Source organism: Lissotriton vulgaris, chromosome 12 (assembly GCF_964263255.1).
Source record: "Lissotriton vulgaris chromosome 12, aLisVul1.2, whole genome shotgun sequence".
Taxonomy (NCBI): Eukaryota; Metazoa; Chordata; class Amphibia; order Caudata; family Salamandridae; genus Lissotriton; species Lissotriton vulgaris.
This window is the reverse complement of record NC_141700.1, coordinates 739,915,611-740,203,968: the sequence shown is the minus strand read 5'-3', so window position 1 is coordinate 740,203,968 and position 288,358 is coordinate 739,915,611. Positions and strand designations below refer to the sequence as shown.

The following is a 288,358-nucleotide window of genomic DNA, read 5'->3' as shown; positions in this document are numbered from 1 at the left end:
ATAACATTTTGGGAAAAATATGCAGGAAACCAATGCAGAACTGGAAGACAAGATCGCAAAGACCTCCATTGCAACCATATACTTGCCCTTGGTGCTGAGATAGGCTGGAATAAATGAGAGCCAGACGGTAAGGAAGGCCAGCATGCTGAAGGTAATGAATTTGGCCTCGTTGAAGCTGTCCGGCAGTTTTCTAGCCAGGAAGGCCACTACAAAACTTGTAGTGGCCAGAAGCCCAAGGTATCCAAGCATACACCAGAAAGCAATTGTAGACCCTTCATTACATTCATATAATATCTTTCCGGGTTGAGAATTGATGTTACATTCAGAGGAAGGTGGAGAAAGAATCAGCCAAGAGGCACATAGGAGGACTTGAATGATTGTACAGACACCAATCACTATGTATGAAAGTTGGGGCCCAACCCATCTCCTTAAGTCACTGTTGGGTCTTGTGGCATTGAACGCAATGACTACCATAATAGTTTTGGCTAAGATGCATGAAATGCAAAGAGCAAAAGTGATGCCAAATGCAGCCTGGCGGAGGAGACATTTCACTGTAGTAGGATAACCAATAAAGATCAGTGAACAGAGAAAGCATAGAGCAAGAGAAAATAGTAGAAGGTAGCTTAGAGAACGGTTATTGGCTTTGACAATGGGGGCGTTCCTATGTTGAATAAAGAGTTCCAGAATAGTAACTGGCATTAGTGAGAAAAAAATACATATGACAGTCAGGCCAACTCCTAAAGGCTCTTCGTAGGAGAGGAACTCTATGACTTTCAGCACGCAGTTGTCCTGTTCGGAATTTGGCCACTGATCCCACGGGCACTTGGAGCATTCAGTTGAGTCTGAGAGAGAAAAGTATCAAAACATTTTACAGTGATAAATGAAGAAATGTCATGACTTTATTAAGAATTAAATAGAATTATGTACAATGTAGTATTTGTGCATCACCTTTACACATTACCGATTCCACAGCAGGGTCATGTAATACCCTTGATAGTAATGACTAGGACTATTCTTTTTTTCATAATATTTATTCAATCTCTTTTTGAAACAGATCATAAAAGCATCAATTCATCAAATAAGCCATGGCACAATATTATATAACCATATAAAAACAATTAAGATCAATATAAAATTGTTGGCAAATTAAAAAAATTGGCCCTGAACAAGAAAAATAGTATTTAAATCCCATAAGTGGGAGCAATCATAGTCTTTGTACAAAATTATTTTTTCTTTTTGCTTCTTAGGTCCCCCTCACTGAAATAAAACCAGTTATTCCTGTTAGTGCAGCAGGTTATCTGAACAAAATTCGATTTATCCTTTTTCATACAAATGCCCACAAAAAACTTGCTATGGAAAAGCAGACAAAGGAGTCGGAGAGTACCTTTAAAAAATACAATGCCACCCTGCACTGTGTACGGTTGTAGCGGCTTAAAGTTGGAAGGATAACAGCTTTCCTTTCAGTATGGTAAAACTTGCAGAATAATACTACATGTAGATCCATTTTAGGCGAGTAGTTGTCGCAAGGACCGGGGGGCAAGTCTGAAAGTTTAAACTTCCTCACCGGGAGAGCTAGAATCAGAGGAATGTAATTCAGGCGAAAATGCAATAGAATGAATCTGTGGTGTGCACAGCTAATGCACAAAAGGTATGAAAATCCTTCCCCTAATCTTGGAGGAATAAGATCATATGCAATTGCAATTGTTGCCTTTTGTTGACGGTTCTTTTCCCTCTGAAGGAAGTTAGCCCTCTGGAGCTACAACTCACTGATTTGCTGCTTTGATACCTTACTGCACAGTGAGGGGCCACTGAATACATTGTCCTGCCCGATTCCAGTCAGTTTGACCTCTACATATCTAAGTCCGCTGATCCTGTTGTAGTGGTCCAGCCTCATGCGGCTGCCAATTATGCTTTGAGTTAAATTGATAGTGGACCTCCACCAAATCGAAAGCCACAACAGGATTGGGGCAAGTCTGATGGTATCAAGCAAGTAGGGTAACCCTAATTCGAGGTGTAAAATATAATTTGAAAGAGAATGAGGTAATGAAGCCCGATTTTTGAAAAAAATATCTTCTATCCTCTGGAACTGATCCAAGTTTACCATCCCCCAGACTCCCGGCCCATACATTACCGCTGCCTTTGTTTTAGCACGATGGATATTTTTAATCATATCCAGAGGACTGGATCCCTGCTTCCTTGCAAAGTCCTTAATAGCCTGAAGGCTCCTTTTCATGCCCTGTGCTCTTACCGCCACCAGATTTTTCCAGGAGTGATTCTCAGATATGGAAAGGAGTCTACCACTTCAATTTTCTTTGAGGCCAACTTTAAATTTGGGGGTTTTGCTCCTCTTCTGGCTCCCGCATTAATAATGAATTATTTTGGTTAATTTACTCTAAGATCTAGTGAAGGCATAAATGAGCCGTATGATGTTATAAAAGATTGTAAAGCCACCCCAGTCCTAGCAATTAGGACTGCATCGTCAGCATATGCCAGTATTGAAAGGGGGATGTTATCAAATGTAGGTACGTCCAGAGGTGAGCCAGTCAGGGCGGCCTCTACCCCGTTTGTGTAGATGGAAAAAATAAACAGGGTGAGGGCACAACCCTGCCTGACCCTCTTCTCGATCTTAAATGAGCGTGTACATTCCCCATTTACACCATACTGGATGCAGGCAGCAGCATTGGTATATAGCTGGTGAATAAAGTGGATTATTAGGGGATCAACACCCATCCCCGCCAGCATTTGCTACAACTTCTGATGGGAAACACAATAAAAGACCGCCCACCGGTCCATAAAAAACATGTACAGCCTCCTCCCTTTTACTTTGGTATATGTTTTTATGCAGTGACAAATTTATGCATTGGTCTACAGTCCCCTTTCCCTTCTGGCATCCATATTGCGCCTGCACCAGTATATTATTTTCTTCAGCCCAGTCCTCCAATCTGGATAATAAGAGCAGGCCCATAAGTTTTGCAAGGGTATCCAGAAGGGAAATTGGACGATAGTTCTTAGGAGTGCCCCGTCCCCTTTCTTAAAAATAGGGACAATACACTCTTATTCCAAGTTGATGGAGGACCCTCTAGTGCTATGCTATTAAAAACATTTAATAATAAGGGGCCCCACATATCATAGTTCTACTGGAAAAGCTCTATCAGGAGCCTATCAAGGCCCGAGGCCTTCCCAGGTGTGCAAGACTCTAACCCTCTAATGACTTCTGTTAAAGAGACTCTCAGACTACCTTGTGGCAATAAGGGTCGCTCAGTGGATGGTGGCGCAGAGGAAGTGGTAAGGCAGAAGATGCTTTCAAAGCAACCCACTCAAGCATCCTCATCTACTTGTGAGTCGAGGGAGGAATCCTTGGAGTCTTTAAAATAGGGGGCATTTATGACTCTCCAGAACTCCCTACAGCTGCCCTGAGGCAGCAGCTTGTTCAAGATTGTTCCAGGGGATCTCTCTAATCTTCTCTCTTTGTTTCCGGGCATGATTGCAATTGCTACGTAGGAGTTTTATTGTTATTGGATCTCATGGTGAGCTTTTATGGTCTTGATAAGGGCACTCCTTGCTATGGAACATTCATAGTAGAACCATCCTTTGGTTCGATTAAGGTTTACAGGCTTGGTACAAGTGAGCGACAATTTAAATTTTGGTAGGAGTCCTGTAAACCGGGGAACTAAAAGCGGGGGAGGAGTCCCCTAAGCCAGGCAGTTTATTATATCTTCCCTTGTTTGGGCTATTACTTCATGCCTAGGTTCAACTTCTCAACCTGTACCCACTTTAGCTGGTAGGCATTTTCCCTACCTAACAATATGAATCTGCAACCTGTTGGTGTTGTTTCCCTTTACAGAGAAAGTTTAAAGAGATAAATAGAATGGCATGGTCGCTATAGCATATAAACAGGTTATCTAAAGGGGCCACTTTTCCACTTATTAGAAAAGGAGTCTAAAATAAAATCAATTGTTGACTCCTGTCTGCCCCACCTAAATGATTTACCTATATGTCCTGCTTTTGTGTTATTAATTATTCCCAGAATACTTGAATATAGGTTATTTAGGCTATCACCATATTCATTATGTGAGAAATGTATGATTGCCCTGGGAATCAACTAAGCCACACGTCTTAGACTCTTTATGTTTACAGAGGTGATTGTTAAAGTCCCCCACCCAGATGATGTGGGGTGGGCCTTTTTTTAACACCTTGTGTGCTGATGACGAGCTCAGCTCGTCATCAGCCACGGTCCTCGTGTGCTGATGACGAGCTGAGCTCGTCATGGCCTGTGGAACGCTCAGGTGCGGGGAGAATTCCCATGCTGTGCTGAGTGCTCCATGGGAGCCAATGCACCTGTGATGAGCTCAGCTCATCATGAGCTCAGGAGCACTGTAGCTCATGATGAGCTGAGCTCGTCATGAGCACAGGGGCGCCGCGTGCGCCCCGCCCCACAGCACAGCAGAAAAATTACCCCAGCAGCCAAGGGGTTCAGTAACTTAATTTTGCCTAACTACCTATTTAGATCTTCTACCCCTTTCTTCATATTCCTCCTGAATTTGTTGTTATAGAAGTTAATTAGATTCCAGGAACCTTCATTTCTAAACTCAAGAAGGAGAAGCTGAACATGGATGTTTGGGGAACCAATTGCATTACTTGTGGGGGGTTGTGTTTGAAATCAAGGTTAATAAACCGCCCTTCAATCTGCCTGACTTTGAGGGCACTGCAAGAGTGTGGAAAGTGCAGAACCCAGGAAAGAAAACCGGATCCTTAGCCCATGTTTCCTGGAAGCAGATGATCTCCTGGAATTCAATCAATCAATCAATCAGGGGTTTATAGAACGCGCTACTCACCCGTGATCCCGGATCGGTCAAAGAGCCAGGTCTTGAGGTTCTTCCTGAATGTGTGCAGGGTTGGGGAGCATCTGATGTTTACTGGAAGCTTGTTCCAGGTCTTGGCTGCAATGTAGGAGAAGGCTTTCCCACCTGCTCTGTTTCTGCAGATGTGGGGGACCTCTGCCAGGGCAAGGTCAACAGAAAGAAGGTTCCTCTTGGGTACGTGGAAGGATAATCTCTCATTGAGGTATTTGGGTCCGGAGTTGTTGAGGGATTTGTAGGCATGGGAGAGGAGCTTGAAGGTGATCCTCTTCTCAAAGGGTATCCAGTGGAGATCTCGTAGGTGTTTGGTCATGTGTTTGTGGCACGGTTTCCCACGGACGAGTCTGGCTGCAGTGTTCTCGATGGTTTGGAGTTTGTTTAGAAGGGTTTCGTTAATTACGGCATAAAGGGCGTTGCTGTAGTCCAGTATGCTGGTTATGAGTGCATGGGTGACAGTCTTTCTGCAGTCGGGGGGATCCATTTGAAGGTCTTGCGTAGGATGCGCAGGCAGTTGAAACTGGTGGAGGCGACGGCGTTGATCTGGCGGTTCATGGAGAGGGAGAAGTCGAGGATGATACCGAGGTTTTGTGCATGGTCTGTAGGTGTGGGTGGATTCCCGAGGGCAGTAGGCCGCCACCAGGTGGTTTCCCAGGCGGAGGTGGAGGGTCCAAGGATGAGGACCTCGGTCTTCTCTGAGTGGAGCTTCAAGCAGGTGTCTTTTATCCAGGCTGCCACGTTCTTCATTCCTTCCTGGAAGCTGAGTCTGATGTCTTCGGGATTTTTAGTGAGTGAGAGATTGAGCTGGATGTCGTCAGCATAGGATATGATGCTGAGCCCATGCTGTCTGACGATGGCTGCGAGGCGGGCCATGTAGATGTTGAAGACCGTGGGGCTGAGGGAGGATCCCTGGGGTACTCCGCAGTTGATATTGGTGGGTTCGGAGGGGAAGAGAGGGAGTCTGATCCTCTGGGTTCGGCCAGAGGGAAAGGATTGGATCCATTCCAGGGCGGCTCCTTGTATTCCCATGTTGTGGAGTCTGGCTGCGATCGTGCGATGTGAGCGGGTGTCGAATGCTGCAGAGAGGTCTAGAAGGATGAGGGCCGTGGTGTGTCCCAGGTCGAGTTATTGCTCATTGCCTGCCTTCAAGGCAATACCAGCCACATTCCAGGATGCAAAGGAAGCCCTATTTTTATCTCTAATGCCCCGCGGCGGAGGAGACATTTGTTATGCCTTCAATACATGTGCTGGACTAGCTGGTATTGCTATTCTCCCAGTGGGCGATGGTAGTCAATCAAATGATTCCAAGTCAGAGATGGGAGCAAATCTATTTTGTAAACTTACCCCCTGTGGAATATTGGGGCCCTCTGCATGTTTTGTGAATAAAGGACCTGACCTTAGCCTACCAATCTTTCCCAATCCTGAGATTAAAGCCTGGTTATAAAAGTGTTCCAATGGTAAAGGCATAATTTGGGTACGGCAAAGTGGAGACCTATAGAGGTTGTCCAGGAGGAGATGACCCACATGTAGGTTATTAAAATGCTTCACAACACAATCCCAATGATGATCTTTGATGAGTTCCCCACCCACCCTACTCTTCTAGCCATGATCATTTTGTTGGCCAGCTGGTAGTTCCATATTCCAGAGTTCTTGAAATTGTGGGAAAGCCAATGGAGAAGTTTGTCCATTAACTGTGTTGTGGATTCTGTCTGATTGTCCCGGAGAGGGGGTACATTGGCCAAAACCAATACTAAAGGGGAGGCTTCCGGTGGGAGAAGGTCATCTGCAAGCATGGCATTGGGATCTCGTGTTCCTGTTTCATGACGGAGTGCCCTTAAATCCTCCCTTACTGTAGATGCCTGTTGGAATGTATCCCTTGGTGCTACAGCTTGTGTAATTGGAGCCTCCCATTGAGCATTTACATGTCCGCTCGTTACGGAAGAAGGCCCACAAAACCGTATAGTGGAGCTGATGGTATTGCCCAGCATTGATAGATTTGGCAGGGCGTGGGCTTTGCTGGTGTTCTAAAGTTGCAGACTCAACTCAAGCTTTATTGAAGAGTGAATGTCATAAAAGCACATCAAAATGAAACCATAAATCACAAGATTAAAAAATTGATTATTACAATAAAAATGTGTTATTAAAATGGGTTAGAAACATAAAAAATGTGTACATATATTGTTAATAAGATTTGATGCTGAAGAGTATTAAACAATTTACAAGTTGCAGGTAGAATATCAAGATTCTACATGGTCCTTTTTGCTGCCGGTAGTTTAGTTCTGATTGTCCACATCCATACTAAAAACTTTGCCATTGAAACCTCATACAATACGGAGGAGAACGTTCACAGTATACGCATTCCTACACTTGACTGGTATGTACCCATTGTTCCTACAGATCGGTACCAGCCAACCTTTGTGTGGTGCAGCATATGCAGGGCAGACAAATAACACATGTGCATATGTTTCTTCCACATTAGTACAAACTGTACACTTATCATTAGCTGTGGTAGATCATGTGGCTGTAAAGGTCTTCAAGGGTAAACAACCTACTCTAAACTGGAAGTACAATTTACGGTCCAATGGCTTAGTAATTATGTTCCAGTAGTCCTCAATGTACAGTCTTTTTTTATTTGCAAGAACTTTCCTGACAGCGTCAGTTACTCTATTGGCTTCTAGCATGATCAGTTCCAAGTATCTTTGCTTGATCAGATTATCCGATGGAAACTCTGGGGCATATTAGCAAGGAACCTCGTTAAAATATTGCCGTTTTAGCGGCAGGAAACTGCCGCTAAAACGGCGATAATGGGCTTGCTAATATGTGTTATAGAATTCCTATACAATCTCAGGTTAGATGTCCTGCACATCTAACCTGGGCCGTTTTAGCGGCAGTTTTCTGCCGCTAAAATGGCAATAATTTTAACGAGGTTCCTTGCTAATATGCCCCCTTGTTCCGCTAGGATCGATCCACAGAGATGACATGCCCATACTAGTTAGGGTAGTTCTAATGTCGCTCAACCAGCTGATTCTATGGAGGTGATCAGCCTCCATTAGGTCTTTAAGACCTTCAGCAAAGGTGGCCAGTCCTGGTGTGGACCAGATCCTGCTAAAGTAGAGGATGGGGTGCAGTCTTGCTAAGTCAGCTATGTCTTTTCTACCCAAATTGTGGCGCAAGGGGAGCATGGGAGAGCTTTGTGGCAAACCTGTAACCTCTTGTAAAAACTTGTTCTTGGAAACAGCTAGAGGATTCAAATTTTTGAAGCCCCATAATTATGCGCAATACAGAGCTGAGCTCAGTATTTTAGAGCTGTAAATTTGCACCACCGGAGGTACAGGTTTGGTCAATGATGTTTTAAACTCCTTAATCATTACACCGGCCAGTTGTCTATGTTTTAAGGCTATTGTGTCAATGTGTGGCCTCCAGCTGAGCCCTTTATGCATGGTGATACCTAAATAGGTGAATGCATCAACCTGCTCCAATAGGCCCTCCTCCATTACCATGCCCCCTTGAATGTCCTGTGATGGTTGAAAGTCATAAACTTTGTTTTTGCAGTGTTGACCTCTAAACCAAGCAGTGTGCAAAATGTGTTAAAATGCTACAGCGCATGCTTTAACCCACTCGGTGTTTTGGACAATATAAGCATGTCATCCGCAATATTTAATGTAGGACTTTTTTTTCCAGCTAGGACTGGAGCGTCTGTGGGAAAGGCAGCTGGGAAACTGACAATGCCATTGATAAAAAGTGAGAACAATGTAGGCACCAGGACACGGCCCTGGCGTACTCCCTTCTTGACTGGGAATTGATTGGTCTTGTTTATAGGCAAGCTATTAAAAAGAGTAGCTCAGGTGGCAGCCCAAGCTCCTGCAATACCCTCCATAATTGGGGCCGTGGGACTAGGTCAAAGGCAGACTTAAGTTCAACAAAGGCTTTGAAAATACTGCCTTTTCTGAGAGTCCCCGTCCGCCAGTAGATTAGAATAAAACGAAAGACTTGGTCAATGGTGCTCAAATTTGCCCGAAAGCCTGCCTGGAGGGGGCTCAAGATAACATTATCGTCAATCCAGGCTTGAATCTTTGCTTGAGCAAGTCGAGCTATGACTTTCTGGATTGAATCTGTAAGGCGTATCGGCCTATAATTCCCGGGTAAGGATTTATCTCCTTTTTTGTAAATCGGGATAATCTCCGCCCCTTGTCAGGAATCCAGGATTGGAGCTATGGCATTTGATAAGAGCATCATATACTGGCTCCATTTGGCCTTATTCTGAAGGAAGATGTCAGCGGGCACTTTGTTGATGCCCGGGGCTCTCTCACTGGTAATAGAACTCAGTGCAGCTATTACGTCAGCTAGAGTAAAAACAGTATTGGTTGGATTTAAATAAACCAGAGTAGAATCCTAGCCCATGTTGTCTTTGTCTGCATATTGGTCTGAGAAAAACTCTACCCACGTTACTCGGTCCACATAATTTTGGGGAGATTGCCCTGAGCCACCGCACCCCATTTTACAAGGCTCCAGAAGTGTTGCATGTTCCTCTCTTTACATGCTTCTTTTAGGTCCTCCCATCTTTTCTCATCCCAGGTCTTTTTTGCTGAGAGAATTGTCTCCTTATGTAGCGTTCTTGTATGTTGGACTCTAGACTGATCTCTTAATCTTATTGCCCCCCCCCCCCCCCCAGCACACTGCGTGCTATTTTGCACTCATTATTGTACCAATGAAGGTGTGATTAGAATCTCTTTATCTTGGGCCTGTTGGGAATTTGGAAATGTGAGCATATTCTATCAAAGAAGGTGTTATGTGTTAGTGTTATTTCTTTCAGTTTGCTAGAATCATATTGAGATGACAACATCTGGGTTAGGGTGTATTCCAAGTCAGAATTGATTGATGATAACATATCAGGTTGTTCAATTACCATTGGCCATTCAAGATGTTGCATGTCATTTGTCAGTTCTAATTCAGCAGTTGAGGATAAAATTGGGGCTTATGGTTGCTCTTGTAGAGCCTTAAGTGAAAATGAGGTGCAGAGTGGATTATGGTCGCTCTCGGTTCTATCCGTCATGACCATGTCTTCTACTGTGCACCAGATTTTGAAGCTGATTAACGTGTAGTCAATCCGGATTGTGCGGTGACCGTTTCTGAACGTGTGGGTCCCTTGCTTATCAGATCTTGTTCTCTTATTATCTGCCCTTACACCATGTTCGAGGCTTAGGGCCTTCAACTGTAATGCTACCTCTATCCATTTTTTAATCAGAGGTATTTCAAGCTAGGGATACCCCACTGTTGGTCCTCGTCCCCCACTGGATCAAATTGCTCATTGTCCAGGGGCTCAAAGGTGGTATTAAAATCGCCCCAAGTACTACTGAGGAGGACCAAGAGATGTTATGTAAAATGTCATCCAGATCGGAAATAGTTTCTGACCTTCGTCTCCCGCTACGCCCTCTAGCGTAAATATTATAGATGTCGATATTGACATATGACCCACAGAATGTCATTACTTCCTGCCTCGAGTGCTTGTATGGGTATGTCTATGTCGTGCCATACCCATATAGTAAGCCCGCCCAAGGGGCGATCCTTATTACCCTTTGTAGCTGGTTTATAATAGTTTAGGTAACCCAGGTGATAAAGCGGTTTGATTATCCATGTTTCTTGGAAAATGCATATGTCGTATTCCTCAACGAAGGAGTTCCAGTCAAGGGACACTACCTTAGATTGCAATCCTACAATATTCCATGAGACTACCTCTAGACTGCGTGATAGACGGTTGGGTGGAAAAAAAAAAAAACCGTATCGACTGCAGCTGCTGAGGTTCAATCTGGCTTGTTCGTTAAGTTGGTCACCCTTTTTTCTTCTACAGGGGGGTCTTCAATATGGTACAGCTATGGTTGTGTTATGGCATGTACTTGGGCGTCAGCATGGGACATGGGTACTTCAGGGGGCGAGCTGAAACTTCAATCGATCTAGTTCAGTGGAGACCCATTGTTTAGGGAAACTACTCATGATAATTGGTTTGCGGCCGATTGTGTTTCTGGGCAGTTATAATTGAAACACATTTTGTATTAACCAAGTGTTGGGTGCGTAAGTCATAGGCAACCGAATTTTCCACCAGATCGTGGTGCGTCAGATTTCTTTTGTGCTGTTGTGAATTCTTTACAGGAGCATAGTAGATGCAGCATGTCGTCTTAATTCGATCCACATAAGCTGCACACAGAGCCTGCTTTGTTTCGAAGCCAGGGAAGGAGATGCTGGGCGCAGGGGAGCAATCCAAATCTATATTTCATAAAAGTTATTCTTATGTTTTCATTGTATCCCAGGTTGATGTAGGCTTGGGCGCCCGGCTTCATGTATGTGTTCAGGGTCATCCAACTGTGGGCTCTCTTTGAGAGTGCGTCCTTGTCCTCCAGCCATGACAGGAGTTTCACTGTCTTCCACACTCATTTTTTTAAAGTTGGGGTAGTTGTTGGTGTTTCCCAAAGTTGGTTTAGCTGCAATTTGTGTAGACTGCTATATAGATATTCTGCAGCTGGTAGTGTGGGGTGCAGTTGTAACTCCTTCCACAGCTATTCATTTAGCGTACCCTGTTCGGCATTTCGCACTTTGACCCATGCAATGATAAAGGCCCCTTGTCTAGCAAGTGATTGTTTCAAAACGCCAAATTTAAGTCTGATTTGCGCAGGTGAAGTATATTTCGGCAGCCCAAAAATAACCCTATATGCTGCTGGTACTGTGGCATTGAGTGTGTTTGCGTCCCTGTCTTTCTGTACCTCGCTACCATAGGTGATTGTTGGCAAAAGTTTTGCCCGAACCACCGCCACAAGCAGCAGGATTGATGGGCCAGTTAGTTTAGAGTTTAATGTTTTTAGGGAGATTGCTAGTGCTAGACCTTTGTGCCTTATGCTGTTCTTCTGTGCCACAAAATGGCCTCCAGTGTCCAACTTCACACCTAAATATTTGTATTTGGTTGTGTCCTCTTTTCTAGTTTCTCCCCAGAACCAGGCAGCTGTTTGTCGCCTTTTTTTTCCAACTGTCATGGTTCTTGTTTTGTCCAAAATGATCGTAAGGTCATTAGCTTGGGAGAAATCCCACGTTGTGTTTAAAAGATGTTGTAGCCCTACTTTTGTTTTGCTACTCAGGACTATGTCATCCGCATGGAGGAGACAGGGAAGTAAGGTGACTCCTAGTTTCGGGGCGTGTGAGTTGCAGCTAGTTAGCAACGGGACTAGATCAGCAATATACAGATTAAAAAGAGTGGGTGCTAAGACACAACCCTGTTTCAGCCCTTTTCTCATGGGCATACGCCTCGACAGGTGCATGCCATTGCTCAGCTTCACCTGTAGCCACGTTTTTGTGTGCAGATTTATTATTAGTTTGAGTAAGGGCTGACACAGCCCCCAGCTGTGCAATTTAGACCAGAGTCTTGTGCGGTTTACATGGTCAAAAGCAGCTTTATAATCAATAAAGCATAGATTTAAAAACGACTGTGTGGCCTCAGCCTTGTCCATAAGCATAGCCATGCTTAAAATGTTAGTCATTGTCCCGACCGATTTTGCGAAGCCAGTCTGTTGTAGGGGAATTGCAGATTTTTCTTCCACCCATGCCTGAAGGTTCTCCAGTACCAGGTCGGCAAAACATTTAGCTTCGTTATCTAATAGTGCCACCGATCGGTCGTTTTTTAGTTCCAACTTCTTACCGGATTTATGGATTGTTGAAATGATTAGCCCTCTCCAAGAACTAGGCAGGGTATTCAAAGTTCTAATTTCTCTGAAGAGTGGGTCCAGTGCTTCTGCCCAGAAGATTGCCTCCTGTTTGTATAGTACTAGAGGTATTCCATTTGGGCCAGGAGTGCCTTCTCTTCTCCCTTTTCCTATCTGCCGTTTGATGACTCCTAGATGATTAGTTCAGAAGTCCTCAGTTGGTAAGTCTGAGTGTCGACTAATGCTAGCCCCGTTCAGCTGCTTCATGCTGCTTATGCCCCCTTGAGTGTGCTTCTGTGCAGCTGCTTGTACCTGCAGTTGATTTTGAATACTCTATACCGCAGTATGTACCTTACTCAGGGAAGCTACGAGGTTACCTACAGCTATTTTAAGTGATTTGATGTCCTGAGCTATGGCCGTTATTTGGTTTGCTAGCAATCTTTGGGTAGGGGCCTTGTTACTGTGGGTTAGAGGGCTACTGGGTGGATTAGCCTTGCAGTTGGTGGCTATAGTGCTATTATTCACAGCTGCCCCATCAGTTAGTGAGGCATTCACATTTGGGTATATGTCCGATGGTGGCCTCATAGGTTGTACTACGCTATTTGGTGTTTCAGGTGCATCCTCAAGGTCTGCACATTCGAACAGTGGTGAGAAACTATTATGGCAAATAAAAGAAGACAAATCCTCAACATTCATTAACTTAGTTCCTTTGCCACAGTCCAGCCTGGTGGAGGCCAAATCAAGTTTATTCAGCGCTATCTTCCTTTCTATTACTTTTTTTTTAACATAGCTGGTATGTGGCGTGAGGGAAAAGGACTTGCCAAAAATTGCTCACAGACAGATTTAGAGGGGGAAGTGGAGCTGGGAGGATCAAGAAGAACCTTGCATTCTGCCAAAAGGTTGGCAATGCGATCTAGTACCCCCTACAATTGCTTCTTTTTTGCCTTCTTAACTGGTATTTCCCTTATTCCTCCCTCTGTAGTTTTGAGCTTCTCCATCCCTGTTGTAGCCAAGCCTACACCAAAACTGCCAGTAAGTAGAGGGCCCTCGGTAGAAAGTATTCTTGTTAAAAAGGGACCCACAATAACAATGCAAGTGTTTAATGCCAAAGGCACAGTACCTAATGATGCTTGGAGCGACTGTTCAACCAGAGTTTTGTAGTAAATGTCAGGGGGGGCCCAGCCTGGTCTCCTCTGAGCTCAGATGGGTGCAGACGGGCCTGCCCTTGGCCTGGACTTCCCCTGGGCACGGCACAGGTACGCCCACGCACGTCTTATGCTGTGGGAAGCCTTGGTCAGTCTTGAAGTGCCTCCCGGCGCGAACTGAGTGTGCCTGTGGCATCCCTGCCGCAAGGCGATCTGGGGGCTGTAGTCGGCCGCCTCTCCTGGCAGCAGTGATGTCGGCAGTGGCGGTGCCAGTAAGGATCCAGAACACATGGGATTCACAGGCTCCAAAAGCTCCCCAGTGCTGGTTGCTACGGTCAGATGAGAACTCCCATGCTGCGGGGAGCCCAGGCCGGTTTTGAAGCACCTCCTGGCGCAAAATGAGTACGTCTGTGGTGTTGCTGACGCAAGGCACGCCGGGACTGTAGTCTGCTGCCTCCCCTGGCAGCTGTGATGTCCGCGGTGGCGATGGTGGTAAAGATCCCGAACACATGGGATCCACAGGCTCCACAAGCTCCCCAGTGCTGGCTGCAGCGGTCAGAGGAGGACTCCCCATCTGATCATAAAGTTGTATCTGTGGGTATACACAAAAGTTTCACTCTGCGGGGCTCACTCAGAAATGGGTGGTTATATTATGTAATTCTAAACCAACCAGTCGCTGTTCAATCTGTGTTAACTTTGTCAGAATAGGGTTCAGCAGTGTCATAAGCCTTTTACTTCCATAATTCCTCATTAAATGGACCTTGCAGGGGTAATATATTTCCAGTTTGGGTCGCTACTGATGTTACATGACTTTGTGTTGAGGCTTTAAGAGGTATACCCCTAGGTTTGGGAGCACAAGTAGGTTTAGTTTGCTTGGGCTCGGTAATCGCGCCAGCCTTGCGCTGCTTTGCAGGAGGATCGTTGATATGGCCACTTGATGAAATGGTGTGAGCTGAAGACTCTAAACCCCTTCTAAATTTGTAAGCCGGGGCATCAGTTATCAGTGACGATTCCTGTTGCCCTAGTGGGAGGTCACCAGATATTGTTAATCAAGGTGAATAGGCTTGTGGCAGGACCTCCTGCGTTCTCAGTGCGGGAGACCCCAGGGGAGGAAGAAGTGGTTCCATTCACAGGCTTCTCTGAGTTAATTCAATTTCTTGGGTGAGAACGCAAGCTGCTCTAGACAGGAATGCATCCAGCGTTGCTACAGACCCACCACCCGTTCTTTCCGTAGGACCTTTGAACTTTCCCAGAATGTTGATACAAAACAAAACTACAGAGGATATCAATACCTCTAGTCAGATGCAGGATGATAGATGTGCGGACCAGCCCAGTCAAGATGGATGCTTGAATGGACTAAATTGGATGCAATAGGGCATGGAGAAATATTTGACTTTTTTAAGAGTTGCCATTAATAGCAAGGAATTGAAGATTACTTATACAATTGTGCATTTCTGTAATAAAACTGCAATGAAAAGGGATTTTAATATAAACATTTATAATAAATATATTAAAGGAATATTATATATCAATTATTATTAATGAGTCTCCCAAAAATGTATAATTTTTATACATTGCTCCCTACAAATGTATACTGTATTTGGACTCATTGGGTGATAGCAAATGCACAAGACCAAGGCTTCTAGTAAGCCCTTTCTACCAAAGTGATATTTTAAATTTGACCCTGTTTCTTTAGGTAAGAGAACACTCCTCAACTAAAAGAATTACATATCATGCTGGACCCCAAGCTACCTCTGGAAGTCATACTGCACACATTAGAAAAGAACGCTTTTGTTATGAAATAAATTACACTGTTATAAATACAAAAGAAAGACCACCATGGATTTAAAAAAATGGTAGCCTATTTATGTTTAATATCAAACAATTCAGTAAAAGTCCAAAATAAAAAAAACTGTTTAAAATGGTCTAACTGTGGTCCGTTCGCCCCCATTGGTCCAAACTCATTCCCAGGGGGTCCGCAGGCATCAGTTTTAAAAGCACTTCAAAGCTCCTTGTACGATCAGCAGTTGTCGGGCAACAATAAAAGTGTTGAGAACTTTGGTGATTAATGAACCTGATGGAGAGAGATGGAAGTTTAGTCTAGTGGCAGTGTTGACTCATCTAAGGTAGCACAGATGGCTAATATGCCTGCTGCAAAGAATGTGTACCATGCATTTCAAAAAACAGTTGTTTATGTGTGTAGCTCAGTGGGTTACTGCTTTTGTCACAGAGATTTTTTTACTGTGCAGTACATAAGTTGCAATCATAATTTAGCACAGTGAGCTATGAAATGCCATCAAAGAAATGCATGCAAACTCCATGGTAGAAGTTAGTAAGTTTAGTAAGTTATGTTTTTTCCCTGTCTTTCATTATCCTGATACAACAAAAATGTGGGTAGAAATACATTTGTATTATTAAAGTCAACACCACCACTTTGTTATCTTCAAAATCCTGAGTTTGTGCTTCTCCAGACCAAGCATTCTTTAAAAAATGCACACCAGTGTGGATGACATGTAAATCCTACACCTTGTAGTCCCCTCTGCCTAATGTAACAATTATATACACTGATTTACACTTGTATGATGAATTGTCTCTATATGTGTGTGTGATGTAAAGTGCACTGAAACCCTACACTGGTATAAGAGGTGCTATAAAACAGAAGAAATACATGTGACAAAGGGGCTAAGGAGAGATGAAAGGCACTGTTGGAGGGTTATAGTGAGGGATTCACTAAAGAGCCCCAACAAAGATAGTTGTATCCTGGTGTGCAGTAAGGTAATCATTTACTATGCTTTAAAAGCTAATATAATTCAATATATAATGACAAATGTGTGGCAGAATGCACCATTTTATCCCAAACATTCTTGGGGAGAGAGCCCCCAAGGTCCCCTTTGTTGTGGCCAGGCTCACTCGCTTCAATTAGTATGGACTGTAAGAAGGATGGCCTTATAACATTTAACAGGAAGGCTTTAAGTTCCTGGCCTGGCCCTTGCAGGGGCAGAAGCCTCGTAAACCAAAGATTAAAAAGTAATTAGCTGACATGCAGCATCAACCATCCCATAAAAAAGTTTCAATTTTTGCAAAACTTTTCACGAGCTACGAAATTCGTTTTATGTATTGTTTACTTACCTCCGTTCATCCATATTCCGGTATTTACTACACCCCACCTGTCCCTGCCCCGCCCCGCTTCACCGCCCCATGGAACTCCCTCCACCTGCCGCTACTGGTTGCCAGTACATGTGGAGTATCTTTTGCAGTGTTACTCAGGGCAGTATTTAAGTGATTAGAGTAGAGGGCAAAGCCGCTACTGGTTGTCAGTACATGTGGAGTATCTTTTGCACTGTTACTCAGGACAGTATTTAAGCTTTTAGTGTAGAGGGCAAAAAAAAAACGCGCCAAAACACACCCTTGTCTGACGCCCCTTTTGATTTTAAAGGAATTTGTGCATTTGCCATGCCTCCTATAGCAAACCATGGAGGTAGCATCCCAGTACAAATCCCTAATAAACTCCATGATTACCTCGTTTACTCCCATTTCCTTCAAGATGAGACAGAGTTTGCTATGCACAACACAATCAAAGGCCTTGGAAAGTTCCATGAAGGCCATCTATTCGGTACACTTTTTTGGCAGAGTGTATTTTTCTACCATCAGGGTCAAATTAAGACACTGGTCAATGGTCCCCTGCCCTTCCTGAACCCATACTGTACTTCCGTGAGGATATTGTCATCCTCAGCCCATGCTTCTAATTTATTTAACAATAACCTGCCCATTAACTTGGCCATGCTGTCAAGCAATGAGATAATTGGCAGGGGAAGAAGTGTCCCCTTTCTTGAAAATTGGGATAATAACAGATTATTTCCAGGAGGGAAGGGGACCAGACTGAGCTATTGCATTAAAGACCACGTTTAACAAAGGGGCCCAAAAAGGGAAATTGAAGAGAAAAGTGTCCATAGGGAAAGCGTCAGGACCTGCACGTTCATGGGTGGTGATTGAGTCAGCACCAGTGTAATTTCTTCAAGCTCGAATGACAGGTAGGAAGGCAATGTTAATGTGTGAGCAGCTATCTGACAAATTCAAAACCTCTGGAAGTTTAAAGATTTCCTGGAAGTACCTTATCCCGGAGTCTTCATCAATATGTGTATCCATTGAAGGTCCTCCATGATCATTTAAAAAAGGGGTAATAATCACCTTCAAAAATATAATATTATCGCGAAGTGCAGAAGCATGCTTTAAGTCATCCCAGGCCTCCGATTTAAGTTGTTTTAATCTAGAAGCTCTTGCAGTTTTATAAGCATCCCTCAAAGTACGAATAAGGCCTCTATCCCTTGGTAAGGTTTTAATAGCTATCTGTAGGTGGTTTGAGGCTGTGACACAGGACTTGTCAAACCAACTGTACTGCCGAATGGCTCTTATTGATACTAGACATGTCCATAGTAGGTTAATGTTAGTTAAGAGATCACTGAACTCCTCGACCATCTGGGGTTGGCTTACCAGTGGGCCCAACAGAGATTAATGTCCTCTTGATTTACCAGAATAAGATTAGCAAACAACTTTGTGTCTTCAACTTTATCCCATTTTAACACAAAGCCATTTTTCCTACCTAAAATAGGTTCAGGAACTTTTGGTGCCATTATGAGATTTTAGATTATGCCAACATAGAGCACAAGAGAGAATGGCATGATCACTAAGTACTGTAAATTGTGGATTTAACTCTGTGAAACTTATTTCAATGGTGTCTGTAGATATAATAAGATCGAATGGTAGAAGAGTATTCTGCTCGATAGAATGTGGGGAAATGCTGCCCCGTATTTGGGATATTTTCATTGTGGACCTCAAATTGCCATTTCATGAAGATATTATTTATGACATCGCCCTGTGAATTATGATAAATATGTATAATGGGGTCTTCCCTGAAATCTACGATCCAGCAAGCTTCCTTAGTGTTTCTTGGAGAAACTTTTAGATTAAAATCACCAAGCCAAATACATTTCAAAGGATTAGGATGAGACGCCACAAGATCTCCTGATAGATTGTGTAAGTGCTGGGGTACTGCATCAGGAATTTGGAAAATATTATCATAGCAATTCACTAACATAAGATCCCAGGAATCATAACCTTTAATTATTAAAATGTGAAAGTAGTGTGAGATATTTATAAAACTTAAGATATTAAATACAACTGAGCTGTATATCAGTGTAACTAATCCCCGCCTATGTCTCCCCCTGTAGCTGGTATTGCTAATGTTTGGAACAAATGATATCCATTAATGGAGATTGATTCAATCTCCCAAGTTTCTTGTACACAAATGATGTGAAAATTAGCGATGGCGGATTGCCATTCATCATTATCTTGTTTACTTTTGTATTCTGCTATGTTTCAGGACAGGAGTGTATAAGATATATTATTTACATCATGGGAGCCCCCTGAGACATGAAAAGAGGTAAGGCTGGGGGGTCATAGCCCTGAAAACACTGAGGATTCAAAGCTCCTTGAAGCTACAAATGCTCATCAATGACAACGCCCCCATTTTCCCCTAATTCAGGTGGCATGTGGGATGAGTGGTTAGCAGATGAGAGTCAATCACAGAAGTCCACACCTGATAGGGGGCAGAACCTGTTATAAGACAGATCATTTAGGTGATTCATGTGATTGAACATAGGTGTACAATCTCAAACAGGGTGAGTCAATATGCTACTAGGGGCAGCCTGGCATTGCAGGCTCTTTGGGTTATAGAAAAAGCCCAGGGATACAAAGGAAATTTTAGTGGGTGCCTTGTGACACAACAAGGGTTGAAAAGGTAAGTCTCTTACAATGTGTGGGTTATAAAAGTTTTTGTAGAACAACAGCGGTCCCATGCATACAAATTATATACGAAACAATGAATATAGACGAGATCAGTTCTATATTTGGAGCGACATGTCCAGCCGGACAGAGGTCTTCAATTTTTACTCAATTGAAAGTTTTTCATACCGAAGGAATACCTTCAACAAATCACCAGTGTGGGGCACAAGCCTGTACCCAGACACAATCGGATCAGTACAGAAGGGTGACAGAAGACAACAACAGGGCTTTTTAAGGCAAAAGCAGCGATTTCTTAAAAAATTCAGTGTACAGAAAAATCAGAAAGGCACCATTACATATACACAACATATAAATCAAGTTTTTTGTATAAGGTGCACAACAGGTCGATGGCGTTTCGGTCCCACTACTTAATCATGGGGACCATCATCAGGACACTTAGTAAATGCCTTAACGTTTTAAGCCTCTAATGCCTAAGGAAGGGAGGAAGAGAAAAAGGCATACATACATTTAGTTTGGGACATATACATAATAATTAGTTATTTTACCAGGTGACTGAGTGAAGGGTGAGTATAATTTAAAAATAAAAAATAAATAAAATCGTACAACGAGGTGTATGTGACGACGAGTGGTTAATTTGTGATGAACCGTGCACTCCGTGTCTCAATTTTATCAAGCACAATGGGTAAGGGGGAAGAGTTAGCTACTCAGTTCTACCTCTGTACAGAGAGCCGTGTTGAGGAACGAGCGAGTGGTGACACAAGAACCAGAGTAAGCTGGTGAATTCTTGTTGATGTGGAGTAATTAATCGGTTTATGGGCAGGCACAACCAGGAGTGACAAGGCAGTGATCACATGTGTCTAAGTTCCTAAGTTATTAACGAGCCGGTAGTGTGGGTGGCGCATTGATTTTGGTGCGGAGTGACAATTTCTAATTTAACTAATCAGACTGTACATTAGCGCTTGAGTGAGAAATCGTTATATCGGCGAGGGTGAAGATATTGGCACAGTGGGGATCTCAAGAGCCGGTAGTGTGGGCGGCGGACTGACACGGGAACTGAAGTGATGAATTGCCAAAAAAACTAGTCAGGCATGCTGTGCGTTTTATTCGGTGTGTCGGCGAGAGTAAAGAGCGGGTGCGAGGGTTCACGGCGCAGTGGCGGAAGCTCAAGGGGGCTCACCGGGATGGGTATAACCCCGTAGGTACAGAAAGCAGCGAGCGTGATGGTAGCCTAGTGAAGGCGAGTTCGCCCTGTAAATGAAGGAGGGGGGAGAATTAGAAACGGAGCGGCCATCTCACGGATGGTGTGTTTGGGCAGGCGCGGGAGGACTCTTACCACAATCGGGCGCAATTCGGTAAAGCCGCGTTACAATAGTGTAATTTCCACGGTACAAGGAGCTAACCTGCAAGGAAAAACGGGTCGTTAGGGAATTGAGAGAAGAGGTGGAGTCCGAACTCCAAAGGCTGCTGAGCATACCGGGTCAGTCGGTAGTTAAGTCTGCTTCCTGGCTTCCTCGTGGGGAATGCCGGGGAGAGTATAAGAAAGGGTAGGAGGTTCCTGATTGGGCAATAATTCCAGGGGAGTGTCAGGGCATAGAAATAGACAAGAGTTCAAGGCGTGGCGGCCATATTGGAATGGTGGGGTAGTGGGGGATAGCGCTTGAGTGAGATAGGAGGAAGTGCATAAGTGCAAGTGAATAGTGCACGGCGCAGTGAGCACTTTATGAAGATTTACATAAAAAAACAATTATTAAAACGCTAACTACTTGGCAGATAAGGACATTCACAGGACAACATTATATACATCTGAGAAGCCCAGATTGGAAGGCTGTAGTTTAGCAGTGGGTAAGGACTTAGATCAGGGCAGTCCAATCCTCTTGAAGTTTGAGTCCAGAGTTAAGGCTGTCCATTTTTAATATCCATTTAAGCTCTTCTTTGTTGAGCATCCGCATCAGGTCACCACCTCTTGGTGGTATGATGACTTGGCTGATTACAGTCCAACGTATTTCGTTTTCTGTATGCCATTTGTTTCAGAAATGTTCGACCAAGGGCGCATTTGGTGTACCACAGCGAATCCTGCTCCGGTGTTGGGATATTCGTAGCTTGATTTTTTTGCTTGGTCTGGCCACGTAAATTAGATCACAAGGACAAAAGATTGCATAAATAATGTTACAGCTATTGCAATTTGTGAAAGTCTTGAGTTCATTTTTCACATCTTTGAACACAAACTCCCTACAGTCAATGGAAAAGTCACAAACAACACATGACCCACACCTAGAATGGCCTCGGAGAGGTGGTAATGACCAATGATCATTGAGTGTGGTATTCACTGTGGCTGAGGACGGGAGGGCTGCCCTGACCAACTGGTCCTTGAGGTTTTTGCTTTTCTTGAAGGCAAATAGGGGGGATTCCCACTGCAGCTGTCCAGAGTTTAGTATGTGCCAATTCTTTTTTATACTTTGTTTAACACGATTGGAGATGGTTGAAAAGGTCATGACACAGAAGTTTAACATGATACAATCACCCTAAAAGGCCTTTATGGTTGGACCAATTCATGATGTCTTCTCACCATTATTAAATGACTAGCAGCCCGTCCCGACGTTGTCCGGGGAGGAATGAGTGTGTGATTCACGCTTGTAGTTTGAGTGCTTTGAGGCCCCGCCTGTGCCACGGACTAAATTTCAATCATGAAGTGGCTTTTATCGTGTGGTACGCTGCCTAGCTTGAGTCTCCGCCGGAGCCGTTGTAGCGTGAACGGCGCGCTAAGTGAATGGCGCGCTTGTGCGCCCCTTTATTTTATTTTTTTGTGTAGCCCCCTCTGACAAAGCTGATGGCCAGAAAGGAGTAAAGGTTTGTTTTTGTTTCCAATTTGCGACGCAGTATGGCAAGTTCCGTGAATGCGGCGCACGTTTGTGTTTGGAGACGGCCGTGTCAGAAGTCAGCAGAACGCGAAGGAGGAGCGTGAATATGCGCGCACTTTGCTTGTGAAAGCCGTGCCCCTTTTAAAAAAAATGTTGTCCAGCCCCCTCTGACAACGCTGATGCCCACAAAGGTTGCGCCGTACTATATATTAGTAATGCTGCCTGAATGTCAATGGGCGTGAATGCGGCGCACCTTGGTGTTTTGAGACTGTCGTGTGAGAACTGAGCAAAACGCCAAGGTGGAGCGTGAATGGTCGCGCACATTGCTTGTGATTTCTGCTGCCATTTTTTTATTTTATTTGTGCCACGCCCCTCTGACAACGCTGCACGCCCACAAAGGAATAATGTGAAGTGTACTTTGACACGCCAACGCCCACAAGGGACTACTTTACCCCTAAGGTTCTTTGACCTTTGTAATGTATATGGTGGGCAGCTGTATGGCCTATGTCCATCTGCTGCAACTCCCCTTTACAATGCTCTATTGGGTGTTGTGATTGGTGCTGTATTCTTGAGCTTACCCGCCTCAAAGGTTTCAGCTCTCTCTTTATAATAGTAGTATAGATTCTATATCAAGTGCCCCGATCTTGTATGATTAAAAAGCCAATGCCAAGATTTGTCCATTTTTGTGAGGTAGATTCTATTTGGAAGGATCTAAGGACTGGAGCGTTGACCAATACTAATATATATGGACAAGCCCGTTCAGGAAAGTACAATGTGTGGTTGCAAGAGTCCCCCTGTGGCTGATGATGTTCTTTCTGCGAATTTCTAATAGATGGTCTAGTCTCGCAAACGGTATACAACTGTTACAACGAAGTTTTTACAACGCACTACCATTACAACGCAGGCATTACCACGCATACCATTACAACGCATTGCGCTGGGGGGCGCTCTAGGATAGGGAATAAGTATAATTTTATATCCAACACCTTCCCTAGTGTCCACGGGGACTGGAGTTGGAATATAAAATTATACTTACCACTATCCAGCACCTCTAAGCGCTATGCGTTGTAACGGTATTCGTTGTAAATACCGCGTTGTAATGGTATGCGTGGTAAAAGTATGCATTGTAACGTCATACATCCCTCGCAAACAATAAGGGGAAAAGGGCATAGAGGTGTTTCCTGCAAGGATCTGATCACTGGTGGAAAGTCTCTTACACTTGTTTGCGTCACACTGATATTCGATTGTGTCATTATAGTAAGGGGTGTTTTTACCGCTCCAAGCCCAGGTTTGCCCACAGTTGAGGAGCTATTCACCCGTAAATGCGGAGGATGAAATTTAGAGGGATTATCTTGGTGTTGTATGACATCATTAGCAAGAGAGTTTATGTTATGGGGCTGTGCTATGATTTAGTAGCTCTTGTAAATTCTGTTCAATGGTCTCCAAATGGGACAAAATTGGTTGAAACAGAGGAGACAATAAAACGTAGAGACCCTCCGGAGGAACCATGAGCCATGATAAATCCCAATTGACAGAATCAGGCGTTAGACTTGACTGGGAGTGGATCGATCTCCTTGCTTTTTAAGTTTTTGGAGGGGCTGAATCTTTATATGGACCTTTTTTCCTCTTACTGCTTCCTGGCTGTAGAATGGTCGTCTTCGTTGTAGTGCAGGGAATAATAAGTGTGACATTATTTGTTGCATTAAACATTAAAGACAACGGGACCGATAAGGGTAAACTATCAGATTTTGACAGTCCAAGGACCACTCTTCCATGATTAACGTTAGGCTTGGGGGAGAGAATCACATCCTCAGGTACTTCTGAAGAAACACAAGCACCCTCCCCCAGTGAGAGTCTTCACTATGCTACAGCAATTTCTATAGGAATGGCATTCGTTAAAAATGAATCATGGGTGGATAAAGTTACCCAAGGTGTAGCCGTCACTGTAGTCTTCTTTTTACCCATCTCTGCCAAGCTTTCAGTTACAGCAAACAACCAGGGGTCAAGCAGCAGGCGTTAGAGGGATGGTCCAGCCCAGCCTGCTCTGGACGTGCCTGCCCTTGGCCTGGGCGCATCCCACACTGCAGGACAGCGGCACGCTTTTAAGTGCGGGGCATTAGGTGGCAGCAGGAATGCTGGGAGTTGTGGTCCTTCTCCCTAGCAATGCAGGTCACGTGCGCAGCTCACCCGCCAGCAGGAGTCCACTCCAATTACGGTGAGTGCGGGACCGTGTCACACTTTTATGCGCAAGGTCTTAGGTGGCAGCAGGAATGCTGGGAGTTGTGGTTCTTCTAACCAGCAATGCAGATCATGGTGTGCAGCTCTCCCCCCAGCAGGAGTCCACATCATTAACGGTGAGTGCTGGACTGCGGCATGCTTTTATGTGCAAGGCCTTAGGTGGCAGCAGGAATGTTGGAAGTTGTGGTCCTTCTCCCAAGCAGTGCAGGCCACGGTGTACAGCTCACCCCCCAGTAAAAATCCACGTCAATTACTCAAGTTTGAAATGTTTTTACTCTTATCTCCTCAACCTGTTTCTGTCTCCAAGGCAAATTCTGTCTTTCCTATTACATTTTATTTTTTTAGACGCATGTAGTCCTTCCTGTTTATCATTTAAACTCCTAGTCTTACTGGACAAATGTCTTTTCACTGTCAGTTTCAATTACGTAGTACTGTTTCTTATGTTTATTTCTTCTTTGTCTCTTATCTGGCATTGGATTTTTTTCTCACTACAAGTAGATATGTAGAAATCAATAACAAATACATTTAGCGCTACAGAAAATACAATTTTATTTTTTTATTTTCTTTATTTTTAAAGTTTTCTATAGCGCAGACCAGACCCAGGGTGGGGTATCAGAGCGCTTTACAGAGAGTACATAAAATGCATAGAAACAAGTAGCAAGAAAAAAGGCAGTACATAATATCAACATGATTAGTCACAAGAACGGATGGGGACCGGCGACAAGGATAAAACTGATCAACAGGTAATAGGAGCGAGGGAGTCCTTGGCAGGGGAAAGGAGGCAAGAATAGGAATGTAGAGCTGGAATAGATCATGAGAGAGATTATGGGAGGAATTTACACATCAGTAATGATTTTGCTTCTCTTTTGAACAGAATGGTAGAGGAGATTTTTCTGATGTAAGGAGGGGGTGAGTTCCCTATTCTTGGTGCTGCTCCGGAGAATGCTCGTTTCGATGTTTTTTTTGCTTGCTGAAACAAGACGTAGGTTATCAACACTCCAAGAATGTCATAGTCCTCCAGATAGAGTAAGTTTTTGGGATAGGTTCTGAGGCGTATTGTGGTAAAGCGCTTTGTGAGTGATGCATGACATCTTTAGGTGGATTCGAGCTTCATAAGGTAGCCAGTTGAGTGCTTTCAGGTGTGGTGATATGTGGTCAAATTTTCTAGATCCTGTTAAGAGTCTTACTGCGGCGTTAAGGCAGGTTTTTAGAGGGGCAGTTGCGATATGGGGAGCCCCTCTAGGGTAGTGCATCCGTATTCCAGCCTTGAGATGACTAAGAACTGAACTGCGGTTCTGAGGTCCGGGTTTTCGATGAAGGGTTTAATTTTTTTTAAGGTAACTGAGGTGAAAGCGTGCATTTTTGGCCATCAAGTTGATGTGTGGTTGCATGTTAAGGTTTTTATCTAGTGTTATTCCGAGTGATTTGATGGAGTCCACCAAAGTTGGCGTGCAATTCAGAGCAGTGATCAACTTGGTCCATTTCTTTGTTTCCAGGGAGTTATGGGGGGGAGATTAGAAGAAATGTTATCTTTTGTGAGTTTAGCGCTTGAGGAAGTTGGTCGTTAGCCAGTGGACAGTCTTTTCGAGTGCCAGGTTCATTGTTTTTATGTCTTCAATGGAGGAGATCTTGATGTAAAGTTGAGTGTCGTCCGCATACATGTGGTAGGCAATGTTCGCCTGCTGGAGTAGATCAGTTAGTGGTTCGACATATAGGTTGAATAGGGTGGTTGATAGGGTTGATCCCTGTGGTACTCCTAGAAGGTTCAGTGAGGAGGGATTGAGATTTTTGTTCACCATGAACGATTGTGTTTTGTTTTCCAGGAAGGATTTGAACAATTGAAGGACTGTGCCAGAAAAAACCCATCCTGTTTTCCAGTCTTCTTAGAACGTTGTTGTGATTGCCCATGTAGAAGGCTGAGGAGAGGTTGAGCAGGACAAGTAGACATGTTTCATTGCGGTCAAAAGCAAGGAGGGCGTCGTCCACTATGTGCTGAATGCCTGTTTCTGTGCTATAACCGGGACTGAAGCCTGATTGGTGGATGTTTAGAAGGTTGAAGTCCATGATGTGTTCGTTCATTTGTTGTTGAACACATTTTTCCAAGACCTTAGCTAGCATGGGAATGTTGGTAATGGGTCAGAAATTATTGGGTTCGGCAGAGTTTGCTGTCGGTTTCTTCAGTACAGGGGTGACTTTGCCGATTTTTAGGCAGTCCGATATGTGTCTTGTGCAAGTGATGCGTTGATGATTTTGGTCCAGAGAGGGGAGATGACTTGAGAGATGTAGGGAAGGCAGTTTGAAGGGACTGGGTTGTTGAAGTGGTTGTTGAGTTTAGTCGTTGCTATGGTTTTGGTGATGTCATTGATATCGTAGAGTTTGAAAGTGGACCAGTGAGAGTTGTTTTTTGGCATGGTAACAAAGGTTGAATGCCTTTTGGGGTGGCTGAGTTGGTTGCTGCTGCGTTAAGCTCTAGTTGGAGGGAGTTCATTTTTGCTGCGAAGAAGGAAGAGAATTCTTCACAGCTAATCTGTGATTTCGGGGTCGATAGTGAGGTTTTAGCCACTTTGACTAATTGTTGTTTAAGGAGTTCAAAGAGTTACGTAGGTCTATTTTTGGCATTATCTAGTTCTGATCTAAAGAAGTCTTTTTTTGATTGTAGAACATGTTTGTTATATGAGTTTAAATTTTTTCGAAGTAGTTTAAGATGGAGGGTAGACGGATGTTGTCTCCATTTCCGTTCAGATGATCTAAGTTTTACACCTTTCTTCATTCAGATCTCCGCTAAAACCATGGGTTTTTGTCTTTGTTTGGAATGCGTTTGAGCTTTGGTGGAGCAACTTGGTTGAAGATCTTTGTCATTGTGGAGTTGTAATGATCGGTGAGGTCATTGACTTCGACATGTTGTTGGGGGGGATGAGAACTTTCTCATAGTGGGATGCTAGGTTGTTCCAGTCGAAGTTTTTCGTGTTTCTTATCCATTGTTTAGGCTTGTTTTGTTGTGTAAAAGTTTTCTTGGTAGTGGAAGAAATATGGGAGGTGATGATGTGATGGTCTGACCAGTCACATGGGGTGATCAGGTCACTGGTATTTTGTTTAGAGATGAGCCAGTCAAGAGTTGAACCCTTGGAGTGAGTGGGCTTTGTGATAGCTTGAATCAAAGAGGGGTCCTCTAGTAAGGGTTTAAGGCGTTGACCTGCTTGTCTAGTGGGTTATGCAGAGGAAAATGTCGTTGGAATGAGGTGAGGACTTTATAGAAATGGTTTCCATAAGTTGTTTTGTAAATCCTGCATTCTTCCCTGGGGGATGGTAGAGGATATGAAGTTTGTAGAAATGTTTAGCTGATGAATTGACAGAGATCCCAAGGTATTCACAGGAGTCCATGGGTTCGGAATGAAACTTTGAGATAGTGAGGTCAGAACGATGTATGCAGGCTATACCTCCACCCTTTTTTTATAGTTCTGTCTAGTCTAATGATGCTGTAGTCAGGGGGGACTAGAAGGTCCAGAAATGGCGAGGATGATTCCTTGAGCCAAGTTTCCGTGAGGATGATTATATCCGTTTTCATGTTTAGGATGAGGTCAGCGATGTCAGAAGCGTGTTAAAAGGCTGAGCGGCAGTTTAGGAGGAGGCAGGAGATTGGTTTTAAGGCACTTTTTTAGTTTGTCTCATGGGTAGCGGGGTTGTGGTTAATGGATTGGAGGTTGTTCAGATTGATTCCTCTTTGTTTTGGATGGGATATTCTGTTTGGGTTGATAGGGACTAGGAGAATAAATAATTTATCTTCATTATTTGTGATGTGACAGGCAGGGGGTTCATATGACAATAACAGGGTTTGGATTTCCAGGTCAATTCGGTGGTTCAGATCTTCAATTGTGTTGGGGCCGTAGGTTTTTCGTAGAGAAGTACAAGGGTTTGGTGCGTAAGTGTTGATTAGTCAAAGGCAGCGGAATAGTTTTTGTCATGTTGTTGACTTCAGATAGCGATTGTTGAAGATGCGTAAGTTTGGATAGAGATTTTTCGGTGAGTTGTAGGATGCTTTTGATTTACAATATGACGTTTTGGAGTTTCCCTGATGTAAGGTAGGACTGGATAAGGAGTCAATCTTGTTCCGAAGGGTGATAGGGAGGAGGGGACATAGTTGGCGAGCTGGGAAGTTTGGGAGTAGTGTTCCTGAGGGGTCTGATCTCTGTAAGGGCAGTGTGGAGGGTATGTGTGGTTGGGAGTGGGGTAGTGGATAATTAGGGGGGTGTTGGCTGGCTAAAGGGCTCTAAACTGACTAGAAAGCGTGGCTGTGTCATGGTGGGTGGTATCCGTGTTTGGTGGATGGGTGTAGTGGAGGGTGAGGGTAGTGGGGATAGGGGGGGTGGCGGAGAGTGGAGATGAGGAGGGTGGGGATGAGGAGGGTCTGAGAATGGAGGTAACGGGAGGGGTGGTATTGGTTGATCTGACGATGTTTCCATTGGAGGGTCTAGGTGGAATGTGTTCTAAGGTAGGTGGGTTGATGGTGCCTCTTTTGTAGGTTATGGGTAGGGGAGATAGACTCTAATGTACAGTAGATGGGGGAGTGAGTGGTGTGGGTAGGTCCTGTGGGGCGTTCGGAGGGAAGATGGTGTGGGTTTTTGGGGTGAGAAAGTATTTGTCAAATAGTTTTAGGTCTTTGTTGGCTGCTTGAATAAGAATAATGCAATTTTTGTAGTATGTTATGTTCAAAGTGGCTCTGAGGTTTGGTGCAGGAGTTGTTGTTATCCTGGTTCCGTAGGGTATATTTTTATGGACGTGAATGGTTAGTAGCTTTGGAAAGGTAGACCCCCATTTGTCTGTTGTTCTTGTAAAAAATATGAGGGTATTGATTACCGTGCCATTCTTGGCTTTGAAGGAAGGGTCCAGAAACAAGATATCAGGTTTTTTCTAAGGAGTTTATGTTTGAAGGTTTTAGTGGCACTTTTAGATAGGTTGGGGGGGGGGGGGGGTAAAGAATAGAGTGTGCGCTGTTTCCTTCAGGTATCATATGAGGTCCAGCCATGATGTGGTAGGTTCTGGTGTCTTACCTCCTGGGTGGTGGGATGCAAATTAATAGAAGGTGGGAGCCTAGTTTGCCATTTTGATAGTGTTGTTAAAGATGTCCGCCTGCTTGGTGGGTGGATGAATTGTCTGTTGTGGCTAAACTGTTGGGACTGAGAACCCTATTTTTTTCAAGATTCAGTCACCTTACATAATAAATGTAAAACTTGGCACTGGGTAGTCTTTTTCTTAACTTCTTCTCATTGTACTGATGATTCATTCAATCAGTCCTCGTTTGATCGGTCATGTCTAGATCAGGGGGTCAAGCATATACTGGTTCGGTGAGGGAGACTGCTGTGTACCTTTAGGTTAAGTTAAAGTCAGTCATCCTCTTAAAGTCAGTCGTCAAGTTTGCTAGAGCACAATTTGCATAATTGTCTAGTAAGTTGAGCATATTTTGCTGCTCTCTGTTTGACAGCATGGTGCCATTACCATAAAGCCTTCTGTGTCCTCAGGGAGGAGAGCTACCTCGTCTTATGAGACCGCCATCTTAGTGTCAGGCACCATAACACAACTTGTCTGGTAATCGAGGTTGCACCCATCATTAGGTTTTATTTATAAGACAAACCATCGCTACGCAAGAACAAATGTATTTCAATTCTAAAACAATTATTTCAAAAATGTCCTTTCAATATCGGTCTCCCAATATCAAGTATGCATATCAGAAACGCTATTTTAGGGTCAGGCACTTTTCTGCGAGACAATTAAATTACATAGAACTAACAAATAGGTGTTTTCGTGAGTTCAATATCATATACATCTGTGTCACTGACTGCTAGGTTGTAGTTGAAGTATTTGTAGTTAAACTAGAGTTTAGAAATTGGCAAATACATTTTCAATATGTCGAGCTAGCAGTAAAACTGCATACTAAGGTTCTGTAGTAGTAGCCCTCAACTATAGTTAAAGTAGTATTTCTGTGCTTAGGTGAGTAGATTGTCTCAGTATTTGACGATATATCTGACTGGTGTTATCACTGCGACTATCAGTATCCCACTACAAATTTAAGGAAATATGTTGATATGGAACCCTGTGTGGAACTGTATTAGATACTGTTGAAATTGTAAGTGCTGTCTTGCTATGTACATGCATATATAAACAGCCCTCTCAGTGTTTCAGTGGGATTACAAGTGATCCTTTCCTTTTCATAATAGCTATATAAGTTACACTATGGGCAGGATACAACACATATAATTGAGCATATGAGTCTGAAAGTGCTTGTATAAGTTACTAAAACCTAGAATGGCACATTTTATTTTTTGTGTACTGCCCCGTGTATGTTGGTAAGTGGCTTTGGGTGTGTTAGTATATGTATTACCAATGCCCAGGGTGGAAGATTGTATGATGGAGTGAGTATATATTTGGGTCAGTGAATGCATTAGAGCGTCCATGGGTGTGTAAGTGTATGTACCAGTGACTCCTCTGGTGTTTTAGGGTGTGTATGAGTGAGTGAGTGAATAAGTTAGTGAATAGATAGTTGTGTCCATGGGTGTGTTAGTGTATGTATGAGTTAGCACTAGAGTCTCGCAGTCTGTGTTTGAATGAGTGAGTGACTATTTTTTTTAATGCATGAATGCGTCTATAAGTATGTCAGTCTATGTATAAGTGAGTCCTATGGTGTCTCTGACTGCGTATGAGTGACTGTGTGCATATGTTTGTGAAAGCATATGTATGTCCATTGGTGTGTCAGTGTAGGTATGAGTGAGTACTATGGTGCCTCTGAGTACGTATGAGCGATTTTGTGAGTTTGTAAGTAAATGCAGATTTATTTAGTGTGACAGTATATCTATCAGTGAGTCCCAGAGTATTTCAGTATGTGTAAGAGTGAGTGGGTGGGTAAGAGAGTGAATGCATCAGTTTTTCCATAGGTGTGTCAGTATGTGTATCAATATGTTACAGATGGCTTCAGTTCATGAATGAGTGAAAGACTGAGTGAGTCTGTCAATGCATGAGAGTGTGCATTGGTGTTTTCGTGTGTATATTAGTGTGTCCTGGGGAGAATAAGTCTATGTATGAGTGAGTCAGTGAATGCAAGAGTATGTACATTAGTGTGTCAGTGTATGTATCAGTCAGTCCTAGGGTGTGTCAGGGTGTGTATGTTTGAATGTGTTTCTAAATAGATTGGTATGTTAGTGAGTTCCAGAGTGTCTTATTATGTGTATGCATGCCAAACTATGCATTTCTGAGATGGGTTTGATATGGAAAACAGGCAAAATTATTAATGAAGATACAATTTCATTTCTGTATGTGAATGTACCAATATTCACATTGACATCCACTTTTTCAATATAAACAGCATATTACATCACTCAAGACATTTTACACAGCCAACCCCAAGGTGTGAATGGCCTTCTGTCATGGTCAGCTGGAATTGGCAGTAAGGCCTAACCTTCTGCTAGGCTGTGTGGCCAACTCACCCAGAGGCAGCCAACCCCAGCACAGGCAGCCAACCTAAAGCTTCACACGGCTTACAGCCTAGCCATATATACAACTGCCTGCAGGCAGCCACACTGAGACAGCCAATGCCATGCCCTGCATGGTCTTTGGTCGTGCGTGGCATGGGTTTAGCCACAGGGCCTGTCTTACAGCCATACCCTGCCTCCAAATCCCCGCAGGCAGCCAAACAAATGCTATACTTTTGCCTGCAGCCAGACCCCGTGACCAAACTTCCAGCAGGCTGCCAACCCCACATGACACAGCCTTTGGTGTGTGCAGCCTAAGGTTGGTCTTGGGGGCCTGGGGCCCTAGGGACAAAACATATATATTTAAAGTGGAGGGGGACATGCAGCTCCCTTCCAGACCCTTAATTGGCATCGGAGACCCCGTCCTTGGCTGCTTCCAGGTTGCCCCATGTCCCTTCACTCTAAGCCTTTATAGACTCTGGTACCCCAATCCCGAAGTGGTACCTGAAATTAGAGGAGAGTGGAATGCGCAGCCCCCATCCTGTGGCTATTTTTGCACTTGGTAACAGATCCCCCAGGCCTATATCAGTTACTGATAGGTGCCCTGGTGCAAACTTGGGGCACCCACTAACCAACACTTTGGCTGTGGGGGAGTATCAGATCTCCAACGGCCCCAGCTGGCATGCCGCATTTATGCTGCTCCCTCCAGGCAGAAGCAATATCATCAGCGCAGGCAGTGAAATAGAACAAAAGTCAGCTCCCAGCTGGCGGGACCATTTTTAAATCTCCTGTGTGGTGGGGGCAGATGTAATGTTTGCATCTGCTTGTCGAGAGATTTGAAAATGCTCCAGTCAAATTGGAGCAAAAAACATGTAATGCGGGAAGGAAAACTATAGTGCCCTGGGGTGACCTACCCAGTAAGTTAGCTGGTCCTGGAAGATGGGGTCCCCAGGGTCATTAAATGGTCGGGGACGCTTGCTGGCACCCCTCCCTTTTAATGTATCTGATATGCCTGGGGGGGGGGGGTTCCCTGGGCCATTTTAAGGCTCAGGGAGGGGTTACATGGCTCCCTCCCCTTAATAAATGCATTGGGCCCAGGAGAATAAGGTCCCCGGGGCCAAAAACTGTTCAGGAGGGGACCATGTGCCTATTCCCCTTAAATATATCCAGCCTCACGAGAAGGGTTCCCCGGGGCACTACCTGAACTGTTGAGGGGGCCCTACTGATGCCCCCCACATATATATTATACAAAAAGTAGATTGTCATTTTTTTTTGTTGTTGGCTGAATTCCCTCTAGGTCCCCTTCATGGAGTTTAGGTGGGTGGGTCACCCATACCCTATCCTCTTTAAAGTTCAGAGACAGGCCAAGAAATCCCTGAGTCCTGGAATGGCTTCCAGTAACACTTTTCTCATCTTGCTGGAAGCCAATCAGAGTGCTTACTCCTGCGGTAGTCTGACTCCTGTGGGGGCAAGATGGCTCAAGGGACAAAAAGTTCCCTGGGCCAATCAGAGTGCTCTATTTTTAAATTGGCACTCCCGTCTGTTTCTCGAGAGACTCTCACATATCCAACCATTCAGATATACAAATATTTAAACCTTCATTTCTCAAAAACAATAATATGCAGACCATGATCTAGCGTTCTTGCATGTTTGGTGTAATTCCATTAAACAGTTTTTGCGGTAATCCCTAATAAAGAAGTTTACGGAAAATGAATGGGGATTTTTTGTGTTTTTGGACCGTCCTTTTGTCTTGGCTCCTGCTTGCCATATCACCCCATACGTTTCCATGCACAAACAAGGCACAAAAGAGCACCTTTCAGTTTTGTGGAGATGTGTCAAACAGTGCTAAAGTTATTAGTAACACAAAACATGCATTTCCTATGCAAACAATGACCTAACTATAACTACCCAGTGGCAAACGGCAATAAATATATAAATACGAGTAAAATATAAATATGTATATTCACACCAAAAATCATAGGCTAAAGTAATGTTATAGTTAGGTGAATTTTTTAGTGACTGCATTAATGTTTTGAACTAAAAAAAACACAGAAATTCACCAGTTTTAGTTAGCACTGCTAACTATAACTTGCACCCCCACCATGCACTGCTTATAACCTCGCAAATTATATCACTAATGACATGCCCTATGAGATAATTAATGACATCACTGATGACATCTCAAATGACATCCTTTCTGTGTTTTTTAAGTTCAAAAAGTGAATGTTGTCACTGACAGAGTGAATTTCTAAGGCTTAAAAAAACCTGATATTTTTATCACACCGAACTATGAACTTACTTTAACCTATGCTTTTTTCACTGACTTTCCAGTTTAAAAAAAAGGAATGTGATATTGAATTATTATGTATAACTCCAACCCCTTGCGACCAGGCCCCATGAACCAACCCATTGACATGAAGTAGTGTGGCTCACTGGTTAGAGGCGGCAGACCCGAGAGCAGAGGACGGCCCGGGACCAGGGTTCGATTCCCGGCGCGGCAGGTTTCTGGACCAGGGTCAGCGGACTCGATAATTCTCTCGCCTCGGTGCCCACTCTGATCAGCGATCACACTCGGCAACTCTGGGCATTAGCTTGCCTCATCTTCACTAACGGCCCCACCAGACCGCTGGGGATGCCTGGTCTCACCCTGGAGATACCCATTAAGGGACCATCTCTCAGGGAAGCCAGGAAGGGTTTCGCAGCGGTCGAAGCGCCTTGGGACCCTCCGGGTAAGTAGTGCGCTATATAAATGCCTATACATTTAAATCCAATGCCACTCTGTGCATATGTCCAGTGGGGGGGCTGACACAAGGCCTGGCCACTGTGGACAAACCCCAATAAGAGCCGCCAACCCCCTACTGTTCAGGGCCTTAGGTCGTCCCGGCAGGGGGTTGGCCACAGGGACTGGCTGCGGCCAACCCCAAGCATGCAACCAACCCCATGCTGTGCATGGCCTTTGATCATGCACGGTTGGAGGTTGGCCAGTGGGCCTGGCCCTGGGTACCGCATCCCCGGGGTCTTTCTTTGAAAGGGGAGGTGCCCTATGGACTCTTTTAAATAAATGGGAAGGGGTGCACATTGACCCCCTCCCAAGGCTGGTTTCAGCCCTGGGGACCTCATCCTCTGAGTACCACAACCTTCCAGGGCCTGGTGTGGATTTTTAGGTATATAAGGGCAAGTGCCCCCCCTCCTCTGGCCAATTTTGGCCCGGCAACCACATCCCCCAGGACCCAATGTGATTTTTAGGGGGAGAGGGGCACAGAGCCCCCTCCCCTCCTGAGCTAATTTTGGCCCGGTGACTCCATTCCCCAGGGCACGGCGTTTGTACTTATGTGGAGGGAGCACAGGTCTGACCCACCATGTGCCGATTTTTTTCCCAAGGATCCTATCCCCTGGGTTCCAGGATGCTTTTCAGGGAGAGTGGGATATTAACCCCCTACGCAGCCCAATATTGGCCATTGGGACCCCTTTCCCTGCAGCCGTAAGACTTAAAGTGGGTGCCCTGCTTTTACCCAGGAGACCCATGAATCTCTTGTTGGTGGCTGTGGGGGGGAGCCAGCATTGCCCCCACTCACAGGGTGCAGCTACTTATATTGCTCTCCTGGGCAGGAGCAATATTTGATCTGTTACCCTGCCCACATCACTGTGGGCAGGGAAACAGATCAAAAGTCCGCTACCCAGAGAATGGGAGCATTTTCAAAGCTCCTGCATGCTGGGAGCATACTCAGTATTTGCTCCTGCTTGGTGGTAAATTCAAAAATGCTTCTGCCAAGCAAAAGCAAACACAAGTTTCCCTGCCCGTGCCGCTGCAGGCAGAGAAACCACTAATTCCCAAGGGTGGGCTCCAAGGGACTTTGAAGCTTAGGGAGGCGGGTCTTGTGTCACCTCTCCCCCTATAAACAAATTTCAGCCCAGGGGTGGGCTCACCATGGGCCTCTGGAGGATGGGAAGAGGGTTCCCTCTAAATCCTTGTGAGATGTGTGTTGTAATATTTGATAAAATCGGGAAAGTCTGGGATCTAGCGGCTTGTACAAGTAGTTGGATACATCCAACAGAACTCTAATAATATCTTGAAAAAACCTTATATTTGACATTCTTAGAAATAACAGTAAGATGACAAAACCTAAATGATTATAAGGTATATAAAGTTTTGAATTGCCCATGAGGGTTGGAACACTTGTGAGTAAGCGGTGATGAGAGAGGCAAACGTCTATGCATTGAGAGGATCAAGAACTTGCATCTTCCATTTTGTAAAAGGGATGGACGTTTACATCCCTTCATAAATTGAGGAATTAACTTTCTAGCTTCAAGGATGCTGAGTGGGCATTAGTCCTGTGCCCGAGGGCACCCACTGTTCTCCTTATGAGGCTTTATGAATAATCAATTAGTTTTTGCAAGGTTGATTTCTGTAGACTGGGTGGTGGGTAAGGCAGAATGATGTGTTCTTTGAGAAATATTGTAGTCTGAAGTCTTGGAATGGCTTAGGCAAGCAGCTGGCAGATAGTGGAAAGAACTGATATCAGTGACAGCTTCAGTGTACTTTTATGTTCAGAAACTGGAATAAATTATTTCTCCTGTTAGAAACTTAAGGATTGTGCCTAGATCATAGTATAGATCTTTGAGTTTGAAGATATTGAATTCTATATTATGGGATTTATAGGAGAGCTTTCTTAGAAATAAAGGGAGTAAACAATTCAGGATCACTAAAGTAGGCATTAAGGGCAATGTTTCCTGAAGTGTTGTGCCTTCCTGTTAGTGCTGCTGAAAAGCAAACCTTTGTTCACTGAACCTAAAATTCATGTCACGTATTAATGTAAAGAACCAAAAATGCAGATAAATTTACCCGTCTGGTTGGAGATCTCACCCTGAGGGCAAGGCACACATAGAAAGCAACAAACTGGCTGTCCTTCTCTCACAGCTTTTCGGAACCCAGGCAGGCAGCTTTGACTACACACTGAAGGGGGGACCTGAAACACATAACCACATACAGAAAATGTTACTATATATATATAAATTGCTTATAATGCTTTATACCGGAATAAAGAACATCAAACATCTTTGAAATGTACTGTAGGAGGACATACCCTTAGGGTCCACACATATAGCTTGCCTTTGTTTATGTTTGCCACTATCATTCCATGCAATTTTTAAGTTAAAAGATTCACAAGTCTCAAAATATCTATCATGCTATTATTCTCTACCAGATTTTCTCCAATCAGTCAAGGATTAAAAGTTTGCCAAACTATACAACGCCAAATGATCACCCAACACAAACAAAGACCAAACAGCCCACCATTCAGGAGCCTTCCCCAACTCAGAGATAGATTCACCAGCACCCAACTTGAAATGCGACACCTCACGATTCAAGGTGTATTTTTCCAAGGAGGTCCTGCGCTACAGACTGGGTCTCAAAACAACAAATGTCCCAAATACTTCAACAAAGGAATGTTCTCCACTATACAGACGAATACCCACCCCATCGACAGGGGTGACCATCAGGTCCAGGAAAAAAGTACTAGACAGAAGAATATAGCAACCTGGAATCTGGTCAAGAATCTTTCATCATATAACACTCTCCAATCAGAAAACAAGTAACCTAAATAAGGGACTTTACTTCTGTCCTACAGCCTCATGGAAACCAACCAGAATGCAAATTGACCTATTTAAGTTCACACAAAAATTTAAACTTAAAGCATTCTTTGCGGATCGAGATAACTTACACCAAGATCAACCACGGACAGTGATTTTTGATTTATCTATTCAAGATCGAACCGACATAGACCTACTATCCAATCTCAGTGAACAGGGGACATACCCAATACTCTGGCAAGAACAGCCATGGAGGTGTGAATTGAAACCAACATATCTATAGATACAGAACTCACCAAAAAATCGACCTTCACTCCACGCTTACCATCAGGCAATAGCATTGACGCCTTCCTTCTAGCAGTCACCCATGATCTCGAACAGGAATATGCCAAATACCAGAAGAAACTTAAATATCTACCACAAAATATTACCATGGATGGGAGAACCGCGATAAAGAAACTACAAGGAAGAAAAGATCTGATTCTGAAGGAGGCAAATAAAAGAAGTAATCCAGTGGCACTTCACATTGATGACTACATTCTCGAAGCAAATTGTCAACTTGCGGATGGAAAATGCTACCAACTCCTGTCACAAGACCCAACACCTGAGATCATCAAGCTTATCAGTGAAAAAATTGAGAAAAGGTATGGATTGGAGCTAATATCCCTTGCCGAAAAAGAATTTCTGTACATTGCACACCCGACGATGCCCAAATTCTACCTACTCCCGAAAATGCATCAAGGCACATACCTGCAGCGAGGTAGACCTATCATAGCGTGCATCAATTCACCATGCTCAAGACTGGGATAATATGTGGATGAAAAACTACAGGTGCTAATGAAAGAGATTCCATCGTTCATCCAAGATACCAAAGACATTCTTCTTAAACTAAAGGACATTCCATGGGAACCAGATTTTGTACTAGTGTGCATCAACATTGTGAGTCTCTATACCTCAATTGAACACCAGGATGGAAAAAAGGCAGCACAAAAATCACTCTGGACACAACCAGCCAACTTCTTGGAGACCAATAAAATGATCCTAGAGATGCTAGAATTCTGCTTGGATAACAATGTTTTCAGCTTCAATGGCAAAATATACAAGCAAACAAACGGATTTGCCATGGGGGCCAAATTTGGGCTGCCGTACGCGCACATCTTTATGAGCTGCATTGAAAAATCTTGGCTGTGGGACCCTCTTTTTGTTGACTTCACTTCTCACATTATACTGTGGTGATGATATATTGATTATATTCTCTGCATCAGGCAGGGAGACACACCCCTGCTACAACGATTTCTTGAAACTCTGGATATGAATCCATGGGGCCTCAAAACCACCTACAATTTCTCCCAGAAGGACATCAACTTCCTTGACCTAACACTATTTGTCAAAGACAACACTCTGCACAGCAAACTTCACAGGATAGAAACAGCAGCTAATTTGATCCTTAGGGCAGACAGATGCCTTCCTAAACACAATGTCAGGAACATCCCGAAGGGGGAGTTCCTAAGAATTTGTAGAACCTGCTGTGAGGAACAGGTTTTGATGGAGAAAGAAAAGGATACCACATTGAGACTGGAACAGCGAGGATATGATCATAACATACTGACTAACACCTTAACCACAGTTTCCAAAGTAGAGCGGAACACTCTTAATCCCAAGAAAAAACATAAGGAAAATGCTGTGATCCGGTTCATCACTGACTACCATACCGGCCATCACCTTATAGGACAAACACTCAAACGACACTGGCATCTTTTATAACATACCCCGAGTGTGAATGGCTATCCTAAAAACTAACCAGAAATGACCTTCCAAAGAGCTCCGAACTTAAAAAGGATGTTGTGTAGATCTGAATTCGAAGATAATAGAAAACAAAACACTACCTATCTGGACAGGCCACCAGGTGTTCATACATGTCCCAACTGCAGTATATGCAAACTCAGCATAAGCAAAACCACAAGGGTAGATATGCCACAAGGAAAATAAATCACCATCACAGAATGGATAGATTGCAACATCAAATTTGCATTCTATGTGAATATCTGCCCCTGTAATCGACCATATATTGGAAGTACAATCAAGCCACTTAGAATTCGCATACAGGAACATTACAGAAATATACATAAGTACAATTGGTCATCCACTTACAGAACATTTTCATCTAACACATTCACACAATAAAGGCTTCACCTTATTTGGTCTGAAAATCGGACATCCAGCCAAACGCAGAGGAGACCGCGAACTGAAGTTGAGAAGAAGAGAAAGCAAACTCATCCTTAGGTTCAATACAGTTACACTGAGACTTAATAAAGATGCGGAAATGCATGTGTGGTTGCGAGAAGATTAAATCATGCTCTCCTTGTGCCCTATATGTGGTATACAATCCTTCATGTTCAACTGGGACATAGGCCATAATATGCCCTTAAGACACAGAAGCCTCTGTGTGACCTAGTAGTAGGTTTTTTCTTCATGGTACTTATAGGGAGATCAAGTCACCAACCTGTCTTGGTGTTTACCAGTACCACTTACTACTATAACCATAAGGATGGCTTCTGAACCCGCAAACTCTGTGAACTAGTACCCGTACACAATGACTTAAAATCATGATTCCTACTCACTTTTGATAGTAGGTCACTTCATCAGGGGTCCCCCGATTATACATATCATTGCAATCGATTTTCCGTGTAACCAGCCGCAATAGTTCCTTCACACATTTCCCATTCCAATATGGCATCCATACTCCGGGAACCACACTGGAACCAGTCACTATTGACCAGGAAACAGTAAGCATCAGCACTGTATTTAAGACCACAATCCCAGTGGTCCGATGCTGATGCCAATTGTGACGATTTCCAAAGCGAAGGCATTATGCCTGTGACATTTTGTGGTGAGCAAATGACTATGGACCCGGTGTAACAACCGAGTCCTACGTGTCCCAACCTTCTTACCGATGCCAGCAACATATGCTGACCTCTACCCTGTTTTTTTCCCCCACTGAAATACTTAAATCGAGCGGATTCCACCATTACTGTACTGAATATTTTACGGTAAGCATGAACATGCTGCACGCTACCAGGCTTCATGTTAGACCAAAAGCGCTTTATTAGAATGCATGCAACCTTTTCCAATGGGACCTATCCTAGCCTGGTGCATTAATAATATTGTGCAACCCACCCGCACTAATTACACACACCCTCTTTTTTTCCTTAGAACACTCACATCAGGGCACAACGCATACCTGCAGATACATAAGGTTGCCAGCCCTCAAAGTTCACGAGACCAATAGACCTAGACTGAATTCACAGCTTCCTAGATCCCACCTTTTTTCGATTATTATTCTGAGCGTTAAATTCATGAATTAACCCCAGTACCTCTTTGTTTTCTCCCCACCATGTTCTTGGAACTTGAACATGGGACCTGATGATTCACCTTTCGATGTAAATATATTTTACTCTACCTACATACCATCAATTGTTCATATCAACTGTCTGAATATGTGACTTGACTAATGACTCTTTTATTTGAAACAAAGGATGTCCTTTACAAACTTTTTCTTGTGTATATACTCTGTGCTCTCCACACTGACCATTGGCGTCCACCCCCCCCTTTCAACTTCTCCTTTTTCGTTTCCTTTATGGACCTCCTCTCCCTCTTTCTTGGCCTTGTCTCCCCTACCACTTTTCTTTTATCATAACATTCAATTAACATTTTGTGTGCACCTTCTGACTGTTTCAAAACATATATGAATTATTTGCATATCTCTTTATGGTTATGATTGTATATCAATGCCATATTTTCATACCATACTTCTCTAATTATCTCTAGACTACAAATATAATACATGCACATTTTCAATATGGCTGCAAATGTCCAACTATGCCATAATCTCTTATTGTGACTTTACATATGTGTCTGTCGATATCTTTGCACTGTCCTGGTTCCACTATTGTCAACCCACTCTCTCCTTTTCCTCATTATGGGTTTGTTCCTCATTTGTTTTCTCTCCCGCATGACTATCCTAATCCCTTTTTCTCCAAACATATCTCCAAAACCTTTTTTCCTTATTTCTGTTTTGTCTTTTGTTAACACCAAATTGCATATTTGTTTCTTGATCATTCTTACATGTATATTTATGCCACATCATTTTATAAATGTTGTACATATATGTTTTGGTCCATTCTGCACCCTGCGCACTGCACGTTTTTGGTTATCTTTGTATTGTTTGTTTTTTGCTTGTGGTGTCGGTCATTTTGTCCACCGTAATGTTGATGTGTACAGCCATGAGAAAACCCCAGGCTGGATGGCCATGTAAAGGGGGCGAAACACGTGTCTGCTGTTATTCCTCTCTTGTGATCTGACTCGGAATCCTTGAAGCGAGTAATTAACACTAAAAAACAAAAATCACTACCCTGCATACCTTGTATCAGAATGTTCTCGGTGCAAAACAACAACTTTTTGGCATGTCCTGACTCTCTCTTGAAGGATTAAAATACTTTTATTGGACAAATTGAAAATTAAACACTAAAAAAGTAAAATTATTTAGCTTTGAAATATGAATAAAATCTCTTTATCCTATTATTAATTAATAATCATAAAAGTACAAGATACAAAATATAGGCATAAAAATGTTTATATATCACAGCACAGCAAAAAGAGGATCAGTTCATAGTTGTTACATAAACCATTAAAACAGGGTAAAACGGTATTAGATCATATTAAGGCACATTGTAAGTCTGATTCATGGGACTAATATTGACATAATAAACCATAATTCATGTATTCAGTGGAAAATTCAAAGACTATGGGGAACTAATCAAGAAAGACCCAACAGGAAACAGAGTTGAGAAAGAGTCACCACAGAACATCCTGAACAAAAATCCAGACAGGAGTTCAGCTCAAAAGTGGGGCAAAAATCAGGGACAAACATAGTCACAAGAGGGTGCTGAATTGACAAAACATAAAGGCACTAATGTGTTACAATGCACCCATCTTTTTTCAGGGTCTCCTTTTATATGGTCTAAATGGAAAATTACATACGCGGACATTTTTTAACTCCAGCTTGGTTTTGGGAACTAAGGATCACTGGAAAAACGAATATCTTGGGAAGAGTCATGTAAAAGGCTAGTCACACTACATCTTCAGGAAAGTAGTTTTAAAAAAGCTTCAGGTTTGACAGTACTCTTTCCATGTGATCCTCCATGCCCTGGATGCCACCCTTCCACGCTGGTGCTGCACCCACACTGTGCAGCTCCTATGAGGGTGACCTTGGCTGCAGAATTGCTAATGCAGACTGGGCGAAGAATAAAAAGATGTTCAAATACTTATTGAGCACAGAATCCAGAAATGCACTGACCATGGTAATGTAGCACTAGGGATTGTAAACTACATTTCAATCAGAGAGTGGTCAGACAATATTCTCAGTAAAAAAATAGCATCCTGCATAATTCTCATAATCCTCGGTATCATCAGCCAATAATGAATCTGACAGCTAGAATTGTGCACGGTGGAGTAGTAAGTAAAGTCTGTGTGCTGTGGTTGCATTACTTTACATGCATCTAGCAGGTCATAAAGCTTCATTTTGCTTTGAACCAACGCAACCAGGGGAGGCAGACAGATCTCATGTGTGGAGCGGTCCATGCTCCTGGGTAAGACCAAATTAAAATCCCTGCTTTGGATCATGGGGATGGCAGCATAACCATGGCATTAATTCATCAGTTTGTCAAAAAACTCTGTGATGTCTGTATTTGGGCCGTAAATGTTAAGGAGGACCAATGTCATGTGATGAACCCTCCCCAACACAAATATTCAGCAGTCCTGTGTGTCCACTTGCCAGTCCAGTAAAGTGAATGTTGCAAATGAGGATCACAACTCCATGAGAATAGAACGCAAAGTATGTGTGTGTTCCCCATAAGGGTGCAAACGCCTTGTGTGCCTTCGGTGAAATATGCGTTTGTTGCAGAAACTAATATACTTCCTATGCACAAATGAGGTTTGTTTGCAAGTTCTGTGTCTTGCTAAACTCATGTACAATCCAACTTATTAGTTTAACGTATGTATAAGTCTGTCCATGTACCATGTGTGTAGTATTGAATCAATATGTCTGTGTGCTATTGTAATAGCTATTACTGCCTCATGGTATGTCCCTCGCATGCATGTGAGATGTTCAACTATACAAGACTCACAACTCCCATCCCATCCACCTCTCAACCCAACACAATAAGTCAATGAATACTGCACCCCTCGTAAAAACAGAGTCCTTTCAGCAGTATTCATAAATGTCGCTGCATGCTAAACACTTAGGGGAAGCCAGAAAAAACGCAGCCAGCCCGGGCACCTTGTTGTTATCCATCACTGTTATAGCAAGTGTATCAACAAGCCCATATATAGAACATTAGGTGCCAAGATGGGCATGGTACAATCAAAAAACAATGTCCCAATAGGTAAAATTAAACAGTCAATTAAACAAGCATGCACTTCGCATTGCTACAAGGAAAGAAGGAGAACACTCTAGAATTTTAGGACAAGATAGTCAAATCATCTTATTTATAATATACGTTCATGGTCGAGAGTATACAGTTATATAAGCAGCACTGTGTAAACTCAATTACGTGACAACCATAAAAACTTGGTGCTCTACAAAAGTGACTGTCGTGAAAGTGAAAGTGGCGACGCAAGTGAAGAAATAAACAGGGTGAACGGCGCACTGTGAATGAGGTGCAAGTTATCTACAGTGGGTGGCTCGTATCATGTGACAAGGTGATATCACAGATTACAGTTTATTTGCATTATTTGAACCACATTGGTAAAGTACGCCAATTAATAAGCTGTGGAGTCGACGGCGTTTCGATCCACGTTAATGAGGATCATCATCAGGACTTGGTTGTCTAGCTCGGGAAGTGCTGGGAAGAAGCTTGGTTTTGAAGCGATCAGGGGCGATCGTCAATAATGGGTTGGGGGCCTGCCCAGGGGCATGGCTCGTGGGATATAAGCGGTCGTCTGTGATCCGCCAAGTATCTGGACGTGTCCTTAAGACATTTTCTACGTATTTTGCAAGGTATTTTAAACAGGAGCCGGAAGCAATCCGATGGTTCAGGGCTCGCCGAGTAGCTGCGCGTGTCCTTATGATCTGCGTGCTGGGGCCGGAGTAAATCCTCGGGTCTCACTAGACAGTCACTTTTGTAGAGCACCAAGTTTTTATGGTTGTCACGTAATTGAGTTTACACAGTGCTGCTTATATAACTGTATACTCTCGACCATGAACGTATATTATAAATAAGATGATTTGACTATCTAGTCTTAAAATTCTAGAGTGTTCTCCTTCTTTCCTTGTAGCAATGCGAAGTGCATGCTTGTTTAATTGACTGTTTAATTTTACCTATTGGGACATTGTTTTTTGATTGTACCTTCCTTACCCAGTCCTAATCAGGTATATGGGTCATACTCCTGTTAACTATAATAAGATGGGCATGGGGCACATAATCCTGCCTCCACCTGCACCAGTAATTGTTCGGCCCACATAAGACTTGCATCTATCGCCATTAGGATAGTCAAAAAGAACAGCCGGGACAGCCAAAATAAATACCATATGGAAAATGTACCACAACCACTCACAGGCTGCTGTTCAAATGCATGTCCTGTTAAAAGAAAATATTGCACCCATTATGTAACAGCAAACCATGCGGTGATTTTGGTAGTCTGTTAAAGTAAGTCCTGGCACAGCAGGATAAATGATAGATTCAGTCCCGCTGTGACTCTATCACCATGGCCCCATCCTCACCCATGTGCACCCCATGTAGATGGCAGGATTCCAGGAAGATCATTGCCACCTAGCACTGTGTAAAAAACTGGACCTTACCAGTAACCTCCACCCTCAATCTAGCACTGAATAGCATTGAATATATAGTCACCCAGTTAAGAAGCTAATTTTTCACTTCAAGGCAGGATAGCTTCCTAGACCACAGATTTAACATCCAGGTAAATGAAAACCAGTGAGTTTCCATATTGTAAATCTGTCTTAGATCTGCTGAGGCAAAGGAAGGTATAACTGTCCCAGTAGTTCAGTAGGGAGGCTATGATCGTTAGTGGGGGTGTCTCTGTTTAGGCCTATGTGCCAGTGAATATTGACTCCCTCTCCACAATGAAGACAGAGGAGAATGCTTCTTTGCAAAAAAATAAAAATAACATTTGTTCCACAAATGTTCCCTTATTGGTTGCCTGAAGCGATTCTGCCACTTTCACTATCCAGATGTTATTCCACAAGGGTAACCTTCTAAATCATCATTTTAAGTTTAAATACAAAAGGAGAGAGTGGCCAGCTTTCAAGTATGATCACGGGTAGAGTCATCTACATCTGAAATTCTGGTTTCCACCTCCATAAGGCTGGTGTCTTGTTTGTCCAAACTGATTTTCAAATGATCCATCCATATTGTGAGGTGATCAATCTTGGCATCAATAGTTTGTAGGCCCACTTTGAGTTATCTGAGCAACTCCGAGTTTGAATTTCAAATGGTTTCCTGGTGTCTGTCAAAATATGTCTGCATTCAGTACAAGCCATCTTCCTAGGTTTTAGCTCTCTTTAAAGAGTTTAATAATGTGTTCACTTCTCAGCAAGAGGCATGAGACCTGCAGAAAATACTGTATTCTTGTCCATGATATCTTGCAATTGCAGAGAAAGTGCTCCCACTGCTCTTTTAAAGGCATCAGCCTCTAGTTTGAATGCATTAATGCAGTGTCTTGAGGGCATAACATTGGACTTGAAATAAGCATTCTTTTAATTATATTAAAGGGATTTTCAACTTAAGCATAAAAAAAAAAACCTTTATATTTTCCTTCTTAAAGTCATTGGTGATGTCCAGGGTTATCTTGCAAAATCACTAATACATTATTGACAAAAAACTGCAAATACAAGAAACCTTTGAATTTCTTTAGCATTCGTAGGTAGAGGCCTTCTGAGTTTAGGCTTAAATGAGGACAATTGCAAGTCTAAGAAATCTGTGAGTTCTTTAACATTAGTAGGTAAAAACCATTCAAGTTTGGTGAACACCTTCACCAACCTTCCCTGCCTTCAGGGCTGGGAGGCCCATTTTTTGGTAGACTGTCTAACATAACATAAGGTAACATTGGGTCAATAGAATGGGTGGATGCATTCAAATAAAATCAATGTTACTAATACTATCCTCCATAAATTGATATTTTTATGGCTTAAAAGTGAAACGACGTTGCTGGAGTTTTAATAATATTAGTTTCACATGTTCTTGCTATCCAACCATTCTTGGTTGCTCATACATTTATAAAAAAAAAATAGACTTATACCTGTGGAGATATCTGCATAGGAAATATATGAGAGAAGGTAACAAAGATCACCAACTGTAGATTAGTGACTAGCATTTTGCATCACGAGTATTATTACTGTTGTGCTAATATACATAATACAAACATCAGTTTGTGAAAAGCTTCATTGTTTTTAAAATAATAAAAGTGCTGAATTAGATTTTAACTCCAAAGATTCTTCTTGCTGCAATTGAATTTAATTTTCATTTTAACTATGGATGTTTTAATGTAAGATGCCAAATGTTTTCATTGCCATGCCAAGAACAAATAGTGTCAATACTAAATCTGTTCACTTCTGGAATTCTGAAAGGCCTTCAAGAACTGGTTTTTCAAAAAAGCTTCTGGGACCTGCAAGCTCCTGGATAACTAATAGGATGATTAGCAGCACTATAATATTCCTGACTGATTGAGTCTAAGGAAAGCAAGTTCCATGGTGGTTGCTTATGCATGTCATCGGGGAAATAACTAACCACATCTTTAAAAAACTCATACAAAAATCTGATTTCAGTAAAATCCATAAGGATGACTTACAAAACTAACCCAGGTAAGGAACCAAGAATTCTATGATTCTACTCTTCCATATAATCAATGAGCGTAATATAAATGTATTGTGCCATCGTCTCCTGCGTCTTTTGATTGTACATTCCTTAAAGAAATGACTACTTGCTCTCACCCATGACAGCTTGCCTGCTTCTTGCTAAAATAAATGACATTAATTTCTCTCTAATACATACATCACAACCACCACCAGAAATTAACTGCAGTAAAAACAATCAGTTGGAGCAAATGTAATGTGGATAGTCATATAGGCATACCTGAGAGATCCCTGAAGACCACAGAATGGCATTTGTGTTAATTTTGAGAGTCTGTCCTGCAGGGGCACTGTAGTCGTATATGCCAACCGTTACTTGTCTGAGGTTGCCATCAGGATCCAGTTGCCAGTTTACAATATCATACTGAGCACCAACTTCACCATTGTTATTGAAAAATATCTCTGCCCCCACTTTGCTCTGAAATCTCACATTCTTAACATAATGGAGGAGCTAGGAAGAGAGATAACCATATTAACAAATTTTGTGTGGGATTTAAACATATTAGCATAGTTATACAAATAAGAGTCTCTATTCTAGCAAAAGTCTGATTTAAAGTTATAAATCTTCCATAGGATGATCTTGAACTGGTAGGTAAACTGCTAGTGGAATTAATCTACAATAGTGAGAATAATTGGGGGTATGTCAGCTAGGGAATTATCCACAGAAAGAGAATCCTCCAATGGGGATTTAACAGTTCTCCATCCAAGGACATCCTTCTGTAATACAACTCAACATTAATCAATGTAAAATCTAAGCTTCTGCAGAGTTCATTGGTTTGCGTAATAAAAGTTGATTCGAGAATTACTTTCAACTTTATTTGAACTGGAAATTACCCTTAAAGTAACTCGAAGTAGCTAAAGCATTCCAAGCACTATCTACTAACATTTGTAGACAGAGATTTGCACCAAACATTAATACCTAATCGAGGGAGGTATTAAAAAGGAGAAACATTCCAACATGCATGTGTACTGTACTATACACCACAATTCCACTGCCCGAAAATATTTATACTATGTCTGCGTGTGGAATAAATGGAGGTGTTTTACCAAAATATCAAGTTGCAAGCATTGTCTTACCATTATATTGTTTCCTTTGTATTGTGATATCTTAAATATTGGCTAGAATATCAAAGGAATGAACATTGTTTCTAAGTGCTGCATTTATTATCACTGTTAAAAACATCTGTGTATATATGTGTACTTCATATAGTTTTTCTATATCTTTGTATTATTACAAACACATTTTTCATTATTTTTTATTAAAGGTGTTTAAATATTTTAGAGGCATAATATTGTTTTTGTAGGGGTATTTTTTGTGATTTATTTATTAGTCTAATTTTCTTTTTGTTATTTCAGTGGCAGGAGTTAGGTGTTATAGGGGAAAGAGGTGAGAAGTGTACAAAAATTAGTTTTACAAATATTCATATTATTTTCTTTACATATATATATTATATTACATTTTTAAACTAATTGGTTTTGGAAGGTGTATACACCATTTGCGTGGCAGCGCGTGCACTGTAATTCATTTCATTTATTCATTTTTTCTCTTAACATTTTGGGTCCTTCCCTGCCTCGGGTACTTGACCCACCTCACACCAGTGACGTACCATTTTTATGGGGAGACATGGGGGAATGCTGGGTGGTGGAAAATTTGAAAATTTGGGAAATTTGTGTCATCCTTGTGATCCCTCAACTTACCCACACAGACGTGATAAAATTTGTATTTTTTCTGCTACGTTTGAGGGGTGCAGGAGATACTGGGTAGGAAAATGTTGGGGGATCCATGCAAGCCATACCTCCCGGGACTCTCCTGGGTGTCTAGTTTTCATAAATTTCTGTATTTGGTATGTTTCCCTAGATGGACGCCGAGCCTGGGGCCAAAAACCCAGGTTACCCACCCCCTTGCAAAACCAAGCCTTTTGTGATTGGTGATTGTGATACCTCCACAATACGTTTTGGGCCTTTCCCAGCCACGGGCACATGGCCCATCCACGCACGTCAGGTACTATCACAGAAATGTGAGAAAAATGTGTTCTTTTTTTTACAAAGTTTGAGATTTGCAAGGGATTATGGGTGACAAAACCTGGTGAGAGCCATTCAAGTCACCCTATCCTGGATTCCCCTGTGAGTATAGTTTTCAAAAATGTATAGGTTTGCTTGGCTTCCCTAGGTGCCGGCTTAGCTTATGTTCAATATCCACAGCTAGGCACATTGCAAAAAAGGGGTCGGTTTTCATTGTAAAAATGTGATGTGTCCACCTTGTATTTTGGACCGTTTCCCGTCATGGGCAGTAGGCCTACCCACACAAGTGAGGTAGCATTTTTATCGAGAGACTTGGGGAAACACAGAATAGTTGAAGAAGAAGTGTTATTACTAATTGACTTGCTTTGCATTTCTGAGTTCCAAATGTATGACAATTTCTAAAAAATATAAGCCATTTTGAAAAATGACCTCTAATTCACATGCTTGTACAGCTGGCCGCAATTTTGGAGATGTGCATATAACCACTGTTTCTAAATTTTTAGTGTTCCCATTTCAGAAATATATATGTTTTCTGGTACCTATTTTTCACTCTTTATATTTTACAACATGAATTGCTATATACCTGGTACACAATGGAAAACCAGTGCAAGACACAGCTCAGTTATTGGCTCTGGGTTCCTCAGGTTTTTGGTGAGCCTATAAGTCCTATATATCCCCACAACCAAGTTACAAGTGAAAATGTTGGCACAAATGGCAGTTTTTTTTACTCAATTTCAATATTTTTTATTTTTAACTGCTAGTTTAAAGAAACTCAATTTCAATATTTTTTATTTTTAACTGTGGATCTGCACAAATGACCCCTTGTCAATTTTCCAGAAATGTGTAGCTCTCCGAGTTCCATTACTGCTTTCAAACCCAATTCTACCTCTAACTGGGAGGAGGGTCAAAGCACAAAAAATAGCAAAAATAGGCTATGTCCCAGTAAATTGTATATTGTCAAAACTATGTAGAAAATGTTGGTTTTCTGACAAACGTCTGCCTGTCCCTGAAAGTTGAGAAGATTGTGATTTCAGCACGACAAACCCTTTGTTGATGTAATTTGCATGGAAAAGAACAGATAGTTTCTTCTGCAGCACTTTTCTTCAAAAAAATGTAGCTGTATTTTTGCTAATTTTTGGGTCCCGTCGAGCATACCTTTAGAATCCTCAGGGTGTTGGAAGAAAAGGACGCAAATTTGACATGGATACCTTATGTGGACAAATAGTTACAGGGGACTAAGCAAGAACTACCACAAATAGACAAAAAAGGCTTAGCACAGAGGGGAAAAGGCCTAGCAGCGAAAGGGCTAACAACACTCTAAGTTCATCTATGTGTGATCTTGGCCAGCATCAAGCATATCTCAAAAGCCCTCCATTGTTTTCAATAGACAAATGACTACATACACACCTATCATATTATATAGTCCTACATTGTACAAACAAATTATTTTTTTGTGGAAAAGTAGGAAAAAAAACAATCTCCCATCAACTCTCCACTCTTCTCCCTCTGCCATCATCCCTGTTGAGCAGTGCCCATTGTGCTACGATGCAATTATGGCTGTCAGACTTCAGTTGTGTGGGTGTACCATAAGATTCCACAATGTTCATCCAGGCAGGGGCAGGTGCCGGTCACATCCATAGCACCCTCAAGTGCTGTAATGATGACAATGCTATGTGTACGCCGAGAGAGGGGTGAGCCCAAAGGTGATGATTGACAGTGCGTTTGAGCAAATCAAACACTCACCCCCAGTCAACTGATCTGGGTTTAATCCATCATCATTCTTTAGCTCACTCCACCACCCCAGTTCAGACATGGACATATGCAAATCAGTCTGACCCTGTGCCTCATGGGAACATTCCAACCCGAACTGCCAAGCCATGTCTTCCCTGGACCGGAGACAAGCATCCTGGGACCGGTTTCTGGCTAATCAGCCGTCATCAGCCAGGCTAGCTTGAATCCAGTGGCAAAGTGAGCAAGGGACCCACGTCTGGGCATACCCTGCCAACTTTGGGCGAACAAAGTGATACCAAAGGGGAAGATGGACGGAGTGTTTGAGCAAATCAAACACTCATCCCCAGTCAACTGATCTGGATTTAATCCATCATCATTCTTTAGCTCACTCCACCACCCCAGTTCAGACATGGCCATATACAAACCAGTCTGACCCTGTGCCTCATTGGAACAGTCCAGCCCAAACTGCCAATCCATGTCTTCCCTGGACCGGAAACAAGCTTCCTGGGACCGGTTTCCAGCTAATCGGCCATCATCAGCCAGGCTAGCTTGAATCCAGTGGCAAAGTGAGCAAGGGACCCACGTCTGGGCATACCGTGCCAACTTTGGGCAAACAAAGTGATACCAAAGGGGATGATGGACGGAGTGTTTGAGCAAATCAAACACTCATCCCCAGTCAACTGATCTGGATTTAATCCATCATCATTCTTTAGCTCACTCCACCACCCCAGTTCAGACATGGCCATATGCAAATCAGTCTGACCCTGTGCCTCATGGGAACAGTCCAGTCCAAACTGTCTAGCCATGTCTTCCCTGGACCGGAAACAAGCATCCCGGGACCGGTTTTTGGCTAATCAGCCGTCATCAGCCAGGCTTTCTTGAATCCTGTGGCAAAGTGAGCAAGGGACCACGTCTGGGCACACCCTGCCAACTTAGGGCGAACAAAGCAATACCAAAGGGGCACAGGGTCAAGACTGATTTGCATATGGCTGTGTTCAAACTGGAATGGCATGGTGAGCAAAAAAACGATGGATTTAGGCCCAAATCTCTGTACGGGGGTGAATGTATGACATTGTTCTGCATTCTGTCCATCAACTGCTATTTTTGCATTTGTCACCCCGAGTGAGACGGGTATGCTCAGACGTGAGACCCGTGCTCTCCATGTCACTGGAATCAAGCTATCCTGGCTGATGAGGGCTGAAAGCCCAAAACCGGTCCTAGGATGCTTGTTTCCAGACCAGGGAGGACCTGGCTTGGCAGTTCGGGCTGGACTGTTCTCATGGGGCACAGGGTCAAGACTGATTTGCATTTGGCTGGGTTCAAACTGGAATGGCTTGATGAGCAAGAAAACGATGGATTTAGGCCCAGATCTCTGTACTGGGGTGAATGTATGACATTGATCTGCATTCTGTCCATCAACTGTTGTTTTTGCATTTGTCACCCCGAGTGGGACAGGTATGCACAGACGTGAGTCCTGTGCTCTCCATGCCACTGGAATCAAGCTATCCTGGCTGATGAGGGATGAAAGCCCAAAACCGGTCCTAGGATGCTTGTTTTCAGTACAGGGAGGACCTGGCTTGGCAGTACGGGCTGGACTGTTCCCATGGGGCACAGGGTCAAGACTGATTTGTACATGGCTGGGTTTAAACTGGAATGGCGATAAAAAAAGTATGGAATTAGGCCCAGATCTCTGTACTAGGGTGAATGGATGACATTGTTCTGCATACTGTCCATCAACAGTTGTTTTTGCATTTGTCACCCCGAGTGAGATGGGAATGGTCAGACGTGAGTCCCGTGCTATCCATGCCACTGGAATCAAGCTATCCTGGCTGATGAGGGCCGAAAGCCTGAAACGAGTCCTAGGATGCTTGTTTCCAGACCAGGGAGGACCTGTCTTGGCAGTTCGGGCTGGAGTGCTCCCATGGGGCACAGGGTCAAGACTGATTTGCATATGGCCGGGTTCAAACTGGAATGGCATGGTGAGCAAAAGAACGATGGATTTAGGCCCAGATCTCTGTACTTGGGTGAATGTATGACATTGATCTGCATTCTGTCCATCAACTGTTGTTTTTGAATTTGTCACCCCAAGTGGGACGGGTATGCTCAGACGTTAGTCCTGTGCTCTCAATGCCACTGGAATCAAGCTATCCTGGCTGATGATGGCTGAAAGCCCGAAACCGGTCCTAGGATGCTTGTTTCTAGTCCAGGGAGGCCCTGGCTTGGCAGTTCGGGATGGACTGTTCCTATGGGGCACAGGATCAAGACTGATTTGCATATGGCTGGGTTCAAATTGGAATGGCGAGCAAAAGAACTATGGATTTAGGCCCAGATCTCTGTACTGGGGTGAATGTATGACATTGTTCTGCATTCTGTCCATCAACTATTCTTTTTGCATTTGTCACCCCGAGTGGGACGGGTATGCTCAGATGTGAGTCCAGTGCTCTCCATGCTACTGGAATCAAGCTATCCTGGCTGATGTTAATGTTAATGTTATGTTATGTTATATGAACTTGCAACGCGCACGGCTGCCCCAGCCAAGGGGCATCCCGGAGCTAGCTACATGAAGTTGCACAGGTCGAGGGTGTTTGTGCTGTCATAGAAGGGTATTACACACTAACAGAAGAGGTGGGTCTTTATGGCTTTCCTAAAGGGTAGTAGATCCTCAATTCTTCGGATATGAATAGGAAGTTCATTCCAAAGTTTTGCCGCGAGGTATCTGAATGAACGGCCGCCCGTTCTTGCTAACTTGAAGCGGGGCACTACTACCAAGTTCTGTCCCTCTGAACGCAGTGTGCGTTGGGGAACATAGGATGTAAGAAGTGGGCATAGCATGGGGGGGAGTCAGTTTTGAGGATTTTAAATGCAAGGCAAAGGGTTTTATAGTGTATCCTTTTTTCCACGGGAAGCCAATGGAGTTTCGTGAGGACAGTGGACACTGAGTTGTAACGCGGGAGACCGGCCAGCGCTCTGGCGGCGGCGTTCTGGACTCGCTGGAGTCTAGATTTCTCTGCAACGTTTTCCCCTAACAAGAGGGAGCTGGCGTAGTCCAGTCTTGACAGGATTGCTGACTGCACCACTAGTTGGCGGGTTTGGTGGTCGAAAATTTTTAGAAAATCGGTCTAAGATTGCGTAAAATACCAAAACAGGTAGCCGCCACTTTTTTAGTATGATGAGTAAAGTTCAGGGCAGCGTCCACCCAGACTCCCAGGTTTCTTACATGGTCTTTGCACTCTGGAGGTTGGCCGAGAGTCTCTGGCCACCAGCTGTTCGCCCAGGCAGTTGTTTCTTTACCCACTAATAACACCTCCGTTTTGCCGGCGTTTATTTGGAGATAGTTCGCCGTCATCCAGCTGGTGATATCAGTAAGCGTCTGTTTGAAATTTTGTGCACTGCGACCGCTTTCATTGTCCAGTGCCACCACCAGCTGTGTGTTGTCGGCGTCACAACTGAGAGACCATGTCTCCTGGCTACTTCTGCCAGGGGTTGGACATAAACATTGAACAGGGTAGGGCTCAAAGCTGACCCCTGGGACCACCCTGCTCAATGGGGTACCCTTTAGAAAGAAAAGGGGGGGTGGAAACTCTGAAGGATCTGCCTGATAGGAAAGCTTTAAACCAATTGAGAGCCTGCCCTGTAATCCCTATCTCCTCCAGCCTCGACAGCAAAATCTCGTGTGACACCGTATCGAAGGCAGCACTGAGATCTAAAAGAATCAGTGCTGCCGTCCCTCCAGAATCTAATATGGTACGGAGATGTTCTGTCACACTTAAGAGAGCTGTCTCGGTGCTGCTGCCAGTGCGGAAACCATGTTGGGACCTATCCAGAATGGAATTGGATGTCAAATAGTTGGACTTCCGCTACTTTTGCTGGCCAGGGGAGGAGTGATATAGGTCTAAAATTTTCGGGTACGGTAGGGTCTAGCCTGGGTTTTTTTTATGATGGGAGTCACCCAGGATTGCTTCCATCTTGTGGGTATAATGGCCGTGGTGAAGGACAGGTTTACCATGTCTCTAAGAGGGCCCAGGACCATCCAGTCTGACTCTCTAAATAGTTCAAGCTTCAGGGGATCTGCAGGTGAACCTGACTTGATTTTATGGCAGAGTTTAAGGAAATCTTCTTGGCTGAGTGCTGAGATATTGGAAAGATTGGGCCTATTCGGGTCGGCTGAAGAAATAAGGGGATGAGTCGCTGGAAAGGTACTATACATTTTTTTGATTTTGTCGATGAAGAAAGACGCCATGTTGTTACATAATGCAGAAGACGTACTGGAGTTGTTTATCGATTTCTTGGCACTGAGCTCTTTTAATATTCTAAAAATGGTTTGAGAGGCATTGTCACTATTCTTAATGTCAGTGGTGTAATACTCTGTTCAAGTCCTGCAAATATTGCGATGGTTTTTTGTAATTGGGCATAGAGGACCTTGAGTGTCGGATCATAGTCTCTCCTCCATCTTCGTTCGGCTTTTTTGCACTCTTTTTTTTGTAAGGAGAGCGCTTCGTTGAACCAAGGACTAGATTCATGGGAGTGAGCCTTGATCCATTTAGCTGGTATCAGGGTGTCCAAGGCTTTACTGATCCACTCGCAAAACTGGTCGTAGTTTCGGTTAGGGTCCTCACTCGGTTGAGGGGGATTATTTGTGAGGAGTGCATGGAAGTCTTCGAGACGATGCTTCCTCCATGGTCTTTTCAAGACTTGCTGGGCGGTTTGTAAGTTGGAGTCAGTACTGAGAGGAATGGTCATTATCACCAAACAGTGGTCAGACCAGATCATGGGGATCAGGGGTTCAACACTAACGTTGCCCAAATTCGAAAAGATGGGATCTAGGAGTTGCCCACTGCTGTGTGTAGGACCACTCACAAGTTGGCAGAGCTGGAGGGCAGCGAGATCGGCTAGCAAGGTGTGGATCTTAGTGTCATAAGTGAGATCAAAGTGAATGTTCAAGTCTCCTATGATGGTGAAGTTTGCAGTTTCGGTAATCAGAGAGCATGTATGCTCTAGGAGCGAGGTTGTGAAACTCATGCTTGCTCCCGGGGGCCTGTATATCAAAAGACCCACGAGGCGAAGTTAAGAATTAATCTTAATATTGAAGCGTGCACATTCACTATCCTTGCTTTCTAATCTCGATAGATGGCACGTAAAGTAGGATTTAACCTTTATTGCTATCCCTCCTCCCCTAGAGAGCCTATTCAGCGTATACGCAGTATACCCCATAGGGGTGGCGAGGTTAATGACTGAGTTCATATCGTCTTGAAGCCAAGTCTCTGTCAGAAATAGAATATCTAAGGAATAGTTGGAGAGTAAGTCATGAATTTCCGAGTAGTGTTTATGCATAGATCTGACATTCAGCTGGCCCACTCTGATTTGTTGGAATTTGACTTTATTAAGGGACGGTAGTAGGGAAGGAGTCGGCAGGGCGAAGCCGCAAGGGCATGAGGGATGACTTCTCCTACATGAGGGATTATGTTTGACACATTCGCTATCCGAGCCTTTTAGAGATAGTATGAATTGCCTGAAATAAGATATCACCTCCTCCCTTGTGTCGTCATAGTTCCTGGCGAGAGGCGACGTGCTGGCGCGGACGGGCGCAGCCGGGCAGGACTCTGGCACGACTCCGGCGCAGGTCCGGCGCGTCCGCTGCGCGGAGGCATGCCCGTCCCCTTATATGCGCAACTAGAGCGCGTCAGAGCACTCAAGCACACCCAATATGTCTGCCGTGATTTAGTGGCCGGGACCGACTCGACAGCGTCAAAGCACGGCTGCGAGTGGCCCAGGCAGCAGGGAGGTGAGGGAAGGGAAATAAAAGCTTATTAAATCAAGCCTAAGCCCTTACAATTACGTATCTAAAATCCTTAAAATCACGATTGTGGCAAGTACAAACACAACCTCCCGGCTTCCGCCTCAAGAGGGATAAAAACAAACAGCTAATCAGGTGCCTGGCTCAGGGAAACCCCTTATATGTGCGACTAGAGCGCGGCAGAGGACTCAAGCCCACCCAATATGTCTGCCATGGTTTAGTGGCCGGGACCGACTCGACAGCGTCAATGCTCGGCTGCGAGTGGCCCAGGCAGCAGGGAGGTGAGGGAAGGGAAATAAAAGCTTATTAAATCAAGCCTAAGCCCTTACAATTACGTATCTAAAATCCTTAAAATCACGATTGTGGCAAGTACAAACACAACCTCCCGGCTTCCACCTCAACAGGGATAAAAACAAACAGCTAGGGCTGAAAGCCCTAAACCGGTCCTAGGATGCTTGTTTACAGTCCAGGGAGGACCTGGCTTGGCAGTTCGGGCTGAAGTGTTCCCATGGGGCACAGGGTCAAGACTTATTTGCATATGGCTGGGTTCAAACTGGATTGGCATGGTGAGCAAAAGAACGATGGATTTAGGCCCAGATCTCTGTACTTTGGTGAATGTATGACAATGTTCTGCATTCTGTCCATCAACTGTTGTTTTTGCATTTGTCACCCCGAGTGGGACGGGTATGCTCAGACGTGAGTCTCGTGCTCTCCATGCCACTGGAATTAAACTATCCTGGCTGATGAGGGCTGAAAGCCCGAAACCAGTCCTAGGTTGCTTGTTTCCAGTCTATGGAGGACCTGGCTTGGCAGTTCGGGCTGGACTGTTCCCATAGGGCACAGGATCAAGACTGATTTGTATATGGCTGGGTTCAAACTGGAATGGCGAGCAAAAGAATGATGGATTTAGGCCCAGATCTCTGTACTGTGGTGAATATATGACATTGTTCTGCATTCTGTCCATCAACTGTTGTTTTTGCATTTGTCATTCCGAGTGGGACAGGTATGCTCAGAGGTGAGTCTGTGCTCTCCATGCCACTGTAATAAAGCTATCCTGGCGGATGAGGGCTGAAAACCCAAAACTGGTCCTAGGACGCTTGTTTTCAGTACAGGGAGGACCTTGCTTGGCAGTTCGGGCTGGACTGTTCCCATGGGGCACAGGGTCAAGACCGATTTGCATATGGCTGGGTTCAAACTGGAATGGCATGGTGAGCAAATAAACGATGGATTTAGGCCCAGATCTCTGTACTGTGGTGAATGTATGACAGAGAGAGGGGTGAGAGCAAGTCAGATTTGACAGGAAAAGAAACTCAGATTAAACATTCTCATTTAAGTCTGTAAACTGAAAGGCTGTTTGTGCCAAGCAGATTAAAATCCCAGCCCATTCCTAAGGGACCCTGGTTAGGAAAGTTGCACGTTCATTGTGCATCACCCTGATGCACAGTGGCTGAAAAAACCAAGGGAGTGGTCTGTCGAAATGTAGCTCATAACACTGACAGCCCACTAAAGTCAGTGCTTTGTTGCCGGGCTCTGTAGTCATTAGCATTTGTGGGTCCTGGGCAGCTTTCCATGGGCAGCATCAGCTGGACTGGCACACAGCATCCACCCTGAACTAAATCCACTCTGCACCACTCCTTTTATTAATGACTGAGGTCGGCCTGCTTGCATGAACTGAGCCAAGAATAAGATTGTTGATGTGCATTGTCATGCAGCAAAGGTATACCATCAGTGTCACATGAGGGGGCTAGAAGGGGCATTGGATGACTAAGCACAGATAAACGTTGTTCACTCATAATGTGCTAACAGGACTTGACATAACCTAGCTTTCCCCACAGGGCAATTTGATGTACATAAATACCCTTTGAAATGTGTAGACTTTGGATAATGCTGTGAAACATAGATGACACACTTACACCATGCAACACCCACCAGTGTCCCTGAACAACAATCCACTCCTGACAGTATCATGACTCCTAATCCCTATGGAGCTAGGTAACATGTGTGTCACTTAACTGATATGACTATCACAGTCTTTGGCAACTACAAACTGTATGCCATCTTAGTTACAATATTAGGTGTTTTATATCCTATATCAGAATCATCATATGCCTGAAACAACAACAATTAGAACTAGTGCCCATATGTGAAATGCACTAGCAAGTTGCTCATTTGTGGAAAAGATAGGCACATAATCATGATGCACATCCCTATGTCTCCACACAAACAAACCCTTGTCAAACTAATATACACAATAGGTGTCATCAAAGAAACAATATAAAGCTTGTCACAATGCAAAACATATGTAGAATAACTCACTAAACCACAACCCAGAAGTACTACACATTGTGTCTTGGGCACAGTTAGCTTGTCACGCATGCTCTGCCGCCATGTAGACACACTCAACTTCACTTATCTCACAAATGCTCATTGAAAAGCTTGGACAACATATTGCAACTAACATAATCATGAGATACATAAGCCAAGGCCATAGTTCCCCTATGCTGCTGCTTACCATACGCTGGTCTGGTGCATCATGTCTCTGGGTTTATGGACAAACACATTACCATGTGTGACCCAATACAGAATCCAAAGGAACATTATATATGCATGATGTGGCCATTGTCCAGTTCACATATTAGGCAAATGGCCAGACTCTCACACTCTAACTGTGGTATAAGGCCAGATTGATATGTACATTACAGGACAGGACTAGGTACAGTACAGCTCTACAGTCACAGCATGTTATCACAAGCATTCTAATTGTGTGACAACCATAAGCTGTGTATACATGCAATTAACACATACGATAACTGTGTCTCTGTGAGGACAGTAAAACACTGTAACTTACTAATACATGTCCTGGACACACACACCGTTCACATGATGTACCCAAACAAAATCAGGATGTAATGACTAATATCCTACGCATCTTTCGGGTCGAAACGTAGACCATATAAACTTCACCAACTCCTACCCCCAAGCTAGACCAGAGCAGCTGAAGGAGAGTTAGGTGGTTTGCATCATTTAATCTTTGGACTCTATACGAGCATAATAGTGTGGCCCTTGGTTCAAAGAACCACATGAACATTGTTTGTGAAGATATGATTAATACCTGTCACAATTGATTCTGACTATTCCCCCAATCCTACTTTAACCCTGACACTTTCCCTCACTTCACCCCCCCTTCCTTGTTGTGTATGTGGGCACATATAAATAAAGTTTGTTGAAATATTGTTGATGAAATCTAACCAATGAAAGGTAATAATGTAATTTTGAAATAAATCCTGTTGCATTTAAAAATTTGTCTTTTTGAAATAGTTACATAAAATTGTAAATACTTGTTCTTTGTCTGGGACCCTTTTCCCTTGTACCGCATAATTACCCAGGTCCCCTGACTTTACTGGGTTTAACCTTTCCTGTGTATCACTATCAAGGCCAGTAAGTGCCTGATAGGGCAGGGTTCTGTGGTGGACTTAGGGCACCAGGTAGGAAGCGGCCAGGTGGTACCCCTACAACCTAAGACAGACACCATTCTGGCTTGGGGGACCCCCAAGATCCAGACAGAGCCTTTTTAGGACTCACTGGGTACTACATATGGTTTGACAAGGGATATGGCACCACAGTGGCCCCCTTGACAGAGCTGACTTCAAGGAAGCAGCCAAGGAAAGTGATCTGAACTGATGCCTGTCACTCTGCTTTAGATGCCCTGAAATATGTCATGTGCATAGGCGCCCATGCTCAAGGCACCAAAATTCTCCCAAGATTCTGTTTTGGAGACAGATGCTTCAGAGCATGATGTGGGAGCAGTACTCTCACAATTGAAAGATTGAAAGACAAGGGCTTGGACCAACCTGTAACTTTCATTAGTAGGAGGCTACTTCATAGGGAACAAATGTGGAGTGCAATTGGAAGAGAAGCTTTTCTTGTGATCTGGGCGCTTAAGAACCTAAGACCCTACTTGTTTGGAACTCACGTCTGGGTTCAGACAGACAACAGGCCCCTCAGATGGTTGATGCAGATGAGGGGTGAGAACCCAAAACTGTTGAGGTGGTCCATCTCCCTACAGAGAATGGACCTACCGCCCTGGTACAGAACACGCCAATGTTGATGGTCTGTCCACGTTCTTCCACCTTAGTGATGAGAACTCCCAAGAGAGTGGGTAGTTCTCCCCAGCTTGACAGTTTAGACTTGGCATATTTGGCGTGGTTTCCCCAGACATTTTGACTCTACCTCCTGTATTTTTTATGCTGTGCTGGATTTCGTTTTTGCTGGCTTACATGTTTTGGGCACTTTGCCACTGCTGCTCAGTGTCAAAGTGCAAGTGCTCCCTGTGTAAATTGTTGTTACAATTGGTTCTCCCTGATTGGCATATTTTATTTACTGGTAAGTCCCTAGTAAAGAGCACTGAGTGTTCCAGGGCCTGTAAATCAAATGCTACTATTGGACCTACAGCACTGATTGTGCCACCCACATGATTTGGTCTAAAAAGGTAACTAGGGCCTCCCACTGCAGTGCTTTTACACAGTTGTTAACTGCCATGTCGACTAAGCAAGTGCACCCACTTGCCAGGCACTAACCTTACCTTCTCTCACATGTAAGGCACCCCTATGGCAGGCCCAAGGTAACACACCTGACAGGGTGCAGTGTATGTGAAACAAAGGAATGTAAAGGTGTATGTGACATTTCCTGATAATGAAATACAGTGAATTTAGTTTTTAACTATTGAAAGGCTAGCTTGCCCAATAGGACTGAATGAAAGTTTGTTTATAGCATCTTATAAATATAAGAACAAGATAGAGAAATAAAGTTAAGGCTCTCTGAATTCAGAATTTAATAACACATCTTTTAACAAAGATGGTTTTAAAATTTTGTGTTTGAAAATGCCACTTTAAAAAAGTAACTCAAAAAACAAAACAGGGACTTTGACTCACTCTCAGTAAAGCAGAGTCTATATACTAGATGAACACCAACAGGAAGCAAGTACTGAGCTCTACTCTGAACAACAGCTAGTTCAATAGGCTGATAACCAATGAATTATTAGCCATGTGATTGGATTTAATCCATCATTGTTTATTTCTTTTTGATCAACAATTCTAATAAACACATAATACAAAAGCTATTTATAAATATGTGAAAACACCTAAAAGTTTTTAAAGACAGACGTGCACAATATGATAGACAACAAATGTGAAGCATTCATACACTCTCTTGCATAACCAGACTCAAATATACCTCATATCAAACAGTCGCGCCTTCAAACTTGCTGACACAACAAACGTGAAACAAAGAACACAAGTAGACAAATTAGGGCCTATGTCATGACATGAATCAGTACATCTGAAATCAATTCCTCCCTAGTGAAGTGTGTACATTTCTATTCAAAAGCATAACAAAATGCAAACATTTTTAGACATAGGGCACCAAGAAAAAGGTTGACGCGTGTCGAACCGGACCCTTTGTCCGATTCTCATCAGGACCAACAGAAAATCTGAGTAGTTCAAAGAGAGGCTTCAAGTAAATTGATCTGAAGCGTGAACGTCTGTCAGTCTGTTGTGGGCGAGAGTACGTGGATCGGCTGGCGACGTGCACCGCATTGAATGTTCTTCGGCAGAGCACGATTTGGAGGAACCCGCGCCGTGAACAGGAGTCGGCCAACCTCGGCGCGATTGAAATCACGCTGCACGCCAATTGAAAATCTCTCAACAAACTTTGGCGTGGGCGGCTCCACTGAAAGAGCCCCAAAACATCTTAAAGAAGTCTTCCCATTCCTGGGTATCAATCCACGTACTCTCGCCCACAACAGACTGACAGACGTTCACGCTTCATATGAGCCTTTTAGATTGTTTGAATCAAAAAACATTCATTCAGCTAACTGAGGCCATTACAGAGATGTCTTCAGGAGTGTCATTGCTAACTTGTGTGAAATGTAGCGTTCATTCTTACCAGACTCCATTCCGTCAGATATTTCAAATATGCTCTCTGTCGAAGGATGGCATGTACCTTCTCCTCCCAGGAACTAAACTGCGAAGGTGGTGAAGGAGGGCCACCACCACCCATTGTGCATCCTGGTGTTCTTTGCCGCCCAATATTCTGACCCTCCTACTCACGTCGTACCACCTTTTCTTGATATCATCCATTATGCACTGGACAGACGCTACAGCATTCCCCTTGTTGGCTATCCTTTTCCACATCTTATTTTTCTGGCTGATAGGGGTCTGTTGATCTAAGGTCCTGATTAAATCTGGCTCTACCCAAATTATTTAATTAACAAGCAGTCTCAACTCATTCTCAGTGAAACGTGGATTCTTCTTTTTGGACTTGTGAGGGTGACTGTAAGGGTGAGTGTGAGGGTGAATGTGAATTGGAGGGAGTGTCTAAAATGAGGAATCTGAACAAAAAAGTGATATGTGCAAATGGTGTTATTAATGCAGTGCATGAATATGTGCAGGGCTGACAGCTGTGATTGGCAAAATAGTTCTCTGTAGGTCTTCTAGCAGTATTGTGTGAGCAAAGGATCATGGTCATTTTTTGGTCTTTATATAGTGGATTGTTGGGTGTGTCTACTATTTGATTTTTTTTTTAGGCAATGCCTATGCTTGTTGTTTTAGGCCTGAGTTTTGCTGTTTAGCACTCGTCATGTGGCACATAAACCACCATGGTTCCGCAACCACGTTAGATGCATCCTAATCTCCTCAGTGGGACAACCGATGCTTGTTCGTAACCAGAATCCCTAAGGGACAGCCTTTCTGACAATTGCGTTTGGTCCAGACTCGTTTCTGACTGATGCGCTTGGGTCGGAATGGTCTCTGACCAATGCGGTCAGAGTTTTCCCTGCTATTCATCACAATGCGGTGGTTGGAGACATCCAGGTTGAGTCGGGCAGAATATATCTGAGGACAAGTAGGTCGGACGGTCTTTCTGACCAACATCGTACTCAGGTCCTCAATGTGTGTTATGGTATTCAACGTGGATTGTGTTCATTTGTGTGAATGGTGGAGGACCCAATTTATATGTGCCGTCCATCATCCTTATGCTGCTTTGCGTTATTCTTAGCAGGTGTTTTCCGTAGACTACAATATTATTATTCTCTCTTTGTCATTGATGTTAGTAAGGTAAGGTTCCTTGCTATGTGCTCTAGTTAAATTGTTAGAGCTAATTATTTCTTCTCTTTATTTAGGGGCAGCAAGGGTTTCAGTTGTGGCTTTTCTGCTCTGGCTTTGTGTTGTTTCAAATTTGGGACCCCGGATTTTGTCCTGTAGTATAGTTAGGAATATCTGGTATATTTTTTTAAATCATTTCTGTAGATTCTTATGAACTAATGCTAACTTCCCAATCATTTTGTAAAACATTTTTAACTTCAATTTCTTTAACACTTGGCAAGTGATTATGCCATCTAACATTTTGTACAATTTTGTTTCTAGTCATAGTCCTCCCATAGCTTGCTTTCCCAAATATTACCGCCCATGTGTATTTTATGTGCTTGTGCTCTCTTTACTGTAAGTATGTCCCAGTAAGTAAGTGAATAATATAGCCTTATAGCCCGCCGTAGCGGGCTATACCGGCTATTAAAGGCCCGCTGAATCGTTAAAGGCCCGAGCCGAAGGCGAGGGACTTTAACGAGACAGCGGGACTTTAATTGCCGTTATAGCCCTGCTACGAAGGGCTATAAGGCTATTAGAACATTCTGCCACTAGAGAGCAGAATGTTCTAACAAATTAAACAAAGGGTTCTCGAAGCTCAAGGGGATATAAATCCCCTCGAGCTTCGAGAAGCCTTTGTAGAACATTGGAATGTTGCTCTGCGGGCCTTTACCGGCCCGTAGAAGCAGGGAGCACTCCATTGTCTGCAATGGAGCTCCCAACATTCCAATGTTCTAATAGTGAGTAAACTTTATTTGCATTGATTCGTTATATCTTTCAAAAAGGAAAAAAGAAAAGCAATGATTGAAATGCATTTGACAAAACAAAGGAAGAAGAAACATTAAGCAGCTGTGCCATTAAGTGGGTACAAACCCCAAGTAGATTAAAAACTGTTTTAAATGCAAGTGCCCTTAAAACAAGTGTACAAAGTTTGAACAGCATCAGTGTTGTCACATAACATATTGATCAGCCAGCCTCCCAGAGTCCTGAGGTTACCAACATATAGAATGAAAAGGATATGTAAAATGATATTTTAAAGTGCAGGAATGCTTTCTTGGATTGCCAGGCATGTGGCTTGTCTAGAGACCTTCCGAAGTCCTGGTAGAAAGGTGTTTTGAAGTGCAAATGTACAGATCAAACGTTTGATCATGGGGCGGCAAAAGTAGCAGGGCTGTTTTAGGTTCATACATGTGGCTTTATCAGAAAAGTACCAGGGTGCCAGAGTAGCCATAGGTTTTAGTGTAAGTGTCCGTTTTCTGACTAGCAACCTGTTCCAAGTGTCACAGAATTGATGAGTGGTCCCAGGGCAGCCAGACAAGTTAGTGCAGGCATGCAGGTTAAGCTCTTATCGGCTGACTTGTGTTTTAGTGTTAGTGGCCATTCCACAGCTGGTGGCCATTATCACTGTGCCTCGCTGCACTCATTTACTTGTTTGTTTATTTTTTATTCATAGGTATTTATAACTTTCAATATTTAGTCATCAGGCTCTAGAAAAGATAAGACAGTCTGCCTACACGTGTGGATCCCTTTGCTTTTTAATGGGGGCTTGAGGAGATGCCTCCTATCCGCAGCCATCTCAGGGCAAATGCAGGTAAGGTGCAAGAGATTCTCTTTGTTTGCGCAGCATAAGCGACAGCCTCTGCCGCCGGAGTACAGACATGCTGGTTTTTCTGGTAGTGTGGGTGGGCGACCAAGGTAGCACTGCAACAGCTGTAGTTTCAGATGAAGCTAGTGTGTGCAAGCCAGGCATATTACTCACTTCATCTGCAAGTAACTTTTAATGACAGCACATGCATGGGCTCTTTTTGCCAACTCCTATTTATTATTTAGGAGCAAAACTTTGAACATTGCAGAGTTCGATCATTTTTAAAACCATGGTATGGGAGTGGCAGAGCTCATGGATGCCCAAATTGCAGGTTTACTAAGGATTGATCCAAATATTCTTAAAAGGTGCTGCTGTTTTACAACTGCCCGTGTTGTTGATTCCTGAACCCAGAATGTTATTTAATGTAATGGACTCTGCATGTTTTAGTTTAAAGCACCACCTCACTATTGCACATTCGCCTCCAAAATGATTGCCTCATGACGCCAAAATTCAACCGTATCTGGCTTGGGGAGGAGCTCTGTGCTAAGTTTAAACATAACTCAGAGTTTGTCTAGTAAAGCTGAAGCATGGCCGTGAAAGGCCTCACTTAGGGTGGGCAGTGCCTTTGCTGCTATTACCTTCAAAAGAGGGTCAAGTGTTGGACCTTTCAACGTCTTGCACAGGGTGTCAAAAGCAGCATGTAGGCTACTGCACTTGTTTGTGGTGGCTTGGAGCTGTTGTTCAACCATTCCCTTGTTGTTTAACAGTACACCTAAATACATGTATTCTTTTGCTGTGTCACCGGCATATATGCCAGGGCACCAAGTTGCCCTTCTTCTTGAATGCCTTGCTATTCGTCAAGTATTTGCCATGTAACAGTATACCCTTTTGATATTTGGGGACATCTGAAATGGCATCTGTGGGTTTTAAAATGATATATTAAATATTTGTTGGTAATATCTGGATTTTTAAATAACATTAATATCTAAACATGCATTACATTTTTTTACATGTTATACGTACAGATTTAAAGTAGTTTTACTTTGTAAACATGTTTGTTGAAGTCTTCAATTTGGTAGAACAGTATGGGATGGGTGCTTGATTTTTTCCTGTTTAAAAACGTTAATTGTGAGCATTAGATGTGCTTTTTTGTCTAGTTTTATTTTACTTTAGTTTTTTAAACTATAGTGTTTTTGGTTGTCTTATAGTTATTTTCTTCTGTTTATCAAAGTTTGTTTGTCAAGTTGGGAGTTCAGAAAGATATTCTTATTTTTGTCTCCTATTTTTGGCTTTGCATCATTGGTGTTTGCTAAATAGAAAGCAATATATTGATTTTGTGGGTTTAATTTAAATGTTTGGCTGTTGGTGGTATTTAGTTATAATGTATTGATATGAATTAATTTTCAGAGTTAGCTTTACTTTCTTCTTGCAGTTGGCTTCTTCAGTATTTCTGCGCAGAATCTGACATAGTTTCACCTTTTCGAAGCGTTGGCATTTTTGCTGAAAATTAATATACATTTTGTGCTATTCTCATGGTTGTTATTTAATTTGTAATGAGTTTGTATTGGCTAGTTTTTTTTTAGTTTAAGTTCATTGTTTATTTTATTCGATATTTTAATTCACTTATACTGTTTAGTCCTTATTGTTGTATGCTAAACAGTGTTTATGTGTTATTGTTTTATCCCTCGATATATTAATTTTTAAAGTTATACTTATTTAACTTGATTTTTTTTATTATTGGTTTACTAAATAAATATTTGTATAGGTGCTGCAATGGTTTGTTTAATCTTATAACTTTGTTTTCATGTTGGTTTAAAGTTATGTTATGCTTATTTAGCAAAGTACTAATTTTACTTTTTTTATTTATTATGTAGACATATTTTATTTTGTGTTTCTTTTGTTAAATAATTCGGTTTTTAAACATGTTAATGTGTTAGTTAGCAGTTTATGGCATTTTAAATTAGTATTGGAGTGGATTTTAATTATAGTTATTTTAATTATTGTCAACAATATTTTGGTTCTCAATAATAACATATTCTATATTTGTGCAGTGGTCTGAATATTTTTGTGATATATTTTTGTTTTTCAATATTTGGGTATTTTTAGATATTTTTAGGGTGACTTTGTAGTCAATATTCATTGTTTTCTGTTTGAGTATAGGATGACAATACTTTTTTTATTAATATCATTTTGATGATATTTCCGTTTTTCAATATTTTTGATTTCTATATTGCGTCATACAATAATATTGAGCTGATAGAATGTTACAGAGATATCCTATTACAGAATTTGAATGATGAAGTGGAAGGTGGTGACAGTTGATATTGATATTTGAAGGAGTCTGTGGCCGGGATACATTGAATACTAACTACCTGCTTACAGCTGAAGTTCCCATGGTGCTTCTTCACACTAGGGAAGAGCATGTGGACAGCACATCTCCATATGATGTTTGTGAAGTGCTGTGGCAAGCCATAGTATGGTTCAGGAAGGGTGTTGAACATTGACTTCTGAAGTTTGACAAAGAATTAAATGATGATTGGAGGAATCCGTTCTTAGGACTCATATTTTTGATCCCCACTGCTGAGATGCAGTCCCAGATTTTTGTGACGATTTCAAATCAGCCTGCAGTTTTTCTTTTTCTTTGCACTGTTTATACCCTTGCATTTTATATAACTTATACCGTGTGGAATGATAGCAGTTCTAATAAGACATCTTACATCTGAAATGACATCAATTTTCAGAACACAATGCAGTAGAGTGGAAATTTATAGTTAATGAAGTGTGGCGTTTGATGCTAGCAGCATATTTACAGAGATGTGCAATGTATAGTAAATTGAAGGTGATGCATTAATTATAAATATAGCTTCTAGCTAGTGGTACATACCATAACTTTAGAAATTCTCCTGTTTGTATAGCTTTTGATGGGTTTGTATATGAAGGATAAATAACGTTTTAACTATAACTTAGGTTAAATGAATTTGAATGATTTTTTAATTAAAAATGTGTTTGAAATCAGTAACACAGGAGATCGGTAGTGGTGCTTCCAAAATGGAAAAAACTGCACATACACAAATTATTTTTTAAGTAGACAATTGTACTGGGTTTGTAATAGAATCAAATCTACCAAGAGAGACTACTGCCAGTCAGAGATTGGCAATTATATAGCTACAGAAGAGGGGTCAAGGAGAGCACAATCCTAAAGCACACGTAAGAATAAATGATCATGTTGTAATTGAACGACAGTCAAACTGTAGATATCATATAGTGTTCACATTCGGACAGGACAGAAGAGCAAAGAGTTCATATTTTCATTTTCTTTATTTGAAGATCCATCATAAAAGTAGAGTTGACAAAAAACAGCCGACACGTGTTTCGTCAGTACTATTGTTCAGTACCATGATTGGCAGGAGATTGGCGTTGCGCATTGATGCTGTTATGCTAGAGCAATGCATAAAACAAAGAACCATCCATATGTTGTACAAGACCTCTATATACTGCTCTTGGCGTCACCGGTAATTTATCTAAACTACAATAGTGGATTTCGATGATTTTAGACTTCCTTGTTTTGTCGCTCATCTATAATCCATATTGTTATGGTGAGCAAATGTTGCCTTTTTATTTAATTTTTACAAACTTTATGCAGAATTAAGGGGTGGTTTGACCATACTGCATGTCTCTTGCCTGGTTTGTCTCCTTTTCCCCACCTTTGATGGTCATGTTCTTAAGTTTCATTACATAGAGAAACTTGAACAGATTTGCATATTCACTGTTATATAATCTTTGTAAATTTGTAGTCCGCTTTTCAGTTTCTTAAAATTTAAAATTAAAAAATTATATACCGCATCTTTTATTATTAGATCTTCGAACCCAACATTATACCCCACCTTATATAAAACGAGATTGGACGCATCCTGACCGTTTCTGCCTATATAGGTTAGTCTGCCAATTGCACTTTTCATATATTTTGTCCTGCCTGGTGATGGTTATCTTACTGGGCTATTGCATACTACACAGCTCTTTAGATCAGTTTTTCACAGATGATCTGGGCATTTTGTTCACTTGAGTCTCTTTTCACATACTTGCTTTCTTGCACTGATTGGATTATATATCTAGGTGAGATCCTATTCCTTGATGTCTGTCTTCTCCTATAATCTCACACTCGGGTGTTTTCTTATCTATGAGCTTGATATTATATCTTCTACGTCTTTTTCTCTCTGACCATATTATGTACTTCATTTTCTTGTTTTAACTAACTTTTTACTAAATCCTCTTCTATCTTCTACCTTTAAGTTGGGAAACTCAACAAAAAGGCATGGGGCAATGCTCTGTGTGTTAAATACCTAAAAAACCCATTTATCTAGTTGGTAACCAAAGCTCCAAACCACGTTATGCCTACTTAATATGAGATAATTTCATGTATTGTTAAAATCTGGGAGCCACAGAATCAGTATTTGCTTGATGGTATTGTCTAGGATTAATTAAAATCCTTTCTCACAATTTAGTGTGTAGGTATGGATTGCTTTCTTTCTTTGATGATAAATGTCAGAATAGTAAATGCACCAATACTAGGCAGTATGTACATTTGCAGTCATAGAATCTTTAGTATACTTAATGAAACTCATGAAATCATTTTAATCCTGGTTTTATATATACTTTTTATAGTCTACTATGTTTGACTATACAAGGCATATCATGACCTTTACCATATTTACAGTTCCATAAATAGGTGATAATGACTGTTAATCATTACCTTTGGAATGCTCATTCTATATACAATAAGCATTTTTTCAAAAGAACATGTTCAGTGTACCTGCCATGGCTGGAAGTCTTTATTGTCACCACAGTTTTCATCCATCAATGCAGTTTCACTGTTGTTGCAGAATTTCAGATTCTGTAGTGCCCATGCAGTTGCATAAACAGCATTGTATACATTGTAAGCAACTCTTGAATTAGATACAAGGGTATAATCATTATGTAGTCCCTCCAAATTCTCCTCGCCAGTGCACAGTATAGATCTGTTATCCAAAGAGTAATTGTGCGGTTGATGGTCAGGCCACTTGCATCCAAACACTTCTTCCCAAAACTTTCCAATAAATCCATTTGTTGTTGATCTTGAGGGATGAATTCTGGTGAGATGCTGTTCAAATCCTGGCATAGTTCCACTACGAATTGCAAACCCTATGGTGCCCACAAGGAATTTTCTGTATTTAGCCATTGAAAGAGGGGCAGAGGTAGACCAAGCTTCACTGGCTATCCACGTCTTCCCAGTCACATTATGTGCCACCATCTCATCTATCAATGGAATCAACCCAGCATCACTGCAGAAGATGACAACGACATCAGCAGTCGAGCTCTTGATAACCTGTATAATGTGCAGGGCATTTCTGTCTGCTTGGTTTAAGACAATGTTTTCTGAGAAGGCAATGCAAATCTCAGTTTTAGAAAGTTCTTGCCTTAATTTCTGAACTCCTTGTTGCCCATAGTCATTGTCTTCAATTAAAAGGCCTACCCAAGTCCAGCCAAAGTGCACCAGTAACTGTGCCAGTCCATGAGATTGGAAATCATCACTTGGAATAGTCCGAAAAAAAGAGGGGAACTGGTTACGGTCACTCAAGGCAGGACTTGATGAGAAATAGCTGATCTGCAAAAGGAAAAATCACTTTGATAAAGCTTAGCATCAAGTCTTGATCTTTGGAAATTATCCTCTAATTCCATTGTATCTGTCAATCAATATTTTCAAAGTCTACCATCTATGACTATAGGATAATTACAGGTTGTGAAAGGACTATTGGTAACACACTTTTAACATTGGTTAGACAGTACTGGTAACAACGATTGGTAATGTACACTTGATTAAAGTGTTTTTAGAAATTTCAACTGGGTCCCCAGTCAAAGCTGACTTTATCTTTCAGAATTTTTAGTTGATAATGATAGTCACTGGTCTATTTATCTTGTATTATATTGAAGCATCTCTATGGTGCTTAACATCCTTGAGGAAACTCTAAAGGAAGCAGTGAAGCCCTGTGTTACACTGGGCTACTAGAAAACATTTTCGATAGTATGTTTATTGGCTACAGACTATGTGCCATATATAGGGCATGTGAAGGCCCTACATGAAGGTGAAGGATGTTTCGAATATGGTGCAGTGCACATCAATGAACATAAGTATGACCTATTATGGAGGGTTTGAGAATAAACACATTCAAGCATATCTACATTGCAATTTACATAGAATGTAATCTGTATCTTCTGATTGGGGTCAGGAAAGTTTTAGTGATGTCTACCATCATGTTCATTGTTGAATATTTTTATATGTACAGACATCAAGTTCTGGAGATTTGGCATTTGGATAGAACAGCACCTGCTTCCTTGTGACTTTTCTAGGCTGGCACAGTCAAACGTAGGGCGAATAGACCAATGAAGGGATATGATGGCTGGCATCATGTGATTTCACATTGGTAGGCTAAGAAACTATCTGTCAGCTGCAATCTGAGATTTTTGCAATTTCCCTGGGGTATGAGCATCATCGAATACGCTTTTCAGCCTAATAAAATCATAAACCAGATACAGAAAGTCAAAAACATAATTAATTAAAATTTGTAAAGCAGTTCATGTTCTAAAACACATTAGAACAGAATTAATCAAAAATACTAACATAGAACACAGACATAAAATACATACTATTGTAAATGCTTTCCTAGTTTGATTGACAGCTGCAACATGAATTACTTCTAAACAAATGGCTTCAGAAGGCCTTGTCTGTTTATGGTGCTGAGCATCGCTATCAAGTACCACTTACGAAGTATCTTATGAAATTTACAAAATATACAGAAAATTAAGCATGCATTGGACAGAGCCATCATCACTTGTGCAACATGGGTGCTCTTCATTCTATAATCCACCTTTTCGGAGTGGGATAAAAGGATTAACAATATTTAGCCGAAAAGGAGCCCAAAAGAATTTGGTTGTGAGTTATTTGAGTTGTGAGTTTGTCACAAAGAAAGCATAGTGTTTCATAGCATCAATGGTTAGTAGTAGGGAATGAGCTCTTAGTCCAGATTTTCAGGAGTATTGTAATGCCCTTGCAACATTGTATGCTCAAAGTCTGTATTGGTAAGCTAAGAAACTGTCTCTCAACTGCATTCCGAATCTAGGGAGTTTCCATGGTATTAACATGGGGTCTCTAAGTGAAAGTCTCTTAAAAACTGGGAAGGAGCTCCCTGAAGGAAACAGGGATGGGGTGTCCTAGGAAATTATCAGTTGAGGGGAAACCTGGTCATCAGGGCTCTGGCTAACATGCCATTCTTTAGAAATGCACTGTGATTAGAAAATAAGGCTGAATTCAAGTAATAAAGAAATAGTGATGCTGAATTTGTTTAAGGAAAGTATTTTTACAGTTTTGGCAGAAAGGAAAGGCTGGAATAGAATCTGTTATTCCTGGTACTCCTGAAATCAATGAAGCAACGGATTTTAAATAGTTGATCCAACCTTCACAGAACTTCCCAGCATACAATCTTTCCCACTCCTAAAGCGGAATCAATACAAACATTTAATTAATCATTTCTGTGATGGACCTCCCTCCATGATACAGTCCCTCATTCTTGGAGAGTCTATCCACTACAATATATATTTTCCACTTCAATCCAAATGGTGATTTGCCCTGGCCTATAAACCAGTCGCTTCCAAAAATTCTGCTCATCCTTGTGCAGCAGGGTGTAAGTAATAATTTCTTCTGCCAAAAGAACCTGATGTGCCATTGTTGTGAATACTACGATATTTCCCACCTAGAATTATTTATGTTCGAAGTTGTTTTTCTTTAAATCATAGTTGTATCTGCATTAGGAAGTGTAAGATTCCTTCTGCATGCAAACTGCTGATTAACACAAATGCCTCAAGTGCAGGCAGACATTTCTTGTTTAGATTTGTATCTTCACAATAGAACTCTTCATTGTAGGCTGACATCTTGCTTGACTAAGCACATATTTACGTACATGATAACATGGAGGTTCTCTATGAGTGCTCAAATGTAACATTCCCCTGTCCTCAAATGCAAACATATGGAGTTAAGATTTTGAATTGTAGGCTGTGATATTTTAGACTAAGATGGTAACAGTTTCTTAAACGGTGATTTATTTTGAAAACATTAGATTAATCAGTGGCCACATCCCAATAAAAATTCCAGATTTTAGACCATTGATTAGAAGTATTTATCATAGAGATTATCACCAGAGACCATGTCAATTTGCTGATTTCTCATCCAGACTCCACTGCCAATCAGAGTGCTACATCGGAATAGCCAGCTGCAGGAGCTGGGATCAGCTATGGGTTTGGCAGTAGGGTTTAGGATGCTATCTAACTTGGAAGCATGGTTGCAATTTTATGGTTGTCAATATTAGTAACACTTAAACTGCACTCTTATTCACTTTCTGTGTATTTACCATTTATGTTATTTGCACAAGATCAAGACTTTTAAAATGTACTTGTACTACAAGTCCCAATTTCTTAGTAGAAAGTTTGAGTGTCTTGTCTGCAAGAAAATCAACTTGTTTTGAAGACCACTGTGTCTCTGAACTCGGTTACCAGGACTGCTGATAAGTAACCCAAAAACATTGCCTGATCAAAAGATTAGCTTTTTGGCTTTGTGTTAGGTCTGCAATCAATTTGGCATCTCTAACTCTGTGTGCACTGTACTGAGTCACTGCACCGTGGGTTTAAAATCACACCCCTGCAGTTCTGAAGAAAATTTCCAGAATTTGCATCACCATAATCTATCTATGGAAGTAATAAGTTCCAAGATCTCTGAACAAACCATTATATTGCCCCATGTGAAGAAATCAGCATCTGACTTGAGGGATCTTGCTGCCTAAAGTCAAATCTCTGACCTCCTAGTCCCAGTAAAACCTGAAAAATCAGTTTATGGGACAACTACAAGACTATCTATAACCATGCTACATTATTTATGATACTAAGTCTGGATTCAGGCCAATGACAGCCACATCTACCCTGGTCCAGAACTATTAGATTCCTTATATAAATAAAATCAGCTTCATACTTTTCAAGCTTACAGTAGGTTATGATACCATGGACCACAATATCCCTTGTATGATATGGATAGTCTGGAACCACTTTGAAATGGAAAAGATTCCTTTACCCCACCTACACCCATCATGTGTCATGTATCAGGTGAGGCTCTTGATATAGGACAACAACATCCTAGTCTATTTCCAGCTGGACATTGATCGGAAACCAGACAACATTATAAAATTAGAAGAAGAATGTACCACATGGTTCTCTTGATGAAATAGATCTTCCAGACAGTGGATGAACTGAACCAGCACTAAGCTAAAGTCATAGCTAAGGTGATGACATAAGGGGGAGCAACCATTCTTCTGCCCTCCCTCCCCAACTTTTCTCAGCTCATTTCACCTTGTCAAAGGTGAGAAGCCTTATAGCACTTTTCATCACCTCCATTCCTCAGATAATGCAGTGTTCAAAGGCTTCAACGTGTAGTGATCCTTCCTATGGAAACTGCAAAAGAGATTTCAAGAAGATGGAAAATAGAGGCACGATACAATTTAATACCCTGAGGGACCCCTAAGTGAATAAATACACACATCTGGAAGAGTCTGAAAACTGAAAATATTTGGATCACATATATTTGTGATTGCAAAATATCAGGTTGGGTCTCCCTTTCACTCACTGGTTTACTTCCTCCTTCTCTAAAAGTACTTTGTGAAGCCCAATCATAGACCTCTGATGTTACTGAGATACAATACATAAGACTCTACACACCTCTTGAATAAATAAATGAATATGTAGATAAATAATTACTAAACCAGTAGAATGAATCTAGACTGAAAAGTTTGTTTGTCTGCCTTTCATGGTTCAGATTCCTGTAGTTATTTGAGCTTTGATAATATAGATCCAACACTATTGTCCATCAGCAATTTCCGCCAAATAGGTATTGTATAGCTACCTCATTAGATGTTGCTTTTTTTTTGTTTTTGTTTAACTATGATATACATGGATGTCACATTCATACCTGGGGAAATCTGTACAGGCTTAACACTCGAGCCATGACGATGGAGCATGATGAACCAGCATCTCCCATGATGCCAAGGAGTGGTAGGTTACTTTGACATCGAAAATTCGGAACAGGCTCACTTTGACCAGTTAGTATCCATAGTACGCCCTCAAGAGCCCGTCGCATCATGGCGCAGGAGTCATAAATCCAGAAGCCCAAGGTAATGTTGGGCAGGAAGTGGGGATTGCTATTGATTTCATCAATTGCAAACACCATAGCTTGCATAAACTGGTAATTCTGTAAACCAAACCTGAAACAATCAAAAAGGGTTGTTGTTACAAAGAATCATTTAACTCTGTCTCTGGCAAATTATCTGGAAGTTTAAAAATAGTTTACAAAATTAATTAGTGGACATGCACTTTGAGAAAACATTTTGTGTTGGTTTTAATAACATGATAGTGCCTTGGGAGTGGATAATGGGAGCATTTACCTGCAAATGAATTTAACATTGGACTTTGTTGTGAAAAGCTTGCTTTGGCTGAGACTGAGATTCAACACACTTTTAGCAATGTTTCTCAATCACTACATAGCAAATCACCTCTTGCTAAACAGTCAAGACACCTAGACAGCCTTTCAGGGGACCTTCATTCTTAACCTGCACAGCACATGAGAGTTAAGATGGATTATCATCTCCAGTCCCTTTAGTCGTCATTGGTCTTTGAGCCATAGTCTACAATCCTTCTCTTTGATCCCCCTAAAACACTTCAAATGGATTTCAATGTGGAATAGCTATTGGGCAATGTTTTCACTCTGAGGAAAATGAGTACACCCATAGATCTTTGCTAAAGACCTCAAGAAGTCGGTACCAATGTTCTAGTCGTGCAAAAGAGCTTAAGATAAGTGGGCCTTGGCAGATACATGTATGCATATTTCCAATTTTTCCTGCAATGCTGGGCAGCTACGAAACTTACTGTGCCGCATTGTCAAAAGGAAGACAGCACTAAAGTGCAATATCAACTAAGATATGGCACATTCTTGCTGTCTCCTAGCACTAGTGCACCATGTGCTGCCTAACGCTAATGCAGACACCCTTGCACAATGTGTGTGTTGCTGGTAAGATAGTTTTTGTGCAGGACGTTTTACTTTCCTGCAAAAAAAATCCAAAACAGCATTTTTATCTTTCTAAATGTGCTGCAGAATACAGCACACATAGAAAGGGGAAGTAATGAGGAGAAATAACATTTTTTCGTTATGCCTGGTTCAGGGAGGACTAGCAAATCAAATTTCAAAGCTTTATTCGACAGCATGTCATAAAAGCGTTACACCACATTACACCCTACAATGAATAAATACTACACTTTGTTTAAACATTCTCATATTAAGATCATATTAAATAAAGCTGTCTTATACAATTTAAAACAATTCATAGTCAATTATTAAAACAATACATTATAGATTTTAGATAAAATTTGATCATACAAAATTCAATGACAATAGTTCACTGGGCATCAACGGAGCGCTGAATGTCACGGGAACGTAAAATCCATGCCCACCCCAAAAAAATGTGCAACTGCTATAGCTATACAGGGAGTGCAGTCTGATTCTAGTATTCTTAGCGCCTCCATACCACTACGTGTGCCCAAATTTAAACACGCAGGTTTTAACCACCTACGGCGAGGATTTGCGTACAAGGGGCATACAAACATCAAATGAGAAATATTCTCAAGCATAGTTTTACAATGATGGCATTTATCGCTTTTAGTTGGAAACCATTTGTTAGTAAATGTATTTAAAGGAAGGGTACCAATTCTAAATTGGAAATACAGTTTCCTATCAAATGGCCGTTCAATAATGTCCCAAAACAGCTCGTAAAATGGTAAGGACTTGATATCAAGAAAACGTTCCGACAGCCCAGTAATGGGACCATTACTATAGCCAGGTGACCAGATCATTTCCCAGTATGTTTTTTTTAAGGATACCTTTGATGGGAACCCTGTATCATTCATGCTATTCCATAGATGACCTAAATTCAATTTGGCTAACAAACCCCTTAGGTCCTTCAGCCACGGAATACAATGAAAACGATCTGCCCGAATAACATCCCGTAGGGCAGTAGCATAATGGGACAGTTTGTGGGTCGTCATTACCCTCCTCCAATATAACAACGGGCGCAGCCATGCCAAATCCTCTATTTTCTTTCGCCCCAGATCGTAATTTATTGGAATGGTTGGAGTACTTTGGGGAACCCCAATTAAGCTACACAGAAACCTATACTCTGCCAGTGTTAGCTGCTTTAAGGACTAGCATGTTGACACTTTCCCAGATTTACTAGTTGTTGTAAATCTGTGACTGCACCAAAATACATCGGTTTATGCATGGAAAAGCCCATGCTGCTCCCATGGAATGCCTCCTTGAAGCAAAGTAATGTATGGGCTGCATTTCATTACTTTCTATTTAATAAACCACACAAAGCCATGCAAACTGGCGTAGCGTGACTTAGTAATTCTCTAAAATCAGTTTGCGTAAGGTCCTGAGCCACAAACGTGATGCAACATCAACACAAAATCTTAGTAAATGTGCCCATTGGCATGGGAACTCTGTCTATACGCTTTTGATCCCATTCTGGGCCAGCGGTTTTCTGGCAGGTTAGGTCATAGCCACTTTCTGAGGACAATGAAGTGCCTGCATTCAAAAGACCTTTGTGAGTGATATTTGAGGAAGGTACAGGTGAGCCAACATACCTAAGTTACAGAGTTGCAGAGGACTCTCAGAATGTGGACGCTGGGAATTGATAGTGAATGGCTCATTGAACAGACCAGCAAAGAGGTGACTATGTACACAGTTTATGATGAGGCATGGCAAAGGATGGAAGAGCCTTGGCAAGGAAGGAAATATGGTCACATGCCCATTCGATTTGGCAAAATGTTGGCTTAATTTTTCCATCTCCCACTATCCTAATGTCCCATATGGTCATAAAAAAGTGTTGCAAGGATGCCCTTATGAATTAAATGTATGTCATTTTTCATGTTGCTGTCCCTGGTCAGAAGTCTGTTTTATTTGTATCCCCAATGAATGAACAAACTCCTCCTGATGCTGGGAACAGGTTTGCTAGTGGGCATAATCCTCTATGGGCATCAGCAAACTGTGGAACGAGGTGACTTGGTACTAACGTCTGGACCCACTGATTAATATGTGTGTTGGGGCAAGAATACAATATTACCTCTTAGCCCCTTCCTGGTCTATCTAAGGGGCAGGCTGGTGGGCAGGGCTAAAGAAAGGGCTAAATGCAGCTAACTTTGTCATCAAGCTGTCACTAGTCATGCCACAGGATTGATTCACTTTTTCTGGAGGTAATGAGGATGATAGATTAGAGGGGACAGAGGGAGAAGCCCAACTCTTCCCACCATTCCTGCAACTTCTCCTCCCACCCATACATAGGTGAATCAGGAGGTGGGTACTGAAAGGGCATTGATTAACCCTTCCCCTTCCATTGGACATTTGTTTTTGATTTATTGTCATACAGCTCCCTTGTTTCCAAATGTTTCTCTATCGAAGAGAAGCATTATAAAGAAAAGAAGCTGTGTATCTTTTCCACAGACAAGGAGCAGGCCCTGTTTGAATATTTGTTTTTTTAATGTAAACAGTATGTGACTCCTTTCTGTGGCATAGACACAAACATACTTTGCACCAGTAAGGATCCTAGTGGTTTTTAACTTTTTTCATATTCTAAAACAGTCCACAGTGTCTGGCTCCTGTGTGGGCCACTAACATACAATTCTGTGTCAAGGCAAGTAGCCAGATATTGTATGGATTTTTGCATTTTGCTAAGAAAAAGTCCCAAAAACATCTGGTTCCTTTATGTGGCACAGACATATGCACCATATAGAAACCGGACACTGTTTGGATTTTTTCTCAGCCTAATTCAAAAATGCACCCAATACCTGGGCATTTTGCTAGGGCAAAGATAATCAGTTTTTTGCCCCAGCAAAGACAATGCATTACCTGATAATGAAACTCTAATTAAAGAAAATTTAGGGAGACTAATAATGAGGGACCTCATGCACATAAAGTCACAGATCTATGCTTGCAGATTTACACATATGTAGGAGTGTTGGTTTATGACTTTCTGAAATTCAGAAACATTTCCAGGGACACACATGAGAAGCTATGTCAGGCTTAGGTTTCCATTGGTATTCGCTGGAAGGTAGGGTGACCATCTGTCCCCAAGTTTCATGGGCCGCCCATTATTTGGGCCTCTTGTCCATGATGATCCCTTTAACGGACGCCTCTTGTCTGTAATTCTGGACATTGGAGTGAGCTGCGCTTCCCTCACACGAAAGTCTCAGAGTTCTGTAACTCTCACTATACGGGCAACTCGCAACCCTGCTGCGAACTGAAGGGCCTGCAGCAGCCCCTCCCTCTGCACAAAGTGCAACTAGAACATTATCAATCTGTTTGTGAGCGATTATTATATAAGGAATGATAATGGGCCTGTCTGCGCAGTTACAACATTGTCTGGGCTTCCTCCTGGCAAAGCCTGGGTCATAGCGTTCTGCATTTGTTCAGAGCATGGTGTCACCTCAAAAGAGACCAACAGGCACATGCATCAAGGTTGGATTTTGCGAGTCCTTAATTACGATAATTAAGGAATAGCAATTAAGGATTTGCAAAAGCCTATTGTTGCATTCCACCCTTTCCTTTCTGTGCTGTTCCTTGTTATTTATTTATTTTCTTTGTTGGAACTAGAACCCTGCTCCTGCGTGAGCCTCCCTGGTTCTGTGTTCCAGATTCTCTGTTTGGCAGTTTAATCCTGCTCTTCTGTTATCTAGATGCTCTGTGCCTTTTCACCTACAATTAAACCTTTTTTTTGGATATAACTTCGTTTGTACTTACTTTACAAAATTGGCGACGATTGGAGAACCTGAGGAGTCCTTTCTGCGGCATTTTCAAGGCACAGGTGCGAGGATTCCTCTTCAAAAAACGAACCCGTCAACCTTTTCATTTTCAACACTTTCGGAGTGCTGTTTAAGGAAATCTCTTCTCATACGTCTGATCGGCAACCTCCTGGTATGTACATTCCAGAAATTGTTGATTTTACAAGTTTTTCCTCTTTACGAGAGGATTTCCTTCGGCTACGTAACGTTTGTTGGTTGCCATAACTACCAACCAGCCTGCCCAACGCGTCATCACGCTCAACGCGTCATCGCGCTCAACGCGTCATCACGCTCATCACGCTCTTTCGAAGGCTGATCCCCCTTGTTCTTCGTCTTGTTGCCTACGTCACAAAGCGTCCTGGATCACAGAGCGTCTGCTCTGGATGACTCTGACCAAGCCGATCTTACTTTCGCGCTGAATCCTAACGCTGTGTGCTTGATCTCTGACGCGCAACAACATGATTAAAGCCTTCACATTGTACTATACGCGTTGAGCGGTGCATCTCCAGGCTGAAACGTTTATACTGGTTGGTACTTTTACATTGAAAAACTTATATTTAAACTGTCACCTCCTGAGAGACTTATCATTTCTACAAAGTTTCCACTGCACTGTGAGGAGTTTGTGCTACATAATTTTAAAGTGTGCTTCATTTTTCCTTTGGATATTCTTTCACTAGACTTTGTTGCTTCAAGTATATTTTTGACATTTTCAGGAATATTTTTCTCTTTGTGTGCACATTTTGGGACGATTCTTTACAATTTATACCATTCTTTTGGCATTTTCTGTGCTATATACAGATACAAGTACTTTATTTAATTTGTGTTAACATTTTACTCAACCATGCAATTTGATCCTCCAAGCAAGTTTCTGCAGAGCAAAGGTGAACCATCTATTCCATGGTCACGATGGAAAGAAGAGTTTATTACTTATCTAAAGGCTATCGATGGTGAGCGTATGTCTGCTGAGAGGAAGAAAAATATTTTCCTCCACTGCTTGGGTTCAGAGGGTCAAAATGTATTCAGAACTCTTCCACCTATGCGTTCAGGTGGTGATCACAATGTTTACGATGAAGCATTATTGCGTATTGAAAATAGGTTCAAACCCAATACTAGTGTTGCATTAAACAGGTATAAATTCTATACTAGAGCTCAGGAAGAAAATGAAAGTTTTGATGACTTTCTTACTGCACTTCGAGCTTTGTCCCTACATTGCAATTTTGGGTTAATGACTGACGAAATGCTCAGGGACCAAATCATTGTACACGTAAGAAGTAAAAAGGTTCAGGAACAACTTTGGATCTTGGGTGATCCCAGTTTAGAAGTGACTATCAGTACCTCCAAAGCTCTTGAACAGTCTGAGCGTTGGATGAAAACTCTTGAAAGTAAAACTTCTTCTGGTACTGTTAGTAAGTCATCTTCTAGTGTTGATGAGGGTAATGTTAATGTTGTTTCCCCTTCTGGCTCATTTTCCAATGGCAAGCCTAACACCAATACGAAGACTCAGTCCAACTCTAAAAATTATTACTGCTTCAGATGTGGTAATCCCAACCACATTGCTTCGTATCCTCGTTGTCCTGCTATTGGAAAAGAGTGCACCAAGTGTGGACGTGTAGGTAATTTTTCAAAAATGTGCAAAGACCCTAGTACAAGAAAAGATTCATCCTTTTCCTCTAAAGGCAAAGTTTCTACTGTGTTACAAGGTATGTCATCATCCCAAGACCTTGAACATGGCATTGTTGTATCTATCCGCAATATGTTTGATATCAAATCTGCAGAAACTTTGAGTTCTCCGGATTGTATTGTTAATATTTTAGGAAAACAGCTCAAACTTATGGCTGATTCAGGCTCTCCGTGGACCATTATTACCAAGTTGTATTGCCATGAAGTTTTTGGAGATCTTGTTGATCAAACTAGCTTATGTGAGCCTGATATTGTTGCACAAAACTTTGATGAATCCTACATTAATGTTGTTGGTTATAAAGAAGTCCTTATTGAATTTAGGGGAAATAATGCTTGGATCAAAATGTACATTGCTGTCAAAGGTGTGAATGTTCTGGGCTGGAGGGATCAAGCCAGACTTTGAATTACCTTAAATCCCAGGAACAAAGATCCTATCTCTGTGGTTGCCATTACTTGTGATACTTCACCTTTAGACAACACTGCTTCCTGTGGTGGTAATACTCTTCTGTCTGATAATAGTATGATTGCTTCTGAAACTTCCAAGAATGTGTGTGATCTTGAGAAGGATCTCCCTTTGTTATTTCCTCAAGTTTTTTCTGAAAAACTTGGCAAACTTAAAGGTTTTTCCCATAGAATTAAAGTTAAAAGTAGTGCTATCCCAGTCAAACAAAAATTGAGGGGTGTACCCATTAGTATTAGAGCTGAACTCAAAATCTTATTGGACGACATGATGCTTGGAGGTGTTATTGAGGAAGTAGAGTCCTCTGAATGGGTTTCGCCCATCGTTTTGGCTCAGAAACCCGATAAAAGTATCAGGTTGTGTGTGGACCTAAGGGCTCTCAATGCCAATTTAATCACTGATTGTCACCCTCTTCCCAATATAAACGAAATGGTATGTTTATTGGATGGTGCTTGCATCTTTTCTACCCTTGATTTGCGTTCCGCTTATCACCAAATTGAATTAACTGATGATGCAAAGCATTTTACCGCTTTCATCACTCCTTTTGGCCTTTTCCAATTTAAGAGGATGCCTTTTGGCCTAGCCTCCGCCGCTTCGGTTTTTCAAAGGGCTATGCACCACATTTTTAAGGATGTTTGCTCTTTCGTGAAGTGTTTCCAGGATGATATCCTCATTTTCTCTAAGAATGTGAATGATCATCATGTCCACCTTAAGGATGTGTGCAACAAGTTATGTGATGCTGGTCTTACCCTTAAATTTAACAAATGTAAGTTCTTTTGTAAGAGTGTGGAATATTTGGGTCACACGTTATCTGCTGATGGTGTGGTTCCCAAGCGTTCCCTTGTTGATGCCATTGTGAAAGCCCCTTCTCCTGATAACAAAGAGAAATTGCTTTCCTTTGCTGGCTTATGCGAGTACTACAGTAAGTTTATTCGCAATTTCGCCACGAAAATGGAACGCCTCAGGGAGCTTACTAGAAAGTCCTCAGACTTTGTGTGGTCTGATAGGCAAGAGTCTGCCTTTTGTTCTATTAAGGAAGATATTGTGAATGCTCCCACTTTGAGATCCTTTTCCCTTAACAAGAAGTGCATCATCACTGTGGATGCCAGTTGTTATGGCCTTGGGGCTGTGTTAGGTCAGATTTCAGGCAAGGAAGAATGGTGCGTTGCTTTTGCGTCTCGGACTCTATCTCTCACTGAGAGGAGGTATGCTGTCATTGAAAGGGAATTGTTAGCCTGTACATGGGCTGTTGAGCATTTTCGCAATTATGTTTGGGGCAACAGGTTCATTCTCAAAACTGATCACAAGCCCTTGGTTGGAATCTTGTCTCCTGGGGGCGGTTGGAACTCAACTGCTCGCATTGCACGTTTATCTTCTAAGTTGCAGGAGTATGATTTTGAGGTTTTGTTTGTTCCTGGTAGAAGTAATGTCACGGCGGATTTTCTCTCCAGGTTGCCTTGCCCTGATATTGGTACCAATCCAGATAATCGTGAAATTGATATTGTTTCTGTGGTCAATGACTATGTTTCTAGTGATTTCAAGGGAATCTCTGAAATTGAGTGGATGTCTGAAGTTGAGAAGGATCCTATTTTCTCATTCATTTTTGACTGTTTGGAAAAAGGTTGGCCCAAAGATAAATCTGTTTTGCCTGAATTTGCTCCTTTTTGTCAGGTTTCGTCTGAAATTGAAGCTGTTGGTAGGATTTTGTTTAAGGCTGGGAAAATGATTCCCCCTGCTTCTTTGTATAACAAGATTCTTTCCTTGGCCCATAGAACTCATATTGGAATGTCCTCTATGAAACGCCTTATTAGGACCAACTTTTGGTGGCCTGGTCTTGACAAGATGGTAGACAGAACTGTCCGTGACTGTGTGGATTGTGTCAGTAGTGATAAGATGCTTAAGGTGTCTTCTGCTCCTCTTTGTCCTGTTCCTTGGCCTAATCATCCCTGGCAAAAACTAGCTTTTGACATTTCTGGTCCATTCCATCGCCTTCCTGAGAATGCTCGTTTTGCTTTGGTTTTAATTGACTATCACACCAAATGGCCGGAAGTTAAGTTTGTCTCCTGTGCCACCACCTTAGTCATTATTTCCTTCCTTAGGGAAGTTTTCGCTAGAGAGGGTTCTCCTGAAATCCTAGTTACTGATAACGGCGTTCAACTTATCTCCCGGGACATGGAGGATTTTCTTGTCTCTTGTGGTATCAAGCATCACACTACCTCGTTGTATGAGCCTAGGGAAAATGGCCAGGTTGAGAGGTTTAACCGTGTCCTTAAAAATGCTGTGGAGCTTGCTTGTTCTTCGGGTGAGTCTTGGAGGGATGTGGTAAGGGAAAGACTCTGGATGTATCGCATCACCCCACATGCTGTCACGGAGGTCAGTCCCTTCCAGCTTCTAAGAGGGAGAACTCCTAGTTCCGATATCTGTCCTTGGTGGGTTAAGAAGTTGGATGTTAAGGTTGACCACTTGGACATTTCTCAAGTGGCCAATCGTGTTGAAACCAAGCAGAACACTATGAAAACTTTGTTTGACCGCAAAATGAATGTGAAAGTTCCTGATTTTGTTGTGGGTGAGTGGGTCAAGATCAAGAAACCTGGGTTCACTCTCAAAGGTCTTTCTAAGTTCAGCAATCCCATTAAGATTGTTAAAGTTTTCAGGAACTCTGTCATTACTCAAGATGGTAGAGCCTGGAACATAAGGAAGGTTGCAAAGTGTAAGTCTGTTCCTCCTGGTTCTGTTCAGATACTTCCTCATGACAAAGGTTCTGCGCAGAGTCCTACTCATGACGACAGCGACTGCGTTCTACCCTCTCAGTCTGTGGTTAATAGAGTTAAAACCAATGCCAGACCTGTTGTTATACCTTCTAGATTTGTGTCCTAATTCTCCCCTTCACCATACAGTTTTGTTTGTTTTATAGGAAGGAGATGTGTTGCATTCCACCCTTTCCTTTCTGTGCTGTTCCTTGTTATTTATTTATTTTCTTTGTTGGAACTAGAACCCTGCTCCTGCGTGAGCCTCCCTGGTTCTGTGTTCCAGATTCTCTGTTTGGCAGTTTAATCCTGCTCTTCTGTTATCTGGATGCTCTGTGCCTTTTCACCTACAATTAAACCTTTTTTTTGGATATAACTTCGTTTGTACTTACTTTACACCTATGCATGTAGGAATTGATGTAAAAAGAGCGATTCCTACACATTCCTTATTTTCCACTACAAATTTCGAGTCGCAAATAAAGAATGAATGGGAAATTGACCCTAAACGCTCTCCTGTGGAAGGAGCTTCAAAATAAAGAAACATGCCCGGCAAGGCGGTACTTGGAAGCAGCCATTGAGGACCTTGGCTTACAGCAACTTTGGGAACTTTCAGGCTCCACGGCTCTCTTCAAAAAGGTGGTCAATAAAATAGTACGGAAGGAATCATTGCTGCAGGACAAAGCTGCTCTAACAGAGCGGGCTCATGGCTGGCTTACAGTTCAATCATACAATATGCTCTTGACTCAAACCTATCTGCAGATAGGATTCACTAAAAAAACAAAAGAGAAATTCTTGAAATATCGCCTAGGTCTACTGCCGTCAGCGGCTCACCTTCCTCCATGGTTACGGCCAAATCTACCTTTAACATGCCGACTCTGCGGGATTGGCAAGGAAAATATAGTTCATCTGATCTCTATCTCTACCTGCACCAAGCTCACCCAAGATCGCCGCCTCCTCCTGCGACCACTTTTCAATATCCGTAACATACGGACCTGCAGGCAAGCGGCGCTAGCCTGCTTCAAAGGAGATGACATTCAACTGAGTTGCCGAATGGTAAAATTTCTTGAAACAGCTGAGGCCCGCTTCAAATTTTTTTGAAGGAACAAACAATTCAAGTAGCACTGTAAAGGGCCATAATGATGAGCTAACTGGTACCTCAGAAGCCCATCCTCCAGAGTGACACCGTTTGCCCTCCCTTATACTGTCTAGTACTGATTGGTAATAGGGCTCCCCCGAACTGTTATCATAATTTAACTATCCTCTCCTCCTCCTTGGCATCTCTTTTATTTTTATTTTTTTATCTTCCCTTGGCAGACAAGGAGGAATAATCTATTCCTTAACTTTTTATTTTTTATTTTTCTGTTTTTAGGATAAATAGGCTGTCTAACATGATGTCAAGCTTCTTTTAATTCTGCTGCTGCTACCTCACTATGGAATCTTGTGTCTTGTCTTAAGGACAGAATCTCTGTTTTAACACGCTAAAATTTGATTTATGTTTTACTGAATCCTTTTTGATTTATATTGTATAGGTTTTAAATAACCATGCACAATAAAGTATTACCTTTGGCAAAAAATAGGTCCTCGCAAATTGCGCATGCAATTTCAGAGTGCAAGGGTCTCAAAAGGACACCCTGTTTCACCCCTAAAATTGATCTGTGCACATGTTACGCACACACATGCCCTAAGGGCATGTGTGTGCGCAACATGAAACTTTGAAAAATGCACAAAAGTGCAAATTACCACGAGGTTCAACTTCATGGTAATTTGCGACCCCTATTAGTGAAAGCGCTATTTTTTACTTTAATGCATTGCATTTAAGGGATCTCAATTTGCGATTCCTTAAATGCAATCGCAATTTAAGTAATCGCAATTTAGGGATTACCTAAATTGCGATTTTTGCATTTGGGATGATGCATCCCAAATGCAAAAATACTGGTCGCAAAGGTGCAGATTCTGAGAATCTGCCCGTTTGCGGCTGGTTTTTCTGTAGCTGCATGTGCCTGCAAGCTCTCAAGTTCTAGGTAGTTAGAGGGGGATTGCAATTTGACACTTCTTATAGGTGCTTAGCTCCAGACTTCAGTTTAACTCTGGTGATTAATGTATCTGTTTGAGAGATCTGAATTTGTCTTGTCTGAGTTTTGAATTTTTATAAAATAGGGCACAGGGATATTGTGCCTTCAGAGAAGCACAATGTGAAACATTCAAATAAAATATTTTTTTATCTAGACAGCGCAGTGGGTTACGCAGGGACCCTTTCGTTAATTGTAGTTCATAAGATACAATCCTAATATAGCACAGTGAGCTATGAACCAAAATCAAATAGCAGCCTTATTTATTTTTCCAAGGTTGATAAATAGGATTTCTTTGGATAATAATAGTTACTTATAGCAAACAATGTTATGTTTTAAACCATGAGTTTGAACTTCGTTAGACTTCGCAGTCTTAACATATAATGCCTGCCAGTATGGCTGGCATTTGACTACTCTACTTTGTTGTCCTCATTGTCTTAACCAGGGTCCAGGAAAGCCCAAATTATGCAGCAGGGTTGAGTAAATTATGCAGCAAGAAATGGAAAATTATGTGACGTAATGCAGGACATTTTATATTTGTATTACTTAATACTTTGTTATTTTTAAACTAGTTAATACTGTTTGGACATAGGTTGCACCTCATTAGTACCTGTTTAACACCCACATATAGCAATAAGCAACAGAGTAGTGACTAGTCACCAGTTGCAAAGATCCTTTCACTGCACAGAAACATATGTTGCTACTTTTTAGTAACTTTTGAATCATTTCAGCTAAAATCTGAAGAATATACAGCAGATGATGGATTATATGGCAAATGCAGCAAATCTAAACTTATGTGAAAATCGAAGGGTCCAGACAATTGAATAATTCCAGTAGCCCTTGTCTCAAGTAACATTTCTTATACATTGGTTTAGACATTTATAGAAGCCATTGTGTCTGTATAATATGTGTGTGATATAACACTCTAACACCTACTCTACCCTACATATTTGGAATGAATAACAGTTTTAAAGAAAATAACCACATGAGAGCGGATCTATGTAGAGATGAGGGGCACCATTGGAGGGTGGCACTTATTGAATCCTTGGAGAAGTACGTCTTTGAGGGGGAGCAATAAATATTCTGACACTGTCTGGCACTGTCACTAAAGCCATCTCAGTGGTGTAGGTATCATTCTGCAGCCTGTGCAGACTGTGCAGTGCCCCAGGGCCTGAAGTAATAACACTTCTGCTGATTACGGAATGGGCTGGTAGAAGGGCATAGTCTGTGAACGGAGGGATTTCATTTTATTGTAATCTGTGTTTCTGTAAAGTTATTATTTCAACATTTCCAGTTAATGGAGAATGAACAGCCCAAAGGTGAAATGCCTGCATAACATGACTGATGTCCTCAAACCCAGAATCTTCCAGTGTCGCCCTGTAACCTCCCAGACCAATGCTCCAGGCTGAAACCTTTGATGGATTTCTCCCTCATTCCTTGAAAAATAGCCTTTTCTTAAAAGTGATTTCCTGCCTGTATGTGGGGCAACACCAGTCAGAAGGCAAAGGAGCACTGTACAAAGTCCAAGACAAAATGGAAGGGCCCTGATTTAGAAGTCACAAAGGGAATACTCTATCACAAATTTGATAGATACCTTGTCTGCTGTATTACAATAACATTCTGTTCTATGGGGATCATAATATGGTGGACAGGATATCTGTCACGTTTGTGATGGAGTATTCCCTCCAACGGCTTATCAATATGGCCCCAAGTGCCAAATCTTTGAGTGATGTACTTACTAAGATTTCACACAGCACAGCGCAGTGAGTGAAGTTGGGCTGCATTGCCTAAAAAGGAGAAAGTAGAGTAGCACCTTATTTTCAAAGATATGGTGCCTATGAATAGGGATTGAAAGGTCTGACAAACAAGCTACAAACTGAACCCTCACTGAATCTCTTTGCTCACTCCCTATTCAACCTCTTCACCTCTTGATTCCCTTTTTTATATCTGTTCCCTCTTCGCCCCTACCTAGCCATTTGTCTCAGCCTCTCTCGCCCCACATGCTATCTCTATGTTCCACCTACCTTGCCATTTATGTGTCCCCTTTTTCCTCTTTTCACCCTTCTCTCTGTCACCCTCACCATTTTCTTGTATCTGATTTTTGCTCTTATTTCTGTTCCAGTTCAGTCTGTTGTCATCTTTTCTCTTTTCACCATCCGTTCTTTCCCTCAGGTGGCAGGCACTCACTTACTTTACTCTTCTCTCACTGTTCACTCTCACTGTTCCAACCATCTATCTTTCCCTCTCAGCATATGGTCTTCTCTCCTGCTCACCATCCTTTCACACACTTTTAATATTCCTATTGCCTTTGAATTCTAAGTCAATGTTCAGTAACAGAGAAATGCTTCCGGCACTATCATTCATAGTACGGGATAGAATTGTGAAATGTGCCTCTTGTGTTGGCTGTCAAATTCTGCTTGGAGTGTATATGCTTACTAGCTTTTTCATCTTTAAATCTGTCCAGCTGTTTGTGAATTTTTGCTCAACACTCCAATGTGTAATACAAACTAAAGAACAAAATCAGCTATATGGAATATTTGAACTCTGCTAGATGAGTGTGATTTTTTATGTTGTTTTGCAGACTATGATTGCTGATTATTATGGTTGAAAAACTTGTATGGAACATCTGAACTGTGTAGAAAGTGCTCTCAGTGATCTGTCTTATGTATATGTATTCTGTGGATGTCTTTGCTGTTTCCCAGTGGGGTGTGTTGTTTTGTACATACCAACGTCCAAATGCTGCTTGCATCTGAACAACTATATTGATGTTTTCCAGTAACATCTATCCTTCTATGGTAAGTGTTGAGCACATAAGTAGCACAAAACTAGGTTAATCAACCCTCTATAAATGTAATGGATAGTCCAGAATTCTGTCTGTCTGTTCATTGTCTGTGATATTTGCGTTAACAGATGCCATTTGAATGAAACTGGCTCTGTAGATACTATACCAAAGTAAGGTATAGGGTGCACAAAGTCCAGCGGGACACCAAAGGTAGGCAGAGGTAAAAGTATATAATACCTTACTCTCTATTTGTGGTAGCGTTAGTGAGCAGTAAGGCTTCATCAGAGGGTAGTGTTAAGCATTTATTGTACACACTCAGGCAAGAAATTGTTTCACACACTCAAAGACTGACTACTTTATAGAACCAAGCTAGACCTGGTGAAGGCAAGTGAAATAATACTTTTGCAGGTATAATGCAGGCATAATGCAGTTGAATACAATTGAAATGCAGTTGGATGCAACTGGTTTGCTTACAGGTAAGTCAATATTCAAAATTGCTTTACAGTTACTTTTGAACTTACTGTTACAGGTAGTTACAGGTCAGGACCAATGGGTCCTTTCCTTGGGATGGGTACACCCCCTATTATGCCACCCTCCACTGGGAACTGGGCATAAGCCTCACTCTGATTTTCTGGGTCACCCCATCTGCTAGATGGTGAGGACTGAGAGTTGTGCTTCACCTCGCCTCCCCCACCTGAGGGGTGGGGTTGGCAAAGGTTGACACACCTCTCCTCCTAACTTAGTTTTCCCGACGATTCTCCCACCCAAAGTGGGGGTCGGAACCAGTAGGGGCCAGTTGCTGGGAACAGCAAAGGGCGGCGTAGCACACAAAGGCAGCAAGCCTTGAAGCTTCCCCTTCGTGGACCCTGCCCTTCCTGGGGGATGCCTTGATAGGTAGGCCTGCAGGTTTGCAGGGCTTTCAAAACCTTCACTTGGTGGATCAGGTGATCCTGCAAGGTGGTGCTAAAGCCAGCAATATCATCAAGATAAGTTAATCTAAAGGCCCCCGATCCAGCAAGGATGTTGTTCACCAACCTTTGGAAGGTGGGAGGGGCATTCTTTAAAACAGAGGGCATAACAGTGAACTGATAATGTCCATCAGCTGTTAAGAATACTGTTTTCTCTTTTGGTCCTTGGGCAATGGCAATCTGCCAGTACCCTCTAGTTACATTCCCAGTGTCCACATCAAGGGTACACCAGTTTGTCTGACCAGGGCTCAAGGAGAAGAGCGTAGCATATTGCTGAAAGACTTGTTTACAGTCAGCCTGCAGAAGGATGGTGAGCGTGGCTGAGTAGACAACTCCATCCATTGACCCATCTGTGGGTCTGTAGGAGAGGAGGTCAGGGAGAGGCTCACTCTGTCTCCTGATCCTCATCTGTAACCATAAGCATGGTTGTGTCAGCCCTGACATGGAAAAGCTTTAGTCACATGGTTCTCCCTTTTGGGGGTCCTGCATGTGCCCAGGTCTACCATGTAAGTGACCTCGCTTTTATTTTCTAAGATGGGGTAAGGGCCACTCCATTTGTCCTGCAGGGCCCTTTGTGCCAGAGGCTCTAAATCCCACACCTTTTGCCCTGGTTGGAGTTCCCGCAGTGCAGGTGTTAGGCCATGCCAGTGCTTCTGGAGCTCCTGGCTCGCCTCAAGATTTTTGGAAGCTTTTTTCATGTACTCTGCCAATCTGGACCTTAGGCCTAGTACACAGTCCACAATATCCTGTTTGGGTTCTTGAAAAGGCTTCTCCAAACCCTCTTTAAGATGACAGAGTGGTCCCCTAACAGGATGACCAAACAGATGTTCAATGGGGAAAAACCTTAATCCCTTCTGAGGCACCTCTCTGTAGGTGAAAGGCAAGCAAGGCAAGAGGACATCCCAGCTCCTATTGAGTTTTTCAAGGAGCCCCATGATTTTGCCTTTCAATGTCTTGTTGAACCTTTCAACACGACCATTGGTTTGTGGGTGATAGGGTGTAGTAAATGTGTACTGCACTCCATACTCATTCCACATGTGTTTGAGGTATGCAGATATGAAGTTTGATCCTCCGTCTGAAACTACCTTGTTAGGAAACCCTACCATGGTGAAGAGACCAATGAGGGCCTTGGCTACTACATGATCTGTAGTAGTCCTAGGGGGCATCGCCTCAGGATACCTGGAGGCATGATCTACTACCACCAATATAAATGTGTTTCCTGATGCTGTGGGAGGTACAAGTAGGCTCACTATGTCCACCCCAACCCTTTTAAAGGGAACCCCAACCATGGGTAATGAAATTAAAGGGGCCTTTGGGTGTCCACATGTTTTGCCACTGACTTGACAGGTGACACAGAAGCGGGCCAACTCCTTGACTTTCTGGGACAACTACAGCCTGTAAAAGTGGCTAACTAGCCTTCTCAAGTATCATGAGACAAATTGAGTAAAAACTCTCTGTACATTTGAGGCACTACCACTTTTCTAGTGGCATCAGGGTTGAGGTCTCTGGCCTCAGTGTACAGGAGTCCCATTGCTCAGTTCTTCCCGGGGCTTCCAAGTCCTCTCCCTGAGGAGAGGGCTCCTGATCCTTTAGCTGTTCAGATGCTGGTTTCACAGTCTTCTTACCTTTCCTCTTGGAAGGTTGGGCCATTCTTTTGGGCTCCAACACTTTTTTTCACCTTGCTATCGGCTCTGTGCCAAATCCCAAGGAAGTCCATCATTGCTGCTCAGGTTTTCAATTCTTCCACAGCCCATGCTGAGGTCTCCAGGCCATTTCCAAGCAGACAGGTAGCTGGCAGTTTTGGAAAGACCACTACCTGTTTCAGGCCAGTAACCACCCCCCCCCCCTCCGTCTAATGTTACCATAGCCATCACATGGTTAGTAGTAACACTGTCAGTTTTAGTGACTGGATAAGATTTTTTAATCAGGTATTGCTCTGGGGTTGACGGTCCCAACTTCTTGTTTTGAAACACCAGGCCTTTGGGGATGAAAGCTCTTCCCTTTGTACCTACCATTGGACTAGAAAGAGATTTGGGACATACCCCCTGAGCAGGTTTTTAGGGCCCTTGAGAAGACTCTGTCTTTTTATCTTTGGAATTCTCACCCCCTTTCCCCTGAGGAGCTTTTATAACCCCTTTCTTTTTTGTCACCAACAGTGGTTATTTTGGTTACCCTAATCGTAGTGCGATTACTCAAAATATGTTCTTTTATATCTTTCATTAAAAGATTGTAAAGCTAATTTGAATCATACACATTGTTTCTAGTTAACCATTCATCTAGTGTCTATGTATTCAATCCAAGATTATTTTTGGGTTTTGTTAGCCCCCTGAATCTAATCCTATATTTTTCAGTTGTGAGTCAAAGCTCTCAATCATAGTGTTCTTCTTCAGGTCATAAACCCATCATCTGCCCCTGTGAGGGTCAGGAGTCTGTCCGTGCGGTTACCAGTGAACAGTTCCCAAAGGAGTGCCCCCCAGTCTGACTTCCTCACTTTCCTCATTTCATAAGCTGTCCGACTGCGCTGACGACCTCGCGCCACTCAAGAACCCTCCAGCAGATCCAGAAGCAAGAAAGCCTTCTGGTTCACCGACAAACTCAAGGACTCCAAGAAAAACTGCAGCACCCTCGAGAAAGCCTGGCTCCTCGACCCGACCACCGACAACATGACCGCCCTCAAACACGCCACCCGCAAGCACCACCAGCTTATCCGCACTACCAAGAAGAAATCACTGAAGGAACGACTGGACAACAACACCCACGACAGCAAGGAACTCTTCAGCATCGTCAAGGAGTTCTCCAACCCCAGCACCGGCAACAACGACATCACTCCTTCACAAGACCTCTGCGACTCTCTCACCTCGTTCTTCCACCGCAAGATCCCCGACATCCACAACAGCTTCGGCGCACCGTCAACGCACCCGACCGTCGAACCAACGCCCTCCACCCCAACCCTCCGCACCTGGACCACGGTAACCACCAAAGACACAGCCCGCACGATGAACACCCTCTACTCCGGATCTCCGACCGACCCCTGCCCCCACCACGTCTTCAACAAGGCCGACTCCATCATCGCACCCCAACTGCGGGACATCATCAACGCCTCCTTCAACACCGCCACCTTCCCGGAGAGCTGGAAGCACACCGAGCTCAGCGCCCTACTGAAGAAACCAACAGCGGACCCCACCGACCTCAAGAACTTTAGCCCCATCTCGCTCCTCCCTTTCCCTGCCAAAGTCATCGAGAAGACCGTCAACAGACAGCTTGCAGCCTTCCTCGAGACGAACGGATCCCTTGACCCCTCGCAGTCTGGTTTTCGAGCCAACCACAGCACCGAGACCGCCCTCATCGCAGCCACCGACGACATCAGAACCCTGCTCGACAACGGGGAAACAGTGGCCCTCATCCTCCTGGACCTCTCTGAAGCGTTCGACACCGTCTGCCACCGCACCCTAGTTCAACGCCTCAGCAACATCGGTATCCAAGAGAAGGCACTGGAGTGGATCATCTCATTCCTCACCGGAACAACACAGAGAGTCCGCCTCCCCCCGTTTCGATCCGAGGCCACCGATGTCATCTGCGGCGTACCGCAAGGATCATCACTCAGCCCCACCCTCTTCAACATCTACATGAGTCCTCTTGCAGCCATCGCACGCCAGCACAACCTCAACATCATCTCCTACGCCGACGACACCCAACTGATCCTCTCCCTCACCAGAGACCCCGCCACCGCCAGAACGAGCCTACACAAAGGGATGAAAGACGTCGCCGAATGGATGAAGAACAGCCGCCTGAAACTGAACTCAGACAAGACGGAAGTCCTCGTCCTGGGACCATCGCCCTCCGCCTGGGACGACTCCTGGTGGCCCCCCACCCTGAGCGCCACCCCCAAGACAACACACCATGCACGCAACCTGGGCTTCATCCTGGACTCCTCCCTCTCGATGACCAGACAAGTCAACGCCGTCTCCTCATCATGCTTCAACACCCTACGCATGCTCCGCAAGATCTTCCGACCGAAACCAGGAAGACGGTCACCCAGGTACTCGTCACCAGCCGACTGGACTACGGAAACGGCCTCTACGCCGGAACCACAGCCAAGCTACAGAAAAGACTCCAACGCATCCAGAACGCCTCCGCCCGACTCATCCTGAACATTCCCCGACGCAGCCACATCTCCGGCCACCTGAAGGACCTGCACTGGCTCCCCGTCAGCAACAGGATCATGTTCAGGCTCCTCACCCACGCACACAAATCTCTCCACGACCTGGGCCTCAAGTACCTCAACGACCGCCTGACCTTCTACACGCCCACCCGCCAGCTACGTTCGACAAGCCTCGCCCTCGCCGCCGTACCACGCATCCGAAGAGCCACCGCTGGTGGCAGATCCTTCTCCTACCTGGCGGCCAAAACTTGGAACTCCCTCCCGATCCATCTTCGGCTGACCCAGGACCATCTCGCCTTCAGGAGACAACTCAAGACCTGGCTGTTCGAGCAATAGCAGACCCCTTCCCCCAAGCGCCTTGAGACCCTGCCGGGTGGGTAGCGCGCTATACAAGTGTTATGATTGATTGATTGATTGATTGATTGACTTCCTCACTTTCCTCATTTCATAAGCTGTTTAAAAAACTGTGAACCATTTTGTGATGTCATCACCTTCCTCAAATTTGGGTCAACGCTTTGGGGATTTTGGGGTCATAAGATCACTCTCTGTCCCTATTTATTACGTTGCTGCCACCATTGATGGGAGCTAAGACCATCTCTGCTCTCTCTTTTCCCATTGCCAGGAGTCTGGTCTCTAGATCCAATCTTTTGGTCAACCTCACTAAGAGGTTGGTCTCCTCATTGAGGCTGTCCTTATTGGACTCAGAAGCACGTGACCCACCTGTGTGGGATCTAGGTACTGTGAGTCAAATTCTTGGGGTCCGGGACACAGGGACCCTGACCTCCCTAGGATGTGGGGAGGAGGGTTGGAAGTTATCCTCATCCCCTCCATCTTCTTCCCCTTCTGAGAGGTCTTCACCTTGCTCAGAGAGATGGTCCTTAGCATAGCCTGTGCACAGCTCCTGAAGCCTTTGTTTGGAGGGATGGGACCCCATCGCAATGTTTTTAAGTTTACATGGAGACCTTAACTCCCTAAATTCTAAGTGGCGATAAGGGGTGAGGTTGAGCTCCTCAACCATGTTCTCCATGTCATTGGTTATATTTTCACTAATAGCTAAGTTCTTGTTAAGAGACATTCTAACAAAAATTACCCCTATCTATAGTGATATTTTATTTTTCAAAAAAATTTTCAAAGGATGTAACCAAAGCCCTAACAAGACTTTTAGTAATTTGAAAATATTTGTCAATTCAAAAATCTGAATTTCTAAAGACAATTTAGGAGTTTTGTCGTGTGATCAGGTGTTGACCACATCAGTCCAAAAATGCAAAGTTGTAGACCCCACCACTGATCCACCAATGTAGGAAGCTGGCTCTGTATATACTATACGAATGTAAGGTATAGTGTTCACAGATTCTAGTGGAACCCCAAAGGTAGGCAGAGGTAAAAGTAAATAATACATTACTCCCTATTGGTGATTTCATACACTCAAAGACCGCGCTTAGACCAATTTGTTTGTATAAAAATATTACTTAGTAATTTTATTTCTCGAACCAAGCCAATTCGGGTGCAGGTAAGTGAAATAATACTTTTGCAGGTATAATGCAGTTGAACACAATTGAAATGCAGTTGGGTGCAACTGGTTTGCTTACTGGTAAGTCAACAGTCAAAATTACTTTACAGTTAGTTTGGAGATTACTTTGTACGCTACTTTTGAGATTACTTTTTAAGTAATTTTTTTCTTCTCAGTTTGATATGCCTATATTTCACACTGGGACATTTCCTAGAGAAAAGGTAAGTAATTCAGTTTTTGTACATTTGCCATTTATCAAGGTTTCATAGAAACCAACTCCACACTTAGAAGATTTGTCACAGAAAAGCAGTTAATGCTGTCCTATGGGAGAAAACAGTGGTACCGGTTTAACTGTAAGTATTTCGGTTTTGGAGTTGGTCTTCTGGGGTTAGAACCAGGGTTACTCCAGGGTCAAGGATGCACTCTCAAAGTACCCTCAGCGGCACTAGGGCGGCTTGATGCAGAGTGATGAGGTCCAATAGTATCCATTGGGGGATAGGGGGCCTCCGGTTGGTATCTGCTCTCGAGCAGGTGACAGGGTTGTGGGAGCAAAGCTCCTAGTGTTAGGCTCAGGGCAAAGCGGGATCTGTGTTGGCACCCAAGGTACATCCGCAGCGGCGCAGGGGTGGATGGGTGCAGGATGCTGTTTTGGTGTTGGGTGCCCTGTTGTTTTGAATGGGGATTCTCCGGTCGTAACAAAGACTGTAGGCTCGGGTACGAAGATCTTCTGGAGGTGACCAGTGGTTGGAGAGGTAAGTTGGGATGCTTAGGGATTCTGAGACACCATCGGTAGGGCCACTCAAGGACGTGGAGCATCGGTTCTAGGGGTGTGGTTAGGCATTAGGTTTTCTTACCAGCTCCAGTCAGGGGGATCCTCCAGAAAGAGGCTTCAGGCTTTGCTCGGAGATTTGAGGAAGGTCAGAGATGGCAAGATCTCAGGTCAGGATTGCTGGGGAGACCTCCTCGTGGTGTCGGGCTACTCGAACTTGGGCCGTGGGCATTGGGTGCAGAGTGGTGCAGACTCAGACTGCAGCCACAACAACATCCTAAATGTACCAACTTCACAACTTGCCAGGGGCGGCTTCTCTGTTGTGGAGGAGTAGCATCACCCCATGGAAAAATATAATGATAATAAAACCACTTTAGCATCATTTATTTTTTCATTACTCTCAGCCAGGTTTAGGGCATGGCCATCCTGCTGAGTGTCACAGTCAGGGAGGAGTGTTTGGGCATTTGTAAGTGTGAAGATCTATTTTGACGTCTGTTTCAGGCTTGCCAAACAGACATGCACACTCATGTTTCTCCAACAAAGATGTGTTTTACAGCTGGGTTGGAGAAAAGCCCCAGGCTCCCTGGGCCTGCGTGAGGGTCAACTCTTCCTGCTCAGGCCAATCACAGCACTGCTCTCATGCTGGTATTACCAGCATGAGAGCAGTGCGGTGCTTGCCCCTGGGAGCCTGTGCATCAGGACCAGCATTGGAATAGGAGAACCGAGGCAGTGCCCACAGGAGCAGGCAAGTTAAAAAAACAAGATATACATTCCCCTCATCCAATACCCCACAATCTCCTCAAAATAGAAGCAGCCAACACTGACCCTTGCACAACCAGCCTAGGACCAAGTGGACAAAGCCTAGTAAACAGTCACACATACATCCCAGCCGTATCATGAATTTGAGTTGAGATGGTGATGGGCAATAAACATGCCTACAAATTTTGTGTCATGTTTGTCACAAGACCTACAATAATGCCTCAGCAACATATGCAGTTTCTAGGCTGTAGCACACTTCTGTGCAGCAATGACAATCTGCAGTTTCTAGTTCACAGAAATGAAACAGCCCAATCAGTATACTATTTCCCATACACAGCTAAAATATGGAGGGCTGGTATATGGCGAGCTAGGGTAATATATAGTAATCTCAACTCCTATATAACTATTCTGGCCCATAACACTCATCAGTCTGCAACCAATTATAGCTTATGCAGGCTGGTTAATAACTCCCTTTGTTTGCTTAATACTCTTACCCTCACTCGACCTGTTTGTGATGGGTCTTATCCATCACTAAGTACTGTACCTTATCACCAGCTGAACAGACATGGAATACCTGAAGCGATCTGACACATGGAGTTGGCCACTCAGAGGACTGCACCATAGTCCAGCACTGCAGGTCCCAATTAGCTGCATCCTATGCATGCCGCTTTACATCACACAATGGCACTGAGATATGAGATTTTAGAAACAAAGTCCATACGAGCAATTCTTCACAACCACTTCTCTCACCAAACATGCTTGCTCAGGACCACAAAGTGTAAACAAAATATCAAACTGGACAACCAAGTGCAGTAACCATATATAAAGATTATGATTATATAAAACATCACAAAAAAGACCTACACAGTTGCTCAAAGATGCATGCATACTGAAAAAACTGGATGTGCACAATTTTGTCCACCTAATATAAACTTATTCTGACCTGTACTTATGTCAGTTGTCTACTTACTTATATACTATTTTGTGACCTACACTAATGTGTCTGTAAAACTTGCCTTTTGTCCCAATCATTTGTCCTGAATTTTTGCCTTCTGTCCTGAATTTTTGTCCTGAATATTGATCCTTTGCCCTGAATTTTTACAGTCATCATTTTGAAACTGGATAAAAGCATTTTCTCCCAAAGATCTCACTCATAGACGGTGATTTACAATTAAAAAAGTCCTCAAACCGGCAGCCTACCTAGATTCTACATTTTCTAGACACATAAAAAGACAATTAATGGCACTGCATTTTGGGAAATTCACTACACTGGCAGATGCAACACACTCGAAACACAATGATTTAAAGGAGTGCTGTCTTCGCGGCAGTCAAAAAGAAGACCTCATTCATTATATATGTCACTGTAAGAAATTACAACCAGCACAAGTCACTTTCTTAAGGAGAGCTTTCTTGGACAGAGGAATAAGTTCCTGTAGATCTGCCATAATTAGAGGATTGGATCGATCCGACCCCCAAATGAACTGTAAAATGATAAATGGCCAGATTCATGAAAGACCCGTTTTGCTTGTCTAAAATAGCGATTCATAAGGAATCGCTATTACAGACTCGCAAAACGGGATTCATGTAGGAATCGCAAAATGAAATGCGATTCCTACAGATTCCTTATTTGCGATTAGCAAATTGCTAATCGCAAATAAGGAATAACTCCCCATTCATTCCAATGGGCCAAAAGGCCCATAGGAATGAATGGGGAGTATTCCTTATTTGCGATTAGCAATTTGCTAATCGCAAATAAGGATGCGATTTCAAGGGTGCCAGGGGTGTCCAAAGGACACCCTGTAGCACCCTTGAAAGGTAATCTACATTGGTGTTGCGCACACACATGTCCTAAGGACATGTGTGTGTGTAACCTGCAACTTAGAAAAATGCTTTTAAATGCATTTTTCTAAGTTTTCGCTATTTACCACAAGGTTTCACCTCGCGGTAAATAGCGGCCGAAATTTGCGATTTCGCAATTTTAAAATGTTTCAAGAATAGCATTTAAGGAATCTCTAATAGAGATTCCTTAAATGCTATTCCTCGCAAATTTGCGAGTTTCTAAATAGCGATTTTTGCATTTGGGATGATGAATCCCAAATGCAAAAATTGCACTCGCAAAGGGCCAGATTCTGAGAATCTGGCCCTTTGCGAGCGCAAATATGATTGATGAATCAGGCTATATGTTCCTACGCGTTCACAATCAAGCTGTGAAAGCAGAAGCACCTCAATGAGGCTACCACAATGGGGGAGAAATGCCATTCCCAACCCCTTGTGCAAAATCGCTACTGCAAGGAGATGGACACCGCATGGTCGGTTATCACTGATTGCCTGGATTAATGCATTGGGCTCCCTTTAGTGGTATTGCCAGGACAATTGTGTTAGTAAAGGGATTCAGAGGCCTATAGATGTAACTCACAGCTGGACAGAAAGTAAATAATCAGACTGACCCAGGAAATGCTCAGTTTTATTACAAATGTACATTACTTGTATTTTAGCACGCTCAGCTGGTAAAACAAGGAAGCAAGAGCAAAGTTTAACATAAGCTAGATACGCGCAATACATTAGTTTTAAAATCAAATTAATTTATATCTGCTGCTTTTTACACACTGCAGTTTAATTTTTATTCTGGAAAACGCTGAAACGATTCTAAATTGCTGAGAGAAGAATGGTGATTTATGTAAAATTGTTACGGCTTTACCCCACTAGAAGGTCAAGTAACATACCCAGCAGAATGTTATTCCCGTTCTGCAGAGTTCACCATATTGGGAGATTGCATTCCACAATAGGAGGATCCTCTGTGCAAATGCACATCTTTTGTTGTTTTTAAACACAAGTAACAATATGTTTCTGGGAGAAAAGGCATTTTCCCCTAAACCCCAAGGAGCAAATCTTGGAGTGTCACATTCCCATTCCCACCCTGGAAGATATCCTTTATCCGCAATCAACATGAGTGGATCAATGATATTTTCCAGGTTGGAATGGGAATGTGGAGGAATTTGTGAATGCCAACTAAAAGCCCTGTTTCTGAGCATTCTGAAGCTTCCAAGTCTAACCGCCACATTGTAACCCTCTTTTTTCACTGGTTTAGTGGAGTTATAAGTGTACAAATCCCCCACTTGCAGCAAAGATCTCCCTGGTACATCTCTGGGAGATCAATTGAGGTAGTCACAACTTATAAATATCTTGGAGTCTGGATAGACCACAGAGGAAGTTCTGGTCCGCAAATCGCAGCAATGCAAAGTGTGGCCCGTAGCCTGGAGGGGGCCTTCCTACGAACTAAGAATGCTCTTCACTCTCTTGACCTCACTCCACTAATCAAAGTGATAGATGCCAAGTTATTAACAACAATAGCCTTCGGTGCTACTACTTTTAAAGTTAAAATGTTCACTTGGTTGGACAGAATGCAATCAGTTTGTTTTCGTAGAGTGTTTCACCTACCCAATTCGACCTCACATGCCCTAATTCGTATGGAGTTCCGCTTGTTTACTCAAAACTGGATCATGAAAGCAAGATTCATTTCCTATTGTGTAAAAACAAATAGAGCCCAAGCCTCCACACTAAAGAGTTGCATTTGGTCATTGTTAAATAATCCCATCACTTCTTGGAATAAATGTGTAATATTGTGTTTGGACGCTTAAGAAGCCCATGATCTGTGGTTAAGCTCGCTACCCATAGGGATTCTCACCAATACCCTGACCAAACAATCTAAAATATTATCAATGGAGCACGATGCAATATCCGTGAAAAAGCTATCCCATGGTTGCTGGGCGTATGCCCCTAATGTTGACCAAGCCTGTTTCTTTGATAAACTCTCCGGGTTACTGGCACACTTCCTAGCGGGCCCCATTATAGTGGGGGGGGACTTTAATTCAATCATTGATGTGATGCGAGATAGATCACACCCGCCGCTGGCCAACTCTCCGGTGCGGAGGCTGGCAGCGCACAGGAAAGACTGGCAGGAGAGGTGGGGCCTTGTGGATGTCTGGAGGGAGCAACACCCCGACATTAGGGACTACTCTTTCTTTTCAGCACTGCATGCATTACATGTTAGAATAGATTCTATACTGTGTAGTGGTCCCCTGGCAGCCATGATAACGCATACGGAATATCTGGCCAGAACCATCTCGGAACACAATCCCTTACTGATGAAGGTACAATGGCAGCGAGCGAGGTCTTCGGTACCGACATGGAGGTTGCGCCCTGACACATTAGAGGATCCAGTGTTTAGTGCAACGGTCCAGCAGGGCATCGAGCAGTATTTTGACATGAACGAGGGCACGACTGCCACGAGATCGGTGGAATGGGATGCGATGAAGGTGGTGGTGAGAGGTGTGTGTATGGGCAGATTTTCGAGTGCCAGAACGACTGTGGTGGCTGATCTGGAGAAGGCAGAGTGTGCGCTGAGGGATCTAGAGCGGCGCAGGCCTGAGCGACCGGAACTACAGGGCAGACTATTGGAAGCAAAAGAAGTAGTGGCGACTGAAACGGAGAGGCTAAGATGCTATGATTACAAGTTATACCTCACCAAGGTGCACAGGGAGAGAGATAAGGTGGGGACTCTACTTGCTAAACTCGCTAACCCGGAACCTAGGGGTTGCCCGATCATGAGCATTAAAACGGGGTCAGGGGAGGTGGTCTATTCTCAGACTGTGGTTTTGACTCGCTTCCAGTCCTACTATACGACTCTATATGAGAGCCAACTGGGGGTAGACGGCGCTGTGAGACGAATACCTGGACGTTGTTCAGCTCCCGACACTAGATGACGAGACTGCGAAGGATTTGGGCGGCCCAATAACGCTATCAGAGATTCGGGTGGCCATTAAACAGATGGCTAGAAATAAGACGCCGGGGGTGGATGGCCTGCCGATTGAATTCTATGCGAAATTCATAGATGTCTTGGCACCGAGGCTCTTAGTAGTATACTCCGAGGCCCAGTCCTTTGGACGCCTCCCCCAATCAATGAGGGAAGCCTTAGTAGTGCCGCTATTGAAACCAGGTAAAGAGGCCTTAGATGTGACATCATATAGGCCCCTATCTATGCTGACGGTGGATTACAAGATCTTAAGCCGTATTCTGGCCACCAGATTACTGCCACACATGACCACATTGGTCCATGAGGACCAAGCGGGGTTCATTCCCACTAGGAATACATCCCTTAATATCCGCCGCCTGATCCGTATACTGGACAGCGCTCCGGCCTTGGAGCATAGATCCGCAGTCCTATCGGTGGATATCGAGAAGGCCTTTGATAGCCTTGAGTGGCAATATCTTGACAAGGTCCTGGAGAAGCTCGGCCTGGGAGGTGGCTTTGGCCGTTGGACGAAGGTCCTCTATGCTGATGCAACGGCCAGGGTAAGACTGGGACCGGTAATATCGCCCGCGTATCCAGTGCGCAGAGGAACGAGGCAGGGCTGCTCGCTATCCCCTCTCCTGTTCGCTTTAGCGATGGAACCGCTGGCGGCACAGGCACGAACGGGTGTACTATATTCTGGAGTCCGGTGCTATGAGGCAATCCATCATATTTCACTGTATGCGGATGATCTACTGCTCTATTTGGAAGACACGGAAGCCGCCCTTAGAGGGGCGACGGAAATGCTCTCCCGATTTGGCAGGCTATCAGGCCTCAGGGTGAACTGGAAAAAAACCTGCCTTTTCCCACTGAAGGGGAACGTACCGTACCCCCCTCCAACGATAGACGTGGTCTGAGAGGGCTCCTGCTTCACCTACCTGGGGGTCCAGGTTTATCATGAAGCTGCTGACCTACTGGAGGGTAACATAGGCCGTTGCATAAGGGCGTTGCGGGGCTGTATGACTTTTTGGGCCTCTCTCCCTTTGTCAGTGCTGGGCCGCATAGCATTGTTAAAAATGGTGGCTCTGTTGCGGTTGCTCTATTATTTCCGCACCCTGCCGATATGGATCCCTCTGCGGGTTTTCAAAGATTTGCGATCAATGGTCATCGCCTTCCTTTGGGGCCAGGGCAGGCGCAGAGTGGCGCTGCATACTTTGCATAGACCCAAACTTGAAGGTGGGATGGCGGTCCCCGATTTTGAACTGTACTACCTGGCGGCCCAGCTTCAGATTTTGACACAGAACATCGCAAGAGAGTTTAGGGGCCCTGACCAGGGACGAGGGAAAGGTATTCAGCGGCACATCCTGTCCTACATTGTAATGCAGCAGAAGCTGGGATTGGGCGATCTCACGATTGAAGAGAAAACCCTCCGGATGTGTTGGCATAGGAGCCTGAGGAGGGCGGGGGCTGCTTGCCCATACGCCCCAGAGATCCCCTTAGGAATGCTGACGGCGCTGCCGCATAGAGGAGATTGGTCCCTGTTGGCGGAATGGGAAGACCTGGGTCTGCAGATGGTGGGAGATCTCTATGCCGACGGGGTGCCGGTTCCCTTTCGGGTACTATAGGACCAGTTTGGACTTAAGGATGGGAGCTACCTCTTGCATGCCACGGTGACAACTGCGATACAAAAGCACTGGAAGGGGGGACTGGCGGAGCCAGATACGACCATGGCCTGCCAATACGTGGTGATGGCTGCGGGTACGGTAAAGGCGGTGACCTGTATCCATTCAAGAATGCTGAACGAGGGTCTTGCACCGTTAGCAGCGCTGAAGGGAAAATGGGAGGAAAGCATAGGTAAGCCCATACCAGACCCGGTTTGGGGCCATATTTGGAAGAGAACATGGAAGGGTTGTAGGAATGCCCGCTTCCAACAGATACACTTCTTTATATTGCATAGGGCGTACCTGACACCAGGAAAAATTAGAAGGCACTTTCAGGTACAGGATGCAGCGTGTCCGAGATGCTTGATACCTGAAGTTGAGCTGGATCATATGCTGTGGAGCTGCCCGCAGTTAGGGACATACTGGGCAGAGGTGGGAGAGCTTCTGAATGCAGTCACTGAGAGAGAGGTGGAATTTGATATGGCCGTGTGCATATTACTTAGGTTCCCGCACACGACAAAGACCAAAATCACGAGCAAGTTTATTGACCTGGGACTCATGCTAGCGCAAAGAGAGATTACTTGGCGCTGGAAATCCAGGGAGGGCTCATCTGTTCGGAAATGGTCGAATGAGCTGCGGAAATGGTCCAAATGTGAGAGTGAGATCAGAATGCGGCAGGCCACAAGGACTGGTAACGAGAAGAGCTTGGAGTTTGCAAGGGCATGGGAAACGATTGTGCAGGATCTGAATGACCATTTGACCAAGGATGAAGAGGAGGGACATCTGGACAGGGAGGTTCCGTGAAGCTTGGAAGGCCGAATGCTTGACCCCGATGGGTAATTTGACATACTATTGGAACACATAGATACCACCCACGTCAGAGGAAGCAGGGGAGGGAGGGGTTGGGGGGGAGTTACTAGGACACCGCGGACACACCAAAGGGGGCACCTATGACAGGGAGACTCACCCGGTCCCCCAGCAGGTGGAGAGTAGGGCAGCACGCATGTGTCGACGAGGAGTGGAAGATTTTAGACGCTATTGGACGGCTGTCCAAGAAGAGCATAGGCATAGACCTCACAATGCGGACACTGGGGGCCCGGGCATTGCATAATACAAAGTGCTGGAATGTATCGGCGGTGGGGAGGGGAGGGGTAGGGGGGAGTTTGATAGGTAACAAAAGCAGATACATAATTGTGCTGTTGACCTGGTGTTCCTCTGATCGGTACGTGGGAACTCCTGATGGGATTTGTTGGTGCGCCGCCCAGCCTCCGGGTTGTGGGCTGAATGGCTGTGTACTATTTTACAACAGTATAGTGCCTTGTAATGTGAGAGGAAGACTGGCCATCTGACCTTGAAGTTTGTTTATAATTCTGCAATAAAAACAAATTTAAAAAAAAATGGTTGCTGGGCGTCAAAACTCTATGACCTAAAAACCCTTCCACACTACATGCCATCTTCCATGAGCACTTTAGTGAAACATCAGTTAATGAGACTACGTTTTGGGCTAATCCCTCTGGTGGGGTACAACTATGGAAGGAAGTACAAAGCAGGCATCTCCTCTCATTGTCGTTATTGCAACAATGGGGAAGAAAACTTAAACCATGTTCTTTGTATCTGCAGAACTTTACTCCCCCTTCGCACTTTCTGGCTGCGTCCCATCTGGAGAATACTCAATGTGCGTTCCTGCCATGAAGCACTAGAAAAATGGGGGACTCAGCACAAATGTCTGCCCGATTTGTGAAATTCATGACTAAGATTAATCTAATGCTACCGGCAGATACCCCCCATAATACTCACCGAGTCAGATATGAACTTGCGTTTTTTCCTCTTTTAAACTGAGCACTGAAAGCTTCTTTTTATCTTCTAGTTTTGTATGAATTGCAATAATTTTACTCTTCTATTTTCGTATGAATTGCACTGATTTTAATTAATTGTGCAAATAAATATATCTATCTATCCTTAAAAACAGACCTGCGCCCACCATGAATCACATGACTAATTCCCAACAGGCATAAGAAGAAGGATAAATTGAGCCATAAACATATATTTACGAAGCAATTTACCTTGTTAGTAGGCCCTCTGTATTTTGCATTGTCCCCAAAAACCTGAGACTACGAATAGAGTGTTATTTGAATCATTATCAATTCTGGATTGCCTGTAAAGCCAGGCATTTTTTGGGGACTTTAAACAAACACCATTGATCATTAAGCTGATGTGGGGTTTGCACCTCATGTCTAGAATTGTCCAAAAAACACAACATATAGTTTGCTTGGGTGCAGAAAGAGACTGAAGAGGTGCCTAAGTTTAAACCACCTAGCACCGCCTTTTGGAACACAGCTCTGGCAGACCGGTGCATCACCACCTGGGCCAAGAACGGGTTAATGCAGCTCCGAAAAGTGCTCTAATGAGTTTCATGGGAACACGTTTTTTATTTTGCTGATAAGGTGCAGCACATGGCAGGGCCAAATATGTTCTTCCAAGCGTTGCAATACATCAATCAAATCGGACAAATACATAAATGAAACACAATAACAGTTCATGATAGAAGCAGCAAATTCAAAATAAGTCTGAAACAAAACTGAGATGCTGAACAGTATCTTGCGTCGGTGATGGTGAGAATGCCTGGTTAGCTGACAGGATGCAATCGCTCTGGTACCAAAGCAAAACCTCTTTAGTTTGGAATAAGTTTGCAAAAATCTTCCAGCTTGACGCGATTGAGATGCACCCCCCCCCCCCCCCCCACACACACACACATATCTTACTATATGTGCAACATCTCCTACGTAGACTTTCTATTTTGCCTGAATAAACCTGTCATTTAAAGGAGCGATCAAATGATGTTTCATAGCGCATGGAAGTGTCTCATAGAAGCACTAGTGCAGGCAAGTTTGAAATCGAGGCTGGGAGACAGTGTTCTTGAGCTGGTGTGAATTCAAATAACAGCGCAGCCTAATGCAAGGTTTTGGGGCTCAAAGGCAAGCCTAAAAAGTGTTTGAAACAAAAAGCTTGTCACTTAAAACGGTTACAAATCTTCAAAGAAACCGGAAACAGTCACTCCTGACTTCATCAATGACAGTATTTCTGATGACTTACACAAACTGATCCAAACCGCATTAAAGTTTCACCAATACCACAAAAAACGGACCCATTGCACTATTATTTGACCTAATTAATTGCACTGGTGTTAATTGACCGAACCCATGCACTGTTTTTAATTGACATTCACCACATGAGCGTTTCTCTGATTGCACCTTAATCCTGACCTGGTGTGTACAGTTTTACTTTTAACTAAAACTGTTTCGCTAGTTTAAGCAATGTAACTCAGTCCTGAGCCGCAGCTCTCAGCAATGAACTGACTCACCGTGTGAGCTGTGACCCTCTGCATCTCGACCCTAACGTGCTCTGCTGGGAACTGATAGTGTCCATCACAGGGCTCCTTCAGGGCACCTCCACCATGCTCTGCGTCTCTGTTATTAACTGATATACATTCATTGATAGCTCCACCAACGCACCTCATTCATTCACTGTTCAATGACATTTGCCTCATTCATGGAGCCAGCAATGCGCCTTGATCCTGGCCAGCTGCACTCTCTGATTGGCTCCCGCCACTTCGACCTTTCAAACTATAGCGCTCGGTCTGACCTTTGCACTCAGCTATCATTGGGTTTGAACCCCAATAGTTATCCCGCCAACGCACCTGTTTTCACCTGCTGCACACTGCGAGTGCCTGATGCGAACCCATTGAACAGATTCATCAAAGTCCCTGCAACTTTGACTTAGATTCATTAAGGTAAAATCCGCTCGCAAAGGGGCAGATTCTCAGAATATGCCCCTTTGCGACTGGTATTTTTGCATTTGGGATGAATCATCCCAAATGCAAAAATCGCAAATTAAGAATTCGCTAAATTGCGATTACTTGCATTTAAGGAATCTCAAATTGAGATTCCTTAAATGCAATGCATCAAAGTTAAAAAATTCGAAATTTCGCTAATAGGAGTAGCAAATTACCATGAATTTCAACTTCATGGTAATTTGCAAAAACTTTGAAAAATTCACTTTTGTGCATTTTTCAAAGTTTCATGTTGCGCACACACATGCCCTAAGGTAGGGGTCTTCAAACTGTGGGGCGCGACCCCTAGGGGGGGCCATGGAGTGATGCAAGGGGTTCGCGCCTTCACAGTGCCTCCAGGGCTTCAGCCCCCCTCCTCCCCATTCTGTGTCTCAGCCCAGGCTGCTGCAGTGCAGCTCGCGCTCCTGGGGCCTTGGCTGGGCAGTGTCTGGAGTCTCATCTCCAGTTTTTCACAGGTCTTTAAAGACCAATAGCATATTTACATGCCTTTGTTAACTGATTACCAAAGCTTAGTTTTTTTATGGTTCCAGTAAACCCCCCCCCCCCAACCCAGGCCCCCACTCTGCTTATTCCTTTACATTTGTCTTTTTACACTTACTACTGTAGTGCGAGAATGCATTTAATGAAAAGAAAAATAAAGTTGGGTTGCCAAAAGAAACATGCCTGCTATGTGTTGTTTAAAGATCCTGCAGAGACCTGCTCTTGACACTAAATTGAGTTATAAATATAAAAGTATGTATTAATTAGTTATGTTACTTTTCTGTCTTTATTCTCTTTCATTTTTAGTCATGGATCATTGAGGTACCCCTAGAACACAATCTGTAGCTCACTCAAACAAGGCCATCACTAACCATGCACTAATTCGTCCCAATCTGCACTTACAGCCGAACCCAAATTCATATGGTCACCTCACTCACCCTGCAGTCACTCCATTTACCCTACTCTCACACTGTTGCATTGCTCACCGTGCAGTCATATGGGCACTCTTGTCACCCACACAGTGTAGAAGGTTAAAGTGCCTGGTACAAAGAAGATGTACCATGCACATCACAGAACTGAGTGTGAGTAAACTATGAGTAGCGCTATAAAAAAATGAAATGTTTGTCAGACAGGTGCTATAGAAAGATGAGGTGGCTGGGAGTGTTAACCCCTCCCCCCCCTGAAGTTCGGGTCTAGTGGATCCCCTGCTGCTGCCTATTATTTACATTTGTAAAGCGCTACTGTTGCCAAAAGGTGTCCTGGGGCTAATAACCATCTGCCTGCAATGTGAGAGAGGGATCTGGGGTTGGGAGGGGAGAGAAGAGAGGGATGGAAGGAAGGGGGTGAGAGGAAAGGGGCATGGGCAAACTGCTTAACTCTGCACAAGACTGCCACGGTTTGAATGCACCCTTGCTGCTCCCGGCCATGTCCAGTTGAGCTTCTAATGTGGCAGTGCGTATTCCTGCGGATTGGGAGGCCCTTCACAGAGGTTGACTAGACATCTTTCTGATGTTAATTGCTGTATTTTGGTTATAAACTGGTACTGATGGGGTGAAATCTTTCCTCAGTATTACTATGTTTAAAAAAAATTCTAAATAATAAAGCAATGCTACCCCAAAATATGCAGCATTACAGAACATTATTTACATTTTCTACTCACACAATTTAGTCAAGCCTGTCGCATAATGTGGTCCTCACCTTACTCATAACCTAGAGCTTTAGAAATTGTTGTCAGGAGGGGGTCCTTACATTTGAAAATGTTGACAGGGGGGTCTCGGCATCTAAAAGTTTGAAGACCTCTGCCCTAAGGGCATGTATGTGCGCAACCTTTTGTCCAATATGGAAAAGCACCGCTTTGCAAGTCAATCACATCCAGATTGAAGAAACTAAACAACTTTCTTAGTGTCTTCACACACAAACGCTGAGTCTTGATGTAAGTTTGTAATGCTCATTTAATAATCCTATTTTAGGAAAAACCAGCCAACGCGTTTTGTTCTGAAAACAGAACTTCTTCAGGGCGAAATAGTTGTTCCAAAGCGTATCAGGTTGCAATCTTAAGAAAATAACGGAGGAATGAAAGAAAGCTTTATATCCTTATACTTCTTTTCTTTTCTTTAAGTTATCGCTTTCACCAGATCAAACTCCGAGATGCAAGACTTATATATATTCCACACTGGTATTGTTCCTTATGTTATTTCACAGACAGACCGGAAATCCATTAATTTCCAGAAATTTTTTTATATACTTAATACCCAATATCTTAAGAGCAAAAGTCCATCCTATGCCTTGTGGGATATGTTTCTTTATAATCCAAGAATGATAAATGTTCGTACGGTAGTCACCTGGAATTGTTGATCACGATGAATCAACTCTGCGGCGTTTCGACGATTCAAACCGCCGCCATCTCCATTACCAGATTATAAAGAAACATATCCCACAAGGTATAGAATGGACTTTTGCTCTTAAGATATTGGTTATTAAGTATATAAAAAATTTCTGGAAATTAAGGGATTTCCGGTCTGTCTATGCAATAACATAAGGAACAATACCAGTGTTGGATATATATAAGTCTTGCATCTCGGAGTTTGATCTGGTGAAAGCGATAACTTAAAGAAAAGAAAAGAAGTATAAGGATATAAAACTTTCTCTCATTCCTCAGTTATTTTCTTAATATTGGAACCTAATACGCTTTGGAACAACTATTTCGCCCTGAAGAAGTTCTGTTTTCAGAACGAAACGCGTTTGCTGGTTTTTCCTAAAAAAGGATTATTAAATGAGCATTACAAACTTACATCAAGACTCAGCGTTTGTGTGTGAAGACACTAAGAAAGTTGGTTTCTTCAAGCTGGATGTGATTGACTTGCAAAGCTGTGCTTTTCCATATTGGACACAAAATTGACTGTTGACCCCAGGTTTGGGTGATGCTCTTAGGACAGGGAGCATTTGGAAAGAGCACGCTAGAATTTGAAAATTAATTTGTCTGGTGATTCCAGGATTGGTGCCTTTTCTTTGAGTGGTCCACTATCCAAATTGTTGTTGTATAAATGTATGTGCGCAACATATGTGCACAGATCAATTTCAGGGGGTGCACAGGGTGTCCTTTGGACACCCCTGCACCCTTGAAATCGCATTCTCAATTTGCGTTTTGCTAATTGCGATTCGCACATTTAGAATGTCTTCCCATTCATCCCTAGGCCCATAGGAATGAATGGGAAGGTATTCCTTAATTGCGACTCGCAATTTGCGAGAAATCGCTATTTTTTGAGCGAGTTCTTCTTGAATAGCATTTTGCTATTCCTTTTTAGCAATTCCTTATTTTTCGCTAATAAGGAATCGCAAAATGGATGCTTGATGCATCTGGGGGTTTGCCTGTTCAGCTCCCTGCTGCCCCTTCAGCTTTGTAGAACTCCCTCAGTAAGTCCGATAGCAAATGTGAAACCTGACGAGGAGCTATAAAGCATGCTCCAGCATTTACAATTAAACTCTCAGATATAAATGGAATTTTCGTTCCATCTGTGTGCGAATTCCCAGTTTATGGTCTCATCCTGCCTTATTGAAATTTTGGTTTGAAATACTTTACATCCTGTCGCGGTCATTACAATGACATCCATGTCTTTAGGAAGGGGTAATTCTGATTTATTTTTTTAAGCACCCTGAAGCCGCAGACAGCTTTTCTCACAAATGTAGCCATTATTACTAACATGATCATTTCTCATCTTACCTTTGGCAGGTGATGGGCGCAGGCCTTGATGTGAAGGTGGTCTCCTGCAGCTCGATGTCATCGTGCACCACAAAGATTCCACCCAGAATGATGTCCCCATCTCTGGAGAGCCCACTCACCGCCGGGGTGGGCAGCCGGCACCGGAGGTCCACATTCGGGTCTGATGAGGCTGGGACCAGGCAGTGGGTCAGCAGATACAGCAGCACCTTCTGACTCAAGAAGTGGTTTGTGTGTCTTCCTAGCAGCCTACTCTCCATGGTCTGAGGCGCGACGCCTCCTCCCTGAAGGAGTGGATGTGTGTCCTTAGGTGGAGGGCAAAGATTGTCCTACTCCATGGTATTAGAAATGACTGGCGTGGGCTAGAGACGCCTCTTCCCCTAAACCAGCACAGAACTTCCAATAGAATTTCATACAAATCTACACTTCTGATGCACAGGGAGCCTACCTCACATACATCGTTAACTGGTGCTCAGTCCTCACTGTCGACACTTTCAGTGTCACTGAGTAACAAGAAAGCCACAAACAGAGGTGGGTGCCAGAGAGCCCCTGAAAGCATCAAACATGGCACACCAGCCAGTAGGAGCCAGGAAATGCAATTTCACATAAAGCGTCAGATATCGCTACATAGCCCTGGCAGTGAGTTGGTCAAGAACACACAGAGCATCCATAGGGGTGCTGAGACCGGTTTACGTAAACTACACTTCAGACTCTGTTGGAGAATTATGGGTGACAGAAGTTCTGCTGGTTTGGGCACCGTAGACACATGACTTGCTCTAGTCCTGGCTAACACGTTCAAATCGCATACACACGAGTCGAGGTAATCTTGCCCTGGCCGCGTGCCCTGTACCATCAGGGCGCTGGAACCGGCTGCCTTTATAAAGACCTCAAGCTTAGATTAGATTGTGCGGAGGGAAAAGGAGCGACCATATGTGCAGCTGGCTTCATTACGTCAGAACTTCATTAAAATAAATGAATTGCCTTGCGAGACGTTTTTATGTGTCCTGGTAAGAAATGATGCTCAAACCAATCTGCTGTCCCCACAGGCACTCTTGGATTAAGTGCTGCGCACTTTCGCAACAATAACAGAGTGAAAGTAAATAAAAAACAAATTGAGTAATGCCATTCATTGTTGGACGCTGGGAGCCCTGCGCTCAATAAATTATGAAAGGGCGAACAATTGAACAGAGAGATATAAAAACGAGAAATTATAGGCTGTCATGTCAGCAAGATGAAACACGTTAAAGTGTGTGTGCATTGTATGCTTTTGTAACAGCGTGCACAACGTAGATGTATTTTCAAAATTAAATTAGGATACTGATATGGTGCTATTGCGTTTGAAATGAGTTTGATATGTCTTGCTAAAGTGTGGTTTTTACCTCCAGGCAGAATTGTTCATTCCGCTTGCACAATTGGAGGAATTTGGCGCCCCTGCGTTACTCTTTCAATGTAGAGTTCCGGCGAAATTCCGACAAACACTGCATGGTGGATTTTATTTTCCGTTCGAGCAACACAATAACAACGGGAACAATGGAAGGGTGAAGCAGGCAAACTGGCAAATGTGGGAGAGATTTGTGGTCTTGTTGCGTGATTTCACCAGGAAGCCTTCCAGCCTGGTTTACTAACCTGACCGCTCAGAGTCAGAGGGCTGCTTCTCGAATCGATTTTAAACTCAAGCGGCAGCAAAATCAGTTTTAATGGCTGCGTGCTCTTGCAGCTTGATACATGCCCCAAATCCCACCATGAGAAGAGTGACAGGCATTTTTTCCACCCATTGGCAGAACTCCGTGTAATCTCACAGCGTGTTTATGTAACTCCGGGAGTTCTGCCACCACTAATGGTTTTATGGCCTCAAATTAGGACTTGATGAAATCTTGTTCAAAATGATGTCTCCTCCTGCATGGACTCTGTTCATTATTTCTGCAGCACACAGTCAAGCAGGCATGTGTTTTTATTTCCTCTTCTCACAGAAAACTTTCTAACATGGACACAGTAATTTTACATTTCTCAAGGCCCTTCTGCTATCTCACTGCACCTTATTCATTCACAATAGTTTTGCTGCTGTTCATCTAACCTCTTTGTCTTTTCGTCTCAAGATGACATTAGTATAGAGTAGACAGAATCAATATTCATGTAGGGGGATAGTGCTTAGATTCTAAGTCAATATGATGTTTAATGGGTGGATGTGAGGTGCACACCTTGTTTTTCAATTTCTCTTCTATCTGAAGAAGTTTATTCCTTTAGTTTGAGTTGTGGTGTGCTGGATGGGAAGGAGCGGCCAGTCTCCTCGTTGATTCAACCAGTGGTGTGCTAGTGATTGTGTCACTAGCCCCTATCCGCACTACCGTTGGCAGAGATCCGTCCGCCTGTTTGTAATCCCAATTTCCAATAATAATTGTCTACTTTCTCAATTTTTGGTGAATATTTTTCTTTTTATTTCTTCTTTTCTAAAGGTTTTGTTTTTCCTTAATTCAATGAAAATTATTACATGATGATTTTTTCTTTTTTACAGATAATTCATTCTCTGTTTAGAAGAACATCATACATTGTGCTTCAGGGTACAAATTTTTCTGTCCCTTAGAAGAACATCATACATTGTGCTTCAGGGTACAAATTTTTCTGAATTAAGGAAAAACAAAACCTTTAGACAAGAAGAAATAAAAAGAAAAATATTCACCAAAAATTGAGAAAGTAGACAATTATTATTGGAAATTGGGATTACAAACAGGCGGACGGATCTCTGCCAACGGTAGTGCGGATAGGGGCTAGTGACACAATCACTAGCACACCACTGGTTGAGACAATATGATGTTTAAAACATTTGTGCTCTGATTTGCTGAGAATGTCACGCTTTTGCTCACACCATGATGATTATGCAAAAATTGATTTCCTATGCAAGAAAACTGAACATAAACCCTCGACTGTGGTGGTGAGCAAGAGCTTTCCTGAAGTCTTTCTGATGCTACTAGGGATATTGCCTGATTGATTTTGCTGCTCACTTGGGACATAGGGGCCGATTACGATGGCAGGCGGGTCCTGCCCGCCATCGTACTGGCAAAAGGGATCGCCCATAATAGGTGCGGCGGTCACGCAATACAAATTACGATGCGCCTGCCACACTGGCGGGAGCATTCCGTATTTTTAAATTGCGGCAGACTGTGCTGAAAGCAGCACCTGCCGCAATGTAAAACTACATGTTGGGCATTTGAATACACAACTTGACAGGCACCATGCGGTGCCTGCCACCATGTACATGCAAATGCATGGGGGTGCAATAGGTACCCCCCACGTGCAGACCCCGAAAGACATTCTTCGCCTTCATCGTAATGCCCTCGGCGGTGCCTGCACGGCACCGCAAAAATGCCTCTATTGTACCGGGTCCAGCAAGGCGGATGGAAAAGGACCGCCTTGCGGGACCACGGCGGACAGTCTTTCCATCTGCCACAGTAAATTTCACATTCCCACCGCCATCCTAATTTGGCGGTGGGAATTTTCAGGTTGATGGCGGGCGGATTGCCACAGCTGGGCTGGCGAGCCTCACTTCCGGCCCAACGGTGGTGAACCGCCCCCCATCGTAATCACCCCCTTAGAATTTTTCAACATTTTTCCTGACTGCACATCAATCTGCATTGTGCTATTTACTGAAAGCACTCATGGCAATGATTCCCTGATCTGCATTTATGATTTTTATACTAGAACCATTTTACCTTTTGTAACAAATCCTTTAAAATGTTTATTCATGCTCTAGATCTCAATTATTGAGCTGGCCCTTATTTAATTGACTTTATTTCAATATGGTGTTTGGAGCTTTTTCTCTTGAACAAATTAAATTGAGTTTAACACCGTCTTCGATTTATCAACCCATGGGCAAGTATTGAGGTAATATTTTGGAGTGTACAAACTTAGGGGTTCTCCTTACCCCTAAGAATTTTATTAGCAGAAGATGGTTACGAGATAACAGCACCACCTTTTCTACTTTAGCAATTCTCTTTTAGGTCTGTCCTTACAGTTACCGAAGTGGATTTACTTGAGAAGTTCTTGATCAGCACTGCTGAGTAAAGGGGATTGTAAGTATAAAGAATAATGCTTGAGACGGAGAATGATTTGGTATGTAATAAAAGTATTGTGATTTGTGTTGTGTAATGGATTATTAAGCTGCAAGTGAGATTTTTGATTAAGTGATGTTGATTCTTGGTTCGATCAGTGTTTTGACCACTCATTTTAATGTATTTGACATATTTGTGATTTTGTATCAAAGAACTTTTGTTCTTATTATTGGTTGATTTGGTAAATGTGTTCATTAACCCCTTAAGTGCTTCGAACGTTTGGCGGCCGACGGCACCACTACCTCGGGAGTGCTGCCGTCGGCCGTTGAATGTTCCAACTGCACCTGCGCAATGGAACGTCCAGCACTGGAGCTGGACGTTCCATAGCTGCTAAGGTGTTAAAATCCAAGATCTCGAGATATTATTGTTGACCTTTCTTCAGAAAAGGTAGCGTACTTTGTGAGGTGCCACATTCACAGAGATACGACTTTTCCTGAACTAATGAGTTTCCTTTGTAGGGTTTGTATGTCTAAAAAGTTTGGAATTATTTGCTTTTTAGTGTGCAGGAGTAAGTACCTTAACCAGAAATAGATTGCCCTGGATGGGAGGTTGCTTTAGTGTGAATTGAGATTGACAAGTGCTGCAGAAGTACGAGTCTCTTTTTTTATTGTTTGCAAGATTTAGTTAATCCTAGCTTACTGATTTTTCCCTATTTAGGCTGAGCAGACAAAATTTGTTTTTGTTTATTTGTGTGTGTTCATTGAGAAGAGGTCGCACAATTGTTTTCTAATTCACACAGAAATCGGCTCTGCAATTGGTCAATCGGCCGAGGAGTCGCATTGAGATTGGTGAGACATTACTAAAGAGTTGCCCTGTCATTGGTCGGGTGATGTTAGTCGTGGTGTCATTGATTGACCTTCAACAGAGCTGCACCGGGATTGGTTCGTAATTGCCTTCTTGTTGTTCGTGATGTTAGGTTATTTTGAGTAAGAATATTGTGTGCTGTGTTGAAAAATTCTAAAACCCCTACTGTACTTGCTATGGAGGGGCAGAAAATCCCTTAAAAGAGTTCACCTGCAATGGAATTGTTGACAAATGTTGTATATGTGTACCTGGATTCACATTTGGCATGAATACACCTCTGGTGACAAGGACGAATAATTTTCTTTCTAGAAAGTTGCGTTTCTTTAGGCAGACACAGAAGGAGAGAAAGCCATTACCGAGATCTGTCCGATTTGAGGCATTGAATAAATGGAATTGATTGGCTACAGAGAAGGGGAGAAAGAACATTAAAAAGCAGGGTAAGAGTTCCTTCAGACAATGGTTAGAGCAAGTGGGACAATCAGGAGAGGAGCTGGAGAGAGGATACGTTAGAGGGAGTAAGTGTTTTCCCTGCAATGGTCAAAGAAGCTGCCAGCAACAAGGAAGAAAAGAATTCTGATGAGGAGTATATTGTTTTAAATGATCTTTTAAATTTCAAACCTCCTTAGTATATGGATGATATGTAGACAGCAGTGCAGGTCTCAACAGTACCTGATATGGGTGCAATGGAAGAGGATACATGTATAAAGGCCACAGAAGTTGGATCAGGGAGTGGCCCACCCTAGAATACATTGATGACTTTAACGAATAACTGACAGCATATCAAAGGTCAGAATATCGACCTACAGAAATATTGACGCAAGAATATCGAAGTCAAGAATATCGACATCCTATCTACATTATGGAAAATACAAAGATATCGGGAAAAAAATATCGATGTAAAAAATATCGTTGTTAAAAATATTGTTTTTTATTAAAGTTAAAAAAATAATGTAAAATAAAGTAAATAATACATATAATTAAAATAAACTCAGGTAAAAATATTGCAAAAAGTTTAAAATGATAAGAAATATATATAATGTAAAAATAACGTAAACATATACATAAAATATATAATATTGATAATCGTCTTAATATTTTTTAATAATTATTTTAAAACGTAAATTGTTAACAAATATCTTAAACATTATAAATACATCTATACAAATAAAACAATATTATGAAGAAAATATAAATAAATATATATATAACAAATAAAAAATAAAAAAAATGTGTAATCTTTTTAAAATTAATTAAATGCTACATTAACTAAAATTATTTTAAAAAAATTAGATAGCGGAGGGAAAAGAATTACTATTCCAACACCAAACAGTGCAACAGTAGGGAAAGTGTTGAATAGCGTAAGTATAAAAATTACTATTCCAACTCTTAACAGTGGAACTGTGTTGGATAACGTAGGGGTAAAAACTACTATTCCCACTCCAGTGAGTGCAACAGTAGGGAAAGTGTTGGATAGTGTAGGTGTAAAAATTACTATTCACACTGCAGTGAGTGCAACAGTAGGGAAAGTGTTGGATAGCGTAGGGGTAAAAATTACTATTCCCACTCCAGTGAGTGCAATAGTAGGGTTAGTGTTAGGTAGCATAGGGGTTAAAATTACTATTCACACTCCAGTGAGTGCAACAGTAGGGATAGTGTTAGATAGCATAGGGGTTAACATTACTATTCCCACTCCAGGGAGTGCAACAGTAGGGAAAGTGGTGGATAGCGTACTGGTTAAAATTACTATTCCCACTCCAGGGAGTGCAACAGTAGGGAAAGTGTTGGATAGAATAAGGGTAAAAATTACCATTCCCACTCCAGTGAGTGCAACAGTAGGGAAAGTGTTGGGTAGCGTAGGGGTAAAAACTACTATTCCCACTCCAGTGAGTGCAACAGTAGGGAAAGTGTTAGATAGCATAAGGGTAAAAATTACTATTCCCACTCCAGTGAGTGCAACAGTAGGGAAAGTGGTGGATAGCGTACTGGTTAAAATTACTATTCCCACTCCAGGGAGTGCAACAGTAGGGAAAGTGTTGGATAGCATAGGGGTAAAAATTACCATTCCAACTCCAGTGAGTGCAACATTAGGGAAAGTGTTGGGTAGCGTAGGGGTAAAAACTACTATTCCCTCTCCAGTGAGTACAACAGTAGGGAAAGTGTTGGATAGCATAAGGGTAAAAATTACTATTCCCACTCCAGTGAGTGCAACAGTAGGGAAAGTGTTGGATAGTGTAGGTGTAAAATTTACTATTCACACTGCAGTGAGTGCAACAGTAGGGAAAGTGTTGGATAGCGTAGGGGTAAAAATTACTATTCCCACTCCAGTGAGTGCAACAGTAGGGATAGTTTTAGATAGCATAGGGGTTAACATTACTATTCCCACTCCAGGGAGTGCAACAGTAGGGAAAGTGTTGGCTAGCGTAAGGGTAAAAAATACTATTTCCACTCCAGTGAGTGCAACAGTAGGGAAAGTGGTGGATAGCGTACTGGTTAAAATTACTGTGAGAAGGTGGCCTGATATGCAGTGCTCACTATTCTAGTGAACACTATGTATCAGTCCAGCAACCCTTATTGATGATTGGTTGTAAGTCAACCTTATAGACCGGCTATCCTAGTAGCGTGGATACGAGCAGTCTAAGGCTAAAGACTCGAGAGGGCGTGTTAAGCCAGCTGTTATACCACACATATACCCCTTGAACGCCCAGTGAAAGGACACCACACAAGTGTTATGAAAATAAACAGTGTATTTATTAAAATCACAACAGCCCTGTACTCTTTATGAGGACAGGGTACTTAGCACAAAACAAAACTCTTACGAAAATACTTAAGTTAGCACAGTATATACAAATGCCCGAGGGGCACGGAAAACCATATACTCTGAAAGTGGAATGCGAAATTACTAGCAGGTAAGTACGGTACTAATAGGCTTTGGAATCGCTACTACTTGACTATAGAATCGTTAGATTACTTCTAGGAGACCCAGGGGACTCGGGTGCAGAGTGTGCACTCTCACGCGTGATGCGGGACAAAGTCTATGGTAGCTAGATTTCACAAAGTTAGTGTTCTCGGGCGAACCCGACCTGGTAGGAGGAAAACGAAAGTGGATTCTGACCCTTGGATAGTGAGGCTATGCTGGGGCACCGAAATGCCGAAGTTACCTAGCCCAGGGGCTGCAGCTGCATAGGTCTCAAAAGACGTCGGGAATCCTCGTAGACGGACCAGGAGCCTGGAAGGAAGATGCTGGCAGGCGACCAGTGAAGAGAGTTCGAAGTGATCCAAGCCTGGATCTTGAAGTTAGATGACACCTGAAAGCAGAGGGGACCAAGTTCGTGACTACTAGCCAGTAGTCAGGTGGCACCAGGAGGGCACCGGATGGTAGTCACCTCGACCAGGTGAGTGGGCGACGCTGTGCTCTGCAGATCTCACGGACCAGGAGGCGTTGTCGGCGACCAGGATGGAGGAGCGAGCTGTCCCACGATGGATGAAGCTGTCGGCGTCGCTGGACCCAGGATTGGGCAACAAAGCCTTGGCAAATTCAAGCCCACGCGGTGGACTCAAAATGGCGTCTGGAGTGGACCAGGAGGGTCCGGGGTGCTTCTCTTCTTGAAAGGAAGCAAGGGCCAGTCTGGAGCAACCAGACCAGCAGCAGTGATGTCGTCGGGCGTCGTTCAGAAGGCCACAAGCCAGCGGGCTAGTAGCCAAACAACGCGGTGAGCAGCAAAAAGCAGAAGGGCCCCACGCAGATCGTGGAGATGCTGGAGGGCTGATCTTCGGTGCTGGAGCTGCTCAGGGTCGGGGTGTTGAAGCGCTTTTGATTAACTGCAAGAATAAAAGATCAATGACAACAGTTCAATAAACAATTCGCTCTCAGCATGTTTGAGTATGCAAGATTTATTGGGAACCCAATTAGAAAGTAATCACAATGCAAGATATGTGCACACGGAGACCTCAGCAAAAGCTCACTGAGTGCCCAATTGGTATGACAGTGCAGAGACATTTTATAGGTATATGCCCCCACAGGATGGGCATCATAGCATACGTAATCTGGATGAGGGTATGACCTGCTAGACCAATCAGTGAAGTGCACATATGGTGTGATACCCTTTTAAGGCTCGAACGTGTGCCTACATTACCCACGTGTCATCTACAAGAGCAGAATTGGGTTTTTCCATAAAGGTGAAATCGGCGTTTCTAGTGTACGTGGGTTCTGCACGTATTTGACCAGCAAGGGCAGGTCATGTCATGTCGACATCTTTTACTGAAAGATATGAGGTTTGGCAATAGCAAGCTAAAAGCTGGAAGCTGGCATGTCATTTCTCGGAAGCCTTGCGTTCGCTCTGCACGTTGCAGCTGACTGACACACAGAATGGAGCGTGCGACCACTGTGTGGATTTCTGCTGGTGTCTTTCTTTAGTAGTTCAAAGAAGACTATAGGCCTGAAAACATATGTATTTGGTATCATATAAATGTCTGCTTCGTCATCCCCAAATCTGATACTAAATCATATGTAAATCAGAAGTCATTCATCCTTATCATCTCCTGTTCCTCATCCTCATCCTCATCCTTGTGAGTGTGGTGTTGTGGACCACCTTTCCTGAATATGCAGTTGGCGCAGGACCTAAAAATTGCTGCACAACAAGATGGGCATATTCTTATCAGGAGGCACAGTGTCAAAATAGCTGCTATCACTATTATAACTGCCTCAAGTATCCATGATCCCCAGCCTGTGAACCACTTAATCACCTCTTCCCATAGACTACCTGTGTGTATCCCGTGGGCTTCATCTCTTATATCTTTAATTTTTTTAATTGCTTTTATTATATTCCCACTGTTATCCGGAATAAATACACAGCATTGGCTCTGAGCTAGGGGAGATGCTGGGGAAGATGCCTCATGGAGGACGGAACAGACTCCTCCCTCCTTGGCCAGAATCATATCGAGAGCAATCCGGTTTTGAAATACGACAGCCCTCATGGAGGTGAGCTCTTCTGTTATGTTCCCTAAGGCGTCAGTGGTAGAGTCCGCTAGATCTTCAATCATCCTGGACAACTGGTGTATCCGTTCTGAAGTATAGACATTGCCTAGTATTGGAACCATTGCCCCAACACCTGTTAACACGTGGTCTACCCAAGCGGCCGTTCTCTTGGCCCTCGCCAGGGTTATCTTTGGTTTTCCTGCTGGCACTAATTTTGTGAAGTGGGTCATTTTTGGGATGATGGAGGCTAAGTAGCAACTTCCATACCATCCTGGGGGCAGGTAGAAGTATGCCCATGGACCACAAACAAAGAAAAGGCCTTTGTAACCTACCAGACCTGGTGACGGCTCGTCACGACTCCTAACTCGAGTTAGTCTGGTTGTGTGGTTACAGCTGCTCATTCCCATGTAAATCTGGGGAACTGTCTTTATGGGTGGTATGCCTTTTATCCTGTTTATCCTGTCCTCACAATCAAATAGGCCCTGCTCTCCTTGAGCGACCTCCTCGAAGGTACATCCAAATGAGATGCACTCCTTCCAATTGTCTTTGGACAGCAGTTCTGAAAGGGTGCATGTTCTGGTAGCCCCCTTTGGAAGAACCGGCACTCTCTTGGGTGTTACTACTTCTTCCTTGAGGATGCAGGAGGGGGCTGGAACTTCCCCTACCCTGAACCTTGGTATTTTCAAGTGGCCTGTTTCTATGTCATCCCAACCTGCTCTGCCCTTCCATTCCTTGTTTCTGGACGCCCTGTCAAACCCCTTTAGCATCTCTAAGTCTCCCTTAGTTGGCTGCATATTCATACAAGGGATCCTCTTAGGTCTGGGAGGGGGGTCTGTTGTCTTCCCTCTATAGCTATAGCCATGGCTGCCGCTGGGATCAACAGTCAGTATTTCAGATGAGGGTGTACCTATCGATACTGACGCAAACATGCCGTGTTGACTTTGGAACATGTCTCGCAAGAGGACACAGCCTACATATTTGGATAATGGCAGGACGTTGTACTTTAAACTATGTGTGGTGTCTGTGGGCAGGTGTGTGCAAACATAGCAGTCAGATATATTCAAAATTGTCACATACAGTTTCAACATTTCCACATATTGGTTCCCTTCGTAGGTATCCCACAATCCTTCTTTGTCCCCTTTATTCACATCCACCTCCACACCAGTAATGTTCATTGTTATATTTTGTTCATAGTCTCTTGGTATTTTTGTTGGCTCAGTTCCATCACTACCATCCCCCACCCTTCCATTGAGGTGTGGTATTTCAAGCTCATTAGAATATGTTATTATAATTGCCGTCACTATTACCGCTGGAACTGGTAACAATATTGCAAGAATCACTGCTCTCCAATTACATGTATGTCTCTCAGTGGACTGCATGACTCTGTACAAATCTTTCCCTTTCCTAAGCTATGCAATCTTCTTGTGAATAGGCCCTAAATTTATTCTTGGTCCACTTGGCGCTATGCTGGCTTGCCCTTAGAGTCAGGCATTTACCCACTGCTCTCCTCTCAGTTTTCAATGTCTCAAACAAGTCTATGACCAGTGATTTCTGTTGCAAAAACGGCACAATGGATGGTGTTCAAGGTTTTGAATAATGCTAGAACCAGAACTCTGTATCGCAAAAATAGAACTATTGAGAATGTCAAAACGTAGGTCTGTTGACTCTTGCTCAGGAATTTGCTCTTGGCTCGCCGGAAAGGAAATATCATTGAAAATCAAACGTATCAGCTCACTGAGCAATAGAGGCCTCGGCACCAGGAGGGTCAGAGTTGCAGTTATGTCTTTTCCCGGACATAAAATAGTTAATTGTATCCTGGACCGTTGTCCGCAGGCTTGTATTGACACAGATCGAAGTCTATTTGTCAGGAGCATTGCATTTAGCCAGCAGTCCGTTGATCATTAACTTCCTTGGTCGTGTTTCTGTTTGCTGTGGGAGAGAAGGTTGTATCCCTTGCTGGGCCCGGTGGCTGCCACCTGAATCGGTTGCGTCTTTTCTCCGTCCGTTACTTTCTTTGTGTGTGAGGCATGAATCCACGACGCTACGCCTTCACACTTCACAGCTGTGGCCGTCGTGAGGATGACCTGCCTTGGCCCCTTCCACCTCGGCTGCAAGCAGTTTCTCCGTGTGTGGGCTTTGATCCAAATCCAGTCACCAGCCTTTAGGTCATGGGGTGGCGTTGTCACTGCATCTGGAAGGGACGTCAGCACCTGGCAGTGGAGGTAACGTAAGACATGTGTTAACTCTTTACAGTAACATAGCAATAAGTCGTCCATTACTGACAGGGGGGCTGTTGACATATGCCCTGGTATTTTCATGGGGCGGCCAAATATAATCTCATGGGGGCTTAACTTTGTTATTCTGTCTGGCGTACATCTCATTGCTAAAAGTGCGAAAGGCAGCGCGTCTACCCATGAAAGGTCAGTTGACGCACAGATCTTTGCAATTTTATTTTTCAAAATTCCATTTCTGCGCTCGACAGCCCCTGCCGCCGGCGGGTGATAGGCGCAGTGTAGCCTTTGTTTTATGGCCAGTCCCTTGCAAAGCCCTTTTATGACATTGGAAATGAATGCAGGACCATTGTCGGATGCCAGGACGGAAGGTACCCCAAATCTGGGTAGTAGCTCTTTGAGTAAACACTTTGCCACACTCTGGGCATCACAATTTTTGGTGGGATAGGCCTCTACCCATTTGCTAAACATGCAAACAATTACCAAAACGAACCTATATGACTGGGTGGGGGGCATGTCTATAAAATCAAGCTGAAGGCTTTCAAATGGTCCATGGGGGGGTGGAAAGTGGCCAGGCGCAGTTGGGATACCTTTTCCAGTGTTGTACTGCGCACAGACAGCACACTGCTTGCACAGCCTCTCTGCTGTCTGGCGGAATTTCGTGTTGTACCAACACTGGGAGAATAACCTGACCATGCCATCCCGCCCCACGTGTGAGGGTCCATGGAACAACCTACTCATTGAAGGGAGCATGGTTGAAGGCAAGCATATCCTGCCATTAGGTCCTACCCATAGCCCCTCTTCAGTTTGTTTGCATCCCTGTTGGTTCCACTCCTCTCTTTCACTGTCAGCTGCCTCCCTCTGAATACGTATTGGATCAAAATGCAGTGAACCCTCATCCTCTATTGTGCCTGTCTTGTTGCCTACTAGTTGTACCATAGCTTGCTCGCAACCTGTAAGCGCTATTCTCTTTGCTTCTTGGTCAATGAAGGCATTGCCTCTGGAGATGGGGTCTTTTGATGAAGTGTGGGCAGCACATTTTATTATGGCCACCTTGCAAGGTAATAGCAGTGCTTGGAGGAGGTCACAAATCAATTGTGCATGCTGTATTTGCTGGCCTGCTGATGTAAGGAACCCCCTCATTGACCATAACTGGCCAAAATCGTGGACCACTCCAAAGGCGTACTGACTGTCCGTGTATATATTTACTTTCTTCCCTTCAGCCCATGCACATGCTCTGGTGAGTGCCACAAGTTCAGCCGCTTGTGCACTTTTTGCTGCTGTCAGTCTCCCTCCTTCCAACAATTTAGTTGCTGTGCCCACTGCATAGGATGCTTGTAGTACTCCTGTGTCATCCCTTAAACATGACCCATCTACAAATAGATCCCCTTGAGCATCTGGGAGCGGTGTGTCTTTAAGGTCCGGTCGTATCTTAGTGTGCCTGTCTATTGCCAATGCGCAATCATGGAAGGAATCATCTGAGTCAAAGTCTTCCAGCTCATGCTGCGTGGGTAGCAAGCATGCAGGGTTCAAAGTGGTACACCTCTTGATGATAATGTGTGGTGTCAGGAGTACCAACTCATACCTGGTGAGGCGTGCATTTGTTAGGTGCTGTGTCTTAGTGGATGTCAGAAGTGTGTCCACGGCGTGGGGCACGTGCAGCACTAGTGTGTGTCCTAGCACTAAGTTGTCTGATTGTTCCACGGCGAGTGCTGCAGCAGCTACTGCTTTCAGACACGGTGGGAGCCCTGCAGCCACTGGGTCTAGAGTGGCAGAATAGTATGCCACGGGGCGGTAGAAAGCTCCATGTTTCTGAGCCAAGACCCCCGTCGAGCACCCCCCCCTCTCGTGGCAGAACAAATGAAAGTCTTTCCCATAGTCTGGTATGCCTAATGCTGGTGCTCCTTCTAATTCCCTTTTTAGCGCATTGAAGGCTGCCTCGCATTCTTGTGACCAGGGTACAGTGTCAGGTATGCCTTTGTGTGTCAGTGCCTGCAGAGGTTTTGCAATGAGAGAGAAGTTTGGTATCCAATGGCGACAGTATCCTGCAACTCCTAAGAAAGCTCTAACTTCCTTCTGAGTGCGGGGTCTGGGAAAATGTGTTATTGTCGAGATTCTGTCTGGCAACAGTTTTCTTGTTCCTTCTGTTAACTCGTGGCCTAAGTATTTCACAGAGGTGAGGCAAAACTGTAACTTCTTTGGGGAGACTTTATATCCCTTTAATGCTAAGTGGCATAGGACAGCGATGGTGTCCTTCACACAGGCCTCCTTTGAAGGTGAGGCCAATAGCAAATCGTCAATGTACTGGATGAGTGTGGACCCCTCCTTTAGTACCAGGGAGTCTAGATCTGTTTTTAAGGCATGTGTGAAAATGGATGGTGACTCTGTATAGCCCTGAACCAGCCGTGTCCAACAAAATCTCTTTTGTCGGAAACTGAAGGCGAAGAAGTGTTGGCTGTCAGGGTGCAAGGGGATTGTGAAGAAGGCGGAGCTAAGATCCATCACAGTGAAAGTCGTAGCCCACACAGGTATATTGGATAGTATTGTCGCTGGGTTTGGGACCACTGGGAAAGATGGCAAGACTATTTTGTTCAATTCTCGGAGGTCCTGAGTGAATCGATAGACAGGGGCCCCGTCCGGGCCCTTGGATCCTTTTTTCACAGGAAGTATCGGGGTGTTACATTGACTGTATTGAATCTCCCTTAAAATTCCTTGCTTCAGGAGGTCTTGTATCACTGGTGCGATGCCCTCCTCTCCTTCTTTTGAGATTTTGTATTGTGGCACTCTTGGGAGAACTGCCCCTGGCTTCAGTTTTATCTGTACCGGTGGGTAGTTCAATACCCGCCCTACGTCATTGGCACTTGTTGCCCAGACCTCTGGTGGCACACAATGTCGTAATTCTTGCGGTATTTGGAAGTCGGGGCATGTCATGAAAGCTTGTACCGTTAAACCATTTGCCTTGCTCTCTAAAAAGACCCCTGTTGGTGAGCAGTGTATGGTGCATTGTAATTTGCATAACAGATCTCTCCCCAGCAAATTCACGGGGCAGAACCTGCTAAGGATGAATTGGTGGTGCACTCTTATCGAGCCTACTACAAACTGTAGTGGCTCAGTAAGGTATTCTGTAATAGGTTGGCCAGTCATGCCTACTGCGATTATCGTAGTCCTGGAAAGTGGAGCTTCAGGCGTTGTTAGTGCCTTCAGCATTGATCTTTGAGCCCCTGTGTCAATTAGAAATGGAACAACCCTGCCCAATACCTCTCCCTCTACATATGGTCTGGATTGATCTACTAATATTGCTGGTGCTGTTATTATCACGCAGTTTCCCACTTTCAGGCATCCCTAGAATGGTGGTGGGGGTGGGGGTGGGGGCCAGTCATTCGTTACTGGAGTCCATCCCTCCCCTCCTGCCCATTGCTGCTGGGACTCATTTTCATATGGCGTGTTGTCTCTGTACTCTGTGTGCTGAGTGTAGTTGGCGTGCTGGTGTCTGGCCTGTTGCCCGCTGTTCTGTTTATACCTACTGTCCTCACTTCTTTTCTTTAATATTGGACAATCTGCTTTCCAATGATTAGGATCCTTGCAATAGAAGCATGCTGTTCCTTGGGGTGGCAGGGAGGTTGATCTGCGGGGTAAGGAAGGTGTCCTACCCGTCTGCTGTCTTCCTACGCCTCGCCCCCCCCCTCTGCTCCTTTCCCTGCCTCTGTTATTGCTATAGAACCGTTCCTGTGCCACCATTAACCTGACTTTTTCTTTCTTCAGTTTTTCTGTCTCCATTGCCTGCGCGCTAGCCTGGAAATCTGCGCAATATTTTGCCGCTGACAGCACTTTTTCTATTTTCTCCTGCTGCCAACAGACGAAAGAAGTCTGAAGGTGTGTCCTGATGGGTGGTGCGAGGCCCTGTACAAATGTAGTTACCAGAGCTGGCATTGCATCTCCCATGGGGTCTTTCAATCCACTGTTCTGCCTATATACTTGCAGGAGGCGGTCAAAGTATGCATTCACACTTTCATCCTTTTCCTGTTTGGTACTTGTAATTTTGCTCCAATCAACCCTATCTTCAGGCACCTTCTCCTTCAAATGTCCCACTACTTTTTTGTATAACTCCTCTACTTCTGGGCCTGGTGTTCCTCCGTTCCCCCGCTTTGGTTCAACCTCTGGCCACTCGATCGCTCTTTTACAATCCTCCCACAGATCTTTTGGGATGATGATGTTAAAGAGCGTGTCGAGGTCCCGCCACAGTAAACCTCCTAATGATGTCATTCTGCTAAGCTCTTCGTACCATCTCCTGGGCTCCTCTCTTAAACGGGGGAAGTCTCTGCTGAAGGCGCTAATGTCTTGCCTTGACCATGGGACATAAACATATGCTACATCATTTGGCGCGCTGCCAGGTGGTGGTGGTATCTCTCGTAGGGGCATGATAAGTGATGGGGCCTCTGTTGTCGTAGAATTGCCTGTTGTGTTGGCTGCGGCGATGGAGTGGGCCAGGGAGTGGGCTACGTCAATTACTGCACATGTGTGAATTAGCTGCTTCCATTGCTGTAATTTATCTATAGCATATTCAAGCGTGTCCTGCAACTTAGACTCCTCCCATGTTACTAAATCTGGGTCTGTGAATCCGAACTTCCCTACCTTCCAATCATATTTTTCTGGAAGTTGGGCACGACTACCTGTGGTCGTCTGGGCGTCAGCTTGCTTTGCATATGCTGAGTGGGCCTGGGGTGCTTTGTTCATTAACTCTGCGCGTGCTAAGGACAGTGTTTTCTCTAAATATCTCCTATGCTGTGTTTTTATAAAAGAGTCCACAGTTAGTGAGCCCTCAACAAGCTGCTGTAGTAGTGCCTGACACTTTAAAGAATCACTTTTTAACATCAGTTTTGGTGAATTTGGATTTGATGCTGAAGCCCCTCCCACCGTTCCCCCAAAACTGCCTCTTCTCTTGTTCTCTGGAGCTGGCTCTGTTTCTGTCAAACACTGCTCTAGTGTGGAAATGTCGTGTTCTGTGTGATGGACATATGTAAATGCATCCCATATTAGCGAGTGCCATTGTTGTTTGCTGAGTGAGTCATCCTGTGATCCATCCTCAAATAATTGCTGCCACGGACTGTCTATTAGCTTAGGTATTTTAATCTGTTTTTTAATACATTGTTTGAGAACGCTGTTTTTCTTCTCGTTGTAATCTGAAGCGGCTTTGACAGCTATCTTTCTCATCAATTTCAGCGTAGCCAGGTCTTGGATAGCTTCCAATTCTGGTTTCGCAACCTTATCTTTCAATGCTCTGCGTACAAAGGTTATGGCTGCGTCTCGTTCCCCGGGAGTTAGCTCAGTGTGTTCTGGCTCAGGTACCTGCTGCAGTGAATCACCGCCCAGGCATCCCAAGAGAATATCTTCTAAGACTTGGTCTTCTGCCTCTTCTTCTTTAACTTGTACACATGGGAATGCGCCTATTGTATCTAATTGCTCTTTTCTCCATCTCCCCTCCAATTTTGCCTGTAATATATTTTTTTTAATTTCCATAAGTTCGCTGTGGACTTTAGATTTTACTGCGCTTGTTGAACGCATATCGCTTAACACGGAGTCCCAATTATGGTACGCCTCCCATTCTAAACTTCTAATCTTCCTTCCTTTTATATTTAACATTTGGCGTAAGTATGATAGTTTGGCCATATTATATGTGCCATTGCATGGGAATTGGAGATCCTTATTTTTAGATGTCAGATCATGCCACTTATGTGTGTACATTATTGAGCTTAAGCCTTTTTTTATAGCTACATTATATGCAGGTGAGTTTTTGGGTGGGGCTGGCTGAGTCGTATTTAAATTCTTTTTACTATTGAGGTTTCCCATGGTTGAGTCGTGTGTAGCAGCTAGTCCTAAACGCTTTACAAATAACTGTTCAAGTATACCAGACAGATGGGTTGCGGGGTGGACGTCAATAGAGTAACATGTGACACAATAGGTTGACAAATACTTCACTTATATTTCAGCCGTACAGTATTTGCAAGAGGGCAACAAGAAAGCCATACATCAATCACCCCAACAGGTCATGTATGCCAATTCACCGAAGCATTTTCACAAGGGAGAAAGAAGCCAGATCCTATTTTGTTTGTTTGGGCCTTGACGGCCTGAGAAGCAGGTAAGGTAGGAAAACAGACCCTGTGTGCGGCTGTGCCACAGGGTGCTGGCATTCAACAATATAGCGATAGTGGTGAATTGTTTCACTCTGTTCAGTCAATCACAAAAACATCTAGGACAAATACGGGGATCCTACGCAGCAGCGCTGTAGAAAAACCCTTCTGTGCAGAGAATGTGTGTGGGTCTGCTGTACTTAGTCCCAAAAAAGTGAGGGGAATATTAGAACTTTTATCAAAAACCATCAAATTGTCTATTTTTAGGGAGGTGCACTTTAATCGGTCTTTCCAGCCAGTCCCTTCCAGAGGCCAGGGGTATTGTGGGCGGGAGTACTTATTTGGCAACGTTGGTAACTGGGTGTGTGAGATGGATGTTTTCTACCAGATCTCCTTCAGTAATGTTCTTATTATACGGTTTAAATGGATAAGCCGGCAATGGTAACCTGGGACCTAGCCAAAAAAATACTCATCCGTTCCTAGCAATATTTGGCCACTACATAGGCCAAGCACATCACAAGTACACAATAAAAAAATGCAATGAAACCTATAATGATTGAGAAAAGGAACACTGTTGTACTAGGCGTCACACCCCCCTCCTTGTGCCGAGTATATCCCCTTGGCACGAACCTAGAACCACTCTGGCCCCTAGGTGGACGTCTCCAGGGGGAGGGTGGAGGCGGAACCCAGGCAGGGCGACTGGCGTTAGCAAGAGAGCCAGGAGCGCCCGGGGCGTTCCTCATAAATGCCAAAATATTAGGCCAGCTGCGCGTGGGCGATGGTGCTGGACCCAGGCCAGAGCTCATTAGAACAAATAAAATCACAATCTATCAGGTACACAGTATAAACTAAATCTAGTAGCCAACCTGGCCACTCGTATCGCGATACTCAACAGGCACAAATAATGTGTGCCAATCTGGGGAGCGAAACTGCCACGTCCTAAAACGGCGAGCTACCTGCTACCACCCACAGGGGAGCACAAACTGCCACAGCCCACAATGAGGGGCCAACTGCTACAACCCAATACCGGAGGGTTAAAGTCCCCTCCCAAATGTACTCACCGGGCTCCGTCCAGTCTGTTAGAGCCTACCGACGTCCACTGCACCCGCTGGGAATGGTCTGGCGATGGTATCCCGCATCCCAGCTGCCGGTGACTCTCTGCGGCGGGGTAGGGTTGCAGACCTTCGCCCTCAATGGCTGGCCAAGAGCCCACTGACACGAAGTCACCAAAGAGTTACTGCTGGCCAGGAATCCTGCAGAAGCTTGCCGTCACCAGCCAGCCAGGAAACGCAGGGGACCAAGGTCAGACCCTATAAGATAAAAAAATGTATGTGAGAGACGGCAGTGGACTTCAGGCAGCAATGACAGAGGTGAACACACGCCCGTGGCACAGAACGTCAGAAAGGTCAACAGCGCCGAGGGCTGGAGGAAAGGAAAAGAGAGCTAGACGGGAGCTACCTCCCGGGTCGTGCGGTGACAAAAACACACGTAAACCATCAGAGCCAGAAACAGCAGAATGAAGGAGGTGATCAGAAAAGGAACCACGAAAGACATGGAGTCTGAACAAGCCTTGTAAATATCCCCAGGACACAGGCACACCTCGTCAGACATAGAGAGCCAAGAGTAGGAAGAGTCAGCAGAGTCAGAAACACAACACAAGCGTGCCGAGAGCGAAAAAGAGCAGGACAAGACCAAAGACAGCAGAGAGGTCACACACGGATCATCCACAGGATCCGACCCCCTCCAGCAACCAGCCAGGCCGGGGAGAGATAAACAAACAGAACGTTATCACCTCAAATCCCGCCCTCAGAAGGGTGCCAAAAGGGTCCGACCCAGTGTCCGCTCCGTCGGTGTAGCCAGTCAGCTGTATTGGGCCCGCAGCATTCTCCACCAAATGTTGAAGCGCTTTTGATTAACTGCAAGAATAAAAGATCAATGACAACAGTTCAATAAACAATTCGCTCTCAGCATGTTTGAGTATGCAAGATTTATTGGGAACCCAATTAGAAAGTAATCACAATGCAAGATACGTGCACACGGAGACCTCAGCAAAAGCTCACTGAGTGCCCAATTGGTATGACAGTGCAGAGACATTTTATAGGTATATGCCCCCACAGGATGGGCATCATAGCATACGTAATCTGGATGAGGGTATGACCTGCTAGACCAATCAGTGAAGTGCACATATGGTGTGATACCCTTTTAAGGCTCGAACGTGTGCCTACATTACCCACGTGTCATCTACAAGAGCAGAATTGGGTTTTTCCATAAAGGTGAAATCGGCGTTTCTAGTGTACGTGGGTTCTGCACGTATTTGACCAGCAAGGGCAGGTCATGTCATGTCGACATCTTTTACTGAAAGATATGAGGTTTGGCAATAGCAAGCTAAAAGCTGGAAGCTGGCATGTCATTTCTCGGAAGCCTTGCGTTCGCTCTGCACGTTGCAGCTGACTGACACACAGAATGGAGCGTGCGACCACTGTGTGGATTTCTGCTGGTGTCTTTCTTTAGTAGTTCAAAGAAGACTATAGGCCTGAAAACATATGTATTTGGTATCATATAAATGTCTGCTTCGTCAGGGGCTTCTCGGACCCCAAAGCACTCACCAGTGGGACACTCGGCGGGCTTGTTGTGAAGAAGTCGTGCAGTCTTGGCGATCGTCGGTCCATCGAGGTCTCGTCACACTCACGGTTCTCAGCTTGGCTGTAGAGGTGAGTAGAGGTCAGAGGTGCCAGGGAAGCCGGGTCTCGTCGAGCTGTGTCGTCGGATTCCTGAGGAAGGACTTGCAGCAGACCGCGGTGTTCTTGATGGTGCCTGCGGGTGCAGGGTGACTACTCCTTAGTCACAAGGGAGAATCTTGAGGAAGAAATCTTGATGTCCTTTCGCAGAAAGTCGTGTCTTGATTCCAAAGATGATCTAATTTGAACAGGGGGCCCGCTCCTATCTTTATACTAAGAAAAGGGGCTGACCCGGTGACTAGGTCCTGCCTCGTGTCTGTGGTGGCAGCATCCATTTTGTGGAGCTGAGGCTTCGCTTAACTTTAACCGGGGTTCACAGTTACATACATGTCGTGTCCCTCTAGAAGGGTGGAATGCTAACCCCGTCGCCAGAATTGGCGAGGGGTTAGTATTCCAATTCGTATGACACCTTACTCAACATGTTTTGATAAAGCAATACCAAAGATAGCATTTAACCGCGAGGATTATAATGCACTTAAGAGTATATGGTATGCGTTATCATGGAACAGCTATTAGGACTTCGTTCCGCAAGCTGCAGACAGGCTCAGCTCATGCCAGAGCACCATCTCACACGATTCCAAGCACTCTGCCTTCAGGATTGTCAAGGCCTGCCATAGGAGTGACTGATAGGAATCCGTGTGTCCATTTTTTAGGGTTAGATATAGGTATACTATATCTACAGCAAAGGGTGATTACACGACTTTGCCCCAGCTGTCATGCAGCCAGTTGTGTCAAATTTAGGAGGCCAGCCAGGGGTGGCATAATACATGCTTCAGCCCCTGGTAGGCCCTGGTACACCTATGCCCTGAGTTACAGGGTCTGATAAGGTGGCCCAGTACCAATTGGTAAATGCACCTAGGGTACATGTCGTAATTTAGAGAGAGAACAGCCAAGCTGTGGGTCTGATTGGCAGGCCCACAGCCAGAGAAATCCGTAAACCAGTGAAACAAAAGCAAAAAATCTGGGTGATCATAGGATTGCAGACCCTACTCTCCTACATGACCCCCCCCCCCAAACTTTGGGACAATAAGCTAACCTTGACCAGGTGAGTCTTCTTGTTCTAAGTGGAAATATCTGGAGAGCCCATCGGCATTGCCATGATCAGTACCAGGTCTATGTTCCACTGTAAAGTCCATCCCCTGTAGGGAAATGGACCACCTAAGCAGTTTGGGGTTTTCACCCTTCATCTGATTTAGCCACAAGAGGGGCTTATGGTCGGTCTGAATCTTGAAGTGAGTGCCAAACAAGTATGGCCTCAGCTTCTTCAGGGCCCAAACCACAGCAAAGGCCTCCCTCTCAATAGCTGACCAATTCTTCTGTCTGGGGATCAGCCTTCTGCTTATAAAAGCAATGGGCTGGTCTTGACCATCAAAATTCAGTTGAGATAGAACAGCTCCCACACCCAACTCAGAAGCATCTGTTTGGACAATGAATGGTTTGGAGTAGTCTGGACGCTTGAGGATAGGTGCTGTGCACATGGCCTGCTTTAGGTCATCGAATGCTTTTTGACAGCCTGCTGTCCACTGAACCTTTTTTGGCATTTTCTTACTTGTCAGTTCATTTAATGGAGTCACAATTGATCCATAGTTCCTGACAAACTTTCTGTAGTAACCAGTCAGGCCCAAGAAAGCTCGAACCTGAGTCTGGGTGGTTGGAGGAGCCCTGTCCCTGATTGACTGTATTTTGCTCTCCAGTGGCTGAACCTGACCTCCACCTACAAGGTGGCCCAGGTATACAACCTGTGTCTGCCCTATCTGGCACTTGGTGGCCTTGATAGTGAGGCCTGCTGCTTGCAGAGCCTCAAACACTTTCCTCAGGTGGACCAGGTGATCCTCCCAGGTGGAGCTAAAGACAGCAATATCATCAAGATATGCTGCACAGAAGTCATCCAGCCCAGTGAGAACATGATTCACCAACCTTTGGAAGGTGGCAGGTGCATTTTTCAGACCAAAGGGCATTACCACAAACTGATAATGCCCACCAGGGGTTGAAAATGCTGTCTTGGGCTTGGCATCCTCAGCTAACCTGATTTGCCAATACCCAGCTGTCAGGTCAAATGTGCTTAAGTAGTTGGCAGAAGCCAATCTATCTATAAGCTCATCTGCCCTTGGTATTGGGTGGGCATCAGTCTTAGTGACTGCATTGAGACCCCTGTAGTCTACGCAGAACCTCATCTCTCTCTTACCATCCTGGGTGTGAGGTTTTGGCACTAGAACTACTGGACTAGCCCAAGGGCTATCTGAGGGTTCAATGACTCCCAACTCCAACATTTTCTGCACTTCAGTTTTGATGCAGTCTCTAACATGATCAGGCTGCCTGTAGATTTTACTCTTGACTGGCAGGCTGTCACCAGTGTCAACCTCATGGGTACACCAATTGGTCTGACTGGGTGTCAGAGAGAACATATGTCTGAAAGACTGAAGAACCTGTTTACAGTCTTTCTGTTGATGCTCAGAGAGGCTGCCACAAAAGACAACACCATCTACTGACCCATCATCAGGATTCTGAGTGAGCAGGTCTGGGAGAGGGTCACTCTCTTCCTCCTGTCCCTCATCTATGGCCATGAGCAAGCTCATGTCCTTCCTGTCGACATATGCTTTGAGCCTGTTGACATGGAGCACCCTGTGGGGGCTCCTGGGAGTTCCAAGGTCCACCAGGTAGGTGACCTCTCCCTTTTGCTCAAGAATTGTGTGGGGCCCAGACCATTTGTCTTTGAGTGCTGCTGGGGCCACTGGCTCCAACACCCACACCTTCTGTCCAGGCTGATAAACAGTCAGGACAGCCTTTTGGTCATGCCAAGCTTTTTGGAGTTCTTGACTGGCCTTAAGGTTTTCAGATGCCTTCTCCATATACTCAGCCATCCTGGAGCGGAGACCAAGTACATAGTCCACTATGCTGGTTGCAGGCTTTTTGAGAGGTCTCTCCCATCCTTCCTTCACCAAGCACAGGGGTCCTCTTACAGGATGCCCATACAAAAGTTCAAAAGGGCTGAAGCCAACCCCCTTCTGTGGGACTTCTCTGTAAGCAAACAGAAGGCAGGGAATCAGGACATCCCATCTTCGCCTGAGCTTTTCAGGTAGTCCATGAATCATCCCTTTTAGGGTCCTGTTGAACCTTTCAACAAGCCCATTGCATTGTGGGTGATAGGGTGTGGTGAACTTGTAGTTGACACCACATTCCTTCCACATAGCAGTTAAGTAGCTTGACTTGAAGTTTGCACCTCTGTCAGAGACAACCTCCTTAGGGAAGCCCACTCTGGAGAACACTCCAACTAGGGCCCTTGCCACTACAGGTGCTGTAGTGGTCCTAAGTGGAATAGCTTCAGGATACCTGGTGGCATGATCCACTACCACCAGTATAAACTTGTGCCCTGATGCTGTCTGGGGTTCCATTGGACCAACAATGTCAATCCCCACTCTTTCAAAGGGCACCCCCACCACAGGCATTGGTATAAGGGGGGCCTTTGTTGTGCCACCTGACTTACCACTGGCTTGGCAAGTGACACAGGAGCGACAAAACTCCTTGGTATCCTCATTCATGTGAGGCCAGTGAAAGTGTGAGACAAGCCTGTCCCAAGTCTTTGTCTGGCCTAAGTGACCTGCTAAGGGAATCTCATGGGCCAAGGTAAGGAGGAAACCTCTCTGAGACAAGGGAATAACCAGCCTCCTGGCCATGCCAGGCTTGGGGTCTCTTGCCTCAGTGTACAGGAGTCCATCTTCCCAGTATACCTTGTGGGTACCTGTGGCGTTCCCAGCAGCCTCAGCAGCAGCCTGCTGTCTGAGGGGTTCAAGGGAAGGGCAGTCTAACTGGTCCTTCCCCAGGTCTTCCCTTGAGGGGCCACCTGAACCCAGAAATTCAACTTGATCAAGTTCGAACTCTTTAGGCTCAGTTTCCCTCAATTCCTGTAGGTCAGCCTCCTCTGAGACTTGATCCACAACCTGGGGCAAGGGGGAAGGCAATGCCTTAACCCTACTGCTCTTCTTCTTGGAAGGTGTCTGGTCCATTGTTCCAGGATCCAGCACCTGTTCAGTGGGGCATCTTCTGGCCTGTGACCTAGTCACAGCAAACACATGTGCTGGCAAGCCTAACATCTCCATGTGAGTCCTCTGCTCCACTTCTGACCATTGTGATGACTCCAAATCATTGCCCAACAAACAATCCACTGGGAGGTCTGAACTAACTACAACCTTCTTTTGGCCAGTTACCCCTCCCCAGGAGAAAGCTACAATTGCCATACTGTGATTGGTAGTGACATTGCTTGCATTGGTCACCAGGAAATCTGTACCTGGCATGATCTGTCCAGGGTCCACAAAGTTAGGTGTCACCATGGTGACACTGGCACAAGTGTCCCTATAGGCCTGAGCCATTTTTCCATTTATGAAAGGTGTCTGTCTGTATTTGCCCAAAGTATTGGGACTGACATCAGGGGACATGTCCACATCCCCTGTACAGACAAGGACAGCCTGAGTGAGTGTGCCAACTAAGTTGTCATACCCCTCAGAACCCAAGGTTAACCCAACTAAACCCTTGGGAGGTGCACTACCACTGCTGACTGTACTAGGGGGCACAGGTGCCTTAGGGGCTGCAGTGGCAGGAGTCTGCCCTCCTCCTTTCTTGGTGCACTCACTAAACCAGTGAGTTTTACTTTTGCAGTATTGGCACCACCTTTTAGATTGGCCTTCTTGATTCTTCTTTTTCTGGGGAGCCTGACCCCCACCCTCTTTGGGTTGTTGGGGACCTGTCGAAGACTTCTGGTCAGTTTCACCCTTAGAATCTTTACCCTTCTGGTCTGCTTTCTTCTGACCACCTTGATTCTGGCCCTGGTTCTGTTTAACTCTTGTTCTGACCCATCTGTCTGCCTTCTTTCCCAATTCTTGGGGAGAGGTCAGATCCGAGTCCACAAGATGCTGATGCAACAACTGGTTCTGACAATTGTTTAAAATTTGTTCTCTCATGATCAAATTGTACAATCCTGTATAATCAGTAACCTTACTGCCCAGCAACCAGCCCTCCAAAGCCTTAGTGGCACAATCTACAAAATCAGACCAATCCTGAGACTGAGTTTTCTGAGTATCCCTGAACAGCAACCTGTACTGCTCAGTGGTTAGGCCAAACCCATCAATCAGTGTATTCTTCAGGACTTGGTAATTGTTAGCATCCTCCACTCTAGTAGTGAGGAGCTTATCTCTACCTTTACCTTCAAAGGAGAGCCACAAGATAGCTGCCCACTGACTCTGGGGAACACCCTGCACAGTGCAGGCCCTCTCCAAAGCAGTAATCCATTTGTGGATGTCATCCCCTTGTTTAAAGGGGGGCACTATCTTATTCAGGTGTTTTGTATCAAAACTCCTTTCCCTATTGCTAGGTACAATGCTGCCACCAGTGGGTTTTGACCCACTCAATTCCTGCTCTCTAGCAAAGGCAAGTCTTTCTTTGGCCAGGGCAAGTTCTTCCCTTTCAATCCTCAGATTGACTTCCCTTTCCTTGGCTTCATAGATTCTCCTCTGAGGGGAGGTCATCCTCCTCAGAGCAGAGGCCTGAGAGCCATTGGTTTGAATGGATCTGTTAGAGCCTCTTGATAGAGACCTAACTCGTCCATTCCCAATGTTAAGCTGGCCTGAGAGGGGCCCCAGGGGTCTCCTAGTACCATTCTCATGCCTGCTTAAGTTGTCCCTGGTTAGCTGGCTAACTACTTCTGGACCTTTGTCTGCCTCGTCCCCAGATGTCTCTAGATCCTCATCCTCCTCTTCACCTTCTGCAGAGAGATGGATAAGGTCAGGGTCACCTGAGGTTCCCTCTAGGGGTGGCATGTTCCCATCTGGATGAGAAGGGTCTGTGTTACCAGCCTTCTTGGCATCATAAGTCTCTAAGAGACCAATCAGAAAGGGAATTGTGGGGTTAGACCCCTGTCTTAGTTTCCTGGAGGTACACACTTGTCTCATCTCCTGGAAACTAAGAGCAGCATATCTGGAAGTGACCTGTGGAGGGTCCACTGACACAAGGGGAGACTCAGTGTTTCCACCTTTGTCTGACATGTTGATTCTAGTGTGGTGTAAGTGATGCACCTACCTACACTATATGTTTGCCTACTTATCCCTTGATAAGAGTTGCAGCCAAGGTGTGCTAAGCCTTGAGGAGCTACAACAGCTGGTTCAGTAGAACTCAGAGTATTCTAAGCTAAGTTATATGTACCTGAAGTACTTATGTGATCTTTCACAAGATATTCTTAGGATACGTGTGGTAAAACAACAGCAAGCTCAAATCCCAACCGCTGCTCACCAATGTGAGAAGGTGGCCTGATATGCAGTGCTCACTATTCTAGTGAACACTATGTATCAGTCCAGCAACCCTTATTGATGATTGGTTGTAAGTCAACCTTATAGACCAGCTATCCTAGTAGCGTGGATACGAGCAGTCTAAGGCTAAAGACTCGAGAGGGCGTGTTAAGCCAGCTGTTATACCACACATATACCCCTTGAACGCCCAGTGAAAGGACACCACACAAGTGTTATGAAAATAAACAGTGTATTTATTAAAATCACAACAGCCCTGTACTCTTTATGAGGACAGGGTACTTAGCACAAAACAAAACTCTTACGAAAATACTTAAGTTAGCACAGTATATACAAATGCCCAAGGGGCACGGAAAACCATATACTCTGAAAGTGGAATGCGAAATTACTAGCAGGTAAGTACGGTACTAATAGGCTTTGGAATCGCTAGGACTTGACTATAGAATCGTTAGATTACTTCTAGGAGACCCAGGGGACTCGGGTGCAGAGTGTGCACTCTCACGCGTGATGCGGGACAAAGTCTATGGTAGCTAGATTTCACAAAGTTAGTGTTCTCGGGCGAACCCGACCTGGTAGGAGGAAAACGAAAGTGGATTCTGACCCTTGGATAGTGAGGCTATGCTGGGGCACCGAAATGCCGAAGTTACCTAGCCCAGGGGCTGCAGCTGCATAGGTCTCAAAAGACGTCGGGAATCCTCGTAGACGGACCAGGAGCCTGGAAGGAAGATGCTGGCAGGCGACCAGTGAAGAGAGTTCGAAGTGATCCAAGCCTGGATCTTGAAGTTAGATGACACCTGAAAGCAGAGGGGACCAAGTTCGTGACTACTAGCCAGTAGTCAGGTGGCACCAGGAGGGCACCGGATGGTAGTCACCTCGACCAGGTGAGTGGGCGACGCTGTGCTCTGCAGATCTCACGGACCAGGAGGCGTTGTCGGCGACCAGGATGGAGGAGCGAGCTGTCCCACGATGGATGAAGCTGTCGGCGTCGCTGGACCCAGGATTGGGCAACAAAGCCTTGGCAAATTCAAGCCCACGCGGTGGACTCAAAATGGCGTCTGGAGTGGACCAGGAGGGTCCGGGGTGCTTCTCTTCTTGAAAGGAAGCAAGGGCCAGTCTGGAGAAACCAGACCAGCAGCAGTGATGTCGTCGGGCGTCGTTCAGAAGGCCACAAGCCAGCGGGCTAGTAGCCAAACAACGCGGTGAGCAGCAAAAAGCAGAAGGGCCCCACGCAGATCCTGGAGATGCTGGAGGGCTGATCTTCGGTGCTGGAGCTGCTCAGGGTCGGGGCTTCTCGGACCCCAAAGCACTCACCAGTGGGACACTCGGCGGGCTTGTTGTGAAGAAGTTGTGCAGTCTTGGCGATCGTCGGTCCCTCGAGGTCTCGTCGCACTCACGGTTCTCAGCTTGGCTCTAGAGGTGAGTAGAGGTCAGAGGTGCCAGGGAAGCCGGGTCTCGTCGAGCTGTGTCGTCGGATTCCTGAGGAAGGACTAGCAGCAGACCGCAGTGTTCTTGATGGTGCCTGCGGGTGCAGGGTGACTACTCCTTAGTCACAAGGGAGAATCTTGAGGAAGAAATCTTGATGTCCTTTCGCAGAAAGTCGTGTCTTGATTCCAAAGATGATCTAATTTGAACAGGGGGCCCGCTCCTATCTTTATACTAAGAAAAGGGGCTGACCCGGTGACTAGGTCCTGCCTATGGGTGGGACTAGGAGGGGGGTGGTTACACCCCTTTCCCATGCCGGACTTTCCCCAGGCCAGGGGCTGGTGTGCCCCTGGAACTGGTTCTGACCGGCCTATGCGTAGTGAGCACCGGGGTGCCACTCAGCAGTCACCTTCCTGTAAAGCCCTGCCTACCCAGGATACACAAAACCCTGTCTGGGATGGTGCTAGCACTGCCCCTGACAGGAAACCCTTTGTCCAAGCTCTCCTCGCTGGAAGGACTCCCAGCAGCAGGAGGTCAGACTCGTGTCTGTGGTGGCAGCATCCATTTTGTGGAGCTGAGGCTTCGCTTAACTTTAACCAGGGTTCACAGTTACATACATGTCGTGTCCCTCTAGAAGGGTGGAATGCTAACCCCGTCGCCAGAATTGGCGAGGGGTTAGTATTCCAATTCGTATGACACCTTACTCGACATGTTTTGATAAAGCAATACCAAAGATAGCATTTAACCGCGAGGATTATAATGCACTTAAGTAACGGCCAACTTCATGGTGTTGGGTGATCTCAATCTTCATTTCAACGAGCCCACTGACCAAACGGCGCAGGACCTTCAGAGCGACTTACAGGAGCGCGAGTTGGTCTTAATTAACACCGGCCCCACCCACGAAAAGGGACACCTACTTGACCCGATGTTCTCTAACATTCCCCGCTTCACAGCTAAGCCGGCTCTCCCCCTCCCATGGTCAGACCATTTTTTGGTATCAGCTTTGTGGCAAATCGACCTTCCTCCCACAAGGACCAAACAGGCCTTCCTAGTGGATAGAGCCTGGGCCAGACTATCAGTTGATAACTGGACCTCTATATTGGAAAATTCGCCTCCCCCTCCTGAGTCGGATCCCGTTAAGGCCGATGCCAATATCAACAGCTGGTTCTCCGCCTCTTTGGACGCTCTAATCCCTAAAAAGAGAGTTCCTAAGAGGGACAAACGAGTTGGCTCGGCTCCGTGGTACTCCGGAGAACTTCGCACCCTCAGGAAGGGATGTAAAAGGTTGGAGAGGTTATGGAGGATGAATTGGGAAGTTTCTAGGAGAGAAGAATATAGGGCTGCAATCAGGGGCTATAAGTCCGCCCTGCGAAGCGCGAAAGCCCTATTCTTCGATGAGCGCATTAAAACTGCTTCAAGCTCTTCCAGGGAGAGTTTCAAAGTGGTCAAAGAACTGCTCAAAGTTCCGGAGCCGGATGTGTTGCATGATAAACAAAAAAGCACACAACTGGCTGAGTTCTTCCACACAAAAATTGAGAAGATCTTAATCTCTCTGCCCCAGCCGAATCCATCTCAGGACATTTCCAAGCAGGATGTGGGACTTCGGGCCAGAGAGAACGCTTTCCACATTGACACCTTTGGTTCAGTATTAGTGAGCGACGTTGCCAAAACTTTATCGTCGATTAAAAGTGGTTCTCCCATGGACCCGGTCCCCATGAAGTTTCTCAAGCAGGCAATAGCGTCCATTGCAGCTCCCATAACAGACCTTATGAACGCTTCTTTCGCTCAGGGTGTGGTGCCACCCACTTGGAAAATGGCTGTTGTTAAGGCTCTTTTAAAAAAGGCCAATTTGGACCCCAAAGATCTGGCGAATTTTAGACCGATCTCGCTCTTGCCGGGCCTCGGCAAAGTTGCTGAACGATTGGTCAACAGGCAGTTGTCAGCCTTTCTGGAGTCGAATGGACTCCTTCGACCATCACAAACTGGATTCCGCCCAGGGCAGGGCACAGACACGGCCCTCTTGGCAGTAGTCGAAGAGACAAGATGCATCCTTGACTCAGGAGGGTCAGTGGCGGTGATCCTCCTGGACCTAAGCGCGGCGTTCGACACTGTGAACCATCAGGTGTTGATCCGACGGCTGGCTGAGGTAGGGGTCTCCGGGGCGGCCCTGCAGTGGCTGAGATCTTTTCTTTCGAATCGTTCCTACCAGGTGTGGGATGGCCCCGAGAGATCCAAATCCATTCCCCTCCAGTGTGGAGTGCCACAGGGCTCGTCATTGAGCCCTACATTATTTAATGTATATATGGCCCCCCTGGAGGACGTAGTATCCCCATATGACATCAAAATCGTCAGCTACACTGACGATACGCAGCTAGTGGTTTCCTTATCACATCTGGCCGACAATCCTGACATCTTGAACTCCTGCCTGGCAGATGTTCATACTTGGATGGGAGATTCCTCCCTTAAGTTAAACAGCTCAAAAACGGAAATACTGCTGCTGGGGAGTAAAACTACCCTTCTCCCGCCGCTTAGTTGGCCGGGATGTATGGGCGATCCCCCGGCCCCCAAGGATGCGATCAAAAGCCTTGGAGTCTGGCTGGAACCAGACCTGTCTTTCCGCACCCAAGCCAAGAAAACAGCAGGAGTATGTTATGCCCTGCTCAGGTCGGCTCGGAAAATCTTCCCCCTACTTCCGGTAACATCGAGGAAGTTGTTGATTCAGGGTCTCATAACATCTAGACTCGATTATTGCAACGCCATCTTTTTAGGCGCCCCTGAATCAACCTTTAAGACTCTTCAACAGGTCCAAAATGCAGCGGCAAGGCTGCTCACGGACATTCCGAGGAAACAATCTGCGAAACCAGCATTGAAGGCACTGCATTGGCTCCCCGTGCGGGAGAGAGTGACTTTTAAAGCACTCTGTACCGCTCATAAAATTCTTGCAGGCAAAGGTCCCCTTATTTTAAAAAATCTAGTGACTCCCTACAAAGCTGGCAGAACGTTGCGGTCAGACACAAAACATCTCTTGATGGTGCCCAGAGTCAAAAAGGCCCGCACTGGTGGGAGAAGATTTTCATTTAACACGGCAAAGCTCTGGAACTCGCTTCCCCTAAAACTCCGAGCTGAGCCCTGCACACTGCGTTTCCGCAAGGGTCTTAAAACCTTCCTGTTCCCAGCATAACACCTTGATGCTGTTTCCTTTTACCATCCGATGTTGTCTTGAAGCGCCGGGATGCCCTAGGGTAGCTGCGCGCTATATAAGATTTTAAAATAAATAAATAAATAAACTTAAGAGTATATGGTATGCGTTATCATGGAACAGCTATTAGGACTTGGTTCCGCAAGCTGCAGACAGGCTCAGCTCATGCCAGAGCACCATCTCACACGATTCCAAGCACTCTGCCTTCAGGATTGTCAAGGCCTGCCATAGGAGTGACTGATAGGAATCCGTGTGTCCATTTTTTAGGGTTAGATATAGGTATACTATATCTACAGCAAAGGGTGATTACACGACTTTGCCCCAGCTGTCATGCAGCCAGTTGTGTCAAATTTAGGAGGCCAGCCAGGGGTGGCATAAAACATGCTTCAGCCCCTGGTAGGCCCTGGGTACACCTATGCCCTGAGTTACAGGGTCTGATAAGGTGGCCCAGTACCAATTGGTAAATGCACCTAGGGTACATGTCGTAATTTAGAGAGAGAACAGCCAGGCTGTGGGTCTGATTGGCAGGCCCACAGCCATAGAAAGTCGTAAACCAGTGAAACAAAAGCAAAAAATCTGGGTGATCATAGGATTGCAGACCCTACTCTCCTACAATTACTATTCCCACTCCAGGGAGTGCAACAGTCGGGAAAGTGTTGGATAGCTTAGGGGTAAAAATTACCATTCCCACTCCAGTGAGTGCAACAGTAGGGAAAGTGTTGGATAGCGTAGGGGTAAAAAATCCTATTCCGAATCCAGTAAGTGCATCAGTAGGAAAAGCGTTGGATAGCATAGGGGTAAAAATTACTATTCCCACTCCAGTGAGTACAACAGAAGAGAAAGTGTTGTAAAGCGTAGGTGTAAAAATGACTATGCCCACTCCAGTAGGGAAAGTGTTGGATAGCGTAGGGGTTAAAATTACTTTTCCAACTCCAGTGTAAGGGTGAGGAAAATGTAGGATAGCATAGGGGACAAATTAACATACTTATTAATTAAATAATTTTTGGAAAATAAATACCAACAATTAATGAACAAAAAAAAGAATAATAAAGACCAATAAAACTAAATTAATATTTACTTAAATAAAAATAACTTACTTCCCACACTATTCCCCCATAAACACACAACCCGCTACACATAAAAAAGAACACAATTAATTTTAGTATCAAACAATCCATTAATGAAATAATTTTACCAATGAAAAATTAACTAACACAAAATTATTATTCAATACCAATTAAGAAAAATTAATATTTACTTAATTATAATAAATTACTTCTAACCTTTTTCCCTTATAAACCCACAACCTGCTACACAAAAAAATACCACAATTAATGTAATTATCAATTAATACAAATTAATTACCAATAAATAATACATTGATTACCAATAACAATAAATAAAAACGAATAATAAATCAATTGTAAATAATATAATTAGAAATTAATCAATTAATAAAAAATAATTATCAAATAATAATTATTTAACAATAAATGAATACACAATAACAATAAACAAAAATATATGAATTAATTAATTATAATTACATTACTTCCCACCCTATTCCCCTATAAACCCAATACCCGCTACACATAAAAAAATAACGTAATTAATGTAATGATCAATTAACCAAATAATAACAATTATTTACCAAATAATAATTAATTAACAATACATTAATAATCAATAACAGTAAATAGAAAGATATTCATTAATTAATTATAATTAAATTACTTCCCACCCATAAACCCACAACCCGCTCAGATACTAAAACACAAAATGTATTTTAAATGTTTTTTCTAATTTCTAAACATTTAATACATATATTTAAAAATAATAAAAACACATTACAAAAAATGTTTAACATACATATAAAATACATGGTAAAATAGATAAGTAATATACATATCGATATCATTAACAACAATATTTTTGCTAACGATATTACTTACTTCGATATTACTTACTTCGATATTACTGACTTCAATATAAAAAAAATGATATTACTTACCTTAAGGTCGATATTCTGGTCACCAATATTCTTGACATCGATATTCTGTCCCTATGATATTAAAAAAATCTATATTAGTGTGGGTCGATATAAAAAAATATATTTTGACTACACACCGACTGCAATAACAGAGACTCTACTATTGCCTCTCCAATTTCAAATACATGTCTTTTACTGTTCCTGCAGTGCCTCCTAAGGAGAGTGAAACAAATATCAGGCTTTAAAAATATATTTTGGGGACATTTTGGAAGAAATAGTTGATTTAAATAGGCTGATGTCTTAGAATATAGATGAAATGAGCATTCTAATCAGAGAAACAAAAAGGTGTGCAAATGAAGCACATGATAAACTTGATGTATTAGCTAAACAGTGCCACTTAGACACTAGCAGAATGAAGAATGTGCACATAAATTATAAAATGGATTAAACTAAAGAGGAAATAAAAGAATTGGGTTTGGTGACTTTACCTGCCCACATTAAGGATCTGGTTGAGAAAATAAAATAATGGAGAGATTTTGAGTAATACCAAGAAATTTGGAAAAATAAAGTTGCTAAAAAAAGGACAGATAACAAGTCACGAAAGAAAAACTGGTAACAACCAAGCGCGCACTCCCGAGTTTCGATGTTAATTAGCCCCTGGGGGGCCAAATCCCGGGGGCATGTTAGAAATAAAGTGTGGTGGGGCCCAATCCCCCCCACACTGCCCCGGGACCACCACCCCCCTGGGCAAAGCATGTACAACTGCGGGAGGCACAAGACCACCGCAGCTCTGGGGGCGCCACCCCTCGGGGCTCAACGTAATTGAGATTGCGGGGGGCACACTGCCTCCCCGCAGCCTCGGGGACCGACACCAGACTTAATGTTATAATGTTAGGGGGGCCTCTAAGGCCTGCCCGAGCCCTGGGGACTGCCACCCCCCAGGGCGTGACGTAATTGAAATTGCGGGGGCCACACGGCCCCCTCCAAAAAATTTTGGAAAAAAACAATGGCCAGGCCCCAGGGGATTGGGTCCCTGGGGTCAGAAGTGGCCTGGGAGGGAGGCCACGTGGCCCCCCACCCAAATTATAAATAACATTTTTTTTTTAAAAAAAGAGAAAGGCCGTCCCCGGGGGCCATCTAGCCCACCAGGTACCTCCAGTATGCGCCACGGAGCTGCGTTGCAGCGTGTTGTAAAAAGGGGCGTGGCCTCTGAACACCTCTCTGCAACGCAGCCCCCTGGTGTATACTGGAGGTATCTGGTGGGCTATTTGCCCCCCAGGGACCACAGGATTGAGGAGGAATTAATTCTCTAACTTAAAACGTGCCACATGGCGTGTTTGCAGACATATCACCCCAGGCCACACCTCCTTCCTTCACCACTGTGCAAATGTGCCCCGTGGTGCATTTTAAGTTGGGGAATTAATTCTCTTTCAATACTGAGGTCCCTGAGGGCCAAATAGCCCAACAGGTACCTCCAGTATGCACCAGGGAGCTGCGTTGCAGACAGGTGTTCAGAGGCCTTGTCCCTTTTTTACACCTTTCTGCAACGCAACTCTGTGGCGTTTATTGGAGGTACCTGGTGGGCTATTTGCCCCCCAGGGACCACAGGATTGAGGAGGAATTAATTCTCTAACTTAAAACGCGCCACATGGCGTGTTTGCAGACATATCACCCCAGGCCACACCCCCTTCCTTCACCACTGTGCAAATGTGCCCCGTGGTGCATTTTAAGTTGGGGAATTAATTATCTTTCAATACTGAGGTCCCTGAGGGCCAAATAGCCCAACAGGTACCTCCAGTATGCACCAGGGAGCTGCGTTGCAGACAGGTGTTCAGCGGCCTTGTCCCTTTTTTACACCTTTCTGCAACGCAACTCTGTGGCGTTTATTGGAGGTACCTGGTGGGCTAGATGGCCCCCGGGGGCGGCCTTTCTCTCTTTTTGTTTTTTTAAATGTTATTTATAATTTGGGAGGGGGCCACGTGGCCTCCCTCCCAGGCCACTTCTGCCCCCGGGGACCTAATCCCCTGGGGCCTGTCCATTGTTTTTAGGCCAGTATTAGGCTTTTCAGATGTAGGAGGCCAATTTGAAGTATTCGGCAATTTACCGAAAAGGTAACTTAAGGAATCGGTAAATTACCGAATTCTTAAATACTGATTCGGTAATTAACCTGATCCCTAGTGTAGGGAGCACTCAAAAGAGTGCATTTGTCATTTAAGGATTTGTTATTTACCACCAACTACAAGTTGGTGGTAAATATTGAAAACGTGTGAAGAAGCAAAGTTGTGCTTTTTCAAAAGTGCCATGTGGCGGACATGTATGTGTGTCACATGTTCACCCATGCACTATTCAGGGGTGCAACAGGGTGTCAATGTGACACCCTGCCACCCTTGCAAGTCTTTCCCCTATTACCGATTCGGTATTTACCTAATCGGTAATTCCCATTCATTCCTATGGGCCTCCAGGTCCATACGAATGAATGAGGAATACCAAATCGGTAAATACTGAATCGGTATTTACTGAATTTACCGATTCAGTTCTAAAATACTGGTAATCGGTAAGATTCGGTATTTTAGAATCAGTAAACGGTATTTACCTACCTCCTTAAACTTGTGCCCTAAGGTAACTATAATGTGTGCTCTCCGCATACATTGCTTATGACCTCATATATTAAATCACATGGGCAAACAGAATGTTCCTCCATCACTAAAACTCCAGGAGGCACTATCCTAGAGTTCTTTTTGGCCTGTGGTTGGAAACGTTGCTGAAGAAATAGACTTCGGTGAGAGGCGTTTGTCCCTAGACATGGGAGAGGATCTACTGGTATATCCGGGGCACCAAAGGAATGGGGGAAATGAAGAGCTTCTTGCAGCCTGTAGCCCCCAGCCTGAAACGCAAAATCCAGGAATATCTCTGCTAACAACCAGCTTGCACAATAACCCTTTTGAATATCAATACTTTTAAATATCAGTGACAATGGCAGCTCAGCTAAAAGGAAGCATACACATAAACAAGAGGGCTCACCCAAGATGTATAGAGCTATGTTCTCCACAGTCCAGCATTGATCCATCTCATGTGCCAGGTCCAGTAACTGAAGCCCCCAACATAAACTGGAATTGCGTTTTTGAAAACTTCAGATCCATTATGGTTGCCTTCGTATTACCGCTTGCGGACAGAATACAGTGCCTGGATGATACCATCACCCATATTTCAAAGATTTATCCTTATTTGTCAGCTCACCAGGCCCCAATTCAACAACCAACACCCAATCCATTAAGGCCCACAGATTTGAGTTCTGTCCCTAATACCAACCAGTTACCATCCCAAGGTGCCATGAATGTACTGCCCCTCTCTTCCATACAAGCCCCGGCTAATCAGCAGCCAAGGAAAGTAGGGGGGAGCTTGCGGATGAGCCCGAAAGCCCTGAATGGCTCTAAAGATCGTCGAACTATTCCTCAGGCACTGTCTTTTCCAAATCAAATACGCCTAAACCTCCTCCCTTACTGCTGTCCTTATGTGGCCATCCTGACTGGTGTACCCCATTCAACCTCTCCGGGGAAGGAACCCACTGCCTAGAAAAACTCTTTTACATGTAGCGGGTGGCCCTCCTAATCAGCCCACCACCTTGTGGGTTGGGGTCGAGGTTACATTATTGATTATGTATATATTTCCAGAAACTAAGAATATTGTGTTTTTACCTGAGGGTTTTAAAATCATGCTACAGTGACCATAATTCCATAGGATTTTCGATGATCCTTCCAATCAGCTCCAGCCCTCATATTGCCCCCAGGCCATCACCCTCTTACAGAAGGATAGGGGTTTAGACTTAAGTGGAGGGCTCTTGATACCTTTACATATACACATTTGCTGAAAGGGGGAAACATGTCAATTGTAGTTAGTTGCCTGATATTCAGCGACTCCTCTGACCCTGATATTCTAGAGGTCTTTTCATGTTTATGCCTTTCTGTTAGAGCTATCCTGCTCAGCCAGAGGGGGCAAAGGAAGCAGGGCTGATTCAATAATAAGTGTTGTACCTCTAACCTTGGGAACTGTGATTTACTGAATATCAGACCCTGCAATCAGCCAAGTATTTTGGCTGCCAGGTTCGTTTATAAAAGGCAATGCAGAGCAGACAACTTGAACTCAAGGAGCAGAGATGGGATCTCCTGGTTTCGTCTAAGGGATTTTCCAGGAGTTTTTCAAACTGTTTTTTTCCCCATTCATCTGATGGCCTCTGGTCAAACATCAGCCTTGAGAAATGGGAGGCCCATTTTAAATCCATTTACTCATTAGCCCCAGATCTTATGGCAGTTCCTGCTGAGACATTGTCTCAGTTGCCCTTGAATATCTTCTTTGAAGTTCCCCAAGTTGTTAGTGTTGCACGGCTAGCCCTGTTTCTAAGTTCCCAGGCCTGGATGGGGTTCTTATGGACCTGTTTAAGACCTATTTTGAGCTTTCGGGCCCTCTCATCACCAACGTTTTAAATGATGCTGCTTGCGATAACATCCCTGTGTCTGGAAACATGCTATAATTATCCCAGTTTTTAAAGAAGGGCATCAGACAGGAGCCCTGCTGCTATTGACCCATTTCTTTAAGGGACTCTACAGTCAAGATCATAGGGTGGGTCATTCTTCATCACATAGAAGCCTGGGTGCAGGATAATGATGTCTTTTACCCAGTGTTGTATGGCTTCAGGAGAGGTTTTAGGACTTTAGAGCAATGTATTAACCTTAACCCCTTCGCTCCGGCGGCTATTCCGCCGCAGCGCTAAGGGGTTGGGGCGGCCGCGCGGCGGTTCCGTGCTTGTGACGGAACCGCTCAGTCACGGCTCGCGGGTGAGCTGTGCTTGTGACGGAATGGTTCCATCACGGCCCGCCCGTTCTTTAGAACGTCAGCGCAGGAGCGGAATTCGCGCAGCGCAGGCGCGGCGCCACGGCCGTGACTGAACCGTTCCGTCACCAGCACAGCCCACCCGTGCCTCGTGATGGAACGATTCTGTCACGAGCATGGAAGAGGTTAACCAAATTGTTGGGAAACATGTGACAGACAAGAGAGAGGTACTCTACATTGCCTTTATGGAATGTATAAGAAGCACATTTGACAGGCTCAACTTGTCCAAGCTACAGGACATTTTATTTTGCATAAACCTGCCCCCTCCACTGGTGGATTTTTGATGTACCCTGCATAAAGGGATCTGTTTTGAGATGGAATGCACTGAATTGTTTTAACTTTCCTGTGGTGTCCAGCACGGCTGTGCTTTGGCACCCATTTTGTTTTATTATATATTAACAGTCTTAACTCTTTATAATTGCTAGCGTCAAGAATGTGCCAAAAAGTTAAATCTGCATCCACTCTGCCCTTCACGTATGCAGATCACTCTGTTCTGCTGTCCGGTAGTCCCAATGGAGGGTGACTTATCGATTACCTTTTGAGGTACATTGATGGCTTGGACCTAGACACGAACATCTCCAAGATGCATTACATGGTGTGTGGCAGGCAGACTAGCAAAATGAGGCCAATTTACATCAAGGGTAAAATAATCTGGAGGGTCAGTGTGTTTCCTTATTTAGACGATCACCTTTGATGCTTAGAACAGCTGGGTACCCTGCCTTTCGAATTGCTGCACAGTTCTTAATCAATTTTGTGGTGCTCTATTCAAGTTCTCACCCATCTTGGTAAAAAAAAACGAATCTTCCTTTATTGAAAGCTTATAAATTAACGTGTTTACAGGTGTGGACATATGGGGCTGGTTTTTGGTGCCACTATGACTGCATTAAACTGCAGGGAGAGGAGAACCATTGTTGCAGAAGGCTGCTAGGGCTGGCCCTTGGAAATCCTAGTTTCTTTATGCACGAGGAACTTAATTTAGGTTTTGTGGAGGATGCAATTAGTTTGCCCCTATGCTCCCATGGTTGGCGGTATTGAGTAATGAATTCATGCCTCTTAATCGAGACCTGATAGAAGATTGTTTAAACTGCGAGTTCGGCCACCAGATCCTGTGGCTTGTCTATGACAGGCGTTTGGCCGACTCTTTGGGCAGACCCAAATTGTATTCCTCCCTTCAGGCCATGATTAGGATAGAGTGACCTCTAATCAGAGAGCAAAGTGTTCTGGGTGCTAACGAATCTGGAGAAAAGGGGGCCCTCGGCAAAACTACTTTGCAGGATTATCTGATTATTAAAACTAATGAGCTGCCAGAGCCCTACTTGTCAGATCTCTGCTAGTGAAAATTCAAATAGGTTTCATCAGACATTATCTGATAAATTTGATGTTCCCACTTGGAGCCCTGTCTGCGCAACAATACCGCTCCCCAATCACTTGAGAACGTTATCTAATTCTGTATTTATATGCACCGTTTTGCTATTGGGACCGACTTCATATCCTTAAAAATCGAGAGTTCCGCCAACATGGGATTCCTCTGTTACTTTCTAAATAATATACCTGACCCTGCAGTCTCTTTAGCTGTAGGCGCATTTTTAAAAAGTGACTTCCACAATTCAGAAAAAAATTAGTTTGACTTGCTTGAACTACCAAGCGTATTTATGCATTTATTCATTTTAAATTTATTTTTTAACAACCCTGCTTTTACATGATTACTCCAATATGCACTCCTGCTGTACTTCGTCCACTCGATCGACCGATGGACCCTCCACTTGCAGCCAATTCCACTTCTCCTGCAGCACAGGGCTGCACTGGACACTGCACCACTTCTTCACAGAGACCCACAAATAAACCAGAACTGCTTCAATGCATCCTGCTCAAAGTCAGTTACCTTTGCAAACACACCACAGAAACCTGTGACACCATCACCTCACTCTTCCCCGGTGTTGCCTTCATCAACAAAACATGGCTCAATCCCTCCTTTAAAGCCCGACATCACCACCGCAACAACCGATGGCTACAAGATGCTACACCGGGACTGCACCAACAAGCACAGCGGCGGCATCACCATCATCTTCAAGGAAACCTTCTGATGCACCATCAACAACAACTATACCATGCCACTCATGAAACACCTCAACTTCCAACTGCTGCCAAAACCACGCTAAGAGGCACCTTCATCCATAGAGCTTTAGGAACCCAACCAGCCTTCTGCGACACCATCCCCCACCTTATCGCTTCATTGTCTTCGACTCTCTCCACTATGTCCAACTCGGCGACATTAATTTCCACTTGGACAACCCCAATGATGTCAATATCACTTTTCTCCTGGAAAACCTGAACAACATTGGCCTCACCCAACTTGTCACCAAACCCGGCACACAAGGCTCGAGAAAGCAATCAATGTACAGGTCACCGACTACCTGGAACAAAACCGCCTTCTTGATGCCTCTCAATCAAAATTCTGTGCCAACCAAAGCACAAAGACAACACTGATCACTGCCATAGATCACATCAGAACTCTCCTCAACTGAAAAGAAACTGTGACCCTGATCCTCCTCAACCTCTCAGCTGTCTTTAACATTGTTTCCCACCACACCATCATCGTCAGACTCTAAAACAGCACAAACAGAAAAAATGCCCATATGTGGATTACCTTCTTCCTCACAAGACACACAATAGAGATTCCGGCTGTGTCCCTTCACCTCAGAACATAAATACATTGTATGCAGCTTACCATAAAGGATTACCCCTCAACTCTACCCTGTTCAACATCTACATGACCCCCATTGCAAACATCATGAGATCCCACAGCCTCAACATAATCTTCTAGGCCAATGACACTCAACTAATCCTCTCACTTACCAAAGATGCCACCTCCACCAGAATTAACTTAGCCAACTGGATGAGAGACAACTGACATAAACTCAAGTCCGACAAGCAGGAATTGCTGATCTTTGAGAAGAACATCTCCATATGGGGCCACAGCTGGTGGCCTAAAGAACTCGGACCAATGCAAAAAGAACAATTGTTTGACTGAATATTGATCAATGTCAAACGTTAACCTCACTGCAAAGATATGGGCCTAAATCCATCGTTTTGTTGCTCCCCATGTCAATCCAGTTTAGACCCAGTTTTATACAAATCAGTCTTGACCCTGTTCTTGATGGGAACAGTACAGCCCGAACTGCCAAGTCAGGTCCTCCCTGGACAGTAAACAAGCATCCTGGGACCTACATCCACACCTACAGAACATGCACATAACTCAGCCATCATCCTAGACAGTGAACTGACCATGAAATGACAAGTCAAGGCAGTCGCCTCCTCCTGCTTCCACACCCTTTGTATGGTCCACAGAATCTGCAGATGGATCCAATTCCACATCAGAAAAACAGTCACACAGGCTCTCATCACCACCCAGCCCCTTAGACAAATCCAGACCATAAAGAATGCTTTAGCCAGACTCATTATGGACCTCCCCAAATGGATCCACATCACCCCCACCCCAAAATCCTTCACTAGCTCCCAATTCTGAACAGATGCAATTCATGATCCTCACACACGCCTACAAAACTCTACACGATCAAGAACCATCCTACATCAACAATCAACTGAGCTTCCACCTTCCCACAAGACAACTGCGCTGCTCCTCTCTGGCCCTTGCCCACACCCCCATATCCATCACAGCAGCAGTGGTGCCCGCTCCTTCTCCTACATCTCTCACAAGACCTGGAACAACCTGCCACTCAACCTCTGAACTGCACCCTGCCTGGCCGACTTCAGAAAGAAACTCAAGACTTGACCCTGTCAGAGACACAGCACCCGCAGCACCTAGATACCCCTTAAGGTAAAATTGCTGCGCTATATAAAAATGTTGATTGATCAATCATGCATTGTCTTATTTATTGTACACCAATGTTTCTTGATAAGTGGATGTTTTTTCCTTTCATGATTATTTGCAAAAATTGAATAAAGTTATAAAAGATGAAAGATCCATCACTCATGACATGTTCTATGACATCGTGGATAACAGGACTGCAACATCTGAAATGTCATCATTGATGACACACTGCATTGAGAGGGCATAATTTATATTAACTTTAGGGCATGAGTGTAGTTAACAAAAAAGAATCACACCAAGTTTGCTATGAATACAATATATAAATAAATATAAGGGGGATGGAGATTAGAATGGAGACACAAATGACTTAGAGATACATGTGTGCTTCAATGAAAGAAAGCATTCTAAAAAGTAAATTATTATTGCACTAGTTATAAGGGTGACAAAACCCATAAGTGAAGGACTAGGTTGCCTTGGAGTGCTAAATGGGCTATAGGGAGCCCTCTAGCTGTAAAATCAGCCATTAGGATTTGATACACCTTGCTGCTGGAAAAAAGTAAAACTTGTGAATTCTGTGTGAAACTAAAAAGTAGATGAATATGACATGAGTTTGTCTTTGGATTGGCCTGTAAAACATATGCTTCACATTTAAATATTTGCATATTTATAAGATTTGAGCTGCACAATTATTTTCCTTGGTGTATATTGAAAGCAATGTCATTGTTCTTTTCTGCAAATTTGGATATATTTCCGAAGAACCACAACTGGGACAAGACTGTGAGGTAGAGGGTGGATTTCGCCAGGATCTAGTGAACAATTTCAAGGGCAGGGAGCCAAATCTAAACTGAATATAAAGTTTCCTATCCTGAGGTATAGTGATAATTTTCAAAGTATTATTCATATGAGACAGTCAGTTTGAAGTTCATAAACTCTAAGGTTAGACTGCCACAAGATGAACTGGAAAGTGTGTCCTGTACAACCCAATCTCAGTAGTGTTTCTTTATTGCATCGTTGCTAGGAAGCAATAATGGATCCTTGGTGATCAAGTAACCCTTTAGTCCTTTCGCACTTAACAGGGATTTCACACTACAAATTCAACCTATCTTATTAGATTGGTTGAGTGTGATAACTTCCTTGAGGGCAGCACCGTTTGTGGACAACTCAGGAGTGCACATATGCCCTGCCAAAACAATAGGGGGCGTAGCTTAGCCTTCTAAGTAATAGTGGCTCTGCCCAGGTCCAGCCTTAGAGGGTGGTGAGGTGTACTTTGTGGTAGCAAAACCAGGGACCTAAAGAACTTCTTGTCAATAATCAATAGGGCATCCATATTTTCAAAGGCCCACAATTCAGCTCCATAAAGTAATGAGCCTAGAGCTTTAGCCTCGTAAATCTGGAGACTGCTGCCACCGGTTTACAAAAAGAGCTACTGTTTTTATTAATCAGGGCCCCTACTATTGGCCTACATTTAAGAGTCTGTTTGGCTACATGCAACTTCCACGTCATGTCTTCTGCGATAGTAAAACCCAAGTAGTCAAAAGTGCTCACACTCTCCAGGGAACCCCTCTTAATGGTAAATACCCTCTAAATGACCTGTGAGGGTTAAGCAATAGAAGGTTCCTCTTAGTGGTGTTGGCATCTAGGCCATCAGAGTCACACATTTTTTTTCAACAATTTATAAGCAATTGGAGCCCACTTGGTGTTTTAGATATTAGCAAAGTATCGTATGTGAATAGTAGGACTGTCACTCCCCCCCACCTCTCCCCCAGGATTGGAGCATCCGCAGGGACCTCTGAGAGAAACTGGGCGACACCATTCACGAAAAGGGAAAAAAAGTAGGTGCCAAAACGCAGCCCTGGCACCCCCCCCCCCCCCCCCCCCCCCTGTTAACTTCTATTGGGTTACTAAGCTGGCCTTGGCAGCCTCAATGGACTCTAGCTAAAATTGCCTCATGAAGGAGGATAATAAGTGATAACATCTCCAGAGGAATGCCCAAATCATTTTAAACATGCCAAAGCTTGTTTCTGAGGATGAGGTCAAAGGCAGTCTTGAGTTCAGTTCAGTTCTTATCTTTATCAGGTCTTGGGTATGTCACATTTATGTCTGGCACCAGCCTTTGTGTGCTTAACAATGGGGTAAAAGTTCCCGGGGGTTACCCTACCCACTTTTGTAGAATTTCCTGCGTGCCCTATATCAAATAATAATCCTACTGTACCCCTCCATGCCGAAATCCCAGATGGCAAAACCCTTCTCTCATTGTGAAGAGCCTGTGTGCCAACCCCAGGGGTGTGGCCTAAGAAATGAGAATTCCCTCCACTGTGGTCTCTTCATACCAGTTCTGGAGAATCCCCTCTCCACTGGGGAGGGAGTCTGCCTTTTTTGGAAGGCCTGTGCAGATGTCATCTGATACCTGCCTGGGACAGGGCAGGCCCCTTTAAAGTCAATTAAGGTCCTGGGCACTGCCTAAATTGTTATCCTGCCAGAGGAACAGAGACACACATCCCCCACTTCCAAGTCTTTATTTTTTGCTCTGGAAGCAGGTTTCACTCCTCATTCAGGGTTGAACACTCAAAGACCTGTATCTGGAGGGTAATGTTCAAAAATTAGCTTTCTAACTCTTTCTTAGCTGAAGATAACAATATTACATTGAATATTGTATTCCAATGTATTCCTATGAAACAGCTAGACAGGCTTTTTAACATTAAATTTACACATACATTTAAATACCATGCATGTTGCCTTATGAGCAATAGGGTGCTCATAGATGTAGTGCCGGTCAATGGGTTTATTTTGACAGGTCAAATTACAGTTTAAAAGCTGCTTTAGTCAGGGTACAATGGTAGGCCTGAAGCCATGATTTACATTATTAGTCTAGTGAATGGCACAAGAGGTGCTTCCGTCAACTACTGACAATTATCTTATGAGCCATGGGTATAATTTGTACCCTAAACTAGGGACTTATAGGTGCATAACCCATGACAATTAGTATTATATCATATTTAAAGGAGAAGCACAAGAACGTTTACCCTGGTTAGCAGGGGTAAAGTGCACAAAGATCTTCAGACAGCAAAAATATTTAAGGCAAAAACCTAGAAGTACACCACACAAAAAGATGGTCATCTTCTACAATAAGTGTAAAAAAACTCACATAAGTTATCAGTGAATGAAGCATATTCTTGCATAAGTAAACTTTGATATGCGTTACTTATTGCTCCAAATGTAGGAAATGTTTCAGACTCACAGAGACGTGTAAACTGCAGCCATGTGAAAGCATCAAATACACTATCATATAATCCACTTTTTTAAACCAACACTAATAGGCCACATCAAATTGTATCCATTTACATTAATTAGACAGTCACATTTTGTGATCTCCTGCGTGTAACTCAAATTCAGAGAAGGAGGTCTTCAAGGCACAGCAGACATATATTCCCAAACCCACATTTCCCAACATGAAAAACTTTTTTAAAGGACCTCTTCTCCAATAAAAGAAGACCAGATTCAAAAGCTACTAATTACTAAATAGTGGCTGAACTCAGCAAGTCAGACTTCCTCCATTTCTCTCAGAGCCTACAGAGATCTGCTGCAAAGTGCCCTAGGGCTCCTAACTGAGCCCAACCCTCTTCAACGTCTACATGACCCCGTGCAGCCAGTGTCAGACATCATGGACTCAAAATCGTCTCCGACGCCAACAACACCCTGCTGATCCTCTCTCTCAACAATGAAGTCACAGCCGCCAGAATTAACTTTCACACTTGGATGAATGCTGTTACCAACTAGATGAAAGATGCCTGCCTCAAGCTCAACTAGGACAAGACCGAAGTACTCATCCTGGTACCTGCCCCCTCAGCCTTGGATGACTCCTGTTGGCCCATTGAACTGGGAAACCCTCTCACCCCGGTGGACCACACCCCTAACCTCAGCATCATACTGGACTCCTTGCTCACTATCAACCACCAGATCAACCCAGTATACTCATCTTGCTTCTACTTGCTCCACCTGCTTGGAAAGACATTCAGATGAATCCCCACAGAATCCAAAAAGATGGTCACCCACTCCTCATCACCAGCAGACTACGGCAATGCACTTAATGCCAGCGTCACCCAAAAACTCCTCAAGAACCTACAGAATGTTCAAAATGCTACAGCTAGACTAGTCAACAAGATACCCCGCAGCAGTCACATCACAGAACACCTTTGACAACTCAGCTGGATCTCAGTCAAAAAGAAAATCACCATCAATCTCCTCACACATACCTACAAAGCTCTTCATGATGTAGACAGCATATCTGAACCCCCACCTCTCATTCGACGTACCCTCCAGACAAACTCGCTCAGCCCAACTTGCTCTGGCCACAGTCATACGAATTGCTGTGTTTGAAACGGCAAAATAGCTTTGTACATCAGGCTTAAAGTTTGGAACTAAATCAAGGTTTCTATGTTTATTTGGTAAAAGAAAAACACATTTTTATACAAATTGATTGTGTGACAAAGTATCAACCTTTTATGAATTACACTAGAACAAAAATTAATTTTTTACACATTAGTCACACAAACAATTGTGTTTTGGCATTAGAAAACTGCACTCCATTACTAAAACAAGTTCCAGGGCTAGTGGCCACCCACAACAAAAAGGGTTCTGTTCATACTTTAGCATTTACAATCTAATCCAACCACTTCTGTCTGTCAGTTTTAAGTCATTAAATTCATGGATGTTTTTAGTGAAAGCCTTACATCAAGCACAATTTCAGCTAGAGGTAAAGTTGAATTTCTAGGCATAGAAACATCAACAGTTCAGAGACAGAGACAGAGACAGAGACAGACACAATGAAGGTGAGTAGAAATGTTACTTATTGTGAGCATTGAAACATTGAAGAAGCCAAACAACCCGTCACATGCATGTTTGTAGATATGGAACTTACAGAACTCACACCATGCCACAGGATATGAACTCATGCGCTTCAGGGAATGTGATGAGGATGAGTAGAACTAAGTTGCACTTGGCCCTTGAGCCATCGGTAAAATATGGCCCATCAGGTGACTGCACTAAGCACTTACAGTTAGGAAAATGGGTCCGGCAGTAATGTATTTTAGCTCCACTCCTTTTCATTTTATACATAAATAAATTAGGCCAGTTAATGGAAGATTGCGAATATGTCCCGAGGATAGGACACAGAACAGTTCCAGCCTTTTTATATGTGAATGGCTGCAACTTTTATTATGTACTTTTTATGGTTTAATGGAAACTCTAGGTCCTAACATTAATTATTCTAAATCATACACCATGACCATAGGTTCTAGAGCAGGGGTCTCCAAACCGGTCCTGGAGGGCCGGATCCATGCCAGATTTTTAAAATTACTACATGTATCTCAATGGGGATATCCAAAAAATCTGGCATGGATCCGGCCCTCCAGGACCGGTTTGGAGACCCCTGATCTAGAGGAACTAAGGCTAAAACCCATGCAATAAAGGAAAAAAACATAAGTAAGGTAGACAAGTTTAGCTATTTAGGCATACTACTGGATGATAAATTGCCCTGTGACCCATTATTGAAATCTCACACCCAATCCTTTAATAGGGCTGTTTTTTGCATAGATGCGTTTTCCAGGTGTTTAGGCTACAGTCATATTAAGTCTATTTTATATCTTCATAAGACTAAGTTTGTTCCAAGTGTAGAATGTGGAGCAGAGGTTCGGGCTACAAATATTTGACTTCCATACAAAGAGCAGAAAATAAATATTTAAGGAAACTGTTACGAATTCCATAGAATGTGCCGGCAGAAATAGTACATGATGAGATAGGGGCAGGCTGTGTAGCTGACTATATTGGCTTGCACCCCTTATTTTTATGTTTTTCGATTTGGACCAAAAAAGAGCTAGAATTTAATAGAGTAATAGTGAGAGACTGTCTGCACATGGACCAAACTTGCCTATACCTTGGCTGAGTTATATAAAAACTACCCCGACAAATTTGGGATCTCATCTCTTTAATTCCCCAGAGCGAATCTCAAAATCATATATTGTAGGATTAAGAAATCAGTTATGGTGTATACCCATGAAGCGAGAACTATAGACTCACATCACAAGCACTGCTGGGCACATTATGCAATGGTGAAACCTATTGATAACATCGAATTTTATTTAACATTGGATATGCTGGTTAGCCAGAGAAGACTTCTAACTTATTTTTTGTTTGAATATGTTCCTCCAACTAGTAGCAGGATAGCATAAACCACAAGATCCTCCTATTTGTACATGTGATGATTTTTCTGTACTAGACACTTTACATATTGTTTTAATCTTTCCTAAAGGGCCAATTTTGACAAAAGTATATACACCCACAACTTGTGCCTTTGAATTTTAACCAAGCAAGACCAGCCCTCCTATATCTTCAATGTTTAGACAATGTCACTGTTTGCTGGTATTTAACCAGATTGTTGTTAGGTGTGTTTTTTGCTTATGTTTGACACTGAACCATGATGGATTATATATTATGGAATGATATTCCTTGATGTTCTCTTTTTTGTTGTACTTTTATGATTGCTGAAGCTAATCGAATAAAGTAAATATTGATTGATTGATTGAGTAGAACTCTATGTAAAAATATCACAGTTAAGTTATCAACTCAATCACTATCACTATTAATGCTCTCAGATTATGAAACAATATTCAAGAACCACTAAAGGAGACACACTTTTTCAACCATTAATGTATTCACTTTGGATGAAAAAGTAAATACCTGAAAAAGACTCCCTAAACCAGTATGACAACAGAACAGTCAGTTATTTTCATTATTTAATATGCTGTTTCTGGAAATTGTTTTCTGAATATTTCTAGCCTAGACTGACTCTTTGATCCTTTATAAGATATTTATTTTGCCTCATACGTGTAACACATTTTGCAGGATCATTAGGAACATTGTATCAGACAGCTACAGTGAAGGTGTCTAAGTAGTGTCTTATTTCTTCCCAACGTCCTTTCCCATCAGATATTCCTTTGTGTTCATTTGAGGTCTCAACAGAATAATGTAACATTTTGGGAAGAATATGCAGGAAACCAATGCAGAACTGGAAGACAAGATGGCAAAGACCTCCATTGCAACCATGTACTTGCCCTTGGTGCTGAGATAGGCTGGAATAAATGAGAACCAGACGGTAAGAAAGGCCAGCATGCTGAAGGTAATGAATTTGGCCTCATTGAAGCTGTCAGGCAGTTTTCTAGCCAGGAAGGCCACTATAAAACCTATAGTGGCCTGAAGCCCAAGGTATCCAAGCATAGACCAGAAAGCAATTGTAGACCCTTCATTACATTCATATATTATCTTTCCAGGTTGAGAATTGATGTTATATTCAGAGGAAGGTGGAGAAAGAATTATCCAGGAGGCACAAAGGAGAACTTGAATGAATGTACAGACAACAATCACTATGTACGATAGTTGGGGCCCAACCCATCTCCTTAAGTCACTGTTGGGTTTTGTGGCGTTGAACGCAATGACCACCATAATAGTTTTGGATAAGATGCAAGAAATGCAAAGAGAAAAAGTCAACCCAAAAGCTGCCTGGCGGAGAAGACATTTCACTGTAGTAGGATAACCAATAAAGCTGAGTGAACAGAGAAAGCATAGAGCAAGAGAAAATAGCAGGAGGTAGCTTAGAGAACGGTTATTGGCTTTGACAATGGGGGTGTTCCTATGATGAATAAAAAGTTCAAGAATAGCAACTGGCATTAGAGAGCAAAAAATACATATGACTGTCAGGCCAACACCTAAAGGCTCTTCATAGGAGAGGAACTCTATTACTTTCAGAATGCAGTTGTCCTGCTTCGCATTTGGCCACTGATCCCACGGACACTTGGAACATTCAGTTGAGTCTGTGGGAGAAAAGTATCAAATCCTTTAGCAGTAATAAATAAAGAATTGTCATGTGTTTATTAAGGAATAAATAGAATTATGTACAGTTTACTATTTGTGCATTACCTTTACACAGATTATACATTTCATAGCAGAGTCAATTAATACCCTTGATAGTAATGACTAGGACTATTCAAGTACTTTTTATCTCCACAACTAAGCTCACAGATAATACCAGATACCTTGACTTCATCATCATCATCTACAAGATATACACACATATGTGTATATATATTTTGAATAACTGAGGTTCTAAAATTATTGGGAAGTGAAATATAAGGACTAAGATGACTAGGAAGTGGTTAATTGTAGATCTAAAATAACCTGGAGAACTTGTTCAATATGAAGTAGGTATATTGTATATCAAGTACATCAAAATGTTCAGCTCTGAGTGATATAACTCCACCTAGAATGCATGTGGAAGACGTTTTATTGTCCATATATTGAAGAGGTTAAAAGTTTGGAACATTCCCTCATTGAACAATTTCTGTAATGTAGATCATTGAAAGTAAATTAATATGAATATGTACATTAAATGAAGCTTGTCATATATCACACCAATATATATTCATATTTGTGCTTGTAATGTTTTTTGTAACTATTGCATCTAATTGAGGATGCTAGTGTATATATACTACTTCACTTAGTGAACTGTAACCCTAATTCAGTTGTAATTGAACTTCTTTCCTTAGGTTGTGTTTATGTTGTGTTTGTCTGTATTACGGCCCTGAAGAAGCGTCTCATTACTGCCAAATGCCTGTTGGCTGCGTCTGTACCGGTCAAGATGGATGTTTGAATGGAATAAATTGGAAGAAATAGGGTAGGGAGACATATTTGACTTTTTTAAGGGAAGCCATCATTAGCATGCATTAAGAATTACTTATAAAATTGTATATTTATGTAATAAAATTGTAATGAAAAGGGATTTTAATGTAAAAATTATGTAATAACAATATGAAAGGAATGATAAATGAAATATCATGAATGACTCTCCCAAAACTGTATAATTTTCAGATATTGTTCCCTACCAATGTATAGTGTATTTGTATTTAGAAATTAGTCAGGAAAGGTACCGACTCAGTGGATGGTAGCAAATATGCAGGGCCAATGGCATCTACCAAATGATTCTAAATTTGAGCATATTTCTTTAAGTAAAAAAACACACCTTAACTAAAAAAATGATATATCATGCTGAACCCCAAACTATCTCTAGACATTATACTGCACACATTAGAAGAGTCTTGCACCCACGTGCAGACCCAATTTTGTAACGTATTTGCGATGACCGTGGCTACGGATATCATTGCTACACCCGGCATCATCGTGGAAAATGTAAAATCTGTTTAAATAATTGTTTTTATGCAAACTCCCTACAGAAATATGACTCTAAACAGTGTAGTAATAAACCCCTAATGTCTAAAATACTGTAAAATGTGTGCATATATGTGTTTTGCACTCTATAAAAAAGGTGCAATCATCTACGCTACCAGAGTAATCACGACCCTCTGTTTAATCGTGAAAATGTGATGTAGGGTTTAGATAGTTTCTTAAAAAACCTACTAGAAAAATATGTGTTCATATATGTTTTTAAACCGGTGATGTGGTTAGTAATGTTTGTATTGTATTAGTTAGAATGAATGTTTTAAGTTGAAATTTTTGAAAGTGCTAGTGGTCATTGAATTTCGGCTTTTGTTTTGCAACATCACCGCAAATTTCAAAAAGTCCTCACAAAAATAATTTGTAGAGAAAATGGACAACATTTTAAGCTCTAGGGTGGCTCTGACAGAGCCTTTGTGTTGAGAGTGTGTATAAGAAACACAGAAACCTAGAAACACACTGTTCCCTTTGTCTGTAAAGTGAACTCCACCACCTCTATATATTCCAGGCATGTCAAAATGCAGATTGTTGTTGTAGATAGAAAATACAATTTAAAAATCTTAAAAATTCAATAGAAAAATCATAGGACATGGACATCAAAGTAGGAAAATAGAATTTGAAAAACCTTAGAAATTCACTGAAAAAAAACAAAGGTTACAGGGACGATATAGTTATGAAACAGAATTTAAAAATCCTTAGAAATTCACTGAAAAAAACAAAAGTTACAAAGACGTTATAGTTAGGCTCAAGTTTCACTCAAACAAAATGAGTGAAATTCAACAGTTATAGTTAGCTGAGCTAACTATAGCTCGTGCCCCGCAATGCACTGCTGATGACCTCACAGATTATATCACTCATGACATTGTCAGTGACGTCACTGATGCCATTTCAAATTACATCACTTATGGCATCACTCAATCAATCAATCAATCAATCAAGAATTTGTAGAGCGCACTGCTCACCCAGTAGGGTCTCAAGGCGCTTGGGGGGGCGTTACAGCTCGAAAAGCCAGGTCTTGAGTTGTTTCCTGAAGGAGAGGTGGTCCTGGGTCAGCCGTAGGTGGATGGGGAGGGAGTTCCATGTCTCATGACATCATCCACATAATCTCTGATGCACCCACTCACACCCCATATAACCTTTCATGCACCCACTACAACTTTCACACTTACATTCTCAAACCATTAAAACACCCATACCAGTACTTACATACCCAGTCACTGATTAATAGGTCTACACACACATCCACTCAGTTATCCATACAGCCACTCATACACCAACTTACCACCTAATACAGCCATTGATATATCCACTCATATATCAATAGAGTCACTCACACTGTCAGTCACTCATAGAGCTACTCACACACCTACTCACTCACCAATAAGGTCAATCACACAGCTATTTTCTCACCAATACAGTTATACACACACCCACTCACTATGCATACAGATAGTAACACATACTCACTCGCCTGTACAGGCACTCACACAAGCACACACTCATCCATACAACCACTATCACAATCCCTCACTCACAAATACAGTCACTCATATAATCTAACACTCACTTATACTGCCTTTCACATATCCAGTTATTCACCTATATACCACTGACACATCCATTCACTCAACCTTACAGCCATATACACACACACCCATACACCCCCTCACACACATAATCAATAACCCCTACATCCACTGACTCTCCCACTCACTCATCCATACAGGCAGTCACACACACCCCCACCCATACAGACACTTAGACACCTATACAAACAGGAGTGCACAACCTCATCACTCAGGAACAAAGCACACACAACATACCACAACACACACAAGAAGTGCACCATCACAGAACAACACAGCCACAGCAAACAAACTACAGATGCACAGGCAAAAATCTGAACAAACACTGCAGGACATCAGGGGATGCACATCAGGCAATGCCAAGGCCACATCCACACAGCACCGTACGCACAACAAGCAGTGTGTGCACACCAAGCATACCAGTCACACACAGACATGAGTGAAACAACATCAACCCACACAAGACAAATCAGCACAGCACAAACACAACAGCACACCCAGTAAGCTAAGCAATACCACAGCCAACACATATACATCCAACACAACTAAAACAGATGCACAAATCTGGGATACAAAAATGGAATTGACTTGAGCCTAAATTAATAAAGTCACTCGAACCAGAATTTGTACTTGGAATATGAATGGCCCTAGGGAAGCAAGTAGACAAAGGAGGATTTTTTAATACCTAAGTCAAGCAGATTTTGATATTATGATTCTACAAGAAACTCACCTCACAATTAAGGAATGGGAGGCGACTGTCGCTAAGCAAAGATGGGTTGATTTTTCGCTTCATACTACGCAACAATTTTGAACTAAAGGTGTGGCGATTATTGTTAATAAATCAGTCAAAGCAATCTTGGGTTCCTCCAAGATAGACAATAAGGGGCTATGGATTATGACAGACATTAAAATACAAAATGAGGAGGAGGAGCCTAACGTGCGCCGAAGATGGCTGCGTAGGAGAGCAGCTCCGTCAAGACTTACCCCTCGCCCCACATCCTGTTTAAATCCTGGGTCGCGGCATGGAAAATCGGTCGGCGGAGATCCCGCAACACCCCCCTGGCGCAACTCCGGTCCTGCTGCGAGGTCGGGGACCGGAGCAGAGTGTCGTGCAGTCTTGGGCCTCCGAGGTTGTTGAAACCCGGGGCTAGAGTGGGATGTGAGGCCGGCCGCAAGTGTCACAACAAAGGCGGCAGAAACCAGAAGTGGCCGGTCGGGGCTGAACTTTGTGCATCCTGGACCGGGAGATAAGAGGTGAATCCTCATAGCCTAACCTGATACCTGCCTGGCGACGCCTACCTGCACATCAATAGTGGGTGATTATCGGTGCATTTTGGAGTCGGAAAGACGCTGGAAATCAGCTGAGGACCGGGGCATAGGGGCCCGGCGAGTGGGTGAGCATAGTGGAAACCGGGTGCTGGCTGCGCAGCAGAAGCCAGTGCGGAGGAGGTGAGCAGAGGGACTGGACCCCCGACTGTGGTGCATCCAAAGACGCTGTCTCTCAGCGTAACAAGGCTAGATCAGCAAAATTGCTGCTCTTTAGAAGTGTAACCGCCTGGCTGTGTGTGGAGCAGGAGTAAAGCTCATTTGCCCGGGTTCGCACCTCCCCCCTTTTCTCCCGATCACCAGTGTGAGTGCAGGGAGGACTGTCAAAGAAGTGTTTGGGTGGTGGATCAACTGGCCTGCTGATGTCGCTGATTCCGTGGGCTTGGAGGTGGCAAGAGTCAATTGAGGAGTGTGGCATTGCGGTCAGGCCAGTGCCCAGAAGTGACGAAGGACATTGCAGCTGCAGGGGCCGCGGGGGACCGGTGAATTGGCGAAGTGGACTAGGCCAGTGGAGTCGTGGTCACATTGCTGGATGTTGACAGTCCTGGCAGGAAGTCATAGATGGCGACTAAACCTGAAGCTGAGAGGTCCCAGGCTCGGTCCTTCAAGGGTTCTCGCTATGTGCAGGCGAACAAGTTAGACCCCTACACGACGCCCAAGGGGTCCCCACAAGACTCGAAGAAGGTGCAGGAGTTGGGAGGGAGCTGTCTCGCCCACTGGTGGAACCAACGCTTCTTGATTTGATGTTTTCTATAGATGGGGTTAAAACGTCCCTAGGACATAAAATGGAGTCACTTGATCACAAGTTAGATGCAGTGACTATTGAAGTAAACCTTATCAGTGCGGATCTCACCCAAACTAGTGAGAAGGTTAAGTCACTGGATATTAAAACCACGAGTTTGACGGACGATGTGGCAGAGCTACAGCGGGAGGTACGGGAACTTAAGAGGGCTGGGGAACTCACAAACCGGAAGCTCGATGAATATGAAGGGAGAGCCCGAAGGAACAACGTCAGGATCGTTGGAGTCCCGGAAAAGGCAGAGGGCCCTGCCCCAGATTTATTTGAGGAGTATCTCGTCCTTAACCCCCTTCAGCCCAAGGTGCTGAGTAATTTCTTTACTGTCGAGCGGGCGAATAGAGTCCCGGGTAGGAGACCTAGGCCTGGGGCTCCTCCGCGTCCGCTGATTGCAAGGGTACTTAATTTCAGGGACCGAGACGCTATCCTGCAGGCCTCCAGGTCGGGAGGCTCTCTTAGGTTTGAGAATGCCAGCCTTTCCTTTTTCCCTGATTTCACACAAGCAGTGCAGAGACAGCGCCAGGGATTCTTGGGGATTAAGAAGAGGCTCAGGGGGAAGGGTTTGATGTGTGTCGATATTGGCCCGAAGTTGGAGCTAAGGGGAGTGGGGGGGTTTCTTGAGAGCTGTCTTCCTCCTCCTTTCCATCTTTAGTTAGTCGTTAGTTAGATTATGGGGCGACAGGCACATTGCAAGTTGGGTTAGGCGAAAGCGAAGAGCAGGGGTGCCGTTTGGGGGGAGGTGCCCTGGGAATGTTATTATTGGGGTGGGTTTTTGTTTGTTGTTTTGAATCAGTTGGTGTGTTTTTAGTTTTCGTTTACCAAGGCATCGAGTTGAAACGTAGCATTTATGTGTTGCAACAGTCAGAGGATTGTCACTTCCTTTTCATGTATGACGATGGGAGTTAGGGAACTGAAGGTATTGAGTTGGAATGTGAATGGGCTGGGGGACAAAATTAAACGTAGTGTGGTTTTTCAGTATCATAAACGTCATGGGCCTGATGTGGTCTTGCTCCAGGAAACACATTTAGTAGGGAATTCATGTAAGGCAATGCATAGAATGGGATACAGGTTGGTGGCACATGCGGGATTCACATCAGGTTCCATTGGGGTGGGCATCCTGACTCGGAAGGCGCTCCAGTTTGTGATTGACTCTATTTCTGAGGATGACAGAGGCAGATATGTCGGGGTGACAGGTCGTTGGAGGGGCAAGTCCTCACTCTATTGTCGGTGTATGTCCCCCCGGGCATGCAGTCTACTACTTTCGCTGATTTGGGAAAGGTTCTGCTGGATCTGCCAAGGTGATTACAGATCTTGGGGGGAGACTTCAATGCAGTGTTTTCTGGACTTATGGATAGACACCCCCAGCAGGATACGGGGCGTGTTCAGCGATGGCTGCCTGACTTTCTTGAGGCTATGAGTTTGGTGGATGGCTGGAGACTGCTCCACCCGGACCAGAGACAATACACCTTTCCTTCTGGGGCCCATGCTAGTCTTTCCTGTTTATATTATTGCTTGGTGCCCGTGGCCCACGCATCTTACATTGCTGAGGTAGTTTACCTCTCCAGGGGCATCTCTGACCATTCCCCACTCTGGTTCCGGTTCTGTGTTGCATTGGGATTGGCGGGTAGGGTAACCCCTAATAATCCCTGGTATATGCGTAACCCCAGACTTCGTAAAGACCTTATCAAGGCTCTAGATCACTACTTCCTGGAAAATGAGGGATCGGTGTCCTCTTCTGTTTCTCTTTGGGAAGCCTTTAAGACGGTTATCAGGGGTCAGGCGCTGTCATTGATAGCTGGAACGAAAAAGGAAAGGAATAAAGAAGTTGTTGAAGCAGAGGCTGAGATAGGTCGCTTGGAGGTAGGAATGGAGCAGGAGGTAACTCGTGCTAAACTGCACGTCCTAAGTCTTAAGCAACTTGAGTATAGATATCTGGTCACTGATAGTGCCATGGCCCTAAGTAGGGAGCAGCAGGGTCGACTGTATGACCTCGGAGATAAAGCAGGGAAACTTATTGCCTGGCTAGACGAAAAGGATAGGGCAGATCGTGTTGTCCCAGAACTTGAGACAGCTGAGGGAGCACGGCTTACGGATCCCCAGGGTATAGTGGATAGCTTTGCGGTATATTTTCAAACTGTGTATACCTCGGTCTCGGATGGACCGGAAGAGGACTCCTATTCGCTCTGCGAGATATACAGCTCCCGTGCTTGTCCAAGGAGGACCATCATTTTATGGATAGTGCCCTTACAACCGATTAAATAGCCCTGGCAGTACGCTCCTTGAACTAGGGTAAAGGACTGGGGCCCAACGGGATCCCAATTGAGCTATATAAGCTTAGGCCGGATAAGATTGCTCCTTACCTTAAAGGTATGTTTTTTTGAGGCCCGTGAGAAGGGGGTACTACCTTATGATCAGAGGGTGGCGTCGGTGGTGGTCATCCATAAGGAGGGCAAACCGAAGACTAAATGTGCCTCTTATAGGCCTATTCCGTTATTGAACGCGGAGCCTAAAATACTTGCCAAGCTTCTCTCTATTCGGCTGATTAAAATGATTAGCGGACTGATACACCTGGATCAGTCGGGCTTTATTCCCCATAGAAATACGGCTCTAAATTTACGTAGGTTACATGGCGTGATAGCCAGGGCTCATACCCTGCAGGAACCGGCCATAATAGCCTTGCTGGATGCAACAATGGCCTTCGACACCGTAGAATGGCCGTATTTGTGGGCAGTCCTGGCAAAATTTGGATTTGGGCCCGACTTCATTCGCTGGGTGCGTTTGTTGTACACTGAACCTCTCACCCAGGTAGTGTTTAACAATTGGGTCTCAGCGTCCTTTCGTCTCGGTCGGGGCACTCGACAGGGGTGTCCCCTCTCTCCGCTTCTTTTCTCGCTGTTCCTGAAACCCTTGGCGGCCTGGATTCACTGGGAGCCTTCTATCCGGGGTATTCGATGGTCCCCTGACTGGGAGGACCGCATCTCTTTGTATGCGGACGATATTCTACTTTATTTGGCCTCACCGAGAAAGTCCCTTATTGTTGTTTGTAATGTGTTAGCCTCCTTTGGTAGAAACTCGGGCTGTCCATAAACTGGGGGAAATCTCTCTTGTTCGTTCTTAGGGGGGAGACTCCGGTTCCTCCGCGAAATTGTCCGATTCAGATTAATACGGGCGGTTTTAAGTATTTGGGGATTTTCATTTCATTGGATCCAGTGATCCGGTATGCGAGGAATCTCCTTCCCCCTTTGAAGAGACTTAGGAGCGACACGGCTAATTGGAAGACACTTCCTCTCTCCCTGTTGGGGCGCGCAGCCCTCTTTAAAATGACGTCTCTGCCTCGTTTTCTTTACGCCCTTCAGAAATCTTTAGATATTGTGCCAGACAGTTATTTCCGAGAGGTGGAAGGGTTACAGCGTAGTCTACCATGGGAAGGTAGACCCTGTATTGCTTTAGCTAAATTGACGCTTCCATGGTATGATGACGGTATTGCCCTCCCCGACATTAAACGATACTACTGGGCTTCCCAGCTGGCTGCCATCAACCAGGGTACTTATGGATCCGTCTCGGATCCCGGATACGCGATGGATAGGTGGCTTCTCCCTGGAGGTAGTTACAATAGGGCATTGCATGCTAAGTCAGCGAAACTGCACTTGACAGGGCCAACTAAACATGCGGTTTGGATCTGGCACGACGCCACGAGTTCTTTGGGATGGAGGGACCGATTGACACTAGCCACCCCACTGTTTGATTCGGAAAGGTTGGGCAAGCTTTGGAATACAAGAGGTTTTTATAAGTGGGATTTGACAGGGGTTTCAACCATCGGTGACATCTGGAATAGGGGGAGGATTAAAACATTTGAAGAACTGCAGACCGAATTTGATCTGAGTAGAACTGAGTACTTTCGCTACGCACAGGTCCGAAATGCATTGAAGCAGAGGCAGACCTTCCTGAGGCCTCACCCCTTGAGGATAGAATTTTAGATGGTCATCTGCCTAAGAAAACGATCTCCCTGATCTACAAGAAATTAATTAACCAGGGAGTGGATCTCCTTAAGGATCTGAGGGATAAATGGACGAGAGATAGCATAGAATTGGACGATGAGGACTGGCAACTGGCTGTGTCCTCTCCGAAGGAAGTCGCGATCCCAGCGCGATTAAGGCTTGTTCAGTTGAAGATATTACACAGGGTCTATGTCACAGGGCCTTGCCTATTCTGGATGTGGCTATCTGAAACAGGTTTTTGCAGACGGAAGTGTGGTCATGTGGGTACGTTCTTCCATATCCTTTGGGAATGTCGGTATATTGTAGAGTATTGGGGTAAGATCCACAACACTATGGATGCGGTTTTGGGGGTAGCAGTGTTGCCGGAGGCGAGGAGATGCCTCCTTAATATTTGGGAACCCACTGATCTTAATTTGGAGCAAACTAAATGGACAACACTTGGTTATATGATAGCTAAAAGAAATATTGCTCAGCAGTGGGGATCCGAGTGGACTCCTACCCTTGAGGGATGGAAAGATGACCTGGATTGGTGTATGTTTCGTGAAAAGACTGTTTACATAGCAAGAGGCCGGCCTCGAAAGTGGGCATCAGTTTGGGGGCCTTAGAACCAGTATAGGGGGAGATCTGTGTGCCACCTAGAGACTCTGTTTTTGATATTCCCCCATCCCCGTGAGTTCTTGACATGTATGTACCCAGTTCCCCGTTTCCCCCCCGGAAGATGTAATGGGATGTGGAAAGTGTTTCCTCTGTACTGTGCTTTTTTTATGCCTTTCCTTAATAAAAAGAAATATAAAAAAAACAAAATATACGAAATGAGTGAGTGGTGCTGGTGGAATACTACGGCCCAAATATAGACGATGAGTCAACTCTCAGAACTATATACAATCACTTACTAGAAACTAATTTTCTGATCATTATGTGTGGTAATTTTAATATTTTACAGACTCCCTCTCTTGACAGGTTCAAGGGGGAGAGAATAGTACGTACGAAAATTGGCTACCTGATCAAAGTCCTTAAGGATGATCTGAATCTTGTAGATATTTGGACAGTAAAAAATAGGACCGTAACTGGCGTCAGTATTTTACCTTTAATAACAAAAACACAGTCATCATTCTAGAATCGATTATTTTTTGATAGATTCTATACTGATAGACTGATAAATAATGTTAGTGCAGTATCTTACATCGCAGAACACTTATCAGATCATTCAGTGGTCCAGATGGACTTAACATTTTCTAGTCAACCAGAAACAAAAAGATGGACATTCAATAAAGCCCTTCTGAAAGATGTCTCAGTAGTTGATAGTTAAAGACTGACACCTTGTTCTATTTTGAAGTGAACGATATTTCAGCTCCAATGGAGGTGATATAGGATGCCTATAAGTCATTTATCAGAGGTAGAATCATTAGTATTTCAGCTAAAATTAACAAGGAAGTTAAAGAAAGATTTAGGTTATTGTGAGCCTCTCTTAATCAAGTAGCCAATCAAAATAATGTAGAACGGAGGGAGGAAAGCCCTGAGGTACTAGCTAAGCTGCAAGATATGTTAGACTATCTTGATAGTATCACTAGAAGAAGATGAGAAGTTATTAAACTTGCTAATTATTAATATGGAGAAGGGTGTGGGAAACTCCTGGCCTGGAAAACTCGCGTCAATCAAACCAGAAACTTAAGTAAGAAGATCTGTAATACAGAGACAGGCAAGATAATCTCCGATAGGGCCAATATGGAAAAAGTGTTTGAAATATTCTTTCAAGATCTGTATACTGAAGACCTTGCGGACCCAGATGCCCAAATAAAAAATTATTTGAATAAAGTTTCCCTACAGCCTCTATCTGGAGACCAGGCCCGACAGTTAAATAGGAAACTACAAAAAAAATCTAAAAAGAGGAAGTGCAGCAGGTTTAGATGCCATCCCCAATGAGTTCTACATTGCTCTTAATGAGACACTTGCCCCCGTTACAGAAAAATTATTTGATAGTATTTTCTCTAGCAATTCTCCAATCCCCAACTCCTGGAATGAGGCAGCAGTTACTTTGATTTTGAAGCCCAATAAAGATTTTAATACATGTGAGTCCTATAGACCTATCTCCCTGCTGAATTGTGATTACAAAATCTTTGCACAAATTTTAGGAGGGGGACCCTTGTCCCCACCACATTTTCAAGAACTACCGCCCCATCTCACTCCTCCCATTCCCTGCCAAAGTCATTGAGAAAGCCGTCAACAGTCAGCTCGCCGCCTTCCTCGAATCCAAAAATACCCTCGACCCCTCACAGTCCGGCTTCAGAGCCAAACACAGCACCGAGACGGCCCTCATCGCAGCAACAGATGACATTCGAGCACTACTGGACAACGGAGAAACAGTTGCCCTCATCTTACTTGACCTCTCCGCAGCCTTCGACACAGTCTGCCATAGCACCCTCATACAACGCCTCAGCAACGTCGGAATACAAGGAAAAGCTCTGGACTGGATCATCTCGTTCCTTGCCGGAAGAACCCAGAGAGTCCGCCTCCCCCCATTCAAATCAGAGGCCACCGAAGTCATCTGCGGCGTACCACAAGGATCATCGCTCAGTCCCACCCTCTTCAACGTTTACATGAGTCCCCTCGCATCCATCGTGCGACAACACAACCTCAACATCATCTCCTACGCAGACGACACCCAGCTGATCCTCTCCCTCACCAAAGACCCAAACACCAAAAACTAAACTCGGACAAAATGGAAGTCCTCATCCTAGGATCATCCCCCTCTGCCTGGGACGACTCATGGTGGCCACCGGCCCTGGGCACAGCACCCATACCTACAGATCACACACGTAACCTTGGCTTCATCCTAGACTCCTCCCTCTCGATGACCAGACAAGTCAACGCTGTCTCTTCCTCATGCTTCAACATCCTACGCATGCTCAAAAAAATATTCTGTTGGGTCCCCACCGAAACAAGAAAGACAGTCACCCACGCACTGGTCACTAGTCGACTGGATTATGGAAATACCCTTTACGCTGGAGCCACTGCCAAACTACAGAAAAAACTCCAACGCAACTAAAAAGCCTCCGCCAGACTCATATTGGACATCCCCCGTCATGCTCACATTTCCGGTCACCTGAAAGACCTCCACTGGCTTCCCGTAAACAAGAGAATCACATTCCGTCTCCTCACCCACGCACACAAGGCCCTCTACGACCTTGGACCAGAATGCCTCAACACACGACTTTCCTTCTACACACCCACCCGCCAACTACGCTCATCCAATCAAGCACTCGCCGCAATCCTGCGCATCCATAAATCCACCATGGGAGGAAGATCCTTCTCCTACTTAGCAGCCAAGACTTGGAATTCTCTCCCCACTCACCTCCGTCTTACACAGAACCACCTCTCCTTCAGAAAGCAACTCAAAACCTGGCTTTTCGATAAGTAATACACCCATCTTGCCTCAAGCTCCTTGAGACCCTCAGGATGGGTAAAAAAGCTGGCCTTGTATGCCAATGATTTGATGATTTTTACAAAAGAATCACCTGCGATTTTGCCAAAGTTGGAGCATCTTATAATAGATTTTGGGAAGATATCTGGTTATTTAAATAACACACAAAAAACTGAAATTATGTCACGGAATTTGCAATCCAGCTCGCCTTTAGTTCACCACCAAATAAGATACTTAGGTATTCAAATTACTCAGGACATTGACAAATTGGCCCAGGTCTATTCGGAGGTTAAAAGGAAAGAGGTCAGATCTTTACGCTACCTGATTTTCCGTAAAAGATGAGCGCCGTCCAGGATCAAGTTTTCCATATGAATTAAAAGGTTTATTTGAACCACGGTAAAATAAGAGGACTTCCACTTCCATATAAGAGTGGCTAGGACCAACAGGCATATTGGTGCCAATAATTTCTTGTTGCCTTGGAAGAATAATCACTTATTGGCATTACCTTTTGGGAACCAATATACAATAAAGGGACTGGATGGGCTGCTGGAATATAGACATTCGAGGTGCAGCTCCTTAACACCCATTAGAAATAAGTTTTTTGCACACCGTGTGCAGCCCTAAGGTGCTCCGCAGAGAGAATACCAGTGGTATTATTATTTCACAAACCTCTTTACTCCATGAGGTTTTTAATGTGCTTTTTATAAATAAGAAAGACTAGTATTTGGCTTGTCTTGAAGAAGGTGGTTGTTACCAGAAAAATACCACCGAAACGCGTCAACGCATTTTTTCTATTCACCTGATTGTATCCAAAGAATATGTTCATGCCGAATAGATGAATGCATTGATGGACATATGAACAAAATTCCATGTGGAACAATCTGAGCATGATGTGATCACTATATTGCACTCTTTCTTTGTCTCTCATTTATGTTATTGTGGTTGCATGCATTGTTATGACCCTGATGAGGTTGTGATGTTTGTCTTTTTCAATTGTTAAACAAAAGAATTAACACTGTTTTTAATAAATCCATTCATATTTTGTATACACCTTTGTAGTATTTAGTCTTTGTACTATAGTTGCCTAAGAGGGCCCTTTTTCTAAAAACTATATGTGAGGATTGTGTGAGTCTGCCCCATTGGAATGTGATCATGTTAAGTGTGAAATATACGTTGAGAACCTTTTGGTGATCCCAAGAGTACTTTGATTTCTCATTTACATCACATAGTCCAAGCGTTTGGCTTAGGTAAAAAATTCTCAAAAATTATTAGGAACATCTATAAAACTCCCACAGCAAGGATAATAGTCAACGGAAATGTAACCAACTTAGTTTAGAGCAAGGTACCAGGCAGGGTTGCCCTCTTTCCCCTCTCCTCTTTGATCTCTACATAGAACCACTGGCACATAACATCAGGGCCAGTGAGCTCTTTGCTCCATTTGAAAATAGGGGATGGGTAAAAAGGCTGGCCTTGTATGCCGACGATTTGATGATTTTTACGAAAGAAGAACCAGCGACTTTGCCAAAGTTGGAGCAACTTCTGATATATTTTGGGAAGATATCTGGTTAGTTAATTAACACACAAAAAAATGAAATTATGTCATGGAATTTGCAATCCAGCTCGCCTTTAGTTCACCACCAAATAAGATACTTAGGGATTCAAATTACTCAGGACATTGACAAATTGGCCCAGGTCTATTTGGAGGTTAAAAGGAAAGAGGCCAGATCTTTACTGAGATCCTGGAGTAACCTTCCATTTTCAATTCTTGGCCGATCCAATCTTGCTAAAATGTCTGTTCTGCCAAAAATAACAATTATCTTTGACACAATCCCCTTACTATTTAGCACAGTCTCCTTAAAAAACGTACAGTCGGACATAAATAGTTTCCTTTGGGCTGACAGAGGGGTCAGAATTGCATGGAAGAAATTAAGATGTGAGCAAGCAGCCGGGGTAATAGCCTGCTCTGATTTCTGCTTTTACAGCTGGGCTTTCCATTTAAAAAATACGAGATCTCTACTACTTGACTCTTCCTGCTACCCGCCTTATCTCTTAGCTATGTCAAACAGTGTCCCTAAGGGGGGGGAGAGGTTTCTCCTTAAATTTGGACATCCCAAATACTTTAAAAAAGTCAAACTGAAGGTGTTACGATCAGCCTGTGATCTATGGTTCCAGATGAGGAAGCTTTTTAGAATTCCATACTATTGCTCAAGCACTCCTATATGGAACTCTCCAGGTACCCCAGATTGCCTTAACGACAGCCTATTAGCCCCTCTATGGGAAAATGGCTTTCAGAAATGGGGCCAATTACTGTGAGATAATAAACTATTGCCATGGGATGAGTTTAGCTCACAAACAAACCAAAAGCTATCCAGATTAAAATTCTATCAATTGTCTCGTTGGGCTGCAAACCAGGACAGAGATGGCGTTATAAATGATGAGCTGAAGGATACGTTTTTGGTTCCTCTCCACCAAAGCAAAGACGTGTCTAAATGGTATTGGCTTTTGATTGAAGGAGATCCACCACCATTGTCTACGGAGGAGCCCTGGAGAAGAGAACTGCCTTCCAGTGACATCACATCTTATTGGCAAGTATCCTTGTGCACTTTATTGAGGGTTGTCAAGGCTGCACCACTGAGGAGAAATCATCTGTTCACACTCCATAAAGCTTACTGGACCCCCAAGAGGCTTTCCAAGCTAGGAGTTAAAGAGAAGTCCTGCGTGAAATGCACCCTGCGGAGCGCAGATGATGTGCACATGTTCATGCAGTGTCCTCAGATCCAGGGCTTCTGGAGGCAAGTGGTTAAGACTATCTATGATGTAATTTGCCAAGAAATCAAGGTAAGCCTGGTTTGAATTCTTTTTGGAATTTCGCCTGACGATAGTATTAATAACAAGCTGTCAAATGTTCAAGCTTCACTTCTGGTTGTTCTAATTCTTCTGGCAAGAAAAAATGTGTCTTAATTGGGTTTCCCCCATCCCACCAACATTTTTAGATTGAGGCACTTCTGTTAAAAGAGTTCTTAATTTGGACATGGGATGTAAGCCAAAGATAAGAATGAGATTTTGGGGGTTATGGGAAGAGTATAAACAAAAGTCCAATGATTATGAATATCCTCGTTAATTCCCAAGTGTCATGTGGTCAGCTACTCTAGGAACCCTTGAGGTGGAAAGAGATCTACAGGGCTGCGTGTCCCCTCTATTGGGTCCAGGAGGGTGCCTTTGTACTGCTTTAAGATCACTCACTTTCTTTCTTGAATGAGGACATATAAAAAAAAAACTGTATGATCGAATTCACATTCCATCATTTTAGAATAACAGTATTATAACCTTTAAAATATTTGGAGGCCTCTGATCTTCTCAGATTATATGTATATTAGAGTATTTCTGATGTAGCACTATCTTTTACTTCATAGCAACACATGAATGCACTAATGCGTTTTCTCGCAGTTAGCTCTCTTCATTAAAAACATTTCTGTGCTGGATATGTGCATAAATTCAACTCTAAAAACTTAACAAAATTACTTTGTTAATAAGCTTTTTCCCTAATGTTCCTCATGCATAGTAATATTTTTTCTAGTGTCTTTATTCTGTTCAATATTATGATAAAACGTGTTCTCTTCAGAGCAAATTATTTGTTCACTATACTCTCAATATGTTGCTTTTATTTAACTGTAGCATTTCTTCTCTTATACTCCTTCATCCTCTTACGTAAATTTCGCATTACTCGAGTGTGAAACATTTTTACTCTTAGCTCCTTAAACTGTTTCTTTCTCCAAGTCGAATTCTGTCTTTCCTATTACATTTTCTACATTTAGAAGAATGTAATCCTTCGTGTTTATCATTTAAACTCCTGTTCTTCCCCAACAAATTTCCTTCAGTTTGCAATTTGACTTTTTTCAGAAAGTCCTTACTGGTTTTACCAGTTGTTCTTTTTTTCTTGTCCACATTCTCCACCTTATCTGTTTATTTACTGTCAGTTTCAAATATGTAGTACAGTTTCCTCTGTTTGTTTCTTCTTTGTTTGTTTTTCTCAATACAAGTAGATATACAGAAACTAATAACAAATGCATTTAGCTCTACAGAAAATACAATTAAATTACATTGTACTAATAATTAGGTGTGTGAGAATATAATATACATCTGTGTCACTGACTGCCTAGGTGGTAGCTGAAGTATTTGTTGTTAAACCAGAGTTTAACATTTGGCAAATACATTTTCATTAAGAAGTCGAGCTAGCTGTAAAACTGCATACTAAGGATCTGTAGTAGTAGCCCTCAACCATTTTTAAAGTAGTACTACATATATAAGTGAACATTGCAGTCTGAAAGTGCATGTATAAGTTACTAAAATTTAGAAGGGCAAATTTTATATTTTGCGTACTTTTCTGTTTGTTGATAAGTGGCTTTGGGTGTGTTAGTATATGTATCCAAGGGACAAATACATGTATTGTCCTGTTATATCATGTGGGTTGCATCTTCATAAAAACCAATCGACTGGGTAAATGAAGCCGTATATGTAGACAAAGGATGGAGCAGACATAATAAACGTGTTTGCTCCAAACAATCCCAAATTATGGAGATGCGAGGTCCATCAACCCTAAAGTAGGCACCGCAATCCTTGCCGAAGGATACTGAGCCATGTCGTACCACTACATGTAAGGTAGTTAGACCATTTATGTTGCTCCATCCGGGTAGAAGCAATATCTTCAGCATGGGCACAGAAACAGTGGAGAAGTGTGGCTCAAGTGGTTGGAGTGGCAGACCCTGATGCAGAGGTCTGGTCCGAACCAGGGTTCAATTCCCCGCCTCGGCGGGTCTTGGGCTCAAATTTCCCCGGACCTGACAATTCTCGCCTCGGTGCCTATTCCAATCATGGAGTCCCACTCTGTAACTCTGGGCAATAGCTTGCTTAATCTCCACAACGGCCCCTAGCAGCGGGATGCCTGGCTATCACCTTGGGGATGCCCAGTAAGGGGTTATCTCGCAGGGGAATAACAGGACGGGTTCCCTAAGCAAGCGCTGGGATGCTTACAGGCAGCCATGCGCTCTACAAATCAAATTTCATTTCATTTCAAGTCTGCTCCCAGCTGGCGGGAGCATTTTTAAATCTCCTGCACACTGGGAGCAGACTTAATGTTTGCATCTGCTTGTCGGGAGATTTGAAAATGCTCCTGTCAGATGGGAGCAAACATATGTAATGTGGGAAGGGAAACTACAGTTTCCCAGGGATGGCCTCCCCAGAGCACACTAAGTTAGCGAACCCTGGGAGATCGGGTACCCGGGGTCATTAAAGACACAGGTGGGGCTGTGTGTCACCTCTCTCGTTTAATGTATCTGACAAGCCTGGGAATGGGGTCCATAGGGCATTTACAAGGCTCAGGGAGGGGGCCAATGGCCCTCCCCTTAATAAATGAATTGGGCCATGGAGGATGAGTTTCCCAGGCCAAAAATGGCTCATTAGGGGGCCATGTGCCCATTTCCCTTAAATATACCCATTTTCGGGAGATGGGTTCCCTGGAGCACTGAAAAGACTGATGAGGGGGACTGACTGATGCCACCTCCCCATATATATTAAATAAAAAGTTGACTGTCATTTTCGTTTTTTTATTTTCCTATGGGTCTCCTTCATAGACTTTAGGTGGCCGGGGCAACCATGTCCTACCCTGTTTGCAGTTCAGAGAGAGGCTAAGAAGTCCCGGAGTTCTGTAATGGCTGACAGTAACACTTTTCTCAACATGCTGGAAGCCAATCAGAGTGCTTACTTCCACAGTAGTCTGACTCCTGTGGGAGCGAGATGGACCAAGGGAAAAAAAAGCTCCCTGGGCAAATCAGAATGCTCTACTTTTAAATTGGAACTCCAGTGAGTTCAGCGAGAGAGTCTCACAGACCAAACCATTCAGATAAACAAATATATTCAAACCTGAATTTCTCAAACACTACTGAACGGATCAACACCACAATCTGCAGACCAAGATCTAGCTTTCTTGCAAGTTCGTAGTAATTCCATTAAGCAGTTTTGGCGGTAATGCCTAATAAAGAAGTATACGGAAAATGAATGGGGACTTGTTGGTTTGGTACCCTCCTTTTGTCTCAGCTCCAGCTTGACAGATCACCCCGAAACTTCTATGCACATACTAGGCACAAAAGAGTTCCTTTCAGTTTTGTGAAGATTCATTAAACAGTGTCAAATTTATTAGCAACACAAAACATGCATTTCCTATGGAAACGCTGACTATAACTACCCAGTGGCAAACGGCACTGGTTAAAATATAAATATGTATATTCACACAAAAAAATCAAAGGCTAAATTAACGTTATAGTTAGGTGAATTACTCAGTGACAGCATTAATGTTTTGAAGAAAAATAACTAAAAGTTAACCAGATATAGTTAGCATCGCTAACTATAACTTGCACCCCCATGCACTGCTTAAGACCACGCATATTGCATCACTAATGACAAGTTCTATAAGATCATTTATGACATCACTGATGACATCTCAAGCGACATCATATCTGTGTTTTTTAGTTCAAACCATTAATGTTGTCTTTGACAGATTCATCAAACTATAACATTACTTCAACCTTTTGTTTTTAGAGTAAATTTCTAAGGTTTAACAAAAACAAATTTTTTATCACCTCTAACTATGACCTTACTATTACCTTTGCTTTTTTCCTCAAAAGTTCCAGGTCTTTTATGAAAGTAATTTGTTATTACATTTTTATGAGTAAATCCAACCCCTTGCAGCCAGGCCCTATGACCAATCCCCCCACATCTATTCAAAGCTATGCTGTGCACTGCCTTTAGCTGTGAGGAGTGGGGGCATCGGCCACAACAGGCCAGGCCCCTGTGGCGAACTCACAGTAAGAATATCTGACCACAAACTGTTCAGGGCCTTCAGTCATGCCAGGCAGGGGGTTGGCCACTGAGACTGGCTGCATCCAGCTCAAGGCATGCACCTAATTCCATGCTGTGCGTGGCCATTAGCCATGCATGGTCGGAAGTTGACCAGAAGGCCTGGCTCTGGGTAACAAATCCCCAGGGTCTTTATTTTTTCTTTTTTTAAAAGGGACAGAGTCCTGGGGACCCCATCCTCCCGGACCACTCTTTTAAGTAAAAGGGAGGAGGCGCACATTGCTCCTAGGGCTGATTTCAGCCCCAGGGACCTCATCCTCCGGAGACCCCATCCTCCCAGGGCCCAGCGTGGTTTTCAGGGGAAGAAGGGCACATGGCCCCAATCCTCTGGCCAACTTTGGCCATGGGGACACATTCCCCTGGGCCCAATGTGATTGTTAAGGAGAGAGGGGTACACAGCCCCTTCCTGGGTTAATTTTGGCCCTGGTGACTCCATCACCCAGGGCACGACATTATACTTATTTGGAGAGAGCACAGGGCTGACCATCTCTGGGACAAATGCGGTCCCAAGGACCCCACTCCCTGAGGCCCAGATTGCTTTTCAGGGGGAGGGGGACACAGCCCACTCCCTTGGCCAATATTGACCCTTGGGACTCCATTCACTGGGGCCCTAACACTTAAAGTGGGTGCCCTTCTTCTCACCCAGGGAACCCACCATCCTCTTGTTAGTGGCTGCGGGGGGAGCCGGCATTGCCCCCACAGGGATTAGCTACTTATACTGCTCCCCCCAGCAATATTTGATCTGTTTCCCTTTCTAAATCACTATGGGCTGGGAAATAGATCAAAAGCCAACTTCCAGAGAGCAGGAGCATTTTCAAAGCTCTCACAAGCTGGGAGCGGACTTGGTGTTTGCTCTTGCTTATGTCCCAGGGGTGGGTTCCCAGGGATTTTGAAGCTTGGGGAGGGGTACCTTGTGTCACCCCTCCCCATATAAACATATTTCAGTCCTGGTGGTGGAGGAGGGCTGCAGTGCTCCCCTCCCAATATAAAAAATGTTGGCTCAGATTTTGGCTTTCCGGGGTCTCTGGAGGTTCGGGGAGAGTGGCAACGTGGCTATCCTCCCCTTCATCAATACAGCCTCATGGGTTGGCTCCCTGGGGTTTATAATTGCTGAATGCACCTCAGCCATCATTTGTTTGTTTTTTATTCTGCAAGAGTTTTGCAGACTCACAGCATTTCTGGCCCGAGGTAGGAGGTCCCTCTAAATCCTTGTGAGGCATGTGTTGTAATATTTGATCAAATCAGGAGACCCTGGGATCTAGCGACTTGAACATGTAGTTGGATACAGCCAAATGAACTCTGTTAATACCTTGAAAAAACCTTATATGTGACATTCTCAGAAATAACATGACAAAACCTAAATGATTATAAAGTATCTAAAATGTTTAATTGCCCATGTGGGTTGGTACACTAGTGCATACACTGAAAGGAGAAGGGAAAACGTCTGTGAAGGGACCTTCACATCCCTTCATAAATCTTTGAATTAACTTTCTAGCCTCAAATATGCTGAGGGGGCATAAGTTATGTGCATATGGACAACCACTGCCAAGTCCTACTTATGTAGCTTTGGATAATCAACTAGTTTTTGCAAGGCTGATCTCTGGAGTCTGGGTGGCAGAAAGATGTGTTCTTTGAGAAATATTGCAGTCTGAAGTCCTGGAATGCCTTAGGCAAGCAGCTGGCATATAGTAGACAGAACTGATATCAATGGCAGCTTCAGTGGACTTTTACGTTCAGAAACTGGACTAAATTATTTACTCTGTAGAGAAACGTAAATATTGCACTAGGACATAGTATAGGTCTTTGAGTTTGAGGCTATTGAATTCTATATTAGAGATTTATATGAGAGCTTTCTTAGAAATGGAGGTAGTAAATAATTCAGGATCACAAACGTAGGCATTAAGTGCAAGGGTTCCTGAAGTGTTGTGTCTTCCTGTCAGGGCTGAAAAGCAAACCTTTTTTCACTGGATCTAATATTCATGTCACCTAATAATGTAAAGAACAAAAAATGCAGATATATTTACCCGTCTGGTTGGAGATCTCACCCTGAGGACAAGGGACACATAGAAAGCAACAAACTGGCTGCCCTTCTTTCATAGCTTTTCTGAACCCAGGCAGGCAGCTTTGACTACACACTGAAGTGGGGACCTGAAAAACATAACCACATACAGAAAATGTTTCTATGGCAATATATTGCTTATAATGCTTTATACCGGAAAACATCAAATATTTTTGAAATGTACTGTAGGAGGATATATCCTTAGGGTCCACACATATAGCTTGCCTTCGTTTATGTTTGCCACAATCCATCCATGCCATATTCAAGTTCAAAGTTTCACAAGTCCCAAAATATTTATCATGAAATTGTTCTCTAACAGATTTCCTCCAAGCAGTCAAGGAATAAAATACTTTTACAGGACTAATTGAAAATAAAACACTACAATGGTAAAACTCTTTAACTTTGAAATATAAATGCAATATCTTTATTCGATTATTAATAATAATCATAAAAGTACAAGATAAAAAATAAAGGCACAAAAACTCATATATCATTGCAAAAAGAGGATAAGATCAAAGTTATTACATAAACCATTAAAATTTTGTAAAACAGAATTAGATCATGTAAAGACACATTGTAAGTCTGAATCATGGGACTTATATTTAGATAATAAAACATAATACATGGATCATGTATTCAGTGCAAAATTCAAATACAAGACCCAACAGGATTTAGAACGGCAGGGTCGGCAAGCATCTGAAAATGGAAAAAGGCAGGCCTATATTGACAAAAGTCCCTTATACGTAAAATAGGATTAAAGTATCTTCTTTAGGCCAATCTACTTATTTTTCACAAATAAAAGTAAGAGTTCCGTGGTGTGTGTTGAACTATCATTACAAGGGCAATTCAGTATTGAGTTGGGATCATTTTGTCCGGGGGAAAACATAGCCTGGATAATATCGCACCCAACCAAAATTTAGAGAGCAGAGATCTCTCCCAAAGATTTCTGGTTAGAGCGAGGTAGGCTGCAAGGCCCTCTCTAGTTTGATTGTTCTTAAAGGCTCTCATGATCTGCTTTTCCAAAGCCATCGATTCCCTCCTCTCCATGGCCTGTTTTAAAAACAGTTCTTTAATTGTCGTTTCATCGTTTCTGGTGAAAAGCTGGGGGGCTTGGTACAATTCAGGGCATCCCAACTGAAGAGCTGAATTATTGATGTAAGACAGCCAATGGATTTTTTTGCCCATAGTGACACTTAAAACAGTCTTGGATCACTTCTCTATTACAGATTGTGTTTTCCCCACTCCAAACATATACCCATTGAAGCAGTGAGGGTAATTTTGCATAATCTTCAGCATTCCCCAATTCCAGTTCATCATGAACAAAATAGCTTTGCAAGCAATTCCCTGCACAACTGATTCTCCTCCTGCTGTAAGTATATTCTCGCACAATTGTGATAGCCCAATATGGTGGACCGATACGTAAGAACCAGCAAACATTTCATTCTGTTGATTTGGAGCAAAGGAACTATTGGCTTGCTACCAATCAGTAACTAAACTTAAAACGGGCACTAAGTTCTTGATTAATACAATTATTATGTTGGTCAAAGGTGACACCCAAATATGGAAAAACACTGACCCTTGAGATAACCTTCCTTTTGATGGTTAAAGACCTCACTTTGGAAGACTGCCTCCCACAGACCTTATAATGGGTTTTTCAGTCTTGGTATCAAGGTCAATATCATCTATAAATGTAACGAACTGATCCACAAAGACTCTATAGCAGAACCACTTCATCAGTCTATGGCAAAGTCAGGACAAAAATAGTTTTGGCCATCTGCATTTCTTCCATTTAGTGATAAATAATAATTCATACTATTAATATATAACAACAAAAAAGAGGTGCCAAGAAGAAAACATGCCTAACTCCTCGGGGGAGACATAGACCTTCTGAACATTCCCTCTCCTGTCCTTACCTAACGGAGGCAGCAATATTTGTGTGCAAAGCTCATAGGAAATTCAACAGGGCTTGGGGCATTCCTAGATCTGCCAATAAAACTCAAGTCTTTGATCGATTAACTCAGCCAAAGGAGCTACTCAGGTCTATGAATGCTAAATACATTTTACCTTGCTTAGCCACATCATATTTGCATATCATCAGGTTAAGATTCAGGCATTGCTCCAATGTATGCATACCTTCCCAGAACCCATAATGACTAAGACTAAAATTAATATTAAGCTGGTCCCACTCATCAATTCGGTTCATAATAATTCTGCCTGCCACTTTAACAATTGAGTTCAATGGGGAGATAGCCCTATAAGAGCTTAGATCCTGCCAATTTAGTTTTTTAAATATGGGTACAATTGTAGCAACTTTCCATGCCTTGGAGGTACCTTATACAGCAGCTGCATTAAGGACATTTATAATTAGCTGGGACTAAAAAGGAATTTTTGACTTATGTAAGTCTGGAGGGACCTCATGGGTGCCTGGGGACAGTTGTCTCCCAGATTCCTTTAGTGTCTTCCGTATCACAGGTGTACATGAGTCGGTACCATGCCTCTTCTTTGAGGGTATGTTCCCTCGCCCTAATAGCTAGCATATATTGAGCTCTAGCAAGAGAAATATCCTTTTAAATCCTTGGCCGGGTGTTATGGACCTCTTTTACTCACTGGATTGCAGCTCTACAGCTATCAACAAACCACCTACTTTTAGCCATTATTATAGTGCCATACAGACTATGCATAATCTGCTTTGCTGAGTAGTTTAAAAATTTGAACTCCTCCAAGACACCTGCTGGGGGGGAAGTCTACTGAAAGTAGTGAGTCCATAAGCATACTCAAATTTGCCCCAATAACAGAATTAAAAAGGACAAGGATAGAATTGCTGCACCATTTAATTCTAAGCCCTCTGTCTATCAAGCTCAATCGAATTAAGCCTTGTTTACTTTTGTTCATATCACCTGGGGGCTTTACCATATCAAAAAAATAGGATCATGTTTGCTAAGGCAAACTTCCACATATCCCCTCACTTGCACTATTGTTCCAAGGACAATTGAGATAAAAGCATAGTTGATTACCGATCCTTTGCTCTATCCCACAAAACTTGATTTTTGATCAAATTGTTGTGCCACAATAGTCCCCACATTGAGAAGTTTGGTTTGGCCTAATACGTTAATCAACCTCTGACCCCTTTCATTAGTCTATAGGAAACCGAGGGAGGTATCATCTTTCACAAAAAAAATCCGCCTCACAAAGGGGCTGACCTATCTTGGCCTTAAAGTCTCCTTCTATTACCATGTTAAAGCATTTACATTTGGAGAGGGCTCTAACTGTTATACGGACAGCACTTTAAACAAGGCTTGATTTGACAGCAAATTTAAAATTAAAAAAAGCTAAAATCTCAGGATGCCAAGACCCACACAACCTGAATTCTCCGATGCCTCATGGGGACGGCAACTTTGAACAGCTTTGATATATCAAGATAGGCAGCGCCCATTCGGCTCCCTGCGCCGTAACAGCTTTAACTGACACACAGAAACACTTGAACCCATTCATAAAAAAAACAAATCCTGTACCCAGGTTTCCAGCAGCATCATCACATCAAACTATGTGCTTAAATCAAGCCATTCTGGATCTGATATTTTTTATCTAATACCTGCTATATTCCAGCTAACAATTCTTAGAGCAGGGTCCTGTTTTGAACTCTCATTAGTTATTATTGGGTGCACCAGCAAAGGAAGGCTGTTCCTCATTTAACCAATTAGCAGTAGAATAAGGGTTCGAGCTCTGTTAGAGCTCTGTTACCCTTCTCTCTGTTTTTAACTTTTTCTGTTATGTTTGTCAGTCTTTTCTTCTGGGTCTGGAGCACAAAGCGCCGGGACACTCCTTGGAGTAGCCGTTGCGCTATACAAGACCCATAAATAACATAACATAACATAACATAACATAAGGAAGGTCAGGGAGTTAATCATTGTAATCCGAACTTGTCAGCTGAAAAAAACCTATTAAAGGTCGGTATAGGAGGCTTTTCCAGGGTTCTTAAAGGTTGGGTTGATCTTTCTTTGGGGGTAAACTGCAAGTGCCTATAGAACTTCAAGTGCCTAAAGGTACAATACTGATACCCTATTCTATTGGGCGTTGTATATTGAAATTTTAGCTTTTAGATCCCCACAGACTTTTTTGTCATATGGGATGGTGAAAAGTTCAGAATGAAAATCTGCAGTGGTCATTACTTTGGGTAATAGAAACAAAAGGTGTACATGTTTTACACCATTCAAAAGTACATTTTAGAACCTAAACTAGGGTTAGACCTGTGAGGCCTAGTCAAATTTAATTGTTGCAAATTTAAGAACATAATTCTGCTGTATGGATCAATTAAGAACCAAAGGGCATATTAACAAGGGCTTGGCTTTAAAAGCTAAAAAAGCAGAGATAAAACTAGCGCAGTATCAGCAACAGGGTGCTAACACCCAAAATTGCATGTTAACACCCTTTTACTCTACGCTTCCCCTTGCACCTCTAATGAGATGCAAAGGGGGCGTTCCAGAGTAAAATATTAGCAGAAATGTCGCTAAGCAACATTTCTCCTATTATCAAGGATATCGCTAACCCAGTAAGCGATAAAAAAAGCAGCGCTAACCGTGGTTAACGCTGCTCTGGTATTTTTCTGACTTAGCCATGACATCCTATGTAAGGTGGATATCATAGCTAGATATGTCTATCTCTATCAGCATACTATCGCCAAACCTTGTGGGATTATCGCTGTATTTCATGTGATAATCTCACAATTGGAAGCTTGCGCTCTGAATTTTATCGCTTTGGAGATAAGCGTTGCTGATAGCAAGCTATCTCCGCGATAAAATTCAGAGTTGGCCGGGGATAATTATACTAGCGCCAAGTGCCCTTTGCGATCAGAGGCGGCCTTAGGCATGTGCAAGCTGTGCACCTGCACAGGGCCTCCAAACCCCAGGGGCCGCCACGCCAATATATATCCTTAATATAATAATCCTCTGAGGAAGGATACATATTTGCGAGGCGGCCCCTGGCAGGGATTTTGCTGTTCCACTTCCAAACACCATGACCCCCCCCCCTCTTCACTGGCCTCTGCACCTGCGTTCCTCCGAGGACCCCCTACCTATGCTCCCTGCCCAGGCCCGCCATGAGCCTAGAGCCGCCCCTGTAGCGATATCTATCGCATGGCCTTGTTAATATGCCCCCAAATCTCCAGCAAACCTTGTGAATTTGGAGTGTATACATGCTGGGTTGCATGATTCAGCCAGAAGATAACGTTACTAAAAAACCTCCTACCAATGTAGTCTTAAAAAGCAATAAGGAGATACAATGGGTCATTTGTTAGACATCCAACAGTATTTTCCTGCAGTTATATTTCTCTTCAATTAACTTTATCAGGATTAATCACCAATAAACTTGGACACTGGATCACGGTCTCGCAGGGACTCCTGGATGTTGGAGTCCCCGCACACTCGCAGTCCCGCTGATGCCTCTCACCCGTACCGCCTTGCTCGTTACTCTGTTAAGGTGCACTGGATCCCACACGGCGATGCGGCACCCGCGGAGCGGGTGCGGCGAGGTGTGGGCGGGATCAGTGACGGGAACGCCGCTGCACTTCAGTGTCCGCTAGCAAAGTCTCCGTGACAACAAACAGGTAGCCCACGAGGGAGAGGTAAGGAGAGCTTTTGAATCCTCCGGGGGGCAGGCCAGCAGGGAGAGCGGACCGGAAGGTGGCTGATGGTCTCGCAGGGACTCCTGGATGTTGGAGTCCCCGCACACTCGCAGCCCCGCTAATGCCTCTCACCCGTACCGCCTTGCTCGTTACTCCGTTAAGGTGCACTGGATCCCACACGGCGATGCGGCACCCGCGGAGCGGGTGCGTCGAGGTGTGGGCGGGATCAGTGACGGGAACGCCGCTGCACTTCAGTGTCCGCTAGCAACGTCTCCGTGACAACAAACAGGTAGGTAGGTAGGGGCTGGATGGGCTGCTGGAATATAGACATTCGAGGTGCAGCTCATGAACACCCATTAGAAATAAGTTTTTTGCACACCGTTTGCAGCCCTAAGGTGCTCCGCATAGAGAATACTAGTGGTATTATTATTTCACATACCTCTTTACTCCAATGAATAGATGAATGCATTGATGGACATATGAACAGACACATGAAATGAATTCCATGTGGAACAATCTGAGCATGATGTGATCATTATATTGCACTCTTTCTTTGTCTCTCATTTATGTTATTGTGGTTGTATGCATTGTTTTGACCCTGATGAGGTTGTGATGTTTGTCTTTTTCAATTTTTAAACAAAAGAATTAACACTGTTTTTAATAAATCCATTCATATTTTGTATACACCTTTGTAGTATTTAGTCTTTGTACTATAATTGCCTAGGAGGGCCCTTTTTCTAAAAACTATGGGGGTCATTAGGATCGCGGACGGACTTGAGTCCGTCCGCGACCCCAGAGCATGAGGGAACGTCCGCATGGGCTGCGGCGTTCCCTCTGTGCAGATTAGGATGTGACCGCCAGGGTGGCGGTCACATCCTCTATTTTTAACATTGCTGCGGGTGGAGCTTCAAGCTGCCCCCGCAGCAATGTTAAAAATGCATGCACAGCATTTGCGTGCACAAAGCGGCAGGCACCGCGCGGTGCCTGCTGCATTGTGCACGCAAATGCAGGGGGGTACCATAGGTACCCCCCATGTGCACCCCCCACCCCCCACTACACCTAGGGGGCCCGCAATGGGCCCCTGCAGTGCAGTTACACATGCTTTTCCACGGCGGAAAAGCCGCCTCGGAAAAGCATGTTTCCATGCACATCCTAATCTGGCTGAAGGTGTCTAAGAGACACCTTCACCATTTTAGTGCTTTTCCGCCGCGGTTGTAAGCCAGCCGCGGCGGAAAAGCTGCGGACCTAAACCATGACCCACCAGCCATCCTAATGTGGCGGTGGGTCCTGGTGGGTCCGCAGAGGATTTTCCACATCCTCCGGGCCGGCGGTGGCTTCCGCCGGCCCGGAGGATGCGGAAAATCCTCCATCCTAATGACCCCCTAAATGTGAGGATTGTGTGAGTCTGCCCCATTGGAATGTGATCATTTTAAGTGTGAAATATACGTTGAGAACCTTTTGGTGATCCCAAGAGTAGTTTGATTTCTCATTTACATCACATAGTCCAAGCGTTTGGCTTGGGTGAAAATTTCTCAAAAATTATTAGGAACATCTATAAAACTCCCACAGCAAGGATAATAGTCAACGGAAATGTAACCAACTTAGTTTAGAGCAAGGTACCAGGCAGGGTTGCCCTCTTTCCCCTCTCCTCTTTGATCTCTACATAGAACCACTGGCACATAACATCAGGGCCAGTGAGCTCTATGCTCCATTTGAAAATAGGAGATGGGTAAAAAAGCTGGCCTCCAAAGTTGGAGCAACTTCTGATAGATTTTGGGAAGATATCTCGTTAGTTAATTAACACACAAAAAAATGAAACTATGTCATGGAATTTGCAATCCAGCTCGCCTTTAGTTCACCACCAAATAAGATACATAGGGATTCAAATTACTCAGGACATTGACAAATTGGCCCAGGTCTATTTGGAGGTTAAAAGGAAAGAGGCCAGATCTTTACTGAGATCCTGGAGTAACCTTCCATTTTCAATTCTTGGACGATCCAATCTTGTTAAAATGTCAGTTCTGCCAAAAATTACATTTATCTTTGACACAATCCCATTACTATTTAGCACAGTCTCCTTAAAAAACGTACAGTCGGACATAAATAGTTTCCTTTGGGCTGAAAGAGGGGTCAGAATTTCATGGAAAAAATTAAGATGTGAGCAAGCAGCCGGGGTAATAGCCTGTTCTGATCTCTGCTTTTACAGCTGGGCTTTCCATTTTAAAAATACGAGATCTCTACTACTTGACTCTTCCTGCTACCCGCCTTATCTCTTAGCTATGTCAAACAGTGTCCCAAAGGGGGGAGAGAGGTTTCTCCTTAAATTTGGACATCCCAAATACTTTAAAAAAGTCAAACTGAAGGTGTTACGATCAGCCTGTGATCTATGGTTCCAGATGATGAAGCTTTTTAGAATTCCATACTATTGCTCAAGCACTCCAATATGGAACTCACCAGGTACCCCAGATTGCCTTAATGACAGCCTATTAGCCCCTCTATGGGAAAATGGCTTTCAGAAATGGGGCCAATTACTGTGAGATAATAAACTATTGCCATGGGATGAGTTTAACTCACAAACAAACCAAAAGCTATCCAGATTAAAATGTTATCAATTGTCTCGTTGGGCTGCAAACCAGGACAGAGATGGCGTTATAAATGATGAGCTGAAGGATACGTTTTTGGTTCCTCTCCACCAAAGCAAAGACGTGTCTAAATGGTATTGGCTTTTGATTGAAGGAGATCCACCACCATTGCCTATGGAGGAGCCCTGGAGAAGAGAACTGCCTTCCAGTGACATCACATCTTATTGGCAAGTATCTTTGTGCACTTTATTTAGGGTTGTCAAGGCTGCACCACTGAGGAGAAATCATCTGTTCACACTCCATAAAGCTTACTGGACCCCCAAGAGGCTTTCCAAGCTAGGAGGTAAAGAGAAGTCCTGCGTGAAATGCACCCTGGGGAGCGCAGATGATGTGCACATGTTCATGCAGTGTCCTCAGATCCAGGGCTTCTGGAGGCAAGTGGTTAAGACTATCTATGATGTAATTGGCCAAGAAACCAAGGTAAGCCTGGTTTGAATTCTTTTTGGAATTTCGCCTGAAGATAGTATTAATAACAAGCTGTCAAATGTTCAAGCTCCACTTCTGGTTGTTATAATTCTTCTGGCAAGAAATAATGTGTCTTAATTGGGTTTCCCCCATCCCACCAACATTTTTAGATTGAGGCACTTCTGTTAAAAGAGTTCTTAATTTGGACATGGGATGTAAGCCAAAGATAAGAATGAGATTTTGGGGGTTATGGTAAGAGTATAAACAAAAGTCCAATCATTATGAATATCCTCGTTAATTCCCAAGTGTCATGTGGTCAGCTACTCTAGGAACCCTTGAGGTGGAAAGAGATCTACAGGGTTGCGTGTCCCCTCTATTGGGTCCAGGAAGGTGCCTTTGTACTGCTTTAAGATCACTCACTTTCTTTCTTGAATGAGGACATATAAAAAAAACTGTATGATCGAATTCACATTCCATCATTTTAGAATAACAGTATTATAACCTTTAAAATATTTGGAGGCCTCTGATCTTCTCAGATTATATGTATATTTGAGTATTTCTGATGTAGTACTATCTTTTACTTCATAGCAACACATGAATGCACTAATGCGTTTTCTCGCAGGTAGCTCTCTTCATTAAAAACATTTCTGTGCTGGATATGTGCATAAATTCAACTCTAAAAACTTAACAAAGTTACTTTGTTAATAAGCTTTTTCCCTAATGTTCCTCATGCATAGTAATTTTTTTTCTAGTGTCTTTATTCTGTTCAATATTATGATAAAACGTGTTCTCTTCAGAGCAAATTATTTGTTCACTATACTCTAAATATGTTGCTTTTATTTAACTGTAGCATTTCTTCTCTTATACTCCTTCATCCTCTTACATAAATTTCGCATTACTCGAGTGTGAAACATTTTTACTCTTAGCTCCTTAAACTGTTTCTTTCTCCAAGTCGAATTCTGTCTTTCCTATTACATTTTCTACATTTAGAAGAATGTAATCCTTCGTGTTTATCATTTAAACTCCTGTTCTACCTCAACAAATTTCCTTCAGTTTGCAATTTGACTTTTTTCAGAAAGTCCTTACTGCTTTTACCAGTTGTTCTTTTTTTCTTGTCCACATTCTCCACCTTATCTGTTTATTTACTGTCAGTTTCAAATATGTAGTAGTTTCCTCTGTTTATTTCTTCTTTGTTTGTTTTACTCAATACAAGTAGATATACAGAAATCAAATGCATTTAGCACTACAGAAAATACAATTAAATTAAATTGTACTAATAATTAGGTGTGTGAGAATATTCAATATAATATACATCTGTGTCACTGACTGCCAAGGTGGTAGCTGAAGTATTTATTGTTAAACTAGAGTTTAATATTTGGCAAATATATTTTCATTAAGAAGTCGAGCTAGCTGTAAAACTGCATACTAAGGATCTGTAGTAGTAGCCCTCAACCATTTTTAAAGAAGTACTACATATATAAGTGACATTGCAGTCTGAAAGTGCATGTATAAGTTACTAAAATTTAGAAGGGCACATTTTATCTTTTGCGTACTTTTCTGTTTGTTGATAAGTGGCTTTGGGTGTGTTAGTATATGTATCCAAGGGACAAACCCATATATTGTCCTGTTAAATCATGTGGGTCGCATCTTCATAAAAACCAATCGACTGGGTAAATGAAGCCGTATATGTGGACAAAGGATGGGGCAGAGATAATAAACGTGTTTGCTCCAACAATCCCAAATTATGGAGATGCGAGGTCCATCAACCCTAAAGTAGGCACCGAAATCCGTGCCGAAGGATACTGAGCCATGTCATACCACTACATGTAAGGTAGTTAGACCATTTATGTTGCTCCATCCGGGTAGAAGCAATATCTTCAGCGTGGGCACAGAAACGGTACACAAGTCTGCTCCCAGCTGGTGGGAGCATTTTTAAATCTCCTGCACACTGGAAGCAGACTTAATGTTTGCATCTGCTTGTCGGGAGATTTGAAAATGCTCCTGTCAGATGGGAGCAAACACATGTAATGTGGGAAGGGAAACTACAGTTTCCCAGGGATGGCCTTCCCAGGGCACACTAACTTAGCTCACCCTGGGAGATCGGGTCCCCGTGGTCAGGGGGGGGGCTGTGTGTCGTTTAATGTATCTGACATGTCTGAGGATGGGTTCCATAGGGCGTTTGCAAGGCTCAGGGAGGGGGCCAATGGCCCTCCCCTTAATAAATGAATTAGGCCCTGGAGGATGAGTTTCCCAGGTCAAAATGGCTCATGAGGGGGCCATGTGCCCATTTCCCTTAAATATACCCAGCCTCAGGAGATGGGTTCCCTGGAGCACTGAAAGGACTGGTGAGGGGGACTGACTCATGCCACCTCCCCATATATAATGTATAAAAAGTTGACTGTCATTTTCTTTTTCTTTTTTTCCTATGGGTCTCGTTCACAGACTTTAGGTGGCCGGGGCAACCATGCCCTACCCTCTTTGCAGTTCAGAGAGAGGCTAAGAAGTCCCTGAGTTCTGTAATGGCTGCCAGTAACACTTTTCTCAACGTGCTGGAAGCCAATCAGAGTGCTTACTTCCACAGTAGTCTGACTCCAGTGGGAGCGAAATGGACCAAGGGAAAAAAAAGCTCCCTGGGAAAATCAGAATGCACTATTTTTAAATTGGAACTCAGGTGAGTTCAGAGAGAGAGTCTAACAGACCCAACGATCCAGATAAACAAATATATTCGAACCTGAATTTCTTAAAAACTACTGAATGGATCAACACCACAATCTGCAGACCAAGATCTAGCTTTCTTACAAGTTCGTAGTGATTCCATTAAGCAGTTTTGGCAGTAATGCTTCATAAAGAAGTATACCCCAAAACTTTCTATGCACATACTAGGCACAAAAAAAAATCCTTTCAGTTTAGTGGAGATTCATTAAACAGTGTCACATTTATTAGCAACACAAAACATGCATTTCCTATGGAAACGCTGACCTAACTATAACTACTCAGTGGCAAACGGCACTGGTTAAAATATAAATATGTATATTCACACAAAAAAATCAAAGGCTAAATAAACGTTATAGTTAGGTGAATTACTCAGTGACAGCATTATTGCTTTGAAGAAAAATAACAAAAAATTAACCTGATATAGTTAGCATCGCTAACTATAACTTGCACCCCGCTATGCACTTCTTAAGACCACGCATATTGCATCACTAATGACAAGTTCTAGGAGATCATTTGTGACATCACTGATTACATCTCAAGCCACATCATATCTGTGTTTTTTTAGTTCAAACCATTATTGTTGTCTTTGACAGATTCATCAAACTATAACATTACTTCAACCTTTTGTTTTTAGAGTGAATTTCTAAGGTTTAACAAAAAACATTTTTTTTTATCACCTCTAACTATTACCTTACTATTAACTTTGATTTTTTGCTCTAAAGTTCCAGGTCTTTTATGAAAGTAATTTGTTATTACATTTTTATGCGTATATCCAACCCCTTGCAGCCAGGCCATGTGACTAATCCCCCCACATCTATTCAAAGCTATGTTGTGCACTGCCTTTAGCTGTGAGGAGTGGGGGGTTGGCCACAACAGGCCAGGCCCCTGTGGCAAACTCACAGTAAGAACATCTAACCCCAAACTGTTCAGGGCCTTCAGTCATGCCTGGCAGGGGGTTGGCCACTGAGACTGGCTGCAGCCAGCCCAAGGCATGCACCTTATTTCATGCTGTGCGTGGCCATTAGGCATGCATGGTCGGAATTTGACCAGAAGGCCTGGCTCTGGGTAACACATCCTCAGGGTTTTTTATTTTTTTTAAAGGACAGAGTCCTGGGAACCTCATCCTCTTGGACCACTCTTTTAAATAAAAGGGAGGAGCTGCACATTGCTCCTAAGGCTGATTTCAGCCCCAGGGACCTCATCCCCGGAGACCCCATCCTCCCAGGGCCCAGCATGGTTTTCAGGGGAAGAAGGGCACATGGCCCCAATCCCCTGGCCAACTTTGGCCCCGGGGACACATCCCCCTGGGCCCAATGTGATTGTTATGGGGAGAGGGGTACACAGCCCCTTCCTGGGTTAATTTTGTCCCTGGTGACTCCTTCACCCAGGATACGGCATTATACTTATTTGGAGGGAGCACAGGGCTGACCCACTCTGGGCCGATTGCGGTCCGAAGGACCCCACTCCCTGAGGCCCAGCTTGCTTTTCAGGGGGAGGGGGACACTCAGCCCACTCCCTGGGCCAATACTGACCCTTGGTACCCCATTCACTGGGGCCCTAACACTTAAAGTGGGTGCCCTTCTTCTCACCCAGGGAACCCACCATTCTCTAGTTGGTGGCTGTGAAGGGAGCCGGCATTGCCCCCACACGGATTAGCTACTTATACTGCTCCCTCTATCAATATTTGATCTGTTTCCCTTTCTAAATCACTATGGGCTGGGAAATAGATCAAAAGTCCACTTCCAGAGAGCAGGAGCATTTTCAAAGCTCTCGCAAGCTGGGAGCAGACTTGGTGTTTGCTCTTGCTTATGTCCCAGGGGTGGGTTCCCAGGGATTTTGAAGCTTGGGGAGGGGTACCTTGTGTCACCCCTCCCCATATAAACACATTTCAGCCTCGTTGGTGGGCTCCACAGGGACATTAGGAGGGGGGAGGAGGGCTGCCATGCCCCCTACCAATATAACACATTTTGGCTCAGATTTAGGCTTCCTGGGGTCTCTGGAGGTTCGGGGAGGGTGGCAACGTGGCTCTCCTCCCCTTCATCAATACAGCCTCATGGGTTGGCTCCCTGGGGACTATATCTGCTGAATGCACCTTAGCCATCATTTGTTTGTTTTTTATTCTGCAAGAGTTTTGCAGAATCACAGCATTTCTTGCCAATTTATTTTCTTTTCTGGCCCCAGGGAGGAGGTCCCTCTAAATCCTTGTGAGGCATGTGTTGTAATATTTGATCAAATCAGGATAGCCTGGGATCTAGCGACTTGAACATGTAGTTGGATACAGCCATATGAACTCTGATAATACCTTGAAAAAACCTTATATGTGACATTCTCAGAAATAACATGACAAAACCTAAATAATTATAAGGTATCTAAAATGTTTAATTGCTCATGAGGGTTGGTACACTAGTGCATACGCAGAAAGGAGAAGGGAAAACGTCTGTGAAGGGACCTTCACATCCCTTCATAAATTTATGAATTAACTTTCTAGGCTCAAATATGCTGAGGGGGCGTAAGTTATGTGCCTGCGGACAACCACTGCCAAGTCCTACTTATGTAGCTTTGGATAATCAACACGTTTTTGCAAGGCTGATCTCTGGAGTCTGGGTGGCAGAAAGATGTGTTCTTTGAGAAATATTGTAGTCTGAAGTCCTGGAATGGCTTAGGCAAGCAGCTGGCAGATAGTAGACAGAACTGATATCAGTGGCAGCTTCAGTGGACTTTTACGTTCAGAAACTGGACTAAATTATTTACTCTGTAGAGAAATGTAAATATTGCGCTAGGACATAGTATAGGTCTTTGAGTTTGAGGCTATTGAATTCTATATAAGGGATATATATGAGAGCTTTCTTCGAAATGGAGGGAGTAAATAATTCAGGATCACAAACATAGGCATTAAGTGCAAGGGTTCCTGAAGTGTTGTGTCTTCCTGTTAGGGCTGAAAAACAAACCTTTTCTCACTGGATCTAATATTCATGTCACCTATTAATGTAAAGAACAAAAAATGCAGATATATTTACCCGTCTGGTTGGAGATCTCACCCTGAGGACAAGGGACACATAGAAAGCAACAAACTGGCTGCCCTTCTTTCATAGCTTTTCTGAACCCAGGCTGGCAGCTTTGACTACACACTGAAGTGGGGACCTGAAAAACATAACCGCATACAGAAAATGGTTCTATGGCAATATATTGCTTATAATGCTTTTTACCGGAAAACATCAATTATTTTTTAAATATACTGTAGGAGGACATATCCTTAGGGTCCACACATATAGCTTGCCTTTGTATTTGTTTGCCACACTCCATCCATGCCATTTTCAAGTTCAAAGTTTCACAAGTCCCAAAATATCTATCATGCTATTGTTCTCTAACAGATTTCCTCCAAGCAGTCAAGGAATAAAATACTTTTATAGGACTAATTGGAAATAAAACACTACAATGGTAAAACTCTTTAACTTTGAAATATGAATGCAATATCTCTATTCGATTATTAATAATAAACATAAAAGTACAAGATAAAAAATATAGGCACGAAAACTCATATATCATTGCAAAAAGAGGATAAGATCAAAGTTATTACATAAACCATTAAAATTGTGTAAAACAGAATTAGATCATATAAAGACACATTGTAAGTCTGAATCATGGGACTAATATTTAGATAATAAAACATAATACATGGATCATGTATTCAGTGCAAAATTCAAATACAAGACCCAACAGGAATTAGAACGGCGGAGTCGGCAAGCATCTGAAAATGGAAAAAGGCAGGCCTATATTGACAAAAATCCCTTATACGTAAAATAGGATTAAAGTATCTTCTTTAGGCCAATCTACTTATTTTTCACAAATAAAAGTTAGAGTTCCGTTGTGTGTGTTGAACTATCATTACAAGGGCAATTCAGTATTGAGTTGGGATCATTTTGTCCGGGGGAAAACATAGCCTGGATAATACCGCACCCAACCAAAAATTAGAGAGCAGAGATCTCTCCCAAAGATTTCTGATTAGAGCGAGGTAGGCTGCAAGGCCCTCTCTAGTTTGATTGATCTTAAAGACTCTCATGATCTGCTTTTCCAAAGCCATCGATTCCCTCCTCTCCATGGCCTGTTTTAAAAACAGTTCTTTAATTGTCGTTTCATCGGTTCTGGTGAACAGCTGGGGGGCTTGGTACATTTCAGGGCATCCCAACTGAAGAGCTGAATTATTGATGACAGCCATGGGATTTTTTCGCCCATAGTGACACTTCAAACAGTCTTGGATCACTTCTCTATTGCAGATTGTGTTTTCCCCACTCCAAACATATACCCATTGAAGCAGTGAGGGTAATTTTGCATAATCTTCAGCATTCCCCAATCCCTGTTCATCATGAACAAAATAGCTTTGCAAGCAATTCCCTGCACAACTGATTCTCCTCCTGCTGTAAGTATATTCTCGCACATTTGTGATAGCCCAATATGGTGGACCGATGTGTAAGAACCAGCAAACATTTCATTATGTAGATTTGGAGCAAAGGGACTATTGGCTTGCTACCAATCAGTAACTAAACTTAAAAAGGGCACTACATTCTTGATTAATCCAATTATTATGTTGGTCAAAGGTGACACCCAAATATGGAAAAACACTGACCCTTGAGATAACCTTCCTTTTGATGGTTAGAGGCCTCACTTTGGAAGACTGCCTCCCACAGACCTTATAATGTTTTTTTTCAGTCTTGGTATCAAGGTCAATATCATCTATAAATGTAATGAACTGATCCACAAAGACCCTATAGCAGAACCACTGCATCAGTATATGGCAAAGTCAGGACAAAAATAGTTTTGGCCATCGGCATTTCTTCCATTTAGTGATAAATTATAATTCATACCATTAATATATAACAACAACAAAAAAGAGGTGCCAAGAAGCAAACATGCCTAACCCCTCGGGAAGATCTAGACCTTCTAAACATTCCCTATCCTGTCCTTACCTAACGGAGGCAGCAATATTTGTGTGGAAAGCTCATAGGAAATTCAACAGGGCTTGGGGCATTCCTAGATGAAATGAATGAATGAAATGAAATGAGACTTATATAGCGCACGACTTACCCTGGGGCATCTCAGCGCTTGCTTAGGGAACCCGTCCTGGTATTCCCCTGTGAGATACCCTGGCAGGGTATCCACAAGGTGAAAGCCAGGCATCCCACCGCGAGGGGCCGTTGTGGAGATTAAGCAAGCTATTGCCCAGAGTCGCAGAGTGTGAACCCGTGAGTCAAGAAGGCACCGGAGCGAGAATTAACGAGTCCGTGGAATTTTGAGCCCAAGACCCGCCGAGGCGGGGAATTGAACCCTGGTCCCGGGCCGAACTCAAGCTCCAGGTCTGCCGCCTCTAACCCCTGAGCCACACTTCTCCACTGCCAATAAAACTCAAGTCTTTGACCGATTAACTCAGCCAAAGGAGCTACTCAGGTCCATGAATGCTAAATACATTTTACCTTGCTTAGCCACATCATATTTGCATATCAGCAGGTTAAGATTCAGGCATTGCTCCAATGTATGCATACCTTCCCAGAACCCATACTGACTAAGACTAAAATTGATATTAAGCTGGTCCCACTCATCAATTCGGTTCATAATAATTCTGCCTGCCACTTTAACAATTGAGTTCAATGGGGAGATAGCCCTATAAGAGCTTAGGTCCTGCCAATTTAGTTTTTTAAATATGGGTACAATGGTAGCAACTTTCCATGCCTTGGAGGTACCTTATACAGCAGCTGCATTAAGGACATTTATAATTAGCTGGGACTAAAAAGGAATATTTGACTTATGTAAGTCTAGAGGGACCTCAGGGGTGCCTGGGGACAGTTGTCTCCCAGATTCTTTTAGTGCCTTCCGTATCACAGGTGTACATCAGTCGTTACCATGCCTCTTCTTTGAGGGTATGTTCCCTCGCCCTAATAGCTAGCATATATTGAGCTCTAGCAAGGGAAATATCCTTTTAAATTCTTGGCCGGGTGTTATGGACCTCTTTTACTCACTGGATTGCAGCTCTACAGCTATCAACAAACCACCTACTTTTAGCCATTATTCTAGTGCCTGACAGACTATGCATAATCTGCTTTGCTGAGTAGTTTACAGATTTGAACTCCTCCAAGACACCTACTGGGGGGAAGTCTACTGAAAGTAGTGAGTCCATAAGCATACTCAAATTTGCCCCAATAACAGAATTAAAAATGACAAGGATAGAATTGCTGCACCATTTAATTCTAAGCCCTCTGTCCATCAAGCTCAATCTAATTAAGCCTTGTTTACTTTTGTTCATATCACCTGGGGGTATTAACATATCAAAAAAATAGGATCATGTTCACTAAGGCAAAATTCCACAAATCCCCTCACTTGCACTATTGTTCCAAGGACAATTGAGATAAAAGCATAGTTGATTACCGATCCTTTGCTCTATCCCACAAAACTTGATTTTTAATCAAATTGTTGTGCAACAATAGTCCCCACATTGAGAAGTTTGGTTTGGCCCAATACGTTAATCAACCTCTGACCCCTTTCATTAGTCTCTAGGAAACCGAGGGAGGTATGATCTTTCACAAAAAAGATCCGCCTCACAAAGGGGCTGACCTATCTTGGCCTTAAAGTCTCCTTCTATTACCATGTTAAAGCATTTACATTTGGAGAGGGCTCTAACTGTTATACGGACAGCACTTTAAACAAGGCTTGATTTGACAGCAAATTTAAAATTAAAAAAAGCTAAAATCTCAGGATGCCAAGACCCACACAACCTGAATTCTCCGATGCCTCATGGGGACGGCAACTTTGAACAGCTTTGATATATCAAGATAGGCAGCGCCCATTCGGCTCCCTGCGCCGTAACAGCTTTAACTGACACACAGAAACACTTGAACCCATTCATAAAAAAACAAATCCTGTACCCAGGTTTCCAGCAGCATCATCACATCAAACTATGTGCTTAAATCAAGCCATTCTGGATCTGATATTTTTTATCTAATACCTGCTATATTCCAGCTAACAATTCTTAGAGCAGGGTCCTGTTTTGAACTCTCATTAGTTATTATTGGGTGCACCAGCAAAGGAAGGCTGTTCCTCATTTAACCAATTAGCAGTAGAATAAGGGTTCGAGCTCTGTTAGAGCTCTGTTACCCTTCTCTCTGTTTTTAACTTTTTCTGTTATGTTTGTCAGTCTTTTCTTCTGGGTCTGGAGCACAAAGCGCCGGGACACTCCTTGGAGTAGCCGTTGCGCTATACAAGACCCATAAATAACATAACATAACATAACATAACATAACATAAGGAAGGTCAGGGAGTTAATCATTGTAATCCGAACTTGTCAGCTGAAAAAAACCTATTAAAGGTCGGTATAGGAGGCTTTTCCAGGGTTCTTAAAGGTTGGGTTGATCTTTCTTTGGGGGTAAACTGCAAGTGCCTATAGAACTTCAAGTGCCTAAAGGTACAATACTGATACCCTATTCTATTGGGCGTTGTATATTGAAATTTTAGCTTTTAGATCCCCACAGACTTTTTTGTCATATGGGATGGTGAAAAGTTCAGAATGAAAATCTGCAGTGGTCATTACTTTGGGTAATAGAAACAAAAGGTGTACATGTTTTACACCATTCAAAAGTACATTTTAGAACCTAAACTAGGGTTAGACCTGTGAGGCCTAGTCAAATTTAATTGTTGCAAATTTAAGAACATAATTCTGCTGTATGGATCAATTAAGAACCAAAGGGCATATTAACAAGGGCTTGGCTTTAAAAGCTAAAAAAGCAGAGATAAAACTAGCGCAGTATCAGCAACAGGGTGCTAACACCCAAAATTGCATGTTAACACCCTTTTACTCTACGCTTCCCCTTGCACCTCTAATGAGATGCAAAGGGGGCGTTCCAGAGTAAAATATTAGCAGAAATGTCGCTAAGCAACATTTCTCCTATTATCAAGGATATCGCTAACCCAGTAAGCGATAAAAAAAGCAGCGCTAACCGTGGTTAACGCTGCTCTGGTATTTTTCTGACTTAGCCATGACATCCTATGTAAGGTGGATATCATAGCTAGATATGTCTATCTCTATCAGCATACTATCGCCAAACCTTGTGGGATTATCGCTGTATTTCATGTGATAATCTCACAATTGGAAGCTTGCGCTCTGAATTTTATCGCTTTGGAGATAAGCGTTGCTGATAGCAAGCTATCTCCGCGATAAAATTCAGAGTTGGCCGGGGATAATTATACTAGCGCCAAGTGCCCTTTGCGATCAGAGGCGGCCTTAGGCATGTGCAAGCTGTGCACCTGCACAGGGCCTCCAAACCCCAGGGGCCGCCACGCCAATATATATCCTTAATATAATAATCCTCTGAGGAAGGATACATATTTGCGAGGCGGCCCCTGGCAGGGATTTTGCTGTTCCACTTCCAAACACCATGACCCCCCCCCTCTTCACTGGCCTCTGCACCTGCGTTCCTCCGAGGACCCCCTACCTATGCTCCCTGCCCAGGCCCGCCATGAGCCTAGAGCCGCCCCTGTAGCGATATCTATCGCATGGCCTTGTTAATATGCCCCCAAATCTCCAGCAAACCTTGTGAATTTGGAGTGTATACATGCTGGGTTGCATGATTCAGCCAGAAGATAACGTTACTAAAAAACCTCCTACCAATGTAGTCTTAAAAAGCAATAAGGAGATACAATGGGTCATTTGTTAGACATCCAACAGTATTTTCCTGCAGTTATATTTCTCTTCAATTAACTTTATCAGGATTAATCACCAATAAACTTGGACACTGGATCATTATATTGGTCTACAGAATGAGACATGATTAAGTCATTTAGCATTATCAGCAACAAGAAGTGTCAAGGACTGGATGCTAGGAAGGTTAATCTGGATTCCTTCTTGTTTGACTGAGTTATCAGCTACTCCTCAAATCAGTCATAATGCTGGCCTGCCCTAGATATATATGAGAAAGGTGTCAAGGGTCTCCTTACATGTTCCTAGGTTAGTATAAAAAAAAACACAGCAGGGAAATTCTTGGTTGTTCTTGATTGAAATGACAAATACATATAGATGTTGATAAGGATAGAACAATACCACACTGAACCAGAGGTGAGAAAGAGCTACCGCAGAACATCATCCAGACAGGAGTTAAGCTCGAAAGTGGGGCAAAAATCAGGGACAAAAATAGTCACAAGAGGATGCTGAATTGACAAAAAATAATGGCACTAATGTGTTACAATGCACCCATCTTTTTTTCATAGTATCCTTTTATATGGTCTACATGGAAAATTACATAAGCGGAACAATGTGAACTCTAGCTTGGTTTTGGGACCTTCAATGATCACTGGAAAAACCGACAACTTGGGAAGAGTCATGTAAAAGGCTAGTCACACAACATCTTAAGAAAAGTAGTTTGAAAAAAGCTTTGGGTTTGAAATTCCTCTTTCCATGTAATCCTCCATGGCCTGGTGTTACCCTTAAGGGCTGGTCCTGCACGCACACCGTTTAGCTCCCATGAGGTAAACGGGGTGACCTTGGCTGCAGAGTTGCCAATGCAGACTGGGAACAGAATGAAAGATCTTCTAATACTTATTGAGCACTGAAACTAGAAATGCACTGACTATGGCGACTAGGGGTTTGCTGCCTTCACATAGTTGTGCATCACTGCCTCTGGTAAGCTTATGGCATGAACGTGACAGTATGCCTTCATCCTGAATCTCCAGGTGTATCAGTATAGGACTGGATAACATGCTAAACCAATATGGTAGCATAAAATGAAAAGGCATTCGTTCAATAAAGCTCCATGGATAGACATTGCTTCATTTCCAATTAATCAGAAAGTAAGGACAAGTTCAACACATTTCAGGAATCACAGACTTTCTAAAAATTCTGGTTTTCCTTATACCATAGTTGGTAGAGATTCAAAAAGTTGCTAAGGATAAGGAAACAAAAACGATATTTTCCAGGTGTGAGTCATAGGCTACAGGGTAAAATATAAATGGACCAAAATATCAAAGTCCAATCTCTACTTTCAATGTATAAAAAAATAAAATCGAGATAATACCCAAGCATGAACTCCAATAGAAAATGAAGCAAAACTCAATCTTGACTTCTCAGAGGCTTATTTCATCTTGAATTTAGATTCTTATCAGATATCCATACCTAGGTGTCTTTGTGTCTGTAAATTACTCAACGTTTGCAGCAGATGAGACAAATGGATCAGTGGCAAGCAACAAAGTGAAAAACTCTTTGAGTAAATCTTTCCAAGCAGAAAAATAGTGAAACATTGGTGGCACTTCGAGTCATATTAATATAGGAAAACTATTTAGTAAGTAGATATTAGGCCCAGTGGTCCAGAAAAGCATTAAAGTAAAATCCAAAATACTGCTCCTGATTGGCATTTTGAGAAAGGATGATAACAGGAAGAAAAAACTTGTTCATTTCCCAGTGCTTTGCAAACAGACCTAAAAAAAAGTTAAAAAAAATATTGAGATCCTCTGTCAAAAATAATAGCATGAGGCACACCTTGAAGACAAAATCAATTGCTAAAAAACATTGTCATTTCTCCTGCTGTAGATAATTTAGGCAAAGAAAGCAAATGTGTTGTCGTTGAAAACGTGCCTTTTTAACCATTGTTGCTTAAATTGTGTCTTAAATTGAAAGAACCATTCATAACTTAGTAGGCATTATATTCCATATTTCAAGAGTCACTGCTAAAGGCTGCAATGTTCAAAAGGATTGGTACTTAACAATTTATTTTGAGCCCACAAAGGATGTGAAAGAACGTATTCTTTTTTTATTAGTTTATTTATACATTTTCTCAAAAATATAAGAGTAGTTCTCACTTCTGAAATCGTTACATCAAGTAAACGATTAGGCAACAAGGGCACATACATAAGGCTCAAACCTCAACTGCAGTCTTTAGTGAAACAAGATGTAGAATATTTACTCATTCAGCAGCAGTGTCCCTTCTGGGCAGATTCAACCCGCTCTTGTATTTGTGCTTCTAAACTGGCATCTCCTTCAGGTGCGGAGCTGTGAGCTAAACGAGTAGTAGTATGCCCTGACCTAGGGTAGGTTCAATAAGGCTCCCAAAATCCTTGGGTCTCGCATTGGGGAGCATGAGATCAGTGTACTCCTCTATAGCCGTACAGCTGCACGCCGTGTCCTTTAACCATGCTGCCTCCATGGGAGTCACATGGGACATACAACGCAGTGCAACCTATCACTTAGCCAGCAGCAAGGCCACGGATTCAGAGTGTCACATTGATTTGGGACCTTCTTTTGCCAATCCAAGGAGGGCAAGCTCAGGTGTGGAATTCAAAGAGACCTCCAACATATTTGCCAAGGTAGAGAACACCTTTCCCCAATATAGGTTTAATGCAGGAAAAGCCCAGGCTATATGCAAAAAGGCAACATTGATCGCTTTGCATTTTTTACAGCAAACCATACCCCCAGGTGAAAATCGAGCAATGCGTTTGGGTGTGTAATATAAGTGATGTAGAAATTTGAAGTCCATTAACGTGTGCTGATATGTGAAGGGGACAATCTTCACTTTAGTCCAACAATATTGCCAGACCTAGTCTGGAATCATTCACCCAAAATCCATTTCCCATGATCTTTTATTTACATGTCAAGTTGTGGTTGCATCCTTTATGTCATGATGTTAATATGAAATTGTTATGGCCTTGCCAATGTAGCTCTGCGTCAGAGTATGTGGTACAGCATCGCAGCCAGGAAAGTACTTCACCCTCAATCCTAGAATGAGTGAAATGAAAAAACTCCCCAGTGAACAAATCTCCCATTTTCCCAAACCCAACTGTTGCAGGAGAGCTGCTGAAGATTGCTCAATTAGTGGCAACAGAAGGGGGTTGGTATCTACTGGCAAGAGTAGGGAGTATGCCATATCTGTCCACAGAAGGTCCACATTGGCCCACCACACATGCCCATAGTAGCAATAACATCCACCTCATACTGTCTCCTATGGACCAAACCATGGCTCTTCCAAATTTACCATGTGTAAGTACCAATCTTGTGCGTTGACAGAGTTTGCACCACTAAATATTAAAAGGAGGGATCGGGGACTGCCAGACTGCCTTTGTCCAAGGGCTGCATCAGAACAGTCCTTCCTATATGTGTCTGTTTTCTGCCCAGATCAATTTGGTAAATATTTGCTGTAATTGGCGGAAGAATACTTTAGGAAAGACCACAAGGACATTTGTGGATTTATATAAATACTTTGGCAGAGCAACAAACTTAAGGATGGAGATTTGTAACAGCTTTGAGCGAGTCAAATGTTAGACCAAAAATTCACCTTGCCAACTCTCTCATGTCTTTAGGGAGATGAACTCCCAATATATTACTACATCTGCCATAAGTTCCCCACTGGATGCTGTAAAACCAGAATTATGTCATCCACTTATAAGGAGAGTGATAACAGACCCTCCTCCACATGTTTCCCTCTGTGGAAGTGAAACTCGCATACCCAGCACATAAATGGCTCAATAGCCAGTGCAGAGATCAGGGGGGATAATGAACATCCCTGATGCTCTGATCTGTGATCTGCACACTCGGGCAGTTAGATGCATGTAGAGTAAGTCAATTAATTTAATAAAACTGTGTCAGAGCCACAGCCTCCACAAGAGTTCTATCATAAATTTCCACTCCAAAGAGTCAAATGCTTTCTCAGCATTTAATAAAATCACCACAGCTCGAAAAACTAAGTCAATTCTATGCAACATGGCCATCAAAGTGCATAGGTTCAATGCCGTAGACCTCTGATGTAGAACACTCACTTGATCAGCCAGAACCAGTCATTGCATTAGCAGCTGAAGCCTCTGGGCCCAAATCTTGGCAACAAGTTTATTGTCAATATTCAATAGTGACAGCAGTTGATAGGAGAAGCAGAGTTGAATTGTGGCAGTCTACCCCTTTCAATAGCCTCTCCATACACAGCAAACAGCTGATTCAGAAAAAAACAAATCCTGAGCCCAGGTTTCCTGCAACATCATCACATCAAACTGTGTGCTTAAATCAAGCCATTCTGGATCTGATATTTTTTACCTGATACCTGCTATATTCCAGCTAACAATTCTTAGAGCAGGGTCCTGTTTTGAACTCTCATTGGAGTTGAAATCAGCATTTTTAAAAAATTATATTAAAGGCCTTTTCAATTTCAGCATCCAAAAAACTACTAACTCCAAAGATTCTTCTTGCTACAATTGAACTTAATTTTCAATGTAACTATAAATGTTGTATTGTGAGATGACAAATGTTTTCATTGCCATACCCAGAACAAATTATGTCAATTGTAAATATGTTCACTTATGGAATTCTAAAAAGGCCATCAAGACTTGGCTGTTCGAATGAGGTTTTGGGACCTGCAAGCTCCTGGATACCCTATAGGGTGAAAAGCAGCCCTGTATAATTCCTGACTGATTGATTCTACGGGATAGCAAGTACCATGGTGGTTGCTTTTTGCATGGCGTCAGAAAAATAACCACATCTTTTAAAAAACTCATACATAAATCTGATTTCAGTGAAGTTCATAAGGATGACTTGCAAAACGAACCCAGGTAAGGAACCAAGAATTCTATGATTCTATTCTTCCAGATAATCAATGATAGTGTAATATAAATTTTAATGTTTGACTTGGCATAAAGTAGGTGCAGATGAAAGGAAGGTTTATAAAGGAATGAAAAAATTGATTCTTAAGATGACTTAGTTGATTTATTGTGCAATCGTTTCCTGCTTCTTTTGATTGTGCATTGCTTGAAGAAATGACTACTTGCTCTCCCCCATGAAAGCTTGCCAGCATTTTGCTAAAAGAAATGACATTAGTTTATCTGTTATACATACATCACAACCACCGCCGGAAATTGCCTGCGATGAAAACAATCATTTTGAGCAAATGTAATATGGATAGTCATATAGCATACCTGAGAGATCCCTGAAGACCACAGAACGGCATTTGTGTTAATTTGGAGAGTCTGTCCTCCAGGGGCACTGTAGTCGTATATGCCAACCGTCACTTGTCTGAGGTTGCCATCAGGATCCAGTTGCCAGTTTACAATATCATACTGAGCACCAACCTCACCATTGTTATTGAAAAATATCTCTGCCCCCACTTTGCTTTGAAACCTCACATTCTTAACATAATGGAGGAGCTAGGAAGAGAGATAACCATATTAACACAATTTGTATGGGATTTAATTATATTAGCATAGTTATACAAATAAGAGTCTCTATTCTAGCAGAGGTCTGATTTAAAATGATAAATCTTCTATAGCATGATCTTCAACTAGTAGGCAACTGCTGGTGGAATTACTCTACAATATTCAGAACAATTGGGGGTATGTCAGCTAGGGAATTATCCACTGAAAGAGAATCCTCCAATGTGAATTTAGCATTTCTCCATCCAAGGACATCCTTGTGCAATACAATTCTATATCAATCCATGTCAAATCTAAGGTTCTACAAAGTTCATCCATTTTCTTTTAATAAAGCACACTGAAATAAAAAGATTGGTAATGGACTTCTGGCCTGCATTTTATTATTACTTCCCTGCTCCTAACCTAATGGCAGAATTGCATTAATTTATGACATCTTAGGCAAGATTTACTAACAGTTTGATCAGGATTTGCGTAATAAAAGTTGATTAGGGAATTACTTTCAACTTTATTTGCACTGGAAACTTCCCCTTAAGTAACTCAAAGTAGCTCAAGCACTCCTTTGTTTGAAGAAGGTATACCATGGTTTTTGATGGCAAGCGCTATCTACTAACATTTGTAGACAGGGATTTGCACCAAAACTTAATACCTATTCGAGGGAGATATTACAAAGGAGAAACATTTTAATTTCTCTAAACCTTTCCAACATGCATGTGTGCTGTACTGTACAAAACACTTCCACTGTGGGAAAATATTTAAACTATAACTGGAGGTATGTTACCACAATATCAAGTTGCAAACATTGTCTTACCATAATATTGTGTCATTTATATTGTGATATTCAAAACAATGTTTAGAATATCAAGGTATGAACATTGTTTTTAAGTGCTGTACTTATTATCACTGTTAATAACATCAGTGTATATCATATATGTGTACATAAAATAGGTTTTCTATGTCTTTGTACTACTTTAAACATTATAAATGTATTATTCTTTTATTAAGATATTTAAATATTTTAGGAGCAGAATATTGTTTTTGTAGGGGTATGGGGTGGGTAGGTTTCCGGAAAAGCTTTTTATATTTTTTTATTTTAGAAAATGAAGATTTTTTTGTTATTCGTTTGTTAGTCTAACTTTTTGTTTGGTATTTCAGTGGCAGGATTTTGGTTTTATAGGGGAAAGTGATGAAAAGCGTACAAACAGTTTTGCAAATATAGATTTGGCCATTTCATATTTTTTTTTATTTTTGGTACATTTTTATACTAATTGCTTTTGTAAGGTTTATACAGAAAATGATTTACTATTTTTTTTTAAATGGCAAGAAATGTGTTGAAATATTTTATATTATATTTTCTGTTTTATTCATCAAATATATATATAACATTTTGATGTGCTTTTCGAGTTTTATATTTTAGTTTTGTTAACAAAGTAATTTACAATTCAAACTCATTTTAATGTCGTGCTTTTTATTTTTAAAGCAAATGTTTCATTTTAATGTTGATATTATTGTTTTTTAAAGTACATTCATTTGGAGGTAATTCTTAAAAGAGTAATATTTTAAGCTATATATTTAATATTAATATTTAGATAATATTAATTAATCTAAATTAGATTCTATTTTTTTAAACATACTTTTTTATATTTTACTTTACTACATTTACTATATTACAATTTGGGAACAAATTTGATGCATTTTTTATGTAATTTACTCTGTTTTTAAAATATGTTTTTCTTTGAGTGGGAATGGTGAATATACCCCACGAAGTCCAACACTTTCTGCAGATTAATTTCAATTGGAGCAGGTTTAGTAAATCTTATACCATTAGTGTCCACCACTTTCCCCAGTATAGTTTAGACTACAATGGGAACAGTGCATCATTCCCCCTCACTGTCTAACATCTGCCCCAATGTAGATTAGATTGGAATGAGAATAGTAAATTTTACCCCCTCAATGTCCAAAATATTCCCCAATTTATCTTACATTAGAGTGGCAATAATAAATATAACTCCTTCGGTATCCAACACTTTACCTAATGTACCTTAGATTGGAATGGAAATAGTAAATCTAGTCCTTTCAATGTCCAACGCTTTCCTCAATGAAGCTTAGATTGGAGTGGGACTAGAAATGTTAACCCCTCCAATGTCCAACATGCTCCCCAGTGTAGCTCACAATGGAATAGGAATAGTAAATCTAATGCCTTCAATGCCCAACACTTTCTCTAATGTAGTTTAAACTGGAGTGGGAATAGTAAATTTACCCCTCTCAATGTCAAAAATCTTTCCCAGTGTAGACTGCATTAGAGTAGGAATAGTAAATCTAACCCCTTGAATGCCAACACTTTCCCCACTGTAGCTTACTTTTAATATTTGATTAATATTTTTGCTAAATGTTAATATTTTTACCTTTTTAACAAAACATTCTATACATGTATTTTAACTTTTAACTATTGTAGCATTTCTATAACACTTTTTACACACTTTTTGATTAAACAAGACATATTTTTCAGAAAAACCTTTTATAACAGTTTTACAAATATGTGCTGTTTTATACTAAGTACTGTACATTAATCAATATAAATATGTGACAACCTTAATATGCTTTATTTTCTACATTGGTATGTTTTTGCCATTTTCATAACATTTTTAAGAAAATGTTTTCCAAAATCAGGAAGTTAATACTCAAGTTTATTATTATGCCCAGATTTTCAATTTCTGGAGATTGAATCAAATTAGCATAAAATATGAGAGCCAAAAGGACTATTAGAGCCTATTAGGCTAATATTAAAAAAGCAACAGCAACCTATTTTGAGGAGAAAATCTATTGCGCTGCCAACTCCCCACATGAAACATTCCATATTGTAAAAACTCTCATAGAGCATAACTCCACCGGCCCCCCTCTGGAACCGTCACCCTTATGGTATAATGACCAGCCTTGGTTTTTTCAGAAGAAAATCCAAGAAATCTATGACATGTTTCACAATTCCTCCCCTACTTGTATTCCTAGCCTTAAAGTTGACCCCGGCAGTTTTTATTAATAACAGCCTCTTGGAATTCCCTATCTTAAAACTTTATACAGTCTCACAGAGATCCTGAATCAAGTCAAATCTTGAGCTCCCAATGGCCTGGCCCGTTCACAAATCTTAGCTAGAGTTGTGGACTCTATATTCTCCTCTCTGCTTGAATTTGCAAACCTTTCTCTTACTATGGGATGAGTCCTATGGGCTTGGTAAAATTCTATGGTCAAAGTACTACTAAAAAAACAAACCTGGATCCATCGGTTGTAAGAAATTACCGAACTCCCATCTCCCTCCTTCCAGGGATAAAATATTAGAAAAACATTCCAAGTAGACTCCATTGGAATTTCTTGAAAGTCACAAAATATTGATCTCAATCCAAATTAGATTCTGACTGCTCCACGGTACAGAGACTGCCCTCTTGACAGTAGTTGAGGAATCCAAAAGACTGCTTCATTGGGGAGGTTCAGCATCTACTATCCTGCTCGACCTAAGCTCAGTTTTTGACATAGGAAATTATGACATCCTTTTAAATAGACTGCTTAGTGTTGGAATTTCTGTAAGAACCCTCTCCTGCTTTAAATCCTTCCTTGAAGACAGGACCTTTCAGGTCTTGAAGAAGGTTACACATTCAACACCCTCCTCCTAAAATGTGGAGTACCCTTGGGCTCATCCTTGAGCTTAACTCTGCTTTATGTGTATGTGAGGCCACTCGCAGACATCGTCATCCTCTACAGGATGCCTACTTGGCAATTGTATTGCCCCATTGCCTGCCTCTTTTATGTCATTTTGTTGTAATTTTTTACTGGCTATATATCATTGCTGTTCGCCCACAATTATCTACCTATGGGTTCCACAGCTCTTATGTCAAAACGTACTTTTTTTAATTTAAATTGTCTTCTATGCAGAAAACACACAACTGGTCTTCTCCCTGACTCAAAATCAGGATTACCCCCCTCCTCTTTCAGCCCCCATCTCTAGGAGGTTGCTAACTAGATGGAAAGATCCTGTCTACTACATGGAAACAAAATGGAGCTGATTATCCAGGGCACCAATCCAAACCTGCTTCTGAGCTTGGATTGGCTGAGTTGTCTAGGTCCTCCTTCACCAGCAAAAACATCCATCAAGACCTTTGATATGTGACTGATTACATTGTTTGACTTCCAGGCAGGGAAGCATGCAGCCACTTGCTGCAGCATGCTCAAGGTGCTCAAGTACATTTTCTCTCTTCTACCTTCTGCTACAAAGAGGTTGCTAGTCCAGGCTCTTTTTCTTTCCCACCTGGACTATGTCACCTCCCTATACTTGGGAGCCACAAAAGCTACAATAAGGAAACTCCAGGTGGTACAGAACTCTGCTGTTTTGGTTACTGTACAACATACCCAGATAACAATCCACCAACAAGTCCTGAACTCCCTTCACTGGCTTCTTTTGACTGAGAGGATCAAATCTCTTCATATTGCCCACAAGGCACTTTTAGATAAAGGGCCATTGATATCCTGTTCTCTGCTCTTCTCATTTTCCCCTGGATGAACCTTGTGATCTTCTAATGCACACCTGGCTACGGTACCTAAGGTCAGAAAGGAAAGATTCAAAGGGTGCTCCTTTTCATGAAATGCGGCTAGTTTGTGAAACAACCTCACACTCCCTCTATGTTCTTTAAAAAAACTACTCTCTTTCCGGAAAGTGTTTAAAACATAGCTCTTTCAGAACACCTCCCTTCACCGGATCAAAATAAAAACAAACACTCCTCTGATTATTCTGTGCTGAACTATCAGTGCTGGGAGCCTCCAGGTAGCTGTGCGCATTAAAAGGGCTGAATGCAATGGACTGCAAGTGTTTATTGCCAGTGTCTGCCGTTAGGCATAAGGCTGCTGCAAAGCAGCCAGAGTAAGGAATACTTGGCTGGTTACACATGAACACATTTGCACATATGTGTGCACACAAGTGTGGACTGTGCCTGTAAGGCTATCATTGTGTACAGTCTGGTAACGGCACACAGGTAGCCTGGCACAAGGGGACTCTGCAGTGTTAGATAATATTTTAAGGAAACACTTGTAAAGTCAGCGTGATTTATTGTTTTGTCTGCAGTGACACTTTATTATATGCATAAAGGGCAACCTGTCTTACAGTGCAATTTCTCTTCCTTAAGTACTACATGGGTTATGAAACTGGTGTGTAAACAATACACCCGGTTCACATCTGGAGATCCCAAGACCATATATGTACATCTTATGGGTCATCCAGAATTGTCATATTTTTCAGGTTTAGCTCAGGATTCCAGTTAATTAACTTTCTCTCCAGCAGACAAAGACTGCTGCATACAAAAGGAGTAACTACTAGTATGTCCCTCAGCTCTTGAGGAGGAAAGCGTGAGGATAAGTATCTGCTTTTGTTAATTATATGTTCCACTGTACCAGGGCTAGGGACAGCCACACAACTGGAGCCAACAAAAGAGGGAGCTTCTCTTTGAAGTTTTGGTGGTAAGGGCCCTGGCAGTGCCGTAAGTGAGGGCGGAGCTGAGACCCCAAGAGAAGATGTGATCTGTGACTCCTGTATGACACCATATTGACCTGTCCCAGCATGCTGTGCTTGAGGATTGGGACAGGAGTGGAGAGGTGATATGATACCTTAGTACTTGCCAGGGGCACCTGGCTTCTAGAACCTTCCACCCCTTTTTAAAAAATGCAAAAAGGAGAGAAAGGTCTGTTGATACTGTTTGTTCTTTTTGCTGCTGGACCCTGGGACTGCAGCCGCCATGAACAACTGAAAGAGAGAACGCCTGATGCCCAAAAAGACTAAAGACTCAGCCTCAGTGGACCCCAGTACCAGTGGGACACTCTAAGGGCCAGTGAGACTGGCCCCCTTAAACTCCCTGAGGACCACTTGGGGGAAGGATCTGGACTTCTGCATCCAGAGAAAAATAGCAGGAGGAAGCTGGTATGGGTGGCAGTGGAACTAGCACCATGTGTAGTGTATTGCCTTGGAGGTAATGAGTTCAGCTTAAAGTGGTCCTGATGTCTAAGGCTCACCACCAGAAGTAAAAGAAATCAAGAATCGAGTTATGGCATTCTTCAAGACCCAAAGCGCGTACAGCTCTGCCACAGCATCCTTCATTTACACCCATACGGGCCGGGGCCCTAAGGTTGGTGAGGGATTCATTTATGTATTTGCCAAAGGGAAGGGGCATCTGTGGAATCACTCTCTTTAATCCACCCGGGGGCCTCCATCTCTCTGGGGGCTGAAGCATCATGAATGCGGTGGGCCCTCCTTTGCTGCCTCTAACAAATTGAGAAATGAAGGACACCCCCAAGAACTTTTTTTTTAAAAAGAGTGGGTACAAAAAAAGTTGCACTGGCTCTGAGCAAATCGAGAGACCCTGTGCTTAAATATTCACATCTTCCTCAGAGGAGTGTCCCATAGTGCCTCAGTAGAGGCTAATTTGTATGTTTGTTTTACCTTGAGGTGACCCAAGGAGGACTGTGGCACCACCAACAAGTTCTGAAAGTCATGGGGGTCTATAGAGTTACAGTAGGCCCCAAGAAGTAGTCTTTCAAAACTGACTTATTTTTGCGAGTTGAAGGAATTCACGACTGTCCAGGATGTTCACATATTTATTTAAAACCACTCTGAAGACGGGAGCTTCACTTCTACAGCTGGGAGTGTAGAGTTTTGTAAGGGCTTCTTCTATAGTTCCATTTTATGTGGATTGAAGGTGTATGAAGAAGATACATGGAGTGTAGCACCCTCTAGGGGCTTGATCTATGGTTTGGTTTTATGTGGTCAAAAAGTGTCTCTCTCCAGGATCTGTTGCATTTTCTGTTACCTTAAAGAAAATATTTTAAAAAAAGGCAAGTTGTGTTCATTTTAAAATGCTTTATTGATATAATAACATTGACAGTAACTACTACTCAAGGTTAATATGTATTGATATTAATAATTCCATTTATACATGAATACTATTGATTATTGCATTTACACACAAAATGGTGGTGTTTTTATCATGTAGTTTGTTCTTGTAATGTGATGACCCTTGACAGAGTCAAGCTTGATAGAGCCAATAAGTATGTTATTTAAAGTGATGTCCCCCTATATTGTGATGTGTTATCTGGTATAGGTGGGGGAGTACTGTGATTTAAGGGGTCATGATCCTTCAGGGGTCAAATGTGATTTCATATTGCCATCTAAGGTGTATTCAATGTTACTTATGTATGTAGCTGTAAAGTGATGCATAGTATTTAGGAGTGTGTGTGCATAAATGCACTTTTCTTTTTTTTAGAAAAAGCACAAACTGGACAATAATTTATTGAGTGTTATTATTGTGTGCCAGTGAATAGTGATTTATAGCCTACACCACCTACCCTGAGGGGTTGACATTTGTAAACAGAACAGTGCAGTCTTCCAACGCAAATATCATGATTCTTTGGTAGTGGATAGGTGTTTGTAGTGGTATGCTGTTCTGTTACTAGGACATTTTATGTCATAGGCAAACACTCAACACATAGGGGTCGATTCCGATGTCGCTAAAAATGCCTTTTCAATGCTATTTGGAAGGCTTACCTTATGACAGACTTGTATTTGGAGCTTTTATCTACAAACAAGCAAATGCGATGCATATTACAGGCAAATTTCCGACAGAATTGTCTGCTCCGGTTTGTGCTCTATTTCACGACCAAACAGGCTCCGGAAACATGGAAATTGAGTTGTACAGAGGCTCTTCCCAACCAGTTTCTGGGCACGCAAGTATGACACATCTTTTCTACGTGTCGTACAGGGCGCCTCTTCTAGCGCGTCACAGCATTCGAATGAGTCTGTCATGTCGTGTCGTGTTAATGCTTGGCTACATGGAGTCATTCACGTACGTGTCTGTTGTGTTGTATATGTGCTTGGCTGTGTAGAATCATTCGCGTACGTGTCTATTGGGTTGTGTCAATGCTGGAATATATTGCATCGTTTGCATCCTAGTCTGTCGTGTCGTGTTAATGCCTGGCTACATGGAGTCGTTCGCCATTCCTGCCGACTCGGCCGTAATTATTTTTTTTCAGGCCAAGTTGGTTGTAAATTTCAAGCATTGCATTGTACTCAGCCATTCAGAAGGTGTGTGTACGATTCGGTCGGAAAATATGATGGGTCCGTGTCGGGAAAAACGTTTTCCAGCCGAAATTGGAATCAGGCCCATAGTGAAGATTTTTCTAGTTTCTGTGGTTAAAATGGTATCCACAGCCCTGTACTGCTGTATGTGGGTATATTTTTAAAACAGAACTAGTCATTGCTTGTTTGAAGTCAAGGATTATTTGATAGTTTGGTAATTTTCATTCATAGTTTGTGGTATATTGAATTTTGGTTGTTAGGCAAAAGTGTACACACTCAGGGGGCGATTACGATGTAGGTCAGAAGTGCCTCTACGGTCCTGTCGGAGGCTGTCAGCCAAACCGAAATGGCTACAGATGAGGTTGCTCCCACTGCTGCATTATGATGGTCAAACTCATTGCTTACCAAACAACTTGGCTTTGTCCAATTCAGTCTGTATGTAAATTCTGACCGTGAAGCTCTCGGTAATGCCGAATGGAGCTGTTCGGAATGACTTCTGGCCCTGGAACCTCCCGCCCCATTACAATGCGTATTTCAGATGCGCCAACTGTGCTAGGTCAACCACCTCATAAGAGCAGGAGGAAGGGGAGTATTTCAAGTCTGAATGTCATCACAAGACGCTTTCTGCAACCTCTGCTGTGCAACTACAGAGGCCATTGCATATGTCATCTCTCTACTATACATCATCAATGAATATTACAATCCGAGCCGACATAGATGTTGCAACTGGTAAGAAAGACACCTACCCCTACATATTAGCGTAACTAACAAGCAAAAGTCAGTAGAGTAGAAAATATCTCTAGCATGTTGAGTATGGCTATTGAGGGAATTTCATCTTCAGGTATCTACAGTCTGACCGGCAAACACTGGGAGAAACACACATTTTCTGTTTGAAAAGGAATGCCCATAGATGTATGTATAACTAAATATATGGATGAGGGGCTGAGTACACCACAGCACGCAAATAAACATCACATGGAAGCAGAACATCAATGCACTCAGAAAAGTGGATCACTGACAGAACATCGACAGACAAAATATCGACAGACAAAATATCGAGGTCAAAATATCGACTGCAAAAATATCGACTTCCTATCTTCAAACAGGTAAGTACAAAAATATTGATTCCAAAATATCGAGTGTAAAAAATATAGACTGTCAAAATATCGAATTTTTTAAATGTCTTAAAAGTAAAAAAAAAGTTATATAATAATAAATTAAATTAATTTAAACATACTTAAAATACTTAAATAAACGTAAAATTGAAAAATAATTAATGTAACTTTAAAAAATATGTATATTTCTAATACATATATGTATTATTTACAAAACATATACAATATTTTTACCATAGGATAGCGAAAGGGTTACATTTACTGTAACAACTCCAGTGAGTGCAACAGTAGGGAAAGCATTGGATAGCGTAGGGGTTAAAATTACTATTCCCACTCCAGAGAGTGCAACAGTAGTGAAAGCGTTGGATAGGGTAGGGGTAAAAAATACTATTCCCACTCCAGAGAGTGCAACAGTAGGGAAAGCGTTGGATAGCGTAGGGGTAAAAATTACTATTACCACTCCAGAGAGTGCAACAGTAGGGAAAGCGTTGGATAGCGTAGAGGTAAAACTTACTATTCCCACTCCAGTGAGTGCAACAGTAGGGAAAGAGTTGGATAGCGTAGGGGCTTAAATTACTATTCCAACTCCAGTGAGTGTAACAGTAGGGTAAGCGTTGGATTGCGTAGGAGTAAAAATTACTATTCCAACTCCAGAGAGTGCAACAGTGGGGAAAACATTGGATAGCGTAGGGGTAAAATTTACTATTACCACTCCAGAGAGTGCAACAGTAGGGAAAGCGTTGGATAGCGTAGGGGGTAAAAATGACTATTCCCACTCCAGTGAGTGCAACAGTAGGGAAAGCGTTGGATAGCGTAGGGGTAAAATTTACTATTCCCATTCCAGTGAGTGCAACAGTAGGGAAAGCGTTGGATAGTGTAGGGGTAAAAATTACTATTCCCACTCCAGTGAGTGCAACAGTAGGGAAAGCGTTGGATAGCGTAGGGGTAAAAATTACTATTCCCACTCCAGTGAGTGCAACAGTAGGGAAAGCGTTGGATAGCGTAGGGGTAAAAATTACTATTCCCACTCCAGTGAGTGAAACAGTAGGGAAAGCGTTGGATAGCGTAGGGGTAAAATTACTATACAAACTACAGTGAGTGCCATAGTAGGTCAAGTAAATACTTCTTATTTAAATATAAATAATATAAATAGTAACACCAATTTCAAATTAATGAAAATATTTTACAATTGTGTAAAATATATTAAATAATCAATTTAAAATACAAACAAAAAATTATTTAATAATAACATTTACCTACTAATAGTAATTATTTACCTATTAAAAATAAAATAATTAACAATTTAAAAGTATTTGTAAAAATTAACTCAATACATTTTTTATTCAAAAATGTAATTACTTACAATTAAATTACTTCACAAGCTATTCACCTAAAAACACACAACCCACTACAGAAATTAATTTAATTAAAGTAACATAATTATCAATTAATCAATTAAAATAAATTTCAAAATATATTTTAAGTCATTACAAATTATTAATTAATTTATCATTAATTCTAAATAAATACCAATAATTAAAATACCATATTTAAATAATTATAATTAAATTACTTCCCACCCTAGTCCCCTATAAACCTGCAGCCTGCTACAGAAAATAAATAACTAAAACTAACATATTTATGTTATTTTAATTTCGATTTACATAGCGCAAAATCACCGACAGGTCTCTTAGCGCTTGCTTTGGGAACCCGTCCTGACTTTCCCTGCAAGATAACCCCTACTGGGCATCCCCAAGGTGAAGACCAGGCATCCCATCACGGTGGGGCCGTAGTGGAGATTAAGCTAGCTATTTCCCAGAGTAGCAGAGTGTGAACCCATGATTCGAGTAGGCACCGAGGCGAGAATTATCGAATCCGTGGACATTTTTGAGCTCAAGACCCTGCCGCATCAGGAATTGAACCCTGGTCCCGTGTCTGACCTCTGCATCAGGGTCTGCCTCCTCTAACCAGTGAGCCACACTTCTTTTAATTAATTGCCAATTAATAGTTAATTAACAATTAGTTCTAAATAAATACCCAAAAATTTAATTACATATTTAATTAAGTATAATAAAATTACTTCCCACCCTATTCCCCTATAAAACCACAACCCGCTACATAAAAGAAATTAATAACATTAACATATTTATCAATTAATCAATTAAAATTAATTACCTATTATATTTTAATTAATTGCTAATTTTCAATTAATTAACAAATAATTCTAAATAAATACCAATAACTAAAATTACATATTTAATTTATTATCATTAAATTACTTCCCACCCTATTCCCCTATAAACCCACAACCCGCTACAGAAAATAAATTACAAAAAATAAAATATTAATCAATTAATCAATTAAAATTAATTAGCAATTATATTTTAATTAATTACCAATTAATAATAATTTAACAATTCATTCTAACTACGGGCCCTATTAGGAAGGTGGGCGGACAGACCTGCGCCCGTCTGCCACCCCAGAGGAGGAGGGACCGTCTGCAGGGGCAGCGGTAGTCCCTCTGTACAAATTAGGATGCGACCGCCATCCTGGCGGTCACATCCTGTATGTTTAACATTGCGGCGGGTGCTACTTGAAGCAGCAACTGCCGCAATGTTAAAAATGCAATCAGTGCATTTGCATGCACAAAGCAGCAGGCACCGCGCGGTGCCTGCCGCTTTGTGCATGCAAATGCAGGGAATGCGGATTCACCGCAATCATAATGATGCCCTAAATACCAATAAATAAATTACCATATTGAATTAATTATAATTAAATTACTTCCCACCCTATTCCCCTATAAACCCACAAACCGCTACAGAATTATATTACACAAAAATTAAACATTAATATTAACTTACCTTAAATTCGATATTTTTGTTGTCTATATTCTGTCTAGTCGATATTATGTCCATTCTATATTTTTGATTCGATATTATTGCTATTCTAGTCAATATTAATTTTTTCTAGTCGATATTTTTGTAGTCTATATTATGTCTAGTCGATATTATGTCTATTCTATATTTTTGACTCGATATTATGTCTAGTCGAAATTAAAAACTCGATATTTTGACTAGTTACCCAGAAACGTATGTCCACATAAACCAAATTGACTAAATACTAATACAGTCCAACGTTGCCTGCCACTTCCCCACCATCCTAATCATGCAGTCCCACATCCTGTGTTGTGATGAGTAAAGCAATGTTGGAGCAGGCATCCACTAAAGCCTCCGCTCTCCATGATCTCAGTCTCACCGCAGGGCAGGTAGCCAGGTCATCATACAGAGTCACAAACAGCATGGGATGTTCAATGTGTCAGTAATAACAACATTTGAATGAACAAGCACATATCCAGAGCAGGACTCAGACATATGAACCCTTTCATAAACTCCATACAATGCACACAGGTCTGCTTTCATGTATACCTTACTCAAATACAATGGGCCACAACTATCTTTGAACCCCCTATGCTTTGTCAGGCCAGGTTTACACACCCCTGGTGGACCTGTGGCATTCTTCCACCACTGTTCACTGAGGCGAGCCTATGGGGCATGAGCAAAATTTCGCTCTTGGAGTCACAGCACTCAAAAAGGTCTAAAGTAATAAGAGCCCACACAGAGCAGGCTTCAATTCTGAAGGCACATAAAGGATAGTTACTTTTACAAAACTTTGGGAAAAGAACATACAAAACTCAAAACCAAGATAATTTCTTGCATACAAAAAAAGAGACAGGGAATTGCATTGGCTGCCATATGGCTCCTGCACAAGAGCAACAAGACAGTTCAACATCCAAACATATCTCTTAATTTCAGCTCATTATCATGTCTTGGGAACATGTACGGATGGATGGAAATCATCTTTCCTCAAGCAGGCAATGCAGATCCGGTCATCTGGGAATAACAAACATACATCATTGAGTCAAGTATACCACAAAAGGAGCATATGGTACAATATTTACCAACTCCAAAAACACAACAACTATAACAAGATAGATGAGCACAGAGGGCATTTAGAAGGTCAGCATCCCACATACCTCACAGTCCACTCATAGGGGGTCAGACTGTGGCCTCTATTACAATAGCCATTGTCATTAGTTGACATTGTAGCATATGTGAATTCTAAGAGAACCCCTTCCATGTGATTGGAGGAGGCAATGTCAGGCAGACACATGGCAGAGCAGCTGCCTCATCTAGCCATGTCCGGACCACCTCTGATGGGTCCTGACCCTTCAAGGTCCTTCACCCATCCAGTGGTTCTACTTGTGCATCTTGTACGTCCTGTAACAAGTTATCCTACAGCTTAGCTATTGCTAGCCTGTGGAGGCACTCAACTTACTCCCTGGGCTGCACAGTAGCCTAACCCTACCCCATCAGAGACGGCCGATACAGAGAAACTGCGGGATGCCAGCAGGATCCCCACAAAGCTGTCGGCCGTCCCGCAGTTTTTCCGTATCGTCGGAGGCGCTGGACGGAAATCTGAATCCACTGCTCATGCTTCCTAGGTTTATCATTCTGACTTTTTTGGACTATCCGGTGTGCCTATCCTGGGTTTCTATCTAGAGAGTTTTGTGGGTCCAAATGAGGGATATCTATCTTTATTGATTAAGCATGGGCAGAAAATCCGTTCCGCTCGCAGATATTTGGTAAATTCGCAATCCGCAAACTCTTGCGAATTTACCGAAAATCCGCAAATTCGCACGCAGTGGATTTTTTTGCTTGGTGATAAAATATTGCGGCGTGTGGCGTTCACTTACCGTCATTCAGCGTTTGCCGAGTTGTTTTTCTCGATATTTTGCGAGTGCCGTGCCATTTTGGATCTTGCTGCGGGATCCCGCGGGAGTTTGGCGACGCATCGCGAGAGTTCGCAATCGCGAACATGTAGATGCGGCGGGCAGCAACAATCTCGCACTCGCGAAATTACAAAATTTGCAATTCTGCACAAGAAATCCACCAGCAAGCAGCATAAACCTTCTGAAAATGATGATTTTTATTAGAATAACTCCTCAGGTTGACATTTGCCTGCACTTTTTTTTGCAAGGAGTCCATTTTTGGGGGGGAGGTGGGAGGAAGGAAGTGCCCCACAGAAAAACAAGTTTTGCAAAACTGAAAGCACTCAGCAGGTGCAAAAGTTCAAACTCATCATTAGTAACCATTCCCTGTAGTGCTTCCTGGGGGGCCCCTCCAGAGTTCAGTTGCCTACTTGCAACTATTCTATGACCCTGCTCTGACCCTCACAGCTGGCTCATAGAATAGCTACAAGTAGGCCATAAAGGTCCTGGGAAAAAAAATTGCACTGTAACAGAAAGCAAATTACAGATAAGGAAGCAGGTGCCAGACAGGAAGTTTAAATTCAGTGACACATTAATCAACCCCAAATTAATTCATGTCAGTTGAAGCAGGGCAGCTGTGCTTGCTTTCCCCCCCCCATATTCTACAGTGATGAACCAGAAATTAATTCATGTCAGTTGAAGCAGGGCAGGTGTGCTTGCTTTCCCCCCCATAATCTACAGTGATGAATCAGAGGGTGGCATGGGTGAACCAGAGGGTGGCAGTGGTGAAACAGAGGGTGCTGTGAACCTGTGATGATGAACCAGACATAGAAACAACAAAGTTGCGACCGCTACGAGCCGACAAGTAAGTTCGCAATTGCAAACTGGTACAAAACCCTCGCGAACTGGCAGAAACCCTTGCGAACACAAAAAAATAAAAATCTGGAAATTCGCGAGAGTGCGCGGATTTTGTGGACTGCGAATTCGCAAATACACAAATTTGCGAACGCCAGATTTGCAAAAATTCGCCCATGCTTACTATTGATTCTGCAGTGTTGCATGGCTGGGTCCCGCCTTGAAGGTCTCTAAGACCACACCCTCCTGGTGGAGGGACACATCTGTCCCATGGAAATTGATATGGGCCCTGAACCCATTGTTAAGCTTTAAAAACGTTGATGTTCAGCTGCCATTCCATCGGTCATTGATTCCAGGTGCGTCCTCCCACGTTTTGCACGTGATTGTTGCGCCCTGAAGAAGGTGAGACCCATAATTGTGTCAAACACCAAAACGCACGTCGGCGCTGGAGTTCTGCTTGTCAACTTGCTGTTGTTTCTTGTTTCCCCCGCTTTCAACTTTTAATACAGTTAGAAAAAATTGGAATTTAAAATATGAACTGTATCATCAAGTGATTTCTTGCTTCATGAACTAACTTTGTTATTTATCATATGTATTCAATATGTGTTGACATTACAAGGATCATTTGTTCTACACTAAAAAAAGGGGGACCTGTTTATGTTTATACTTTGATATTCAGTAAATGTGGAACCCTATGGTTGGAGGACCTACAATTATGAGTGAGTATGTGTTTGCTTTTTTAAACGAATGTGTGTGTGTGTGATATTCGATGTGCTTGGATTATTGTAGTGTCATTGTCACTATGTTTTATTTAAAGTGCAATATTATATTCATTGAATACATTTTATACTTTTGTTGCTCAATGGCTTTTTGTACCATATTTTGGAAGGCCAGTTTCTTCATGTCCGTGGCATGATATCAGTGACCATTAGCACATTGTGACTTTGGACCCAGGCAGAGTACTGTTGTTATGAGTATAGTTTTGATTTCCCCTGTTTTTTCTGGCTGTTTTTCGTTTCAGAGGCCCCCTACTGTTGAGTAGTACATCAACAAATAAGGTAACCATTCTCTGACCTCCACCTATGACGTGCAGGGCTTGAGTTAAGAGGCGCTGGACCTATTCAGTGTCGGTGACTTTCCACAGGTGTCCCATCTCAGCTATCAGTGTGCCATGTCCCAGGAAATGGCCCCCTGAAATGTCAGAATCTTCCTGTAACTGGCCCAATGTAATGTGTTCCTGGGCCCTGAATAGGTCCCCCACTGAGCTCAATCTCGTGTCTGTCTATGCTGCTAGTCCTTCTCAACAAAGCTTCTATGGAAAAGTGCTAGAAAGTGCAGAATAACAGACAGAGAATACAGGATCATGTCCGTCTGTAGCTTCAGGGTATTTTAGCTCAAATAAGTCACATTCACCAGGCTGTCATCTCCACAGGGAAGCTGTACTCCAGGGATCAACATGTATATCACCATCTCCTGTGCCCTGCATGTTGGAAACATGCCCACTTTGTACAACTGCATCCCAGACAAACATCACACCGGCCATTGCAGCAATGCTGCTACATAACATTTCATAAAAACTGTACACCCTGGACAGCCATCACACGGGCAGATGCAGCCTCCCCAGAGCCACACGTATCATACCACTATTGCATATCAACCCTCGCAGCATGGAGGATACTCCACACAGAGGGGAAAAGCACAACACACTGCAAATCTGATAGTCTCACAGAAATATCTGGAATGTCACTGCAGATAGAATGAATATAGAGCTGCATGTCATCTGCATCAATGGGTACTACATGTACCTCTTTGCCTAGTGGAAATCACCATGCTTACCACCCCTGTCAAATTTACTGGGCTAGCGGCTACATTGTCAGGGCAAAGAGCAGTGGGGAAAGGGGACAGCCCTGACGAGCCCCTCTGCCCAACCTAAAAGAGGGTGACATGTCTATTAAAAAACTTGACTTGGGCAGTTGGCTTTTTATGAAGAACACATATGTGTTACTGTACCTGCCCTGCAGTGTCCAGCTTTAACCCCCCCTAATATTGGTAATATCCATCTTTTCCTTAATAAGATGTAAAACTTACCGGATAAAAATGTGTATAGTAGACTGAGTAGATATGTCATCACATGGGTATGGGCACAATGATCAGAACCAGTCATTCATGTTAGGAAACAATGTCAATCTAAAAGAATTGCCTAGTTGAAAGCGAGTCAACAGCATCCTATCAAAGCCTCCCTTTACTGTTACAAGATAGGATTGCACCCCTGGCTTTGCTAATAGCAATTGGTTCTCTCTAACTGGTGGTTTTGTTAAGTCAGTAGAGAGTCTAATGTCTCCAAGAGGTCCAAACAGACAATCTTTAGGGATTTCCTTAGGATTAAAATAATAATGGTTGGATCAAAAAAGTATTCTGGGTGTCCCAAATCAACCATAATATTTTTTACGTATTTAAGCCATGGGATATGAAACATCTGTTACATCTTAAGACAGTCACTTATCAAGTCCAGATTAAAGTCAGTTGTGGTGCTAGAACACATATTGTGCCATAATAAGACCCGTTGTATTTTAATTTGATCCGATATATATGGATATTCAAGCTCCGTATGGCAAATGAATGTAGCAGCGCTATTGGGGACCGCTAATAAATATTGCAAGAAAATGTTCTCAATTAGCTGTAAAGGTTGTGGTTCAACGTAACCCCAAATACCAACTCCATACATGGCGGTTGAGACACATTTTCCTTTATAGATCTTTATCAATTCAGCAATTGGTCGTTTACCCAATTTTCTTTCGAAATTCAACATTCGTTTTTGTGAATAACAATTTTCGAAATAGTATTGCATTTGACAAGGAGCCCATTTTTTTCAAAAAAGATTCCCCAGTATGAAAAATAGTTGGTGAACTCTACTTTCTTGTCATTAATAAACATTTCTCAACATTTTTGTTAGTTGTGTTAAGTGAATTATTTATGATGTCCGGGTGTGAGGATTGTGAAACTGAGCGCTCAGGAATTAGGGAGCCCAAAAGTCCCTCTCCCGCCTTATTACCTTGGTTTAACGTCTCCTCCACTAGGTGTAGTTGCTTTTCTATGGCTACCATAGCTGCCGATAGATACTTCATTACCGAGTTTTGAGACCCCCCTGCCACCTTAATTGAACTCTCATCTTTTCTTTTACCCATCTCTCCTACTACGATTCAGAACAGTGTGCTTAACCTTCAGATAATTATTACACATGAATACGTGCCCCAATGAATTTCTCACTATTCAATACTGTATCGTCTCCCAAATTAGGCATGCAGGTATTCAGGGGCTTGTGACACTATATAACACTATATATGTTAAACAATAGTTCCATTGCACAAAAAAAACTGGTTGTTTTGTGATAGGTCATTTTGATGTCTCCACAATACGTTTTGGGTCCTTGCACGTTACAGCTACTTGGGCCACCCACACACGTGAGGTACCATTTTTATCAAAAGAGCTAGGGGACTGCTGGGTGATAGGAAGTGTGTGGCGGTCTGGTGATCCCTCAACTTTCTGAAAGTTAAGAAAATGTTGGGAGATCCATGCAGGCAACTCCCTCCCTGGGCTACTGTGGGTGTCTAGTTTTTAGCCATGTATGTTTCCCTAGATGGCCGCCGAGCCTGGGCATAATCCAATTGACCCTCCCCCGTGAAAAAGCAGGTTGTTTTGTGAATGGTAATTTTGATGTTTACACAATACGTTTTGGGCCATTCCCTGCGGGCACTTGGTCCACCCAAACAAGTGAGGTACCATTTCTATCGAGAGACTTTAGGGAATTCTGGGTGTGTCGAAGTTTGTGGATCCACACAGATTCCAGAACTTTCCATCACAGAAATGTGAGGAAAATGTTTGAGGTTTGCAAGGGATTCTAGGTAACAGAACCTGGTGAGAGTCACACAAGTCACCATATCCTGGATTCCTCTGGGTATCTAGTTTTAAAAAATGTAAACGTTTGCTACGTTTTCCTTAGGTGCTGGCTGAGTTAGGGTTAAAAAATCTACAGCTTGGCACATTGCAAAAAAAGGGTCAGTTTTCACTGGAAAAATGTGATGTGTCCATCTTGCGTTATGGGCCATTTCCTTTTGCTTACCGACACAAGTGAGGTAGCATTTTTATCAGGAGACTTATGGGAAAACAGAATAATAAAACAAGTTTTATGACCAATTGACTTTCTTTACATTTCTGCCTTCCAAATGTCAGACAATTTATAAATAAAGAATTCATTTTGTGTGGGTAACCACAATTTTGGAGATGTGCAAATATCCACTGCTTCTAAACTGCATTTTGTTCCCATTTAAAAAATATATAAGTTTCCTTGGTACCTATTTTTCACTCTTTATATTTTACCAAATTAATTGATATATACCCGGTTTACAATGAAAAAACATTGCAAGACACATCTCAGTTATTGGCTCTGGGTTACTCTGGTTCTTGGTGAACCTATTAGTCCCATATATCCCCACAACCAGAAGGGTCCAGCAGATGTAGCGTTATATTGCTTTAAAAGATCTATCATACTTAAAAGAAGTTACAGGTTAAAACGTTGGCACAAATGGCTGTCTTTCTCAACTTAATTTCAATATTTTTTATTTTCAACTGTTTCTAAAAATACTTTTCTGAAATAAATAGCTCTTTTGGTTCCATTACTGCTTTCACACCAATTTCTACCACTAACTGGAAGGAGGTTGAAAGCACAAACAATAACAAAAATAGGCTATGCCAAAACTGTGTTTTTGGACAATCGTCTGCCTGTCCCTGAAAGCTGAGAAGATGGTGATTTCAGCACCACAAACCTTTTGTTGATGCCATTTGCAGGGGATAAAAGAGACTCTTTCTCCTGAAGCACTTTTTCCCATTTTGTTTTTCAAAACGCAACATTTAGCTGTATTTTGGCTAAATTCTGGGTCCCCTCCAGCAAGATCCACAAACCCTGGGCATCTACAGAATCCTTAGGATGTTGGCAGAAAAGGACATCATTTTAGCGTGGATACCTTTTGTGAACAAAACGTTACAAGGGCCTAACTACCCCAAATATCCAAAAAAAGGCTTAGAACAGACGGAGAAAAGGCCTGGCAGCGAAAGGATTAACAATCCTCCAAGTTCATCTCTGTGTGAACTTGACCAGCATCAAGAATATCTTAAAAGTACTCCACTGTTTTCAATACACAAATGACTACATACAACCTAATAAATGCTCAACTACAAATGATGTGTGGGTAAAATTGCATAGTCCTAGATTGTACAAGCAAAATATTTTTCAGTGGAAAAGTAAGAAAAAAAACAAAATCCCATCCATTCTCCACTCTTCTCCCTCGGCCCTCATCCCTGCTGAGCAGTGACCATTGTGATACAAAGCCATTATGGCTGTCAGACTTCAGTTGTGTGGGTGTACCATAGGATTCCCCAATGTTCATCCAGGAAGAGGAGGGTGATGGTCACATCCATAGCATCCTCAAGTGATGTGGCTATATGATGTAAAGATCATGATGCATTCTGTACGCCGAGTGAGGGCTGAGAGCAAGTCAAGTCTGGCAGGAAAAAAAAACATAGATTAAACATTCTCATTCTAATCTGTAAACTGAAAGGCTGTGTGTGCCAAACAAATTGACATCTCAGCCCATTCCTAAGGGACCCAGGTGAGGAGTGTTATGCGTTGCACCATGGCTGAAAAATCTAAGGGAGGGCTCTGTCCACCTGTAGCTCATAACTCGGCTCAAGTCAGTGCTCTGTGTGGGCTTTGTAGTCATAAGTATTTGTGAGGCCCTGGGCAGCTGTCCACGGGCAGCATCAGCACGTACTGGCACAAAGCATCCACCCTGAATTAAATCTACTCTACACCAGTGTTTCCCAAACTGGGGTCCGCGGACCCCCAGGGGTCCATGACACATTCCCAGGGGGTCCGCAGGCAACAGTTTTAAAAGCACAGAAATGTTTCTTGTATAATTAGCAGCTTTCCAGCAACAATAAAAGTGTCAAGATTATAAATAAATGCCAGTGATTAATATACCTGCTGGAGTGGCAGCTTTGACTAATGTAGCACAGAGGGTTAATGTGCCTACTGCAAATAACGTGTAACATGCATTTTAAAAAGCAGTATTTTATGTGCATAGGTTCGTGGTTACTGTTTTTGTCACAGATTCTTTCGTTACTGTGCACTTCATAAGTGACAATCGTAATGTAGCAGAGGGACCTATAAACTGTCATCAAAGAGCTGCTTGAAAACTGCATGGTACCAGTTAGTAACTTATGTTTTTTCCCAGTTAGTCATTATCCTGATGCTGCTAAAAAAGATTTATTTGGGTAGAAATACATTTTTAATGTTAAAGTCAGTGCTAGCCACTGTGTTATGTTCTGAATCCTGAGTTTGTGCTTTTCCAGATGAAGCACTCTTTAAACATTTTATATACACACTGATTTACATGTATGATTCAATGTCTATATGTTTGTGATGTAAAGTGCTCTGACATCCTACAATGGTATGAGAGGTGCTATAAAACAAATGAAATACATGTGACAGAGGGGCTATTACTTCAATATAAAATACTAAGGGCCAGATCCGTTTTTAAATGCCCGAACGGGTTCGCAGACCCGTTTGCGCATGCATGTACATTGCCTATTTTGCGAGTCGAAATTTGTTTGCGACTCGCTCAATAGGTTTTGCAACTTGCCATTTGAAAGGGGTATTCCCTTCCAAATAGCGAGTCTCAAAACCATGTACAAATGTTTTGTGGTCGGAAAAAACACTTGCCATTACCACCTACTTCAAGTAGGTGGTAATGCATTCGCAAATGGGAAGGGGTCCTCAGGGGACACCTTAGAAAATGAAACGAAAACGTTTCACTTTTTTTTTAAAAAGCATAGTAAGCGGGCTGCATTTATGTTTTTTTTAAACTGCATTATTTAAAAGCAGTCCCAGACACGGTGGCCAGCACAGCCCAGCAGGCCACCACACCTGGGAGGGCAGGCATTCCCAACGGGCTCGCAAATTGTGAGAGGCTCATTAATATTAAGGAACCTCGCAATTTGCGACCACATTGGGAATCCCAAACAGTGTTAAACACACTGTCTTACATTTCATTTAGCAACTCGCAATTTGCCACTTGCAATGTACTGTCAATTGCGAGGCGCTAAATGAAATGGTCGTACATCTGGCCCCAAAATCGTTAGTACTTTGAGTATTTGTTTTGTGTGCACACATGTGTATTTTTTTGAATTACTGTTTTAATATTTGAAATTTAACTCATACAAATTGCTTGGGGGTCCACGGCTTCCAGGGGTGACTCAATGGGGGTCCTCAGGAGTCAAACGTTTGGGAACCACTGCTCTACACTACTCCAGATACCAAAGATTGAGGTCAGTCTGCTTGCATGAACTGAGCCAAGAATAAGATTGTTGCCATGGATTGTCATGTCCACAGGGCAATTTGATGTACATCAAAAATACCCTTTAAAATGTATAGACGTTGGATAAATGTATGAAACATAGATGACACACTTAGATCATGCAGCACCCACCAGTATCTCCGAACAAGTACATGACGTATCTTAGACACAATAAGCACAATCTACTCCTGACAGTATTGCAACAATTCCTAATCCCTATGGAGCTAGGTTACATTAGAGTCACCTAACTGATATGACTATCACAGCCTTTGGCAAATACAAACTCACTGCCATCTTAGTTACAATGTTATGTGTGTCATATCATATCTCAGAATCATCATATGCCTGAAACAACAATATTTAGAACAAGTGCCTATATGTGAAATGCACTAGCAAGTTTCTCATTTCTGTGGAAAAGGTAAACACATACTCATGATACACATCCCTATGACTCCACACAACCAAACCGTTGTCAAACTAAAATGCACAATAGGGATTCTCAAAGGAACAAGATAAAGCTTGTCACAATGAAACAAACAATTAGAATAAACCACAAAACCATAAACCACAAGTATTATGCATTGTGTCTTGGCAACAGTTAGCTTATCACACATCTTCTATGGCTGGGATGACACACTCAACTTCACTTATCTCACAAATACTCATTGAAAACATTAGCCTGGGATAGGCCTACATCCCATATCCTGCTGTTTTTCATACTCTAGTCGGGTGCATCATGTCTCTGGGTGTATTAGCAAATACAGGGCCATGTGTACCCCAATAGAGAATCCAAAGGATCATCACATAAGCATAACGTGGATTATTTCCAGTTCACAGATTAGGGAAATGCTCAGACTCTCACACTCTAACTGTGGCATAAGGTTAGATTGATATGTACATTACAACACTAGGTGCCAGATGTGCAACCGTTTTTTACAGTTACAAAGGGTTTTTATCCCTAATCAATTAGCGACTCACAAAATATGGTTAGTGGCTCACTATTAGGAAGGGGCATTCCAAGGGTTTCCCTTTGTAATAGCGACTCCAAAACCAATGTATGGATGTTATGTGACTGCGATTGTGGTTGCCAAACACTCACAGTTTACCACCCTTCTCAGAAGGGTGGTAAGGTACTCGCAAGATTTGGCATCTGGATAGAAAAGCATCTGCTTCTTTGTGAATTTTTCAAGGGTGGGACAGCCAAAAGTGGGTTGAAAAGGCCAATGTAGGGATATGATGGTGTCATTAGGCCCTGCCAAAATGGGTTCCCTGAGGACTTGGACACCTTAGCTTGAACTTACATTTACATTTTTGTAAATGCACAATAGCAAACCTGGATCGTGTGTGCCTGGCCTTCATGGACCTTTCTTGCACATCAATCAATAAAATGTTGGCAAATGTTGCTAATAATAGGGTTGGATGATATATTAGTGCACTTTCTTGCTGATTTACATAGAGATTTGCAAGCTATGCAGCCAATACTGCCATTTTTAAACTAGAGCAAGAAGTGTGTCTGCGTTGTGTCCTTGCTCCCATTTTGTTTCTTTTATAGTTTAATCACCCAAACAAGTATTTTGTACAAAATAATCTGGACATGCCAAAAAATTAAAGGTCCATAGTGGTCCCGGCCTTATTGCATTTGGACAACGCACTTTTAATGGCATGCACCCCTAAGAGGCTGCAGCTATTGGTTGGAGCTTTCTGAAAATTCATGTCTGTTTTAGATTTGGATACTAATGTTAACAAATCCCAACTGATGGTATGAGGCTTCTTTGTGAGATTTCTCTATAGACGGTAATAAATTGATGAAGGTCTCTCAGCTCCCGGGTTAGGAATTATTTTTGACTCTTCTGCCTTGTGGAGTCAAAACCTTTCTGTCAAGTATGAAAATTGAGACAGTTGGAGGAATCTCTGTTTAATCTATTGTCCGCAATTGGAAATTGCTACATTACTCAAAATATGTAAGAGACCATGTGTGCCCGTGGCACCAACACTGGCGCAGGACACTGGAGCTATGCCAATAATGTTGGTTTTGTTAAAATAGAATCATTATCTTCGATGATTTTTGGTATTTACTCCTTCTAGCTCCATCTACATATGCCATGAAGAGCTGGGACCTTTTTATTTAGATGATTCTTTTAAACTTGCCTCGTATGTCATTTGGCTCTCTGTTTGGCACAAGGCACATGCAAATCTAAACTGACTTACCATCAGTGACTGCTTAAGTTGTGATGAGGGCCTTAGTCAGCCATGGTCCGTGCAGGTAACTGCTGTGGGGTGGTGAGGCTGTGCGAGGGGGGATTTCAAGGGGCAATGCAGAGGGAAAATTAAATAAATAATTAATTTTCTCTCGGCATCGTCCCTCGAAATCCCCCCTCACGCGGCCCCAACGCCCCGCTGCTGTTACCTGCATGGACTGCGGCTGGCCTTAACCCCTTCACAGCTGGGCAAATCCCCCTGCTGTGCTGGGGGGCGGGGGTATGCACAGCGCCCCCGTGTTCATGAGCCACGGTGGTCGTGTGCTCATGACGAGCTCAGCTCGTCATGACCACACCCGTTTCTTTAGAACGCCCGCACAGCAGGGGAATTTGCCCAGCATGCGAGCATTCTAACAGTCATGACGAGCTCAGCTCGTCATGACCACACCCGTTTCTTTAGAACGCCCGCACAGCAGGGGAATTTGCCCAGCATGCGAGCATTCTAACGATCATGACGAGCTCAGCTCGTCGTGAGCACACAAGCACCGTGGCTCATGACGAGCTGAGCTCGTCATGATACTTGAAAGTGTTAATATTCCTTGTCTTTCATATTTTAAGACAGCCTTGGAGGCTTTGAGGCTGCTTACGTTTTTACCAACCCTTCTACCATTCAGTCAGATAACCTGAAAGTAAACAATTCTTTCTGGATAAAAAGAGCTTGGTTAGGAAAAGTGAGGAACTAACTATGGGCCATATGTACAAAGCTATTTTGCATTTCTTAATGTACCAACTCTCTATTTTAGTATGTTAAGAATTTCTAAATAGCCTTTGGGCATGTACACACAAATAAAATATACTATTTCTACCCAGTCGTAGTTTGGTATTCCCAAAATAGGATATCGCAAACAGGGATTTCCTATTTGCGATTTCCTATGCACATATACAAAACATTTCCTAAATGCAAATTAGGCATTTAGGAAATGCTGTTACTGTCAACTCCAAGTCAATGCTAAGCGTGTACAATTTAAAAAAATTAACCTAAAATGCATTTTTCCAGTGCCATTGAGGGTCCACCTCCCCTTAGGGCAATTGAGCGCTCTACATGAGCACTACTTTTTTCCCCCTTTTAATAGAGGGGGAGCCTATGGCTCATGGGTAGGAATGCTTTTGCATTCCCAGGTTTGCAAATTCCTATTAGTTTGGAAATACATCACCATTCATACCTATGGGCCATGGCCTATAGGAACGAAGGGTTAGCATTTCCTAACTCAGTAGGAATCGCTTTTAGGAAATTGCTATTTTTGAACATTGCATTTCCCTAATAGCGATTTATTTGGATTCACTATGCAGATAATGCAAAATGGAAGTTTTGTACATATGGCCCTAAATCTGCAGTTCTTTTACAGACAACTCCGGGAATTGCTCCCTATTTATTATAAGCTGCATGAAAATGGGAAAGAGCTTTTGGATACAATTCTGGATAAAATGTCATTCTATTTTAGCACTATTACCAGGGTTTAAATGAGGCCTCAAGTGAGACACAGTGCTCAATTAATCATACACAAACAAAAAACCTTTCCTCTGTTGATCTGCAGACACTCTCTGTTCCGTTTAGTGTTAGTTTTTTTTTGATGCAGTTTAATTTGGGAAACTCAACAAAAAGGTATGGGGCAATGCTCTGTGCAAACTCATTTATCTAGTTGCTAACCTAACCTCCAAACCTCGTTATACCTACTTAATATGAGATCATTTCAAGTATTGTTAAAATCTGGGAGCCACATAAGCAGTATTTGCTTGTTGGTTTTGTCTAGGTTTAATTATAATCCCTTCTCATAATATAATTGCATAAGTACGGATTGCTCTCTTTCTTTGATGTACAATGCCAGAATAGTAAATGCACCAACACTAGACAGTGGGTCAATGTGCATTCAGAGAACTTTTAATATGCTTAATGAAACTCATCAAATAAATGTAAACCTGGTTTTATATATACTACTTATAGTCTATTATATATGTTTGACTTTACAAGGCATATCATGATCTGTACCAATTTTTATAGTTGCATAAATAGATGTTCAGGTGATTGTGACTGTTAATCATTACCTTTGGAATGCTCATTCTATATACAATATGCTTTTTTTTCAAAAGAACAAGTTCAGTGTACCTGCCATGGCTGGAAGTCTGTATTGTCACCACAGTTTTTATCCATCAATGCAGATTCACTGTTGCAGAATAGCAGATTCTGTAGCGCCCATGCAGTTGCATAAACAGCATTATATACATTGTAAGCAACTCTTGAATTGGATACAAGGGTGTAGTCATTATGAAGTCCCTCCAGATTCTCCTCTCCAGTGCACAGTATGGAACTGTTACCCAAAGAGGAATTGTGAGGTTGATGGTCAGGCCACTTGCATCCAAACACTTCTTCCCAAAACTTTCCGATAAATCCATTTGTTGTTGATCTTGAGGGATGAATACTGGTGAGATGCTGTTCAAATCCTGGCATAGGTCCACTACGAATTGCAAACCCTATGGTACCAGAAAGCAATCTTCTGTATTTAGCCATCAAAAGAGGGGCAGAGGTAGACCAAGCTTCACTGGCTATCCACGTCTTCCCAGTCACATTGTGTGCCACCATCTCATCTATCAATGGAATCAACCCAGCGTCACTGCAGAAGATGACAACAGCATCAGCAGTCGAGCTCTTGATAACCTGTATAATGTGCAGGGCATTTCTGTCTGCTTGGTTTAACACAATGTTTTCTGAGAAGGCGATGCAAACCTCAGTTTTAGCAAGCTCTTGCCTTAATTTCTGAACTCCTTGTTGCCCATAGTCGTTGTCTTCAATTAAAAGGCCTACCCAAGTCCAGCCGAAGTGCACCAGTAACTGTGCCAGTCCATGGGATTGGAAATCATCACTTGGAATAGTCCGGAAAAAAGAGGGGAACTGGTTATGGTCACTCAAGGAAGGACTTGATGAGGAATGGCTGATCTGCATAAGGCAAAAATCATTTTGTTGAAGCTTAACAGCAAGTCTTGATCTTTGGAAATTATCCTCTATTTCCACTGTATCTATCAATCAATATTTTCGAAGTCTATCATCTATGACTATAAAATAATGATTGTTTGTGAAATGACTATTGGTAACTCACTTTTACATTTATTACACAGTACTGGTAACAACAATTGGTAATGTACAGTTGATTAAAGTGATTTTAGAAGTGTTGTCTAGGACCCCAGTCAAAGTTGATCTTCTCTTTAAACATTTTTGGTTGATAATGATAGTCACTGGTCTATTCATCGTGTATTGTATTGGAGCATCTGTGTGGTGCTTTGTTACGTTTCATACAGGTGCCCGATTTAGGCTCAGGTAGCAACCAGACCTTTCACATATAGTTCCTCTTCCATTACACTACATAACTGTTCTTAGTACTGACCTTTTACCTAGTTATGGTAATGCCTAAATGACATGAGGTTTGCTCTGAAAAACTAGTATCACCCATTATGCATGAGGATTCTTTGAATCACAGTAGGACTACCATCTCCTGCATAATAACTATGTATAAGGGTCATACCTTCCATCATCCCAGTCCGACATGACACAGCAAGGTATATCCCCTGGGGATACAGCTTTGGGTATATAAACATCATACCTCTGCTGAGGCAGGAGAGAATAAAAGTCCATGCTAACACACTGTCATGATTCTCTGAGGTTTTTGCATGCAGACACTCCAGCACGGAGTGGTCTGACATCCCTTGTAGTGTGTCCATCTCGAAACCAAGATAGGGTCCCACAGTCTCTCAATCTAGGTAATAGGGTTGGCTTTATCCTAGGGGGATTCTTGGCTCCACACCTAAATACATGCTAGGTACACGTAGGAACATCTAGTTAGGGTTTCATCTTACGCATTATTAATATCATGTATTTATATACCTGCCTGTATTCAGTGTTTCAGCACAATGGTAGGAATCTACCATCCATTTACTCTGTTGGTGCATACAATCATTTATATCTGTTTCTGTCTTATCGTTGTTTCAGCACACCTATTTTACATTAGAATGACGCTGGTTCAATACATGCTTGCTGAAAAACATCTGAACCATCTATTCTATGTATTTCCCTAAGACAAAGTGAGCACAAGTGACTGAACGAGAAGTAGTGTACTGTTTCCACAATCCCTGACGGGACAGAGTTGTCATGTTTGATAGTTGCCAAGAACTATTCTCTCCTTGGTGCAGTGCACTTCAATGAACATAATTATGAATTATTATGGAGGGTTTGAGAACAAACACATTCATGCATATCTATATTCCAACTTATTTAGAATGTAATCTGCCTCTTTGATTGTATGATTGGGGCCAGACAGGTTTCAGTGATCTCTACCATCATGGTGATTATTAAATATTCTTATATGTACAGAGATCAAGTTCTGAAGATTTGGTATCTGGATAGAAATGTATCTGCTTCTTTGTGAATTTGTCAAGGGTGGGACAGTCAAAAGTGGGTTGAAAAGGCCAATGTAGGGATATGATGGCATTGTGTGAGTTCACATTGGTAGGCTAAGAAGCTGCAATCTGAGCTTTCTGCTATTTCCTTTGAGTCTGAGCATCAGCAAAATCTTTATTCAGCCTAATAAAATCCCAAACCATATACAGATCATATTAATACATAATTTACTAAAAGTCAAAAACATAATAAATTCAAATTAGTAAAGCAGTTCATGTTCTAAAACACATCAGTTGGGGGGCGTGGCCAAGATGGCGGGCTGAGAGGACGCACTCGCCGAGAGCTCCCGAGCCCCTGGAAACCCTGCACCGCTTATATCCGCTGATCCCCCCCGGATCGAGCGGTAACCACACCTGGTGATCCCCGCGGTGGTGTGGAGCAGTCGGCGAGTCCCAGGTGTCCCGCCGCGGTGGTGATTCCGGCCGGACACCGCCTGAAACGGCGCCCGCTGAGCGACTTGTGGGAAGCCCGAGAGCCGCGAGACCTTCAGGCTTGGGGTCCCGGCGGCGTGATCCGGCGACTGCGAGTGGCCTGTCGGAGACCCTGCGCTGCGGCGATCGAGTGGGTGCTGAGGCGGCCTTTGCCGGCGGAGCGGAGCCGAGCGGAGAACGGCGACGGAGGCGTAGCTGGCCTACGACTACTACGCAAGACCGGGGCTCGAGAACGCCTGCTCCACGTGGTTGCTCCGGCCCACCCCTGGCCGTGGCGGAGTAGAGTTGCGCCTCCGGAGTACTTGCACGCCCAGGCGAGCCGGCCCCAGTTGTCACTCACCCTGCAGGCCTGCCCTTCGACTGTGTGCATTGCATTTGGACCCGTGACGGAGGTAGGCCTCGTTCCCTGGGCGTTGGCCCCATTGACTGTAATGGGCGGCCATTTTGGAGACCTCGGACCGGTCGCCCAGCCTTGATCCGGGCCTCAGCGCTGCAGTGCTTCCTGACCGACGACGGAGTGCTCGACCGGCTCAGCTGCCTTGACCTTAGGCGCCTCTTTACCAAGCTGCGGCCATCGGTGACTCCCGCTCGCCAAGATGTCGAATGCCAGGGGTCAGAGGAGGGGCGACCGAACTTTGCCGGACATGTTGGGACGTGGTGCCCTGCGAAGCGGGGGGAGCCAGGCCGCCCCGAGCTCCCCGGCCCATTCCAGAGGCGCTGACGGCGGAGAGCCCCCAGTGACTCGATCGTTCCTGGAATCGCTGTTTAGCTCCTTGAGGGAGGATTTTCAGACTTTGAAGCAAGAGGTGGCCGGAGAGGTCCGGGAAGTCCGGAGAGAAGTGGACTCCCTGGGGGAGCGAGTTAATACTGTGGAGGAGGCTGGTCATTCCAGAGATGAAGAGATCACCCACCTGCAGCAGGAGGTCCTGCGGCTGCGGGAGCAACAGATTGAGCTGCAGGCCCACGCCGAAGACCTCGAAAACCGGTCCAGGCGGAACAATATCAGGGTCCGGGGCGTCCCGTCCAACGAGGAGGGTGACGAAGTGACTGCCTACCTGGAGGCCTTCTTCCGCGCAATTTTGGGGGAGTCGGAGGACTTTCAAGTCCGTATCGACAGGGCGCACAGGGTGGGCCGCCCTCGCAGAGCCTCGGCGCCCCCCCCCGGACATTTTGGCCTTTCTGCCGGACTTCCCCCTGAAGGAGCGGATTCTCCGCGAGGCATGGAGGCAGCAGCCTTTCCGCTTTAGAGATCACTCGGTGGCCTTCTATCAAGATTTATCCACGGTCACGCTGCAGAAGAGGAAATCTTTCAAAATTGCCACGGACTTCCTTCGGGAGCATGAAACGCAGTACTCTTGGGGGCACCCCTTCCGTTTGATCTTCCGGTGGAACGGGACACTGCACCAGCTCCGGTCCCTCCAGGATGTCTGCGCCGTACTGGGAATCACGGCCTCGGATGCAGACACCCCGGCGCCGCGCCGCAGGCGAAGCACTCGAGATGGTTGGCAGCAGATCGGGGAGAGGCGCTCCCCTCCACCGGAACGACCTGACTCGCCCACGATTCGGGCGGACATGTCGAGCGCTATCCAGGAGGCCTCCAGAGCAACAGCGAACAGTGATGTGGCCTTGACGGCCTGAACGTACTCCGGGGGGAGTCTACATTAGCTTTTCATCATTGCAGGTGCGAGGGTTCCGGGGGTAGGGGGGGGGCGGGGGTGCTGGTGGTGGTGGCTGGACGTCCACTTAATCGACTTTCCACGGCCTTGTCCGATAAGGACCAGACTGGGACAATGACTTTTTTGAATGGCTTGAGAAGCGGGGGGTGGGAAGGGGAGTTGCAGGGGAATGTTTCGAGTTGGGGGGTTTGTTGGGGGGATGGGAGTTTGGGGCAGAGTGGAGCTGGGGGTGTGAAGTTTCGGGGGACAGGGGGGATCCACTCAGTTGGGGGGTTTTGGGGTTCGGGGACTGTACTGTGCCGTAGGGGTGTTTGCTCTCGCTGTGTGCTGAGGTTTCTTGTTGTGGCCTCTGTGTTTCGCCCGCTGGGCCTTGCCCGCCTTCATGTGCATTTCTGGGGTTCCCCTCCTTGATGGCTCTTAAAGTTGTTACTCTGAATGTGAAGGGGCTGAATAACCCGGTTAAAAGGCGGGCCGTCCTGTCTCTGTTGGAGAACTCTCAGGCCGACATCTGCCTACTGCAGGAGACCCTTGTGGGACACCCCCGCGCCGCACGGCCACCAGCTGCTGCGTGTGTTCCCCTCTGCCTGCCTTCTGCCTCGCCGCCGGCCTCGCTGACGCCGTGGTCGCTCCCCTCTGGTTTCCCAGTTGTTTTGCCCTAAATTTGTGCTTGTCTGTTTCTGCCGTCTGCTCGCGTATTTTGCTGTTTTTCCTTGTTTTGCCCGTAATCTGTGCTTGTCTGTTTCTGCCGTCTGCTCGCGTATTTTGCTGTTTTTCCTTGTTTTGCCCGTAATTTGTGCTTGTCTGTTTCTGCCGTCTGCTCGCGTATTTTGCTGTTTTTCCTCGTTTTGCCCGTAATCTGTGCTTGTCTGTTTCTGCCGTCTGCTCGCGTATTTTGCTGTTTTTCCTTGTTTTGCCCGTAATTTGTGCTTGTCTGTTTCTGCCGTCTGCTCGCGTATTTTGCTGTTTTTCCTCGTTTTGCCCTAAATTTGTGCTTGTCTGTTTCTGCCGTCTGCTCGCGTATTTTGCTGTTTTTATTTGTTTTGCCCTAAATTTGTGCTTGTCTGTTTCTGCCGTCTGCTCGCGTATTTTGCCGTTTTTATTTGTTTTGCCCTAAATTTGTGCCTGTTAATTTCTTTGTATCCCCTGTGCCGTGTCCAGTTTCCTTCCTGATTGGCCGCCTACCTCGCCGCCCTCCGCTCTCGCTTCCCGCCACCGACATTGGCCCCGCCCCTTTTTCTCTTCTGTTCCCTCCCCGCTCCCGCCTCCCAGCTGCTCCGCCCACCCGCGCACTTCGCCTTAAATGGCGACCGTGCGGACGCGCAGCGGTCACGCGCAGCGGGCGCGCCGATTGTGCGCCGAAGGCGCGCCAAAGGTAAGCCCGTCTACGCCCGTCCGCGACCGGATCGCGACCAGCGCCAGGACCCCTGGCCCCCGAAGACCCCGACCGACCCGCCTGACGTACTCCGCCGCCACCCTCACCGCTCTCAACACCGGCCGACTCCCAGAATGCCATCAAGCCTCTCCACGACGTACCCACGGACCCTTCAGCTGCCACGCCTGCAAGTTCACCTGCATCCGGACCTGCCTCGCACCAGCACCCACCAAGCCGAACACCAGCAGTACCCACCTCAAGTGCATCCTGCTCAACACCCGCTCCATCCACAGACATGCCATCGAACTCTGGAACCTCCTCGACACCACAGCTCCAGACGTTGCCTTCCTCACGGAGACCTGGATGAACGCCTCTTCAGCTCCCGACATCGCCATCGCCATCCCAGAGGGCTACAAGATCGTCCGGAGGGACCGAAACGCCAACCAGATGGGAGGAGGCATCGCCATCATCCACAGGAGCACCATCCGTCTCACGACCAGCACCGACAACTCCCTGACCACCGCCGAACACCTGCATTTCCAGATCCACACCAACCCGAACACCACCCTCAGAGGCACCCTGATCTACCGACCCCCTGGACCACGCACACAATTCAGCGAGGACATCGCCGACTTCGTCAGCCCACATGCCCTCCCCTCCGCTGACTACATCCTCCTGGGAGACCTCAACTTCCATCTGGAGAACAACAACGACCGCAACACCAGCACCCTGCTCGACAACCTCACCAACCTGGGACTCAAGCAACTGGTGTCCACCCCCACCCACCTCGCCGGACACACACTCGACGCTGTCTTCTCATCCAGCAAGGACATCAACTTCAGCCACACCACAGAGCTTCAATGGACGGACCACAGCTGCGTCCACTTCACCTTCAAGAAAACAACGACCCACCACCACCAGCAACAGACCGCCCGCAGAAGCTGGAACAAGATCACAGCAGACCAGCTCGCCACCTCCCTGAGCCAGCACCCTCCTGCCAGCTCAGCGAACCCCAGCCAGGCCGCCGACAACCTCACGAAGTGGATCAGCAACTGCGCGGACGAACTCGCCCCACTGAGGACCCCGCCCAGCAGACCCGGCAGCAAGAAAGCCCCATGGTTCACCGACGAACTCAAGAGCTCCAAGAAGAACTGCCGAGCCCTCGAGAAAGTCTGGAGAAGGGAACCGACACCGGACAACAGGACCTCCTTCAAACTTGCCACCCGGAAACACCACCAGCTGATCCGCGCCGCCAAGAAAACAGCATTCAAGGACCGGTTGGACAACAACGCACACAACTGCAAGGAACTCTTCAACATCGTCAAAGAGCTTTCCAACCCCAGCGCAGGAAACAACGACATCACCCCATCGCAAGACCTCTGCAACTCCCTGGCTTCATACTTCCACAACAAGATCGCGGACATACACAACAGCTTCAACAACCAACCAACGCACACCATAACCGAACAACCACCCCCCACCACCACCCTCCACGCCTGGACCCCGATCAGCACCGAAGACACCATCCGCACGATGAACTCCATCCACTCCGGATCACCGACCGACCCCTGCCCTCACCACGTCTTCAACAAAGCCGACGCTGTCATCGCACCCCACCTGCGAGACATCATCAACACATCCCTCGACACCACCATCTTCCCCGAGAGCTGGAAACACGCCGAACTCAGCGCCCTACTCAAGAAACCAACAGCGGACCCCACCGACCTCAAGAACTACCGCCCCATCTCGCTCCTCCCGTTTCCAGCCAAAGTCATCGAGAAGACCGTCAACAAGCAGATGGCCGCTTTCCTCGAGACGAACGGATCCCTCGACCCCTCACAGTCCGGCTTCCGAGCCAACCACAGCACCGAGACCGCCCTCATCGCCGCCACCGACGACATCCGAGCCCTGATGGACAATGGAGAAACAGCGGCCCTCATCCTCCTAGACCTCTCCGCGGCATTCGACACGGTCTGCCACCGCACCCTAGTGCAGCGCCTCAGCAACGTCGGAATCCAGGACAAGGCGCTGGAGTGGATCACCTCCTTCCTCGACGGGAGAACACAGAGAGTCCGCCTACCACCGTACAAGTCAGAGGCCACCGAAGTCATCTGCGGCGTCCCCCAAGGATCATCTCTGAGCCCCACCCTCTTCAACGTCTACATGAGCCCCCTCGCGGCCATCGTACGCAAACACAACCTCAGCATAATCTCCTACGCCGACGACACCCAGCTGATCCTCTCCCTGACCAACGACCCCGCCGCCGCCAGAGCCAACCTGCACGAAGGGATGAAAGAGGTAGCCGAGTGGATGACGACCAGCCGCCTGAAACTGAACTCGGACAAGACGGAGGTCCTCATCCTGGGCCCCTCTCCCTCCGCCTGGGACGACTCCTGGTGGCCTCCCGCCCTGGGCACCGCACCCAAACCGACAGACCATGCACGCAACCTGGGCTTCATCCTGGACTCCTCCCTCTCCATGACCAGGCAAGTCAACAACGTCTCCTCGGCATGCTTCAACATCCTACGCATGCTACGGAAGATCTTCTGGTGGATCCCCACCGAGACCAGGAAGACCGTCACCCAGGCCCCCGTCACCAGCCGACTGGACTACGGCAACGCCCTCTACGCCGGGACCACCGCCAAGCTCCAGAAGAGACTCCAGCGGATCCAGAACGCCTCAGCCAGACTCATCCTCGACATCCCACGAACCAGCCACATCTCCGGACATCTGCGAGACCTTCACTGGCTCCCCGTCAACAAAAGAATCACCTTCCGCCTCCTCACCCACGCACACAAAGCCCTACACGACCAAGGCCCGAGCTACCTCAACAGCCGAGTCAACTTCTACGCTCCCAAACGCCACCTCCGATCAGCCAACCACGCCCTCGCCGCCGTCCCCCGCATCCGAAGAGCGACTACAGGAGGAAGGTCCTTCTCCCACCTGGCCGCCAAGACCTGGAACTCCCTCCCGACCGACCTGCGCCTGACCCAAGACCACCTCTCCTTCAGGAAGAAGCTGAAGACCTGGCTGTTCGAGCAGTAGCGGCTCCCCCCCCCCCCAGCGCCTTGAGACCCCACGGGTATGTAGCGCGCTTTATAAGTGTCACTGATTGATTGATTGATTGATTGATTGACCCATCTGCTGGCCAAGGATTGTCCCAGAATGCGCACTCCCAAGTTTCCCACGCAGCTCTTTTCCTCCAGTGCTTCTAAAACGGCAGGCGTAGCGCTCTTGTTCTCTAGGGGGTTCAGAGGGGAGGTTTTGCAGAAGGTAGCGGAACAGAAAGGGAGACTTTTGGCATATAGGATCAAGGTGGGGGGCTTGGTGATAACTGTAGGCTCTATATACGGCCCCAATGACCATCAAGACCAATTTTTGCTTAGGGCATTGGAAGACGGGGCGTCCACCTCTGATAGGCACATTGTGCTAGGGGGGGATTTGAATTTGGTCTTTGATGCGACTCTGGACAGGTCAGTGCAACGGCGCCACCAGTTGGGAGAGCTTTCGGGCTCGGTTCGTACCCGGCTGGAGGAGCTCGATATGCACGACATGTGGCGCCGCCTCCACCCCGCGACCCGCGCGTATTCCTATTTCTCTCATGCACACAAGTCCTACGCGAGACTGAATCATCTTCTAGTGACGGGCCCGATGTTCGCACTAGCCTCGAATGCCGACATAGGGGTCCTCTCTCTTTCCGACCATGCGCCGGTGAGGGCACCTTCAGTCTACCCCCGGTGGCTCGTCCGAGAGGGGTCTGGCGTCTCCGGGACACGCTGCTGCACAGGCGCTCGACGGTGCAACAGATTCGCGCGGCCATAACGGACTTCCAGCGGGTAAACGACAACGACGACACCTCCCGCGCGACGCAATGGGCTGCCCTGAAGGCTGTGCTCCGGGGCGAATTTATCGCTATCTCCTCGGCGGAGAACAAGGATCGCCAGCTCAAGAGGGACGAGCTTACTCAGCGGGTGCGGGAGCTGGAACAGGTACATCATAGAACTGGCGCCCCCAGAGTCTGGAGGCAACTGAAGGCCGCCAGGAAACTCTTGTCTGCTCTTGACACTGACCGGGCGGAGTACGCGATGCTTCGCCTGAAGCACAAGTATTACACCGGTGGAGACAGGGGCGGCCGGCTCTTGGCGCACAAGCTTAGGGTGCAACATCAGCAGCACCCAGTGAAAGAGCTGGTTACTCCTGCCGGAAGGTCAGTCACGGAGGACGGGCGAATTGCAGACGTTTTCCGTAACTTCTACGCTGACCTCTACACTGGCGAGTCCCCCTCCGCCCGGGCGGAGGTCGGACTATCTGGAATCTGTGTCGCTCCCATCGTTAACACCGGAACAGGCCCAGTGTCTGGAACGGGAGATTCGGATCGAGGAGGTGGTTACGGCGATCTCCCGGCTTAAGACGGGTAAGGCCCCGGGACCGGATGGCTTTATCCCTCTTTTCTATAAGACCTTCTGTCAGGAACTTGCGCCTCTGCTGACGCGCCTTTTCAATACATTTTCGGAGCCGGGTGCCATCCCCCCTGAATTTCTCCAGGCCACGGTCTCCGTGATCCCGAAACCGGGCAAGGACCGGACTGCTTGCGGGTCATACCGCCCTATTTCGCTACTGAACACGGACCTGAAGGTTTTCACTAGCATACTGGCAGCACGTCTGGCACTTCATCTCCCGGGCATGGTCGACTCGGATCAGGCCGGCTTCGTGCCAGGCAGGCAGACAGTGGACAACACGAAGAGGGTGACTCATATTCTTGAGAAGGCCTCCAGGATTCCCGGGGAACGCATGCTCCTCTCCATAGACGCTGAAAAGGCGTTCAACAGGGTGCACTGGCCCTATCTAGAGAAGGTCCTGGGCAAGTTTGGAGTCGGCGAGAAGTTCCGGCACCTGATTTTCAACTGCTACCGGTTTCCGTCCGCGGTGGTCCGGGTGAATGGGGGCAGCTCCCGACCCTTTCCAATAGAACGTGGTACACGACAGGGATGCCCGCTGTCCCCTCTGCTCTTCACTCTTTATATGGAGCCGTTTGCTCAAAGGGTCCGACAGAACCCCGATATCATGGGGGTCAGGATGGGAGAGTTTCGCCATGCGCTCAGCCTCTACGCGGATGATGTGATTTTGACGCTCGATGACCCGCGGAGGTCCCTGTCTGCATGTATCGCGGAATTGGACCTCTTTGCCGCGGTGGCGGGCTTCAAAGTGAACCTCGGGAAGTCTGCTGCCCTCGATATTTCGCTGAATAGCGCCACCAGAGCTGACCTGCAGAGGCTTTTTCCTTTGAGCTGGTCGGGGGACCGGATTCCGTATCTGGGGATCCTCTTGGCACCCTCACTCCCCGCGATGGTCACGGCCAATTACACGGCTTTGAGTACGAAAATCATAGAGGAATTGGCCCGGTGGGATAAGGGCACATTATCGCTGCTGGGCAGGGTGGCCGCAGTGAAGATGACCCTTCTACCTCAGGTGCTGTACCTGTTTAGGGCGCTCCCGCTGCAGCCCCCCAAAGGATGGCTCGCAGAGACTCAATCAGCCATCGCACGTTTTGTGTGGCAGGGCCGTAGGCCTCGGATCAAACGGACCATAGCTACGCTGGCGCCTGAATCTGGAGGACTAGGGATTCCAGACTTGCAGAAATATTTCCAGGCCGCCCAATTGCGCTATTTGGTGGAGTGGAGCCGGTGGGAGTCGGATAAACACTGGCTGTTTCAGGACCAGGCGGTAGCAGGCAGAACGCTACAGGAGGTGCCTTTCCTGAGACGGGCCCATCGGCCCCCTAACCTTTACGCCTCCTTTGTGACGCGGGTCCCGCTTCGGGTGTGGGACTCGGTGGCTACTAGGCATGAACTCACTACCTTTCCCTCACCCTTCACGCCGCTGATTGGCAATCCGGACTTTGGCCCGGGTATGGAGCCTGGCGCCTACGATCATTGGCGAACGGCCCGTTGCTGCACCCTGTTTCATCTATATGGCCCGGAGGGTGTCGTCCCCTTCCAGGACTTACGTCGGGATTATGGCCTCCCCGAGACGGAGCGTATGCGGTACATGCAGGCGCGCCACTGGGCGCTACAGCCTCAAGTGCGGGCGACGGCGGACCAGGAGATCACGGGGTACGAGCGCTGGCTAGTCACTCGCACGTCGGACGCTAAGCTTATCTCCGATTTGTATAAAATGCTGCAGCCCCCCCTTTCATATCCACAACCCGGGTAGGGAGCGCTGGGAGCGGGAGCTTGGTCGAGTGCTGAGTCATACTGAATGGGACCACATCTCCTACCGGGCGCGCCACTCTGCCTATCACACAGGGCTCACGGAGACCTTTACCAAAATTTCCACCTATTGGTACCGCACTCCTGAGAAACTACATGAGATGGATAGATCAATACCGGGGACGTGCTGGCGTCACTGTGGTCAGAATGGCACGCTTACTCATATCTTATGGGACTGCCCCCTTCTGGCTTCTTACTGGGAGGAGGTCCTCAATGAGGTTGACAAATGTTTTGGGATAGAGCTGCCCCGATTCCCTGCCTACGTCTTATTGGGATTGCCGAATAGATTGATGTACCCTCTCAGATCTAAAAGGGGTAGACAGATAGCGATAGCTTTGGGGTCAGCTGTACAAAACATACTCATACACTGGCGATCCACCACGCTCCCCACTGTTGTCGGTTGGCTGCACAGATTGTGGCATGTCCTTGGCATGGAGAAGTTGTCCTTAGTGGTGGCAGGGGACGTAGATGCTTTTGAGGAGCTGTGGGCGCCTTTCCATAATCTGTTGTGCTCTGAATTCAAAAAAATCACCTGCCCTAGGTATCTCAGAGCCAAGCTGGAAAAAAACGTTTTAATGTGTTCAAAATAAAGACTTTGAAAGTATTACACACGGTTTTGGATCCATGCTTTGAAGCCTTACTACCAATGGACTGACTGTTGAAATTGGTGAAAAAGAACCATAACTTTATTTTCGCATTTGGAAACAAAAAAGAATGTCTGTTTCTTGACTTTGAACTGTAAAGAGGGTGCTTAGTGTAACTTGGTCTTCCCTGTTATTATTGATACGAGCATTAAGTTGCTCTGTGTAACACCCCGGGTGGTGGGTGTCTTACCAGGTTCTTAGTGCACCTCTTCCCTTGACACTGTACACACGACTTGCCCAGAGGAAATAGTCTTTGACAGAAGGTGCGGACGCTTTCTCTCACTGAGAAACGCTACCACCAACATTATTGTATTAGGTATCTCAGACTGTTGCGGCTGACACCCCCGCCGGCCCCGCCTGTTTGAGTGGTCTAGGACGGCATCTGGTAGCGGGGGCACGCGATAGGTTGCTAAGATGGGAGAGCGAGTGGTTGACGGCACAGTACAGGGGGTGGGGACGGGGTGTGGGAGTTGGGGGGTAGTTGGCTGGGTGGGACATGGGGCAGGATTGTTTTCCCCACCCTTTTTTCTTTTTCCCTTTTTCCCTTTCCTCCCCTCCCCCCCTTTTTTTGTCTTCACCCACAGGTGCGCAAGCTGTGTTTCCAAGCATGATGGTGCCCACTGTGGCGAAAGACTTGCTCTGCTGTATCTAATGTACCGTACGCACTGATTATGGGGGCACCTGTGGTTTTTCTTTTTCATGTACTTTGTTGTTTCCTTCCTTACCCTGCTTCAATAAAATACTTTAAACCTAAAACACATCAGTTTGCAAAATGAATTATTTCTAAACAAATGGCTGCAGAAAGCATTGTCAGTTTATGGTGCTAAGTATCGGTATCAAATACCACTTCCAAAGTATCTTACGAAATTTATAAAATAAAAATAAAATTAAGCATGAATTGGACAGAGTGATCATCACATGTGTAACATGGGTGCTGTGCATTCTATAATCCACCATTTGAGAAAGGGACCAAATGAGTAACAATATTTACCCGAAAGGGAGCCTAAAAAATATTAGTTGCGTGTTTGTCACAAAGGAGAGATAAGGTTCTATGGCATCAGTGGTTATTAGTAGTGTTCAACCTGGCATCCTTGGTGTGGTTTTCCCTGAATTTTTGCTTTTACCTCCTGTGTTTTTGATGGCTTGCTGGATTTTGTTTTTGGTGGCTTAGATGCTTTGAGCACTTTGTCACTTCTGATCAGTGTCAAGGTGCAAGTGCTCCCTTTGTAAATTGATATTGTGATTAGTTCTCCCTGATTGGCATATTTGTTTTACCAGTAGGTCCCTAGTAAAGTGCACTGAGTGTACCAGGGCTGGTAAATCGAATGCTACTAGTTGGCTTGCAGCACTGATAGTGCCACCCACATGAGTAGCTCTGAAAAGAGGTCCTAGGCATGCCACTGTGGTGCCTGTGCGCAGTTTGTTAACTGGCATGTCGACTTGGCAAGTGCACCCACTTGCCAGGCCCTACCATTCCCTTTTCTTACACATAGGACAACCCTATGGTAGGCTCAAGGTATCCCCCTGGGCAGGGTGCAGTTTATGTGAAAGGTGGGACATGTACTGGAGTGTGTAACATGTCCTGATAGTGAAAATATTGCCACTTTAGTGCTACACTATTGAAAGGCTATCTTGCCCTATAGGACAGAATGGGGAATGATTGGTAACATTTTACAAGCATATCTTCCCATAAGGATACGATGTAAAAATGGAGTTTGATATCCCTGAACTCGGGATTTAATAATACATCATTTAGTAAAGATGTTTTTTTAAATTGTGTGTTTGAAAATACCACTTTTAGAAAGTGGCTATTTTGTTGTTCAATCATCCTGTGTGCCTCTGCCTGTTTGTAAATTGACTGTCTGACTTTGGAATGACAGGGGCTAGGGAGGTACAGTGGCTCCAGGAGTCTGGTTGAGTCAGCACTAGGCTGAATAGGCCTCATGTGCAATTGGAGTGGTGAGAAGAGTAGCACCTGGACCTGAATAGTGCTGTGCCTACCGTCCACAATGATGGCTCCCTCCCCCCATGTGGTGTGTCTGGAGCCAAGGCTCACACTGACAATGGATGTTGTTGTGCACTTGCAGAGTGCCCCCCAGAACTGGTTTGAACTGGGCTCACAGCCCCTAGCACAACGAGGACAAATACATTTTGGGGTATAAGTATCAGACCCAAAACCCCAGACTTTAGATCATTCCTGGAATTTAAGAGGACCCTTTGCCAAGGAGAAGAGCTTGAGAAACTGAGGAAAAGTACTGCCCTTACTGTGTATCTGGGGTTGGGCTGCAGTTGCTGTTTATGCCAAGGAAAGGAGAAGGACTTTGCTGTGTGCTGTGCCCCCTGTTTGAAGAAGATCTCCAAGGGCCTGTGTGTGCTAGCCTCCTGTTCTGAAGTCTCAGGAACAAAAAGACTTCACTCCAAGCTACCCTGAACTCTGCTGTTGTGAGTTCTGAGCTGCCTAGAGGTGCCTTTGGCAGTTTTGGGCCTCTGGAGGTTGTTGCTGCTGTTTCGGAGCAGGAAGAAAGAAGAAATGTTAACAGCTGCTAAAATCGGCACTTCGCTCTTCTTCTGGCTGTTTTCTCGACAAATCTCCATGGTGCAAGAAGAATTTCACGCATCACTGTGCCACCGCGAAAACCAATGCAGCGCCTGTTGCTGCTGCAAGAATCGACGCATCGAGGGATCGCGGCTGAAGAGGATGAAGCAACGCTGCTCGATGCCGCCACATCGATGGCCGATGCATCCTGAAGATCCATGCATCGTACCTCTGCGGCACACTTTCCCGACGCATCACCTGCGAACCGAAACCATCAGGTAGAATCAGCGCATCACTCCCCATACAGACCAGATTCAACACAGCTAGTCCTCTGTGTGTCGCAGAACTGTCACTGAGCCTCCCCAAGGTCTCAGGAGTGTCACATCTCTTTGTTTCCCGACTCTGTGGCTGTTTGGCTTGTGGGACTTCGATGCATCTACAGGTACTTTGGTGAAAAGTCACACATCCATAGTTTTCTCTTGTACAAGTTCCTGAAACCTTTTGAAAGTCCTATTTTTAACTGCGTATATTGGATTTTTGTTGTTTTGGTCTTCTTTAGTTTAGATAAAGCTACTTTATTTTTTTTAACTTGTGTGGTGTCCTTTTGTGGTGTTTTCACTGTGTTACTTTGAGTGTTGGTTAATGCTTTACACATTGCCTTTGGGATAATCCTGTCTGCTTGTGCCAAGCCACCAAGTGGGTGAGCAGGGGTTACCTAAGTGTGTCTCCGCCTTACCCTGACCAGAAGCAAGGGTCTGTATTTGGACAAAGGTACGTACCTCTGACAACTAGAGTCTCCCATTTCTAACAAGTAGTGATTGATCTCTTAGCGTAGATTTATAGGAGTCTTTGGATACCCCTGCAACATTGCATGTTCAGAGTCTGCATTGGTAAGCTAAGAAACTGTCTCTCAACTGCATAGTGAATCCCGTGCAGTTTCCCTGGTGTTAACATGGGGTCTCAAAGTTAAAGTCTCTTAGAAAAACTGGGAAGGAGCTTCCTGAAGGAAACATGGATGGTGCAGTGCCCTACAAAGTTACCCTTTGAGGGGAAACCTGGTCATCAGGAATCTGGCTAACAAGCCATTATTGAGAAATATGATGTGATTAATTTAGCTTAATTTAATAAAATAAAGCTTAATTTAAGTAATAAAGAACAAGTGATTCTGAATTTGTTTAAGGAAAATATTTTTACAGTTTTGGCAGAAAGGAAAGGCACGAATAAATGCTGTTATCCTGGTACTCCTGAAATCAATGAAGCAAGGGATTTCATAAAGCTGGTCCAACCTTCACAGAACTTCCAAGTATTCAATCTCGCCCATTCTTACAGCAGAGTCAATACAAACATTTGATTCTTCAGTGCTGTGATCTACCACCCTCTGCAATACAGTCCCTCATTCTTGGGAAGTCTATCCACTACAATATATATTTTCCAATTCAATCCAAATGGTGATTAGCCCTGGCCTATAAACCAATAGCTTCCAAACGTTCTACTAAGCCTTGGCCAGCAGTGTGTATGAAATCATTTCTCCTGTCACAAGAACCTGATGTGCCATTGTTGTGAACACTACAATAGCTCCCATCTATAATTATTTATTTTCTAAGTTGGTTTTGCATTAAATCATTATAGTATCTGCATTAGAAAGTGTGAGATTCCTTCTCCATGCAAACTACTGATAAACACATATGACTCAAGCGCAGGCAGACATTTCTTGTTTCCATTTATAACTTCACAATGGAACTCTTCATTGTAAGCTGACATCTTACTTGACTAAAGCACATGTCAACATGAAAGTTCTCTTTGTGTGCCCACAGCTAACATGCCTCTGTCCTCAAATGCAAATATGTGGAATTAAGATTTTGTATTTTAGGTTGTGATAGTTTAGACTAACAAGATAACAATGTCTCAAACTGTGATTTATTTTGAAAACATAAGATCAAATCAGTGGCCAAATCCCAATAGAAATTCTGGATTTTTAACCATTTATTAGAAGTATTTATCATAGAGATTATCACCAGAGGTCATTGCAATTAGAGAGCTAGATCAAGAGAGCCAGCTGCAGGAGCTGGGATCAGCTATGGGTTTGGCATTTCAGTTGTGGATGCTATTTAACTTAGAAACATGCTTGCAATATTATTATTGTTCTTAATATTAGTAACAAATTTAACTGCAATTTTACGGGTCGCTGTCAGACTCAGGGCAAGCTGTAATTAATATTTGTATTGCCAAATATGTATTTTTATCTGTGTTTAGATTACCTGGAACTTACTATATTTGTTAATGGGTAACCTGAATGACGGTATATTGATATTTGTATGACTTTTATGGTTTTATTTTTAAAGCCGAATAAAGTTTATTGATAATGAACTGCAATCTTATTCTCTTTCTGTGTCATTACCATGTATTTCCTTTGCATAAGATCAAGACTTTTAAAATAAACTTTTAAACTACAAGTCCCAATTTCTTAGTGGGATGTTTGAGTGTCTAATCTGCCTTTAGAACAAATTGCTTTTAAGACCACTGTGTCCCTGAACTCAGTTGCAGGGACTGCTGATATGTAACATGAAAACACTGCCTGGACATAAGATTAGCTTGGTGGACTTGTCTTGGGTCTGCGGGCAATTGGGAAAATCTAAATCTGTGTGCACTGATCTGAGTCTTGTGGTTTAAAATCACACATCTGCAGTTCTGAAGATAATCCCCTGAATTTGCATCACCATCCCAAATTAATGACTCTCTACAGAAGGAATACATTCCAAGACCTCTAAAGAAACCATTATTTTGCCCCATGTGAGAACATCAGTATTTGACCTCAGGGATCTTACAGCCTAAAGTCAAATCTCTGATCTCCTCTTCCCAGTAAGATCCTGAATAACAGTTTATGGGACATTTTCAAGACTATCTGTAACCATGCTCCATTGTTTATGATCATCAGTCCGTATTCAGGCCTATGACAGTCACATCCACCCTGGTCTAGAACTCTTCCACTGCTTGGATGAGAAAATTAAATCAGCGTCATACTATTCGAACTTAAAGCAGGTTGATACCACGGACCACAATGTCCCTTGTATGGGGTGGATAGTCTAGAACCACCTTGAAATGGATAGGATTCCTTCGTCCCAACTACACCCATCATGTTTCATATATCAGATGAGGCTCTTGATATAGGACAACAACATCCTAGTCTATTTCCAGCTGGAAATTGAGCAGAAACCAGAAAACATTATAAAATTAGAAGAAGCATGTACAACATTCTAATCTTGATGTAATAGATTGTCCAGTGGATGAACTGAACCAGCACTAAACTACAGTCATAGCTAAAGTCATGGCACAAGGAGGAGCAACCATGTGTATGTCATCCCTCCCCAAACTTGTCTCATCTCATTCCAGCTTGTCAAAAGTGAGAAGCCTTATAGCCCTTTTCATCACCTCATTTCCTCAGATAATGCAATGTTCAAAGGCTTCAACCTTTAGTGTTCCTTCCTATGGAAACTACAAAAGAAATTTCACAAAGATGGAAAGTGGAAACACAATAAAATTAAATATGCTGAGAGAAGCCTAAGGGAATACATACACAACCGGAAGAGTCTGAAAACTGAAAAGATTTTAATCACACACAATTATGATTAAATAATATCAGGTGGGGCTTCCCTTTCACTCACTGGTTTCACTTTCTCCTTCTCTAATTGTATTTTAAACCGCTAATTTCCCTCTGTGCACCTTGATCGAGCAGCACACCGCCAAGCCGAATCTGGGCTGACGCGGCACACTGCTGCCAGGGCAACGCCGCCTTCCCAATCGGCGGACACGCCCACTCGCGCTGACCACACCCCCTCCAATGTCAATCGCAGGTCAATAAATCATGTGCTGCAACCGGAAGCGCAGCGGACGAGCGCAGCGGGCGCGACGAATGCGTGCCGAAGGCGCGCATAAGGCAAGCTCGTCTGCGCTCGTCCGCGCCGAGGACGGGCCAACGGCCACCCCCCCTGCAACTCCAGCATCGCGACCGCCCTCTGAAACAGTGAGACTCACCTATTCCGCTGCCGACCTACTAAAACTCAGGCACTTTGCCACTCTACCCCATGAACTACCGCATCTAGGCTACTCCAACCATATCTTTGGCCCACTTCTATGTCCCACTTGCAACAAACCTACTGTGATACCTTCTACTAATGACCCTCCATTGATCCAAGCAGCGCTAATAAACGCCAGATCTCTTCACAAACACAAATTAGAAATTGCCGATTTTATTGACGCGCACAAACTGGACCTCCTGTTCATCACCGAGACTTGGGGCGACGATGCCTCGGGACCCGACTTCAGAGAAGCCACCCCCACCAACTACAATGTATGTAGATTAGATAGGCCAAAAAAAAGAGGTGGCGGCATAACCATAATTTACAAAGACCTCTTTAAACTTACGACGAAACCACTTGCCAGCCCAGATTACGAGTCCCTGATCTTTACATTAGGCCTCTCGGCCAAATCTTCTTTCAAGGGCATGCTGATGTATCGCCCTCCAGGGTCAAGAGCAAAGTTTCTAGCCAACATAGGCAGTCTAATTGAAGCAGCTGCAGACACCCCTCATTTTACGCTACTAGGTGACTTTAATTTTCACCTAGAGACTCTGGACAACCATGATACTACGCAGCTTCTCACAGACCTCTCAGCTGCAGGCCTAATACAACTAATAACCTCCCCTACGCACCAAGCAGGTCACACATTAGACGGCATCTTCACCAACAGTCCTCTTGTAAATGTCACTCAAATAATTCCACTCACCTGGACAGACCACTCAGCCATTTGCTTCACAGTTCAAACTAACCCCGTCAAACCTAGCTTCAACGCACCATTTCCTGCATCCTACAGAAATTGGAAAAACATCAATCTAACTCAACTAGCAGAGATAATGCAGGATAACCATATTCCCAATGAGCAAGATCCTACCAAAGCATCCTCCAACTACCTGACAAACCTAGACATGGCCTGTAACAAGCTAGCCCCGATTAAAAGCTCACACCGGAACAGGAAAATACCTTCAGCCCCATGGTTCACTGAAGCCCTACGCATACAAAAACAATACTGCAGGAACCTTGAAAGACAATGGCGCCGCAATTATAGAACTGCAGACAAGTTGAACTATAAAAGTGCCCTCTCCACCTATAAAAGATTGATAACCACTGAGAAAAGCCACTATTTTACCACCCAAATCGATCAGGCAAAAAATTCGTCAGGAGAACTATTTCGGGTAGTCACGATTCTATCCAACCCCCCCACTCCGCGCATAGAAGGCTCTCAGTCATTGGCAGATGCCTTGGCCAATTTCTTCGAGGAAAAAGTCAGTTCCATCTTTCACACTTTTTCTCACTCTGCCCCCCCTCCCTCCCCGGGGGCACTCCTTACGGACACTCAGCCTACCTTATCATCCTTCATCCCCGTAGATCAGGATCATATTCAACGCCTGGTAGCCAGCACTAAATCCGGATCCCCTCTTGATCCCTGCCCCCCTTCCATACTGAACCTCATCCCTGAAGCAATCTCCCCCGCGTTGTCTACCATCTGCAATGCCATGTTCTCAACAGGCATATATCCCTCAGTCTGGAAAGAGGCCATCATTAAGCCATTACTGAAAAAACCAACTCTGGACCCACTCCTCCCTGCAAGCTACAGACCTATCGCCTGTCTCCCATTCCCAGCAAAGATTTTCGAAAAGTCCCTGAACATCCAACTTTCGAAATTCATTAACGACAACAATTTGCTTGATGACACCCAGTTTGGTTTTAGACAAGGGCATGGGACGGAAACAGCACTCCTGAAAGCCGCAGACGAAATTAGAACAACCATGGACAAAGGAGGGGCGGCTGTCCTGATACTCCTAGATCTCTCCGCTGCTTTTGACACGGTCGATCATGTCACTCTGATCGACCGTGTCTCAGCTCTGGGAATAGGAGGTACAGCTAAAGATCTGATTGCCTCATTCCTTGCCAATCGTCCTCAGACTGTCAAGGTCGGCAACTTCACCTCCCAAACTTTCTCACTTCCCTGCGGTGTTCCTCAGGGCTCCTCGCTAAGTCCGACGCTTTTTAATATCTATGTATCGGACTTAGCGAGGGTGATAAAATCCTTTGGAATAGCCCTTACCACGTACGCCGATGACACGCAACTAGTGCTATCGGTGCACAACAACGGAGCTAACGTCGCATCCAACTTTCAGGAGGGAATGAAGGCGATAAGCTCCTGGATGTCATCAAACTGCCTCCAACTTAACTCCGATAAAACGGAGGTGATGACGTTCGGGAGCTTACAGCCAGCATGGTCCCCGCAGTGGTGGCCACCTGAGCTGGGCTCCCCCCCCCAACCAGTGGTAAAGGTCCGTAACCTGGGAGTCATCTTTGATGATAAGCTGACTTTCCACCACCACGCCAATGCTGTCGTATCATCCGCCTTTTTCAGCCTCAAAAAAATCAAAAAACTTCTTCCTTACCTACCTCAATCAGCCGGCAAAACACTCATCAGCACTTTAGTCTTTTCAAGAACGGACTACTGCAACTCACTCCTCCTGAATGCTCAGGAAGGGGTTCTTAACAAGTTGCAGACCGTGCAAAACGCGGCGGCTAGAACCTTACTTTCCATTCCTAAATTCACTCCCACCTCCCAGCACATTAAAAAACTCCACTGGCTCCCTATCAGGAGTAGGATCAAATTTAAGGCCCTGTGTATAGCATATAAGACCCTGAATAACACAGGACCACAGTTTCTAAAAGAAGCTCTTCGCCCAGTGGAGCAACGCAGGACGTTACGATCCTCTGCAGCCCTCTTGCTGAACGTCCCTCGGACAAGAAAGGCCACCTGGGGAGACAGATGCTTTACCACAGCTACAGCTAAACTGTGGAACACTCTCCCATTCCATATCAAATCCGCTCCCACACTTCTTAAATTTCGAAAAAGCCTCAAAACATGGCTCTTCTCCTCTTCCTAACTCCCCCGCCATACTTTAGTGAGCTCTGAGATCACCAGCGCCGAGACACCCGTACGGGTATTTGTGCGCTTTGAAAATTGCAAAATTAAATTAAATTAATTAAATTAAATGTAATTTGTGTGGCCCAATCATAGCCCTCTGATGTCTCTGGGAGACAATACATAAGTGTCTACAAACCTCTTTGATAAATACATGAATACGTAAATACATAATTACTAAACCAGTAGAATAAATCTAGACTGACAAGTTTGTTTGAGTACTTTTCATGCTTCAGATTGCTCTACGTATTTGAGCATTGTTCATATAGGCCCAACACTATTGTCCATCAGCAATTTTCCCCAAACAGGTATTGTATAGCCAATTTACCAGGAGTTGCTCCTTTTTTTGGAATACTATATAGGTGGATGTCTCATTCATACCTGGGGAAATCTGTACAGGCCTAACACTCGAGCCATGACGATGGAGCATGATGAACCAGCATCTCCCATGATGGCAAGGAGTGGTAGGTTACTTTGACATCGAAAATTCGGAACAGGCTCCTCTTGACCAGTTAATATCCATAGGACGCCCTCAAGAGCCCGTCGCATCATGGCACAGGAGTCGTAAATCCAGAAGCCCAAGGTAATGTTGGACAGGAGATGTCTATTGTTATTGATCTCATCGATTGCAAACACCATAGCTTGCATAACCTGGTAATTCTGTAAACCAAACCTGAAACAAGCATAAAGGGTTGATGTTGCAACAAATCATTGTCACTGGCAAAATATTTGCAAGTTTGAAAAAATGTTTACAATACGAAACAGTAGCATGGATTTTGAAAATACATTTTGTGTTCGTTTTAATAACATTCTAGTGCCTTGGGATTGGACTATGAGAACATTTCACTGCTAATGCATTTGACATTGCACTTTGTTGTGCCAAGCTTGCTTTGGCTGAGACTCTTGGATTCTACACACTGTTAGCAATGATTCTCAATCACTACCTAGCAAACCACCTCTTGCTAAACAGTCAAGATCCTTAGACAGAATTTCAGGAGATCTTCATTCTTAACCTGTACAGCACATGAGATTTGAGATGGATTATCATTACTGTCTCTTTAAAGGTCACTGGTCATTGAGCCGTAGTCTCCGATCCTTCTCTTTGATCTTTCTTAAAGACACCAAATGTATTTCAATGTGGAATAGATTTTGGGCCATCTTTTCCTACTGCAGAAAATGAGTACACCCATAGATCTTTGCTAAAGACCTCAAGCGGTTGGCACCAATGTTTTAGCCATGCAAAAGATATTCAAATTAGTGGGCCATGACAGATTCTTGGAGGCATATTTATAATTTTTTCTGCAGTGTAGACCAACTTGAGAAGTTGCTGTGCTGCTCTGTATGAAAGGAAGACAGCAGAAAAGTGATATATCAAATAAGATATGGCTTTTATACTGCTGTCTTCCAGCACTAGCACACTGTGTGCTGCCTAACACCAATGCAGACACCCTTGCACATTGAATCAAATGTGTCTGTTTTGCTGGCAAGATTGTTTTTGTGCACAAACAATCCATAACAGCATTTTCCTCTTTCTGTATATGCTGTAGAATGCAGCACACATACAAAGAGAAAGTAGCGAGGAGAAATAAAGATATTTTTCCTTGTTATGTCTGGTTCAGGGAAGACTGGCATTTTGTAACATTCCCAGGTATACTAGCTGTTGTAAATCTGAGAATGCACCAAAATGCATGGGTTGATGCATGGGAACGGATCACTGAAATAATATAGACTGCCAAAATATCGACCTGCAAAAATATCGTTGCCAAAATATCGACAGACAAAATATCGACTTTCTATCTACAAACAGGTAAGTACAAAAATATCGAGTACAAAATATCGTTAACAATAATATAGATGTAAAAAATATCGACTTTATTAAAAACAGTGTTAAATTTAATTAATATTAAATTTTAATTACTAAAATATACTTAAAAATACTTAAATTAAATTATAATAATTAAATAATAAATGAAAATAATAAAAATAATTTTTTACAATCTTATTTGTTGACCCTGAACCCTAAAATATACCCTTTTACCCAAAAACCCAAAACTGACCCTGAACCCTAAAAATACCCCTTTACCCAAAAACTAAAAACTGACCCTCAACCCTAAAAATGCCCCTTTACCCAAAAACTGAAAACTGACCCTGAGCCCTAAAAATGCCCCTTAACCCAAAAACTGAAAACTGACCTTGAACCCTAAAAATGCCCCTTTACCCAAAAAACTGAAAACTGACCCTGAACCCTAAAAATGCCCCTTTACCCAAAAACTGAAAACTGACCCTGAACCCTAAAAATGCCCCTTTACCCAAAAACTGAAAACTGACCCTGAACCCTAAAAATGCCCCTTTACCCAAAAACTGAAAACTGACCCTGAACCCTAAAAATGCCCCTTTACCAAAAAACTGAAAACTGACCCTGAACCCTAAAAATACTCCTTTACCCAAAATTTATCAATATTATTTAATTACCAAATAATTATTAATTAACAATAACAATAAAGTAAATATATTAGCAGATTAGCTGTAATTATTTTAATAATTAATATTATTTTTTCCCAATTAATTACTTAACAATAACACAAAATTATATATATTTAAATGTACTCTAATTAATGTAATTAACTAATTACAATTAATCAATTACCAATTAATTACTAATTCAAAATATGTACAAAATTATATTAATTAATTAACTAATTATTATTAATTATCAATTAATTATTAATTATAAATATTTACAAACATATATTAATTAATTAATTATTATTAAATTACTTCCCACCCTATTCCCCTATAAACCCACAACCCGCTACAGAATTACATAACGCAATTATTAAAAAAACAAAATCCATTTAATAAAATATTTTATAACATTAATACACACTTTTCACACATATTATTACATAAAAATACACTATAAAATATTATATATTATTAAAAATTCGATATTTTTGCTATCTATATTTTATACAGTCGATATTACTTCACTTACCTGAAAAACGATATTTTTGTAGTCGATATTATGTCCAGTCGATATTTTGTCCAGTCTATATTTAAAATTCGATATTATGTCCAGTCGATATTTTGGAGTCGATATTTTGTCTGTTCACCGCATGGGAACACCCATACTCCACTCATGGAACGCCTCCCTGATGCAAATGTAATGCAAGGAATTTGACGGATTGCCTCCTCTGTTTTTGATCTGTTTGCTGGTTTTAGATGCTTTGGGCACTGTGCCACTGCTGTTCAGGGCCACAGTGCAAGTGCTCCCTATGTTAAAATGTTGTACTAACTAGTGACTCCATGATTGAGTTATTTGATTGACTTGTCAAACCCTACTACAGTGCACCATGTGTGCCCAGCGCTTGTAAATCAAAGGCTGCTGGTGGGCGCGCACCACTGGTTGTGCCACCCATGGAGGCAGCTTGTAAAGTGTATCTCAGGCCTGCCATTGCAGGGTCTGTGTGCAGTCTGTGACTGTCATGTTGACTTGGAAAATGCACCAACTGGACAGTCCCTAAACCTTCCCTTTTCTTCATATCAGACACCCCTAAGGATGGCCCAAAGGCAGGGTGCATTGTAAGGATAATGTAGGACACGCCCTGGTGTGTGGCATGTCCTAATAGTGAATTACAGCCTTTTTTGTTTTTCACTATTGCAAGGCTACCAGTCCCCCATAGGCCAGAATTGTCAGTTTGATTTTTACATCTTATAATCCTAACTGACTCAGGGAACATGGTAGAAATTCGAATTTCGTATGTCTGAACTCAGGATGATAAAATACATCATTTAGTGAATAGGGTTTTAACATTCTGTGTTTGAAAATACCACTTTTAGAAAGTAGGTATTTTCTTGCCTAACTATCCAAGCCTGCTTCTGCTAGTGACAGGGGCTAGGGAATTCCAGGAGCCAGGGCGAGTCAGGACAGGGCTGAATAGAGAGATCTGCATGTATATGGGTGGCAGGAGTTGCATCTGGGACCTGAATAGGGCTGTGCCTTGCCTCCACAATGCTGGCTCCACCTCCTGTGGTGTGTCTGATGTCCCTGGCCTACACTGTGAAAGAAAATAAGGACTCTTGTCAACAAAGTGCTACAGGACTGACCAGGACTGGTTTGGACTCTGCCTTCAGAGAACAAAGGTAATTTGAGAATAAATATGGGGACCCAGACCCAAAGACTTTAGGTCACTTCTGGGAACAAGACAAACCTTTTGCCAAGGAGAAGAACCGAGGAAGCTGCAGGAGTTTGGACTGCCCCTCTGCTGGGTTGGCCTGCAGTGGTATCTTCATTACCAAGGAAAGGAGAAGGAACTTTTGAAGGACTTCCATCATCTTGCAGAATATTACTCGACGGGCTTGATTTGAGCTTGCCTCCTGACTGAAGTCTCAGGGATGCCAGACTTCACCCCCTTCTGTTTGCCTGCATCTGGAACTTGCTGTTCTAGTGCTACAGAATGAATCTGCAATACCGGCGCCGCGAGCGATGCCGTAATCTGCTCTGAAGTTGTGAGCGCTGCTCCGACTTGCAAGGTAGACCTGACACCGGCTGCCGTGCCACATCGAAGCTAGTGAACGACATCGTAAGCCTGCCATAGCCGTGAGCGATGCTCCAATTTGCGACGCCGGACCAACGCCAGCTGCTGTGCCGCATCGACTCTGAGGCCGACATCATCGCTGAGCCGATCGTCAACGTGGGTGGTCAAGAATCTATTGACATCATGACATCGTACAATACTGTGATTTCGGCGCCATCATGATGTCACCTCCTCTCCGGTCAGGAACCGACGCCTCCCCTGTCTGCGCAAGCATCCAGGTCCCAACGCATAATCTACCCCGAAGCAACGAACCGACACCGCAATGCGCCAACGACGCTACATCTCCCCAATGCTGTGAGCTGTCTTTGTTTTTACTTTTCCAAGGTACTGTTCTTTGTGGGTCTGTTTTGACTCCGAGCTCGACACCGCACACCTTCCGGTCAGCGCCGTACTTTGGGATTTATTTGACCTTGACGTCGTGATAGCTCCAGTTTGGGTTATCTGTTGCTAAAGACTGCTTTTAAGTGAATAAGATATTTTTGAACTATTTCTACCATCTTGAAGAATTCTTATTGGGTACAGTATTGTGGATTTTTGTCCTTTATGGTCTTGTGATAATTCTATATAAAGAATACTTATTTTTATAAAACCAGTGTGGTGCCAATCTGTAGTGTTTTACTGTATTACTGTGTGTACTCACAAATGCTTAACACACTGCCTCTGAGATAAGCCTGTCTGCCTGTGCCAAGCTACGAAGGGGGTGAGCAGGGGTTATCCAGTAGTGTAATCCCATTTCCCTGATTTAGAAGCAAGGGTCCCTATTTGGTCAAAGGTGTATACCATTGCCAACTAGAGACCCCCAGTTCTAACAAAAGCCATGCAAACTGGCTTAGCATTACTTAATCATTATCTGAAATGAGTTTGCGTAGGGGCCGAGCCACAAAGGTGATGCAGAATCTACACAAAATCTCAGTAAATCTTCCCCTTGGTATGGGGACTCTGTTTGAACTCTTATGTTCCCAGTCTGAGCCAGCAGTTTGCAGGCCAGTTAGGTTATACCCATTTTCGTTTGTCTTTCTGAGGACAATAAAGTCTCCGCAATCCAAAGACCCTGATATATGAGGAAGGTGCAAGCGTGCCAACATACCTAACTTACAGAGATGCAGAGGGCTCTTGGAATTTGAACTCTGAGGGTTGATAGTGAATGGCAAAGTAAACAGACCAGCAAAAAGGTGACTATGTACACAGTTTATGATGAGGCATGGCAAAGTATGAAAGAGCCTTGAAGAGGATGGATATTTGGTTACATGGGCATTTAGATAGATCTTGCAAAATGTAGCTTCATTTTTCTATCTCCCACTATCCAAATATCACATATGGTCATAAAAAGGTGTTGCTAGGATGCCCTTATGAATTAAATGCCATTTTGGACTGGGGTCTGTTTTATTTTTTCCCCCAATGGGGAAACAAACTCCTCCTGTTGCTGGGAACGGGTATCCTGGTATGTCCAATCCTTTCTAGGCATCAGCAGCAGGCTGTGGAATGAGGTGACTTGGTGCTAACGTCTGGATCCATTCATGAATATTTGTGTTAGATCACTTCTTAGCTTCTTTATGGTCTATCTAAGGGTCGGGCTTGTGGGTAGGGCTATTGAAAGAACTAAATGCAGCTAACCTTGCCATTATTCTCTCACTAGCGATGCCCCATGATTGATCCACTTTTTCTGAAATGAACGAAGATGAAAGATTAGAGGGGGTGGAAGGAGCAGTCCCATTCTTACCACCATTTCTCCAAAGTCTCCTCCCATCCATAAATAGGTGAATCAAGACGTGGGTATTGAAAGGGGGTTTAGTTGGATTGTTTTAACCTCTCCCCTTCCAATGCCCACTTCTTTCTGATTGATTGTCACACAGCTTCCTCATTTCCCATTGCTTCTCTATTTAAGAGAAGCATTATAAAGAAAAGGAGCTGTGTATCTTTGCCTCAGAAAAGGAGCAGGCCCTGTTTAGATTTTTTTAAATATATTTACACAGTGCGTGACACCTTTCTGTGGCATAGATACAAACGTACTTTGAACCATTAAGGAGCCTAGGGGCAGATGTATCATCTGTTTTTTTTGTCGCAAATGCTGCGAATCGCAAAAAAGCAGTGTTTGCGACAAAAAAATCGGCAAATGCGATGTATCAAAAAATCGCACCGCAAAATTAAGGAATCGCAAAATTTGCAATTCGTTAATTTTGCGCAAGCATTTAAGGAATCGAAAATTGCAATTCCTTAAATGCTATGTATGTAGCATTTAAGCTTTGCGAATTTAGGCTAAGAAATCGCAAATTACCACCAACTTGTAGTTGGTGGTAATTTGCGAATTCTTTTAAAAAAGCACATTTTGACATTTTTAAAGGTGCCATGTGATGCTCATACATGCCCTTAGGGCATGTATGTGCACCATATGCGCACACATGTCAATTTCAGGGGGTGCAGCAGGGTGTCCTTAAGACACTCTTACACCCTTGAAATTATTCTCAATTTGCGATTAGGAAATTACGAATCGCAAATTCAGAATAACTGTCTATTCATTCCTATGGGCCTCCTGGCGCATAGAAATGAATGGGAAATTATTCCTTAATTGCGATTAGCAATTTGCTAATCGCAATTAAGGAATTTTAAGAAATCGCTAAAAAATAGCAAATCTCTAGATACATACCATTTCACAATTCTCAAATAGCGATACCTTAAAAATGGCTATTTGAGAATCGCTAAAGAGTATCTTGATACATCTGGGCCCTAGTGTTTTTATTTTTAATTTTTACAATGTCTAAAACACTCCACAGTATCTGGCTCCTGTCTGGGTCACATACAAACAATTATGTGTCCAGGCAAGTTGCCAAAAATTGTATGGATTTTTTTCATTTGGCTTAGATCATAAAGCATTTGGTTCCTTTCTGTGGCACAGATATATGCAGCATATGGAAACCGGACACTGATTGGATTTTTTGTCAGTCTAATATAAAAAGCCACACACTACCTGGCACTTTGCTAGGGCACAGACAATCAGTTTTGTGCCCCAGCAAGCAGCCAGAAGCTGTTTGGATGTGTTCTTGCTCTAAGGAAAAAATCCTATGAGCGTCTTTTTTCCTGGGGCACAGTCACATATCTGTACCCTAGAAAGGAGGCAGATATAGTTTGGATTTGTTCTAAGTCAACAAAAATGCCAATATGTGTCCAGCTCTCCTTACTGGAGTACAGGGCATTGTGGCATATACCTACAGTGTGTTTATATTTTGTTCAAAATGCCTACGATACCCAAAGCAACAATCACACAGTAGTTTAAAATGTTTTTCACTGATTTCTGACCAAGCAATACTTCAAATTTAGGGAGACTAAAAACGAAGGACCTCATTCATATAAAATCGCAGATCAATCCTTGCAGATGTACTCTATGTATGAGTGTAGATTTATGACTTTGTGAAATTCAGAAATATTTTCATGGACACACATGAAAAGCTATGTCAGGATCAGGCTTCCATGCGTATTTGCTGGAAGGTAGGGTGACCCATCATCCATAAATTTCAAGGACCATGCATTATTTTGGCCTCTTTTTGTGATGATCTCTTTCACGTATGCCTGTTGTTTGTAATTCTGGACATTGGAACAAGCTGCGCCGACGCCCTCTCCCCCATTGTGAAGCCTCTCTGCAACTCTCACGGTAGGGGCAGATGATACTGCTCCCCTGAACTAAAGGGACTGCAGCAGCCCCTCCCTGACATGGCACATCATTAACATTCTGTTTGCCTGCAATTATACCATACGGAATGGTTATGATTGGGCCTCTCTGTGCAGTTACAGCATTTGCTGGGCCTCCTTCTGCCCAAGCCTAGGTCAAGAGCTGGTGCCACCACACTAGGGGCCGAGCTCTCAAGCTCTGGGGGCTGGAGGGATTGCATTTTTACACATCTTATAGGGTCAAAGGCACAGACTTCAGATCCATTGTGTACCAGCAATTTAGAGGGCAAACAGGTCAGTTTAACTCTGGCGATTAATGATCTGTTTAAGAGATCTGAGTTTTGTCTTGCCTGAGATTTGACTTACATTAAGGAGCACAAGGGGATAGTGTGCCTCCAGCGAAGCACAATGCGGAACATGCAGATCACAGAATTGCTTTTTTATGTAGACAGATCAGTGGGTTGCCGTTTTTGTCGTAGGGATCCTTTTGTTAACTGCAGTTCATAAGATACAATCCTAATATAGCACAGTGAGCTATGAACCAAAATCAAATAGCAGCCTTATTGATTTTCTCTAATCGTTCATTATTCTAAGGTTGATAAATATGGTTCCTCCGGATAATAACTACTTATTAGTAAACACAACCCGTTATGTGTTTTAACCTGTTAACCGCGTCCGTTTTGTTCGCTGCAGTGCGACCATTTTAAAGAACGGGCGGGGCTGCGTCGGCCATTGAACCTGCGCCGCGCCAGCCAGGTAGTGCTCCGAACGTTCAACGGCCGACGGCACCACTTAACGGGTTTGTATTTCTTCAGACTAAGCAATCCTAACATATAAGACCTACCAGTATGGATGATTTTTGACTCCTATACGCTGTAGTCCTCATTGTTTTAAGCAGTTTCACTGTAATTATGTGTCCTGGTGGTGCAAATTATACAGCAGGGTTGAGTAAATTATGCAGCAAGAAAAGGCAACTTATATGGCGGAATGCAGCACATTTTGCAATTGTAATACCTATTTAGTTTGGCATTCTTAAACATGTTAACACTGTCTGGGCTTAGGTTGCACCTCATTAGTACCAGTTTGACACCCAAATATAGCAATAAGCAACAGAAAGGTGACCAGGCACCATTTGCAAAGAGCCTTCCACTGCGCAGTAACATGTGTTGCTGCTTTTTTAGTAACATTTTTGCTAAATCTGCAGAATATGGGGCAGATAATGTATTATGCAGCAAATGCAGCAAATCTATTATTACGCGAAAATCGCGGAGGCTAGACAATTGAATAATTCCAGTGGCCCTTGTCTCAAGAAACATTTCCTATACATTGGCTTACACAATTACGCAAGCAATTTGTGTCTGCATAATATGTGTGTGATATAACACAATCCAACACCCTACCCTACCCCACATACTTGGAATGAGTTGCAGTGTAAAGGAAATTACCGACACTTGGGAGCGGGTCTATGTAGAGACAAGGGACACCATTGGAGGGTGGTAATGATCGAATCCTTGCAGATGTAGGTCTTTTGGGTGTGCGAGAAAAAGATTCTCACACCATCTGGCACCATCACTAAAGCCATCTCTGGCTGGGGTGTAACTATCATTCTTGCAGCCTGTGCTGTGCCCCAGGCCATGAGGTAAAAGCTGATAGGAAGGTATAGTCTTTGAACAGAGGGATTTTATTTTATTGTAGTGTGTATTTCTGTAAAGATTGCATTTAAAAAATTTCAGTATATGCAAAACAAACAGCACAAAGAAAAAATGCCTGCATAGCATGACTAATGTGCTCTCATCACAGAATCTCATAGTGCTGCCCTGTAACTTCCCAGACACATGCTACGGGCCGGAACCTTGGATTGATTTCTCCTTCATTCTTTGAAAAATAGCGTTTTCTTAACAGTGATTTTTTGCCTGTATGTGGGTTAGCCCCAGCCGAAAAGCAGAGGAGAACTGCACAAGGTCCAAGACAAAAGTTAAGGGCCTGATTCAGATATCAGTTGTGGGAAATACTCTGTTCCAAGCGTCACGGATATCCCATCCATGGTATTATGACCACATTTTGTCCTATGGGGGATATATGTCGTTACTGCGCATGCTTTTACAACGCATGCCTTTACCACGCAGGTTTTACAACGCAAGTCGTTACAACGACTTGCGTTGGGGGGCGCTGGATAGTGAATAGTTTAATTTACTATTCCAACTTCAGTCCCAGTGGATAGTAGGGAAGGTTTTGGATAGTAAATTAAACTATTCCCTATCCTACAGCGCCCCCCAGCGCAAGTCGTTGTAACGACTTGCGTTGTAAAAGTTGCGTGGTAAAGGTACTGCGTCGTAAACGTTGCGTTGTAAACGCTGTTCCCCCCTATGGGGAGCATAAGACGGTGGACAGGATATCAGTCACATTTGTGATGGTGTATTCCCTCCACTGACTTATAAATCAAGCTCCAACTCTGAACACCTGTGCAAATCTTTAAGAAATATATTTATTAACATTTCACACAACACATTACAGTAAGTGAAGTTGGGCCGTGTTGCGTGAAAAGGGAAGAGTAGAGCAGCACCATCATTTTAAAAATATGGTCAATGGAATTGGGATTGAAAGGTCTGATATGCAAATTACAAAGTGAACCCTCACATAGTCTCTCCATTCACTCCCTCCCCAACCTATTCACCTCTTGGTTAAATTTTTTCTATCTGTTCCCTCCTCTACCCTACCTAGCCATTCGTCTCTGCCTCTCTTCCCCCACATGCTTTCTCTCGCCTCCTAAATGCACGTTACCTTTTTTCCTCTTTTCAACCTTCTCTTTGTCACTATCCCAATCCTTCTGTATCTGTTTTTGCTCTTTACTCTGCTCCAAATTCTTCTGTTGTCATCTTTTCTCTTTTCACCATCTGTTCTTTCTCTCATCTGGCAAGCCCTTGCTTGTCTTAGACTTCTATCCCTGTTCACTCTCACTGTTCCAACATTCTTTCTTTCCCTCTCAGCATATAGCACTCTATCCTTTCTCACCATTATTTCCCTCTCTTTTTCACACTCTCTAATAGTGCTACTGCCTGTGAACTATAAGTCTTTGTTCAGGAACAGAGCGATGCTTCCGGCTCCATCATTCATTGTACGGGGTAGAAAGGTGAAATCTGCCTCTTGTGTTGGCTGATAAATTCTGCTTGGAGTGTAGATATTTACTAGCTTTTTCATCTTTAAATCTGTCCAGCTATTTGTGAACGTTTCCTCTACACTCCAATGTGTAATACAAACTAAAGAACATAAACCACCTATATAGAATATTTGAGCTGTGCTGGGTGAGTGTGAATTGTTATGTTTTTTGTAGACTATGATTGTTGATTATCATGGTTGGAATGCTTTTGGGCGTGGGGATCCTCAACTATATGGAACATCTGAACTGTGTGGAATGAGTGCTCAGGGTTCTGTCCAATGTATTCTGTGGATGTTTTTGCTGTTTTCCAATGGAATTTATTGTTTTGTACATAGCAATATCCAAATGATGCTTGCCTCCAAACAACGATATTCATAAATTTTCAGCAACATCTATCCTTCTTTGGTAAGTGTTGAGCAAATAAGTAGCATAGATCGAGGGTGACCAACCGTCCATATATTTAATGGACAGTCTGTAATTTTGGCCTTGATAAATTCTTTAACAGATGCCATTGGTACTCAAATGTAATGGATTTGGGTGATAGCCAATGCTCCCTCCAACTGTCACCCAGGAAGTTGAATGGAGAGCCTATAAAGCTACCTAGGTTTGGCTTGAAAGCCATCAGCCAATCCTAGTGTACGCTGATCCACTGTAGGACTGGTATCATTGGCCCTGATTCATCTGGCCAATAAGAACAGCTTTAGGACATCCACTCTTGGGTTATTTTAGTTCATTCGGAAGCACCTCCTGCGATCAACTTCTCAATGGGTAAGTTGAATCAAAGTGTTTTTTTCTCATTTTCACTGATTTCTCCTTGCTTTGTCCCTGTTTTTGTGAGCCTCCTCCTTGCTTTTAGCCTTATTTTATGTGCAGCCTATCCATGCAACCTTGGAACAACACCTCTCTCTTTCTCTCCTGGTTGATCAGGACACATGGATTGGAAGACGTCTGTTGGCGAGGCTGCAGAAAACTCTGTGAACCATTTTGCTCTGAGAAATTCCCCACCAATGCCTCAACAGTTTCTGCAGGGCAGATTTTAGGCAATGTCGGTGTATTCTGCAATGGATGCAAAAGTGATTTATTTTTATAAGGTTAAACATGTACTGCACAATAATGAGCTCTCCCTCATTATATCCACTGTAAGTTCATGTTGCTTTTTTATGGCTCCCCATGCCATCAGCTTTATTTTACCTGGTCATTCCGGATGATCATTTGGTCCATAGAATTGTCAGTCTACTCTCATGTGGTTGGTTGAGTGACCACATTGATGTCCAGAGGTTTACTCTGTCTGGCATGCTGTCTCCTGGTTTATTTATTTATTTATTTACAAGCTTATATAGTGCTGGAATCGATTCCATCAGGAATATCTCTGCGCTTTTGGGCCAGTCAACTTTTGGTTCACTGTGTGTACAGGCTGCTGTGAAATGGTACACTGTGTGTTCAAGCTACTCAATGATGATTCATAGTTTGATCAGGCTGGTATATGATGATTCTCTGTCTGTCCAGGCTACTTTATGAGTTTTCCTGTTGTGACTTGGCTTCCGTCCGAAGGCTTACTTAGTCTTAGTTAGCAGTCTGATGAAGAAATGCGACTAGGGTACTGACGGGTAACAGTGTGATGTGGCTGCCATCGAATTCCAATGCGAATGTCACTGTGACCTCTTTAATGGGTAGGCTGCTGCTCGATATTTCATATGTGTCAAGTCTTGGTCGAGTTATGCCTCATTATGGTTTGAGCTATCTCACCACATAGTATCTTTTAAATTGTACTTTAGTACAGCTTGGAGAGCACCTGGGGGCTTTTTAGGAGGATGCTTTGCGCACTTGCAGAAACAGTATTTAAATTGGCCTAGATTGGCTTGGTGATGGGTTGGTTGAGGCAAAATGAATTGTATTAGGACAGCTTCTGGGTCGCTTGGAGAATAATAATATGGATAATACAAAACATTGATACTGAAGGGAGGTCTTTAAACACATCAGTGTTTGAGAGAGTCTCAGGAAGAAGCATGTGAATTAACAGTTTATAGGATACCTCAATTCTAACTGGCATGACAGGAATATAACACAATCTAGATACTGCAATACATAGTGGATTGCCTGGGGTGGGACATAATAGAATGAGAGAATACTCATGGATGTGTCATTACTTTTCAAATAGTTACTGTTGTGTAAGCAGTTAACTGTCTCCCCCCTCCGAGGATGTCCAATCTGCAGTAGTGTATGGATATGCAGCAAGTAAACTCCTTAAACTACTTGTGATCTTAAAACATAGCGTAGGACACAGATGTCTTAAACATCTTTCATCTAAAAAAATAACTTCAGTGTCAGTGCTAATCTCCCCAGGATTAAACCAGTCTACCTTCCCATTCAAACATGATTGAGAAGCAGGAGGAACTTTATACAGTTTGAAAATAAGGTGTCTGAATGTATAAATTGGACATATTAGGAACATCAAAAACTCACACCTCAATTTCTAGCGGGTGGTGGGTAATGCCCTAAACGCAAAGTGTCAAAGTTCTAATTCACTTGTAGGCCCACTCGAGACAAGACAAGAAAATTGTACTTATTGGCAGAGGCATATGCTTTCATCCAGTAAGTTACCTTTCCCCTTGGCCACCATGTACTTAAATCACTGATTGGCAATTAAGAACATGTGACTCAATCCTGGTAATGCTGCCTTTAGCCTACACCCTTTCTACATCAAACAATTGGATACTGATACTAGCAAAATGTTACTCTTTAATATAATAGTTCCTCTCTAACATAATTTATGAGATTTTGAGGAACAGAACACATGTATCTCCTTTACAGCACCACCGGCAAAAACGCCCTAAATGTACTAACTTCACACCCTTGTACAACGAGCCTAGGACCTAGTGCACAAAGTCTAGTGAACTATCACACATACATCCCAGCCTTATCGTGAGTTTGAGTTGAGACGGTGAATGGGCAATAAAGACGCCTTTACATTTTTGTTTTCAGCTTGTCACAAGTGCTAGCTATTGAAAAATAGAGGGCAAATGTCAAACTGTAGCATCTGAAAATTTCTATTTCTGCATTTTACTTTAACATGTGAATCTGTGTTTACAAAATTCTCTATCTTTGCAATCAAAGACAGAATAGTAAAGTGGACTAGTTGACAGTCTTGTTGTGATGGTAAGGGTGTGTGAAAACAAAGGCTGTAAACAGTCAATTTTTTTGTAGCAGACAACTACTTTTAAATAACTGTAAATGAACTTTGCAAATGTTTCAAAACATAGCAGTAAGGAAACGACAAATGGACCACTTGTTTGTAATTAAGAAGTGTGCTGCAAAAGGATCAAAACAATAAATACACTTTACTTGGTGATATTCAAATGATACATATTTGCTGAAGCCACATTTATATTTATTATTATTTGTGAGATGTATAGTTTTATCAGTAAAACGACATGTTGGCATTTTGCTTTCATTTCAATAGAAAATGTTCTGTAGGTAAAATACAGTGCCTCCTTCCAACCTACAATAATGCTCAACAACGTATACAGTGTCTAGTCTGTAGCAGACTTCTGTGCATTAATTAGATTCTGCAGTTTCCCGCTCACAGAAATAAAATAGGCCAATTAGTAAACTAGTTCCCACATGCAGGTGAAATAAGGAGAGTTGATATATGCTTAGCCAGGGCATTATATAGTAATGTAATCTCTTATCTAACCATTCTGGCTCACAATAATGCCATAACACTCTGTGGTCTGCACCCAATAATAGCTTATGCCGACTGGTTAATAACTCTTTTCTCCTGTTTAATGCTCTTATTCTCACAAAAAACATGTCCACTACAGAGCTTTTCCATCACTCAGTACTGTACCTTTTCACCAGCTGAACAGACCTGGAATACCTGAAGCCACCTGACACATAAATCTGGCCACTCAGAGGACCGCACTCTAGTCCAGCACTGCAGGTCTCAATTAGCTACATTCTATGCATGCTGCTTTACATCTCACAATGGCACTCAGATATGAGATGCTAGTAACAAAGTCCATCAGAGCAGATCCTCCCGACCACTTCCCTTGCCAAACCTACCTGCTCGGGACCATGAACTGTAAACAAAATATCAGACTGGACAACCAAGTGCAGTAACCATATAAATAGATTATGATCGTATGAAATTCAACAAAAAGACCTGCACAGTTATTCAATGTTGAGCGCATAGCGAAAAAACATGAAGTGCATGATTGTTTCAACCTAATATAAACCTATTGTGATTTGTACTCATGATGGTTGTCTATTTACTTAATTATTTACTATTGCTTATCCTCCTCTGATGTGTCTGTAAAACTTGCCTTTTGCCTTGAACATTTGCCCTGAATTTTGAACTTTCGTCTTGAATTTTTGTCCTGAAATTTGACCCTTTGTCCTGAATTCTCACACTCATCATCTTGAATTTGCACACATGCCAGTTGGTCACTCTACTGGAGGGTCAAGTAACATTCCCACAGAATGTTATTCCCATTATGCAGAGCTCACTGTATGATCAGACCAACATTTGATAAGGTTTCGCTATCAGGCCTGACTCCTCTGAAAGCTCCCCCATGTTCCAAACTTCAACGTAGAAATTGGTCTAGAGTGGATTTGGATTCAATTTTTGAATCTTTACCCTCTACCCTTCCTTCTACCCAGGATGAAATAGACAGCACGTGGAAAGCATGTCCGACTGGCTAACTGCAGCTAGCAATGCATATGCCCCTATCCTAAAATGAAAGCAAGTTCATCGCCATAACGCCACTAACTGGTTTTCAGAGATTTAAAATCATTAAAATTCATTCTTCACCGTGCTGAAAGGAAATGGTCAGCAAATTATTTAATAGAAGACAAGCCAGTTTTTCTGTCACTTCTTAAAGAATATAAGAGACTAATTAAGCAAGCCAAGACAAACTTCTTCTCCACAAAAATTCTGACTTCTTCAAATAAGTGCAAGGACATTTTCAACATTGTATCTGAACTGTTTCACTCTGATAGGGTGACACTTTCCATTCAACCATCTCAAAGTTTGTTTGATATTCTCAACACTTTCTTCGTAGAGAAGAGCAGGATAAATCTCCCACAGTTCTACCGTTAATGTGACAGTCACTGAAGATAGCAATTCTGTCAAACTATCTGCTTTTCCCAGAATCAACAAAGATTATTTTCAGCAACTACTCTCTAAAATTAAGCTGGGTTCCCCTGATGATATCTGTCTGCCTATATTCCTCAAAATGGTCGATTCAATTTAAACTGAGATAGCAATCTCTCTACTCAAAACCTCCCTCAACTATGGCATGGTACGTAACACTTTCAAAAAGACTATAGTGGTTCCTCTGTAAAAGAAAGTGGCTGAGGACCCCCTCAACTTGAAAAATTACTGGCCAATTTCACTATTGCATTACTTGATGAAGGCAGTGGAGGCACACATGCCAGTCGCCTTTGATCCCTCTTCGAGAAGTCTAAGTTTTCGATCCACAGAGTACAGACTTTTGCACGACCTACTCAACTGAAACAGTCATCCTTTCAGTCATTGATGATGTGCGGAAGGAGACTGATAGCGGCATTACCACAAGCGTTAGTCCTGCTAGATCTTTCAGCGACTTTTGACACAGTCAACTATGAGATTTTAGTCAACTGTGTCAGAGCCACAGGCCTTCAAGGTTCGGCATTGGCCTGGGTCACATCTTTTTTAAAGGATCGGTCACAGTGTGTCCGGTTATCCTCTTAAAATCCTCTAAGGTCCAATTTACCTGTGGAGTCCCTCAGGGATCTTCTCTGTCTCCCCATCTTTTTAATTTCTACATTCATCCATTGGTGAACTCACTGAAAGAAAGACAAGTCTCAGTCTATAATTATGCTGATGATTTGGAGCTGCTAATTTCCTTCAAAAATCCCTTGAATCCATGGACTTCTTTCAGAATAACATGTTTATCATAAGATATTGAATGAATAGTAACTATTTAAAACTTAACTATGATAAAGCCAGGATTGTTATCCCATACAGGACAAGTAGAACTCCTTTTTATGGCTCCATCGATGGGCGATCCCCCAAGAGCCTTGAAACCTTATAGACAAGAATCTATCTCTGAAACCCCATTTGGGAGTAGTCACGTCTGCCTGCTTCTCCCAACTAAGAAGAATTAAGAAAAATAGTAGATTTTTTACTTTGGATATCCTAATTGAGACTGTGTTGGCTTTAGTATCCTCTGGATTAGATTACGTCTATTTCTTCTGTCTTGGCCTCAACACAAGGAACAATATTTTTCTAGGAGAAAAGGCCTTTTCCCCTGAACACCGAGGAGCAAATATTGGAGTGTTTAAAATCCCATTCCCACCCTGGCAGAGATCCTTTATTCGCACCAGCATGAGTAAATCAAGGATCTTTTCCAGGGTGTAAAAGGAAATTTGAAGAGTTTGTGAATTGCAACAAAAAACCCGTTTCTGGGCATTCTGAAGCTTCCAAGTATAACCACTTCCTTGGAACCCTCTTTTTTTCACTGGTTTAGTGGAGTTATACGTGATGGGAATTCCGCACTTGGTCAGGCATCTCCGTACATGTAACCGGACCAGGAATCCCATTACTAATTCCCAACGGGCATAAGTAGGATAAATTGAGCCATAAACATATATTTACAAATCTATTTACCTGGTTAATAGGTCCTGTGTATTTTTGAATTGTCCCCACAAACCTGAGTCATTTGAATAATTCTGGATTACCTATAATGTCAGGTACATTTTGGGAACTTAAAAAATATATATATCATTATCTAATATGGGGTTTGCACCTCTTGTCCGGAATTTAAAAAAAAACCAACATATAGTTTGCATGGGTGGGGGCAGAAAGAGATTGAAGAAGTACAAACCACCGAGCACCGCCTTTCGGAACACAGCTCTGGCAGACAGGTGCATAACCACCTGGGCCATGAAAGGGTTAATGTAGCTCCGAGAAGTGATCTAAGAGTTTCATGGGAACACATTTTTTTATTTTGCTGATACAGTATAGCAAATGGCAGGGTGAGAAATTTTCTTCCAAGCATCGACAAACAACACTCAATACTTACATATACATAAATGAAACAAAATCATAGTTAATGATATAAGAAGTAAGAACCAAATTCAAAATAAGTCTGAAACAAAACTGAGATACTGAATAGTATCTTGCGACGGTGATGGTGAGAATGCCAAGTAAGCTGCCGGGATATAATCGCTCTGGTACAAAAGCAGCCTTTATTGTCTGGAGTAAGTTTGAATAAATCTTCCAGCTCGACGCAATTCAGAAACTTGCCCCCCCCCCCCCCCCCCCACACACACACACACACACATCTCACTATACATGCAACATCTCCATCGTAGACTTGCTTGTTTGCTTGAAGGAACCTGTCATTTAAAGAAGCGAGCTAATGATGTTTCATAGTGCATAGAAGAGTCTCAAAGTAGCACCAGTGTAGGCAAGTTTGAAATCGAGGCTCGGAGACAGTCTTATTGAGCTGGTATGAATTTAAAGAACAGTGCGACCTTTATGCAAGGTCTTGGGTTGTGGTCCTAAAAGTCGAGCCTAAATACTCTTTGAAACAAAAAAGCTTGCCGCTTAAAACGATTACAACTCTTTAAAGAAACCGATAACAGGCACTCCTGACTTCATCAATGAGCGTATTTCTGGTGACTGACACGAACATCATTACAGTTTCAACAATCACCAATACCACTCAAAACGAATCCATTGGGCGTTTATTAATTGATCTCATTCATTGCCCTGGTATTAGTTGTCCTAAAACATTGCACTATTAATTGACTTAAAATATTGCACTGTTTTTAATTGACCTAATACATGCACTGTTTTTAATTGACATTAATCACATACCAGTAATCTGGCTGCACCTTGATCCGGACCTTGTGGATTCTGTTTTGGCTGAAAATACTTCCCTCGTTCAACCATTGTAACTCATTCCTGAACCGCAGTTCTCGGCAATGAACTGAGTGACCATGTTATCTCTTACCCTCTGCATCTCGACCCAGAGGTGCTCTGCTGTGAACAGACACTGACCATCACAGCGCTCCATCAGGGCCCCTCCATCATGCCCTGCTTCTCTGTTATTAACTGATACATTCATTGATAGTTCCAGCAACGTACCTCATTCATTCACTGTTAAATGACATTTACCTCATGCATGGAGCCACCAATGCACCTTGATCATGTCACCAGATGCCCTCCGTGATTGGCACAAGCCACTTCGACCTTTCAAACTATAGCGCTCGGTCTGACCTTTGCACTTAGCTATCATTGGGTTTCAACTAACCCTGGGCGGAGTTCTCGGAGTTGCACTACGCAAAGCTACGTAAAGTGCAAAAAAACCTCTGCTGCACTACGTGGAGCTCCGCGAGCGGCGGAGTACAGTCGAAAAATGCTGTTCGCTGTGATTACACAGGCCGGATGCTTGTCTGCACTGTGCATCAAACAGGAAAGCCATTGTTGCCGACTGACCCGGCACCCCCTGGTTCCAAGACTCCAGCGCGACTCGGCGCAACCGGTAACACCCGGATTAAGGTACAAGCGGAAACGAGGTATCTTCTCTGTTCCGCATTTGGGCCCAAGGACTACAACCTTGAACTCTCCCGATATTCTAAGCCCTACGGAAATTCCGTCCGAATTCCTGGTCCTGCTGCTTATTATTCCATTTCCAGCTCGTCTGTGAGCTTCCAATTCTACGCTCTTTGGCTAAAGAGGCTTATATTCTAAAGGCAATTATTGTTTTGTCCTGATGATGGACCCCATCATTTAGTAGGGGGTCCGAAACGCCGTCGACTTTTTGAGTACCATATACCTGTATAATGAATTACTATATAATATTGTGTAATGGTACCTACAAGAATTTCTCTGTATAATTGGAACTTTACAGAGACTGTTGCTCTTGCCTTGCAAGCCCTTTCTGTGTGTTGTCTGTGTCTACGTACTGTCGTGGTTGGGTACAGGCTTGTGCCCCACGCACGTGAATTGTTGAAGGTGTTATTTTGTGTTTCAAACCTTTATTTAAGTATAAACTTTGAGGACCTCGGTCCGGCTGGGCATGTCTTCGGTAATATAGAACTGACTGAGTCTATATTTATTTCCTACCATCTCTTGTCTCCTTGCTTGGGACCATTGTTGTGTTTGTATCATTGCAAACAGCACCATACACAGCGCAAGCTTACCTTTTCTGCCGCTCGAGTAGATTTTTACTTGAGCAGCAGCTTTCTCAACATGAACGGGCAGTTTCTCAATGCGAGCGGTCGCGAGCATAAGCGACCACTCGCAATGAGAAACCTGCCCCCCTGCGTTGAGAAATCTTGCCAGGAGGTTTATTTTCCACGCTCGCGATTGCCAACTTGATATTGGTGAATGTGAGCAAGGAAAAAAACTCTGCTCCGCTGCGCGAAGCGTAGTTTTTCAGAAGTCTTCGATCTCTGCAGAGTGCGGTAAACTCCGTAAACTCTGCGAGCAGATTGGAGTTCACTTCCCAGGGTTAGTTTCTATCCCATTAGTAATTCCACCAATGCACCTAACAGTAACACAGATTTAGCAAAGTCCCTGAAACTTTGTTTGTTCAGCTCACTGCTTCCCCTTCGGCATTGCAGAACTCCCTCAGTAAGTCCTACAGCACATTTGAAACCTGACAAGGAGCTAAAAAGCATGCACCAGGATTTACAATGAAGCTCTTAGATATAAATACAACATGAAAATTTCTGATCTTACCTTTGGCAGGTAATGGGCGCAGGCCTTGATGTGAAGGTGGTCTCCTGCAACTCTATGTCATCGTGCACCACAAAGATTCCACCCAGAATGAAGTCTCCATCTCTGGAGAGCCCGCTCACCTCCGGGGTGGGCAGCCGGCACCTGAGGTCCACACTTGGGTCCAATGAGGCTGGGACCAGATAGTGGGTCAGCAGATACAGCAGCACCTTCCGTCTGAAGAAGTGGTTTGTGTGCCTTCTACGCATTCCATTCTCCATGGTCTGAGGCTGGGCGCCTACTCCCTTAAGGAGTGAATGTGTGTTCTTCGGTGGAAGCCAAGGGTTGTCCAACTCCATGGTATTAGAAATTACTGGTGGGCTTTAAAGAGATGCCTCTTCCCCAAAACCTGCACAGAACTTCCAATAGAATTTCAGACTGATCTACACTTCTGTTGAATAGGGAGCCTACTTCACACAAACCTGTAACTCGTGCTCAGTCCTCACTGTCGACACCTTCAGTGTCACTGAGTAATAAGAAAGCCACAAACAGAGGTGGGTGCCAAAGAGTCCCTGAAAGCATCAAATATGGCACACGAGCCAGTAGGAGCCAGGAAATGCAAGTTCACATGAAGCACCTGATAACCCAGCAATGTCCCTGGCAATGAGTTTGGTCGAGAACACACAGAGCATCCACAGGGGTGCTGGGACCATTTCATGTAAGCAATTCATGGGATTCTGTTGCAGAATTATTGGTGTTAGAAGTTCTGCTGGTTTCAAACCTCAACTAACGAGATCTGTCTAAGCCCTAATCTTACTGGTTAACACATGTCGTAAGGCAGAGTGGACAAGACTATTTACTCATTGTTTTTCAATTGGGGAAGTCAGGAAGGCTCGTTCATCAGTGTGCACCGTAGACACATGAACTGCTCTAGTCCTGGCTAACACGCTCAAATCGCATACACAGGATTTGAGGTAATCTTGCCCTGGCCGCGTGCCCTGTACTATCAGGGCGCTGGAACTGGCTGCCTTTATAAAGCCCTCAAGCTTAGATTAGATTATGTGCTGGGAAAAGGAGCGCCCATATGTGCATCTGGCTTCATTACGTTATAACTTCATTAAAATAAATGAATTGTCTTGCGAGACGTTTTTATGTGTCCTGGAAAGAAATGATGCTCAAACCAATCTGCTGTCCCCAGAGGCGCCCTTGCATTAAGTGCTGCGCACTTTCGCAACAATAAAAGAGTGAAAGTAAATAAAAAACAAATTGAGTAATGCCATTGTTGGACGCTACTGCCCTGCGTTCAATACATTATGAGAGGTCGAACAATTGAACAGAGAGATATACAAACGAGAAACTATTAGCTGTCAGCAAGATGAAACACGTTAAAGTGTTTGTGCATTTTATACTTTTGTTACAACGTGCACAATGTCGATTCACTTTCAAAATTAAATGGGGATACTGATATGGTGCTAATTCGTTTGAAATGAATTTGAAATGTCTTGCTAAAGTGTGTTTTTTAGGCCCAGAATTTTTTTTTATTCCACTTAGGGAACTGAAGGAATTTGGCACCTCTGTGTTACTCTTTCAATGTAGAATTCCTGCGAAATTTCGCCAATCACTGCATGGTGGATTTTTTTTCCCGTTTGAGCAACACAACGACAACGGGAACAATGGAAGGGTCCGGCAAGCAAACTGGCAAATGTGCGAGAGATTTGTGGTCCTGTTGCGTGATTTCCAGTCGCCAGGAAGCCTTAACCTGATTTACTAACCTGACCGCTCAGGGTCAGAGGGCGGCTTCTCGGATGGATTTTAAACTCAAGCGGCTGCAAAATCAGTTTTAATGCCTGCGTGCTCTTGCAGCTTGATACATCCGCTGAATCCCACCAACAGAAGAGTGACAGGCATTTTTTTCCTCCCATTGGTGAAACTCCATGGAATCTCACAGAGCTTTTATGTAACTCCGTGGAGTTCTGGCACCGATTGTGTTTTTATGGCTTTTGTTAACAAGGCCTCAATTTTGGCCTTGATGAAATCTTGTTCAAAATGGATGTCTCCTCCTGCATGGACTCTGTTCATTATTTTTGCAGCACCCAGCCAAGCAGTCACATATGTTTATTTACATTGATTTTGTTCCTGTTCTCAAAGAAAACTTTCCATCATGGACACAGTAATTTAGCATTTCTCAAGGCCCTTCTGCTAGCTCACTGCACCTCATTCATTCAAAATAGTTTTGCTGTTGTTCATGTAATACTTTGTCTTGGCATCTCCAGATGACATTAGTATAGAGTGGACAGAATCAATATTCATCTAGTGGGATAGTGCTTAGATGCTAAGGCAATATGAAGTTTAAAGTTATTGTGCTGTGATTTGCTGAGAATGTCACGCTTTTGCTCACACCATGATGATTATGCAAAAATTGATTTCCTATGCAAGAAAACTGAATATAAACCCTCGACTGTGGTGGTGAGCAAGAACTTTCCTGAAGTCTTTCTGATGCTACTAGGGATATTGCATAAGTTCTTATGGATTTTGCTGCTCACTTGGGACTTAAAGAAATTCCAGATTTTTCCTGACTGCACATCAATCTGTATTGTGCAATTTACTGAAAGTCTTCATGGCAATGAATTCATCATCTGCCTTTATGATTTTTGTTTTACAACCATTTGACTTTTTGTAACAGAGCCTTCAAATGTTTATTCATGCTCTATATCTCAGCTTGAGCTGGTCCTTACTTAATTGACTTTATTTCAATACTAGCAGCCCTCCCCGACCTTGTCCGGGAGCTTTCAGGCTTCCCCCTACCCCCGCCTGCCCTGACATTGCTCTGCTCCTCACCGTTGGCTCGCCTGCCCCGTCCCCCACCTGGCCCGACACCCGCCTGCCCCTACAGCTCTGCTCCTCACCGTTGCCTCGCCTGCCCCTACCCCCGCCTGCCCTGACCCCCGCCTGCCCGACATTGCTCTGCTCCTCACCGTTGCCTCGCCTGCCCCGTCCCCCGCCTGGGCCGACACCCGCCTGCCCCTACATTGTCCTCGAGCCTTACCTCAGCCATCGGTCCGGTCCTCGCCGCTCTGTTCCTCATCGCCTGTCCGCCGCCGCTCCTCCCCCGCACCATGTCCGCCTCTCCGCTGCTGGTACCGCCGCTGTCCGCTGTTCCTGACGTCACCGCTCCTCCCCCGCGCCAAGTCCACCGGTCCTCGGATGCCGCTCTGACGCCGCTCCTGACGTGACCACGCACGTCGCGGCCGGCGCTACTTAGGACGGACTACTTTTTAAAAAATATAAATTTTTTAAAAAAGGTTTATTTTTTTAATGTATATAGCCTATAACCATCTACACACCCTGCCGATTTCAACGGTGTATCGGGTGTGTAGATTGGCACTGTGGTTCGCGAGTTTACCCGCCTCAAAGCCTGAAAGTTACTACTTTATTATAGTAGTATAGATTTTGCTGGCTGCTTTTTCTCTGATACACATGAAATTGAGTTTAACACCGTCTTCGATTTATCAACGCATGGGTGAGGTTTGAGGTAATATTTTGGATTGCACAAATTTAGGGGCTCTCCTGGTCAACAAGAATTTTAGTAGCAGAGGATGGTTACGAGATAACAGCACCACCTTTTCTGCTTTAGCAATTCTCTTTTAGCCCTGTCCTGACTGTTACCAAAGTGGATGTAGTTATGAAGTTCCTGATCGGCACTGCTGAGCAAAGGGGACTGAGACAGACAGTGATTTGGTATGTTAGTAAAGTATTGTTGTTTGTGTTGTGAAATGGATTATTATGCCGCAGTGAGGTTTTTGTTTAAATGATGTTGATTATTGGTTCAATCAGTGGTTTGACCACTCATTTTATTGTATTTGACATATTTGTGATTTCGCGTCAAAGAACTTTGATCTTATTATTGGTTGATTTGGTAAATGTATTCATTAAAATTCAAGATCTCGAGATATTATTGTTGAACGTTCTTCAGAAAAGATATTATGCTTTGCCAGGAGCCACATTCACACAGATAAAACGTTTCATGAATTTATGAGTTTCCTTTGTAGGGTTTGCATGTCTAAAAAGTTTGGGATTATTTGCTCTTTAGTGCACATGAGAAAGTACATTAACCAGAAATAGATTGCCCTGGATGGGAGGCTGCCTCAGTGTGAATTGAGTTTGACAAGTGCTGCAGAAGTACAGTCTCTTTTCTATTGTTTGCAAAATGTATTTCATTGTACCTTACTGATTTTCCCTTATTTAGGCTGAGAGACAGGATTTCTTTTTGTTTATTTGTGTGTGTTCATCATTGAGAAGAGGTTGCACAATGGTTTTCTAATTCACAGAGAAATCGGCTCTACGATTGATTAATCGACCAAGGAGTCGCACTGAGATTGGTGAGACATTACTAAAGAGTTGCCCTGACATTGGTCGGGTGATGTCAGTCGTGGTGTCATTTATTGACCTTCAACATAGCTGCACAGGGATTGGTTGGTAATTGCCTTCCTGTTTTGTGTGGTGTTGGATTATTTTGAGTAAGAATAATGTGTGCTGTGTTGATAAATTCTACAACCCCTACTGTATTTGCTATGGAGGGACAGAAAATACCTTAAAAGAGTTCACCTGCATTGGAAATATTGACAAATGTTCTATAAGGTATACCTGGATTCTCATTTGGCATGCATACACCTCTGTTGACAAGGACTTATAATTTCCTTCCCAGAAAAGTATGTTTCTTAAGCCAGTCACTGAATGAGAGAAAGCCATTACCGAGATCTATCCGATTTGAGGCATTGAATGAATGGAATTGAATGGACACAGAGAAGGGGAGATAGAAAATGAAAAAGCAGGGAAGAGTTCCTTCAGACAATGGTTAGAGAAAGTGGGACAATCAGGAGAGGAGTGGGAGAGAGGATATGGTAGAAGGAGTAAGTGTTTTCCCTGCAATGATCAAAGAAGCTGCCAGCAACAAGAAAGAACAGAATTTAGATGAGGAGGATAACTTTTTAAATGATCTTTTTTCAAACCTGCTTAGTATATAGATGTTATGTAGACAGAAGTGCAGGTCTCCGCAGTACCTTATATGGGTGCAACGGGAGAGGATACAAGTATATAGGCACAAGGATTGACAGCACTTGCCATAGAAGGTGGATCAGGGAGTGCCCCACCGTAGCATACATGGATGACTTTAACAAATCACTGACAGAATATCGACCTACAGAAATATGGACACAGGAATATCGACATCCTATATACATTATGGTAAATACAACAATATTGATAAAAAAATCAAGGTCAAAAATATCGTTGGTAAAAATATCGTTTTTTATTTAAGTTTAAAAATAATGTAAAATAAAGTAAATGATACATATAATGAAAATAATCATAGTTAAAAATATTTCAAAATGTTTATAAAATATAAGTAATATATATAATGTAAAAATAAATTAAACATATACATATAATACATGATATATATATATATATATATATATATATATATATATATATATATATATATATATATACTGATTAATTGTTTTAATACTTATTTTAATTACTTATACATTGTTAAAAGATTTCTTCTACATTATAAATACATCTATACAAATAAAACAATAATATAAATCAAAATTAAATAAATATATATAAAACATAAACGAATATATATTATTGTTAATATTTTTAAACTTAATTGTATACTACATTAACTAAAATATTACAAAAAATATTAGATAGCGGAAGGAATAATATTACTATTCCAACTCGAAACAGTGCAGCAGTAGGGAAAGTGTCGGATAGAGTAGGGGTAAAAATTTGTATTCCCTCTGTAGCAATTGCAACAGTAGGAAAATTGTTGGCTAGCGTAGGTGTAAAAATTACTATTCACACTCCAGTGATTGCAACAGTAGGGAAAGTGTTGGATAGCGTAGGGGTAAACATTATTAATCCCACTCCAGTGAGTGCAAGCTTAGGGAAAGTGTTGAATAGCGTAGGGGTGAAAATTACTATTCCAACTCCAGTGAGTGTAACAGTGTGGAAAATGTAGGATTGCGTAGGTGTTAAATTAATATACTTAATAATTAAATAATTTTTGTAAAATGAATAACATATTAATAATTAATTAATAAAATAATAATAAAGACCAATACAATTAAATTAACATTTAATTAAATAACATTAACTTAATTCCCACTCTATTCCCCCATAAACATGCTATCCATAAAAAATAACACAATTAATTTAATTATAAAGGAATCAATTAATAAAAATTAATTACCAATGAAAAGAAAACAACAATTAATAATCAATACCAATTAAGAAAAAATAATCATTTCTTTTAAAAAAGAACACAATTAATGCAATTAACAATTAATCAATTAATAAAAATCACTTACCAGTTCATAATTAATTAACAAAAGGAATACTCAATAATAATAAATAAAAAGATATTAATTAATAAATTAATTATAATTAAATTACTTAACTCCCTATTCCTCTATATACCCACAACCCGCTACACATAAAAAAATACAATTATTAATTTAATTATCAATTAATCAATTAATAAAAAGTATTTACCAATAAAAATTATTTACCAATAATTTAATTATCAATAACAATAAATAAAAAATAACAATACATTTATTTTAATTAATACAATGATGAATTCATCAATTAATACAAATTAATCACAAATAATAATGAACTAACAATAAATTAATAATCAATAACAATACATAGAAACATATTGATTGAATAATTAATTATAATTAAATTACTTCCCACCCTATTCTCCTATTAACCCACAACCCGCTCTGATAATAAAACGCTAAATTTACTTACAAAAAAATGACTAATTTCTAAACATTTATTAAATATATTTAAAAATATTAAAAATACATTACACATTTTTTTAAACATACATATAAAATACATACTGAAATAGATAACACTAATATAAATAGTGATAATATTAACAGCAATATTTTTGCTAACAATATTACTTACTTCGATATTACTTACTTCAATATAAAAAAAACTGTATCACTTACCTTAAGGTCGATATTCTGGTCACTGATATTCTTGACATCGATATTCTGTCCCTATGATATTAAAAAATCTATATTAGTGTAGGTCGATATAAAAAACGATATTTTGACTGCACACTAACTTTAACATGTAATAACAGAGACTCTACTATTGCCTCTCCAGTTTCAAATTACATGCCTTTTACTGTTCCTGCAGTGCCTCCTAGGGAGAGTGAAACAAATATTGGGCTTTAAAAATCTAATATGGGGACATTTTAGAAAATATAGTTGATTTGAATAGGCTGATGTCTTACAATATAGAAGAAATGAGAATTCTAATCAGAGAAGCAAGAAGGTGTGTAAATGAAGCACATGATAAACTTGATGAATTAGCTAAATGGTGCCACTTACACTTGCAGAATGAAGAATGTGCAGAGAAGTTATAAAATGGATTAAACTAAAGAGGAAATACAAGAGTTGGGTTTGGTGACTTTACCAGATCACATTATGGATATAGTTGACAAAATAAAATAATGGAGATATTTTGAGAAATACCTAGAAATTTGGAAAAATAAAGTTGCTAATAAAAGGGCAGATAACAAGTCACGAATGAAAAAGGGACTGGTAGTGATTCAGAACCAGAGAGAGGGTCAGATTTCCCCTTGAAAGAAGCACATAGAGGGAATTATTTGCATGTGCCCTGGACTAGAGGTGAGCTTTTTGCATTTATAACACATTTTCCAGAATTGTGAGAAGAACCTGAAAAATGGTACAAGGAGGTGAAAATATCAGTGACAATTTTGAAAATGCTTTTGATTGATTAGGAGACTCTATTTGTGATTATTGTTTCAAATATTCTATGGACTGTACGACTGCTGTTGCCTGACGGACTGTGGAACTGGCTAATGTTGCACCTTACAATGTTCCATCAGAGGTAGTAGCTGAAAATATAGAGTAGCAATAGATCATTTGAAAAAGAAAATGCCAGAGAAATTAGTGATTGGGGCAAAGATTCTGAGAGATATAGAAGAGCCGAAGGAGTCAGTACATGCCTACTATGGGAGGATAAAGCAGATTTATAAAAAAAACACCAGCAT

The 288,358-nt window shown here is 43.3% G+C and overlaps 2 protein-coding genes across 2 annotated transcripts in view; both read right to left on the bottom strand.

The window, feature by feature from the left end:
* The window catches only part of LOC147678479 (extracellular calcium-sensing receptor-like), a 112,977-nt gene extending 69 nt beyond the window's left edge, over window positions 1–112,908 (bottom strand). Inside the window, exons 1-6 of the mRNA XM_086946586.1 lie at window positions 112,694–112,908; window positions 75,872–76,163; window positions 70,640–71,470; window positions 47,782–48,009; window positions 36,888–37,011; window positions 1–842 (exon numbers count right to left, since the gene is read on the bottom strand). The exon at window positions 1–842 is cut by the window's left edge and continues 69 nt beyond it. Coding sequence (XP_086802712.1) covers window positions 1–842; window positions 36,888–37,011; window positions 47,782–48,009; window positions 70,640–71,470; window positions 75,872–76,138 — 2,292 coding nt within the window. The 5' untranslated portion in view covers window positions 76,139–76,163; window positions 112,694–112,908. The remainder of the gene's footprint in view (window positions 843–36,887; window positions 37,012–47,781; window positions 48,010–70,639; window positions 71,471–75,871; window positions 76,164–112,693) is intronic.
* Window positions 112,909–162,249: 49,341 nt separating this feature from the next.
* LOC147678478 (extracellular calcium-sensing receptor-like) lies at window positions 162,250–280,607 on the bottom strand. Its single transcript, XM_086945656.1, has 6 exons — window positions 280,273–280,607; window positions 259,503–259,794; window positions 236,834–237,661; window positions 209,984–210,211; window positions 199,075–199,198; window positions 162,250–163,160 (listed from the first exon to the last, which is right to left on the bottom strand). Exons 1-6 carry the CDS (start codon window positions 280,605–280,607, stop codon window positions 162,250–162,252), a joined length of 2,718 nt encoding a protein of 905 aa, XP_086801782.1.
* Between the last annotated feature and the right edge of the window lie 7,751 nt (window positions 280,608–288,358).

Excerpts from the sequence above, each read along its gene's own strand:
- LOC147678478 (XM_086945656.1), bottom strand. The coding sequence starts at position 280,607 with ATGGAGTTGGACAACCCTTGGCTTCCACCGAAGAACACACATTCACTC. Across the intron at positions 259,795-280,272 it reads GCGCCCATTACCTGCCAAAG|GTTTGGTTTACAGAATTACC; the intron begins GTAAGATCAGAA and ends TGCTTGTTTCAG. Across the intron at positions 237,662-259,502 it reads GCCTGTACAGATTTCCCCAG|ATCAGCCATTCCTCATCAAG; the intron begins GTATGAATGAGA and ends TGCCTTATGCAG.